The 288,358-nt window shown below is 40.8% G+C and overlaps 1 protein-coding gene and 2 long non-coding RNA genes across 13 annotated transcripts; 1 reads left to right on the forward strand and 2 right to left on the reverse strand.

Moving 5' to 3' along the window:
- Positions 1 to 8,512: 8,512 nt before the first annotated feature.
- On the reverse strand, positions 8,513 to 192,833 carry LOC119851238 (myelin basic protein). 8 transcript variants are annotated; one of them, XM_038390772.2, is made up of 9 exons: positions 191,303 to 192,833; positions 151,821 to 151,896; positions 107,825 to 107,921; positions 42,035 to 42,465; positions 18,926 to 19,030; positions 17,556 to 17,591; positions 16,858 to 16,890; positions 13,724 to 13,849; positions 8,513 to 10,476 (listed from the first exon to the last, which is right to left on the reverse strand). In XM_038390772.2, exons 2-9 carry the CDS (start codon positions 151,869 to 151,871, stop codon positions 10,420 to 10,422), a joined length of 936 nt encoding a protein of 311 aa, XP_038246700.1. In that variant the 5' UTR covers positions 151,872 to 151,896; positions 191,303 to 192,833; the 3' UTR covers positions 8,513 to 10,419. The 8 variants fall into 8 exon arrangements, with proteins under 8 accessions (XP_038246700.1, XP_038246697.1, XP_043364162.1 ...); XM_038390769.2 differs by having other exon boundaries at positions 190,945 to 192,833; XM_043508227.1 differs by lacking the exon at positions 191,303 to 192,833 and adding an exon at positions 186,930 to 190,131.
- Positions 10,379 to 45,462, forward strand: LOC119851239. Of its 4 annotated transcripts, none has more exons than XR_006278955.1 (7): positions 10,379 to 10,513; positions 18,366 to 18,425; positions 28,504 to 28,650; positions 36,998 to 37,120; positions 39,956 to 40,089; positions 42,801 to 42,860; positions 45,358 to 45,462. It is a non-coding gene; the product is annotated as an uncharacterized LOC119851239 (long non-coding RNA). The 4 variants fall into 4 exon arrangements; XR_006278957.1 differs by lacking the exon at positions 10,379 to 10,513 and adding an exon at positions 13,789 to 13,876; XR_006278956.1 differs by lacking the exon at positions 28,504 to 28,650.
- An 83,210-nt stretch (positions 192,834 to 276,043) lies between the features above and the next one.
- Positions 276,044 to 278,597, reverse strand: LOC122458744. Its single transcript, XR_006278961.1, has 2 exons — positions 277,893 to 278,597; positions 276,044 to 276,905 (listed from the first exon to the last, which is right to left on the reverse strand). It is a non-coding gene; the product is annotated as an uncharacterized LOC122458744 (long non-coding RNA).
- Positions 278,598 to 288,358: the final 9,761 nt, after the last annotated feature.

The following is a 288,358-nucleotide window of genomic DNA, read 5'->3' on the forward strand; positions in this document are numbered from 1 at the left end:
TTAGAATCATGCCTTGAATGTCTTCTGCCTGACACAAAGGTATTTAATGTCCTTCCTTTAAACATAGGAGCTGCTCTAGATTACTTGGATAAGTTTGAACTGGAAACCTTCAAATGCGTGATATCTACTGATGCTCTGTAGAAGTGAAGAAGTTGTGACAATTACATTGGTGTCCAGGACAAGATCAGGTTGTTTACGAACTTTCTTGCTAAAATAAAGAAATGGAATGTGGAGTATGCCCTAACAGCATCACATTGGAGAAAGATAACATCAGAAATAAACTCTGCGTGCCCTAGAAGCCCTAATCCATCTTGCTTTGGCAACTGGGCATTTGCTCTTTGAGTAGGAGCATCATATACCATTGATAGCTGAGATGTAGTTATTAGCAATAAATCAATTTAATTTTGCCTTAACTTACTATTTTCTCTTGTAATTTAAGTTACTTTTTTTAAAAAAATCTTGTGAACACCATTTTATGGCCGTGCCTTAATTGGCTACTGCAGCCCATTTATGATATTTTGTATTTTCTCTGCCCAACCTGGAAGAGCCTTATATGAGAGACATTGTGAATCTTTTATTGGAATACAAAGTGGTAACCTCCAAAGAAGAAACTCTCAAATCCTCCTCAACATAAACAAGAGAAAATCACTAGGAAAAAAAAATCATATGATGAATCCTGCAATTTTTGATTGTTTCTATCTTTTTAGATTGTAGATATAAACCATTACAATGTAAATAGGTTGGCTTCTTGCAGAAAACTATTTTCAGCCAAATAGAATCCAGCAGAGGAGAGAATTCATCCCTTCCCAGTTTATCACCCTATGTAGTGCGAGCTTAAAGTCCTAATTGTGATTTAAATTCCTTCAACCCAAATCATACCACCTGGATTTGTGCATGGAGGTCTGCCTGTGGCTCTTTCCACTTCCACAGAGCAGAGGGGACTGAGCTGCCTCCCCAGAACCCAGCAGTGATTCTAATGTTTCTGAGGTTTATACTGTACTGGCTGTGGAGCTGAGTGGCCAGGTTGTGAAATTTAGCAGAAAATGTAGTATAGCCCAAGGATGTATTTTCCATGGAGCCTCCTGACCATGGTCACATGGAAGAAGTTTGTGATAGTAGATGTCAGAGCAGCCAATGTGTGTGAGGGGAGTCCCTCTAATTTTTCTGTGGGGGACAAATCAATCCAAAATAACACAGTAGCTTTAAGCACTAACACAACTGCCTAATGGCTGTGCTCAGAGTGAGTGTGAGTTCACAGAAACGGCACTTTTTTCCTACGAGGATCTAAGCTCCAGCTCTTCTGTAATAACCAACAAAATACGACTTAGAATGTTCTGTGCCGAGTGGTTGTCCTATTTTGAGGTGACCTGTTTTTCCCACTGCTGTCCATAAGTTGTCTCCATGATAGCAACATCCTTTTCAGTTGTCCTGGGATAGGTCATTCCTTCTCCCCCATGCCTTCTTTTTTCCATCCAGTTGGAATGCAATCTAAGATGTAGCTTGTGCTTCTCCCATGGAGTAGCCTGATGACATGGGCAAACCACCAGAGTGTTTTCTAGCTGATTTATTAAGTCCACGGTCTGCTGACCTGTGCGGTGCAATGCTGCCATGTTGGTTAAACAGTTACTCCAATGAATTCCCAAAATCCTTCTCAAACAATGCTGGTGAAATGCATTCAGCTTCCTGTTGTGTACTTCTGCCACATTTTCGAGGAATACAGTAATGTCGGAAGGACAATACCATTGTACAATCTCACTTCAAGATGTACCCTGCTACTCTTCGGTGTTTGGCAAACAAGTAATTGATCCACTGGCTTTGCCAATTCTTGCCCTCAATTCTTTAATGAGCTGACCATTAGCAGAAATACTTCACTTCCTAGATCTTTTAAAAAAAAAAAAAAAAAAAGTTGTAAACCCTTTTTGGACTCTTCTCCATTACTCACTCACACATCTGTCACTGTTGACCATATTCTCTTTTATCTCCATACTCTTGGTCTCAAACTCCCACTTTGGTAGCTTCCACTTTCATATTCCAAAGAGTTTTTTTCAATTCCTCAAAGCTGGTATCCAGTATGACTATGTCATCTGAAAAAATGTAGATCCTGCAGCTCATCTCTTGTCCAAACAATGCCAGTGGCCTCAAAAGCAGCTGTCGCTTTTCTCATCTCAAAGTCTATGGCAATGCAGAAGAGAAGCGGGGATAGTGCTCAACCTTGCTTTACACCAGTAACAGTCGTAAGCCATTTTTTGTCCCGACAGTATGCAGACTCATTCTACCAAGGTTTTATCTGATTAACTGTCTTTGCTCAAATTCCATAGCATTTCAGGATCTTCCAGAGGGCTTGTCCGTGGACGCTGTCAAACGCTTCTGTAAAATCAGTGAAGTTAAAAACCATCTTCTGCCAGTATTCTAAACCTTGCTCAATAAGTCTTGTCAAGGGGAAAATCTGATCTGAATATGAAACTATCAGATTAAATTGCATCTCTGAGTAGTTTGTCATCAGCAGTTTTCATCCTATTCAAAATGATAATGCAAAACACTTTTTCAGGTACAGATTGGAGTGTCATCTATCTCCTGTTATCACAAATAAATTAATCCACCTTTTTAGGGATTTCACGGATAATACCTCTTCTCCAGTCAGGATAGGTCTTCTTTTCTGAAACCATTCTGTAGAACCTGGATATGTAACTCAAATTCATTTCTTTTTGACCTTTTAGCATTTAGCATGTTTCTTACCACAGCCTGGTGTTTTACCACTCCTTACTTGGTTTATGGCCTTAGTTACTTCCTCAAAAGCAACTGCTCTTAGTGATATTGGTAAGTTCACTATTTCTTTACATCTTTGTGTGTGTCAGTGGTTCTGGATGGTTGAGCACAGCCTAGAAATGTTCCTTCCTCTGTGGCTAAAATTTTACCTCTCATTAGGATATTAGAAAATTTTTCGGAAACCCCTCACTAGCATGCCTCCTGAGCTTCTCTTGCTTTGTTTTCTGTCCCTTCTTTCTTATTTCTTTGGCTGATCTTCTGACTTACTTGTCTTTGTCCCCATGTTCTTGCTGTAGAACAGCAGTTTTAGTTCTCTCGTTAATGAATTCTCTTCTTTAATATTTCCATTCTTCTTTCTTAGATCTTCTCATCCTTACTGTAGTCCAGGCTGCATTCACACTTACTTCTTTAAAAAACTGCCATTGTTCTTCTCTGCTTCTAGGTGGCTGGAACTCATGGACAATGCTGTGTCTTTTTTGGGCCTCGAGCAAGACTTTCTGGCATGCTTACTCACATGCTTCTTGCCTCATGGCTAGTCCCTGGCACGGGGTCCGTAGCACTGGTACTGGTGGAACTGGACTGGAGCTCCACCGTAGGAGGTGCGCTCCTTAATTTGCTCAGGCCAATGTATGGTGAGAGGTGTCCCCGGCCTGGATATGACAGCGGACCATGCAGTGATGGTGTTTAAGGTAAGAGAGCTCAGCCTTCCCAGGTATGGGCAGGGAAGGAGAGGCAGATACCGCACTTGGACACAAGTCGGGCTCCCTCCAAGCAGTATAGGCAGCGCTGGTGGTCATCACTGACCGAAAATGAGCAAGGGCAGGAAGCGCAAATCTTGAATCCTGTTGTCTTTGTCCTAATCCAGTACCCTGGCCTGGGTGCTGGGTGGGGAGGGCTGGTGGGAAGCCTCCGAAGCGGTGTTCCCAAACTCCTTAAATCATAGGGAAAACTGCTTCTAACAGTAAAAACAAAATGCTAACTATGTACAAGAACAGTCTTTTATGCAAAGTTTGTGAAGTGCGTCACAGGGGATGAGAGAACAGCAGAAGCTTCAACTTGGACCATGCAGCAGTGAGAAGGAACTGAGAGCGCAGTCAGTCCATCCTGCCATTAATTGCTTTGGTCGATATCATGAGGCGAAACAAGGGCGCATGTGCGGATCATCGGACACTACTACTTTTAAAAAGCTCTGGCTCTCAGCTTATGCGCATAACGCTCAGTGGAATACAATAGGGACCATCACTTGAAGAACTACTAGTTTTTGAGTATCATGCATGCTGTCTGCCTTATTTGGTAGTGCCTTCTTTAGTTTTATTTTGATTTTCCCAATCACAAGATGGTTGTCACTTGAAACATCACTGTTGAACATCAGGGTGTATACAAGTGCTGATCTTCTGCAGTGCCTATTAATGGCAATGTAGTCAAGCTCTTTCTGGATGAAGCTATCATTTGATCTCCTTGTCAAATGATGGAGAATCAAAACCCCAAGGAAGTTCTTTGTCTGAAATGGGATATCTTCACAGCTAAGGTTAAGACAAGAATTGGGAGTTGGCATGTTAGCTTATTTTGCAGCATGGTAGACTATTTCAGAGAAATGAAATTCTTTGGCTTAAGTCTACTTTGACTGAAATGAGATGAGATGGACTAGACAAGGTAAAGTACCATTGGAAGGTGTGACTTTTTTTTAATTGTGGAAGAGAGGATGGCAAGCAGCTGGAAGACTTAAGCTTATTATTGAGTAAGGAAGCTACTAAAGCACCGAAGTAGTGGGAACCTGTAAACTCAGACATATTGACTACTTGTTTTATGATAGTTCAGTGTTGTGTGCAATAAATTATAGTGATGAACAAGTCAAACACTGTTTCCGTGAAAGATTGCAGAGTGGCCTTGGCAAGATCAATAAATATTATAGTTATTCTTATGGAAGATCTAAATGCACCAATTGGGGATAATAATACTAGATATTAGCATGTTCTTGTCAGACATAGTATCCCACGACAGACCTACAATGGGGAAAGTTTTGTTGAACACTCTTGCCTACAAAAAGAAAAGGAGTACTTGTGGCACCTTAGAGACTAACAAATTTATTTGAGCATAAGCTTTTGTGAGCTACAGCTCACTTCATCGGATGCATTCGGTGGACTGTTGCCTATAGAATCTTTGTATTTTAAAAAAAATATTGCCACACAAGGAAAGACACTCAAATTGCCAAATTATAATGGCCTGATTTTTAAAAGTTCTGAACACCTGCAGCTCCATTTGATTTTAGGGGGATTTGCAGGCAATGAGCACTTCCGAAAATCAGGCCATGAAGAAGCAGGACAGCATGCCAACACTGAAATAATGAAACAGATTAAATGAAATAAATTGAGAGGCGAGCCAGAACAGTTACATTGACTTAAGCAGTAGTGTAGACCAGTCCTCAGACTGAGGAAGAAGTCGGGAAGCAGAAGGGAAAATTTGTTGTCTAGTGAATTCCTTTCTGGGACCTCTTCTCAGTCTGCCTTACCTGAGATGTATTCTCTGATGATCAGTATAATGGCCTTTTAAGAGTCTGTGTGTATAGTTAATACAGTTAAGAAAGATAGAAATGGGCTGTACTTAAGGTTTAATTTAATAAATTATTTATAAAGGATAGTAAATGATTGATACATGTTATAAGCATGCTAAAGACATCAGATGCATTATATGTGTTATAAACACACCTGTAGATTATATTAGATACAAGTAACCTCTTGAACTCTAAAATAATTCATAACAATTGATTAAATATATATCAAAACATCTATTAACTATCAACTCTTTATAAACAGAATTTTAATAATAATGGTCATACTTTATAGTAAAGAAGCTTATATTTCGCTAATAATAAGAATTCAGTGTTTTCATACAGCTTTGGAAATACGCTAGCATGAGGGCAGAAAAAATAACGTGCGTCTTGTGGACAAGTCTGAACTGCTTCTGGTATTTGCAGGAAGAGACGCACAGCCTAAATGCATTAGACTGGGGGAGAGGTGAGTCCCACATTGGAAATTATCAGGTAACAATTTTTCCATAACTTTTATTATGTCAGGAAATGTTTAATTCACTGTTAACTTGAATCTCATCATTTGTCATCAATGATATCTAGTGATATTCTATGACTCACAGCACAGTCTTTACCATCTTGTCTAATACATAAAATGCAGTGCTCCAGTCAGCTAAAATACAGAATACTTCTGTCATTAAAAAACAGTTGCCCATAGTGAGCTTTGGGACGGTATAAATTGCACATGGCTAAGGGAGAATTCTCTATAGCAGAACTGGCCTGTGGGACCTGCAGAGCCCATGATTGCAGCATCTTCTATTATCCCCCCAGCTGTGCAGGACCTAGAAATTAGAGAACAATCTCAGCACTTTAATTTTTTTTAAAGTACATTTCTCACCCAATTGCTTATAAAAAGAGCCTGGGAAATGTCAACTGATCACAAGGGCTTGTCCCTGGTTTTTCCTAATGATCAGATTATTTATGATATGCCACTACCTACAGCTCTCTGTGGTTATTTTTTGGAATCTGGGAAAATCATGACCATGTTTCCCCTTGATTTTTAGGAAAGACCCATGATCAGTTTGTAGCTTCATGGACAGCATTTCCAACACTGTCATTAGAGGCCCAAGGCTACCACAGTCTTCCAGCCAGCTCCATGTAGCTAAGGTGATTCCTCTGCTGAGCAGCCTATGTGATCTCTGCTCACAAAAAGGGCAGCTTAATAGTATCAGATGCTGCATTGTATTTGAGAACATGTTTTCTAATCCCAGCTCAAACTTGAACTGCTTGATGGCCTGAACCTATGGTAGTATGATTTGGAATCTCCATAAAACCCACTGAAGTAGAATTCAGTTTTAGAAGGATTATACATGAAAGTGAGAAATATTAAAGACTATGAAGTAATACCCTCTCTAATAATTCATTGACAGAAAGGGATAATTCAGAGAGCAGTTGCAAGTAAAAATTAGGTCAAGAGGCTGACCATAGTAGTGATTTATGGAACTGATCCAGATCTGAGAGAGTCTGGGAGAGAAGGTAAAAAGCAGAGAAGTCAGAGGGTTTAACAAGGAAACTGAAATAAATGAGGATGAATGAGATGAGTGGAAGCAGGTGGCATGTACTTAAGACAAGAGCTGGAGATTATGAGGCCAACACTGGAAGAAAGACTGAGGAAAGGACAGATCACCACAGTTCAGGGGTGTTTGATCTGGAGATTCAGGCTTCTTGTAAGTGATGTAATTGACTGTCTCACAAGCCATATTTTTGTCTGCATTTTCTTGGAATCTGAGAGCAGTATTTTCAGAAGGAAGGGGAAAGCAGTTCTCAGCTGTAGCCAGAAGAGCCAGATTGTGTATTTTAGTTGCCGGAGAGGTTTCCCAAAGAAGTGGAGGAGTAGGAATCCTCCCTTCCTTTTCCAGATCATGATGCTGCAGTAGAGCTGCTTGATGGCCACCAGTATAGCCTCAGAGCTGTAGTATTTCTTTTGGCTTATACCTTCTCCCTCCATGGAATGAGGTGTGGAATGAAGGGTGGACACATGCCTCTTCCATCCCACTAAAACCCCCTTGTTTGGAAGTAGTGTAGATGCCCAGTCTCTTGTGATGCATAGAGTAGAGGAACTGGATTTCAGTCTCAACCTTACAAAGAACCATTATATATAATAGTGAAGTAAACTATCACTTTTAAATGTATGAAAAATATCTTGATGGTCCCATTTCAGAAAAGGCAAAGCTAGAAGTATACCAGCCTTTGAAAAAGTTTTTTTGGGGGAGGTCTTGTTTAAACAGCATGTAGCAACATTTTGGAAAAAAGTTTACCTTCAGAAATCGCTTTTTCATTAAATATATTTTATAGGCTATCTTTAATAATCAACATCTTTTTCACATAATTCATGCAGAGATTGTGCATTTTTAAATTTAATATTTTATTGTATTTTTTACCTGTTACCAAAAGTGTTATTTTACAGAAAAACACACACATGCATAAAGTATTTTATAAAGCTTAAAAAACCCAAACTGGTCCAAATGTCATTACAAGTTGATTATTTTATTTCAATAATGAATGTTTTTAAAAGCTGTATTCCTACGCTTTTGTGAACAGTACACATTTAAATTAAATTTACTATTATGTTGTGGAGTATACACCTGAGTGAAGCTACATATAGAAAAATACACATAGCCAATGACTGCACCACAGCTGGTGGGGGTCGAGGGGTGTTGTCCAGCTTGCTAAGGGGTAGGGGTATATCACTTTAAGAGTGTGGAGGGGGAGAGAAGCACAGATACCACTGCAAAAGCAGAGTGGGTCAGTGTTCATCCCTCAGGAACTGGAAGGGCTGCAGAGTTGATAAAGGGCAAGCCCAACAAGAGAAGACCCTTTCTCTGGACCAGATGGAGTAGCACCCAGCCTCGCAATCTTGGAAGTGGCAAAAAAGCAGGTTTGATCAGGATCACAGTGGGCACTGCACTAGCCACTCCTTTCTCAGGAGGCCAGGAAGGAATTTTTCTCTCACCACCAAACTGGAGTGGGAGATTTTTGCCTTCCCCATAGCATTTTCTGGAGGGTGACGGGGGGTGGGTTTATGGTGAGTAGGGAAGGGAGTTACGCTAAGATGTCGCAACTCATTACGTAAGTATTGGGCGGATGTCCAGTGCAGGTATTCCACAGGGAAGGGATACAGTGATCAGATAAATGGCTTGGTAAACAACTTAAAGGAGGTGTTTGTTAAAGGAATGGAATGGGCTGGGGAGTGGGGTGGGGTTGGAGTGCCTATGACTGGGACCAGGGAGCCACCCCTCCTTTCTTTATACCCCACCTTAACCCTCATTATTTGAGAGTGGGATGATGGTAAGGTCCCAACAATGGACTGGCTGGGGACCAGGATGGAAAAAAAGGGGTGGGGGGCTGGCAGAAGTCCGCAGGAAAATGTTGAAATGATCATGGTGTTATCTGCACTGTACACTTTTATCTGACAGGTAGTCCCAGACACCTAATAACAAAATTGCAGCCTGGTTAAACCATATTCACTGTCTCCTGTCCTTCCAGTATAGCCAGACAACAATATAGCATAAGGAAGATGTAATAGGTGTGTGTTTAACAATTATGCTGTTTTTCCGTTGTCTTTCGTTTCTATGTTTTCCTTCCCTCTCATCTTTCATTGCTGCATATTAATGGACAGTGCTTTAAATCTATAGTAGATTTAGAGACAAAACAGAATTAACACACAGTATATGTCAGTTGACATTAACATTGGCTACTCCTGACAGTCCGTAGTGTATCTGAAACTGAGTGCCAACTTAGCATTAAATATAGTCTACAAGGTATACACTAAAATAAAAAACACTGAATCAGTAAAGGAGGGGAATCTCAAAAAAATATTAAAATTTGTTATAAAATAGTGCAATTAAGAAGAGCTTTTTTCCTACATATGGTTGGAAATGCCATTGCCACATGTGTACATTTTAGTAGATTTGTAAACAATTAATGTTAAATGCTAACTAATGAATTAGATTTAATTTCTATAAGGCAACTATAATGCAACAGTTAAATGTTCACAGTAGTTTACAGTTTACTACTAGTTTGCTTTGGTGCACTGCCATTAAAGGCATCTTTTTAGTCAGAAGACAAGCTTTCCAAGTTTAACACTCCTGCAGTAACAAGAAAACTATTAGTAATTCTAACTTGAGATGTGCAGGACTATCTGAAATCTCAATGCTGAAGGGCTTTATTTCTTTCACAAATTAGACTATTTTTGTTTTATTCTTTAACTGCTAAAGGAATGCTGTTGTAGCAGTGTCTGCATGGAGCAACAGTGACATGCAGTGGTCACGTGCAATCTTAGATGTTTCTTCTTTGGGAATATTCCTTGTTTTTTGTTGTAAGACATTAGTCTAACCCAAGTTTGAAATCCTCTTTCTTTCTCTCTCGGCCACACTTAATTCTAATGGCTTGGGTGTGATGAGCAATTTGTAGAAATAAGGAATTTCCTTATTACTATTGCTTTGCGTCTCATTGATACTGTAACAGCTGCCCTCTTCCACATTTCACATACCTTGAACTCCCGAAGTTTATTAAACCTTTCCATGACTGCCTAATCCTGTTATGAAAAGTAAAATATTCTGAGAGAAGTGACATTAAACAAAAATAAACCCAAACAAAAAAGTGTTCGGATAAACAGTCCTTACAACTTCTGCACATGTTTTTTACAGCAGTGTTTAAGAAATCCTTTAATGGCAGTGCTGAAAAACCAAGACAGTTGCTCTGCATTTCCAATTGTGGTGTTCAATGAAAAAAAAAATCAGAAGACTTGTGGGGCTTGGAGAAAAAATAAATAAAAACTAACATGCAGTTGGGGCATCCTGAAGAAGAATGAATAAAGTGAGGGATCTTGTTATTTTACTTAAAATAATGAAGATAGCAAATAAAGCTACTTTGTGTGTTTCATTCATTCAGCTGTTGGTCAGGGATTGCCAATAGAAGTTTATATAATCCTACTGCACGCACAACTCAAATGACATTAAGTAACAGATTGTTTCTATCTATGTACTACTTGCAATTATTATTAAAATTTTAGGCAGTTATCTTATGAAGCAGAGTATGTGATCCTTGAATGGCATCTTAGAACTTCAGCGTCTAGCAACTGGAGAACCAGACCGTGATCCAGGTCGAGAACCAGATCCTCCCTGTGAAAAGAAGAATAAAATCAATTTGATTAGAAAGGTATGGCACAATGTGGGTGTGTAAATATATATATGTGTGTGTGTGTGTGTGTGTGTGTGTGTACACACACACACACACACACACACACTAATTCCAAAAAGCTAGGTTCCAGTATTACAAACTGGTAGTACAATCCGGAGTCCATTGTTTCTAGTGACAAACTTTGGATAAGCCTGTGTATTATATCACTAAATTAATTGAATGCTTGAAATTTCAGTTTTGCTTCAAAGGAATGATTACTTTTGATAACTGAATTTTCAAGTAGGACGAGTTTGTTCTAATTAAGCATCTCCATCGCTAGCACTTGTGTAATAACAATTTGTTTCCAGTGAGTGGAGTCTTAATTAAGTTATTATGAAGCCAGGGAAATTGAGATTGTTGGTAAAGATAGTGACAAAAAGAAACTTGACCTTGGGCTAACCCTGCATTTTGCAGGTACACACCCTTTGGAAAAGTTATAACATGGGCATGTACCCTGTGAATAGCCTAATAGCTAAGCACGCCAGAGTATAAGCATTTGCATGCACAAAATCTACATTAACACTTGCAATTGCACAATTGTGAGTCTTTTTAAAGAACAAGCTCAAGTGGCAGCACCTGTAAAGTATTGGTACAACTTTAGTGGAAGTATGAGATTGAAGGCTGAATATCTGGCCAATTTTGCATATATCGTATAGTCATTCATAAGCCGAATATTTTTGGTAAAGTGAAGCATCAAAAAGTGGGGGTCGGCTTATAAACGGGTCTACACCAAAATTTGATTATTTTAAACTCTATGAAATCACTGAATTGAATATCTAATACATCATCGTTTTGTTTACCTGGAGCGTCTGCAGGCATGGAGCCCCTCAGTTCCCTGTGGCTGCGGTTTGCTGTTCCCAGTCAATGGGAGCGGCAGGAAGTGACGTCACTTCTTGCAGCTCCCGTTGGCTGGGAATGGCAAACCGTGGCCACTTGGAGCTGAGGGGCTCTGTGCCTCCGAACACTCCAAGTAAACAAAACATCCCGACCCGCCAGCGGCTTACCCTGATGGGCTGGGAGCCGAAGTTTGCCAACCCCTGAAATATAGGGTCAGCTTATGAAAGGGTCATACAGTTTTGACCATTTTTACTTATCCATTTTGCGGGGGTCAGTTTATAAATGAACCGGCTTATGATTGAGTATATACAACAAAAAATTAACAGGAAAGGGAATAACAAAAACTTAACTGTATCTATCAGGGATGATTCTTATGCAAGTGATGACACAAGTGTGGGGGGAGGGGCAGATTGGGGCCAATATGAAATCAGACTCCAACTGTAAATGCTTCTTTTGGCTTCCTCTGGAATGTACAGAACCTCATTCCTTTTCTTAAATCTCCTTCCAAGTCAAAAACTATCATGCACCACTGAGGGATTAAAACTTCTCTTTGTAGTGTCACACATCTATGTACTGTCTTGCACTAAAACAGACATACATATTTATCTCTTAGTTGGCTTAAATAGGCTTATTTCATTTGTGACTGGTTTCAGAGTAGCAGCCGTGTTAGTCTGTATTCGCAAAAAGAAAAGGAGTACTTGTGGCACCTTAGAGACTAACAAATTTATTTGCGCATAAGCTTTTGTTAGCTGCGAAAGTTTCTTTTTTCAATTGTGACTGCTGGTGAAGTTCTGCTGTGTCTGTTCTTGGAGGATATGCTAGAGATGGAAATGATTCATTCTTCTACTTTCCATCTTGAAAGTATCAGGGGGTAGCCATGTTAGTCTGTATCCACAAAAACAACAAGGAGTCTGGTGGCACCTTAAAGACTGACAGATTTATTTGGGCATAAGCTTTCGTGGGTAAAACACCACTTCTTCAGATGCATGGAGTGAAAAATACAGATGGAGGCATTATATAATGATACATGAAGGAAAGGGAGTTACCTCACAAGTGGAGAACCAGTGTTGAGAGGGCCAATTCGATCAGGGTGGATGTAGTCCACTCCCAATAATAGATGAGGAGGTGTCAATTCCAGGAGAGGCAAAGCTGTTTTTATAGTGAGCCAGCCATTCCCAGTCCCGATTCAAGCCCAAATTAATGGTGTTAAATTTGCAAATGAATTTTAGTTCTGCTGTTTCTCTTTGAAGTCTGTTTCTGAAGTTTTTTTGTTCAAGTATAGCTACTTTTAAACCTGTTATAGAATGTACAGGAAGATTGAAGTGTTCTCCTACTGGCTTTTGTATGTTACCATTCCTGATGTCTGATTTGTGTCCATTTATTCTTTTACGTAGGGACTGTCTGCCATGTACATTGGCCAAACCAGAGGGGCATTGCTGTCACATGATGACATACTCTCCTGGAATTGACACCTCCTCATTGAAAGTAGCATCACTGCTGATTGCATTATTTACTGAGAGCACAACACTAGTAGTGGGAAATCTCTGTATCCGGCCTTAGGGGAAGAAAAATGAAGACTTCATATTAGTTTTTGTTTGGATCTGGATGTAATAATTGGGTTAGACTTTCATTTGTCTTTTTTTCCCCCTGCCCTTCTTTGGAAACTATTTGGCCATACACTGCCTTTTTTTTTTTTTTATTCTAAATATTTGTTAAGGACCCAGAGACCATTAATCTTGGGGCACATTACAAATTTGTTTTTACTAGTGTTACAGACAAGAAAATCTTGGGCCAAATTCTGCTCTTAGATAGTCTGATGTAAATCCAAAATAACTTCATTGATAATTTAAGAAAGTACTCCCACATTTGAGAGCAGGAGTTGGCCCCCTTACTTTTGATTAGCATGATCAATAAATCAGAAATCAGTAGATTTCTATTGTACTTCAGTTGTGAATTTGGTATATAAAACAGTGTCAAGCACAACTTGTTTCAGAGTAGCAGCCGTGTTAGTCTGTATTCGCAAAAAGAAAAGGAGTACTTGTGGCACCTTAGAGATTAACAAATTTATTAGAGCATAAGCTTTCGTGAGCTACAGCTCACTTCAAATGCATCCGATGAAGTGAGCTGTAGCTCACGAAAGCTTATGCTCTAATAAATTTGTTAGTCTCTAAGGTGCCACAAGCACACCTTGGTTTCATACAGATATAGTATCTGCTCAATTTTATTTGTAAATCAAGACAAGTTTTACTCAAAAATATTTGAATGTGACTAATATTAAATAGATCTAGAGAGGCATTTATGCTTTTTCATAGGCTCAATTTTTCACTTATTATAAGTTTACTTGTACTTTACCAGTTTAAAGATTTTGGAAAGAGTGCCCTGGCCATCATGGTATGATCCTTTATGTCCCTTATAAGCAGATTTATGCTCGGAGAATTTGCCACTTCCTCCATACCCTGGCTTGTGTCCTTCACCTCCCTAGAAGAGAGATCACAGATATCTCAGGTGTGTTGTTCAGACCAGTTACCTTCATTTGCGACTGCTGGAATGCAATGCTTTCAAATTAGTCAAGTAGTTGAAAGTGTGGGAGAAAAAAAATTCTAAGTGAATAACGTGAAAATCTGAGTCCCAAACTTTGGTCTGGAACAGAGAAATCAATAATCAGAACAGGATGGTTGTACTGTCAAATGCATAATATGAATGGAAAATGAAAAAGGAAGAATAGTAACTGCAACTGTGAGTCTTGAAAAAGAAACCTATTGACTTAAAAATGTTTTATCCCCTTTAGAAAATTATACTGAATAGTACAAAAGGGTTGAAAGAATAAAAATCTCTTGATCAATCTCTTGGAGATTTTATATGCACCTGAATTTCTCCTAAAAGTATACATTACATTTTCAAGAGCTTTTCAAACACTTACACTTAAGTACTAAGATCACTGGTGAAAAAAAGTTGCTTGTGAAAGTCATTTTGTTTCATTACAAAGTAACTGTCTGAGGAGGAGGAGTAGAACAGGGTTTCTCAAATATTGTCCCCTTACACAACTAGGGAAAGACACCTCCCACCAACCTCTTGTTGAAAACGTTGTTTACAAGTTGGGATTTTGGTGGTCTATTTCAAACACGGACAGGGTCAGCATACTAACTTCACTTTTTTGCTGAGCCTGAAAACTTGGATTTTTAAATTTTTTTAATGAATTTAATGCTTATTAAAGTTACCAGATTGAAAGTCCTAGGCACTAGATCCCTCCAGGTGCAAGCTACAGTGTCCATGCCTAATCACTCACTGGCCTGTTTATGGAGACTACCAATAGTGTGCTGCTGCCAAATGTGATGAGGAAACTTATCCATTAAGAACTGGACTGAGACCATCAAATCAGTTTACAAAGGTAATCACACAGCTGCCAAATGGTAAAGATTTTCAGAGTCAACCTGGAATCAAACTAGTAGCACAGCAGTAAAAAAAAGTCTTAATTTGTTAGCCTGTCTCCTGATCTACCCAATTTCCCTTCAACTAACAGGTCCTGCTTTTGCTGAGTCCTAAGTAATAATTCCTATAAGAAATGGAAAAAAAGAATACTCTCTTCCCTCATTTTCAGTGTACATCTTCTGAAAGGTTGAAACCTCCCCAAGGGGACCAGGCTCATAAATGCCACTCAGGCGCTCAGTCCTTTCACAAGAAGGTCCTATCTAACTCAAGTAAGTGTTGGTGATGTTCTTCACCACACAGAATTCGGCCCACTGCAATAGGGCTGGTGGGTCAGCAGAAACGTTAATAGCTTTGGCAACACAGCCATGGACTTCCCAGCTGTTGGGTATGGCATTCTCTCTCTTATAAACATTAAATCTAGATTTGGCAGTGGTTCTGTTTGCATGACTCCCATTGAAGCCAATGCGAGTTCTCAATGGCTGTATCATCAGGTCCACACACTGAAGCAATTGGGAGCTGAGAGTGTTAAATGATTGCAGAATTGAATCCAGAGCAGGCCCAGTCTATTGAGAGAGTGGCATTTTGCCATTAACTTCAATACAGGCATGATCAAGCCCAATGACTTCTGGGAAACTTCTGCTACAGAATATGGGATTTAATACAGGTTAAGAGATTTAGAAAGGAAGGCTATTTCCTGCCAGGTTTATAACAATTTAAAACTCGGTCATCTTGGCAGCATCTCTTATACACAAATAAGTTCAGATAGTCAATTTTACTTCCTTTGTTAACATGATAGATAGCTGTAATATTGTATCTGAACAGATCTGTGAATTTATTCATTCTACTTTACTGTTTGTTTAACAACAAAAGGATATCTCAATGAATCAAGTACAAATTTGGCTCTTAGAGCAGAGAGAAAAATCAAGGAAGCAGGATTCCACATAAACTTCACTCCTGCTTTGTGAATGAATTAGGGATGCAAAATTGCCAACACACTCTCACTGTCCTTTGATTGTCTCTTGCCTTTTAACTATCTTTTATACAGATACTTCCTTTGCTCCAGAACAGTTTTTCTAAAATTATGAGCCTGGTCCCCTTGGGGAGGTTTCAACCTTTCAGAAGATATACACTGAAAATGAGGGAAGAGTATTCTTTTTTTCCATTTCTTATAGGAATTATTACTTAGGACTCAGCAAAAGCAGGACCTGTTAGTTGAAGGGCAATTGGGTAGATCAGGAATTCACACACATTAGAGTCTTCTGCCATCCCATTGGTTAATGATTTCTCCCATGTCATGAGCACAAAGAACACCAAACCTCTGACTTTGACAAAATAACTTTTGTGTTCTAGGAAATAACTACACTGCTAGAAAACATTTAGCATTTTAGAAGTTTTAATATACCATTTAAGACACTTGTAGTTATCTGCCCATGTGTGTAATGAAAGCTGTAGTGAAGTAGAATATAGGATTTAGTTAGCTGTGAGATAACTGTGCTTGTCTGCTACTCGATACTGTCCATGTTTTAAAACACAACTGTAGAAAGAGCCTATATAATAAGCAGTAGTATTGATCTCTTCTTTTTAAAAGGGACTGCAAAAACATATGACAAAAATGTACACACTAGAGACAATATTAGCATATAGAAAAATCAGGCTTATATAAAAAGTTCCCCAGCTCTTTCAACCCTATCCCCAATTCTTCCGCTCTCCGCAAAAAGAAAAGACAAAGCAGTTAAGTCTTCCAGGAGCCTTAAAGAAAAAGAGGTAGTTTTGCCATGCAGCAGACGTGCTCCATTTGTGCTAAAGCAAAAGAGATTATATCACTGTAAGGTTGACAAGCTTCTGGATAAGAGCAAGCAACAAAATTACGACCATAAACAAACTGCTGTGTAGGAGGGGGAAAGTGGATCAAAAGGAATAAAGCAAAACAAACACCAAAATCAAGACCGAAACATGAATGTCAAGTTGCTGCAGCGGCTTGAAAGGCAATGGTGAAAGATATACTTTGGCCTTGGTATACCAAAATGGCTGTGAATGAAAGCACATTCATCACCTACCCAGCTAAATCTGGCGAGGGATAATCCTCTCCCCTGCATATGTAAGAAACAGAAACAGTGATATGATGATCACCATGAAGCAATGGGTGCTCAAGATACGTGAGAGAAAAAAGAGAAACGGCAAACGGAGCTGGTCAAATAATAGATGCATAAATTTGTGAACAGTCATTCTATTAAATTAAAAATACCAACATTCACAATTGATATTATTTTATCTATAAAGTTAAATAAATAATAAAAAATTCTTAAATTGAATAGAAAAAAGAAAATTCACAATTAAATTATTTGCAAAAATTATTTGACCAGCTTTGGTTTAACAACTCCATTTATTTACAATTAACCACATGGATCTTCTTGTAATCTCACCAGCTACTTATAGACATTCTCAGGGTTTGGCTGAAGAATATGCTTTAAAATATTATGAATAATATTTTACATTTAATTATCAGCTTTCATGAAAGAATTTCAACATGCTTTAGATCAGTGGGCAAGCAGTATTCTTGCCATTTTACAGATGGCTAATCTGTGTTCATGCAGCAAGTCAATGTTAAAATCGGGAATAGAGCCCAGGTCTCCTGACTCCTACTCCCCTGTTCTAAACACTGGTGATGATACCTTCTGAGTAAACTAATATGGCCACCTGAACCGGTACATATTTAACCACAATAATTAGATGGGATCTTGGGGAAGACACTTACCTTTGCCTGCATTGGGGGTGGTGTCCTAGGTGACACCTACAGAGCAATAGAAAAAAAATTATAAAACAGAAGCAGCAATAGATCCAGTACAACCATCAAGAGTTTGCTCTTCATCCTATAATTTGGATAATGTCTGATTTCATCTACCTTCACATTGTTTTAAGAATATGTTTCAGCTTTCTCAATAGCATATACAGTGGACATATTTTTAAAGTTAATTCCAGTTTTAGGAGTATTCCCCATCATAAAAAAATTAAAAGTATACTAGATCAAATAATATGTTTAGGATTGGAATGAACTTTTTAAGTGCACGCAATATATAATCCTCATTTTAGGTATTTGTCTCCATTCTGCAACACGGTGGTACCTTCCTTTCATGACTGAAAATATTAACATCAGGAATGTTGATCTGGTGAAGCTGATATTAATAGAAATAGTATTAATTAATCCAAATCCATTAGCCTATGCTGTTTAAGGTTTCTTGCACTTCTATCTTTCTCTTGTCTGTCCTTTGGGTTTTCGTCGCACATTTGGGCCTCAGCAGATGGAGGGGTCTGTTTCAAAGAGGATGAAGAAGGGAAAAGGGATTATCTGTGGTGCCAGTGATCATTTCACAGCTGCGATACATTTGAGGCAATGTGGGAAGTGGGAAGCATTCTGAAGTGCTTTCAAGGATTATTAGGCTCAGGCAGCAAAGTTTTTGATGATATCTTTGCACAGTACTTGGGGATACCATTTTGTAGAATGTTTGAGGGAGATATAACTCTATAGTTGTTTCTCTGATTTTGTGTTTGTTTTTTTTAATATTAGTATGAAGATATCCAGGTTCAAAGCTGAAGAAAATCCTTCTCCTCAAATAACATCACTCAGGTAGGGAATCAAATCTGGGCTTTTTTTGTTTATGCCTTCAAAAGAAATGCCTGAGTCTAGCTTCTCTCTTAGAATAGAATTAATTTATTAAATCTAGTAAGTGCTATTTTAAATGGACTGTGCATTGAGCACTACTTACCTTTTTTAAACAAAAGAAAAATTTGAATGTGCCTTATTTCAAGAAAGGCAAATTAAAAACTTGCAAATGGTAAAGCTGTTTAATAGCATCAGTGATTAATGTTGGAATTTCAGTACATTAATGGAAGACTCACCCATTTCCATCCAAAAAATTTTCCTACACAAAACTAGAAGTTGTAATAGCAAAGTAAAATAATTTTGATGTCAAAATATAATTATTCCCTCAAAGGCACAGACAGAACATTGTATCCACAGTCTCAATTACAACAAAATGGATAACCTTCAGGTACTGTTTAGCAGCCATTGAATCTCAAATTACATTTAACTCTGCCAGAGAACAATGAAGGGAAGGGGAAACTTACGATGTTCTTGAAGAAATGGACTACTGGGTTGTCATCACCAGGCCGCCCGTGCTGAGACCTCTGGGGCATGGAACCTACATGGCTAGCTCTGGCTGCATGTATGTCCTGAAATGTAGGGTGGATATATTAGTAAGTGTACTGAGGAGATCAAGGTAAATGATGACCATTTGAAGAGAAAATGCACCAAGAGGCATGCTCACAGAATAAAACTAAAAGAAAAGAGGGGGAAAACTCACAATAAAACACATAAGAAATCGACAGAGTTTATGATCCAGTGTCTTTAGTGCATACAAGGCCATGCACTCTCTATAGAGCAGCAGAATTAAGTAATACATGTGCATCTTGTGTCCATATCTGTGTGTGTGTGTGTGTGTGTGTGTGTGTGTGTGTGTACACACACACACACACACCCCTTTAACATTATTGAAGTCCAATATTGCCTGTGTTAGGCTGAGTTATTCCGGAAACAGAAGTTAAATATTTGCTTTTCTTATAAGTGGAATCATGGAATCAGTAAATTAGATGTGCAAATTTAGGTGGAAAAAGGCCTCTTAGGTCTTGGAGTCAGTCTCTGTGCCACAGCAGTAATGAGCTGAGTAGCACCTCTTTTCATTTCTAATGCGCAGCATAAATTTCAAACATTCTGTCAACGAAAGAGCAGCTCTATTTGAGGCTGAGGAGAGTTAAGTGCAACTGATGGCATCATGTCACCGCAGCAGTGCTTCAAGTGATGAGGAGAAAAATCCAAAAAAGCAGAAACAGAACAAGAGCAAGGCTATTAAATTCATGGAGATTAACTAGCACAACACAGGATCAGAGTAGCAGCCGTGTTAGTCTGTATCCCCAAAAAGAAAAGGAGGACTTGTGGCACCTTAGAGACTAACAAATTTATTTGGGCATAAGCTTTCGTGAGCTACAGCATCCGATGAAGTGAGCTGTAGCTCACGAAAGCTTATGCTCAAATAAATTTGTTAGTCTCTAAGGTGCCACAAGTCCTCCTTTTCTTTTAGCACAACACAGTTACATTGTGATAAATGTTTTATGCCACGGTGAAAATAGTGTCTACTCTATTATGTGAAATGGGTGCGACATCTTGCGTTAGTATCACAAAGATGGAAATAAGAATAGATAGATGTGACTGATCCATGAACAGTAGAAGGTATAGCTTTCCTTCTTGACAAACATAATAGCCAAAGGCCACACCAGAAACTCCAGCAGAACCAAACTAAATCACCAGGGAATAGAGAAAACCCTGAAGAGAAGGTGTCATAAAGGTCCCACCAAGTATGACTACTTCCCTGAATATCTAGTGGCATTAAAGACATTCAGATTGATAAAGGATGGTACATGTCTTGCTACTTAAGATCAAACATATCTGTGCAGTGAAAAAAAAGTAGAGAGTCTAAAATAATATGAAGAGAGAGACAATTAAACAAATTAACTCTGATTTTGTCACTAACAGCAAAACACACAACCTTTCTATATAACCTACCTAATGAGACAATGTAATCCACTGAACATGGACCCAGGCCTACTGAGTTTTATTCCTAGCCCTACTTCTGACTGATTGTATGATCTTTGATGAATAACTTAACCACTCTGGGCCAGACTTTTAAAGATATTTTGGCACCAAATATGCAGATAGGCACCTAGTGGGATTTTCAAAAACACCTAGCTGTCTAATTCCTAATGGGGCCAAATAGGCACTTTTGAAAATCCCACGAGGCACCTATCTGCATCTTTAGTTGCCAAACCATCTTTAAAAGTCTTGGCCTATTAGTTATTGTTTGCCAAAGATCACCCAATCTATCAGGGTTGAGAGTTTAAAAAAAACAAACTGTATGAAAATAAAAAGCATTGTTCCTCTTGCTATAATGATGTGTGTATATCATATATATATGATATGCATGTAATATAATCCTTAGGAAAAATGAGTTTCAAATTAGTTATTGCAGGAAAGTTCAGCTCAATATTTATTAGGTTTGCTCTCCCTGTGCCGATGGTGTATATTATTATACCACTTAAAAAGTAGGACTTAAATGGATTTTATTGGGACTATGCGATTTCTATAAGGTTATGCAATCATCCTGCACTTCCTCCCACATTTAGATTTACTTTTCCACTTTTTAGATGATAGCCAGAGCTATGGCTTCATATTACCGGGTGATAGAAAAAACGGCTAGCAGTGAATGAAAAATGGCCTAGTTAAGCCTGTGACGATGTTGCTAGAATGTCCAGTTTTAACTCCTCATGATTTTTTTTTTTTGAACCAACAGGATAGCAGCATACAAATATAGGTGGTGGTAGTTGGGTTGATTGCTGTTTTCAATGAATGTTCCAAATTAAACTTTTCTTTGTTTTTGGGACACAGCTTCCACGAATCTCCTTTCTCTCTCATTTTTCCGTGGCTAGTGTTGCAGGTCATGTTGCAGCCTACTCTACTGCTATGTTACTGAAATCAAAGTGGATGCTAGTCTACTGAAAACTTTTCATGGTGTACACTGTGGAGAACTTTAAAGTGATACTTTTTCAACCTGATGAAGATGGGCTTGAGAGCAGTTTGAAATGCTATCTTCAGACTCGCAACACATACACAAAGAGAGGAAGTATGAAAACAGAATACATGAAGGGCATTGGAAATTAGAGGGTGGGCAGGTAGTTATTTATTTAAAAATCTGTAGCTAATAAAGAAAGGATCACAGTCAAACAGGGATTATTTTTTTCCGAACTGGAAACGTGGATCCGATTCATGATGTGTGGATGCCCCAGCACAGGAGTTCAGAACACTTTCACTCGTAGTGTCCAATAGGGGTCACGCTCCTTACAACGCCAAAGAGTCCTGTGGCACCTTATGGACTAACAGACGTATCAGAGCATACGCTTTCATGGGTGAATACCCACTTCATCAGATGCATGTCCTTACAACCTGACTCTCCCCCTCGCTCTTCCCCTCCCAAGAGTACAAAGAGCGCAATGACGCTGACCACTGCTCAGTTTCTTTGGATGGACCTAGGCAGAACAGCCAGAACAACAATAGTATCCCCATTTTATTTAGTTAATTTGGATAATTACTTTTTATTTATTGTAGCCTTAGTGTTCAGTAGTGTTAGGCTACCTTTACACTACAAGATAAGTGTGTGATTCACCTGCCTATGTACACGTGCAGCATACCCGTGGTAGCACAAGTAGTGTCAGCCGAGGCTTGGCTTACCTGTTTCAAGTATTAACCCATCTGAAACAGATGGGTACGTACTCAGCACAGCTAAGCCATGCCTCATCTGCCATTACTTGTGCTGCTTCAGCAACTCTGGTATTTATACTTGTGCTATCTTGACAAGAGCTAGCACAAGTACACAAGCAAAGGACATAACACTCCTAGTTCATAGTGTAGACTTAACCTTAATATTTCCTCTGGATTTTTTTTTTAAAGGAAGAGAGTTACATTTTAACTTTATTTCTGTTTTGAATTAGTGTATTAGGATTTTAGTTGAGATATGTCAGAACTGAGATTTCCCAGGCTTTAAATTATGCACCGCTACATGCAGGGAGGGAATGCCATTCCCCTAACGACCACTCATGGTAAGTGTCTTTATTGCATGGGTGAAGACCATGTTGTCGCTAAGCATGCAATCTGTAAATCTTCTAAGATGCTCACACAGAAAGCATGACAGTCCAGGTGAAAGCTTTCAGAGTAGCAGCCGTGTTAGTCTGTATTCGCAAAAATAAAAGGAGTACTTGTGGCACCTTAGAGACTAACAAATTTATTTGAGCATAAGCTTTCGTGAGCTACAGCTCACTTCATCGGATGCATTCATCAGTGAAAGCTCTATCTCATTGAAAAGTACACGAGGGCACTGTCAGATCCTGAGCCAAGACAATGCTGAGGAAGTTGCTGTCTACCAACACAATCTGTCTATGATCTAGTCACCAGAGTTGTGACACCGGGCTCAAGGGCAACAGAAAGACCTAGAGAGGCTTTGCAAATTATTTTGGAGCAGTCGGAAATCCCTGCTAAATTCTAATTACTCTCGTTGGTATCTCCCAAATTGGATGAATGTATCTTAACCACATGGTCAACAACCTTAGCCATATTGGTATCTGTGGCAGCAATATCTGCAACATCCAGGGGAAGTTCCCCCACAGTAAATGGCATATATGTGTAAGTCACCTAATTCAATTTTTCAAGTGTCACCTCATTTCCTAGTCAGATTATGGAAACAGAGGAACTGCATCATTCTAGTGATGGAGAGTTACTGGTTCACCAAGAAGATTAAGCTGGATGTCCACATTCTTTTTCTTCACTTGAGGAGACTATTTCATCCACTATGCCTCTGATAATTAATACATTTAAAATGTTTCAGGAATTATTGAAGTGCATAAGGAGAAACACTGGAAGTCCTATAAGAAAAAGGCATAAACTTTTGATACTTTACAACCAGCATCTCAAAATAGAGTTGCTCTTCCTATCAGTGAGGAATTTTAGAATAGAAAAAGAGCTTTTGATTACTCCTTCCTTGATTTCAGCTACTTCAAAACATGCTGATTGTAGATATCAAGTACTATCCAAAGGTTTTGAGTATTTTTATACTCGTCCATCTCCATCTTCGTTGGTTGTTACTCCTGCAAATGAAGAGTCAAAACAATTGGGAAATTCAGCTCCCAAAGAGAGAGAACCAAACAGACTAGACACTTTTGGGAGGAAAATTTATTCATCAGCCTGTCTGCAAGTTAGAATAACTAATTATCAAGCTATGCTGTCTAAATATGATTATCTACAATAGGACAAGTTATCTACAGAAATTAGAGAGGAGTTCAGATCAATTTATGGAGGCTAGTTGATTTCTAAAATAGCTCTTCAAACTGATCTGGGTGCAACTGATGCTGTTAAACAGCTAAAGCTATTGTTATGAGATGTGCATCATGGTTTTCTGCACCACATTAATACAGGGAGGTACAGACAACCACGGAAGATTTGCTGTTTGATGGATTGAGCTTGTTTAGTACTAAAACAGATGAGACCTTGAGTCCATTAAAAGACTTAAGATCCACTTTTAGATCTCTAGGTTTATATGCACCTGCATTTAGGAAGAAACAGTGTTGTCCATGTTCTTCCTCCTCAAAATATACTAAACTTCCTCATACTTTTACCAGCAGAGATCTTCTGACTAATCCAAGAAGAGATTAAGATATCAAAAAAGATGATGAATTCCATCGTCCTCTTTGGTAACCTCACAACCAGGACAGATACAGAGACATCAGACTCGATGTGATGGTTGAGGATCTTGGACTAATCTACAAGGAGCAATACCTATTCGTCCCTCCTTTTTGATTCTGCTTTTTCTTTTCCCGGGAGACTTGGAATATCACAGATCAATGGGCCCTTCAACTTCTCAGAGATGGTTATGTCAGTCAGTTTCAGTCTCTGCCTCCCATGCATACCTGATCCCTTTTCTCACAAGCGTACATCAATAATTAGATGACCTAATCAACCTAGGACAGGTTGATAAAATTGGTACCTGAAGAATTTGTGGAAAAGGGCTTCTGTTTTTCACATATTAAAAAAATAAAGGAGGTTGGTATCCGATATTAGATTTTGGGAATCCAAACAAATACATTCGGCATGCCAAGTCTTGTATGGTAACTCTTGCTTCAGTTCTATTGCTTCTATTCCCACTGTAGATCCCATGGATTGGTTCATGACCCTCAACTTGCACAAAGCATATTTTCATGTGTCAGAGACATTCTGCACACAAGTAGTATCTTCAATTTGTGGCTTTAGCAAATAATTATGAATTCCAACTACCGCCGTTTGAGATTTCATCAGCTCTGAGGATGTTTTAACCAAGTGCCTATCCATACTGTCTGAATAGGCAGAGAGGTGTAAGATCAGACCTTCTATGTTTTATATGGGAATGGTGTATCCAGCTTTGTATCAGTCTGACAACTCTTCATCTTCCAGGGAAGAGCAATGGTGTAGCAGACTCACTAAGCAGAAAGGTGACCTTGTCCCATGAATGGGACTTAAAAGATTAATTACTGGACCAAATCTTCCAAAAGTGGGGGTTTCCCCAAATAGACTTGTTTGCTTTGAATCAGAACAAAAAGTGTCTGTTTTGTTATTGAGCAGGAAATAGTCTGGGATTCATAGCAGACACTTTCACGATTTGCTGGTCACACCATTTGACGTCTGCCTTCTGTATTTTTCTTTTAATTCCAAGGGTGATCAGGAAGATAAGGTAAGAAAAAGATTGGGGTATACTGATAGCTCCTAATTGGCCTTATCAGTTCTTGTTCTCTGATCTTCTAATAGTGTCCAATCAATAGTTTACCACGCTGCTGATTCAGAATGACATATTGCAAAATCACAGCTTACTCCTATACTCAAATCCAGTGTCACTACATCTCATTGTCTGGGTGGTTTCTGGATGTCCTCATTAGATATTCTGTACTGCTGAAGAACATTATCTAACTTCAGAACAGGAAATAACACATTCCGCTAGTGGTATGTCTTTTATTCTAGGCCATATTTAAGGATCACATTCCTTCTTGGTGTGTTGTATTCCAATAATTTTGGATTACTTATTACATTTAAAGCACTTGGGTCTATCTGTTGCTTTAGTTAAAGTGATTTGGCAGTGATTTCAGTATTACATCCACCAGTGGAAGAGGGTGCAGATTTCTGAGAGGCTTAGAGTTCTTACTCCTGTAAGAAAGATTGCTCCAACATGGGATTTAAAGCTAGTGCTTTCTTCTATACTGGAACTTCCTTTTGAATCTCTAGCAAATTTCCCAATTCAGCAATTTTGGCAATGAAACTGGCATTTTTGGTGGCTATTACCTCAGCAAGTAGAATATGTGAACTACAAGTATTAATTATAAACCCTCCTTATAAGGCTTTTCATATAGAAAGGGTGACTGAGACATAATCTGTCCTTTATTCCAAAAGTATTTCAGTGGAGTCGCATCTTACGTGGGAGTTAGGTTCTAAAGTCAGCATGTAAGGCAAAAATCGCGTAGTCAAAATTACCTTTGAAAATCCCTTAAATCGCCAATAAAGTACAGTACTGTACATGGTTTGGTGTATACAACCCTGTACAGTAAAATGTATAATTTATACAGTAATGTACAGTATGTAATGAGTACATACGCAAAATATAATTTTATAGTACTGTATTTTTAATTACAGGGGGTCGTCAGGAGACGGAGGTGACGGCTTGATGTCAATCCAGGAGACGGAAGTGACTGAGAGCGAGTTGTAGACGAAGTGGTTGGCTCTGGTTCAGCTCGAGAAGTTGATTGCGTAGGTTTATCTGCTGCTGGTTGTTTGTTTTTCCTTGAAAAACATGGTGATTGGCAACTGTCACTGTTGTCTCTTGAGCTGCTCAAACATTTCTTGATTGGTCTCAAATCATCCGTAATACTACGTGTGATTTTTGAGACTTCAATCCATAGATGGATCATATTCAGAAATTAAATCATTCAAGTATTTCGCTGCTTGGAACACTTCAGCAAATTTAGGAAGATTCCAACTTGCTGGCTCTTCTTGTTCGTCATCATCATCTTCATCTTCTGTAGACGATTTTATCAGTTCCTCTACGTCTTCGTTAGTCAGTGTTTCTCTGTGGCTCTCAATTAATTCTTCAATTTCTTCCTCAAGGATGTCAATGAAGCCATCACAACCCACTTGCCTGTCCACCTGAATAATGCATTTCACTTCTTTGTCAATGGTCAGGAAACCCTTAAAATCATTCACACATTCTTTCCATAGGTTTCGCCAACATGCATTGACTGTTTCAGGCTTGATTGCATCCATTGCCTGTTTAATATAAGTGACGCAATTAGCAATGTTGAAAGACTTCCAACACTCCATCACATTTAAGATTGGGATCAGCATCCATAGTACTATGTATCCGTGAGAACGCAAGCCTCCTGTACATGGCCTTGAAACAGCGAATCACGCCTTGGTCGAGAGGTTGGAGGTGGTATTTGTGGAAGGTAAGATTACTTCAATGTCATTATGCACAAACTGGAGTGCCGCGGCGTGGCTAGGAGCATTGTCTATGATCAACAACACTTTACAGTCAAGTCCTTTCTCTTCGCTTGACCTCCTTTCCACACTTGTGGAAACAATCCAGAAATAATGCTGCTGTTACCCAAGCCTTTTTATTTGATTGCCAGAACACAGGCAGAAGATTTTTGTTCTTGCCTTTCAGGGCACGGGGATTTGCAGTCCTGTAGAGCAAACCCAACTTTATTAAATGCCCAGCTGCATTGCCACAAAACAACACAGTCACACAGTCTTTAGCTGCTTTGAAGCCAGGGGCTTGTCTTTCTGATTTCGAAATGTAAGTGCAGTTGGGCATTTTTTTCCAGAAGAGCCCAGTCTCATCAGCATTAAAAACTTGTTCCGGAAGATAGCCCTTTTCTTCTATGATTTTCTTTAATTGTACGGGGTAGGCTTTTGCTGCCTCTTCATTGGCAGATGCAGCTTCACCAGTAGTCCGCACGTTTTTGAGGTTGAAGTGGTTCCTAAAACTGTTAAGCCAACTTTGGCTGGCTTTGAATTTCTTCTCATCAGAAGGTTGCCCATCTTTAGCAGGAGGTTTGAACAGTGGGTAGAGGTAAGAGACTTTTCTTGCAACGTGTTGCCATTGATAGGCATACTTTACGGTTCATGTCTTCCAGCCATAAGTTTAATTCCTTTTCAGTCTTCACTAAAATCTTATAACACACTTGGCTCGTCACCTTAGTTGTTATTGGAGCATTTGATGCCACGGCTTGACGAATTTCTCCCTCTCGAACCTTGACGGCACGGATGCTAGATTTATTGCGGCCATATTTACGCACCAGTTACGCGTAAGTTAAATGTGCGTATGATGTGACTCACCTGTATTGGACTTTCAAATCAGTTTATTAATTTACCAGTCTTCTTTTCACGACCTTATTCATCTCAGCTGAAGTTAAATTACATGTATGTCTTGAATGTCAAACGATCATTGTTGTACTATCTGGATAAAACAAAATCTTTTTGTAAGACTTTAAGACATGTTATTGCTTATGGAAATAAATCTAAAGGGATGGCTATTTCATCTCAAAAGCTTTCAAAATGGGCATCTGATTGTATTAGGACTGTATATAATATTAATAAGTCCTTTAAAATATTCTTATTCATTCACAAGCAACATCGGTTGCATGTCTAAGTTGAGAGCCAATACTGGAGATTTGCAGAGCAGCTACCAGAACTTGAGCTCATACATTTACAAAGCATTATTTTGTTAATGAATGCTTCTCAACTGGTTGCCCATTTTGGAAGGGAGGTTTTGCAATCTTTTTTCAATTAACTCTTCACACCCACCTCAGTTTAGGGTGACTGCTAGCTAATCATCATGACTGGGATGCACTTGTGCAGTACTTAAAGAGTGGCTACTTACCTCATAGTAACTGTGTTTCTTTGAGAAGTCTGGACATGTTGCTCCCATGGCCTACTTTCCTTCTTGCAATTCAGAATCTTACACGATGGATTCTGGGTGGTGAAAGAACTGAGTGGCAGTTGCAGTCACTGCTTTTTGTGCCCTTAGGAGGCGGATCATGAGGACTTGAGAACAAGCATGACCCCTACTGGACACTACTAATGAAAATGTTCCAAGCTATTGCACTGGGGCCACCACACATCATGACTGGGATCCACATGTGCAGATATTTCAAAGAACCACAGCTACCACAATGTAAGTGACCACTCTATATTTCATATTCAGTCCTTATGAACAAGAGACAGCAGGTAGGAATTTAAATGGCAAAGCTTCACTCTTTCTTATTCCCAAGGAATAAAAATGAGTGTTCAAGCATGTTGCATATCCCAAAATGAATCCTGCAGCACCACGGTTTTAAATGATTCCCAGCTCCCTTCCCACATTTTGAGCTAAATTATATTTTAACCATTTTGCTATGATTTTATCCTGCATTTATCTAATGAAGGCTTTGAGATTTTTTTTTTAAACTAATTAGACTTAACTAGACATTCTGCAGTGGTATATGTGATGTCAGTGGCTAGAGACCTGTGATCCTGGTTCTTTGCAGAGTAAATAAAGTAGAATTAGAAAGTGAACTGTGGAAATTGTCATGAATAAGATTTCTCATTTTCTTTATGTTCATGACTTAAATACTGGGTGTAAATCACCATCTAGGTCTATAATCAGTTACAGGTATACAGTGTATGCCAGTAATCTGGTTTATTGAAAAGGATATCAGGCAAAGTATACAGCGAATTAAGTATTATGGACGTAGATTCTGCTGTTCGTAGTGCCAACAATTTCCTTACAACTATTAGTTTTTTGATATGGTCCTTTTTAAGAAGGATGAGCTAGCCATGGGACCTAAAACCAGGAACTGGGCTGTTGTTCCTGCTGACCGTCCTGTGACAGAGTTCAACAGCTTGTGTTTATCAGTTCTCCAGATGCAGTGCTTGCTTCATGTATTAACCTCTGTAAAATATTATTCTAAATTTGATGCAACAGATCATTACCTTATTTCCTTTTAATTTAGGATGCATTTGTAAACTACTGTATTTACTCCCTTTTTCAGCTGAACTTTGTGCTTTTTATTACTCAAGGCTCTAAGACTCAAAGAAAGAAAAGAAAGTAAAATTGGAAAAACATTTCTTAGAACCACAAAAAACAAACACAACCTACAACCAAACTATGAAAATCCGTTCACTAAAAGGCTATAGTACGTTGTTTGAGGGTCTTTAAAAAAAGAAATAACCCTGCTGAGTTATTTACTTACTTCTTGCTGTTATACAATTTTGTTAAAGTAAGTCTTTAAAATAGTTCATCCAATCAATGAATTTTATATCAATATATGCTGAAGACTGCCATACCCTGGTTTACTTTTGAAGTAGATGCTAGGCACTAATTGAAATGATGGGCACCAATACGAAAATCTAATAAATATGAAGGGCTTGCTGCACATCAACTATATTTTAAAAAGAGGCCATATTTACCTTTTGTTTTTCCTTGTGATACCGGAAGTTTTCACTCTGTACAGTGAAAAGAAAAGGAGTACTTGTGGCACCTTAGAGACTAACAAATTTATTAGAGCATAAGCTTTCGTGAGCTACAGTTCACTTCATCGGATGCATTTGGTGGAAAAAACAGAGGAGAGATTTATATACACACACACACACAGAGAACATGAAACAATGGGTTTATCATACACACTGTAAGGAGAGTGATCACTTAAGATAAGCCATCACCAACAGCAGGGGGGGGGAAGGAGAAAAACTTTTCATGGTGACAAGCAGGTAGGCTAATTCCAGCAGTTAACAAGAATATCAGAGGAACAGTGGGGGGTGGGGTGGGTGGGAGAAATACCATGGGGAAATAGTTTTACTTTGTGTAATGACTCATCCATTCCCAGTCTCTATTCAAGCATAAGTTAATTGTATCCAGTTTGCAAATTAATTCCAATTCAGCAGTCTCTCGTTGGAGTCTGTTTTTGAAGCTTTTTTGTTGAAGTATAGCCACTCTTAGGTCTGTGATCGAGTGACCAGAGAGATTGAAGTGTTCTCCAACTGGTTTTTGAATGTTATAATTCTGTACAGTGTGATATTAGTCTTTATCACTAGATGGAGCTGACACACACAGATTGCCAATTAAAGATTGCAGCACCTTATCAGACAATTTCATAGGGTTTTCTATGCCTCACACCTATTATAAATGTTAAACTTCTTCATCAGTTTTAATATTGTGCAGCACTTGCACCACCTGAGGTAATCATTAATAAGGCAAGATTAGTTTCCGTATGTTACATTCAATGATCATGTTCACAAAGTCTAGTCTTGAATTGAGACCCTTTGAATTAATGAATTGGTTTGTGAACTCAGAGGAATTTGGCCATTTGCTTGCAGGTACATTTTAGAATAGTTTGCTGACATAAGAGACATATATGAGTTTTATACTCATTGAATACTTTACATTGTAGTCAACAACAAAGATCCAGCCTTCTGTCCAAACGGTGCATTCAGAAACGGAGGCCTGGTTTACATCTAAAAACTTAGGCCAACCTAGGCTACAGTACTCAGAGGTGTTAAAAATGAACACCACTGAGAGACACAGTTAATCCAAACTAAGACCTGGTGAAGACACTGCTAGGTTGACTGAACAATTCTTCTGTCAACCTAGCTATGCTTCTTGAGGGGGGTGGATTTACTACAGCGATGGAAATCCCCTTCCATCGCTGTAGCAAGCGTTTACACTTCAGCAGCGCCACCATAGTGCTTCTGGAGTAGGCATACCCAAAGACTCAATTCCCCAGTATTCACAGGAAGGTTGGTGTTTGGGACTCAATCAGCTGATCCTAATGAATGAACCCTGCTCTGTATTCCAGAGAGGTAAAAAGCAAAGATCCCTTTTGTTTGACTAGTTTCATGCCACAGTGTGTGTATTTGCCTGTTTTTGTGGGAGAACTGCCTATACCTAGATTTCAATAAATCAATTTGTGAATTCATTGTGAAATTGGTAAATATAGTATCACTAATTTTCAAAAGAAGTTTCTAAGAATTTCTTGGGGAAGCTTTGTTAATTAGCCAAGAACAAATTTTCATTTCACTTACTGCAGATACTGTGTATAATATATAGGCCAAAAATTTTCAAATCTGGTTACCTTCTGGTTCAAGAGTGGCCTGATTTTTAAAGGTTCTGAATACCTGCATCTCAAACCAACTTAAATGAGAGTCGTTGGTTCTGAAATCAGATTGTGTCTTTGGGTGCCTAAATATGGGTCTAGCTTTTGGTACCCAAATTCAGAAATTTTGTGTATAGTTGATATCTCTCTGCCATCATCTGAAAAGAGTGTCAGAGAGAGCACTACTTGGGTAGTTCATTGCTGGTGATTTTTGGAATTCTAAGGCCGTTCATATTATTCATTAAGATGGGCCAAAGCCACAGTGCTTTGAGTTGCTACATTACAATTACCCAATAGTTCAGATTTTGATGTTTCTTACTGCAGGTAAAATTGCCAGTATAAAATATGTACCTGGTTTGGTGTTTTGTTTTTAAACCTTTGCCTCCCATACTTTGAGGATTTGTTAAAATGTCTTTTTTTCCCCTTGGATTTATTAGCAATGAGTTTGATATGTAACTCATAAGCCACCAATGATGTTGGTTAGTCCATAGCCATAACTGTAATCATCATCTTGGGTGGAACTACTCTCATGAATAAAATTACACGTGCAGATTTGAGCATTAAAATATCCTTTTTGTGTCAGACAGCAAAGTTGCATTCTGCCACTGTTTCATTTAAATTTCATGAATATTGGCCTCTCAATCTTGTATAATTGGGCTCTAAGTCAGACAAAGAAATAACCTTGAGTTTGTTGTAGAGGGAAATTGACAGACAAGCACTTTAATTATTAACAGCAGTTTTACCATTATGTTTACTCCCTGTGCTAAAAATTTACCTCCATCGTGTAACTTATTTATTGACACTGCCCACATTAACATGCTTCAGGGACTGTCTTCGAGAAACAGCAAAGCCCACTTTTCAACAAAGTACTATGAATCAAGATTTCATCCCCATTCAATCGCATTGGTTTTTTGGGCAAAGTGAGGAAGTTTCTAATTTATTATTTATACTCTGCCATGACAGACAGTAGGATTATCAGGTGAAATGGGTGCTTAATTTAATATTTGCATAAAACAGCTCTCCATTTATGCTGATTTATAAACCATAATCTGTTGGTGTACATATCACATCCATTTCACTGTCTTATTCAACACTTCACCGAGAAACCAATACTACGCTTACTAGTACTTGTCATCCTTTTGTGGTTTGATCATAATCAGTAGCAGGCATATAAGTAGTGGTGGTACTAAAACGTATCCCACAAAATACTTGTCTGACTTCCCTTGGTACAAACATTATGCTAAATCCTGCAATGCCTACTCATGCAATTCAACAAAGTATATTTTCAAACACACAAACTTTTAATGGGAGCTAACTGCCATTTGAAAATCTTACCGTAACAGGATTGTTCCTATAAAAACGTAATAAATAAATAATGGCAAGTAAATGTAGCATCAAAGCCCTAATTATCAGTAAATATTTAAAATGTATTAGTGGCAATAATAATTTGAATATTAGGCTTAAATTAATTTTAAAACAATCTTTAAACTTTGTTATAAATAACACATGTGGACTTTAGATGAGGAAAATTGAAATCATTTTAAAAATCTAATTTACTTTTCACAATTTATGCCATTGTTTACTTTGAGTTCCTCCAAGTAGAGGATGAAAATGAACTAGTTATTTTCATTTGAGGTGGGTGGAAACAAACAATGTGTGTTTTAATACTGTTAAATGTATACATCTATGAACACAGAATGCAGGCCATACTTACAGGATAGAGGAACTGTATCCTGGGAAGCAGTAATAATGAAAAAAACACTGGGGGTTGTGATGTATAATCAGTTGAATGTATGCTCCCTGTGCAATACTGTGGCCAAAAGAGCTAATGCAGGCCTTGGATGCATAAACAGGGGAATCTTGAATAGAAGTAGAGAGGTTGGGTTACCTCTGTATTTGGCATTGGTGTGACTGCTGCTGGAGTAGTGTCCACCATTGGTGTCCACAATTCAAGGACATTGATAAACTGGAGAGGGTTGAGAGAAGAACCAGGAGAATGATTAAAGGATTAGAGAACATGCCTTGTAGTGATAGTCTCAAGGAGCTCAATCTATTTAGCATAACAAAGAGAAGGTTAAGTGTTCATTGATTACAGTGTATAAGTTCCAAATGGAGTACAAATATTTGATAATGGGCTCTTTGATCTAGCAGAGAAATATAATAATATAATAATATAATTATAATAATATAATATAATCCAATGGCTCAAAGTTGAAGCTGGACAGATTCAAACAGGTGTGCATTTTAACAATGAGGGTAATTAACCACTGAAACAATGTACCAAGAGTTGTGGTGGATTCTCTATCACTGACAATTTTTAAATGAAGACTGGATGTTTTTCTGAAAGATCTATTCTGGGGATTATTTGGGGGAAGTTCTATGGCCTGTGTTTTAGAGGAGGTAAGACTAGATGATTACAATGGTCCCTTCTGGCCTTGGAATCTGTGAACTGTAGATTATAGTCAGTTTCCAGGAAATTTCACGTTATAGCTCTCATGCATTAGCACAGTATCATTAGCATGAGCTTTGAACACTGAAGAAAAAGGTTACTTTGGAATTGAAAGATTTCCAGGACTGTTCTTGTTCTTTTTAATTGGCTGTAAGTTTTTAAATAACTTTTTTACTTCAGGCCAAATTTGCATGACAGGGTCCTTTTCAGAGGAAATTGCTTTAAAACCATTTTACTGGTGTTATGTTTTCCTTTAAAAAATAATCTGCTGGAAAAGGACTCAATTTGTGATGAAGATACATGCCCATGAGGGACTGAATTGTCCAGTTCATTTTATATGGGCTTCCAAATAGATAACAATTATTTGCTGTTATTTAAGTTGGTCTTAATCTTCTATGAATGACTGAGCACCCTCTGCTCCCACTGACGTTGAGGGAGCTGAGAACCTTGCAGTAAAAAGTCCCTCGGGTGGGTATGACCTAACAATTTAGAAGTGAAATGCTCTGTTACTAACCCCCTGAGCTCCCCAATACCCTGCAACTGTCAGTTTAATGAGTAACTCATTTGTTTTGTTTTGCCAAATAGATCCAAGGATGCTCTCTTAATAACATCTCTGCTGTCACCAGTTTAAATAAAGAACCTGAATTGGGCTTAAATTCTGAGCAAGAGATTTTATTGTAATATAGAAACTTGTCAGCTACAACTTCCCAGGACTCATTTTCAACTAATCTTATAAGTGAAAATGAGTCATGGATAAGGGGCTAGAGAATCTCATAGTGAAAGTCTGTTTAGAGTTGTGTATATCCTGCAAGAAAAGCTGATAGGAGTTTTCTTCTTTATATTAAAGTAGCATCTAGAGACCCCAACTGAGATTGAAGTCCCATTGTGCTAGGCACTGTTGGTTTCACCCAAGCTTGTTTTCTACTAGCAATGTGGTTTTAGGGGCATGAAGAATATTGGTGCCTAAAGGTATTTTGCCAGCTGTAAATGAAAGAGGGGAACTAGGGAGAAGGTGTTTGTTAAACAGTTAGGGATCAAGCATTCTGTGTCTCTCTGCAGAATGTAACAGTGTATTTCATGGTCATTGTCAGATTGCTTGGACGGAGAAAATTTGCAACAGTATGGAGGTCCTGGTAAAAGAGTTAAAGGAAAAAAGATTATTGGATAGAAAATTGATCTCAATAGCTCAAATATGAAATTAGTAGTTCTAAAAAGCAGTATTTCTAGCTGGAGAGTGGGTATTATCAGAGGCTGATTAAGGTCTGAAATGTCATAGTTATATAAAACAGTGCATAAAAAAAAACGTCAAATGAAAGCCAGAAAACTTTGCTAAATGATACCTACAATCATGTTACTAAAGGGCAGGAAACCTGGAATGGATTTCTTACTATTGCAGGCTTGTGGAGTGACCTTGGCCAAGTCATTTAACCTCTGAGTTTTCTCCATGGGTTAATAATATCTACCTCACGAGAGTGCTGTGGGTAAGGTTATTATCTGTAAAGCACTTTGAGATCCTAGGATGGAAGGTGCTGTGGCATTTGAGAGAAGAATCTTTGATTATAAAAATTGGGGATATAGCAAATAATGAAGAACTGTTATAGTCAGATACAGGCAAGTGAGTAGAAAATACAATTTAAGACAATCTAATCTAGTCCACACAACAACAGGGCAAATTTATGGCTGCATTAAGGAGCAAAGAATGTACGGGATGATGCCGTCTAGTGCATAGTGGCTGAAATTCACCCCAGTGTAGAGAAGGCTTTTGTATCACGTAAATTTCACCATTTGATCTTGAGTTGGATTATTTTGTGCCCAAGTCCTCTACACAGGGTGATATTCACCATTTGTGTATATAGTTTGTTCACTCTATAGGAAGGTTACTGTTGCTCTGGGGAGGGTTCTGTGTATTTATTTAAATACAAATGCCTCAAATGCTGGGTATATCATAGCAAAATAAAATAGATATATCCTCATGCTTTGCTGGGTGACAGGCCTGGTCAAACAGATAAGTCTTGCTTTCCTTCCTGAAGTTGGACAGGCCCAGCATTTGGCAAGTCATCAGAATGAGTTCCAGAGGCCCTCTACCGAATACCCTATCACATTGATCTGACAACAGGAGTGACCAAGTAAAAGTCTTCACCTCTGTTAGTATCTGATGGAACAGTTTATTCTTTTTTAGAATAGATTCATATGAGAGGATGTAGTCTTCTGGAGGGATGTGATGAAGAAGAAAAAAGGTCCTTATACTGGCAAAGGGCTCAAGACAAAGGGAGCCAGATCTTAAAATATTTTGAAGAGTATAATGGTTGTTCAGGCAGAACTGTATCAGTCAAAGAATAGCTTATGGCATACATTGCTGAGCTTCAGAGAAAAAGGAAACAATTCACAGAGCAAGAAGCACAGGTTCAGATCAAATGTAAAAGGTGTGTACAGCCAAATGGACTCTTGCAGCCTGTCACTTCATGTTTTCAAAATTATCTGTTCAAACAATTCTAGATTTTCAACACCCCCCCCTTAATCTGGTTTCTAAATGGCAATTTCTAGTAATACAGGTCAGTTTGTTCATATGCACAAACAAAATGCAGTTGTCATAGAACCGGAATGCTCCCACCCGCTCTCCTTACTTGTTCGCTTGTGCTGCATTTTTGTACAATGCCACATATTATCTTTTCCCTTGCCTGGTAATTTGCAGTAGTTGCCATCAATATGTATTTGTTTTGTGTAATTTAATACACGATAATGAGAATTTCCTCTGACTTGCAATATAAAAATACAGACCAGACAACTACAGAGCAAATCTGAAATGGTGCTGGCACCAAAATTATACGAGATGAAACCCTAAATTGAAGTGGCAGCCCAGATATCATGCATTTATTCACTGTAGATCATTCTTTGTGTTCCTTTGCTGAGTATATATTCACTGTATTTTAATATTTTCGAAGGAGAGAGAACTCTGTAATAATGGAATGTTACATCAAGAGTGTCTCCAACTCTCTCAACAACCACTCCAGTGTGCTGAGATGGCAGTCTTTACCGAATAAGGACCCAATCCTGCTCTCACTGAGGTAAATCGGGAGTATGACTTCTTGAATATCAATAGTCCCATGATATTCACCAACAACTTACACATTCCTAATTCATTCTTGTCAACACACTGATTTTTTCCTTGAGCTCAGTTAAATCTAACATTCAGCCTCTCTCATTAATGAGTTTTCACTGTTGGAAGTTGGTGAATCTATCTTTTTCTGTCCCCTGATGTTGGCAACCATTTCACATGTATCACAATGTATAATGAGTAAATATAAAAAGGCACTAGCTGCACTGTTAATACAATAAGATAGTTAAAAACAAACTAAGGAATTAGTACACCATATCTGTGATTTTAATAAATGAATATAAATGTTGAAGCACATATAAAGCAAAAGATGAAAACAAAATCAAATTATATTACAGCCACCATAAAGTTAGTATAATTGAATACATCAAATACTTTTCTTTTTTTTTAAACACAAGCCCATCATTTATACGTTAGGTAAGTGTACAAAAACAGTGGATAACACAACAAGAGGATTTTTTCCACCCAAGACATCTAAGAATTAAAAGAAGAAAGGTCACAGTAAATAATTACAATCTGAGACTTTCCTATACTTTGAAAGTCTGTTGCTCATTGTCATAACAAGAATAGACTCAACTGATATTTTTTCAGACCCTCAGGGCACTGGGTGTATTGCGTTAGAATCTTGACAAAAGAGACAGTGGAGTGGGGTTTACACATTGAGATATGGATTAAAAGGATATAAAAAACCATGAAATAGCTGTGATTCTAGCAAATTTATGTACATTTATTATTTGAAGAGTTCTGCTGGGCATTCCTTGGTGAACAAACATTCTGTTTGCAGTATTAAAACCACCATTTTACCCAATTTATCGATGAGCTCAATGTAATAAATACTCTTTGTACGTGCTTCACACGTTGGGAAAGGAAATCCTATGTCCTGATGCTGTATTCTTTACACCCCCGTAACTTCCTTTGGCTGTGTAAGAAATGTAGGAGGGGGGCCCTATGCAGATAGCACATGAGAAAGTGTGAATGTAAAAATGTGTACTTACTGAGCAGTAATGCAAACAGGAGATAAAAATGGTTTTGAAATGCCAAAGTCTGTATTAGTAATCAAGTCTGGCCCTTGAGTTATTATTTAAAGTGTTTTTCATATGTTCCACCATACTATACAAACCTAGTTCAAGTTTACTACGCTAGCACATAATGTTAAAGTTTGGGGTATAAAAGTTACTGTATCACAATCCAAGATTTGGTAGAAAACAAAAGTAACTTCGCAATTAAATCAAGAAATAAAAATTCTGATGATGTAATTTACTAATTTAGTTTTTTGAAAAAACAAATTTTAAATGGGGATTGGACAGATCTGATCATCCTGACAGTTTCAAATTTTTTTAATCAGTTTTAAAACTTGAAATTTGCCCTGTTAAATTCTATAGAGATTAAAAAGGAAACACTACTACTAGCTACCACTAACACCGCAAAGAAACTTTGTCTTGCATTGGGAAAAACCTTGAGTACATTTGTACCACAATTGTGTAAGGGCTTGATTCTGTCATCCTTACTTATTATCACTACTAGGGGGAGTGAGGCTGATTCTGCCATAAACATGGCAGACTCAAGCCCTATATGATTACATAACAATGGCTTCATTAGAATTATTTTTACTTAAATACAAAACTCATGTTGTGTGTGTGATTGATATGGTTCAGTTATCAAAAATCTTGGTAGAAGGAAGAAAAAAATGGCAAATGCAGCTGTTGCCTTTGAAAGGAGACAATCTCTCTCTATATACTAGAGGGTCTATTTTCATTTTACTCCCCCAGAACTCCCACCTTCCCTAACACAGCTCCAAAATTCCAGGGTAAAGGAGAACTTGCTCCCTGGAGGCCACAAAACAGATTTTTTTTGTTCCCACCCCACCTTTTTTTAAACAATAGAGAACATTATTAACTAATGTACTTTTCACCCATGGGTGTAAGAGGAATATGCTTTCATGAGGAATTTATAATCTGAATGTCAGCTCTCAGTCTGCACAAAGAACAAGTGTTTTCTCTACATTCCAGTATTTACTGGTGTGGGCAGTTTAGATATATGCTCCTAGCGGTGCATGGGATGGAAATAGTTGGGGAGAGACCACAAGAAAGGCATCAGCAGAGTAACTCTTAAACTCAAAACTGCACACTAGTTACAAAACTAATTCAAGCAACAAACACAGCCCCGAAAATACATTGTATTTCCCTTTGTAATTCACTCTAGAAAGCATTTTCTGCAATATCTTATGCACCAAAGCCATCTATTGAACTGTGTGTGCAGCAAAGCTGGAAAACCGCCTGAGTTCTTTTTGGATTTTTTTTAAAATGCTTTCAGGGTCACTCATTTCTTTTCTACCATTCTGTATAATTCAGCAGTTAATTTCTTTTGCTTTAAGTACAAATGAGAATATCAGATATCTAGATTTGCTCTTATTTATACACAAATATATGGAGCACAAACCTTTCCTGACACCTAAACTATTCAAGATGACTGTATGACACTAATTTTAAGCTTCATGAAACATTAATTGAAACAAAAGGGACAAAACTTGTTGATTCTTGGAGTGGATTCCTAAGATATGTTTTTATTCATTGGTGGTATTGTTTCTGGGAACAACAATGAGATGCTTTGGACTAGAAGTCAGTGTTGCTAGTTCAAAAATCATCACTGACTTTGGCCAAGATACCTGTTTAACTCTGTAAGGCAGCCCTTTAAAACATTTAAAGCAGTTGTTTAAAAAAATGAGTTTTATTCCTGGCTTAAAAATTGTTTGGACTCATGCAGAAAGCTTTGTTTTGCTCTGCAGGTACTGTTTGCTGTTGAAATTTTCTACTCCAGTCATTCCTGCCCTTAATTTGACAGAGCACTGAAGATCAACCAAGATGACAATGGAAGTACCTTCCCTTTTGTTAGTACATGACTACATACTGACCCTTCAAGGTAAATTGAGTCACAATGATTGGTAAATACAGGAATCCCCAATTTAGATCACTACCACCACCACTGAAAATTGATTTCATTTTTATTGCTACACAAAAAATACCTGCCTCTTTATTTTTTCTGCGTGCAGATTCTAACACTATTTTACAGTGATCTATAAAGAGATTTATATACTGGTTTTTAGATAACTCAATGCTGTAATTACACATTAATAGCAAGAGTTGAAGCTAGCCAACCACATTCAAGAATACAATTCAAATCACCATCAATATCAGGAGTGACTTATGCCTGTTGCAATGATAGCAAGAAAAGCCAAGGGATTCGAAGAAAAGAATTTCCCCCTCTTCGAGACAGTGGCTGCTCACTGCATATCATTAGCTGTTGCACAAACAACATTGTAATGTTTTGCCCTTACAGAGCTTTTCATAGGTGGGCAAACATTATAATTCCCCATTTACAGATGGAGGAACAGAGATGTTAAATCACTCACCTACTATCACCCAGAAAGTCAATGGTAGATCCAAGAATAGAACCTGACTCCCAGTCCAGTGTCTGTCACACTAGGCTATATTGCTAATGAAAATTAATACAAGCTATACTTCACATGTACAGTAGGAGCTTGCAAGTATGTCTGATATCAAATCACAATAATGTTTGAGTATGATTTTATTATGGTCAAATTCTCAAGTGTTCTGCACAACAAAATGGGATTACAGCTGTTTAGTTTATTAGCCAATTTAACGTGTGTGCAAATAAACTGACAGGTGGGAGCATCAAAAATTTTCATTGAGGGAAGAGGATTATAAGAAACTGCCCCCAAAGTGAGTATTTTTTGTACTACATGGCACATAGGGATGAACTTCATTTCTTCAGCTATCCGCCACTGTGATATTTTCTTAAAGCAAAGTACCCACTCTGGATTACTGTAGCAACCCCCCCCCCCCCACACACAAACACAAATGAAGACAGTCTGTTGCTGTGTGAATGTAACTGATCAGTAAGTTTAAGCTCAGAAACAACAGTTCAAGGAACCAAAGCTTTAAGGAAATATCAGCACCCTTATAAAACTGTATATACTCCTGCCCATTCCAGGATTAGTACACTACTTTTTACATCTCTCAGCACCTCTGTTTCCTGCATGAGTGAGGTTTTTTTTTATTTAATCACATTTGAGATGTTTTCTTTTAATAATTGTTAACACTCAGAGGTCATAGAAGTTCTGGTATTTAATCCACAAATGTTTGTAGGTACAATTGTGATTTATTCCTCCCTCCTATGCAATCAGGATCAAATAGCTTGACCATAGTAAGTTCACGTTTCAGAAGAATTTCTGGCGAGGTATCCCAACAGCAACCACATTCACATGTCTTACAAAGTTGTACTGATTTTATAATACAGGCTGGTGAGGCAGACTCCAACAAAAGAATCCCTCATTCAAATTAGAGAAGGAAAAAGACACATTTTCAAGTCCATCCCCTATACTAGTGCAGAATTGTCATAAGATTGTTTCGTGCTTCTGTGCTTGTTAGTTTTGAGAAACATTTGACACAAAATGGTCCTGACAGAAAAAGCAAAAGCAGCCTCAAGCTTCGCCCTAAATTGTTCAATATTCCAATACTACACCACTTATAAAATGTTCACAAGTATCTCGGAAATGTCTCCAGAGCCACACCCTGATTTATAAATATTCTTTGATTTCCAGACACTGGAAGAGTGGTTCTGCCAAAAACTGATAAACGTGCTCTGTCGCAAGCTCATAACATTTTCTAGTGCTATGCTTTTGTATTTCTTACTGAAGCCAAACATATCTGACACCGGCAATACCTTCCTGTTCGTTAAATCAACTCTTGCTCTATGGTGGTTACCTAGTTCACCTCTCTTTTCTCCCACCCTTTTTTAATTTGTATTTTATGTTGCTGTAGCTGTTCTATTCCTCAGAGCTCACCTTGCCCGAGCCCCTCCTGGGAACTTGTTTTTCACCTCCAAAGAATCTGCCCAGCGAGTCAAGTAGACCCGAGTCTCTGTGCCTTGGAGATCCATGTCTAGCATGGTCTATGGTGCTTGCAGTTGCCATTTTTGATCCGTGCCGGAAAGAGGAGCGTTTCTGTGAAGCCATCAAATCCGAGTTCTCTGAAGTTGCAGCACTGTCCTCTTGAATGGTCTGTAGCTCGTCTGACTCTGAGGGCCGATCTTTGAAGGTGTTGTCCTCCCTTCCTGGGGCATCTCGGGAAAAGAGGCGGATCAAGTGGGGGCGACCAACTGTGTCAGCTGGGTTGGCCTCCTTCCAGGCATTCTTTGAGTCTGCTGTGCCCTTGGAGTCTGTCACCGCTGTGCTCTTAGTGGAGGTCCCATTGTTCTGGTTCACATCTGCCTCTCCTATAAACAACAAGAATGAGATATGAATACAGGCCTATGAAAAACAGAGCACTGGAACAATGCTGCTTTCTTTCACTTGCCTTGAGTTAGTTTTTTCATGCAAAACCATAGAATATGTTCTCTCTCTCTCTCCAAATGCCTTTCAGAGAATTCATCTGTCTTGCAACTGAACTGTGTTCTCACATTTAACTTGCACTGGGACTACATAACTTCTTTTAGGTTTTAAAATTAGAATGCTGGTCAATATGTTTGGAAATGGGTTAATAAAAATAGATGAAGTTTGTTGTAAATGATTGCAATTATAGCCTATCAAATCATTTCAATGTTTGTTGTAGGTGATCACTCTGTTTTATTATCAATGTCTCCAATGGCCATCTCAGTACCTGATGTAAGAGGTGAGAATTTTTTATATTGACCACTCTTCTCACTATTTCTAAAGACTACTGTACATGACCATAAAAAGGTTTGGGCTGTATTTCCACTTCAACCCCTCTTTGCATGACATTACAACTTTTCTAACTCTGAGCTCTATGTTGTACAGGATGGAACTCCCACTGGTTTGAGTCTATTAGAATTCTTTACTGTACAAATCCCAATTGAATCTGAGCTACATTACTATTATTTTTTAAAAATCTCTTTGCCTAATTTGTTCCCCAGTTTCTTCCAAATGTAAAAACCACAAATTGCATTCCCCAATCCCCTCTTCAAACAGGTCTTCACTTTAGATAATCATATTGTCATCCACATAGTCTTATCTCTGATGTTAGTTATACTTACAGGTCTGCTTGTAAGAAACACCTTACCTTCCTTTTTCCTCACATACACCCTCAGTGAAGGGCCCAGCCTGTTGCTGTTTAGTACAATGACAAACATTACACTCATGCCAACTTTTCTAAGTTGGGTTACATTCTAATGTGCTTCAGTAAGCTATTTGGAAGTCAGAGGGAATGTCTACACTACAGCTGGGAAATAGGATTTCCAGCATGGGTAGGCTCAGAGTTGCAGCCCTGATGGCAGCTCAGGCTGGCTACCTGAGCCAAGCCACCCTGGCTGACCTTCCCAGTTCCAAGCTCCAGCAGTGCCATAATGTCCACACTGCTATTTTTAGTGTACTAGCTCAAGTCTGTCTACCCATGCTGGGATTCTCAACCCAATTCTGCAATCCTTACAGAGAGTAGCTCCCACTTTTGTTGGCAGATTGTGAGTTGGTGTAGACTATGTACTGCAAAATCAAGCAAATTTCCAATGAAGAGTAGTAGTAAATTGGTAACTTGGGAGAGTTCTTCAGCAGTCAGCCACAGTGGACTTTAAAAAAAAAAAAAAATGCATGAAGTAAATGAGTCTCCTGATTGATTGCAAAGAAACCTTATTATTAGAAGTGATTATTCATCTGGGATCAGGATGATGAAATAGACCCAAGTCATTGACAAAACTTCCACTGACTTCAGTAGGATCAGAAATAACTGGGCATATGGTGTTTGTGATTTCTGTTGATTACCTCATGAAATTCCACAATTTGATTTGATAGTTATTGCACGGAGAAGCGATCTGGATCTGACTATGCCATGATGTGTGCTTTCTCAGTGCTTGTCCTTTGCTGATTCGACCCAGCCCTTTATTATTTACATAGCACTGAACTGCTGAAAAGAAGAGTAATTTGGGGTTAACTTTCTTTTATTAAAAAAAAGTTTATTAAAGTAGTTTTAAGAGGGATAGACTGAGAACAAGGCCACAACTGATCATATTGCAAACACTGGGCAGTAAAATTACTCCAAGCAGATGAATTTTAGCTGGATGACGGAATTAATCTGCAAATACAGACCTACAACAAATTATAACCTGACAAGTATGAATTAGTAAATCAGCTACAGTTTAACTTCCTGGAGAAAGCTAATGTGTGTTCGTGTAAGGCATGCAATTTTGGTTATGACCTGAATTGAAGATGTGTCAACTAGCTAAAAAGGAAGTTCAGTTCTTCCCTCCACTTAATCTTTTTTAAGAATTGTCTTCAAGGATGCAATTATCAATTAAGGCTTTCTGAACTGAAAAAAGAAAGCTGTTTATTAAAAATATTGCAGCTATGTTCTTTTGCTTTCTGCGGTGTATTTCTTTTTATGCTGAATATTCCCAAGGTACTTACACATTGGTGTCCTGAAGGATCAAAACTTTACCAGATTTTGTTAGTTTATCACCATAGCTTTCCTGATGGTGAAGCAGGTTACAGTGGTTTTGGGAGCAACAAACAATAACTAATTTTAATTATTTAATGCTGGTTTAAATTCTATACCATCATACAAATTCAATTAAGGAGAAAAACAATAGTGATATTGTATTTAATTAAATGCATTAACAACACAGCAGAGCATCTGCATACTAATACTTTTATAACAGTTGTGCTTTGTGTCACTGAATACAGTTATTTGTAAGAAACAAAGAAGGGCATTTGTGCCATAAAAGTAGCTTCTCTCAACACATAAGCAGTGAGCTATAAAATGTAAATCTTTTCTTATGATTTAGTTTAGCAATGAAAGCATGCATTTAATTTTTCCTTTACATTTTTACTGGGTTAAAACCCCATTTAATATTCAGCAAAAATGTACAACGGAAAAGACTATACTTGAACAATATTAAATCACCTGTAGCCATGAATTCCTTTCCCAAAGTGTGTGTGTGTGTATGTATATATATATATGTATATGAGACATATGTATATTAATGACAGAACTACTTAATATAAGGTATGATCTATGGAATTACTAATAAAATGTCTGCCAAACTGCATTTCAGTATTGGTTTATTAGATCATTAAAATTTTTAACTTTCTTTATAAAGAAAAACATTCCATCATGAATTCAACCGACTATAACACTTATTTTCCTTTTTTCCCTTCAGGTGAGGGAAATGGTATGTGCCACTTACAGTAGTGAAAGAGAGAAGATTTTCCTTGCTGTAGTAACTTAATATCTATTGCGTAGGAAAAAAGGAGCCTAATCTTTGAGAAAAAAATCCTTTTGCAAGATACGGTAATTTTGGCTATAACTATGGCATGGAGCACTCCATAGACTTTATCCCAAGAATATTACAATACCTACTTTACTTTAAAGAAAATATCGGGCCTGGCTACGGAAGGGAGATGGGCATAAGGAGCCCCTTTTCCCCCTGCATCCTCCATTCAGTGCCCTAGTAGGCAACCACCCCAAAAGCAGTAGAAAGGAGGTGGGACTATGGTCCTGCACATCTCAGCAAGGGCCAGTGGAGCTGAGGAAATGTATGCTGAACACTCCTGAAAGGTTGTGAGCCAGTTGTGTCGACTCCCAAAATAAGAGGGAGAAAGCCATAGGAATTCCAGCATGTCCAGAAATGGAGAATTCTGAACAGTTTTTTTTAAAAAGGCAGCAATTCCCAGAGGAATCCTGACTTGTAAAAATACAGCATTCTGCTAATTTATACATCTTCCAAACACCTCAGGGGGTCGCAAGCTGTCAGCCTCCACTCCAAACCCTGCTTTGCATCCAGCATTTATAATGTTGTCACTAAAAATATCCATGACAAAGTTTTAGCCTTAATCATGGGAACTGATCATGAAACATTAATTACACTCAAACAGGCATTTGATCTGACATCTCCATTTAATTCCTAAGGAAGAGAATGATTGTCAGAACCCAAATGTTTACCTATTGTATGGCTAAGCTTGTGATCTAAGGGCTTGTCTGCACTGAAGTGCTACAACTGCCACTGCAGCGCTTCAATGTAGACGCTACGTACACTGCTTGGAGAATCCCAAAAAGCAGTCGGTCAATGGATGTATTCTTCCAGCAGCCTAGCACTGTCTACACTGGGGTTAGGTCAGTTTAATTATGCTGCTCAGGCTGATGGATGCATTATTATAAACTTCACATTTGTTCTCTTCTCTCTATCTAGCCCTTTCATGACTATTTCTGCAAAGACTTGAGAAATAGGGAAGTAATATTGCAATTTCTATATACTACTGGCATCAGAAGGCCTGATCTTGCAAACAGTGCTGAGTGGAGAACATCAAACACTTTGGCTTCTCAAAAGTGCAAAACGTTTATCAAAAATCTTATTTAACCAGCTTATAGAATAGTCAAATTCTTCTAACAATTCAAAATTCTCATGAAAAGCATTGGAACTGAAAAATTTTCTGCATTCTTTTAGCTCTATGGCCAGGTATATCAGTAGTGTGAATATCAAGGCAAGTTCTTCAAAGCATTTCTCTCTGCCAGCGTTACCTCAAGTTCTTAGACTGCTGTTGACTTTGGCTAAGCCCTAAAAGTGTGTTGTTTATTAAACACAGAGCTGGTGCCCCCTGCATACTGCTAGGCTCACCAGCCCTTCATCCCGAAGTACTGAATAATAAGGGGGAGATGACTGAGGCTTATGAGATTATTATGTAGATGAGGGGGAACAGTTGCTTTCACACCCAGCCTTGAGGGCAGTCATATGCAAGGGCCACAGCTGGTCCAAGCCATTTCTGTTCAGCGCTACAGCTTCTCTGACATAACACTGCTCATCAAATTTCACAGACAGGCCCAGCAAGATGATTATAATATAATAATTATATTTATTATTGTGGATTATATTTCTCTTATCTGTGGACAGTCATAGGTCATCCCTCAGCGTAACAAGGGATCTCTTGTGGCTTTTTGCTAGAGCCCTCTTCTTGGAGATGGCACAGAACACCTACCCTAGCCAGAGCACACTCACTGCTACGTCCCAGAAAGGGTGCACCACAACCTACTTTACAGCAGGCAAAGTCCCACATCCTTCGTGCTTCTGTTCTGAACTGATCGAGGTGCTAGCTGGGAGAAGTCCCTGTACTCAAAAAAACACTGCAATTATGCATGGTCCCTTGTGCCTACTGCCAACAATGGACAATCCAGCCTCTACTTTGCACTACTATTGCAATACAGATCACAGGAGAATTAACTGAAACAGTTGTTTTATCTAAATGCCTCAATAAGATTTTCAGGGAGGAGAAGAATTAGATTTTCATCATTACATTCCAGCTGTAAACTTGATTCATCCTCACCACGCCTTTGCAAAGCAAAAATATAAGTCTCAAGCCTGACTCTACAGTTACAGTCTGAGGACAATTTGCCAACAAGCATTTACATGCAATTACTGGTTTTGTCTGACGCTTGTCAAAACGTTGAAAATAATTTTTAAAAGCACTCCTCTTTGGGATGGATTGCATGCAGTACTATTACACAGAAAACAGTTAGTAAAAGTTCTCTAAACATAATGCTCACTTAACGTGTTTAGCCATTACATAAACATTATTTTCCCACACATGCTGGCCAAATGGATGCTGGTGAACAATACACTAGCCAAATCATCATAATACCCAGATGAATTAGTATTATGCCAATGCTATAGTCTTGGTCAAGAGGGCACTTTCATTATAAACCCATTTTCGTCAGGTGCTTATTGCTTTTGGAAGAACATCCTTACCTCGAGATGAAATTTTGGGATTAAAATTCTAATTAGCCAATTTTGAACTATCCCAGCCTACAAAATAAAATGTTCAAGTGCTTTTTGTTTTACACTTAGAATGTGCTTTCTTCTAGAATTTTAAACACGCAACATACTTCAAGGACAAACTGATGTTTAGTTTTAGAAATACAATTTTGCCATATCAGCAGCCGTATCCTCTGCTGTCTATGCTGGCTTCCTGTACAATGACAAAGCAAGTTAAAGGTTTCAGTCCTTATCTTCAAGTTGCCCTGGGCCCAGAACATATAAAAGATTGCTTAAAACTTTGGGATGAAGATCCTGGTCAACAGCTCTGCTCTTTCTACAGTAAATAGGCTTGAAAGGATTAGATTTTTGTCAGTAAACATTGATTTCACTGTACACACACATACAGAAGTATATATACGTCCATTGATAATGATTGCATTCTCAAGCAGCATTTTTCTCATTTTAAATTTAAGTTTGATTTAAAGATATGTACTTTGTGTATTTTGACATATGATATTGACAATTTGTGATAATGTTTATAAAGCTTTAACTTTTTGAATTTCAGTGTCTGTCATTAAATTATCTCCCCCCCCCCAAAGTTTCCATGACTTTAAATCAATTAAAATTGAAAAAGTGCTTGAAAATAAACATCAATATTATTAAAAAAAACCTAAAAACAAACCCTCAATTCTGCCATTCCTAAGAATAAAAGTACAGTTGTCTGAGCAGGAGACAGAGTTCCCAGGTGCCAGTCTCAGACTGCCAAACAAACTCTCACAGGATCTAAGGACCATTAGAAACTTCACCTCTAGGTACACTCCTCTCTTGCTCACGCACACCACCATGTATATTTAAACAAAAAATAATAATAAAAACCCTACTCAAACATTACACCGCATACATAATTCTCCTCCTGGGGAGAGGATCAGAAAGAACAAACCATGCAAGACAAATACTAGTGACTTAATGTACTAATGAAGGGTCATGAGGGTGATATAAGAACCTATACAGAATAAAAGAATGGCAAAGAAAGGTCCTGATTCCCCACTCGATTAAACCAGACTTGTGATTGTGTAACACTACTGACTAGAGTGGAAGTGTTCTGACATAAATCTGGTGAAACAGAGTGAAGAACAGATCCAGTGAATTGTTTGGCATGTTTCTCCTTAAAGTCCAGTTACCGCAGTATACGATATAAAAATAGCACCCTCTTATTCAACATAACTGTCTTGAGGTCATAACTACTTGGTCTACCAACAGAGAAGCTTTTACTTCTGTTAGCAATGTGCTGACTACAGCTATGGAAAAATGAGCTGATTCTGCTCTGCTTGCTGCATTAAAAAACAAAGAATGGCTAAGTTCTGATGGAAAGGATTTTATTACTGTTGATAAAGAGCAGCTTAATTTTTAGAGCTGATACTGAGTTTGATTTGCCTAGCCTGCAAACTTTCACCTGAAATTTCATGTGAAAGAGAGCCTGACAGTGCCATTTTTAGTTTTTCACTTTCCTTATTATAGCTTATATAGTTCTACTCCGACTGTAAAATGGCATCATGGTTTTCCATATTTAGAATGTCTAAATAATACTAGATCTAATTTGATCCACTGACAAGTAAAAAGATGGTTTCTCTAACTGCTAGCCCTGACAACTTTTAAGATCTAAAAGTCAGGCTGGTTGCTTTCTGGCTCATGCACCACTCACAGATAAAGATTCTCCAGGCCCAGTTCTACCCTCCGGCACTGAAGGGCTGCAGAGTTGTAACAGAAGAGAGTTTGGCCCAGCAATAAATTACTTGATACACAAGCCTCCCTCCCCCACCCCACACACTGTTTTGGCTCTGCGGGGCTATCACCAATGAAAAGCAGGGGGAAAAAAGCCGATGAAGTAGTCTTGACAGACACCCCCACCTCATAGAGTTTATCTTTTGTGTGGTCATTTTTTAAAGAAGAATTGCACTTTATCAGGAATTCAAACTGTTGAGCATGACATCCAGTTACGTTACTCTAATGTCTATCAATGGCAAATAATGATTACATCTATGTGAAACCCAAAATCAGATGCAATTCATCTTGCCTTTATTTTTTCCTGCCAGCACAAAACTCAGCCCAGGTCTCCAAAAAAGCATCAACCATTTGGCAAAGTTGGGCTAAATTTCACACCATGTAGGATTCCCTATGGAGGGGCAATCAGGTGGCCTCTTTCCCCTTTCAAAGAAGTCTGGGCACAGACCAAGTAGGCCTGCTTCTTCCAGATCTTCAGAAAATCGGTTTGGAGGGAGGGAGCGTACAGGCAAGTAGGCTGCCTTCTCAGAGTTTTGCAACAGTGAGACCTGCCTTTACTAGGTGTTAACACTACCTCTGGACTGTGTAATTATCTCACTGTGGAGCTAAGAAGTCCCCCAAAAAAATGTCAAAATGCCAATAAACATAGAAGTGCTCACAGTGGCATCTCAGTCCCTAACAAGTTCATAGCTTACTCTAGAGGCAGCAGTGTCCAGTGGGACCTTCTGAATTTTGCTCATCTCCTAGAAGAGATTACAGAGGAGCACTCTCTTTTCCCATTCACCCCCACATTGAAAAGGAAGGGGCTGTTGGGCGGGGAGGAAGATAAGAAACAAGGTGGATTTTTCAAATTAGGAATGCTAAAGGACTGAGTCCAGGAATAAAAAAGTGTTTAACGTGGAAAGTAAATGAAGTTCATGGGTGCTTTTGATGAACCTTTGTTTTGAATTGTTAGGTTTGTCCATATCTAGCTCTGGGTGAGCATAATGATGGAATTTGAGAAGAGAGGAAGCTGTCAGAGCTATACCAATTCATTCCAGGCCTTTCTAACTTAGAACTGTCTTAAGACATAAAGAAAAAAAAGAATATGAACTTTAGAGGATCAGAAAAGACAGTGAGTCATACAGAATTTTCAAAGCATTTGTGTATGGACATACCTTGTCTTCGTACCAGAGTAGGTGTATAATACACTGCACAATGTGTCCACTTGTATCATATGTACAGGCAGAAAGCCCACTCCCAAATCTTAAATGAAACAATGACTGAGGACTTAAAAGTCTCACTTCCATAAAAACTAATGATGGATTAGATATCTATTCTTTATTAAGCTCTGCCAATTTAAGTACAAGCAAATAAACCATAGCTGAACTTCAGTAAAAGCTATCATGCAGGGATGGTGAAAGGTTCTCTCAACATGATTAGCAATCTTCTTCCCTGGGAGACAATCAATGAAGATCCCATTGATTTCAGGAAGTGATTGCAACACTTGAAACTTTCTTCTTTTTGACATATGAAAAAGCACTATTCCTCTAAACTAGTGGTTCTCAACCTATTTACTTTTGGGTGCCACATCTCAGCTCTTTGTGTCTTATGTAGGCTGCATCTACACAATATATATAAGACCTGTATGGCCCTGAGGATGTCACACGGGCCACAGCTGTGTGCTCATTGGGCCACAAGCAGCCTGCAGGCTGAGAAGCACTGCTCTAAATGGACAATGCCTGCCCTCTTCCTTGGCTCAATCTCACTTTCTGCAGGAAAAATGTGAGAAAATGGATGAAATTCTCCAAACTGAAGAAAACGTCCTGGGGAAAATTTTGCAACTGCACCTTTTCTATGGTGGAAAAATGTTCCTTGACCACACGAATCATTTCTGCAATAGGACTTTCTTTTAACAGTTTTTTCTGGATTTCATAAAATAAAGCCTAACATGCTCACCTATAGAACAGCTATTATTGGCATGGTGGACAGATAGCAGCAAGCTGTTTCTTTCGTATCAGTACAATATATTTCCAATGGTGACTAGTAGGTGGGATTCACCTGGGGGACTTAGGCACCAAAGTCAAACATTTAGATCAAAAAATCCTGTTCTGCCATTCCAGAGAGAAGTTTCATGGCTGTGAATCCACAGTGGAGCAAGGTGCCTCCCTAGGGCCCAGAGTTTGGCACCTAACTCCCTTTGAGGGTTGTGGCTTAGGCCAGGCTCTTATTCTTGGCATTTCTTACTGGCTAACTTAGGGATTCATGAAAGCCAGCACACTTTTTTAGAAGGCCTAATTCTCCCCTTGCATTGTACAGAGAGCATGGGCACCTAACTTGGGTCTGTGAATTGCCCCCCAAGAGTCCCTGACACAAAGGCCATGCTGGGAGTAGGTTTAGACCCCCCTACCCTAGGATCCAGGGTGCATCACTGCTGGAAATATAAAGTTTGTCTGATAGGTACGATGATAAGACAGTAATAGTTGGACTGATTGACTAATGACATACAGCAAGTGTGCTGTTTACCTTGCTTGCTTTGTAAAGAATACTAGATGCTGTGGAAGATTTTTCTGTGTAAAGGCCCTCCTATTTCTCTTTTTCCTTCCCTCCTCCAAAATCTTTTGGGCAATAAAGAAGATTTTCATTATTTAAAAGTGGCCAACCATCTGAGGGCATTTGACTTTTTTAATTCTATCGATTATTTGCACAAATAATACCCACATGCATGGGTCCTTGAGCATTCAGTTCAGTATGAACATTTCTGAAGTCAATGTAGATTTTGCTCCAGCACTATGCTCAAAAGCTGTCATACTAGTATATCTCCTGCGTAATAAACTGTCACCCTTTTTTTGATGCTTTGAGAGAATTTAAATTGTTCCCTTTTGGATTCAAGATGACATTGAAGTACTCATAGCAAAGGAAAAAAATAAAATTTTATTCCACATCTACAGTATATTTGAGTATTCAACAAACTAATGCCACTTGATATCTATTCTTCTAGGTCACATCTTTCTTCTGAAGGATCCCATGCTACAAGCAAGTTGGGGTAACGGTTACATATCAACCTCTAGTTTAATTTGTATTCATCTATTTAAAAACAATAGATATGTTGGATTATTTGGAGAGTGGCAAGTGACAAAGTATGCAGCTCAAGTCTAAAAAAAGCTGTTGGCAGTCAGCATGTGATATCGTAAATGTGAATTTATTTATATTTTTGCCTACAATGATTCTCAGCTAAAAATAAAATGTGCCATTCAAAATATTTCAGCACATAACTGTATGTAAGTGCAATAAGGTACTGTCATCATAGTAAACTCATTCCAGTTAATGGTCTGAGGATGGCAGTGATTAGATGAATTTCTCATATAACATTAACACTCTTACAAAAATCAGTTGCTAACTATACAGGGTGATGCTGAGGGAATTATTGCTACTACACACCATTTAGTAGATTAATTAGCAAGGCTTCGTTTGTTTTTCCATTTTAAACAGTAAAAGCCAGCTAAAATTTATGAAATAAAAAATTAAATTGACTAAAAATAGAAAGTAGGGTTCTTGGAGACATGCAGTCGAGTAGGAACAGGGAAATTGATATTTTTTTTTAAAGGAAAAGATTTTACAGTTTTATTCTTTCCTTGTCTTTTTCTGATATTGGTAATCAGCAAACTGAACATAACATGACCATAAATACTGATAAGATTTCATATTTGAGGGCTGTACCTTAAGCAGATTGTACAGGAAGGTCAGTTTCCATGAAACTGGCATAGAGACATATTGTACATTCCCTGGGGCAGGGATCACATCATACTACACAGAACCTAGTATAGTGTTGCACATTCTCTTCCTGACTGGATCATTTGGAAACTACCATAGTTTAAATAATAGTGATGGAATTAAAATGAATCAGTATTCTTGATTTGGTTTATCAGCACTTATAGCCTTTTCCCCTTACTTGACAAATCCAATCAAATAGAAGAAATTTCACCAAACAACATCAGCCACTATGGTTTTCATTCAGAATGGTTAATTACATGAAAATGTAAGAGCCCTTTAAATCTGTCAGAATAACCATATCCTGCAATAAACTCCAAAGACCTTGCGATTTACAGGTAGTACCTTCAAATTACTGTTTGTGAAATGTAGTTAATATCCTCTTGTCCTACACTGCTTGGCTGCTGCCCTCAAAACTCCAAACGGGAAGTTCAGAGGGCAGTAGCCAAGCAAAGCAGAGAGATTTGTATTACCATGGATATTTAAAATAATTGTGGAGCAACTATACATATACCTCCACTACAGCTGATAAGGACACTCTTCGAGAGAGCAGAGATTGGCATCCTGCAGAGTTAATGAAAAATTACAGTTACTATAAAAGTAGAACATGCACATGCACAGACGCACACACCACCACTCCTCAGCTGAAGAGCAGGAAACAGCATAAATAAGAAAAAAAAAGTGTATATGACCCTTGTGCTGAGGTTACTTAAAAACTGTTTTCCAAAACAATTAAATATGCTCTACAGTAAAGACTTGTGTATGCTTCTGCAAATCCAACACAGAACATCACATTAGATACTACAAACTCTATTACAATTAGAGAGTCCTATGGGAAAATGTTCCATCAAGTAAAATGAAAAATGCCTTTACATAACTGCACTGACCATCTACATGTTAACAAAGCATGCAATTCTAAATACTCAGGCACAGACCACAACAGCCAGAAAATAGTCTTGAAACTTTCCATTTGCCTCTTGGCTGTATTGGGGAAACACATTCTAGCTTTCACTTACTATTTTAAGTAAAATAGGTGTTCAAAAAGTTAAAACATAGTCCCTGGGGGAAAAGTAAAGATTTTTTTAATTTAGTTCTGTAACTAAAACCAATTCATCATCTTAGATTAAATTCCAAATAACTAGCTTGCAGGAAACCTTAAGCACTCTGCATTGTTTCACATGGTCAGTTCACTATGTCCGCTATTAACTTACAATGAGCTCTAAAATGATGCCCACAGGGTGGCTTATATCGCTGTGGAATTCTGACGTGTAGGCCTGGTCTGTAGCATATCCTTATTTTCTAAATACTTCTGGCATTGACACTGTTTGCTTAGAGTTACAAAGGAGAGCACAGAAAACAAAAAAGCCTGTGGTTGAAGCTAGTGGGATTTGCCATGGCATATATTTGGAATCTATGAGAGGCATGTGGCTGCTCTCCATACAACTCGCAGAGATTTTTTTAAAAACTTAAACAAGTGAATTTTATCCACCCACCATCTTCAAACAGAATTGTTGCTTTGTGTTAACAGAACATATATTTTTTATTTATCCAAAATATTTCACACATAAGAGCCCTCCCACAGTAGAGTGAGCAAGGGGCATCATTTACGATCATCATCGTTTAATGATCAGTGTTTAATGATCATACTCTTATTTTTTTATTGCAAGATTGAGTTGCTTATTGGAACAAACAGAATTTCTTACAGAAATAGTTTGTTTGACTTGTATTAAACAAACAAATGCTTACATGTTCTCTCTATCTCTCTGTCTCACTGCATTATTGACCTTGTAATAGAACAGCCAGATTGCAAACCTTGCCGGCATCAAAACAAGTTACAGGATATTCAATCAATAGCTTTTAAGATGGACAAGCACAAGAAACTAACTAAGTAACGATTGAACTATTCAAAAATAATCTGTGTATTACTTTTTGGAAGTATTTCCCACATGGCTTATTTTGAAAAAAAAAAAAAGGCTATCTTTATGTAAGTTTAATTCATAATGTTAAGAAAAATATCTGAAGTTATTCTGGCAGTAAGATGGGGGATGTGGCTTTTTTTTTTTAAGCACCTTAGACTTCACAGCGTGAGTGAGTTCTCAGAAGGGATTTGAATGAGGCAAGAGAGAGGACTACAGTAACTGGTTCTGGAAGGTCATTCCATGCATGATGGGCAACATTCTCGCTATAGCCCCAGGGAAGACTGGATGTAGGTACGTATAGCGGTCAGTAGTTTTCTGGTATAGGGTGGTGTTTATGTGACCACTGCTTATTGGCACTATAGTGTCTAGGAAATGGACCTCTTGTGTGGACTGGTCCAGGCTGAGGTTGATGGTAGAGTGGAAATCGTTGAAATCTTGGTGGAATTCCTCAAGGGCCTCTTTCCCATGGGTCCAGATGATGATGTCATCAATGTAGCGCAGCGGTGTAAGGAGACGAGAGCTGAGGAAGCGTTGTTCTAAGTCAGCCATAAAAATGTTGCCATACTGAGGGGCCATGCAGATACCCATAGGAGTCCCACTGACTTGAAGGTATAAATTATCCTCAAATCTGAAATAGTTGTGGGTGAAGACAAAGTCACAAAGTTCAGCCATCAGGTTGCTGTGATGGTATCGGGGATGCTATTCCTGATGGCTTGTAGACCATCTTTGTTTGGAATGTTGGTATAGAGGGCTTAATTTGCAAACTGGACACCATCAGATTAGGCCTGAATAGAGACTGGGAGCGGTTGATCATTACAAAACCTAAACTTAATTTCCCCAGTACTAATTTCTTCTTACTGTTACTCACACCTTCTTGTCAACTGTCTGTAATGGGCCACTTTAAAAGTTATTTTTCCTCCCTTGGTACCTGCTGTTAATTGATTTATCTAGTTAGAATGGCCTCACACTTGGTAAAGCAACCCCCACCCTTTCATGTATTTATACCTGCTCCTATATTTTCACTCCATACATCTGATGAAGTGGGTTCTAACCCACAGAAGCTTATGTCCAAATAAATTTGTTAGTCTCTAAGGTGCCACAAAGATTCCTCATTATTTTTGCTGATACAGACTAACACTGCTACAACTCTGAAACATTTAAAGGACTGAAACTCAAATCTGTCATCCTTTTTGTGATGTCACATTAAAGTTCAAACTCTAAGATGCTTTCTGCATAAAAGTGGACATAAGGAAAAATACACTAGTTCAGAATAATGTACATTTGCACACTGCCCAAGTGCAGGAGAGAGGGTAGCATACAATACTAGGTAGTTGTATGTTATATTCAGGTTAACTGGAAATGGACATGCTTGGATTTTTCATGCACATTTCAGATGTACATTGGGGTGTCAGTGTTTTTTTGGTATTACCAGTGTTTAAAAACTTTCATTTAAATAAGTACTATACCCTTTTGGTCAAAGATTCTTCAGCACTATGGGTTTCTCTGGATTAAGAGTCCGTCATTCCAGAAAAGTCCAGTACACTCTACAGTTCTAATAATGAACAACTTAAACATTTTGTTAATAGTGGCTGTGCACAGCAACAAAACTACAGACTGTACATTTGTTCAAAAGCACAGCTTCGCGTATTTAGCCGATTCCTCAGCCATCAGACAGTTTCCTGATCTAATCCCAGATCAGCAATGTTTCTTAGATTAACTGCACTTCGGACTAAAATTTTCACTTTGGATAGATGGGGGAAGGAAAGAAGGAAGCAGAACTGAAAATGGGGATCTCTCAATACCTAATTGCATTCAGTCCATAAACGCACAGTAAGAACAACTCCAGGTTTTATAAAACTAGGTTAAAGTCCCCTTCTCTGGTTGTTGCTTTCCTACAGCAAATGGGCTATTTCCTCTTGAAATCCTGACATTTTCCTCCTTCATAAAAGATTTATGTTGCTATGACTCTTTCTATATTTGATATAGGCAAGAAATATATACTACAACATTACTCAGACCTGAGACGCCTCCCTCTGTTTACAGAGGACAGACCATTGGTAGGGCTGTGGAAAACTACAAAACAAACAGGCAAACAGTATTCCATAGATGAGCCTTCTGAAAAGAGAGTCAAGTAACTTTTAATAGTATTTAAATTTTTAGTTTTTGCTCTTCAAAGTTTGAAAATACGTATTCCTTCTTGATTTTATACTTTTTTTTTTAATAAAGTAGGGGAGGGGATTGTTCTGTATTTTGAATTGAGTTGAAGTTACCTGGCTGTTGCGTCTACAGCTAAATTTTACACATATTGTAGCAAATGCTGTCACTTGTGACCAACCTGAAAAAATGACTTTGGGGCAAGCGGTGTAGATTCTTCTCCATCAGGCCATTGGGTGGTTTCTATTATCCATTCCAGCATGTTTTAAAATGCCCCTCCACACAGACCCACAAAGAGCAAAGCAGCTCAGTATATGGCCCATTTTGCATTCTATTGACTATTGTGAAGGGAGAGGGACATAGGGGGTTTTTTGTTTTGTTTTTTGCCATACTGCCCTACCTGGCTTGTCAAGATTTCTTTGTTTGGTAGCTGCATAATCAAGTCTGTCAGCATAGCTCTGGGAATAGACTTTGTTAATTGCTTTTGAAGAATGAGCAGAGGGAACAAAAATATTCTAAGTCCTACCACAAACAGTGGGTATTTCGTTAAAGTGTACATGTTTTGTTAAAGTTCTCAACACTGATGGTTTAAAAATTTGCAAGATTTTTAAAATCTAGAAGACTCTTTGTAACCTAACAATTCTGAAGGTAATATAGGGGAGATTTTAAATCTACCCTCCTTTTCTGTTCTCCCTTCCCTCCCCCCATAACAATGGATTTAAAGGATTTCTGAAAATACTTAATATAGTAGGAGAAAAAAAAACAGATTTCCTCTATGAAAAGATTTAATATTTGAGGCAACATTTTTCAGATGTCTCAACAACTGATACTAAATTTGATTTAAAATGTCTGGCTGCCTAAGAAAAAGGTATGTTAGATATAAAGCCTATCTCCATAATTTATTTTAGGCAGGCATCAATCTCTTTACAGTGGCCTCAATGCAGTCCTAAAAATCAGAAGGGACAACACCTGAAAACAAACAGGAAGTTACAACAAAAGGAGCAATGAATACAAAATGGCTAAACCAGCTATGAGTTGATCAAAATTGGCACAGTGTCCTAGGACAAATAGAATGTTCTACAGAAAGAATTTAAATAATACAAGAGAACTGGGAATGAAATGTTTGAAAAGAGCAATATCAGAGATGGAGAGAGAGGACTATTTGTTTCGATGACTAAGAGGCAAGAGAAAGAAACATTAATTCAAACATTCAAAATTCAACTAATAAACTTGCCTGTATTCCTGAAATAAATTTCTTCCCATAGAACAGGGAATCAAAGCACTTACATACGGTACAGCAGATTCCAAAAATATGTCTATCACTAACCACAAAATCCTACGTGCACATAATATTAAATGTTTGGATTTAAGTCTCCCCAACCTGAAGACAAGTACAATACGCAACGTTCCAGTCTCTCAGTCCCTTCTGCTACTCTCCCATCACAAGCAGCCAGTCTCTGTTCTGACCTTCCCACCATCTGCCAATCCTTCCTGCCACCTCTTCCCATTTAAAATCCTGGTCCCAATGTACTCTCCAAACTATCCTAATAAACTCTTATCCCAATCTCACTTCCTTTCAGTTTAACCACTCCCACAAAAACCTTGATCCCCACCATATGGAAGAATCTTCTCACAAGCCTCTTCAAGACAACATTCCAGATTATCCCTATGCGTGCAACAGCCCAGCCCTGAAATCCCTCCTGACTGTAGAACCAGTACATTCATCCCCATTTCCTCTAAGGAGACCCCAATCTCCCCTCCTACCTCGTACATACCTAATTTTTAAGCATTACCCACCTGGAAATTAAGTTCAGTAACATTCTAAGGGTTAAATTGTCATGGAAACCTTATATGTTCCTTTGTTTAAATGTAAATGTGGATACAAACTGTGTATTGTTTGTCCAGTCTTACAAACTGCCTACTAGGCACACAGTGTACTTTCTGAACATATTCTTTGTTTAAATTGTGCACTCTTCAGAAGTGTCATTAGGCTATTGTGTAAGTCTACATTTAAGCAAAGTTAAAAAGCTGGATTTCTGATCTATTCCTGTGATACTGGCCTCCTTTAGAGATGTTACATGAACATTTCACACAATGCCTTCTAATTCTATAGTATCAATCCATAACATGTCTATAAATAGCCACAGTATTATCAGTCCATCTTCTAATTACATTCCCATTATCAGCTCTAAAGATCTCCCTGGCAGCTGGTGTCACAGAGGTCATATATTCCCGTTCAACTAGATTTTTTTTTTTTTTTTTAAGAACTCTCTGTCCCCTGCCCCCGTCCCCCACACACAGAGAATATATCTTGTATCTTGTCCTTTTCCAAGGAACCTACAAAAGCTTTACTAACACTATACATGATTTAATTACCTCTTCCCCCCACCCTCCATAATTGAAAGCAGAGCTATACCATCTCAATCACTTAGGACAACCCTATTCAACAAGGTACACAAAGAGGTAGATAGAAGCTTTCTGTGCCCGTCACAGTGGCAAAAACGACATGCATATTTTTAAGGTGGGTCCTGCTATGTATTGCCACTCTTTGCACAGAGTAAAATTCACTCCAGTGAACTAGGCCGACACAAGCCCTTTGTGCTACTTGAGCCTCACTGGAGCCCTATTTTGAGGGCCTAAGCGAAACAAAAGTGGTGCATAGGCCTTGTACAGGTCCTCTCCGCAGGGGTCAATTTCAGCCACAGTGCATAACCAACCATTTACATCTGAAAATAGGGGTGGTATGGGAGGTGAGTGGATGCACAGTTGGTCAGGTTTTCTGATTTCTAATCCTGGAGAGAAAACTCCGGTGGGCAGTGACCACAATGTTTAAAGTAATTGCACAAGTAACAAGCACCTGTGACAGCCACTGGTGAGCTAATTTTTAGACTTCAGGGCAAGGACACAAGGTAAGATCAACAATACAATGGAAGTTAGAAGAAATCACTCTGTGACCTCGGTGCATATATTTTGCTTGAGCACAATCTTCTGCCCCTGATCCCCAACCTCTTGCTCATTGTAACATTTGGGTGTCATTAATTAGTATGGGCAAGTTCTATGGCCTGTGTTAGAGAAAAGGTCAGACTAGAGGATTATAATGGTTCCCTCTGACCTTAAAATCTGTGAATTAATGCTGGTGTACTTTTCAAAGGACATTTTTCTAACTGTCATCTCTGCTTGCTTAATAAGTCTGCATGTTAACTCTTCACTTAGCCAGAGAGTGCTTTATTCTACTGCTAACTCTTCCTTTTTCCTTCACTTTCTTCTGAATGCACTTGGATTTCATTTTTTTGGATGGATGGTGTCCAAGTTTTTTTCCACTTGCTGTCAATATGTTTGGTCCCACTTGGCTGATTACAGAAGCTAGAGACTGTCATGGGCCTGACCTTGCGCTAGGAATTACTCAGGGATCTTGTACTGCTGCCTTAACTTTTTATTTATTTATTTTAATATTTATTTTACTGTCTGATCATTTTATGTAACAAAAAATTCTATGAGTCTCCAAGTTTGCATTTCCTGATCATGAATTATTTGGTTAGAGATTTAACATGTTGCTGTAAGTGTTCAGGGGGCAATCCTGCTTCACTGAGATTTAGAATTATAAGAATTTAGAATTAATAGAATTATTTCATTGACTTAGGGGGAGCAGGACTGGATTCTCCATGCAAGATGACAGCTTGCGTCAATCTGCATGCAACTTTTCTTGATGGGGGGAGGGTGGCAGAGAAGGAAACATCACTTTATTCATTTATAATATATGAATGCAGAACTACTCTTTCCCAAAATTATACCTATCCACCATCACTACCAAGACATTTTAGATGCTCTATCTTGTCAAGGTTAAGAATACTTCATTTTTAAAAGGAACAGATTTTTCAGGCTCTCAGGCTAGGTATGACTTCTCCCCACCCACCATCCGAATGTACAACATCACACTAAGTATTGTTTAGAGCCCAAATACAGCATGTATACACAGTAACTGTTTTTTAACCTGGTGGACTTAGTACAAGAGAAATAAGACTATGTACAGTATATTTATACTGGAAAGCAGTGACGGTAAATTAAGCAGTCAAAGCAAGCAGAAAATCTGTCCAATGGAAGGAAAATAACATTGGTGAGAGGTAAAAACAAAAAAAAACCCCAAAACTATAAATCAAGCCTATAGGAAAATAATTTGATTAAACTAATGTCACATATTGACAAATAACTTGAATCTAACATAAATGGAGAAATCTGAACCCAGAACATACCACAAGGGTGTTATAAATTGAGAAAGAACAATAAGACAAAAGGCCTCCAGATGATAAATACAATTAGCCCCAAGTGGTCAATAGTATTGCAAGAATACCAGCCTGACTCAGAAGCCAAAAAAATCAAAATCAACTAAAAAACTATAGAAACAAGTCAAGAAGTGGAACCCTGGTGTATTTTCTTGGACCTTTGTTTAACAGACAGTTTAGTTAAATGCAACCTGCAAGGCTTTTAACTCAACACACTAGAAATTATTTACTTGTCATCTGATATTCACTAAGAATAAACTAGGGGGATGCATATGGGATCCAAAACCTGCTGAAAAGCAAAACTGTGTACAACTTAGATTCACATTCACTTTATTAGCTAATCAACAGGCAAGCATAGCATTCAGACTTCCATCTAAAAGCTTTCAAATCTAATTTCAGATATTGCAAACCTTTTGAAATTCAGTGCCACTCCCTATCACTGCAAAAAGTATTGTGCACCTTTATATTATATATAAGTAAGCCTATTCTAGCCTACTGTATGAGAGAGAGCTATGTCAGTCAGTCATATTTTCTCATATTTTCTATGTAAACACAGATATATTGATATTCAATTACTTCAAAAACAAGGGGGTTATTTTTAACATTCCTTTCCCTGCCCCCAACACTTGCAATCTGTATTATAGTTCTAAATGTGACTCAATGCTATACGAAGAACAATGGTGACAAACTGTATAAAACAGAGGCAGTGATCGATGGTACTTCACACAATATCCGCTTTTCAGTAACCACATTCTAAGAGTGAGAAACTGCTTGCACAGCACCAAGCCTTGTACCAGTTAGTGGGAGTTACTGCTATTTAAAAAAAACCCAACCTTTATAATTGATCTTGCTTTTCAAATATGTATAAAGTCATCTTCAGTGTAACATAAACACATACACCGCAAGAAAATTAATGTGGGTTTGAAGAATTAACTGTTGAGTGCAATTAAATGTTTTATTACAAAATTTTTAAAATTTGAAGATATTTTCCCATTCTTAGTCCGGTAAGTTCCTCCTAGCCACTTATAGTCCCGTTATTGCCCAGGATGGGAACTAGAATCTCTGAAGTAATTTATGGAGGCTCTTACATGGATTTTGATTTTGGGCAAGTTGCACAGAAACAGATTTTCAGAACTTCAAGTGAGCTACTGTGCATGCAAAACAAGTGCCTAATTTACATAGCCATGCAATCATGTGTTAGCAGTACTGTTCTAGCCATGTTGGTCCCAGGATAAGAGAGAGAGACAAGGTATGTGAAGTAATATCTTTTAATGGACCAACTTTCGAGCTCTATAACTGGTGACTACTTAGATGGATAACTTCATTTATATGCATGCTGCAGTAAATGAACACAAATTAGGCACATGGATGCAAATGCATTTTTGTACAAGCAATTGCAAACAGGCCTTTCTGAAAACTGAAGAGAAACTCTTGACCTCAGTTTTTCCCAGGGGCAAAATAGGAATGATAAAACTCATAAAATTGTGGTTAATTAGTAAATGCGCGTAAAGTGTTTAAAGTAAAGATTTAAGTATGTTAACTCTGAAAGTAAACATTCAATTTTCTCCTAAAAAATATAACTGTATATGTTTTCATTAATGAATGGTGGCTGCCTTTTTAGTGATATGTCATGTCATTTCTATACACACACCGGCATACTGTGCCTTATTTACATCCATGCAACCCCACTGACTTCTGTAAAGTTCTTGGGAAATTTTTAAATGAAAGGTGCGAGAGATGATAGAGAGAGATATGTGAGCATTTACAAATTTTGTTTGTTTATTTATTGAATTCCATATAACTTCTCAGCTAATGCTATAATAAATCACCATTCAAGAACAGTCACAAATAAGGCTACGATTATGTCACGGAGGTCACGGAATCTGTGACATTTTCTGCCCTGGGGTTGGAGCTCCCAGCCTCCAACTGGGGGGGGGGGGCGGGGGGGAAGGGCGGAGACCCCGTGCAGCTGCCCAGCCTCAGCCAGCAGCTGGGGGACCCTGCAGCTTTTAGTGACAGTAGGGACAGGTCACAGGCTGCCATGCATTTTTGTTTAATTCCTCAAAAACAACGAGGAATCTGGTGGCACCTTAAGGACCAACAGATTTATTTGGGCATAAGCTTTAGTGGGTAAAAAATCCACTTCTTCAGATGCACTGAGTAAAAATTACAGATGCAGGCATTATTATACTGACACATGAAGGGAAGGGAGTTACCTTACAAGTGGAGGACCATTATTGACAGGGCCAATTCAATCAGGGTGGATGTAGTCCACTCCCAATAATTGATGAGGAGGTGTCAATACCAGGAGAGGGAAATTTTAATTCCTGTGATCTGTCCATGACTTTTACTAAAAATATCCGTGACAAAAACTTAGCCTTAAGTCATCAGATACAAACTAATGCAAAGGTACCACATTAGTCTTTAAAAGACTTCAGCATTACTGTTTATTATTGATCAAATCAGATTAGTATATTTTCACATGGTAGACGTTTTGTTAAGTTACAGTCACATTTGTCTTGATCGGAAAACCCTCATCCATCCACACTTGTCTACACTAAAAAAATATAATGCCCATCTCCAGCCACATTGCAGCTACATCAGCACCAGCAATGATGTATGCAAGAGTGAAGACAGGACTTGGGCATTTTCAGCACAGCGTCATGAAAGAATGATACAGTGATGAATATGCTTGAACCCTGTCTATGCCAGTGCTTATACCACCACCAATACCAGTTCAGCTGCACTGTTGCAAAAAAAGGGACAACTGGTTTCTGGTGTAGATGCAGTGACTAAGGCTAAAACCATGTTAGTGGAACTAGTTTAAAACCAGTTCAGGTTACTTAGAGGTTTAAGTAAGGCTTGATAGGCCAGTTTGGACAAGGCCAAAGCACATTTTTAAAAACACAGTTTAAAAAACATCTTCTAGCTTGTGACCTAGTTCCTTAACTGTGTTTAAACAAAACCTGTTCAAAGTGGCCCCAGCCAAAAGATGTTTAAATTTGCCTTATGAACATGAAGAAAATTAGCTGAGAATACAGGTGGTCTCGGGTAGGCCGTTCCTAAGCCCTTTAGGGATTTATAGGTCAAAGCCAATACCTTTATCTATCCATCCATCCATTGTATAGAAAACCCAATGAGACAGAAGATGGTATTGTGTTACCTATGAAGCCATCAGTGGTTCAGGAACTGCCTACTTGAGAGAGTGCCATAATTGTAGAGGTGCTTGGCCTGAAATTCCCTCAATTAGAGTAGGGGGAGATGCTGGCAGGGCATTCTCCATGAGGGCCTATTAACTTTGGAACGCACTCCTCACCTCAGTCTTAAATGGCTCAATTGTTTTGCCTTCCAGGGCATGCTACAAAGCTCATCTATTATTTCCAGCTTTAAGAAGGGACTGCGCGTATCTGGGTTGCTAACGTTTTCTGGGGTGGAAATTTCTGGAAAATAGTGAAATATTTTCTCACCAACTGGCCTTTTTAGATGTCCTTCATTGATTTGAGGACTATGGTACTTTCTAATATTGGATATTTCTGCTGTATTGATTAGGTTTTAAAAAACTGTTAAGGCTTGTCTACACTGGCAACGTTAAAACGCTGCTGTAGCAGCGCTTTAAGGTGCCTTGTGTGGTCACGCCGCAGCGCTGGGAGAGAGCTCTCTCCCACCGCTCTAAAAACACCACCTCCACAAGCTCAGCTCCCAGCGCTGGTATACTGTCTACACTGGTGCTTTACAGCGCTGAAACTTGCTGCGCTCAGGGGAGCATTTTCTCATACCTGAGTGAGAAAGTTGCAGCGCTGTAAAGTGCCACGGTAGACAAGCCCTCTGGGTGATCAGAACTTGGGACATCCATTTCTTGTTAAAATAAATAATTATATTTCAATATAGGGTAGCAAATGGAGATATGTCTAATGAGGTGGTTCACATTTTAGCTCAGTCTCATCTCATGAAATCAGTTTTGAAGCAGACAAATGTGGGGAAAGATTAGTAACTTGCATTTAATTTAACAGCCTAAATAAAAAAATAGATCAATGATGATCTAATTGTCATTCCAAGTCTATTAAGTACCGTTATATTAAAAGCCCTCCTGCACTTTCTGAGTTATTTTAACCTTAAAGATAATTGAAGTGTTTTTAATATATATTCTGTACTCATTTATTTAACAGACAGCATCCTAAAAAAAGAAACTGACAAATTTATAAACACAACCCAATGGACAAATACAGAAATGTATCTGTGTTTTAGTTTAAATCCATAATGATTTACAAAATACCAACAGCTATAATTTGTTGAAACATTTATATATTAATTAGAGCTAGGTAGAGAAAAGTATTAACATTTTGTGGACGATTTCAATATTTTGACATTTGGCTTCATTCTGATTCAGAATGAAAATCAACAGTTTGAAATTCTCTACAGAAGAGAATGGAGTCCAGGGCATTCAGTCTGGTGGACTACCCCAGAGCTAGGGACCATAGATTTTAATCCTAAATAGTTATTAGGTTCCTTCCCTAAATTAAATCATATCCACAGTAATGGTTGATCCAGTTAAACCCAATAATTACTATGATGCTTTCTGATACATCTAAAGACAGAGTCGCAGTGATCTCATGATTCTTTTTTAAGAGTCTCAAAAGTCTCAACTCCTGAAATCAAGAGATTACATAGTAACCCAAGCTTCCATTTTTATTTAAAAAAAATCTAAAAAGTAACTACTCATTTTAACAAATATGTCCACCAGCGTGTCCATATTTGGGTTCTTAGTTGGATGACTGCACAGGGTTGCTTAGAAGAACTGAAAGGTGCAATTGTTCTTGATCAGAGACAAAAAAAAGTGACATTAAAGAAACAGTGACAAGTTAAAACTGAAAGGACAGGAACAATGACAGAGCCATTCTGGAGCATCAATCCAAATGATATATTCACGAGTTTTGAATCAAAGGAAAGGATGGATAGAGGACTCAGCTATGATATTTTAATTCAAAAGTACTGACAGTAGTAATGTTGAACTCTAACACTTATAGCACATTTCTTGTATAGTATAAGATTAGGTTGTTTGCTCAGAAGAGGGACTATGCTAGGCATCTGCTCCACCACTGTTTTTTCTAATGAATCATTACTACTACTAGATTCAGACATGCCTACTGTAATCTGATTGGCTGACAGTTGGATAGAGGAGGGAAGGAGGGAGAGGTGTCTGTCGAAGCGTTTATACTCTGTTAAGCCGGGCAGTCTGAAAGTCTGAAGAGTAAGAAAAACATTAACGATGAACAAAAAGGGAAATGAATAGAAACTTATTTTTAAAAAATCACCAATGGAATTTCTGCATTTTCAGCTGGTTGCAGCTGTCAAAATACAAACATTGGGGCACTTGTGATTCTAACTCTATATATCCCCTTTTACACTGAGAAAGTAGCGAACAGCAATAAAGGCCTGATCCCAAGACATAATGCATATCCTCATTTCCCGTGACTTCAATTAACGTTAGCCAAAAGAGCCACAGTAATGTGAATTCATTGTTTCATTTACTATAGTACTATTGATATTTAAACAGTATGACAAGAAATATCTAGTTATTATTCTCACAGCAAATAAGTTAATAACTTAAGTAAGTTTATGCCTTACTTGGTTAATAACTATATCACAGTGTTTTAATATGTGCAGCAAAGAGCTGTAAGAGACACAAGCTACAGTCCGAGTATCACTGCTTTAGGGTAAGATTGTATGCGAGTGTAAGAGAGAGAGAGATGTCCAGCATAAAGGAACCCTGCTCCTGAATGGAACCTTTGAATACAAGACAAATAACTGACTTTCAATCTGTTTAGCAGAACAGACATAGATAGCTTTAATTTGTTTCTTCTATCTACAAACTCTATTTACATGGAGTTACCCACAATACCTAATGAAGTCTCCTAATTGCACAAATAAAACATGAGGCCCTTCAATGCAAGGTGGATGAAACCCCAGGTTTATCTCCTAGCAGCAGAGAAGCCCCAGACAAAAATGTCTAAGTAGTTAAGGGATAGCCCACTTTGACATTTTAGAGTTTTTCCCTCAGAATCAAGTCAAAGACAATGATGTGACCCCCTAGGAAAAGAAAACACATCACTTATGGAATGATCTTTTTTTAAAAAAAAAAAAATTTATTCAGTAGCCTCCAATCTCATCATGGTTAGCCTGCATTTTACTATATTTTTCCAGGTGTGGAAGAGTTTAGTGCATTCAGCCACTGTTAACATGAGAAGGTGTCAAAACACAGTGTTTTTGAAATTTCTATAAAACTCAATCCAGATACAGCATTGTGTTAAAACAGTGTCATGGACAGATGTCTTCCCTTGGATGTACATGTTTGACTTCATTTGTACTCTGTGGAAGTATACTGCACACATTTGAGTATAGAATTTGGCTTTAAGAATTCACCAAAAAACTGACAAAAGGTGATGACCACTCAACCTTCATTCACCCTGCTGTGCTGAGATGTTGCAGTTAATATATGTAATGTCACTTTGTAAATATCACTATTACAGTAGGCATATGAATTTTAAATTAGCAACACATTCACACAGCTATATTTGTATTACGTTAATTGCAATGGCAAAATTTGCCCCATTTTAAATATGAAAAGGTAGCTTAAAATTGCTCATCAATTTAAACCTTATAATGGAGCGGATACTGTGCTTCACAGGTATAGGTCATATGCATAAAATGTTTCAAAGAGAAGATTCCTACACATGTTTAGTAGAGAAGTATAAGTGAATTAAGTTTTAAGAGGTGACAGAAAGCATCTGACATGGGTAAACTGAACTGCTAGCTAATAAAAGTACTCCTGTCTTGGACAGACTATCAAACAACATCAACACACACGACACAACATTGTGTGTCCTGGGACGGTATTAAAGCTCAGAAGGAGCTACCTAGAATGGGACTAAGATTGACTTGTTCAGTACTTTCTTTGTCTAAGCTTATAACTCCGCATTACCTCTTGTTGCTTCCTCCTTGGTTGTGTCTGATTTGTGTGCTTCCCCTGTATATATTTGTTTTGTACAGTCCTTTTCCTGTCATCCAATAAACTATTTCTAAATATGGTCAGACAGATTTTGTTTTTTTCTCAGGAGGAAGCGGCATTGAAGATGATGAAAGGAATATGTCTGAACATGGAGGATCTTCAGGTTGGTAAACTTTTCCTTTCTCGTACTTCTTTCTTAAGGGCTACCTGTCTTCCTTCTGGACTATTCTTGAATTCTCATGTGTGAGCAAAAAATATAATTGTTACTCTAAATGCAGTTGTGATTAAAAAATAAATAGCTGAAATAGGCAGATCTTGCTTTTACAATTTCACCTTTAAAGTAGTACTGAGTGTCCGTAAATGCAATGAGTAATACTAAATGAACAGTATGGTAATAATAATTAAATAACCACATTGACTTATTTTGTTTAGGAGAATCCATCCTCAACAATAGGATTCTGAAGACTATCCACCTTCAATATCACCATCATTTTCTGTAGTTTCAGAGTTATCTGCCAATGACAGTGTTTCAGTCACATCATGTACATCACATCGCCACAGTATATCACCCAGAAACAACCAGAGATAAATGTGTGTATGAACCAGCAGATTCAAAAAAAGAGGTAATTGATGAAAAAATTGCCTGGTTTGTTTATGCCACAAACTCTCCTTTCCGTATGATTGAGAACCCACACTTCATTAATATGGTTCAGTCATTAAGATCAGGATACAGTCCACCCTACAGAGCAGATGTTGCAGGCAAATTGCTGGATAAAGTATATGAAAGAGAAACTGAGCAGTGTGCAAAGGGCCTAGAGGGTAAAATTGTTAACCTGAGTCTTGATGGGTGGAGCAATGTCCACGATGATCCTCTTGCATGTGCTTGTGTGACAACAGAAGAAGGGAACGTCTTCCTTACAGAAACAACTGATACATCAGGAAAATGCACACACAGCAGAATTCTTACAAGTAGCAGCAGTAAAAGCTATAACAAACTGTGGAAAAAAAATTCAATGTCTAGTACGCAGCTTGGTCACAGACAATGCTGCAAATGTATCCAAGATGAGAAGAAATTATTTAGAAGAGAGTCCCAAGCTAATGGTTGCAGTGCTCATTTGATGCACCTCCTAGCCAAAGACTTCAGTGTTCCAGAAATAAAGGCTACTGTTGTCGAAATTGCAAAATACTTCCCTAACAACCACTTTGCAGCAGCTGCTCTGAAAAAAGTGGGAGGAATCAAACTAACTCTCCCACAAGACATGCGATGGAACTCAGTAGTGGACTGTTTTGAGCACTAGATCAAGAAAGTAACAGATTTTTTAGATAAAGGAAACACAGTGGATCTAATTTACCTAGATTTCAGTAAGGCATTTGATACCGTGCCACATGGGGAATTATTAGTTAAATTGGAAAAGATGGGGATCGATATGAACATCAAAAGGTGGATAAGGAATTGGTTAAAGGGGAGACTACAACGGGTCCTACTGAAAGGCGAACTGTCAGGTTGGAGGGAGGTTACCAGTGGAGTTCCTCAGGGATCAGTTTTGGGACCAATCTTATTTAATCTTTTTATTACTGACCTCGGCACAAAAAGTGGGAGTGTGCTAATAAAGTTTGCAGATGATACAAAGCTGGGAGGTATTGCCAATTCAGAGAAGGATCGGGATATTATACAGGAGGATCTGGATGACCTTGTCAACTGGAGTAATAGTAATAGGATGAAATTTAATAGTGAGAAGTGTAAGGTTATGCATTTAGGGATTAATAACAAGAATTTTAGTTATAAGTTGGGGACGCATCAATTAGAAGTAATGGAAGAGGAGAAGGACCTTGGAGTATTAGTCATCCTATGATCAACCATGAGCTGCCAATGTGATATGGCTGTGAAAAAAGCTAATGCGGTTTTGGGATGCATCAGGAGAGGCATTTCCAGTAGGGATAAGGAGGTTTTAGTACCATTATACAAGGCACTAGTGAGACCTCACCTGGAATACTGTGTGCAGTTCTGGTCTCCCATGTTTAAAAAGGATGAATTCAAACTGGAGCAGGTACAGAGAAGGGCTACCAGGATGATCCAAGGAATGGAAAACTTGTCTTATGAAAGGAGACTTAAGGAGCTTGGCTTGTTTAGCCTAACTAAAAGAAGGCTGAGGAGAGATATGATTGCTCTCTATAAATATATCAGAGGGATAAATACAGGAGAGGGAGAGGAATTATTTAAGCTCAGCACCAATGTGGACACAAGAACAAATGGGTATAAACTGGCCACCAGGAAGTTTAGACTTGAAATTAGACGAAGGTTTCTAACCATCAGAGGAGTGAAGTTTTGGAATAGCCTTCCAAGGGAAGCAGTGGGGGCAAAAGATCTATTTGGCTTTAAGATTCTACTGGATAAGTTTATGGAGGAGATGGTATGATGGGATAATGTGATTTTGGTAATTAATTGATCTTTAAATATTCAGGGTAAATAGGCCTAATCCCCTGAGATGGGATATTAGATGGATGAGATCTGAGTTACCCAGGAAAGAATTTTTTGTAGTATCTGGCTGGTAAATCTTGCCCTTATGTTCAGGGTTTAGCTGATCGCCATATTTGGGGTCAGGAAGGAATTTTCCTCCAGGGCAGATTGGAGGAGGCCCTGGAGGTTTTTCGCCTTCCTCTGTAGGATGGGGCACGGGTCACTTGAGGGAGGATTCTCTGCTCCTTGAAGTCTTTAAACCATGATTTGAGGACTTCAATAGCTCAGACATAGGTGAGGTTTTTCATAGGAGTGGGTGGGTGAGAGTCTGTGGCCTGCGTTGTGCAGGAGGTCAGACTAGATGATCAGAATGGTCCCTTCTAACCTTAGTATCTATGAATCTATAAGAACTGGCCTAACCTGATGACAGTTTGTGAACAAAATCATGAAAAAATAGATGGCACTGTCACAGCCAAAGTTCTCAACATTGGGCTTAAGAGAAATGTTGAACACATGCTGAGTACCCTGAAGCCTATTTCTGTAGCCTTGAACAAAATGCAGGGAAATATCAGTTTTATTGCTAACGCTGTTGAAATTTGGAAGGAAACTCAGTGAAACATTCCAAGAGAAATATGCAATGACAGAGTTAAATTACAAGCATTAAAAAAATGAATGGGACAAGCACTATCTCCAGCTCATTTTCTTGGAAATATTCTCAATACTCGGTACCAGAGTCAAATCTTAACTGCTGAAGAAGAGGAGTTGGCTATGACATGGACAACCAGCAATCATCTCTCCAAAATGCCAACTATAATAAACTTCAGAGCTAAGGGTGAACCATTCAAGAAATATATGTTTGCTAATGATGTTTTAAAGAAAGTCACACCAGTGAATTGGAGGAAGTCACTTAAGCACTTGGATTCAGAGACTGTTGAAGTGATAAGCTCACTTTTAACAGCAGTAGCTTCTTCTGCTGATGTAGAAAGAATATTTTCTTCCTTTGGACTAATTCATTCCAAATTGAGAAATTGTTTGAGATCTGAAAAAGCAGGAAAACTTGTTTTTCTTTTCCAGATTATGAAGAAACAGGAAAATAAAGGTGAAGGCAATTGAGTTAGCTGCAGATGCCAATATTTTAAGTTTCTCATGTTGACCTGACTGAAAGAGTCTATTTAATTTTTGGGTTTTTTTAAATTTCATTTCACTATTTTAGTTAAAAACAATTTTAACAAAAACAAATCTGATTTTAAAAAGCTTGAATGTTTAATTAAATTCAAAAATTCATATGCTTGTTTTGTTGAAATATTATATGTTTGCTGTTGAAGAAAAAAATCCAGAATACATAACGTTGTTGTTTTAGTTAAATAAAACAATTTTAATGTCTGTCTGGTGATGTTCTCCTCCTAATACAGCATGGCAAGAAAATCCTCCAAATATTAATGATTAACCTGTTGAATTGGAGATAGTTCACTTCCCAATGACTTCATAAATATCCGTTTCGATTACCTTTGGTAAATGAAATAACCAAACAATCAATTCATTTTCTGATATAGCTGTAAAACTAATCTGAAAAGTTTTCAAAATAAATCACTTTAAAAATGTATAGTGTGTACCTTCTAAAAATGAAACCTACATCCGTCTCTGAGTTGTGAAGAATATGTATTAAGGTTATAACAAACAACAAGAATGCACTTTTATGTAGAAGTCCATGATTAAATCGAGACTTCCTGACTAGTCATTTAAATCAAATCCATCCTGACAGTGAAGCTCCTCATCCTTGTCTTCTGTTTCTTGAACTAAGCCTGTTTCGTTATCAAATCCATCAGGCAATTTTAACCAGTTTCTTTTAGTGGAATATCAGCATGCATCTGGAATTATTGTGTTTTTCATGCAAAGTGTCTGGATGTCAAACTGTTATCAAGGTCTTGCTAATTAAATTACTATGAGTACAGCAATTGTGTTAAATTAAGAGGAGGCATTTTAATCTACAATCTAAGAAACATCACAACAGTGGAAAACCTTTTGCCGCAGGCACCAAACATAGCAAGATACAGAAACCAGGAAATTAACCTTTACACTTGACATTTAGTCTTAATTCTAACAATGTATATTTCTCTAATCATTACAGCAGCTGTGGAAACGCTAACTCTTTTGAGGAACACTGGTGAAGAAGCTGGCAAAAAGCACACTAACTTTGTGATGTGAGCTAATTAAAAAAAACCCTCATTACGCAAACAAATCCTGAGGCAAAGCCTACTGAAGTCAATGGAGTCCTTCCATTTATTTCAATGAACTCTGGATCAGGCCCATGATAAAGAGTAACCCCAAATAAGCTGAAGTGATAAAACTTCACCACTGAGCTACAATGAAAAATCAAGCAGAAGCCGGAGGAGCTAGGAAGGTATGGAATCTAATTCAGAAGGCAATCACTGTATTGTGGTGTCAGTCTCATGATATGTGTATGTCAGAGAGCAAGTGAGCAGAGACTGAAAACAGAAACAGCATATTTCTTTGTTTAAAAAAATATAAGCAGTTCAGAGTGCGAATAAATGCATGCCTATCTGGACTCCTGCTTTTCAGATGGCATCACAAAGAACCAAGCACAATGGGAGGCAAGTCCTAAAACAAACCTTTTTTCAATATTTGCTTTTCTGGATGGTTCATTTCATTACATTATGTAACAGAGTCACATCAGGCAAAGATGAGAAGCTAGGAGAGACTTTTGATATTTGGACCAGAAGAAAATTACATCCACCTAATTTCTAAATAGAGAGATTTTCTATGACTCTGATCTAATGGATAAAGTGTAAAACAGTGAAAATATTTTTTGTGTACCTGAAATAGGAGTAACAATATCAGCCAAATTCTCTGCTGGTGCAAAGTTGGCACCATGCCATCAAGTTCAGAAATTGTCAAATTATCTGATAATTCTCAAGTCAATTGACAAATATGAGTTATCTTTATAGAAAATGTGGCTTTTGCATCATTGAAGAGAAAGGAATAGGATAGCCTGATTTGTGGCAGTTCCATGTAACTTGCCATTTACTTTTCTTATGCCACAACTAACTTATGTTTTGTTACAGGCTGGCTAGCATATAGCAAATACAAGTCTCATGGGTTACCTTCTCCCCCGCACCCCCCCTTCACTGTGATGCAAACCACATGCCACAGAATGCTTTTAAATTCCTGATTACAGTAAAAAATACTTGAAAGAGAATCCCACATAAATTATTGAGTGTTCACTGCTCTGAAGTTGTAATGTGCTAGGTAGATACTAAATACTATTACCATTATCATTATTGATCAAAAATATTGCATCATCTTTCACCCATTTGTTTGGCTTGCAGGGAAGTTTTTCACAAACAAACTTTCCTCTTAACTGTTATGATTGGCTTTCCAATTCAAACATGAATTGTTTCAGGTAACATTATTCCCAATTAGGAAATATTGTGATTATTGAGGTGAGGATAACAGGGAAGTCCAGCTAATGTTATCTAGGCACTTTCAAGCACAAATTTTAACTAGCTGTTGCTTGAACCACATGCAGGCAGAGTTCAGATCTGTACATATCACAAAGGCAAATGCAAAATATTCACATCTGAGGCAGACCAAAGAAGATTCAAAATGAAATCCACAGTTCAAAGCTCAGTAACTATAAAATTATAAACTAATGAAAGAAAAAGCTAGCCAAAGACTATGTAAAATTCTATAATATCAGTCAAAACAGAGTAATATGCATTACACAGTAATCTCTGCTGCAAATCAATGCCTGAAGAACACCATCAATGATGAATGCTCACCTGAGGGAACCACTGATACCAATGAAACAACTACAGCAAGAACGGATCTATGTCCTCTCTACTGAAAGACCATGTGGTTTGTAAAAAGCTTTGGAAGTGTGTATCTGAAAACATTAAAATTTTATTTTTAATGTGAACTTTGGTAAAGAGTTTCACACAGTGGTGTACTTCAAAACCATTCTGGCATGTCGGCTCTGAGCACACTAGTGTTGATACTCCTCCGTCACTACTACATGAACTGTAAAAAGACCAAGACCAAAAGCTGATGTTCAGCCAATAAGAAAGAAAAACTATGCAGCAGGCGGCACCATCCATACTGCCAAAGAAGTGACGCTGGAAAAGCAATCTCTCATCCCCCTTGGCATGTTTAAACACTGTGGCATAAATATACTACTCAATGGCAAGATCTTGGTACTCAAGTCGTTCAGTCTCACCATGAATTTCAGGGTTTCATTCATGGTGCTTGATCCAATAAGATAAGAATATTCATCAATGTTGGCTTCTGTTGTATAATAATTTATGAACATGATCTTTTCTGAAAAGGAGGCAAGAACTATAACTAGTGGCGAAAACAAACAAAATTACAGACAAGATTTTCAAAACTGAATAATTTGGGTACCTCAATTTTGGGAAGTTCCATTAAGACACTTTAAAAGGCTCAATTTTCAGAGCATCATTTTATGAAAATCAGGTCTCTGTAAGGTGTCTCAAAAATTGAGGTCACTTTTTAAAAAATTGTGGCCTAAAGTCCTAGAATAAGACCCAACCAAAGCCTCCCAGTAGAGCTGCTAAAAAAGGTATGTTTTGTGAACAAGTTTTTTAAAAAGGATTATTTTTTCCTTTGGAAAAATGTGGGGATAAAGTAAACAAAATAATGGAATGAAATCTGTCCACAACTTTGAAATGAATACATTTAAAAAAATGTTTATCAACGTTTGTTTAGAAAATTCATTGAAAAATTGATGAATTTTAGATCAACACATTTCTGCAACAAAATCAAAAACTATTTTTAAAAAAATTGACCACATTTACACCACAGAATAAAGGCTATTGAATATGTTCCACTTGTAAATTTTAAAGGGGCCTCTATGAAATAAATTAAAAGCTTTTTTTAAAAAAAATCAAACTTGTTACAATTAACCTTAGCCACTGTGAAGTCTAGGATAAGATCTGTCCTTAATCATCTGACTTTTCACTTCCCCATTTAGGATATGTATACTTACTGGTATTGTGTGTGCCAACTAGTAGACAAAACAGTGTGATGAAGTGAGCTTGTAGCCCAAATAAATTTGTTAGTCTCTAAGGTGCCACAAGTACTCCTTTTCTTTTTGCGAATACAGACTAACACGGCTGCTACTCTGAAACCAGTGTGAATGGAATTAGCCAGATAGTGGAATCCCTCTACCCATGGCCATCATCAGTATTCAAACCACACACAGCACAATCCTCAAACCAGGAGTAAATTGGAGAAGAATCAAGCCCATTATTTATCCATTAACATAAATTCATACCACATAATTAATTGTACAATCCTTTTTTTCCTACTGTAAGCATATCAAAATTCCCCACTTTTCTAGTTGTAAATTGTGTAATGTGCTTGCTTCCAGAATCAGACAAAATATGCTTACTCTGTGTGTGTAGTACACGAAGGACTGAAACAGCTAGATGTCTGAAGAAAGAAACGTCACAGAACTAATAGACAGGGAGAAAAAAAATCCAGTGGACATTTAACAGCAGTTCTTCCTGGCTCAAAACCCACAATTCTCTCAAGACTGATAACTCAAAGCAGCCAGGCAGAAATTTTCTTTTTAAGCGAAGCATCTTTAACTGTTGTTGAACAGGTTTTTCCGTCAACCCTGATGGGGCTGACTCAGGGTGTTTTTGGCAATAAAGTCAGACAGAACTTAAAAACAAACAAACCAAACAACCTCACACCCCCACTCAAAATAAACTCTGTTTGACACTGAACTGCAGGGATGAGCTGGCAACAGCAAAGCAGAAGCTGTTAATTTCTGCTCTTGGAATAAGGTTGGTTAAATTAACCAATTAACCAACCAATCTAAAAGGATTATGGGGAGGCTCCAAAAAAAAAAAAAAGTGATGCAAAAGAGGAAATTAGCACTCTCATGCCAAGCACAATCAGTTGCTAAAGTAACCAGTAGGACAGCAGGCTTGCTGAGGCAGCCTGACTTGCTGCGGGATTCACAATGTAGGAAGGGAACTATGTAGCTTGAAAATACCCCGTCAGGATAGAGAGCCAGATGAGAGTTTTTGCGTGAGTGAGATTACAGCTGGGGAACCAGAGCCTAAGAGTGGATACCCTGATGGACCACAAAGGGGAAACTAGTGCAGTTGCCCTAAACTGTGACATTCTTCTATTTTTTCCATCAGTTTTACACACTAGTAGGTATGGTAGCACATTGTTAAATTAACCATACTTCTGTACCTTATCTTTATTTAAATTACAAACCTGAAGCAAGATACTACCTAATGAGACTTAAAATGCAAGCGGTATGCCAATAGCCACTCCAATGACTTCCAAAGACTAAGAAAAAAGTTTGAGTAAGAGCCAGACTTTGGCTTCTAAAGCTGGATGTTATCAAAAAATTGATTGTATTAAAATGTCCATCGTAAGAGAATCAGAACAAAAAGAAACACAAATTCTTCCTTCTGACCACTGCAGCAGTGAGTAATTCTGAAGCAAAGCAGGACACGCTACAGCGTATATATAATGAAAAGTTGATTGCAGTGCACAGTACTTGAAAACAATAAGACTTTAAAAAAAAAACACCCAAGAGGAACTGTCCAACAGTGATGAACAGTTTAAAAAAAATCAGCTTTTTAAATATACAAATAGAGAAATACTGGGATGGAGAAGTCATGCTATCTGCTTCAATCTAATTAATGAAAAAAAAAGCAGAGCAAATGAAACTGTATAGAATACAAGTAATATTACAAAAGGGAGGCCTCATTCAATAGTTTATGACTTACATGTATGTCTTAAATTCTGGCTGTATGTCTGTTCAAATGGATAGGTACCTTCGCTATGCACTATTCATTAAAAAGGATATCAACATATCTGAAATGCTGTAATATAGATCCACTTGATGGGAAAGATCTAGATTAAACAACCAGAAACAGAAACTGGTATTTTTATGTACAGTGGCTATACTTCATACTTAGTTTGTTTAATTAAAAAATCTGATGCTAACATGTTAAGGCCAGTTTACAAATGTAATTCCAATTAAATATTCCATTTATTAGAATTGTATATTTTACTCATATGTATTTCTCATTATCATCTATTTTGCTTGTCTTATCTGAAGACAAAATAGAAAGTTTTAATTGAAATATACTTTTTTAATTAGTGGAAAACAAAGACATTTGTACGTGATTGCAAGGAAAAACTGGTCTGTCTGAAACATTGATTACATTTTTAAAAACAGGTCACCCTTGTGAAATTATATCCATGATGCTGGCAAGTTAGTGAGAGTATAGGTTGCCATTGCACTTTATTATTGGGTATCAGCTCTGCACATTAAATCTGCCTTGACAGATAGTGACCAACCTACTTGCATTCCACTCCTGCAATAGAAACCACACAGGCTGACCCTTTGCATCCTGAATAGTGTACCCTGCCTCATCCGGGGGTGGGGGGGAAAGATAGTTAGGACAACCTCTTGAGGTCTCTTTCAGTCCTATATATCTATGATTCTATATTTCTGATCTACTAAAAAGAGTCTTTCCAGCCAGGAAGAGCAACATCATAACCCAAGAGGCATTATAGTGAGGCAAAGTGGGTATTGTCAGTTTGGATCCAAATGGCACAAAACCAGTGTAGGAGAGAAGCAGTTCACTCACTCAATCTACTCCTAAACTCCCAGCAGCACATACATAGGCCCTGAAACATGCATTGGGGAGGACAATTCCTTCCTTCAGTTCCACTGTGTTTCAGCACATTTTCACGCTAACAAAGCTTTTTTAACCAGGCTCTGTTCCCTTGTATAGCATTGGGCACAGAGCTGTGACTTTTCTTTTGCATAACACAGCATGAAACAGAGCAGTAACACAGTATATAGCAAAACACCACTTAACAATTCAACTATATAAAACAATGTTCCAGTCACACCAAACCTGTATAGAGAAGAATTTACCTGCCCCGTGGCATGATGCCTTTCTGCATAACGTTCAGAACTGCCTGGGCCTTTTTCCAGCCACAATGCATTGCAGACTCCTGTCTAATTTGCTGTTCACTATGACCTGCAGCTCTCATTCACAATCAGATTATCCTCCGTTGAGTATGTATGTTTTGGATTGTTCCTCCCCACATGTACTAGTTTGAATTTTCCAAGGAAAATCTCATTTTGCTACTTTCTGCCCATGTTTCTAATCTCTCTAGGTCCCTTTGTATTGTTTCTCTCCCCGCACTAGTATTTGCAGCTTCCCCACAATTTAAATTAATCAATTCAGTTCAAGGTTTACTCCCTCTTCTAGATTCTTAATGAAGTTAACTAAAGGTTCAATCCCGCATGATGGTGAGCTCTTGGCCTCAATCCAGCAAAGCATTTCAGCACCTGTGCCTAACTTTAAGTCATTATCATCCCTTCAATCTCCTTTTTTTTTTGCCCTACGACATTTTAGCCAATTTTGAATCCACATTGCAGAAAAACGTACAAAATTCAGAACACACAAACAATCTTCCATCATTCTGGTTCATTTTTCATGGTTATATCAGCTTCTCAGGGTCTTCTGGTACTTGCAAAATTGTTACAATATCCAGAATGGAACTGCTTATAAAATAACTAGGGCTGTCCATTAACTGCAGTTAATGCATATGATTAACACAAAACAAATTAACTAGATTTTAAAAAGAGTCACAATGAATCGCAATTTTAATCACACTGTTAAACAGAATACCAATTTAAATTTATTATAAATATTTTAGATGTTTTTCTATTTTCAAATAAATTGATTTCAATTCCAACGCAGAATACCAAGTGTACAGTGCTCATTTTATTTGCTCTGTAAAAAAGAAACTAGAAAAATGGTATTTTTCAATTCACCTCATACAAGTCCACTTAGTCCTACTTCTTGTTCAGCCAATCGCTAAGACAAACAAGTTTGTTTACATTTACGGGAGATAATGCTGTCCGCTTCTTATTTACAATGTCATCTGAAAGTGAGAACAGGCATTCTCAAGGTACTTTTGTAGCCGGCATTGCAAAGTAGAATCTCAGTTAGGAACACCAGACTTACGAACTAACCAGTTAACCACACACCTCACTTGGAACTGGAACTACACAACCAGACAGCAGAGACCAAAAAAAAGCAAATACTGTACAGTACAGTACTGTATTAAACGTAAACTATTAAAAACAAAGGGAAAGTTTTAAAAAAATCAACAAGGTAAGGAAACTTTCTGTTCTTGTTTTATTTACATTAAGATGGCTATAAGCAGCATTTTTCTTCTGCATAGTAAAGTTTCAAAGCTGTACTAAGACAATATTCAGTTGTAAACGTTTGAAAGAACGACAACATTTGTTCAGAGTTACGAACATTTCAGAGTTCTGAACAACCTCCATTCCCAAGGTGTTCGTAACTGAGGTTCTACTGTATTTACGTGACATATATGTATGTATGTATATGTATATAAGCATTTGTATGCCCCTTTATGCTTCAATTTGTAGGCTATAAAGTTTTACACTGACTTGTTTTTGAGTGAAGTAAAAAAATTTCTACATTTGTAAATTGCATTTTCACGATAAAGCTTGCACTACAGTATTTGTATGAGGTGAATTGAAAAATCACTATTATCTTTTTTACAGCATAAATATTTGTAATTAAAAAAACAAAGTTAGCTGTGTACACTTTGTACTGTGTGGCAATTGAAATTAATATATTTGAAAATGCAGAAAAACATCCAAAACATTTAGAATACATTTAAATTGGTATTCTATTATTGTTTAAGAGTGCAATTAACACTGCAATTAATCACAACTATTTTTTAATCATTTAACAATCCTAAAAACACTTCATTACAGGCATCTTGACATAAGATTATAACATTTGATTTTGCACTACAGGTTAGACAAAACACCTGTCAGGGATGGTCTGGAATACTTAGCCCTGCAATGAGTACAGGGGACTGGACTATATGACCTCTGAGGTCCCTTCTAGTCCTCTGATTCTATAATAAGAGATTTTCTCGCATCTTAAGAAATTCTCTTTTATGTACTATACATCTACTTGGAAGAACTGGGAAGTATGAAGCTCGACTGATTTATAAGCAGGTTTATTTTCATATTTGTATAGAGACTGTCACATTTCTTAACTGTACTCCATTAAACTTTGTTTACGGTGACACAAGAAAGATGAAATTTTCATTTCCAGATTAATTTTCTCTTCATTTGCACAAAATAAAAGTTGTCTATTATAATGAGGTGATTAAGCCAAATGGGTGCTGTATTTCCAGTATCAGTAAAGAGAGTCAAAGCTCTACATTTAAAAAAAAATTGGGAAAGATTTGTATAGATCTGATACATTTTAAGGCCAGAAATAACCACTCTGAACATGTAATAGCGTGAATAAAAATTGGTGATTAAAAATAGATTTTTTTATTTATTTTTAAATTTAAATTAAATATTTTAAATAAACCTAGTTAAAATTAAATTTGAAATTGACAGTCTACATTAAGTCCTAAAATATTATCTATTAAAATAATTTATATCAAATACAAAAAATAATATTCAAGCATCACATTTGCTGCCAAATTTTAAAGATATTTAAACCACTATAGTGGCGGAAGTCAGTGGCTAAGCACCTCGAACCAGAGTTTGTTGAAATATTGCTTCAGATAAGGCAGGAATTCAGTAACGGGGTGGAGTGTTGCTCCCATCAGCCCTTGCTGTTTCATTGGTTTTTCCCAGCTCTGGAGGCTGGGTGCGTGATGGGATTTCTTATGGCAAAAGTCTATTTTATAATGGCGAGAGTTATTTCTATTTTTACACAATTGACTTAAATGCCCTTTCCCTATTCAATCACAGGATGAGCTTACCTTCCTCTTGGTCTCAATACACCACTCCTTTTTGAAGATGTACCAGTTTTCTGTCTAATGGTTCTCATTTCCTCCCCTCCATAAACTAAGAAAAGTTAGTCTCTTGCTGTTTAGTCTCCTTTTATACCATGTCAGGATATCTGGGCATCTTAGCTTCACCCATTTATAGCACTCAGGTCCCACACACGCTTGCCTAACTGTTTCAGATGCCTTTTACACTTCTGCAGAACTTATACCATCAAGTAAATCCTTCAATAGGCAATTGTTTTCATTACTATCCTCTATACAGTATACAGAATAATTGATGAATGATCTTAATATTGAGAATATTTTTCTGCACTAAACCATGTCAGGGGCATCCCTTTTCCTGCTTTTGTTTATCTGCTCTTCAGAAACCCTTTCCACAGCAAGCAAAGCCTTATGTAATGCAACAGGTATGACTTAGGGCAATGATTATCTTATTCTCCTTTTATGCATGTTGTTATTGCATACTTAACACATTCTCAAAGCTCTCCAAAATAGTCTCCTCAGCTTTGTAGAAAGCTTTAAGAATTTCAGGAAACAAAATTGATTGGGAGATGTCTGAAGCCAGCACGATGTATTTGCTAAGCAGGAGACAGACCTATCAACCCACTTCCCACTACACATCCCCTTCCTCCTGGCCAAGTAAAAGGAGAGGGCAGAAACTCCATGGAAAAACCCTGAACCAGTAAGTGATCAGGCACTTTTGGAAAGCAGTAGCAGCATGACTAGCCAGGAGCTGCAGAGAAGCTTGAGGCAGAGAAAACCCCCAGGAACTGTATACAGAGCTGTGTGTGGAACAGGGTGTGATGCCACACATTTCAGCTGAGTGCAGGTCTGTTGGGGACTTAAGGGACAGCAACAGCAACTGGGCAGGGAGCCAATGCAGAGTGGCCCCAATGAGAGATACCTTGTCCTGGCCCTGGGACTTTCAAGCTCCTATTTAATTTAAATAGAAACTGGACTGGAGAGGGCACTCCAGGTATTAGGCCTATAGAGTCCTAAACCTCCATGGGACTACTCCCAGGGGCCCAACCAAGAATAGGAGGTTACTTACTCGTAACTGGAGGTTTTTCGACATGTGTGGTCCCTATTTGGATTACAACCAGGGTGTGTGCATGCGTGCCATGCGCCGGAGCAGTTTTGTAGTAGTAGCGTCTGCTGAGTTACACTTGCGTGGTCATATCCGATGCTGTAAGAGGCTGTGTAGGACGACAACGCCCCAGTCTCTCTCTTACCACTAGGCAATATTGTCTGTAGCAGAGGGGATGGAGGGCGAGTATTGGAATCCAAATGACGACCACACATATTGAAGACTCTCCAGTTACAGATAAGTAACCTCCTCCTCTTTGAGTGATCCCTATATGGGTGATCAGTGAGCAGTGGTCAGCATGGAGGTGGGTGCGAGGACTCGCAAGATGTTACAGTCTGTAAGACAGCACTGCCAATGGCTGCATCTGCTGCTGCCGCTGGGGCAATGGCGTAGCAAGCGGTAAAAGTGTGGACAGAGCACTGCATTGCCCACCCAGCCAATGTCCTGCCAAGGTACATCCACAAGGCAGGCTGACATAGCAGCACATCCTGCGTGGAGTGAGCCAGTTAGAGATGTGCTGTGAGGCCAAGGCCTGGCCCTTCCAACGTTTGGCAATAGAGACAAAGACCCTGGGCGAAGCACGGAAGGCATGGGTGCATTGGAGGTAAAAGATTAGTGACTGGCACACATCAAGAGAGTAAAATTCTGGCCCTGTAGAAGGCATGAGGTTTGGAGTAGAAGATGGGAAGGTGGATGCTTTGGTTGAGGTAGAACACAAAGACCACCTTGGGGATGAATTTGGGGTGTAAGCGCAAGGAGACTGTCTTTATAGAAGATCATATAGAGGGGGTCAGCCATCATGGCTGCCAATTTGCTATCATGTCTCACCAAGGTGATGGCCACCAAGAAGATCAACTTAATGAAGATGTAGGCAAGAGAGCAGGCTGCAAAGGCTGGTTTTGTGAGAGCAGAGAGAGAGAGAGAGCAATATTCAGGTCCCAAGAGGGGGTAAGTTTTAGCACTGGAGGAAAGGCATTGAGCAAACCTTTGAGGAAACGAACTGTGGTTGGATGAGTGAAGATGAAGGAACCATCCACCGAGGAGAGGTACTGAGCACCATCAGGTGAACCCATATGGAGGAGTGGGCAAGGCCCAACAGTTTGAGTTGGAGAAGGTAGTCCAGAAGGATAGGAATCGATATCGAACCCAGTGGGTAATGGTGGCAGTGTGTCCAGGTGGTGAAGTGCTTTCATTTTGCCTGATAGCAGGCTCTGGTGGAAGGCCTCCTGCTGTATGTGAGGACATTGCATACTGGGGTGGAGTACGCCCTGCCTATGTGCGAGCTCCATCCAAATACCAAGTTGTCAGGTGGAGTGGGCTCGGGTTGGCACGTTGGAATCATCCCTGAGCCTCGGTCAGGAGATCCGGGTGGGTGCGGAGACAGATTGGGGGGGTGAGCAAAGCGTTGAAGGAGATGGATAGGGAACGCAGAGGCGAAAGGATGACCGCTGCTACGCCTGCACCCCAGCCTGCAGAGCTGGGGTGCAAATACAGAGCAACCATGGAGTAGCACAAGAATCCTTGAGGGAATATAGAGATTCATCCAACTAGTCATTAAAAAGTTTCTGGTTATCAAAGGCGACATCCTCAAGAGTGGTCTGGATCTCTTTAGGGAACCCAGACAACTGGAGCCAGGAGTCTCGATGGAATAAGACACTGGTTGCCAGTGAGCATGATATGGTAAGAGGGAAGTAGTGTCAACCTATACGGCCTCTTATAGCCTCGGATAAGATCACACAGACAACACACAATGCACATGCCAATGAACACTACTTCTACAAAGCTGTTCCAGCTCTGACACATGATGTGCATGTGCACCCTTGGTTGGAATCCATATAGGGATTATAACTCCAAGAAGTGCAACCATTTAAACCACCATACAGGGTACGTGCAACCTTTCCTTTTTCTGCCAGCCCTAGTAAAATATCCCTCCACTTTAGCCAACTGTCTGTGGGGTTATTGGTACCCACCAGGGCTAGTTTCATTGAGCAGCTATAATATCCCACTACCAACATTGCTTTAGTTCTTTGTTCTCTTAAATGCTTTTCACTTGGTTCCTGAAAAGAACATAATATAACCAGGAATGCATTTACTGGAGCAATATTGAAGAAACTATCTTGCATAAATACCAAGAAGGCTTTCCAAATAGTAAAAGAGACTTCACTGAATTAGTTTCCCCTTCAACTTCATGTGATGTGGACAGATTAGATTCTATGTAAATAGTTATATCACCCACAGAGAGAGAGAGAGAATTTTACCATGTAAGAGCAGATGAATACTATCTAATAGCGATATATACCACACAGAGAGAGATGATTGTAAGAGTGTACTGTGCTATATTAAAAGCTAAGTATTATTGTATGTGCAGATACAAAAAAAGAGAGGAATTTCCACAACTGAGCCAGTTTACGCATGAACAAACAGCTTTAAAAATTTACTAAAAGTTCTCCAGTTAGCTAATTTTTCTCTTCCTTTGAATCTGCACATTCAGCCATGACATATTAGCCAAAAGTTCTGTTACATATGGAAAGGGCAGATGGCAAGTCAATACCCAATTTCTTGAAACTTTGAGGGAAATCATTATGTACAGCTATATCCATGGTCCTAAAGATGACCATTAAAATCAAAGTACCTTAATTTACATTATTATGAGTTATTTTTGCTGTAGCTTAATCCAAGTCACATAATGTAAATTACTACCTAGTCAGTTACAAAGACTTAGCTCCATACACTTTAGTGACTAAAATCTCTTGTACTTTGCAATAAAGTTCAACGTTAAACTATTTCTGTGACAGTTCTACAGGAGAAGTATTTTTTTTCCAGTGACTATTGATATCCTTTTGTCTAATTACTTCTGACAACTCAACTATCACATTACATTCCACTAACCCAGTCCAAAAACAAGAAGTCACATTCTAATTTCAGCGGAAAGTTCCCTCAGTAGCAGAGTGATTCAGCTTCATGCAGAGATTGCAACATTGCAAGTTCAAGGAAATAAGAAACTTGGAATGGAAATTATGGACAGTTTACTTCCCTATTTTAGAGAGATTATTTGTTTCTATTAATTTGGGCCTGATTTTGGGCCTGACTCTGCAACCCTAACTTGCAAGACCAACTGCTAATCTTAATGATTACTCACATAGGTAAGACTGACTTGTGAGTATAAGCTTTGCAGGATCTGACCCTCAGCATTGTTTCGTTCTGGTCTCGGTTTTCAATATTTATTTATTTTTTCAAGGAGATCCTTATTTCATTATTGAGCTGTCATTTGAGGCAGTCTATAAAATGTTATCATCAAAAGAACTACTGTGGAATCTTTAGGGCTGCCAATTAATCACAGTTAATTCAAGCGATTAATGCAAAACAAATTAACTACATTTAAAAAATAACTGCAATTGATCACAGTTTTAATTACACTATTAAATACAATACTAATTTAAATTTATTATAAATATTTTTGGATTTTTTTCTATATTTTCCAAACACACTGATTTCAATTACAACACAAAAAAGTATATAGAGCTCACTTTATATTATTTTGATTATAAATAAATATTTTCACTGTAAAAAAGAAAAAATAAATAATATTTTTCAGTTCACCTCCTGCAAGGACTGTAGTGTAATCTCTTTATTGTGAAAGTGCAACTTCCAAATGTAGATGAATTTTTTTTTAACAACTGCACTCAAAAGCACAAAGAGCACTGCATGTGAATTTGAGGGCAGAATTTGGCCCAAAGCATTTAACAATAGTAATCAGAGAAATTAAAAACCACACACACACCCTCTAAAGAGACTAAGATGTGCTTTTGAACTGTACAAAAATATTAAGCGGTATCAGTACCCCTGACTTTTGAAGTCTCAATCCCTCCAAAAGCAAATACGCAAGTATTATCTCTTTTTATTATTTCACAGTCTCCCTGTCTTCATAGTAATAAGATGCTAAACAAATTCATATTCAGATCCATATATTTCAGAAGGAATACTTAAAAATAATAGAGTGGGTCATTGCTAAAGTGGCTCTATTCCCAATAGGTTTGAGGAAATGAAGTATAAATAGGGTTGCCAATTTACTGATTGCAGAAAACCAAACAACCTTTTCCTTCCCCTTCTCTAAGGCCCCGCTCCCACTCACTATCCCCCTCCGTCCATCACTCGCTCTCCCCGCACTCACTCATTTTCACCAGGCTGGGGCAGGGGGTGCAGGCTCTGGGGTAGGGCCAGAAATGGGAGGCTCAGGGTGTGGGAGGGGGCTCTGGGCAGGGGTGGGGGTGGCTCTGTGCTGGGGCTGGGAATGAGAGGTCTGGGGTGCAGGAGGGGGCTCATGGCTGGGGGAGGGATGTGGGAATGGGTACAGGGTGCAGGCTCTGGGAGGGAGTTTGGGTGCGGGAGGAGGTTCCGAGCTGGGGCAGGGGGTTGGGGCATGAGAGGGGATTTGGGGTATGGGCTATGGGAGGGAGTTCGGGTGCGGGAGAGGGCTCAGGTCTGGGGCAGGGGGTTGGGATACAGAAGGGAGTTCATGGTGTGGGCTCTGGTCACCGCTTACCTAATGCGGCTCCCAGAAGCAGCGACATGTCCCTCTGATTCCTAAAGTGCAGGGGCAGCCAGGGGGCTCTGCACACCATGTCCGCCTACAGGCACCATCCCTGCAGCTCCCATTGGCCGTGGTTTCCAGCACTTGGGGTGGTGCCTACGCTGCGGGCAGGGGTAGTGCACAGAATCCCACCAGCCGCACCTGCACGTAGGAGCCAGAGGGGCATGCTGGCCATTTCCGGGAGCCGTGCAGAGCTGTGCAGTGCAGCCAACCGGACTTTTAGCAGACCAGTCAGCTGTGCTGACCGGAGCCACCAAGGTCACTTTTCGACCAGGCATTCCAGTCAAAAATCGGATTCCTGGCAACCCTAAGTATAAACAGTCATGTATTTTCACGCTAAGAGGGCATCTTACTTACTACATGTTAAGCAACACAAAGTGGGTGAAGAAAAACGTTAACTAAAAAACTAGAAAGCCAGTTCAAATATAACTGTATATCTACTACTCACAGTGAAGAAAGATCACAAGTGAATAAAAAGAAAGTGGCAGTTATCAGGCCAAAAATATAACTTACCGTCTTGCCTACAGGAAAATTGACTGGCAGAACTATAACGGAATAATTTTACCACTATAGTCAGTCATACTGCTATATCTCCCTATCTGGACACTATTTTGGAATAAAAGTGACTTTCATTATTCATTCATCCATTCATTATCACAAAATAGTGTGTTCAAACAGGGAATTATACAAGCATGTCTACAGAGGTATACTTATGCCACTATCGCTCTGCCAATTTCCCCATGTAGACAAGTCCTAATATTGAAATTAAAGCCTTGTCTACACAAAAATTGCACCTCTAACTATACCTGAAAGGGTTAAACTGGTATAAAAGCTGTGCGTAGGCCAGGCCTAACTCATAACAACATGAGATAACATCAAAGCTGGGCTGCTAACTATCTGAGTAAAGAGTACAGGTGACCCCTGGCATGCAATGGTTACAATCTGCCAGTTTAATTGGGCCTTTACACACAAACTACTAGGAGCTTATGAAGCCTTGATTTAAAATAAGGGGTCAGATTTACTGTTGCTGATTTAGGGAAGGGCAGGTTCTACCTTCTTGCTCTAGCCTTGTTCAGCATACCTGAGAAAGAAGCTGATCACAGGGAAGGATAGTGGTGGAACTGCCATTTTATCCAACCTCAAGGCTCTACCGAGTAAGATACTTCAATTAAAATTAGCCATGTGCTTTAATACCCCTAAGTGCCAAGATGTTCTCCAAAGCCACCGATGTCAGTGGGCATCTCTCTTCAGCCTTGCTAACCATGCCCCCTTCCAGGGCCAGTGTAGCTCACTGTTAAGAAAAAGCTGACCAGCTGTGGACCCAGACAAAATAATGTCCAGTTTTTAAAAATGCTGCAGGAGATTAGTTCTGTCCCATTTCAGCCCAACTGCAGTAAAAAATGTTCCCACTCCCCATCAGGTTTTACAGGAGACAGTCATCCTCAGGTTCCCTAGAAAGCATAAATAAAGGTTCAAAGAATAAAGGCTTCTTCTAAGACCTTAGAATATTAAAGTGTTTCCTACAGAACTTGGGCCAGAACCTTCTTGCTGAATTTTGCCTTAGTAAAGCTAGAAAGATCATTGAGCCCTTAAGACGCAATCTAGACAGCCACAAAAGCCCAATTATGAAGAATTTATCTTTTTATATCTACACTAGATGACAGATTAAGTCCTACATATAAAATCACTTTGGATAGAGTAGGAGGTAACCCAGACACACTTGGTGGAAGACACCTGATGGAGTTTAGAGGTTGTTCAGCTGTGTTCAATTTTCCAAAAAAGCATGTAGTACTCTTATTCCCCAATCTATTTGTTTTCAGGTATACCAATCACTTTGAAGTCAGATTCTTGCATTGTTCGGTAAAACTCCTTAGCCTGACTCTTAAGTAATAGGATACTGGCAAAGCATGGTTTCATGCACAACTTCTGAGAAAGGGTGGCACTGACACTGTACAGTATAAAACTGAAAGTGACTCTGATATTTGCATTGTCACTCCTTCCAGCATCATACTTCAAATCCTTCAAGCCCTTGATCATGCACAATCTGTGTCTTCACTACAGCATTATCTCCTCTCGGCTGAGAAAGTGGCCAAACTGCAAAACACCACTCAAACTGCACAGAACGACTGTATTAGCAGCACAGAGTGGTTGCAGCTGACAATTGTGATAACTCAAGTTGCGGCCTATAACCCCCAACCGGCCAGACAGGTAGTGAAGACAAGCCCTATATCATTGCTGCCATCCTTGCAAAAAAGGACTGGTAGGGCTTACTTTGGAGCCTCACAGCAAGACTTGTAAATCAGCTACAGGAGAAGCTTATGAAATATGCAAGACACTTCCGTTTCTTCTGCCCTAGAGTTAAGCACGGTATATTAATCTTTGTCTTCACTGCCAAAAAGGTGTGTTTTTACTCCGGGTAACTACCATGCGTTAACTATGCTGCTGCAAAATACTAGCGCAGACAGGACACTGGAGTTTTAATCATGATATTAAATACGAGATGTCAATCCCAGGTGGGGGTATAGCATTGGCCTTAGCTAATTGCCTTGTTGTAAAAGCTATAATGCCTTGTCGCCACTAGGATTTTAGTGAGATAGCTAATGCATATTAGTTAACCAGCAATAAAAACATTTCTCTTGTGCAATAAAGATATAGCCACAGAAGTTCTCCCATCCCAGGTTAATAAATCATAGTTACCAGGCTTAAACAACCATCCTAAATTATAATAAAGAAAAATTGTATACAATGTATATCAGAAAGCTTTAACCATACTAGAAATAGTCACCTCAAATCATGTAATGGCATTTATTAGAGAGAAATAAAGTGAAGTGTCTTTGGGATCTTGCAAAACAACCCATTTTTATTCTCTCTCTCTCTCTCTCTCTCTCTCTCTCTCTCTCTCTGCATGGACAAAGCTTTGCCTCCATTTTATACAACCACTCCGGACATTTACAAAAACTTTGTTCAAGAAATAGATGGGTTTTTTGTAAAAATTTTGAGGTACGTCTAGTCTCGCAATCAAACCAACCAACTGCTTAATGATCATCACAGCTGTGCAACATTTTTTCAAAGAGAAGAGTTGGCCTGAGATAGGAAGATCTAAAACTGGCTAACAAAGAAAATGTTTAAGCCAGTGGTTTTCAACTTTTGTCCACAGATCCCTGGGGGTCCACAGAAGGGTGTCATTAGAACAGTGGTATTCAACCTTTGGTCCATGACTCCTGGGGGGCGCGGGGGGGGGAGAGGGAGGAGTGTCTGTACACTATGTCTAAGATTTCCAAAGTGGTCCGCACCTCCATTTGAAATTTGTTAACGGTCTGCAAATGAAGAAAAAAAAAAAAAAAAAAAAAAGGTTGAAAACCACTAGTCTAAGCTCCGGAAGTAAGGGATCCTTTAGTCATGAGACACCCCTGGAAGATTTAGAAAAGATTTAGGATATGTCCACACTGCATAGCAAACCCAGGAACTGACTCAGGTTTAAGTCCAGCTTCCTTCCCCCCCCCGCACGCGTACACACGCACACACACAAAGCCTTCCGACATGTTCCAGAACACAGGCCTGCTGGCTCACCCAGGGATATGGGTCTAAGCCTGCATCCCGCTGTAACACATGTCCAAGTCCACTCCCTTTGCAGTTAGGATATAGCAGAAGGCCTATGTTGCCAGACTCCTGTTCGGAGAGTCTGTCAGTGCTATCCCACAACCCCCTGGGTCCTTCTCTCCCCAGACTTTCCACTCAACTCCCAGGAACCAGAAGCAACATCCTGGTTCAAATACAGATGCTTTGTGTTTAACCTGGCATTTCCACACAGATGCAGCCACTGTAAGCACAGTTAAATCTAGCTTATTCAAAAACTGAGAAGATGCCCCCTACCCAGTGCGCTGCTAAATGGCCAGAAGAACATACAGATTTTGGTATGGAGCCATTATTCTGGCAAGAACACAAGAAACAAGAATGTTTACGAAAACATATCAGAGAGGCTGGCGGTGTTGGGGATCCACCACACCCAGCAATCAATACTGGGAGAGAGTCAAGGGCCTCAAGACCAACTATTGCAAAATGAAGGATGGGAATCATACATCAGGGAACTGCCTGGCTACCTTCCCCTACCAGGAGGAATTCAAACAGATGCTGGTAATCGGGCAAAACACAAAGCCCACAACGCTGTATGACAACCTCCTGAACAGGGGTGGCATGCTTATAACTCGAGAAGCAGCACTAGAGGAGAGCCTGCAGTTGCCGGATCATACCCCTTAACAGATCATCCTGCTTTCAATGTTGCTACTAGAGAGTAGCATATATGAATTACTTCTGGTCACTGATCACTACAAAAATAAAACCTCACCCAACAATATAATTTAAGCATTAACAATCTCCATATCTATGGTTGAAAACTTGCATTTTACATTAAATCTTATCGATGTCATTTTTCCTCTAGTTTTGTTTTTAGTGTACGGGAAGGCTAATAACGTAAACTTTTACATTAGACTTACTATATTTCTTTTGCACATTAGGAACATTAACACACTTAAAAATACCAGTTTTAATAGAACACATTAAGCTAAAATTTAAATTAGTAATTATTTAATTAGTACAAATCAGCTTGGTACCATCATATCCCCATTTTTTTTTTCTGATTTTCCATACTCTAATAATTCCTCAAGCCGGATGAGGAAGGATAAGTGCATGCATACACCAAAAGCTCTCCTTTCACGTGGAACTGAACACCCACTGTTTTTTGGGATAATTTGTTGAATCTGCATGTGGTATGCCTGAAAGATGCCTACATTCAAAACTCCAGCCACAAAAGAAGCTTTCTTTAAGCAACATGTAGCTCCTCTGAAGACGTCTTTGTGCTCAAGAGTCTAGTTGCAAAACCTGGAGGGCTGAACAAAGCAGTGACGGCACAGTGTATGCAGTAACTTCATAAATGACAGGATTATTTGCAAGATAGTTTGAAGAGATGAGAGATCAAAACACAGTTTGAAAAAAAATAAATGATAGATCTACCTGTTTCAAATATTGAAAACTGCTATGGTGGTTTGATGTCATCTTGTTAATTTCTACGCTGAAACATTATAAAGGTTTTGTCCTCTTAAATGGATGAACTCCAAATGAAAAAGCAAAAATACATAATCTCTGGACCAAATTAAATCCTGATATTTTTGCGGCTGATTTCAGTAAAGTCCATCCATTCACATCAGGGCTGCACACACATTGGCCTTTAGACTCTTAAGAGTTCAAGAACAGAGTTCTGCTAAATAGATAGATGTATTTGGATTAGAGAATTTACAGTTATTTATTTGGCTCTCTTTTGCAAAACATTTGCAAGCTGGGCAATGGACTATCCCTTCTCTCTTTGGAACTATCCTGTAATGAGGGACTCCATCCTTAATGGTGTAGAAGACCCGAGAGCCAGATATACAATAGATCTAAGATTGAATTCTTCCTCGTTAAATACTTGAGCCTGACTAATCACTTCATTACTTCAGAGATACACTGGTATAAAATGGGAGCAATGCAATGATGAACCAGGCCAGCTGAGTCTACCTCTACCCTGATTTACTTCCATGAAATCCCATCAAGTAGAAAAATAAAGTAAGGAAAAGTTTTCTAGGTATCAAATATTGTTTAAGCAGCATAGCTGTGTTGATTTACACCACATCAGGATCTGGTCCAGTATATGTAACACAAGTCTGTTGCCTTCCTTAGCCATATTAAACTATTCCTTAAAACGAAGAGTAAGTAAGAGTAAGTTAAAAAAAATCAACAACATGGAAATTCAATCAGAAAACCTTCTAAATGGAAATTAGGGAGATTGTATCTATCATGGAACCTTTTTACTTTTTGTCTATTTCCATTAAACTCAGTTAAAGCAAAGATACTTTTTTTTTTTTTTTTTTTTTTTTTGCAATGGCTGCCATATACATGATGTATGTGTTAGGATGAAAACTTTTATCCTGTTAAGTCAAACATGGTGGTACTAAAGAAGGTCCATTTCCATTGTTTACAATTTTGCTCCTCAATTCTGTTGGTTATGTATGTGCTGGTTATGTAATTATTAATTATTAATTATTATTATTATTATTATTAAGATGCTTCAATAGCAAGGAGGAAAAATCACAGTTTGCTAGCAACACAGTGACTGAACCAGCTGGGGACTAACTTACAAATCCTTTTGTGATGGAAGGCCTTTATATCAGAAAGAAAGTATAGTCCCATATTAAGGAGGGGTGTTAAAAGACCTTGAGAAATCCAGGCATTTCACTGGCGAGGGAAAATGAAAGCATAGGGAAAGCACTAGAGAGTGAGCCTGCTCTGAACACTGAAATAAAGGAGGGCATTATCAGGGCTCTGCTGTGATACTTGCAAGGCTTGTAAGGGACTGCAGTCTTGTCACTACCAGGATGTTTCTACACAAGTACCAGTGTGTGTAGCAGAAAATACTAGATCTTTTCACTTCTATTTTTGTTGTTAAAAATAAAACCCTCAGACATGGACTTCTACTGTATACCTCCTTGTCGTACTTAAAGGGACACTGTCATGCCTCTTTTCAGAGTAGCAGCCGTGTTAGTCTGTATTCGCAAAAAGAAAAAGGAGTACTTGTGGCACCTTAGAGACTAACAAATTTATTTGAGTATAAGCTTTCGTGAGCTACAGCTCACTTCATCGGATGCATTCATGCCTCTAGAATTGAGTGCAAATTCTGCCAAGCTATCAGTCTTACCTTAAGGAACTAAAGCAGGGGTCAACTCATCCTGTTCCATAGGTAAAACCACTTTAAAATACTACTAAAATTTGCAAGTGTGAAACATGTGAAAACCCAAAGACATTATATCCCCTTAGGCCATGGGTCAGTTGCAGTGCTTAAGAGGCAGGGTTGGAGTCTTGTGGTTGCACAGAGCATGAGGTGTGTGCACACCCCCAAAAGAATCTCTCCCAACCCTGCAAGTTTTGGTGCATCCATTCAGAGTGGCGGACCCTCAAAGCTCCTTCTAGACTTCCACTTCCAGGCTGCCATTGATCTCCCAGTCTTTCTTCACAGTCCTATCCAATCTGACTGGGACAGTAACCCATGGATTGCCATTCCGTGGCTCCACTACCTGTGTTTCCCAAACCATGCAGAGAAGGCCAGAATGATGTTCACAAGAAAGGGCTGCTGCCAGCAGACAGGGGGCATTGACACACACAACTCTCATATGCCTCTTTCATTCTCTGCTTACATATGGCCAGCATTTTCACATTTGCTCCCTGTGGAACCCACTGTTTGTTTTCAACCAAACTTTTTCACACTGTGGACCATTCCTTCAAGGGATACTGCCAACCTGATTTTACTTTTGTTTTAAATCTTATCTCACCTTGTCTATCTTTCCAATTGAAATTTTTTTTAAAAAAAGTGTGTATGTTGCTTAATGATCAAAAACATGCACAACAAAAATTACATATTAAAGAAATATCAACTTCTATATCCCATACCATTAACAAACCATGAGTCTGAAGATGATTCAAGTGAGGCAGTTTCGGCCTGTTTCTGGTCCAGCTCCCGGGACCAGAGGTGAAAAGGACTGTGGGTTCTATTTCTGGCTCTGTCATTGACCTGTCACCCAATGCAGGGCATTTCACCTCATTGTGCCTCTGTTTTCCCTTGCTTCATCTGTCTTGTCTATTTAGATTACAAACTCTTTGGGACAGGTATTCTACTTGTGTACATATACAGTGGCCGTATAACAGACCCACCTTACAGGGAGAGATTTAAGAAGCTCAGTCCAAGTCCTCAGAGAAAAAGGTAAGAGGTGAGTGAGAGCACTTATGTGGGGAGTTTGAGATAGTTGAAATTCTTCAATGCTGCAGACAGAAGCATAACATGATCCAATGGAGAGAGGCTGAAGCTAGACGAATTCAAACTGGAAATAAGGCATAAATATCTTAGTCAGGGACTGACCATTGGAAAACTTACCTATAGATGTGGTGGGTTCTCCAACACTTGCAGTCTTTAAATTAAGTCTACACCTTTGTGAAAGATATAATCTACCTCACTCAGAAGTTGTGGGTTTGATGAAGGAATTACTGGTGACGTTCTCTGGCCCGTGTTATGCAGGAGGTCAGACTAGAGGATTTTAATAGTCCCTCCTAACTTTAAAAACTATTAATCTCAATTGGGGTTCTAAGTGCTACTGTCATACAGCTAAATAATAATTACTGTTAATAATCCATATTATAACTCATTCCTGTTCTCTTCTAGACTTTGTAATAGAAAATGAGTCCACAACATAATTAAAGTCAAGTTTAATGACAAAAGCTGCTGCAGTTCACAAAATAGAGATGAGGTTGGCATATATAGACTCTTCTGTTTATTTCACTCTACTCCTCTAAATGAGTAGTGACTTAAGGTTACGGGAAAACTAGATGGGAGACAGTGGTAAAGTTGCCTCCAATTTTCATTTGAGTAGGGTTTTTTCCCCTCTCCATCCTCAAGAGGGCACAGAGTGTTAGTTATGTAGTGTCTAGCTTTAGACCTATTTCAGTGGTTTTCAACCTGTGGTCAGCGGACTCCTGGAGGCTACGTCTAAGGGGTCTGCGAAAAGTTGTTGTTACCACAGAACAGTGTTTTTCAACCAGTGGTCTGCAGACCTCAGAGGGTCCACAGATTATGTCTAAGATTTCCAGAGAGTTCTGCACCTCCATTTGAAATTGTTTAGGGGTCCACAAATGCAAAAAGGTTGAAAATCACTGGTCTACTTAATACTTGATCAGCATCAAGTGTCTCCTGAGCCTGCACTATCCTCCTTCTCAGAGCAACTGTATGCAGCACTCAACAGCATGTTGCAATGGTCCATCCTTAATCATCCTGATTTGCAACTTCAGCAAGGCTCCTATAGATGCAGCTAGACCACTATGTTTCCTCAGGATTTTAGATGCCTATGGACAACCTGGTGCACGCTCTCTCTCTCTCACACACACACACACACACACACACACACACACACACACACACACACACACACACACACACACACAATAAGCATGTTGAAAAATACTGAGAACATTGTAAGTTATGTAGCAAGCATTAAAATAATGAATTAGTAATTTATTGTTATTGTGCACATTAAACCAATGGGCATGGCCCACCAGCCCAGCACTGATAAAAATACAGGAATCTTTGACTCAGGTCCCAGCCCATGCTATTAGGGCAGTAGATTAATTGCAGTTAACTCATGTGATTAACTCAAAAAATTAATTACAATTAAAAAATTAAATGCAATTAATCACAGTTTTAATCGCACTATTAAACAATAGAATACCAATTGAAATTTATTTAATATTTTTGGATGTTTTTCTACATTTTGAAATATATTGATTTCAATTACAACACAGAATACAAAGTTTACAATGCTCACTTTATAATATTTTTATTACAAATATTTACACTGTCAAAATGATAAACAAAAGAAATAGTATTTTTCAATTCACCTCATACAAGTACCATAATGCAATCTCTTTTATCATGAAAGTGCAGCTTACAAGTGCAGATTTTTTTTGGTTATGTAACTGCACTCAAAAACAAAAAACAGTCCTACTTCTTGCTCAGCCAATCCCTAAAACAATCAAGTTTGTTTACATTTTCAGAAGATAATGCTGCCTGCTTCTTGTTTACAACGTCACCTGAAAGGAGAACAGGTGTTCGCATGGCACCCTTGTAGCCGGCATTGCATATTTACGTGCCAGATATGCTAAACATTCATATGCCCCTTCATGCTTCAGCCACATTCTAGAGGATATCTTCCATGCTGAGGATGCTCATTAAAAAAATAATGTGTTAATTACATTTTGACTGAACTCCTTGGGGAAAAGTACTATGTCTGCAACTCTGTTTTACCCGCATGCTGCCATATATTTCATGTTCTAGCAGTCTTGGATGATGATCCAGGACATGTTGTTCGTTTTAAGAACATTTTCATTGCAGATTTGACAAAAAGTACCAATGTGAGATTTCTAAACATAACTATAGCACTTGACCCAAGGTTTAAGAAACTGAAGTGTCATCCAAAATCTGAGAGGGACGAGGTGTGGGGCATGCTTTCAGAAGTCTTAAAAGAGCAACACTCCGATACAGAAATTACAGAACCCGAACCACCAAAAAAGAAAATCAACCTTCTGCTGGTGGCATCTGACTTAGATGATGAAAGTGTTGGTCTGCTGCTTTGGATCTTTATCAAGCAGAACCCATCATCAGCATGGACGCGTGTCTTCTGGAATGGTGGTTGAAAAGGAAGGGACATATGGATCTTTGGCGTATCTGGCACATACATATCTTGCAATGTCAGTTGCCACAGTGCCATGCAAATGCCTGTTCTCACTTTCAGGTGACATTGTAAACAAAAATCGGACATTATCATCTCCTGCAAATGAAAACAAACTTGTATATCTGAGTGATTAGCTGACGAAGTAGTAGGACTGAGTGGACTTGTAGGCTCTAAAGTTTTACATTGTTTTATTTTAGAATGCAGGTTTTTTTGTACATAATTCTATATCTTTAAGTTCAACTTTCATTTTAAAGAGATTGCACTATAGTACTTGTATGAAGTGAATTGAAAAATACTAATTATTTTTATTTTTTTACAGTACAAATATTTATAATCAAAAATAAATACAGTGAGCACTGTACTCTGTGTTCTTTTTGTAATTGAAATCAATATATTTGAAAATGTAGAAAACATCCAAAAATATTTAAATAAATGGTATTCTATTATTAACAGTGCGATTAATCACACGATTAATTTTTTTTAATTGCTTGACAGCTCTATATGCTATTGTATTTAGCAAGAACTGCCAAGGATATTCAATTAATCATAGATAAATGCACATGCAAATGTAAGAGATGGAGAAGGAAAAATCATATTGGGCCAAACTGTTAAATGCCCTCAGCTCGGCCTCTAGTTTTGTGCCCAAAATCAACTGTGAGGTTGAATGTAATCTTATGGATTTAAATGATAGTGTAGAGACCACTAACTGACTGAATTCACTTATCAGGTAGTTAAATATCTAGAAATTACTGTATCATTTATTCCCACAATTATTTGTGCCCACAACTGACTGCAGATAGAAAATTAGAGTCCTCTTTTAAAAATCTGGCCTATTAAGTCAACTAGTTCATATCTGTGCATAGGGCACTCTCCAGGAGATTAGATAGCCATCAAATGAGCCTTAACTGAACAAGTAATTGAGTCAAACCAGAATACAGAAAGATTTATGAAAAAAAATCATAATGAGTATCTTTTAACTGGTTGTGTGTCTTTCCTGACTGCTGGATGTCTCTCTTCAGGTACAGTTCTCTAAACCTTAGCCCTTCTGGTCCATTGGTAAATAGGGTAATGTTGTTTATATAGTGTTGGCACAAAATCTTTCATGCCAAAGAAAACTCTTGGAGAAAGAGGAGAAATTGATTAGTTTCCTATGTCTACCCATGTTTCCCATAAAATCTCTGAACATCAAAAGGATCATAGAAGTGCCTTATACCATAAACCCAATCCAATAGCACCAAATATAGAGCAATGGAGTGAGATGTAAGGTGCCCTACTTCAAAGACAGGTGGAGCTACCATTCCTGCAAGCACTTCCCAGGAACACCAGGTGAAAATCTGGCTTTGTCCTTGGAGTTTTATCTGATTTCATGAAAGACACAGTTACTAATCAATCATATCCTATGCAGGTCTCCTTTATAAGAAGCAACCAAAAGCTTAATCCCTGGATATCAGTATCCCCTTGTATGCACGTTTCTACTAGGCAAAATTAAGTCTTTCCTATTTTAAGGATGCAATATATTTTTAAAAAGCAGAAATTTCCTGAGAAATTACACAAATAGTACATAGACTGAGTCAGATAAGACCACGTTTTCCAAAACAGACTACATGGTATGCATCGGTAGTATTGATACAAAATCATCTGCACTCATCAAAACCAGACTGTCTACGTGGAATTGGCAAGTCAAATGCAAATACAGTTTGATTGCACAAATGCATTTTCTGAGTAGGCAGAGTTAGAGGCTAGCTAATTCTGATCAATTTCCTTATGTATGAATGCAGAAATCTAAATGGAGTACTGGGAGGAAAAAGTCTATTCAATGAAAATTTCAACTCAGTTTACCTATGCCTGCATGTGCAGTGCCAATGGAATGCTGGCAGGATGTTATTTTTATTGCAAACTAAAACTAATGCCCATGTATGAATTATCTTTTAAACTCTAACCTCATTTTCACTAACACGCTGACGGATACAGCCATGATGAGGAGAATCTTTTTGTGCCAAATTTCAATTTTCCATCTCTTCCCACTGTGGTGCAAGAGCTATGAAAAAAGTCAACGCTTTTTTCTTTTTTTTTTTGCTGGCAGAAAGTCTTACGGTTTCTCCACCCTGTCCCCATCCTCTCACTCTCTCTGTGATTGACAGTGACCCAACTGTTTTCAGTTAAACTTTCAGGGAAAAAAACCCTGCTCTCTAATAGAGAACAAGTATGCCAAATTTCAGTCACAAAGGTAAAACTTTGTGAAAGTCACAACCAAAAAACTCCTTAGGGTGGAAATGTATGGACAACTTGAATATAAGCATCAGTAAACACTCACTTTATGATGTAGCAAAATAGAATTATTATGTCATGATGGTAACATCTAGCTTAGAACTATATGTTGTCAAGTGATGACAAGCTAACACAAAAATCTTCTGGTGAGACAGAGTCACAGCTTGTTCTCCTGGGCTGATTATGTTTACAATAGATAAGATAAGCTTCCCAGAAAGGTCAATGTGAACTGCAATAACCTCACAGCTTTTGTCCAGTACATGACAACACAGTCCACAGAAAAAAGAATTGTTCAGGTAGGTTAATGTATACTGCTGGATTCCCTTGGTCTCCTTGTTTTGGGGTTTTCTTGTAAGAGCTAAAGTGTGAACATGAGAATCTTGGATACCCATATTTTATACATGCATTATATTTCCAAATTGTGGGTATACTATGTCAACCAGTTTGCTAATGTGCAAGAGATGCTTATAATCTACTGCTGTGGGAAAAGTGTAATGCATACATAACTATTAAACTCCTGCAAAACTAAACAGATATCTTATGTATCTGGGCAACAAAATGGTAGAGGAAATTCAGTGTTAATAAATGCAAAGTAGTGCACATTGGAAAACGTAATCCCAATTATACAGACAAAATGATCAGGTCTAAATTAGTTGTTACCACTCAAGAAAGAGATCATAGAATTATCTGAGATAGTTCTCTGAAAACATTTGCTCAATATGGAGCGGCAGTCAAAAAGCTAACAAAGTTAGGAACCATTAGGAAAGGGATAGAAAATATCATAACGCCAATACCTAAATCCATGGTACGCCTCGAATACTGAATGCAGTTCTGGTCACCCCCATCTCAAAAAAGATATATTAGAATTGGAAAAAGTACAGAGAACGGCAAAAAAACGATTAGGGGTATGGAGTAGCTTCCAATGAGAAGAGATTAAAGATACGTGGACTGTGCATCTTAGAAAAGAGAGAACTAAGGGGAGATGTGATAGAGGTCTATAAAATTATGAATGGAATGGAGAAAGTGAATAGGGAAGTGCTATTTACCCTTTCACATAACACAAGAACTAGGGGTCACCTGATTTGGTGACCCCTAGTTCTTGTGTTATGAGAAGGAGTAAATAACACTTCCTTATTTACTTTCTCCACATCAGTCATGATTTTATAGACCTCTATCATATCCCCCCTTAGAATGTGTTACCATCTGGCTTGGAGTTTAACTCTGAAAGAGAGGCAATAAGAACATTCCAGCCAAATGTAATTGCCTCATGGTAGAAGGAGAAGCATTGTAGAGAGAGCAGGTTCTCAAGACATGTAGGGTTTTACATATAAATACCTTAAACTGTACTCAGAAATAAACAGGAAGGTAGTACACGCTGAGAAGAATGGGTGTTACATGCTTACATTATCAGGCTGCCCCACTTTATAAGGTGGGCAACCATGTTTTTTGTAGAGTTGACTGGGAATTTTCTGTCAAAATGATTTTTTTTTTAATGGCACATGTAGCTTCCATAAAATTCAAATTTTCCCTGGTGAAATTTCAAATTGAGCCATAATTTTTCGGTCTTCCATGAGGATCAAAATTACATGTTTTGTTGCAGTTAGGCTTGACCCTGAAATATTTCTGACAGAGTCATATGGTAACAGGGGAGTCACATGATCACAGTAGACCCTGGGAGATGCAGTCCAGCCAGGGAGCCTGGCCATTAGGAAAGATTACGGGAATGCAACTCCTGAACTAAAACTCCAGTGAGACACTATTGCGCTTTAGGCAGATATAGTTTAATTCTGAACTGACTAGGAAAATAACATTTTGATTTTTCGCAACAAACCCAAGTGAAATGTTTTGATTCAGGAACATAAAAATGTTTTGTTTTGACATTTCCAACATTATTTTTTTCTTAAACTTTTTGTTTGATAACAAAATGTCAAAATTTTGACTTTTCATCCTACACTGAAAACAAATGTCAAAATATCAGAATTTTCCCCAAGATAGAAATTCTGGTTTTCTTTCGCTCAATCCTAATTCTTTGCAAGCTGAGGCCAAGGGAAAACCCACCAGTACAATGCATCTCAGTCTAGCCTAGAGGTGACAGAGAGTCATACTGGAAAGCAAAGTCCACAGCAACCTGGCCAGCAAATGATTAAAGGCATTTTGGGCCACTGCTTTCACTGGAATTCTAAAAAGAGTATGGACCGAATAAGAAGCTGAAGCTACTCAGTCATTAGAACTTGAGCGAGCAGTCACTTCCTGGTCAGTTTTTCCATATGTTTACCATTAACCCATATCTTATGTGTACTGAACTTTCATTTGAAGATAGCTTTCCTATTGGCTGGCTCAAATACAAAGAGACCACATTATCTAGGTTGAATATAAAAAGAGAGAGAGGGTGCAACAGAATAGGTGTACTCAGGGTAGTACACCTCCAAATAGCTTTCAGTCTGGCTTTATACAACATGGTAAGTAGTTTGGATGAGAAAATGAAACTCTGCAGATCACCATAAAAGAGCATTTAAGTCAACATTTCAGGTAGACACACATGCTCATTAAATTATGGATATTTTTGAAAGTTTCCTTATTGTGGTTGACTCACTGTTCAACAAAAGCCTGCTGCAGCTTTGGAGCCCCAATATATACACCTGCAACATCCACAATAGATGTTGGAGTACTGTAGCAGTCACCTGACCTGTAAGGTAAGCCCTCTGCAACACGGACCACGTCTACCTCTATTTAAGGAGATCAGTGCTCAGCACGACAGGGCCTCAGTGCTGATGGAGGCATTTCAGTACTACCATAAGATAAGTGAATAAAGAATAACCACTCTCAGAGTAATTTCTGACTGGAAGGAATGTAAACCACTACTGGGCTCTGCAAATGACTGCTGATAGAACTGTTTTGATATGAATGTCCAATGGATAGAACAGAACTGAACCTTATCCATTCCCAGCAGTGGATTATCAACCAAGGAGTTCAATGTAGTCTCCTATCCCGCCCATGTCTAAAGCCCAGCTGACAAGGATCAATGAAACAAAAAGACTTCAGATCATGTAGTATTTGGCCAGCCAAATTCAAGCTAACTGAACCTTCTAGAGAAACAAATGTTTATGGAAAATTAAAAATGCTTGAACTACCACAAAAAGGTTTCTCTTAACTCTTCACTTAAATTACTGCATTTCTGTCATAACAATCCTGTATGTCAATTGCTGTAAAGGGTATAGAACATTCTCTACATTGCAGGTTAAACATAATGCTGTCTAGTCTAGTGTAACAAAATATATGTATTGTTTTAGAGAAGGGGAACCTAGAACACAGAAACCCCAAGTCACTAATCCAATGCTTTAAAATATTAGATTGTGTACTTGGACTCTCCAGGGGAAAGGCAATTACTGCTCCCTTGTGGCTGATTTATGAATGCCAGCCTATGATTTTGGAACGACCTGTCTGAAGTCAGAATGTGGCAGGCTCTACATCTGTGTACGAACGGGAGGAGGTGAAAGGGACTCCCCACCCATTCATTCCTGGGGAGGGGTCAACCATAAGGGATCAGTGCTACTGTTTCTTGCTAGGGCCAGAGATTGTTCTAGCCTCTTTACAGGTCAGTGGTCCCAAAACTTTTCACATTGTACCACCCCTTACTCCTGTCTGCACCCTCCCCCCCAGGAGTCAGGGTCAGGAACCAGGGCCAGAAGAGGGCGCATGGCCAGGGATAAGGGAGCCAAGGCCGGGGCTGGAGCTGGGGCCAAGGCCAGAGCTGGGAGCAGAGTCACAGCCGGGCCATGGTCAGGGCCAACAGCCAAGCCAGGAGCCGAGGCTGGGACCGCAGCTGGAGGGTGGGGTTCTGGTTGGAGCAGAGCTGGGGGCAGAGCAGGGTTGGGTGGCGCTCCCTCACTGATCCCGGTGGGGGCTGGCCCGGGCCCCACTGCACCCTCCCAAAACGATCCTCCATGCCCTCATAGAGGGCCACATCTCACAGTTTGGGGACCACTGCTATAGATGATAGAAATGGTGGGGATGAGGCTGAGGCCATGGGGGAAGAGAGTTGGCTGGGAGTTGCATGCTGCACCCTTTCAAAAAGGTGGCAAAGGCGTTCAAACTCCCTCTGAGGAAGAATTCTGTCAAAGCTCCTATGGGGCTCCTGATGCCATGGAATCCCCCAAGCAAACACTCAGATGCAAGACTGTGTATTAAAACTAAAATTCAGTCCTTCGTTCAGAGTAAACCACCAATACGCAACAAAAATTTAGAAGACCTGACTCATGAGGAAAGGTTACAAAAACTAGTGATGTTTAATCCTAAGAAAAGAAGACTGAGGGGGACCTGATAAGAGTCTTCAAATATGTTGAGGGCTACTACAGAGAGGACTGTGATCCACTGTTCTCCAAGTCCACTCAAGACAGGACAAGACAAAACCAGCTTAATCCACGGCAAAGGAGATTTAGGTTAGATATTGGGAACAGCTTTCTAACTATTAGGGTAGCTAAGTTATGGAATAGGCTTCCAAGGGAGGTTGTGGAATCCCCATTACTGGAGGTTTTAAAGAACAGATTAGACAAACACAGATTAGACAAACATGGATGGTCTAGATATACTTGGTCCTGCCTCCACACAGGGAGCTGAACTAGAAAACCTCTCTAAATCGCGTGCAGTCCTACATTTCTATGATTAGTAGGGCATATAGACAAGAAATAAAAGTTAGATTTAAAGTTGTGGGAGTAAAAAAAATAAGAGTTGTAATCTAAATATTTAAAAACACAGAATGACAGACAGGGAAAACACACCCTAAGATTGTCTTTTTTATTATTATTTTCTAAGGACTGTATTATGCATTTTAGAAATTGGTCTGCATTCGGAAGGTGCAGGGAGGAATCAAGCTTCTATATAATTCCAAGGAATGAAATCTGTCTGCCAAAATTTCTTCCAAGCTTCTGGGAAACAAGACTTTGAAAGGCTGCAGCATTATTTGCCTTCTTCACCTGGCCAGTGTGAACAGCCCAACTGGATTATGGCCCCAATGTATAATGAGAGGCGTTCCTGTTCCATCTTGAAGATGAGGCAGATCAACGGTGGGAGCAGAAATGAAGGCAGAGAGTCGAGTGAATTATCCAAAGCCACACAAAAGGTCAGTGGCAGAGCTAGAAGAGCACCCAGGTTTCTTGGTTCCCAGTTAAGTCCCCTATACACCACGCTGCTTCCCTTAATTCGCACTTCTTCCCCAAGAGCAGATGAATTCAATCAAGCTGTAAGCGCCACAAACTCTTATAATATTGTATCAGACTAAGTCTCCAAAGACACTATTTTACTCTCTATAGTTGTTTATAACAGGTCCACAAGTGCAAGAGAAACACATAGAAAAAGAGGGGCCATTGGGAGGATAATTTAAATGGGAGTTGCAAGTCACTCAAACGTATGCCTTTATACGAAAAATAAAATGAAGGCAAACAACCAATAATATGGATCTAAACAGAACAGAAAGAACAAGAAAGATACAACTGAATGCATTTTTTAAACAAAAGTTCTACTCAAGGTATATGGCCAATATTTTCAGAAGTGACTAATAGTTTTTGGGTGCTTCAAATTTTCAGGTGTCCATCTGCAGAAATCTTCAAAAGGCCCAATTCCAGAGGGCAGATGCTCAGCAAATTGTGAAAATCAGGATCCTTCAAGGTAGATCAAAGTTTGGCATACAGAAGTTGTGGTACCCAAAATTACCTGATTCTTTTGGAAAAATCTTGGCTATGTGCATATACATTTCAAAAGTAACTGGTAATTTTGGGTGCCATCAGAGTTAGGGTTAAACAGAAGAATAATGGCTTATAAATTGTGAATCAAAGATTTATATACATTTTATAGATATCTAATTTATATGGCATCATTAAATGTAACAGTAATTTATGTTATATATTGTAACATATTAGCACACCCTCACAGCAACTTTGGGTAAAAAGAGATAGTTACTCTTGCAGACTTTTGTATCATACAACAGGATGTCTATTATGGGTATTTTCCCCTTATTCCTACATGCCCCATAATGAGTGATGTGAATTAACATGCATGAATACCAGTACACTAGATGTTCTAAATTATTTCTTCATTTTCCCTTCCTTAATGAGAGAAGCAGCCCTTTTGGCTCTTGGAAGCCAGAATACAGGATGCAAACAACTGTGTTTGTAAATTTTGATCTAACCTTTAAAAAATAAGCTGACTTTAATTCTTGGGGTGGGGAAAAGGGGGGAACAAAAAACAAACAGCTGACACCTGAATAAATACAAAAAAGTTTCTTTAAACTAAAGGTGCTGCCAGTTCTTTTTAGCTCCCTGATTTATGTTGAATACACTCGAGGCTTTGCTCAGAAATCTCTTCCCCCAGCTACAGGTGTGGCTAATTTTATTAGCTACATTTTCCAGGCATCTCATGTGCTGACCTATTCCAAAGAGTTCTCTCCAAGAGCACTTGGATCCACTAGAATACACTCAGTACTACTCTCATATCCCTAGTAAGCCAGCAATGACTAACTCATCAGCACTAAGTCCCAGCCCCAATAGAATGGCTTGATAGTGTGTAACAAAATTAACTTAAACATAAGACAGACATGCACACCATAGGACTGCACAAGCATTACAAGGGCTATATGGGATTTTTAAACTAAGATGATAGGAACACAGGATTAATTTTGCAGCTGTTCCGTCAATAAACAAGTATAGAGAGAACCAAACATACACTGAGACAAAATTTATTTTCATATATTAACCCCTCTTTGCACTTTTTTTCCCCCTAGATGAAACTCTCTAGGGAAGTCCCAAAACCATAGATGGCATAGAAGAGGAAAGCTGGGAGCATCAATAGCAGTAATACACCCTGAAAATAGATGTGCCAGTCTTCAGAGGACTTTACAGTGAACTAAAGAATTGACTCTGAAAATTAATTTTATCCACTGCAGGTTTAAATTATCTAATGCATCATTTCCACATTTAGTTAAAGAAACAGTTCATTACTCAGTTTCTACTCCTTTTGCACCCTGGGAATAATGAATTCCATGCTGCACTTCACAATTAGTTAGAACTGTCCAAAATTCTTGAAACTGGAGTAGTAAGGCTGCCTTAATTTCCCCAGATTCCTAAAGTTCCTGCTCTAGAAAGCAGTGCTGCCCACAGATCCATTGGCTAAAAACCTTTGACATCATTCTCCACGCTATCATCATCACTGGCTTTAATGGACTTACACTGTCACAAAACCATTGTTTCTTTTCCAAATCAGAGTCTTAAAGCAGGAGAAAATATTTATTATAAGAAAGATCTGTAAGCATGCTCTAATACTATCTCAACAAAAGCTATGAAAAAATATGAGTGATTTCTTTGCACTACAGTGCAAGCTTTATTTTCCAGTTCTTCAGATACATACCAAACACTTCATTATCTTCTGAGGATTGTTTGGGTAGTCTGGCTGCTTCGAGGCTTCCTTTATTTTCAGTTTCCTCCACTTCCTCCACTTTTGTCTCCTGTAACACAAATACTTCTTTAGATATACCATTTGAGGTAGCAGCTGCAAGGAATATTATTGACATTATTCATCAGAAAAAAACAATCAAAACAGAAAACCCAAAACCCTCTGAAACAAATATTTCTCTTAAATAAGTTTTTTTATGAAATGGTTATATTCTTATGTAAACGATGAAATAGTGCTTTTACAATTTCATACACATGCATGCATATATATAGATGTATAGAAAATAAACCACAAAAAGCAGAATTTTACTATTTTCATGAGTTCGGGGTGATCTAATAGCTCACTGGAAGCTCCCCTTCTTTCTGTCACTTTCTAATTATGTGGTGGTAAACCCAAATTGATGCATCTGCTCTGCATTTTCACTAGGGATTATTTTATAAATAATTTTTTTCTCCCACTCCCTTCATTGGAAGCCATTTTAGTTAGTTATGGTTACTGTTAGCAACATGCTTGCATTACTTGTCTTCACCCCCCTTTGCTATTTCTGTAATTCAATGTTGTATACTGTCAAACTAAAATTACACGCTCTTTGAGACAGGTACTCTCTCTTTAAGTCCGGGCAGGACCTAGCACCATAGGACCTCAGTCTGTTTAGGGCCTCTAGGTAACACTGTAATACAAACAAACAGCAATATTGATAATAGTATTTATACAATTGTAATATGTGATATCACATGCCTTTCATCCCCGTCACCATGACAGTGAGACTTCAATGATGGAACCATGCAGTTCTGCACCACACAAGGGGGCTGGATTTGGGGAAAATGCATACTCCCTATGCTCCGCAAAGAGCCCATGCTTGCGAGCACACAAGGAGACTTGTGGTAACACTACCAAACCCTTGCAGTCACTCAATAGGCACCTACTTATTGGCTGCTTCTTCCCCACTACACCCCCTTCACAAATACAGAGCCTGAGTCCATTTCTGGGTGTGGTCTGAATGGAAGAAGGCTGCTGAGCCAGGCACTGAGACACCTGGACAGAGGGGAGAATATGAGGGATAAGGGGATGGTTTGGGGAGAAACCACCACACACAGTAACTAGGAATATATGGACCTTTGACATTCTGCACAGATTTTGTCCATTACTAGGAGTATATCTGCACAGCACCGTAAACCCAGGTCTGCGGAGCCCAAGCTTGTGGATGAAGGGTAGGTCTACACCGCAGTTAAAAAACCTGCAGCTGTCCCAATCCAACTGACTCTGGCTCTCAGGGCTCAGGCTGTTTAACTGTGGTGCATATGTTCGGGCTCCGGCTGGGGCCTGGGCTCTAGGACCTTGTGAGGTCAGAGGGTCCCAGAGCTCATGCTAGAGCCCGAGTCCAAATGTCTACACCGCAATTAAACAGCCTCTTAGCCTGAGCCCCGTAGCACAAGTCAGCCGGTACAGGCCAGCTACGGATGTCCATACCCTCAGCGTTTCCAAGCCAATGCTTGAGTGTCCACACTACCTTGTAAACTGGGCTAACAAATGCAGGGCCCAGGTTTCACAGACGTGCTAATGCATCCATACCTCACTACACAGACCTTCTGACTTGGGTCTGCAACTTGAGCTGCAGACGCATCACAAAACGACAGGGCTTGGACACAAGTCACAGTGGAACACAGGCTCTGACCCACCCCGTAAGCAGGGACACAGGATCCCTGAGTACCTGCTGACCAGAGTCTGCCTGATTTATATATGGAGGGAAGGGGAACCTGGGCTTAGTATGCAGTGTAGACATACCCTATTTGTTTTTCTTGTCCATTTAGACTGTAAACTCTTTAGGGCTTAAATCATGCGAGAAATCCTGACCCCACTGAAGTCAGTCGACCACAAAACTCACATTAACTAGAATAAGACCAGGATTTCCCCCATGTTTTCTTCCGTAATTCTATGGAACTTAATACAATGGGGCCCTCATCAAGATGGAGGCCTCTGGATGCTATTGAAATACAAACTGTTAATAAGGAGTGAGACTGGCCAAATACAGCTCATTTTTCATTGATCTCTTGTTTAACCTGATAAAACTGGTTATCTCAAAACAGCGAGAAGAAATTCTATATGTATTTAGGAAATTTAGCAACACTTGTTCATTTTATGTGTGAACTTTATAAAGTTTTCACCTTAAGATTAGTTTAACAGCTTTTAAAACTGACAGTTCTGTAATGGGAACATGCTGTGCATTCAGTTCCCATGCCAACCTCATTGCTATGTGCCTCACTGACTGCTAAGTAATAATAATGACAATCACAAACATCCAGCTTATAGCATTGTGTACTGGCATTGTATATACCAGTCAGGTACTCAAAACAGATGCATGCAGATAGGAAATCTGGCATGCATAATCAAATATTTGGAAAAGGGCCCAAAATGACTAATGCAGTATTAAGTATTTCTGGAAAGGGTTTATTAAGAGCTAAAAGGAGAAGAGAAAGAAATATCAAAAGGCTTTTACCCTAATTTTCAAGAGTAGACCGTATTAAACTACTCAAATAGCTGATCACTGAGAATGCTTTTTAATATGAAGAACTGGATGATTCACAGGATTAGTAATTAATTAGCTACAGGACACTTCACTTTGAGGATACCAGCTTCGGCACAGGTCAGTAGTAATGAAGTATAATCTGTCGGCTTCTCAGTGGCTAATATGAAACAAGCTCATGGAATGTATCTAAATTCCTAGTAGACTGATTCCCATATTCAAATTTGCATCTCTTGACAGTCTCAATAGATATGCCAAGGACTGACTATGCATGGGTGTGATTCAAAGCATCCTGTACTCTCACCTTACATTCTACTGTAATAATCTTGCACAAAATATGCTTTGGGACGTATCATTTGAAAACTAACAATGTACCAGTCAATATCATCATGGTGGAATGCATGCAGCAACATTATACGTAAAGTTATGAATTCTCCCTGAATGACGCTGGTGGCACATGTTTGAACCCATGCAGCCCCGTGTAGGAAGAACTAGTCAAGCAGGTCTTAATGGGATGTGTGTGCACCTAAGCTGTAAACAGAATCCTCAGACAGCAAGAGGGGAAACAAAGAACATAAAGAAAATCTGCACTGCAGCATACATAGGTGAAAAGAAACAGCCTGAAGCCTCCTCCCTTCTTGCTCTCAGCTTGAAAGAACTTTCTCTAGCAGTCACTCGCAGGAAAATGCATTTCAAAGGGTGACTGAACTATAAAATTGATGGGCATAAACATCCCAGGTGGTTCTCTCTCTCGTCTCATCTGTTTTCACTCTCCTGATCTAATTGTGGGTGAACACCCCCTCTCAGCTGTCTTCTGGTTCTTGCGTGGCACTGGCGAGTGCGAGCGCTGCTGGTTAGCCGTGGTGGAGGTCTTCAGTGTTGGGGAGTGGCGGTGCAGAGGATCTCTGCACCCAGAGTCCTTTTTCGGTGCCACAGTTCTCTCTCACCGAGGCCAGTACACTCTGAATCAAAGTGCTGGTCTTGGGGTCCGACACAAGCTGTGCCGGCTGGGGATGGAGAGCTGACTCCATGAGAAGTAGTTTTAACCTAAAGTCTCTCTCCTTTTTGGTTCTTGGGCAGAAGCCTTTGGAGATCTTGCACCTGTTGGTCTGCTTGGGGGAGGCCCACCACTTCAAAAGAGAGTCGTTCAGGTCGCCCCTGAGCCAGTGGCGGATTAAAGATTTTGCCGCCCCTAGGCCCTGAAATAATTGCCGCCCCTCACCCCCCCCGCCTCAGCTCACCTCCGCTCTGACTCCACCTCCACCTTCTCCCCTAAGCGCGCCACCGGGTCCTGCTTCTCCCCATTCCCTGCCAGTGCTTGTGCATGAAACAGCTTCGCAAAGGAGGGGGGGGAAGAGGAGGAATGTGGCACGCTCAGGAGAGGAGGTGAGGCTGGGGCGGGGATTTGGGGAAGGGGACCAATAGGGGCAGGGAGGGGGCGGTGAATGGGGGTGGGGAAGGGGTCGAGTTAAGGCAGGACTGGGGGTGGAGGGCGGGAACCGGTGCCGGGGGAAGCAGCCTCTGGCTGCTATTATAAATTTGCCACCCCTGCAAATTTGTTGGCCTAGGCACTAATACGCCACTGCCCTGGCCATAGGCTTCTGGCAGGACCCACATGGTTTGAACCTGTGAGACTGAGGCATGCCCCAGTCCCTGGGAGGGGAAAACGCAGTGGGTGAAACCCCAACAGAAACTTAACTCTACAAACTACCTGAAATACTAACACTAAGTTAACTCTTTACAGGTACAAAGAGGAAAAAGTACTAGGGGATCGCTTGCCGTAGAAAGAGAAGAGAGCAGCTCCAACAACCTTCACAGGCGGTAAGAAGGAACTGAAGAGGTAGCGGGTTGGCAGGGGCCTATATACACCGCCATAAAGGCGCGACTCCAGGGGGCTCCATAGCTGAACAGACGGATACCGCTAAGGGAAAAACCTTCCAATAACTGTACATGCGGCTCGCACACACCTACCTGGAATCGAAATGAGCAAGTACTCAAAGAACCAACATTACTGGAAACCAGAGTCTGACTGGTATATGCTGAACAGGCCACTGGGGTCAGAGCTGTTGGACCAGGGCTTTAGTTAAACACAGTCACTCAGGATGTGATCTGCATGCTGGCAGGCTGCTTGTGAGCAGCCCAAGTTGGATGTTACAAGAGCAAAGCATCATGAGGCACCCAAGATCGCAGGGCAGGGGTGACACAGCCCTCAATGGCCTGGATTACACCCTGGAATGTCATATGAGGTATCACTTGAAAACTAATAACTCACAAGCCAATACTACCATGGTAAATATATGCAGGAACATCAAATGTAAAGGTTATGAATCCCCCCTGTATGATGAAAACCAGAGAGCCTTGGCTCAGCAGAAGTTGTTAAACAGGTCTATTCTAAAACAAAGGAATGTCTGTTACTTCAATTTACATACAAAAACTTAAATTTAATTTAGCAAGCTTTAGTTCTAGACTTAGATGTGTTTTCACTTTTATTTGCTTGTAACCATTTCTAACCTTATCTCTTATGCTTTAACTCACTTAAAATGTTATTTTCTTTTTTTAATAAACTTGTTTTACGATTAATCTAAACCAACAGTGCTCTGTTTGTACTAAAGTGAATGTCAATTCCAGTTAATGTGGCAAGCTGGTGGGTTTTGTCTCCTTCAAGGAGCAAACAGATCTTCTTATCTCTCTGAATGTTGCAGGAGAAGGACAAGACTTAGGGTTGCCAGCCCTCCAGGACTGGCCTGGAGTCCCCCAGAATTGGCATTGATCTCCTGGTGACTATTGAAAGCAATCCGGGAGATTTTAATAGGATATTTTAAGAAAATCACATTACATCATTTTGGGGGGAAAAAAAATCTCCTGGAATAACTTCAGTCAGAGTTCAGAGTAGCAGCTGTGTTAGTCCGTATTCACAAAAAGAAAAAGAGCACTTGTGGCACCTTAGAGACTAACAAATTTGAGCATAAACTTTCGTGAACTACAGCTCACTTCATCGGATGCATTCAGTGGAAAAAGTCAGAGTTAGCAGCCCTAACAAGACTACACATGTCTGGGGCAGTTCATTATTGGGGGCTGTTGGGATCACCTTCTAATATGGACCACGTCTGGTAAAGACAAAAAAGGTGATAACTATGATAACTGATGGCAAGCTGTTGGATTCAAACTGGTTGAATCAGAGCTGTACAGCATAACGAACACAGAGTACATGGTGGCTGCTAGTTGTGTGTATGTCCCAGGCAGGGAGCCACAAGTAGCAGAAGCATTTTGAGGCATGCAGGGTTATAATACAAGTGGTGACACAACCTCTCACTGGTCTCAGCTGCACTCCAGAATGTGACAAGGGGCCCTCAGGTTTCAGGTCGGGGGAATCTTGCATTGTTATTTGTGCTGAACCTGTTCCATGAACAGTTGGTATCGACAGACATCAGCTCTATAAGGCCCTAGACGGGGACCCAGACAAGAACCCAAGTCTAGCACAAGACAGAGCAGAAACCATTAAGTACACCTGCATGACAGGACTTCCTCCACAAACATGGAAATAAAATTTTACATAATATTTAAATAAAAAATATTTATAAGAATATTTAGTAAAGAACTTGATTCCTGGTATAACTGAAATTTGCAGCTTTGTATAGAAACAGAATGGTCCAATGTGGACCAGATGCTCTAAAAGCATTTTTCCATTACAGAGAAGGAATTTAAAATCTAGTTTAGCCCGCTTTTTTAATTACCCACTCTAGTGTCCTAACATGCCCCCGACCATCTCCTTCTGGTCTAATGAATAGAACTGTGAAAACATATTCCCTCACATTGCCTGAGCTGTGCTTAGAGGGATTCCTTCATCCACGGCCACAAAGTGCTTGTAGTAGATTTTAAAATAAAGGCACATTATGTAAGTCATCTCTACTGTAACTATACTGAAGTGAGCCGTGACCTTCAAGTTGGATTCAAAATGCAATTTTTGGGGCAAAATATGCTTATTTTGTATGATTGAACTATAAGACCTATAGCCCTCTCCCCCACTTAGGATGAGATTTAAAGAAGGTAAAACATTTAGGCCCTGATTCACAAAAGCATTCCTCTTCAGGAAGGGTGCTTAAATATTTGCTTAACTTTAAGCACATACTTAAGTTCCATGAATTAAATTTGAGATGTGATTAAAGTACTTTTCTGAACAGAGACAGATGTAAGCACATGCTTAGGGTTCCTGAATCAGGATCTTAATCTTCACTTATGCACAATCACACAAAGTCTTGGTGCCCATGCTCCATTCCACTGTGACAAAAGAGCAAAATCGCATAGATTGCTGAGACAAAATTGATATACATTTATTATGCCCTATCTGAACAAGTCCAAATTTCATTCCAGAATTTTACAAAGACCCTAACACACAAGCCAGTGCCCCTGGGTCATGATAGATGGTAGTGACCAAAACCCTTGAATATACTTTATTTAGATTCAATTGTAAGATAGTTCTCTCTTCAAAAACTATTCAGATCCCCTATTATGAAACAGTTGTAAAGAAAGAAGCATCTATTCCAACAGAACTAGCTTCAATGAACCTGTAACAAAATAAAAGCCAGGCTTAATTTAGGTTAAATATTTTCCTAATTTCACACACCAGCAATTTTGTTTGTTTGTTTTTTTAACTCCTTGTTCCCCCACACAACAAAAGAATCCTTGCCTTTCCCCCGACCATGTTCACACCCCACCATGCATTAAATATAAATGAACACTATTCTCTATTTTTATAAGCAACTTTTTATTTTGAAAATGGCTATTGTCAAAAATTATTAAATATTTGCAATGAATTCCAACAAACTCCAAAGTGCATTTACAAAGGAATTGTCTACCAGGCCAGCAATCACATGGTCACCAAAAGCTTCAGAAGTATAATTTATCACATCTTGAGGACCTAGGTAGAGATGGATCTGGGTGATGCTTGATCAGCAAGGAGGCCATGCGCCTTGGGATTTGCCAGGATGACAACAACAACAACGACGTATTTGCAAACCACCAACCTAGGCAATTCCAATAGTGATATGGAACGTCCGTGCTTGTTTGGATATACATTTATTTACCACACTATAATACATAAAGCTATTTGAGAATTAATATTCTGCTTCTATCAGTGCAAATCTTGAGAATCTTCCTTGATTCAGTGAGGAATGTCTTTTGACAAGTATAAGCTATGAACAGGTTCATTCTCCAGAGGCTACAGTAAAAGACAGACAGAAACATGAAATATAACCCAGCTACATCTGCTGCAATTTATTTCCTGTGGAAATGTAAGAATTTCTTGTGCTAGTGAAGTTGCAGTCTGGCTCATTTTAGCAAGATTTTGTAGCTATGTTGCTGGCTCTGTATCTATACCAAAATGGATATTAGTTTGGTCCATTTCCCCCCCCCACCCCCCGAGAGCTCCACACTTTCCTCTCACTTCATGCACAAAAAGATTACTGCAGGATTTGTTTCTGTAAAGAACACCAAAATGTACGAATTTTGGAATTCAGATACTAGATGAGAATATTCAGAAGATTAGTGTTGTATTCAGCAGTGTACTGAAGAAATCATTTTTGCATTTGTATTTTGCTTTTTTATTATTTTACCCTACCTTTCATCATCAATCAGCCTTTTTACTTATCTTATGCCATTTTACAGAATTCTAGTCTCAGATTCTTACCATTGCTTTGCGTTTTTAAGATAGTTCTAATGCTTTCAGATTTAGTTCAGTATTTGGATATTTCCTGCCAGTCATTAAAGCCTCCAATGTCATGATGAGTTTCAGTCTCTTTCAATAATTTGCAGGAAAAGTGAAATAATGGAATTTGTTTTAAACAGTGGGTAAACCACATTCACTAGAATTCTCCCCCACACCATCATTCCCAAATAGTTTTCTGGTATAATCAATCTCCTTCTCTCTTCATTCACTGGGAAGTCTGATTTTCACTTCTAAAAGTCTGTATGCCCCACAACTGCAGTCACTTGAGCCTAATTAGCTATGGTATCACTATGTAGCCAAGTTCCAAGATCCCCCAGTGAAATCTCAGATCAGGTCCATCAGATCAAAACTGACATCCACTGTATATGTAGTGAATGCCACTATCAATAACGCCTTGTATGAGATGCGTGAAAAAAAAACCTCATCAAGCATACCATTTAACAAAACAAAAGTTCCTCAGCATTAACAATTGCAGTTTCCCACTGCATTGAAATCCCACATTTTACACTGTGGTGCTACAGTTGCTAATTTCACCAGCGGCCCAAATTCAAAGAAAATACTCTAAACAAAAAGGGACCCTGTAGCTACAGACTCTATAGTATCACAAAGGCCAGCTGTGATACATACTGAAAAGGGGCATCTCCCCAAACCTTTGAAGATAGAGTTAATATATTTTAAATTATTTTTGTTCTAAAAGATACCAAGAAGCCACAATAAAACTGCTGAAGTCCATCTCCTAGGCAAATTGCTTCCCCTCATCATTGTCAGTTCTATACATAATTTCTACCAGGTATCATTTCTGCCACCTGAATGTTTCCACCAACCAACCATACTCTCCACCTTATCTGGATTGAGTCTTTGTTGGCTTGTTCTCATGCAAGCCCTTATTTTAGCCAAGTAAAATACTCTGCCCTCTACATTTGATGAAAAGAAAGTATAGGCAATGGGTCATCAGCAGAATGATAACACTGCAGCCCAAATTGTCTCAGTATGTTTTCTAGTAGCCTTACATACACACTGAACAGGAGAGATGGCAGCAAAGGACTCTGTGAAACTGCTCCTGAGCATTCTTCCAGTGGATAAGCAATTGCCTTTAATACTACTATCTGGGATCTCTGTGAACGCTAGTAACAAATACCAAAAGCAATTCTCTTTCCTCCAGCCAGGATCAGAGTCAAATCAATGGTATATTGCAGCTGCTGATTAAATCTAATATGTCCTTTCAGACTCTGACACTTTTTCTTCACTAGGAGATCATCAATCACTGAGACCAGTGCAATCAAAATATAATATCAAGTAGGATTGAGAGCAGTCAAGGAAATCTAAGGACCCTAATTCATCTAGATTGTCACTCCACAAACTTCTCAATAGCCTTATCCAAAAAGAACAGGCTAAAAGGACAGTGTGTGTGTGCAATAGTTAAACAGAGAAAGCATCAACATCAGGATTATTAAAAGAAGGGAAAATAGCAAAATGACAACGTTTGCCATACATTAAAAATTCAGGCCTACATTGTCCAAAAATGACTTATGGGATCTGGCTTTGTAAAAAGACGTAGGAAATTGAAATATAAAATCCTTTAAAAATTGTGTTCAGGTTACGACAAATCAATAATAGCTACAAAACTACAGCTACTTACAGCTGCTCCCATTTCTCTTGTGTGTCTAAGAACTGCAGCATACACAGTGTGAGGACAATGTAGATTAAAATACCTCACGTGCTGTGACACTGAAGCATAAATAGGTGAGCTAACAGGATGCCATGGGTCATCACTTTGCTTTTACTGGTTCAATCAATTTTCACAGTCAGTGAACAAAACACTTGAAAATTCTTTCAGAGATCCCAAAAATATAAATATGTGGCAAGAAAGGTTTTTTCGCACCAATAAGAATATATATATAAAATGTATATTATATAAAATGCAATTATCCACAAAAGGTTGAGTCCTAACCTATACAAGCCCTGAGACAATAAATATCTATGACAGAGAGAGCCATGAAGAACATTAGGCATGTAGCAAATACAAACATCTGCAGCATGTTTTATTTTAACTTGATATTTCTATTTGATCCAACCCCTCCCACAGTGTTCCAACAAGTTACGGTAATAATGTCATAGGAAAAATGCTCAACTATGGATTCCCTCACTTAGGCAAAAATCCGCATGATTTCACTGAAAAGTTTTGCCCAAGTAAGGAGTGAATTCGACGCTATCAAATTCATCCAAATCATACTGTAAATAAATATGTAAATATAGAATTTTGCAAACATTTTACCTTTAATTAATAAAAGCTGACAACAATGCACAGTTACTTTCCTTTCATATCCTATGTTGGAATATGTCAATTGGTAAGAATGATATTCTGTTCCACATTTTCCAACAATGGACAGTGCTTGAAATATCTCCACTGGCTATAATAGAGAGGTTTTCCCCCTAGTATTTATATACTGATTTACACCAACTGAGAATTTGGCTCACATATTTCTTATTAATATGAATACAGTTTTAGATAAATGAGTTGAATTGTTTTTCCTTAAATAGGCAAGTGAGGAAAATACTGAAAACTGCATACTCTACAATCAAAAGCGAAGGTCAAGATTTTCAGAAGTGACTCGTGATTTTGAGTGACATCTCAGTGTTTAGGCACTCAAGAAACCCTAAGAAGGGGCCTGATTTTCAGACATTTGATGCACTGTATTTGTGAAAATCAGATCATTTTCTAATGTCACAACTTGGGGCACCCCAAAATAGAAGCACCCATAATCACAAGTCACTTTTGAAACTCTTGCCATTTATTTATAAATTCAGCAGGTTCGATAACTATCAGATATTGATTTCCCTGCTTTTTATATGACCAAAACAGGGTTGGTCAAAAAGTGATTTTTAACATTATTAGCTTGATCAATTCTTTCTAAAGGAGAGACATATAGCCAGAGGACCCAAAACAAATAATACACATACAATTTTTTAAAATTCCATTGAAGGCCAGTAACTCTGCTTCTCTTCTCTCTCCAAGTCAATGGAGTTGCATCAGATAACATGAATCTTAGATACTCAAATGTAGTTCTGAGTATATTCCAAGGGAATAATACAACTGTAAAATAAAAAGGCATGCTTTTTTGTTCTGTAATTCAGAGGGGTATGGAATGAAGAGAAGAGAGAACTGCAAACAATTGGTCTTGGAAAACATATTTTTGATTATTTTTCAGCCTAAAAGGTCTCTCTCTGCTTCAAAAGGACTCCACACAGTGGGTAAACACACACAAATTCAGCCACATTCCTCTGGCATTACTACCTATGCACACAAAAAAAGGATTCAAAGTATGATAGTAACCCTGGTCCCAAAAACTTTAATCATAAGATTAGACAGCAGCAACAGCTACATATACTAACTTACACTGACAGCAGGTTGCTGAATCTTTTATTCTAACAGCAGTATCTTATCAATTTCTAAGAGGCCAGTCTACCTTGCACATTTTAAATCCCACCACCACATTCAACTGGAGATTAAACAAAAAGCAATTTTAAAAAGAGATATTTTGTCTAGCAAATTATCAACATTGTGTTCCGAAACAACTTCAGTTGATATTCTATCACAGTAGTCAGGAAATCTGAGCAAAGGGAGGTTTAAAGTATAAGAGCCAGATTCTGATCTGAAACTCATGGCAGCCTGGTCTCAGAGCCTCTCTCCCACACAATTGCAGGATCACAGTCCTTAGGTAACAGTATGTTAGTGTCACCAATAGTCATGTGATCAGAAAAGGTGCCAAGTCTCTCAGACTTTCCCCCCCACAGCAGAAGCAGTCCATAACATTTTTTAGGCAAATGTCAGGAGTCTGAACCAAAACATATGAGCAACACAGTTCGTTGTCACTAATGTTGAAATAAAACAAGTTATTAGAATATGGGAAAATAGCCAGAACGTACTTTAACTGCAGTTTGGTACTAAAAGTTTTAGGACATCATCCAAGGCTCCTCAGATGAGTGGGAGTCATTCTATTAACAACAATGAGCTTCTGATCAGACTTTTGGAAAGGAAAAAATATATATTCTTAAGATTTAAAATTGACGAGTTACATACAAGCCATGGCTTCACAGAGCCTTGGAAAAATTATTATTTAATTTACATAGTGCTGAGTATAGACAGGGTCTATAAAGCTTACACTCTATGGGCTCAGCTGTGGTTTTGCCACGAGCTCTGAGAAAGTGGGAGAGAGCTGTTCTGCTTACCACCACTACCACAGGAGCAGACCTATTCTCATGCAGCATTCTTCTCCCATGTGGCTGTACTCGCTGATGCATTTGGTTTGGGAAAAGTGAAGGTTCTGCACATTATTGCCCATCTTCATGGGAAAGGTGAGGGATAATGTAGCAGCTCTGTGGCACAGGTAACTGGCACAAGGGAGCAAGGGTTTGCTGCCTACGTAGTAAAAATTGTTTGACACTCCCTATTATAAGACCCTGTTCAAAGTGGTTAGAACTTTGCAAATGTTAGCCATATTGGCTGAAGTTTTCCATGCCAAGTGATTAAAAAAAAAAAAAAAAAGCTTCAGCTAAAGCAGTTCAGCTGTCTCTGAGAACAAGATTAAAGAAAAAAAATATATCGTTTTGCCCATGTTCACAAATTCTTACAACCATTTCACTGAGAAGCTCTAGTGCCTCCATACTTGGAGGCGGGGTCTTGAAATTTGGCAGAGTCCCCACCCTGGTGTGAGGGATGTGCCCTTTGCCTTGCGCCTGTGAAAAACCACCCCCCAATTTGTCTAAGTTTTAACCCTATGAAAAATAGCAGTTTGTACACACTCAGTAGGGACTTTAAGTGAGAGTTTGGCAGCTAAATTCTCTGAAGATTCCCTGGGCTAGAGCATGCTCAGCCCTGATTGATGCAGGGGCTGAGCAGGACTTTCCTGGTAAATTTCTGCTCCCAGCTGCTATGAGCCATTGTGGCATCACAGGAACTGAGAGCAGGGAAATTCTCTCTTTTTTGTGGTCAATGCAGGAGGAGGCAGCAGTCACACTGGAATCCACAGAGGCGTGAGGAATGGATAGGGGGAAAGATGAGGGAGTTGGAATAGAAGCAGAAGGTGAGGGAGGCAGGAGCCCAAGTGAAGAGTTGGATAGAAGCTGATGGGGAAGAGGGGTAGGAAAGGAGATAGGTGGGAGGGAAGAGCTACAGGGGGGGATAAGAAAAGAAGGGGACAGGAACAGGAGCCAAGGTGGAATGGTAATGAACAGAAGAGTACAGAGACAGGTAAATGGGCCTGTAACCACTATAGCACACTCCCTTAAATAACCTAGAATTGAACCCAGGATTCCTCAATCTCACCATGACTCTGCTGTCAGCAAATCTCTCTGCAACACACTGACAAAATGTCCCATTCCCTTTTCCAGCCTCTTTCACGTACAGGATAACAACCTACTACTAATACCACTCCTACATTACCTCAAGCAATAGAGATCCAGGCTGTACATCTAAAGGTCTAAACCCTGCTGATGTCCCTATCTGTGGATTAATATGGTTCCCCATGGTGGAATTTCTGTTTTCTTCATTTGGGGTTGTTTGATTTTTTTTTTAATTAGGAAATTGTGTGTGTGTGTGTGTGCGCGCACGTGCGTGCGTGCACGCACACACACACGCACAATTAGAAGAACATGATTAAGGTTGCAAAGTCAAGCACTTGAAATTAGCAAACGCCAGAATTAAGTTTAAGTTCATCTGTACAACAATAATGCTATCTCCTGGTACATATGCATTATGATCATATACTTTTTTTCCCCTCCCTAGGACCTCTGGAGCGTTCAGTGCACTGGATGGACAGAGCTGAAATGGATCAGGACTGCATAAGGAATGAGGCTTTAGTCTGTGGGACCTCTGCTCCATTTGTTGCAAAAGTTAGAAGGTGTGCAATGAAAGAAGTAGGGAATTATAGGAAGAGAAAGATGGTCTCCTGTTCTGGAGAACTGGATTCTATCCCTGCCTGTGCTACAGATTTCCTGTGTAACGTTGGGCAAGGAATTTAAACAAAACTTTTCACATTTTTCTACTGTGTTCCTCATTTGTTGGATGCCCAGTATGAAATGGGGCTAAATTTGAAGAAGTGCTGAGCACTCACAAATGCAACTGAAATCAATTGGAGCTGTACTTCAAACATATAAAATGCCAAAAGTATGCTGAAAAATCACAGTCTAGAGGGCTCAAGACAATTTTTGCTCTAATCACCATGCCTCAGTTCTCCACCTGCATACTACCACCCTGTATCTCGGAGGGGGTATAGTGAAGATTGCTTCATAAGCATTAAGTAAGTTCTCACATAATATGGCCAAAGGACCATAGAAACAACCATGAAGGAATCAGTAATTATGTATTCAGAGCAGAATTTGGATAGTGTATATTAACTGTTTCTGGGGTCATGCACTGAATATGACAGAAATATTGAATTGACAAGTTAGTCACTGAATGAAGCACGGGACATGTGGAAAAAACAGTATGGGACCACGTAGTTAAAAATTATCCACAAGAGCATACACATGAGGGGGTTGAGCTGATGTCTAACTGAAAACCGTATTTCTGTCATTTCCTAACTTTTAAGTGCTTGACTTTGCATCATTAATATTCTTTTAATGTTGGGGTTCCTTAACATAACTATTCTTTGTTTGTAAACCCTACCTATTTACAAACAAACACTTTTTAAACAATACAAATAGACTCCCTGACTCAAAGAGCGCACAGTCTTTGGACTTAATCCAGTGAATTCATTAGAAGTCTAAGGATTCAGGCACCAAGGCAAACAAAAATGCCATAACAAAATGTAATATGGACAAGCACATGGCCTGGATTTGATCAGGCCCTTACATGACCTAGCCAATTCCTGGTCTCCATACCCTACACAAACAGCATAGCAAGAAAAGTATTGTAGAGCCCAGGAGCGCTCGCACTGAAGCATATGCACACTACTAAACAAACAGCAGATCAGATTAATATTGGGTGAAGAGATTACAATGGGCCTTGTACACTGAAATAATCACTTTAATCTTGTAGACCTAAATTAATACAAAAATAAAATCCCAACCAACAAACCCACCCTACAAAGAGAAAAACCTCAATAGGCCATAAAATATATTAAAAATGCACATTTAAAGATGTGTTACTTACTTTTACTGAGCTGTCATGCATTATTCTGGGAACTGTCTGGATTAACTTTGATACTTGGGGATCAATAATATAATACCTCCCCTCCTAATATAAAGACACAAACAATGCAACAGAACCCTCCCCACCGAACACTTCACTATAAGAAAAATGAGCCAATTAAAAGCAAACAAGCAAGACGGATAGAGGGGGCCAACCCTACTTCCCTTTTTGGTTTCATAAGGTTCTTTTATACCGATGGCTTCAGAAGCCAGTGTCAGGTGAAGAGTAAGCCCTTACTGAGGTAACCATTCCCCCATCTGGTGCCTATGTATCAGCAAGATCACCGTGCTTAACTGAGCAATTGTACTGTTGTTTTTTTTATTTATTGAGATGTTAGATACCCAGTTCTCCTCCATATGTGCAGAATATCCTGCTCTGAAAGTCTGTATCAAGCACTCAGTCAGGTCCGGTCCTGTAACTGAATATATCCAGACAAATGTCTGTATCTGCAATGAACCCTATTGGTTTCAACAGGACTTCTCACAGGAAAGTAGGACTGAACATATGGATTTAATGGCAGGAGCAGGGGCTGAGAAAAGGACATTTTGTGGTGCTCCCAGAAGTGAAAAATCAGAACTCTAGACTCCAAATGATGGAAGCTGACTTTCACAATAACCTTACTACCTACCTACACAGAAGAACGGGCTTTAGTATGGGCAGCCATGGTTAATACATAGGGAACAAAACTGTCAGAGACTCTGTGTAAAGGTCATCACATCTGTGACTCATGCAAAAGCAAAGTCTATTTTATTTTTCCGTTGGTTTTTTTTGTTTTTTTAAACTCAGTGGAGAAACAAGACTGATAAAATGATAACATAGCCGTTAGAGCATAGGGCAGAGCAATCAACTAAGTTACCAAATGCAACAGCGCATAGGATTACAGACTGTATGAATGTAAACAGATTAAGCTAAATCTCCAGATAATCATTGCAACACACAACAGAAAGGTTAACAAAAGTGGCAATATTAAATAGAATATGTTAGTACTTTTGTACAAACAATGAAACTCCCACATCTCTCAGAAGGGAAGGTAAAAATTCTCAAGGATGAAATTACAAGTGCTGTATAAATGCTCGCTCTGGGCAGGTCCCCGGAGAAAGATAGATTTTCTAATGATTTATTTTTAGCCAACTGCACCATTAATGTTTAGTTGACACTTTGACAGACTGCACTGTGCAAACATCAATTAATCCTCAGATAGACCCCTTTAGACAGATAAGAAAATAATACTCTTCACAGTTCACAGATGGAGAAAGAGACACAGACAAAGGGCTTTCCCAGGCCACACAGTCCATCAGTGTCAGAGCTGGGATTTGAATTCAAAAGTTTCTGTCTCCAAATCATTACTTGGTTTTCAGTGTGAAATACTTAAAGCAGGCCTCCTGTGGAGAAGGTTGCCCTCTTCTGGTATGTACATTAAGTAATACAATATGGACTCAGAGTATAATATGAATGACAAAGTTTACAAATGAAAACATGTTAATATTTACCTAAACTTCAAGTAAAAAAAAAAATCATGAAAACGTGTTCCAAACTAGCAACATACTACATAAAATTTAGTTCTTTAGCAACAATGAACAAGTTTTTTATATCTGTAAAGTAGAAATAAAACAAAACAATTCATTCTCTCTCTTATATATTACTATGAACTTGAGTTAAGGCAAGCATTGCATGTCCGGGAAATGATTCACTCAAAGATCATACCTGGGAGTGCCTCCCACTCCCAGGTGACAGCTGATTCATCTGCAAATAGACACTGTTACTCATCTGGAAATAGGGAAGGTTTTTCTACTACATTAATAGGTTTCATCTACATTACAAAAAAGCATTTTTCTTTCATATCTTCCAAATAGTAACACATATATGCTTCATAATATAAAAACTGCTCTCACCCCTTCTGAATGTCTCAAGGGCAAATTTTTGAGGAAGCAAGGAAGCACATTTATAATATACTGTGGTTCAGGAGGATATGAAAAACTCAGCACCAGATTAACTCTCCTGTGGGCCTAGGGCTATTAGATTTTGTGGGGCTACTGTATACTGCCTTGGAGGGAGTTTGGTGCATGAAGGGGCTGGGGCAGGGTGTTAGGGGAGCGGGAGAGAGTGCGAGGCACAGGCTCCGGCCAGGAGGCGCTTACCATAGGCAGCTCCCGGCCAGCAGTGCAGCAAGGGTTAGGCTGCCTGCCTGCCTGCCATAGCCCTATTCCTCTCCTTGAAGCAACTGGCTGCTAGCATGTCTCTGCGGCCCTGGGGAGAGGGGGCAGTGGGTCTCCATGCGCTGCCCGCGCCTGCAAGTGCTGCCCCCGTAGCACCCATTGACCGGTTCCCAGTCAACGGGAGCTGCGGGGATGCTGCTGGGGGCAGGGACAGCATGCAGAGCCGCCTCCACTCCCTCCCCCCCGCCAGGGGCCGCAGAGACATGCCAGTAGCCAGCTGCTTCTGGGAGCGGTGGGGGGCCACAGTATGCAGGAGGGCAGCCTGAGTGCCCCTTTTAGTGACTCGGAGATCGCTGCCTGTGTTTTCTTTTTGCGGGGCCCCCCCTTGAGCTGAGGCTCTGGGCTGCAGTCCCCTAAATCCCTGCCTTAATCCGGCCCTGGAAATACTGCCCAGATATTTAGAGTCAAAACAAAAGAAACACCTGGGAAATACAGAAATTTTGATTTACTGTAAAAATGTACAGTATTTGGCCTCTGTTTTAGTAATATACAGAATTCATAGAATTGATGGCAATGGAACATCCAGGCACACGTACAGGCAGAAGCAGCAGTAATACCACGAGTGAACAGAAACAGGCATTTACTACTTTGCAGTGAAGGAGAGCAATGATGGATGACACCAAGAAAGCTGAGGTGTTTAATGCTTATTTTGCTTCAGTCTTCACTAAAAATATTAATTGTGACCAGATGCTTAATATAATTAACATAAACAAGGAGGAGGAAGGAACACAAAGCAGAAGAGGGAAAGAACAGGTTAAAGACTGTTTAGATAAGTTAGATGCAACTTATGTAAGAAATAAGTTAGATGTCAGTGGAAGCCTGATGAAATCCATCCTAGGGTAGTTAAGGAGCTGGCTGAAGCGATCTCTGAATGATTAGCCATTATCTTTGAGAACTCACAAAGTATGGGTAAGGTCCCAGACGACTGGAGAAGGGCAAAAATAGGACCTCTCTTTTAAAAGGGGAACAGAGGTACCAGGGAACTACAGACCGGTTAGCCTAACTTTAATACCTGGAAAGATACTGGAATAAATTACTAAACTATCATAAACAACTAGAGGATAAGCTGATGAGTAACAGCTAACATGAATTTGTCAAGAAAAATACCAAGCCAAACCTACCTAATTTCCTCCTTTGACAGGGTTACTCACCTAATGGATGGGTGCAGGGGTGGGGAGAGCAGTAAACACGATATATCTTGATTTTAGTAAAGCTTTAGACATACAACATTTTCTTAAGCAAACCAGGGAAATGTGGTCTAAATGAAAGTAATGTAAAGTAGGTGTACTATTGGTTGAAAAATCATATGCAAAGAAATAGTTATCAAAGGTTTGCTGTCAAACTGGAAAGGTGTAACTAATGAGGTCCTACAGGGTTCAGATCTGGGTCTGGTACAATTCACTATTTACATTAATGACTTGGATAAGGTATCCTTATGAAACATGTGGATGACACCAACTAGGAGGGGTTGCAAGCACTCTGGAGGACAGGATTAGAGAGTTCAAGATAACCTTAAGAAATTGGAGAAATGGTCTGAAAAAAAAATTAACAAGTGCACAGTACAACACTTAGGACGGAAAAAGTCAAATACACAAATACAAATGGGGAATAACTGGCTAGGCAGCAATATTTCAGAAAAGGATCCGTGAATTGTAGTGGATCTGAAACTGAATATGAACCAACAATGTGCCTGAGTTGCAAAAAAGGTTAATATTCTGTGTTGTATTAGCAGGAGGAGTTCAGTATGTAAGATATGGGAGGGAATTCTTCTGCTCTACTCTGCACAGGAGAGTCTTCAGCTCGAGTCTTATGGCCAGTTTTTGGGATCATACTTTAAGAAAGGTGTGGACAAATTGGAGAGAGTCCAGAGGAGAGCAACAAAAATGATCAGAGGTTTAGAAAACCTGACCTATGAGGAACACAGGGTTATGTTTTGTCTTGGGAAAAGATGACTATGGGGGAGGGAACCGATACCAGTCTTCAAAATACATTAAGGGCTGTTATAAAGAGGATGACGTTCCCCAGGTCCACTGAAGGCAGGACAAGTAGTAATTCATCTAATCTGCAGCAAGGGAGATTTAGGTTGGATATGAAGAAAACTATCCTTAGGGAGTTAAGTAAGTTAAGTACTGGAATAGATTGCCAAGGGAGGTTGTGGAATCCATGTCACTGGAGGTTTTAACAAACAAGTTAGACAAACACCTACCAGGGATGGTCTAAGTGTACTTGGTCCTAACTCAGTGGAGATGATCACAGAATCCTAAAAATTAGAGATGGAAAAAGGCCCTTGAAGTTATCTAGTCCATCCCTTACATATGATTGTTCCTCGCTCTGTGTGTGCATGCAAGATAGAGAAATATGCTGCTGTATATTTGCTAAAACATGAACACCCTAATGTCTACCTCTTTCTTTAAGAAAATATTCTTTACAATACAGATATTTATTACTTCTCACACTGACAAACAAAATATGGTTGAGACAAAACAGATAAGATTTATACTAGTTTCTTCCCATTGCCCTCTTACAGTAGCTGACCAAAAGGTAATTTTTATTATACCTGATCAGCTAATCATTGGCTGAGAGCTTGTAACCTAAAATAAAGAAGCCACAGCTAATTCCAAGATTACAAGCCCACTCTCAGGCACTTCTATAACTCTATTCACACATGTACTTCACGCTGATTTGCTCCACAGGTCGGTATTTGTGACCTATTTTAGGCCTAGTGGGGCTGTGTATAACAACGTTTGTGACCCAAATCTGTAGGTATATTTTAAAGGCGTACCAATTAAAAAAATGTCATCTCTTGCCATGAAAAATAAAGTGATCTTTAAATATTAACTAGAGGCTTTTGTACTGTAACTTGGTTGGCAAATAAAGCATGATGAATGTGTTGGCCACAAGTCCTTCCCTAGCCACCACAAATGCAGAGAGGCCAATGAAGTGTATGTGCTGGAGTTGGACAGGATTTGTGAAGCTGAACAGCGGGGTACTTAGGAGTCATAAGGTAGGTCTACACAACAAAAACTGTTCAGAGGCTAGCCTACCCAAGCTAGCTTGAAGCTGCCTAACCTGGGTAACAATAGCAATGAAGTGAGATCAATTCAGTCTTCAGGGTGGGCTAGCAAATGGCTTACATACGCAGAGTCCTCTCTGGATGTGCACTACCCATGCTGAAGCCAGCTACCTTCACATACAAGGTGGATTCACGTTAGCTCAGGTAGGCCAGCTCATTCACAGCTTTTGCTATGTATACATATCCTTAGAGACTCCCCCCACATATCAACATAATGGGGCTTTGAGGAATAGCACAAGGGTCGTCAGGGTGGGAGGGTATCTGCGGTGACGCTGGTGGAACCACTGACAACTTCTCCTGCTCTAACCCCAAACAGATTAAGAGATAGGGAGCAGAAGAGCATTCTGCAGCCTCAGGCCAGTAGTGGCCACAGAGAGGCTCCAGAGCCTGGCAACTTCCCCCTCTGCCCCCCACATGTCCCCAAGCACCACCTGCAGAACAACAGGGAGGATCTGGTCCTTAAGTAAGCACAGCAGCTCATATTTCTTTGGATTACTAGCAAGATGTGACAACATTTCTGCATCTTTACTCGAGTTCTACTAAATAGCATGGGATTCAGTATATCCTGGCTTGTTAGTGCACCTGGGAGGCTGTCCAACAACAGAACTGTGCCCCTTTTAGTTGTTGCAGGAGAAGGAAATCATTTAACTGAATTGCCTTGACAGTTAAATGACAGACCAGCTATAGCTGCAAAACCAAGCATGCAAGGCAATCTGGAACAAGCAGGCATACAAGTACAGGCAGCCTACAGGTGCAGAATAAAAGTGTTAGCCGGAATGTAATATATTCTTCTGCAAAGACACAAAAATAACGTAAATAGAATCCAATATCTATAAGAGTCATTACATCCCTTTAACAGGTTACACAAATCACAATGTTACTTCCTAACTGGACATGATCTTCCTCTAATGGATAGGGCACCTGCAGGAGCTTCTGCCAGTTTAACTGAATGAAGACATTACGTGTGAAAGACATGGGAGCTACCTGTAACTTTTTATGAATACTATATGTCCCTCTGTTTTTATTTTGCTGTTCATTATATGACTACCAGGGCTTAATTTTCAGCAGGAATTTCTACAGGAAAGGGGACAGGAGTTTCAGATAGTCCCATTTACCATATTAACGGGACATGTAGGCATCGCTTCCTTCAAAGTTTACCTCAGACCATACTAAGGTCACCTTTTCTGGCTGATAACCCCAGGGGTGGTTATCCTCAAGTATACACAGGGGGGCCTCCACGTGGGAAACTGGAAAGAAAGAACTTTGGGATGATTAAATGGACAAGCCTGAAACAACAGGAGGAGAGACAAAAACTGACCAGAAAGGAGAATGAACCCCAGTCCCCAGAAGTAGGGGCATCATGGAAGATAACCTGTAAGGAGTACCAATGGGGAGATTCTTGCTAAGAAAGATATGCATGTAGACTCTGTATTGTGTTAAGAATCTTTTTCTCTCCTTATGCTTCTTCCTATTATTGAGATTAAACAACACCTTTATTTAGACAAGGCTGTTTTGAGTCACTGCATTCCCCACAGGTGCCAACTCCCTACAGGAGAAAACTGCTGAGCAATCACAGTTGGTACATGGAGTACTGTAGCCCAGCACACAGTCTAGGAGTGGAGAATCACAGGATTCCACTCCAGGGATCCAGTAACGGATCAAGATCTAAACTTGGAAGGGGTGCTCTTAGAGAGAGATACCACCAAAAGGGCTCAGAAGTGCAGTTAGACCTGAACCCGGACAATCCCATCTCCCATCCAGGCAAGGAGAAACAACCTAGCCACTGCCTTAGAACAACGTTGTGGCAAAAAGTGCAGGTTCATTTACTATCCCAGGCATTAAAATCCACATACCTGCCTTATGATGCTGATAGTGAAATGACTAAAGGGGAAGATCAATTGCCATTGGTGACGAGAATTTTGCAAAGTTCCTAGATTATATTACACGCTGATATGATAAATGACATTGATTGACATGACAATGACAAATATTGGTCATTAACTCCCAGTAAGCCCCATTCATTATCAAGTCACAGCTATATTACTTCTCAGTTGTTAACAAAAAACGTTGCTTTGTTCCACAAGAATTAAAAAACAAAAACAAAAATTATTCACAGTATTATAATAGCAGCTATGTATCGTTATATAGATTTAGGTACACACACTAAATAAAGAGCATCTACCCATAAACTCTAGGCATCTCTGATATAATTTAAAAATTCAACAAAATTAATCCCCAAATATACCTGAAGTGCAGAAGTACAATTAAATATAATCCACAAACACACTAAACCACCTAAAAACTCATGCCACCCTCCCATTCCAACAAATTCCCTTCTCTCCCCCAAGTATTTTTAGGGCAGGGTTGGTGTGGCGGGGAGTGGGGAATTAGCTCTGTATCTAGGGAACGGATTCCAAAGTTGTGGATACCCTCATAGCAAATGACCAGCCAGCAACAGCCCATTCTCATCTATACTAATGGGACTGCAGCTCATGCAGTTTGGCACATAGAGAGAGATCATCTCTCAAGTAGATCAGGAAATGTGGAAAGGCTGGATTTTGTCTCCTGTCCACAGTACTGCTGCTGCTGCTTCAGGAGAAATCTTTCAGGTTCTTGGGGTTTGATTAGCCCTCATGAGCTGTTGCTTTTTGCATAAGACTCTGGTTTTGCTTATGCACAACTCACAGTATACCGATTACTCTAATTAAATTTGAAAAACCTATGTTAATGCAATGTCTGAGTTGTAATTTTACAAGCACAGACGTCAGAGTTCAAAATTCTGTTTCCCACAGCAACCGTAGCTTAGTAACCCTTATGCATAAACAGAATTTTGTGTTACTACAAACGCATTATGGTGCTAATATTTATGCCAAATACTGTAGATGGGCCAGAATCCTGATGCAGGTAAGTAAGCATTATATTTGCATGACTGAGATTAAATGTTCCCCCAGTCAGAGAATTTACCATGAGAGAGAAAGAGGGCAGGAGGTGTTTTGACTGTTATCCTGCCTTGGAGATCCCATCAAAAGGAAAGTGGGTGATTTTAACTCCTTCCAGGAGCAGGAACTACTGCCAGGACACACTGAACAAAGGCACACAACAATTTCCATTCCAGTGTTTCCCCCAAGCAGTGGAACAAGGGAACTTGTGGTTGCTCTGTTCCACCACAACCTCTCCCCCCGCTGGATTTCTGCCAATGGGGCCCTCTAGCATAACAAACCGCAGGTTGAATTTGGCACTACATTTATTTATATTTAGTTAGATTTATTTAAAATTCATCCATGGTCCAAATTTTAATAAAAATTGCATAAAAAACATGTCAGTTTTGGAATTGCTGATACACGCAGAGGATTCAGTTACAATTGCCAAAGCTGTAATATTTAATACAGTGGCTATCAGCCTTTCCAGACTACTGTACCCTTTAGAAGTCTGGTTTCAGAGTAGCAGCCGTGTTAGTCTGTATTCGCAAAAAGAAAAGGAGTACTTGTGGCACCTTAGAGACTAACAAATTTGTTAGTCTCTAAGGTGCCACAAGTACTCCTTTTCTTTAGAAGTCTGATTTGTCTTGCATACCTCAAGCTTCATCTCTCTTAAAAAGTACTTGCTTACAAAATCAGACATAAAAATACGGAAGTGTCACAACACACTATTACTGAAAAATTGCTTACTTTGTCATTTTACCATATAATTATAAAATAAATCAATTGGAATATAAATATTGTACTTACATTTCAGTGGATAGTATATAGAGCAGTATAAACGAGCCATTGTCTGTATGAAATTTTAGTTTGTATGACTTTGCTAGTGCTTTTTATGTAGCCTGTTGTAAATCTAGCCAAACATCTAAATGAGTTGACGTACCCCCTGGAAGACCTCCACGTATCCTTGGAGTACATGTACCCCTGGTTGAGAACCACTGATTTAATAGACCAAAAACTCTTAGGCTGCAAGTGTACCATCTTACTAGTAATGCTGTAATGATTCAAAATTACCTAGGTCAGGTCACTAAGCCTGCTCTCATTGTACCTAGGCAGCACCTGATTCTTCCTTTCAAGTGAAAAAAAATCAACTGTGAGCCATTTCAAAGGTTTTAAATTAGCTGCATTAGCCTCTGATCAAGAGAACTGCAAAACCTTATAGATATAGTTATAGTTGCGGCTTTTCCCCAAGCAAAAGGATCCTACCTGGTATCTAAGCGGCAAAACTGAGCAAGTAAGCCGATATGCCCTGGTACAGCCTACTGGTAAGAGCCAGTGTGCCGTACCGGAACCGGCTTTCCCAGACAGCAATTTAAAGCCCTGGGTAGGGGCGGCCGGGCTGCGGCAGGGATTAAAGGGCCCCGGGCCTTTAAATCCCCGCCCGAGCCTGCTGCCCAAGCCCGAGGTAGTGGTGGCAGTCGGCCCCCAGGGCTCCTCAGTGATTTAAAGGGCCCAGGACTCCGCTGCGGTAGCAGCAGCTGGAGCCCTGGGCCCTTTAAATCACCCCGAGACCCGAAAGAGGTTCATTTTTTTTTCCCCCCCAGTGTTACATTGTTGACTCATATTTAACTTATGGTCCACTATGACCCTAGGATCTCTTTCCGCAGTACTCCTTCCTAGGCAGTCATTTCCCATTTTGTATGTGTGCAACTGATTGTTCCTTCCTAAACGGAGTACTTGCTTCTGTCTTGTTGAATTCATCCTATTTACTCCAGACCATTTCTCCAGTTTGTCCAGATTATTTTGAATTGTAATCCTATACTCCAAAGCACTTACAACCCCTCCCAGCTTGGTATCGTCCGCAAAGTTTATAAGTGTACTCTCTATGTCATTATCTAAATCATTAATGAAGATATCAAACAGAAACAGACCCAGAACTGATCCCTGCAGGACCCCACTCATTATGCCCTTCCAGTATGACAGTGAACCACTGATGATTACTCTCTGGGAACGGTTTTCCAACCAGTTTTGCCCCCACATTATAGTAGCTCCATCTAGGTAGCATTTCCCTATGACATACAGCTCCTCAAATAACATCAACCCTCCTAAACACATTAGATTTGCTGTGTTATGGGTGCATAGTTAATATAAAAAAATCCTTTCTGTACTCTGCATCTCATCTACCATGGAGCGCCTATCACAGTAAATCTATTTAATTAGATGTAAACACGCTTCCTCCTCTCAGATGCCAGCCAAGAATACCACAGTTGCTTCCCTCTCAACTACCAGCTCTCATAAAAATAAATAAATGACATTGAAGACACAGTGCTAATTAATTATGTATTTAATTAAGAATCAGGGTTTTCTGACAGAACACCATTAGGCTAAATTCATTCCTAGTGTAAGTAGAGTAACTGTAAGAAGCATTTGGCCTAAGTGTCCAGTCGAACCCAGGATAGATGGTAAGACTCGCTGGAGGCGAGGCTACTTCCATCATAAAAACCATGGATCCTGGGGTGGGCAGGGATCTGCAGAGAAATGTGCCTGTTGCATTAAACTTTGGGGTACTCTGTCCTTCCACACACACACACAAACACATCTCATCGGGCTCCCAGGCTGCATGGCTACAATAGGTTGGCCAAGGAATCCCCAGCCAGCAGTTCCCGGGATTCCCTTTTAGAGGTGCTTTCAGCATAGTAGTGGCTCCGTAAAAATGTCAATGTAGCCTGAAACTGCAGACCCATCTCTCAGGATAATGTGGAGGGAGACCAGAAGAGAAACAAAGGGGCATTGGGGGAAGTGGGGAGGCAGAATATCTTCCCAGCAGAGCTTCAAGTTCTACAAGACTAGGGCTCTGGAGCTTGTGCTCAGCAGGCTAGACACCTATTGGAACTTTTAATTTTCCTTGGGGCCTACAGGAATGGAGTTTCCCTTCTGCACACCTCCTAAGGTATATAGCTATAAATATGATCTCCTGAAGACCTTAATGGATTAAAAGATTGTCTAGCAGTAGCTTCTACTTCAAGCACCTAAAGCAGTGCATGTCTCTGAACTGAAATGAAAAACTTAGAGCTGTGAATCACAACAATTCCTATGTCTATTACAGGTGGAAAAACAAAAACAAAAAAACTGCGAAAGACTACTGGTCTTCAACCAGTGGAACACACAAATATAAAAAAAGTGTTAACCTTCTCACTGACAGCACAAGAGCCCTGCTCTTAACTGTTTCAGAGTAGCCGCCGTGTTAGTCTGTATTCACAAAAAGAAAAAAAGGAGTACTTATGGCACCTTAGAGACTAACAAATTTATTTGAGCATAAGCTTTCGTGAGCTACAGCTCACTTCATCGGATGCATTTCGATGTAAATGCATCCAATGAAGTGAGCTGTAGCTCACGAAAGCTTATGCTCAAATAAATTTGTTAGTCTCTAAGGTGCCACAAGTACTCCTTTTCTTTTTGCTCTTAACTGTGAAACTCACTCCTGTGCAGAGGGCCAGCATAAAGGCCTTTGTAACATTTAAACTGTCAAAATTCAGCTTTCCAGAAGATAGGCCTTGTGCTGGCCCTCTTCAGAGGGGTGAGTTTCACCCAAAATTCAGATCTTACAAGTGTTTATCATCAAAAGCTGGTTAACATCCACCATGCAAATCAGACATTTAACTTCCGCTTTTTTGAAGCGGAACTGTTTCCATTTTTTATAAGCTTTCTATGGTTTTGTTTTGGAAAGTTAATTTGTAATAATATCCAAAGCTGTATTTATCATGCCTGTATTTTCCTTTTGCAATTCTAAGGCTTGGCTACACTTCTACTGTGAATTTCAACAAACAGGGAAGATCAATTACCAATGCTCAGGTCGCCTGTGTTTCAGAGACATCTAGGGATCGTTTTGCAAAGCACGTAGCTAATCAACTGTTTTCATTTGAAGCTTCCCTTTGAAGCACCTGGACGAAGAGGATTCTGGGGCACATCTGAACCTCTGATGAGCCTGCTGCTGCGGCTCAGCAGGAAAAACACAAGTCAACAATCTGGAGCCAAAGGAGTCAGATGGTAGCAGCTGGCACCTTCAAGAGTTCCATGACTCTTTGCATGCAGTCAGTTAATGGCTACTATTGGTTGGATAATGGATCAACTTTTTTTTATTTCTCTTGATCAGCTGGCTACATACTGCCAACTGTGTTAGAGCACATGCCTCTGACTTGGCTGATTAAACTGGGGTTAACTCACCAAGATTGTGATATACGTAAGTGAAGATTCCTAAACCTGAACCAGCAGACCATAAATTTCAATAAACGAGTGGATAAGCATATGAAAGGCCCAGGAGAAATAAGAATTTACAGAGTGCAAGAGGGTGCACCACACAGGTATCTGTAAGATATGAGGCAAGAGAATTATCAAACAGTTGTGATGACATGAAACCTAAATGTTGTTGGATTGTCTGGGGAGATTCCAAGATTCGCTAGATCTTCATATATCACACTATTAATAAAGGAGTATTTTAATAGCTTGGGCTTGCAACAGGATGGGATATATAGGAAGTTTTGGCAACTGGGGATAGCCTGCTTAAGGTTCATGCCCCTGTGAAAGGTGGGAGGAGATTGATTTGGGTAGAACATTGTCACTGAAGTGGGTACACATCAAAGAGAAATCCCTCCTTAGAGATGCAACTTCCCTGCTCATTTCCCCTGCAGTGGTTCCAGCGTCTCTCTTAACCATGACAACAAGCTCAGCTATACAAACTACCCATCAGCAAGTTGCCTCCACATTGTTCTGAGTTATGGGCCAAGATACCCCATAAGCCAAAATGTGATGATGTATTCTAAATGCCACAGGAAGACGACCACAAAGAGGAAGATGAGGCATTTGGGCTCAGCCCACAGGCAGCTGGTTTTTAATCAGGAAATGGGTGTACAGTCACAAGTTGATGTGGGTGATTGTGAGAAGAGCTAGCAGACAGAGAAAGGAAGGAAGAGTGGGAGAGAAGAAGTGGGAGAAGGTGACAGACATCTAGTAGGTCAATTATGACAAAAGCAAGAGATCACAACTTTCATTATAACTAGCTGGGACAGTCCCCTTAAACTGTGACATTTCTGGTAAATCAGGATGTCTGCTCATGTAAAAGATTATCACCATCAGCGATTTGTAGATTTTAGGACCTGTTCAACACTGAGCCCAATTTTGCAACCCATACTCACACTGGGTAGTAGTGTGAATAATCCCAATAACTGAGCAAGGCTACAGAATCAGGCCTATTTAAATAAGGACAGCTAAAGGCCCTATCTTGTTCCCCTAGAAGTAAATAGCAAAATCCTCGCTGACATAAATGGGAGGAAGATCAAGCCCTAGACTTCAGTTCTAAGGTTAAAAGTAAATGTCCTTTGAATTTTTTTAGCAGTTGTGTCATCTGTATTTCACTTCTCTAATATGAAGAGAATGGTTTTGTATCAGCAGCTCTTGTGAAATCCCTATTAGCTCAGAGTGGTTTTTAGATTACACGCACACAACTGGATTCTGATTTCCTGGTGGAGTAAATTGTGGATAACTCCATTAAAGTTAGTTAAGTTTACATTGGTAACTTTAAGTTATAAACTTCAGAAATCAGACTTATAGGAGTACATTTTGTAATTTAAATCATCTGTTTTTATTTCTGCAGAAAATTTTTATATAGTAGTAGTTATAGAAGTCCTGCAGAAAAAAAAGTCAAGATACAGGACCATAATTATGGTCAGAAAAAGTTACTGTTAAAGTGACAGTAGTTGCAGGGGGGCTCTATATTTATACTCAAATTACTGCACATAAGTGATTATTGAATCAGTAAGGCAACTCTTAAAATGCAATGCTCCTTGAATAAATTTATTTCACTGTTATAAACAATTTAAGAAACATAGTAACTGGTAAACACAGTGGTCCATAGACACTACAGGTATGTCTACGCTGCAGCTGGGAGATGTGATTCCCAGTACAAGACAGTCTTGTGCTAGCTCTGCTCGAGCTAGCACTCTAAAAATAAGCGTGGATGTTGCGGCAGCGATAGCAAGTCAAGCTAGCCGCCTGAATTCGGACAGGCTTGGACTCAGGCAGTTAGCCCAAGCCACTGCCCTCATGGCAACATCCACACTGCTAGATTTAGCTCATTAGCTGGAGCAGAGCTAGCACAAGTCTGTCTACCCGCATCAGGAATCACACCTTGTTGCTGCAGCGCAGACATACCGATATGAAAGTTCTCTAGCCTGTGTTATGCAGGAGGTTAAAGTAAAAGTGACCACAGTAGTCCTTCTGGCCTTAGAACAGGGGTGGGCAAACTACAGTCTGACGGCTGGATCCAGCCTGCCAGCTGTTTTAATCTGGCCCTTGAGCTCCCTGGGGCGGGGTCTGGGGCTTGCCCCAAGCACCTCAGCCGGGGAGCAAGGTCCCAGAAGCAGCGGCATGGCCCCACTCTGGCACTTCAGCTGGGGATCAGGGTTAGAGGCCGCTCTATGTGGCTCCCAGAAGCAGCGTGGCCCCCCTCTGGCTCCTACACATAGAGGCAGCCAGGGGCCGACACTCGCACCCACCCCAAGCACTGCCCCTGCAGCTCCCATTGGGCAGGAACAGCAGCCAATGGGAGCTGCAGGGGCGGTGCCTGTGGACAGGGAAGCATGCAGAGCCAGAGAAGGGACATGCTGCAGCTTCTGGGAGCCACTTGAGGTAACAGTCGCCTGAAGCGTGCACCCCTGAACCTCTCCCCAGCTCCACCCTCCTGCCCCCCCATCTCTCATCTCCAGCCCCACCCCAGAGCCCACGCCCCCAGATGGAGCCCTCGCCTCCACATGCCCAAAACCCCTACCCCAGCACTGATCGCCCTCCAAACCCCTCGACAATCCCAGAACACCCTCCTGCACCCTGAACTCCTCATCCCCACCCAGAGCCCTTCCCGCCAAATCCCACTCGCCCAGCCCAGCCCAGCGCCTACTCCCATACCCTGAACTCCTCATTCTGGACCCACTTCGGAGCCTACACCCCCAACCAGAGCCTTCACCTCCCCACTCCCCCAAATCCCAACCCCAATTTTGTGAGCATTCATGGCCCACCCTACAATTTCTATTCCCAGATGTGGCCTCAGGCCAAAAAGTTTGCCCACGCTGCCTTAGAATCTGTAGGCACAATAGATTAGATACATATCTCAAAAAGGTGGGTAAATATTAACCTTATTTACACAGATAGGGAGGCACACAGAAGTTAAAGCCCAAATTTTTCAGAGTGGCTGCTGATTCCAGATCTCTCAATTTTTGGGCACCCAGCCTGACACACCCTGAGTTTACTTTTCAGGCATTCTGAGCACCAGGAGCTCCTACTGGAGTGAGGAGTGCTGATTGCTTCTGAAATTATGATTCAAGAGGTTTCAAATGGGCACCCAAAAATTGAGGTACTCAAAAGCAGTGGCCACTTTTTGACTTAAATGACTTGCCTAATGTCATATACTGAGTCAGTGTCAGAACTGAGAGTAAATATCAAGACTTCTGACTCCCAATCCTCTCCATTGGCCTACACTGAGATGTACTGAAGATAACCTATAATACTGTGCTTTAAAACACTCTGTCAATCTCCTTCTGCAAAAGCTTTTTCAATTAATACCAACTAAATTTGTTTCCATCATGTTACAGTAAAGGGAAGGGAAAACCCAGACATGCTGTTGAAAAATGTTTTGTGATATTTTACTTATTAAATAGCTCAAAGTGGAAAAGACAAGCTCATAAATGGAGACATGGTTTTTAGAACTGAAACAAACATGTTTTCAGATCTGCAATAGCAGATAAGACCAATCTACTGAGTACACAAAGAATACGCCATGGAATGCTCAAATAAATTTGTTAGTTAGTCTCTAAGGTGCCACAAGTACTCCTTTTTTAATTACATAAAGAAACCCTTCTTTGTCCAACATTAAATATCAGTCTTTAAACTGTGATTGTGGTTAGGAAAAAGTTACCGGGAAAGTGACAGTGCATGCAGGCATCTCTGTATTTATTCCCTTGCACTGATTTCCATGCCATATTTGCTGAATTTGCAAGTTAAAACATTTTTTTCCCTAGCTGTGGCCATACTGCAAGACCAGAAGTTAAAAAAAGTTGAGATTTTTATAGTTGTGCATAATGTAGAATCTGGCTAAACATCAGTTATGCTGGCTCAGCTCTCCTGATGTTTATATTTCAGAAATTCAAGCAGGTTTAGTGTAGAGGAGACAGATATAATATGGCCCAAATCCTCCTTCTCCCACCCCAGAATGAAAGGCTGAAGAAACACTAAGTTCCACTGTAGGGGAGTAGGATTCAGGGCAAACTGCAGAGCCCCTGTACAGAGGGGATCTACACCCAGGTCAGCATGGGCTTCATCTACAGTAACAAAGAGAAGGGTTCTGGAGACAGAGACACCAGCCAACCTTCCACCCGGTGGAGGATGGCACTGGTCAAAGAACAGTTGTGCACCATGTTCTCCATGTTATGGGATGAGGTGAATATTCTGTCTCACTCTGGCCCCAAATAACCCCTGTGCAAAGCCTGCTTACTTGGGATTCACACTGAGAATTTATAACATTTGTACTAGTTACATAAATAATTAGGTACTAGTTTAAGAAGGGAGTAATGAAGCCCTAGTTTTACAATTTTAAAAACTACATTCTAAAATTAACAACTATATATGGGAAAATTCCTGCTCATTACTGACTTAGGTCACTCTGTTTCACATAAGGCAGGTGTGGCCAACCTGTGGTTCCGGAGCCACATGCGGCTCTTCAAAAGTTAATATGTGGCTCCTTATATAGGCACCAACTCCAGGGCTGGAGCAATAGGTGTCAACTTTCCAATGTGCTGGAGGGTGCTCACTGCTCAACCCCTGGCACTGCCACAGGCCCTGTCCCCACCCCCCGAGCCTGCCGTGCCCTCACTCCTCCCCGCTCCCAGATCTTCCTGCATGCTACAAAACAGCTGATCGGTAGGTGTGAGAAGGGCTGCTGGTGGGTGGGTGGTGCTGGGAGTGGGGGGGAAGGGCTGCTGACATATTACTGTGGCTCTTTGGCAACATACATTGGTAAATTCTGGCTCCTTCTCAGGTTCAGGTTGGCCACCCCTGACATAAGGTATTGCGATACATTCCAACATGTGACATAGCATGTTGATTCGAGAACCACTAGAGCAGGGGTTCTCAAACTTGGTTCGCAGCTTGTTCAGGGTAAGCCCCTGGCGGGCCGCGAGACGCTTTGTTTACCTGAGCGTCCGCAGGTACGGCCATTCGCAGCTCCCAGTGGCTGTGGTTCGCCATTCCCAGCTAATGGGAGCTGCGGGAAGCAGCGCGGGAATGGCGAACCACAGCCACTGGGAGCTGCTGTACCTGTGGGCGCTCAGGTAAACAAAGCATCTTGTGGCCTGCCAGGAGCTTACCCAGAACAAGCCACAAACCAAGTTTGGGAATCTCTGCACTCAGGTGTTCCAGGTACAATGAATATGGGGAGGGACACAGATCCTTGCTTCTCACATCCAGATCTCTGTTTTTTGCCATGCATACACCACTTCCTGCCTTGTCAAGACTCACAAATATAAAACTGTACATTTCATTCATTATTTGCTTTTAATTATTCCGGTGTGAAGTTACCAGAAAATGTGGCTCTGTGTAAACCCTCAGTTCTTCCATATCCTTGTTGATTCAAGTGATAATGTCATTATACCCTTGTTTGAAAAGGCATTCATCTGACTCCAAAGCAGGGGCATTTCCAGGCTAAAAGGAATTAGCAGAAAGCACTGTGCACTAGAGAGACATAATGCCACATGGGGAAGGTGCCCGACACACCAACACTTACAAGACTGAAGAGGGCACTTCCTTCTGCAGCTGGTCAGCTCTACAAACTGGGGAGGGGATGGGAGGACAAGGCAATGGCCCTGCACCTCCACACAAGGAACCGCAAATACTGTAACTATTTACAGGCTGGTTTCTCCACTTACTTTTACAACCCTGCATACTCAGCCACATCAGGTCCTAAGTGTGACGAAGTGGGACTGTTCTTAATGTTTCCTCTGAATACTGTAGGGGTGCCTCAGTTTCCCCTATGCATTTCTTAAGTCTCTAGGTGGTGGGATAAGGGGGTGTAATTGTTGCAGAGCAAAGGTCCAGTGTACATAAATGGCCGACACTGTCTCCTGGCAACTGATGGCCTGGGCCCTTCCCCTCTGCAAGGTGATAGCTAAAGGGTTGGAGAACAAAGGAATCAGATGACCTCCTGGCCCAGGAAAGGGACAAAGCCCAGAGGAGGAGGGGGTGGAGGGTGAATCAGTTGGGGCTGGCTGGGGACATGGAGTGCATATGTGGTTGTCTGGCTCACTGCCCCCCAGAATGGACCCAGCTTAGGGGTCCTGTTCTCTGTACCTACAAGCTCTGTTTTAGACAGTGTCCTTGTCATCTTATAAACCTATGTTTTACTGGCTGGCTAAGAGTCACATCTGACTGAGAAGTTGGGGTGCAGGACCCTCTGGCTTCCTCAGGACCCCGCCTGGGTGGACTCGCTGTGGGAAGCGCACGGAGGGGCAGAGGATGCTGAATGCTTCGAGGTCAGACCCAGGAAGGTGGAAGCTGTGTGAGCTTTTTGCCCTGAAGACAGGCTGCTCACAGAGAGGAGACTTCACCAGAGTCCTGACTGGCTTCGTAGGGAGCAGTTCCAGAGCATCGCCCGGGGACTCCATGACACTAAGTTATTAACAATTAGAGCTGGATGAAAAGCAGTATGAAGTCTTAACAAAATTCATTTAAAAATTTCACCCATTTTTTCACTGAAATTCAAAATTGGTGAAAAATTGTCAATACTGCACATTTTAGAATGTATCAGCCAAATCTATTCATAATAGTAATAAGGACCAGTAGACACTTAAATCCTGATTTTCTACCAATATCTGCTCCTCTCTCATATCAGGTTTCTTGCCCCCTAACTATTCTGAAAGTTGTTCTGTGTGGAACCAAACTGACTTCAATGGGGTCCACATGCACAGAGCTCATTGGAGGCTTGAGGCCTAAGATTGTATGTTCTTTGGGGAAGGGACCATATCTTTCACTTGTATATGTGAGCCATTTAGCATATTTATGGATACTTGACAAATAATAATAATAATGATAATCCCTATCCAGGCCAATGGTTGTAAAGTTTAATACGCACTCAGATCTCAGTTCAGCAAGGTACGGAAACACATGAATAGTCCTATTGACTTCAGAAAGGCTACTTGCACACTAAGTTAGGCATGTGCTTAAGTACCTTGCTGAACCAGGGCCTTGGAGTCAGATTTATCAAAAGAGTAGGCACATCACTGAGTTAACTGCACAAGCACCCAGCTCAGTGCTGAGTCTGCTCAGGCTCTGGAGGCAACTACTGCACAATGGACATTTTCAGACGCTTCATGCCAGTACCTAGCATAGTAACTTCTACGCTAATATGGTATCACCTTGTTAGTATGACAGTAGTTCCTGGTGTCCCTCGTCAAGACTGCTCTAGACACTCCACCATGAATACATAATGGGACAGTTCGTGCCCTGATGAACTTAAAATCTAATTAGACAGGATAGATAAAAAGTGGGAAGGGAAACAGAGGCACAGAAAAATGAAAGGACTTGCTCAAAGTCATACCAGATCAATGGTAGAACCAGAAGAGAATCTCAGGTTTCCCAAGTCCCAATTCGCCACCCTAGCCACACTAAACCTAAGCTCCCAGATCACAGTGTATCTGGGAGCTAGCCTCCAACCTCAGGTCCAAAGACTTGTGGTAACAGGGCTTGTGCTAGCGCACTAATAGCAGCAATGAAACAGTGCTTTGACACTGCTTCTCAGGCAGGAACTAGGCTTCAGAGCCCGAGCCCCATTTTTGACACAGCTATTTTTGGCTCCCCCAAGTCTGAGCTGGGAACCTCACTCCCAGACACAGTTTAGACATCCATCCATTCCTTCCTTCCCCCCTCACTGGATAAACCTGGGACTTTGCCTCTACCCCAAGAAAAGCATTTTTCCTCCACTCCCAACTGACTTCTTTTCAGAAAAACTTTTAAGCTGTGCATCCTGTGAGACACATTGGTGAAAAATACCCATTAAATCTCAAAACAGACAACTTCCTCTACTTTCCTCTTTTACATTTTTTAATCCATTCTCTCCTCCTCCTGACTTATTTTTCTGTTATCTCATGCTTTCAAAGGAAAATACTCATTTAAATGAGGGACATTTTAAATTCACTACCTTTTTTGTAATTTGAGAATACACCCCATTGCTGCACAGAGTAGGACAGCAAAACCACAGGAAAAAAACACAGCCATGCAGAACGGGGAAGGGACAAAATATTGTTATAAACTCTCTCGTCACAAACTTTCTATTTGTATTCTGAGTTGAAGAATCAAATCTGCGCCTGGCTTGTTTTATGCATGGGAGTAGGACCATTGCTCTGTATCAGTACCCAAATCAGGAAGCCAAATATGTTCTCTATATGGACTGCTTTACCTTTAAAATATAAATAATAAATAAAAACATTTCCAAAATGTATTTAATCTCTTCAAATATATCTTGCACTAAATAAATAAAAATAAATACATCCCTTTTATTGATTTTACCACTTACACAAAAATGTTATTGTATTTAACAGTAAGAAATAAAACTCAAAATAAAATGCTGCTTCTGTTTTTCTGCTGGTTGCCACACTGTGCTGCACACCAGGCGGAAACACCTGGTAAAACCACACAGCTGATCTGGGTCTTAGGCAACTCTGGAGAGAAAGAAATGAGGTAAAACATTATATTGTGTTAATTCTTTCATTTGTACATCTGCAATGCCTATGAAATGGCTAGTACAGCTATAACATTGATCCAGTCATTTCCAGAGGTTCCATCTCTCCCCCTCAACTGCAGAGCTCTCCATGGACTTCAATAGGAAGCAGGAATGGGCTCAAACAAAGTACATGGCATAAAGCTCCTAAAAACTGGTAAGATAAAAAGGGGAGAAAAAAAGGAGGCAATGCAAAATGAGTAGTGCTTCAGTAGTGGGAAGATCGATACTTAACTCAGTTAAAGAAGTTTAAACCTGAGTTTATTTCTCTTTACACAGTGAAAATAGATAATTTCTTAGCATTTCTTGGAAATGTTTATCATCTAATAAAACTATCTAATTTAGAAAGCAATTGTTGTGGAACACAGTCTTTGAACAGAGATACACAGATAAGGCAAAAAGAAAAGGAGTACTTGTGGCACCTTAGAGACTAACAAATTTATTAGAGCATAAGCTACGGACTCCTCCTGAAGGTCGAAACAGCAGCCTGGATTTCTACATAGAGTGCTTCCGCCGATGTGCATGAGCTGAAATTGTGGAAAAGCAGCATCGCTTACCCCATAACCTCAGCCATGCAGAACACAGTGCCATCCACAGCCTCAGAAACAACTCTGACATCATAATCAAAAAGGCTGACAAAGGAGGTGCTGTCATCATCATGAATAGGTCGGAGTATGAACAAGAGGCTACTAGGCAGCTCTCCAACACCACTTTCTACAAGCCATTACCCTCTGATCCCACTGAGAGTTACCAAAAGAAACTACAGCATTTGCTCAAGAAACTCCCTGAAAAAGCACAAGAAAAAATCCGCACAGACACACCCCTGGAGCCCCGACCTGGGGTATTCTATCTGCTACCAAGATCCATAAACCTGGAAATCTGGACACCCATCATCTCAGGCATTGGCACCCTGACAGCAGGATTGTCTGGCTATGTAGCCTCCCTCCTCAGGCCCTTCGTTACCAGCACTCCCAGCTATCTTCGAGGACACCACTGACTTCCTGAGGAAACTACAGTCCATTGGTGATCTTCCTAAAACACCATCCTAAGCCACTATGGATGTAGAAGCCCTCTACACCAACATTCCACACAAAGATGGACTACAAGCGTCAGGAACAGTATCCCCGATACTGTCACGGCTAACATGGTGGCTGAACTTTGTGACTTTGTCCTCAACCATAAACTATTTCACATTTGGTGACAATGTTTATACTTCAAATCAAGCGGCACTGCGATGGGTACCCGCATGGCCCCACAGTATGCCAACATTTTTATGGCTGACTTAGAACAACGCTTCCTCAGCTCTCGTCCCCTAATGCCCTTACTCTACTTGCGCTACATTGATGACGTCTTCATCATCTGGACCCATAGAAAAGAAGCTCTTGAGGAATTCCACCATGATTTCAACAATTTCCATCCCACCATCAACCTCAGCCTGGACCAGTCCACACAAGAGATCCACTTCCTGGACACTACAGTGCTAATAAGCGATGGTCACATAAACACCACCTTATATCGGAAACCTACTGACCGCTATTCCTACCTACATGCCTCTAGCTTTCATCCAGATCATACCACTCGATCCATTGTCTACAGCCAAGCTCTACGATATAACCGCATTTGCTCCAACTCCTCAGACAGAGACAAACACCTACAAGATCTCTATCATGCATTCCTACAACTACAATACCCACCTGCTGAAGTGAAGAAACAGATTGACAGAGCCAGAAGAGTACCCAGAAGTCACCTACTACAGGACAGGCCCAACAAAGAAAACAACAGAACGCCACTAGCCATCACCTTCAGCCCCCAACTAAAACCCCTCCAACGCATCATCAAGGATCTACAACCTATCCTGAAGGACGAGCCATCGCTCTCTCAGATCTTGGGAGACAGACAGTCCTTGCTTACAGACAGCCCCCCATCTGAAGCAAATACTCACCAGCACCACACACCACACAACAGAACCACTAACCCAGGAACCTATCTTGCAACAAAGCCCGTTGCCAACTCTGTCCACATATCTATTCAGGGGATACCATCATAGGGCCTAATCACATCAGCCACACTATCAGAGGCTCGTTCACCTGCGCATCTACCAATGTGATATATGCCATCATGTGCCAGCAATGCCCCTCTGCCATGTACATTGGCCAAACTGGACAGTCTCTACGTAAAAGAATGAATGGACACAAATCAGACGTCAAGAATTATAACATTCAAAACCAGTTGGAGAACACTTCAATCTCTCTGGTCACTCGATCACAGACCTAAGAGTGGCTATCCTTCAACAAAAAAGCTTCAAAAACAGACTCCAACGAGAGACTGCTAAATTGGAATTAATTTGCAAACTGGATACAATTAACTTAGGCTTGAATAGAGACTGGGAATGGATGAGTCATTACACAAAGTAAACTATTTCCCCATGTTATTTCACCCTCCCACCCCACCCCCCACTGGTCCTCTGATATTCTTGTTCACTGCTGGAATTAGCCTACCTGCTTGTCACCATGGAAGGTTTTCCTCCTTTCCCCCCCTGCTGCTGGTGATGGCTTATCTTAAGTGATCACTCTCCTTACAGTGTGTATGATAAACCCATTGTTTCATGTTCTCTGTGTGTGTATATAAATCTCTCCTCTGTTTTTTCCACCAAATGCATCCGATGAAGTGAGCTGTAGCTCACGGAAGCTTATGCTCTAATAAATTTGTTAGTCTCTAAGGTGCCACAAGTACTCCTTTTCTTTTTGCGAATACAGACTAACACGGCTGCTACTCTGAAACAGATAAGGCAGTCACAGGCAACATCATGTGTTTCATAATTCACTGTATGCTTAGATCAGTGGTCTCCAAACTTTTTGGCTCACGCACCCCCAGGGTGAAGAGTGGAAGACCTGCCACAGACGCACCGCCGGAGGGGAACACCAGCCGTGGACGTGCAGAGTGCCGCCAAAGAAAAAAAAATGGCGGCGTGCTGTCCGGCAGCACTCCTGCTGCCGTGCACCCCCTGGGATCATCTCACGTGCACCCCATTTTGGAGACCACTGGCTTAGATAGTTAACATGCAATTTGAGAAGTTACAAGGAACACATCATGGCCGACCCTACACAGGATGTAAATCCCACTCTCACATCCCTGCACAGCCTCTCCACATCTGTGCTGCAAGTGTGTGTGGAGATGATAAACAGGGGCTGTCCCCAAATGCTTCTCTTGATTGGTGGAAAGTGGGCAGATGGGAACAGGAACGATGCACCAGCCAACACGGTTGAGCCATGGGACAGAGGAAGAAATCTGCTACAGGTATGGGACAGTAGCAAATTACTACCCCTGGGGACACTTTCGGGGAACACTTTCCCTGTGGTGCTCCTAGAGCAGTGCTGCTATATCACCCTTGCACAGGGTTAAAATATTTAAGTATAATCTAGCCATTAATGATTTTTCCAGTAAACTGCAGTATTTCATAAATCACTGCAAACAGTTCTCAAAAGAACACAGAATGATGTCTTGCTCTCTTGTACGAACTGACATTTTATAAAATTTCATTTTAAAACCGTGACTTAGAGGTCTGGTAAAACATTAAACTGTTGGCTGAGTACTTTTTTTTTTTTTAAACTGTTACATCTGTTTTAAATTTCTGCCTGTGAAAAATTAATGTACTAGAACAAACAAATTTCCCCCAAACTCTTAGGCAAAGCTAGAGGCTTGAAGCATCACCTGATTTATTTTGTCAATGTTCAAGGCTGCCGTACTTTACCACGTATTCAGCCAGTCTGTCAAGAATATGAGACCAGCAGGTGATGCGATACATCCAGTTGTAGATCAGCTATCAATCATGAGGGAACTGACATTAAGATAAAACTTTGCCTAATTTGCTAACAGGGCCATTCACTTTGAAGAGATGATGTGCTTAGTCCTCTGGAGAGCCAAAAGAGTCATCAGTGGGAAGTTCAACCAATGTTGCATTAAGGGGTAGTTACTAGCAGTTATTGAGCAGGAGTTTGCTGTGGTTTTCAGCTGTACTAATGGCATTCAACTTAAGGTGAACTATAATAATGGCTCAGAATTAAGACTGATAAAAATTCAATAATCCAGAGCAGTCTCCACTTCATCAGCACCTTGTTATTTTCAGAGGTTTTAGGTAAATTCAGGCCAGTGAAGGAAAACCCATTCTCTGATTCTTTAAGACTCCCCAATGATGAATATATTTACACAGAGATAGGCCAAGGTTTTTAAAACTGGGTACCTAATCTTTGTTTTGTTGCAAAAATAAATGACAGGATTTAGAAAAGCAGCAAGCACCAGCAGGCTCCAACTGAAGTATAAAAAGAATTAGAGATTGAATGACTTACTGTCATCTTACAAAAACTGTACAAGTGCAGGTGTCAGGATAAGAGAAACATCAGAGAGATGAGGCTAGAATAAGTTACTGATTAGAGTAAATATACCTATTGTTTAATTATAAAGTTTTTCCCACTTATACCAAGATATTTCATATGCAGCTGGTAAGTCATATATAGCTTGGAAGGATTGATTTTTATTAGTAAATGTTGATTTCACTGTACGCATAAACTGATGAAAAAATATTTCCATTGATAAAAATCAAAATTTAAAGACATGTAAAGTAAGAAAAAGATGCTTTGAGAAAATGCAGTGATTTAGACTTTCAAATTAAGCGTGTTTATAAATAGATCTGTGAATGAATAGTAAAAACAGCTATGATTTGTTGATTTAAGATATTTACTTAGTATATTTTGACATACGATGTTGACATTGTGGTGTTTTAACAGTTATAAAGCTGAGATTCAAGAAACTTTAAATGTCTATGAGAATGTCTGACCCCCAGTCTAAATTTTCCACACTTGCGGGGAAAGTAAGACAAAAGTCTAAAAAAAAAAAAAAAGATTAAAAATAACATTGATGTTATCCACGAAATTATTTTAAAAATATGGAATTTTGCCAAGCCTACTCATACAGTTCCTCTTATTATTTATGGATTGCCACCTTTTAGCATTGTTGCACTTACAAGACAAAATTAACTGCCAACATTTTGAAGTTAATGTCAAAGTATGGGAAATTGTCTCCTAGGAATCTACCTAAGTGAAAGTCTTCTGGTCCGACCATAGTAGTTTGATACAATCATCATCTTATGGCTCTATCCCCCTAGTTTCAGTCATTAGAAAATATCCAGATTCATTGAAAGTAAACGAAGTTAGAATACCTGCCTCAAAATCTTAGTGACTGCAGTCAATAAATGTATACAAGAATGCAAGTAGCCACCCCAGAGTTAAGTTTAAACATGGTTTCTCTTTAACCCTCCCTTAAAAAAAAAAATAAATAGATATAACTATGAAATCATCTTGAAAAAAATCAAAATGTCAGTTCAGAACCTAGAGTAGAGTAGAGTGAGTGGTGCAAATCTGAATTCATTGCTGAAGGAGTTCAGATAGTGAGATACAGTTTCTTGTTGTATCATTCTTTTGGGCATGGGATATATTAGCCTAAAGCTTCAAGAAATTAATTTTTGCAAAAACCGTTAATGCATTTTTTTAATTTTTTTTAAAATGCGATTGTGCAGCTGCACGACAGGAGAAACAGCTCAGTATCTCTAGGTTTATCTCTGTCAACCAATAGCGATTGCTCTGCACTTCACACTGTGGGACTGTAGGAAAGCAAGATTAGATTTAGAACTGTGGTACGCAAAAAAAAAAAAAACAGATTTTTTTTTTTTTGCGCTAATGAGGGGTATAGTACTGTGATGTTTTCAGTTCCTATTGCTGCAGAGCAGACTTAACAATCTGGCTGCATTGCGTGCATAGCAGTACCTTAACCATGCATTTCCTGTTTTTTTGTAAATCTTTGGCGTGTCTTTTCATGTAATGCAAACACTGTTTTCAGAGATGCATGGAGATATCTTAACCGAACATTTCTAGTTTTCTAAGATTTGAATATGGGTTTTGAAATCCCACATACCAAAAGGGTATCTGGCTATGGCAGGGAGACATCACTGCTGAACAGCAACAACTTTAACTCCACCTTAACAAAGGTTGTTTTTTTTTGCAAGTAAATTTCAACACTCTGATTTTAACTACAAATACTCAGGAAAGAAAGGTGGTCCACAAACTAAAGAGTTATAATACAACACAACATTCTAGTTGCTCATTCACCTTATGTCTCCTTTCCTTATCAGCAGTCTCCACACATCTGCTTCTTTTAAAAAAAAAAAAAACAAACAAACCTCAGTGTGCCTACATGAGTGGACTTCACCTAGCTAAATTAAGACAACATAATTTCTTAAAGGGTAAAACAAACAGTAATCCGTATTAACCTGAGGCATCAACTACACCAGGGTCGAACACCTTGTTACTATTTGTATTAGAGTTGAACCTAAGGGCTGCAGTCTCATTGTGCTTGGCACGGCATAAACACATCAACTATGCCTACATGTAAAGAAAGCAGCACAATCCCCTCTTGATGGTGCTATTTTTCTGCTATTTTCTCCCTCTTCCTTCCAGCATGTTTGTTTATTTTCTAACCACTTACTCCTGCCTTCTAAAAGGACACATTGAAGGTCTGACCACCTCTTTCCTACCTCCACTCTTATTTCTGGGGCATATTGGTCATTTGTGCTATAACAATGAAATACCAGTATTCCTCCAGATGAAGCTGTACAGCTCATCTGTTCAATAGGTATGGTCATTTTCTGGAGAAAGTTTGTACACTGGAGCCTTTCTAGTGTAAAAATGAGTAATAGCTACTAACAAGAAGGAAACAACACTAATTTTTCTCCTAGATAAAAATCATTTCTGTGCATTCCCTTTTATCTGAGTCAAATTTAGAACACAAAAAAAAAAAAAAGCACCATGAGAAAGCAAAAAGCTTTTGACTACTCCTCTCTGGAAAATAACCAGTATCAACAAACTGTAAAGCTTCTTAATTTTTGTGTGGCCAACACTCCCAATTTTATTGGGTCACAGTATTAGGTGTTTTTCTTGAAGTCCTAGCGATGTGATTAGGTGAGAATCTCAGCTTTCATTACAATCTTTCATTTCTAATATACTCTTATTTACTATCAGTCTTTTATATAGTTCCCGCATTAAAGGTAAGTTAGTTAAATCTAGTGACTTTGCCAAAATGCTAGGTTAACAAGTAACATTTTACTCAGCACGTTGCTACTTAAATATGTGCTGCATTTCTATTCTTTCTGGTCTCATAGTGTCCATTCCCCATCATGACTAGCTGGCTTCAGATCCAGTGTGCATCCCAAGCATGCAGAATGCTAAGATATCACATCTATCATGAAATTCACCAAAGCAGAACCCCATTTTTCACAATATTGCATGGGGGCTTTTTTCCACTTTTAAGAAATTATATATATAGTGATAATTATAATAAAATAATAGTAGTAACAATAAGCTTAGCAAGTGTATTGGCATTTCATCACATACACTTTCCTTGAAATTATAGTCTTCCTCTTGTACTTTTTTCCTCTTACCTTAATAGGCTTCTCAGCGCTCTGATCTCGTTTTCCTACATGGTTCCCCATGGCAAGCGACTCAGCTCTTCAGAAACTAAAATAAAAATAGAAGAAAAACATATTTTTGAAAAGCTAAACATGGATTTCAAAAGAAATTTTGGAACTTTTCTTCTCATACCTACCAAATGGCCTTTCTTGTGCTACAGTTATTAGTGACAAGTATTTCTACAGTTCCAGGCCAGGATTTTCAAAGCAGCCTACATGAGTTAGATACTAAACTTCCATTATCTTTCAATGGTGTGGCCACACTAGGTGGAAAGGGGAAAAAGAAAAAAAGGTATTTTCATAGCTAACACAGGATCACTACCATGGTTAAATCCTAGTCAAGATAAGGCAGTTATAGTTTTCACATGTGATTGATATATAGGGAAGTGAGATCTTCAGGATTTATCTTGACCGGCTAAGATGTTAAAACTATAACTGCCTTGCTTCAGTAGGATTTTAAGTCTAGTTAATTGCCATGTGTTAGCTAACATGAGGTTAAGAACACTCCTAATAAAGACAAGACCTGAACTGAGTAGCCTTATCTCTGAGATTACCGAGTGATTTGGAATGGGGTTAAATGTTTTGAATGTCTTGAGTCTCTCAATGCTGAACTACTCATTGGAATTATTTTGGTCAGGATTTCCATTTTTAGTGGAAAAGAAGAATCGCTGGCGAGAATAAAGATGCAAAAACAGGGAAGCTGCTTTCAAGCCTTTCATTTCTGAAAGTATCTGAACCTTTGCAAAGATCTGAAGATTCTCAGGTCCTTTTGGACATCATAGACCTGACTCTTTCCGCCGAACAGAACCCAAGTTCTTTCCCTTGTGTTGATCTGTTGGGCATACTTGAGATGGCTGGTACAGTCCCCAAAATGAACCCTTAGTAAATCTTCCCAGCTAAAGTTTAAGGACCAGATTGTCAAGAGCTCTAGCTCTCATTTAGGCTCCTAAATGAAGTGCCAGATTTTCAAAAGTGTTCAGCACACAGCAGCTCCCACTGTTGCACTTGTGAACATTGGGGATACTAACTGTAGCTTACTGAATACTCGATGACTCAACTCTTCACTTTTAATTTAACTTTCAGCTTCCAACTCATTATTTTCTTTGTTTATTAATTGTGTGCATTTGAACCTGAAAGCTTATCTTTCTTTCTCATAACAATATGTTTGTGGATCACGGGCCAATGACCAAAAAGCCTGCGGGAAAATTAACTGTTTCTCCAAAATGTTCAGAGGCCACAACCAACCACGGAAGAATGTTTTTATGGAAAACCATTTGAAGGATTTTGAAATGGAAATCAGTAACTCAGACTTCAAGATCAGATGGGACCACCACGATCATCTAGTCCTGCATATTGTAGGACACAGAACTTCACCCACCCTCCTGAAATAGACCCCTAACCTCTGGCTGAGTTACTGAAGTCCTCAAAACATTATTTAAAGACTTAAAGTTACAGAGAATCCACCATTTACACTAGTTTTAACCTGCAAGTGACCTGTGCCAGATGCTGCAGAGGGAAGGTGAAAAACCCCCAGGGTCTCTGCCAATCTGACCCAGGGGAAAATTTCTTCCCAACCTCAGCTATAGTGATCAGTTAGACCCTGAGCACGTGGGCAAGACCCACCAGCCAGACACCTAGGAAAGAATTCTCAGTAGTAACTCAGAGCCTAGCATCCCATCATTAGCCATTGGGATTTTTGCTACTGGCAGTTGCTGAAGGGCCACATGCCACTGTAGGCAGTCCCATTATACCATCCCCTCCATAAACTCAAACTCAGTCTTGAAGCCAGATAGTTTTTTTTGTCCCCACTGCTCCCCTTGGAAGGCTCTTTCAGAATTTCACTCCTCTAATGTTTAGAAACCTTTGTCTAATTTCAAGCCTCAACTTGTCGATGGCCAGTATATATGTTGATGGCCAGTTTATTGTTCTTGTGCCAGCACTGGTGCTTAACTTAAATAACTCTTCTCCCTCCCTGGTATTTATCCCTCTAACGTATTTAAAGAGAGCAATCATATCTTTCCTCAGCCATTTTATGGTCAGGCTAATTTAAACAAGCCAAGCTTTGAGTCTCCTCTCATAAAAATAGGTTTTCCATTCCTCAGATCATTCTAGTAGCCCTCCTCTGCACCTGTTCATTTGAATTCATCTTTCTTAAACATGGGAGACCAGAATTGTACATCGTACCATTATACAAGGCATTGGCGAGATTTCATCTGGAATATTAACACTTCCCTGTCTCTACTGGAAATACTTCACCTGATGCATCCTAGGAATACATTAGCCTTTTTCGCAGCCACATCATATTGGTGGCTCATAGTCATCCTGTGATCAACCACTACAACTTCCGTGTAATTAATTCCATATGATTTACAGTAGGAATGAAACAAAATTGCCTATGCATTCACTTAGCTGGAAACTGCTGAAAACCATACCCATAGAACACAAACATTTTCCAATGACCAAGCAAACCCTTAATACAAATTCTATATGGAATTTTAGAAACAATCAAGGCATTGTTATTTTTCTAGCAGTATAGGGGATGAAGACAGTTGCATGTTAACAAGTACCTCCTATTGGTTGTCAGAGTGAGAGCTATGCAAGCATAGCTGAGAAGAGAAAGAGGCGTAGCCTCATTGTTTATAGTAGAAAGAATATTCATATAACTATAAGGTTACAAGGGACCACAAGGGTCATGTAGTCTAACCCCCTGCCAAGATGCAGGATTTGTTGTCTAAAAAACCATCCAAGACAAATTGCTCTGAAGCCTCCTTTTGAAAGCCTCCAGTGAAGGTGCTTTCAAAAATCTCCCGAAGCAGTCTGCTCCCTTGTCCTACTGTTCTTACAGTTAGGAAGTTTCTCCTGAGATTTAATCTAAATCTGCTATGCTGTCATTTGAACCAACTGCCTCTTGTCCTGCCCTCGGTGGCAACTTTTCTCTATCTTTTTTATGACAGCCTTTCTAGTATTTGAAGACCACTATCACATCCCCTCCCCTTAATCGCCTCTTTTCCAAACTAAGAATATCTAGTTCCTTCAGCTTTTGCTCATATGGCTTGCATTCCGACCCTTTCATCATCTTTGTTGCTCGCCTCTGGATCCTTTCCAGTTTCTCTTCATCCTTTCTATAGATTGGTAACCAAAATTGGATACAGTACTCTAGCTGAGGCCTAACCAGAGTCAAGTAGAGCAGTACTATCATCTCCCATGACTTGCATATTATGTATGCCTCTGTTGTTAGTGCAACCCAAAATTGCATTTGCTTCTTTTGCAACAGGATCAAACTGCTGACTCATGTCCTTCTTAGCTGTGCTGCTGCAAAGCCAGTTATCCCCCATTCTGTAATTTAGCATTTGGTTTTTCTTCCTTAAGTGTAGCACCTTCCATTTGTCTTTGTTGAATTTCATTTTGTTGTCTAAAGCCCAGTTCTCCAATCCATCAAAATCCCTCTGAATTTTAGCTATCCTACAAAGTGTTGGCAACCCCCATAGGTTACGGTCATCTGCAAATTTGATCAGTTACGCTTTCTATTCCTACAACCAGGTCATTAATAAAGATGTTAAACACCACCGGACCCAGAACAGATCCCTGTGGAACCCCACTTGAGACCTCCATCCAATCCAATATCATTCCATTTATAGTTACTCTTTGTTCGTTGTTGCTTAACCAATTCTGTATCCACTTACTAGTAGTTCCATCGAGCCAGCATTTCTCCGCAACTTACTTATCAGAATGTCATGTAGGATGGTGTCAAAAGCCCTGCTGAAGTCCAAGTGTATTATGTCCACCCCATTCCCCTATCCACCAAACCAGTTACCCTGTCAGAGAAGGAAATAAAACTGGTTTGGAATGCAAATCCATGCTAGCTGCTAATGATCACCCCTTCATCCTCCAGGTATTCACAAATTTAATGTTTTATAAATTGATACCTGGGAATCTACTAGAGCAAAGTCACACTGTTCAGCATAGAATTAAACCATGGGTCAAACCCTGAAAACCCCACTTGGATTTTTCAGTCATTGATATATGACCAGAGTCAGAATCAGCTGACCTATTTAGTAAATCCTCAAAGCATTTTTATATTACAAGATCATGATCACTTGGCTTATTTCACCAAATCTCATTAATTTCATAAAGATTTTCTTCTCCTTTCAAAAATGCGCATAAACAAAGAAAAATGCATTTAATAGGAAGTTTGTGACAAACGAGTAATAGCATATAAATTTACAATTATGGCTAACAATTTTTATTATATAGTTTATTGTACTCATACACTTACACATGCTGCCAAAAAAATCCCCAAAAGTCAATACAAAACAGCAGAAATTAATAAAGGAATTAATTAATTAATAAATCATTAATAAATTATTATTTTAAAATATTAATTAATAAAATAATTAAAGGAACTCCTGGGCACTAACATTTTCAAATTATATAAAATGCAATTAACATTTTAGGGTTCAATAGTGACAGTGTCCTTAATTTGCTATTGGATGTGTCTGGGGATATGACACAATGTTATATAGAATGCCTCCTTCAATGACAAGCCGTGAAAGAATGGAAAGTCAACCTTTATGTCTCATTCTCTGGCTCCTCTTGCTATGTTTCAACTTAAATAGTGCTTATGTAGGCTAAGCCGCAACGCTTAAATCTTAGCTTTTGGTTGGCTAATGTGGTTATGCTTGCATGTTTTTCTGTTAGAAATGTACGCTTTTATGACATTTAAAACACCTGGAGTCACTAGTGACGTGTGTAACTGAAGGTAATGTGATGCACTGAAAGTAAAAAACACTCAGGAAAGATGCATAAAATTACAAAAAATACGTATTCTCCATTCCCCAATGGCACTTTCTTAACAGTTTAGTTTTAGTTCCTTGTGACAAATACTACAGTATATTAACTCATACATTACGAAGTTTTAGTAATCCGAGACCTCACCACAGCTTTCAATTAATTCTGGGCTCAATGGTGCCATTAGGCACAACTTTAAACTGGGGGGGGGGCAGGAAACGGACGACAGAGAACTTCCCTACTACAGTTGGCTATTTGAGGAGGGACTGTGGACTATTTCTTGTTGTGGCCAATACAAAGGAAAGATTAGGCTTTAGCCACAGCTAATTTGGTTGATTTTTGTCCCAAGGAGCAGCAGTCCATGTGCTCCCCCAAGCACAGAGATTACATGGATTGTCTCTGGCCCTTTTAGTGTGTGTAAAATGGTGGGAGTGTTGTGTTACCTTCCCTATACACTCTCAAGAACAATCTGGTCCTACATCTTCACGGAGATGTTAGCCATGACTATTTTTTTTAATTATTTTTTTTGCAGAATAGCAAAGTGCAAATTGGTGCGGTTTTACAGTACACATTATTCCATTCATTCTAAAAATCATACTACATGTTATTGTATCTGATTAAATGATTACCCACTTACAACCACTTCTGGGATCTCTCAACACAGGACAAAAACAAAACCTTCAAGAGCAATCATGTCCACACTAGTTAGAGTTCACAGATGGCCAATAGCATAGCAGAGGCTGCAGACAGTTCTAAAAGAATCAAAATTCCAGACTTCTTCACTGCTAGGAGATCATCAATGGAAACACTACTGACGGATTTAAAAAAAAAAAATCAAAAAGGATTCTAGACCAGATTCCAACAGGCCTCTGCTCTACAACTAATGGTTTGGTGCTAAGCTCTGAGAAAGTCTCCTTTGGAACATGAGCAAGAGAAGGACAGATGTGGGAATAGGAGGTTAAGAAGGAAAATCAAGATAGAGGCATGGGGAAGATCAGAATATTAGGGTACAGAAAAAGAAACAGGAAGAATCACTGGAATGGGAATAGACTGGAGAGGTAGTAGAAGCAGAGAGAAATGGGAACAAGGACATAGGAAGGAAGTATGTGGAGAGATGGGAGTAAGCTAGAAAACAAATAAAGACAATGAAAATAGGAGGAAGATAAATGCAATATGGAAGACAAAAAGGAGGAAAGGGAAAAAAATCTAAACTTAAAGCTGTATTTAAATGCATTATTCTAAAAACATTTGGAGGGGGCATGGGATCATATACCTTAGAAGTCAGACCTTAAACATAGTTCTCTGACAAGAAAAAGAGGAACGAGTAAAGGAATAATCTGGTATGTGGTGATTACTACAGTTACGACAGTAAGCCAGGCATAACTCAAAGAAATTAATAGCCATTTCCTGCCTTTCTCTGTTACATATAGAATAGTAAAATCCTTTTAAGGGAACAATTCAATATAGGTCAATTATTCAAATAAAGCTATCATAAGCCTTATCTCAGCAGTCATAGATAGAAACAACCACCACCACCACCACCAAACGAAGGAAGAATGTGGAGCTAATGTGACATTTGCAATCTACCACTCTGATCACTCTGTTTGCATGTTGCTTTCCCCCTTACAGTCTAACTAAATAAGGGAAACAAAAGGTGGGGAAAAGTAAGCTCTTGGAGTAGACTGTGTTTTCCTAGCACAAATACTGGTCCATGGACTCTACTGCAGGGGTTCTCAAACTGGGGGTCAGGACCCCTCAGGGGGTCATGAGGTTATTACATGGAGAGTCACAAGCTATCAGCCTCCACCCCAAACCCCGCTTCGCCTCCAGCATTTATAATGGTGTTAAATATATTTAAAAGTGTTTTAATTTATAAGGGGGGGTTGTACTCAGAGGCTTGCTGTGCGAAAGGGGTCACCAGTATAAAAGTTTGAGAACCACTGCTCTACTGCAATAGAAAAAAAAACAAAACTGAACAGCTGTGTATTTTACGATCATATGTATAGACTGATCGGGAGCTAACTGAACCAAATATGCAACATGACCAACATGCTAACGCCAAACAATGAAAGAAACCATATGCAGGATGAAATGATCTAGATGGCCATAGACTGTTATCTTGTGCAGCTAATCAAATTAAGAGAAAATACAATTTGATAAGCACATGGAATCATCTGAAATCGACTACTAAGCAATGAGCTCATGATTCCAATGTGGATCATTTCTTCAGCAAATTATTTTAGCTGTTTAATGTACACTGATTAAATACAAAGGAAATGGAAAAGGAAAAAAAATCTTGCATAGTAGAAGAGCAAAGCTCTATACAGAAATTCATGAGTATGGTTTGATAGTCGATTTAAATACGGTTGTGTATTTGGGTTCTGCAGGAACATGACTAAAGTTGAAATTAGTGATCTTTGAATAAAGCCATAAATCTGCACCTATGTTTTTCATTCTCTTTTTAATGTCTCAGGGAGACACGCATATGGCTAAAATAATACAATCTTGTCTTATGTTTATTTCCTCCACCCTAGGAACTGAAGAACTGTACTATACAATGACCAGATTTCACCTCATCTTATTCATACATAAATGAATGCAAATGTTTAATACTAAATTCTAAATCAGATATCTAGATATACCTACCTGCAATAAATTTTTTGCACATAGCTAAGGGACTATGATTTTTAAAGAGGACATTACTAAAGAAAGATTCACTTTTCTGCCCAAGAAACAAAAGCAATACAGCTGATTAGCAAAAACATGCTATAATCATGGGCCTCCTCCAAACTATGACAAGCAAAAAACTGTAATCTTCTGAAAAAATGCATCTCCAAAATCTAACATGAAGGACAATTAAAAATTAAAATGTACAGTGCTGATTATTTATATAAATATATATATTCGTGTACGTGAATTTGTATAAGCATATGAACATTCACCAAAATAAACTGAAGTGAATAGGAACATATATAAAGATCCAATTCTTCAGTCCACATTCAGGCAGAAGACCCATTTAATTGAGTAAGGCGTGCAAAATCAGGTCATGTTTTCAGTAGCTATATAAATAAAAGGTGTTGAGTAAAATAAAAAGAATGTTTCTTATCCTTATTGTCATCCTTACTTCTAAAACACTTAATAGAAATATGAGCATATCAAACCCTAATTCTGGGAAGACTGAAGCACGTGCTTAACTTTGCACACCATAAGTAACACTGCTGATTTAAATGGGACTAGTGACACTGCATAAAGTTAAGCATGTAGGTAAGGTCATTATACCATAGAGGTCTCAAATAGCCATTTCAAAATCTGAAAGATTGTTTTTTTAAAATGATAGCGAGAGTGTTAATTTAGCCCTGTGAATTTACCCTTACTGGTTATGTTACTTTGCCATTCTGATTGGTATGTAATTATGTAACAAAAGATGACAGCTCCTTGCAAGTGCATAGTGCATTAATTTGAAGCACATTTGTTTTCTGTTGAGTAATAAATAATGAATGGTGATAAACTCATGTGACAACTTCTTAGCAAAACTCTTACCACAGGTATTAAATAATACACTGGAACATCTGAAATCATATTTACTGTGCACTCAGAGTATGGTTTGTGCTGTGCAAAACAGAGCCTAGGTCTTCCTCCATCTTCTCCCAAGGAGTTTAAAATTTAAGGCACAAATTGGGGATATTCATGGGAGTAGGCTGGTGATGATATAAAACACTTTTTTCATGGTGCACTATAATTAGCAATCCCTTCAGTGTCAAGGAATGGCATCTTGAAGTGGCAACAGATCTCTGCCTATTTATTTAAGAATGGTACCTAACACCTTCCCCTTCTGAAGCAAAAACTGCTGATGCCTGCCAATAATGACACTACACTCAATGCTTTAGGCCCCAAAGATTAGAACTGCAGGTAGTAAATATCAGGAAACCAACATGGCCACACCAATCCCAATCTGGAACCAGTGTGAACCCAAACAGAGGAAAACAATCCACTGGAACCCTGCAGAGGCACCATTCTGAAACAAAATGCATCCTATCCATACAGGACACTTCAGACTCCTAAAAGGAACTTCTAATCAGATTAAAGTAGTTTGCATTAGTCAGAAATAATTAATCTGGCATATTAGCTGAAGACTTTTGGCCTTAGTAACAGTTCTTCTGTACAGCCACATAAAATCTTAGTGCAGAAGATAATGAGGCTACAGGGAACTCTTTTGCAGCCTTCTCCCAGGTCTGCATCTCCACTGCCTCAACTCCAAGACATCACCCTTACAATACAGTGGCTGCCCAGCTTTAGAAACAACGATGGTATGGCAAGGGAGTGGGGAGCTCTTCTAGCATCTGATAGAGGTGGCCAACACCCTAATTTGTATAGGAAACCACACATGCCACCCCACAGCCTCCCCACAGAGCCATATTCTAACAATGCCATAAAAATAAAACCATGGCAACTCTCACTTCTCTATTATCTAAATCAAACAAACAAAAAATTGATGGGAAGCTCATTTCACGCCCAAGCACATCATCACCCAAACAATAGAAACATGAAAATAAAACAAGAAAGAGAGGGACCCCACTATCCTCTACAGGTGGAATATTTGGTTAAAGATTATTCTTTTTTAAATAACTGGAAAGTTTTCTTTTGTTAAAGAGCCCATTTTAAGCCTTTTGAAATTAAATGTGTATTTAGGGTAGAGAAGAAAACATTTATCAGCAATCCAAAACAAGTGTTACTTTAAAATTATTGGTTTCAGAGTAGTAGCCGTGTTAGTCTGTATTCGCAAAAAAGAAAAGGAGTACTTGTGGCACCTTAGAGACTAAAATTTGAGCATAAGCTTTCGTGAGCTACAGCTCACTTCTGTAGCTCATGAAAGCTTATGCTCAAATAAATTTGTTAGTCTCTAAGGTGCCACAAGTACTCCTTTTCTTTTTTAAAAAATTATTTAGCTTCAACATTATTGAAAAAGCCAGATGATGGCATCTTAGAAAGCAAAAGCTTCCCTTGGTTTTGATCTAAATTAGAATATTTTAATGAAATACAACAGTGACGCATTTTTGAGATGATGATATTCTAACTACAAATTGTGAGGAAATCTTTTCACATGCACTGAAGTGAAGTCTGAACAATCATCATTGCAAAAAATCCCAAGGCTTGAATTATAGATTCAGAGGTCTGTAAATATCAGATCTAATAAAGTTCATTTTGTATATATTCTAAGTATAAAAAGTCAACTGCTCCAGAAGCTATTTTGCAGTGACCACTAATGAATCTCAGAGAAGCAACAAGCACATATATATATTTGCATCTTAACTGCACATTAAGGGTCATCTAAGTTTTAAAATACATTAACTGCAATTCTCAGGGCACAGACACTTCTAACTGTTATTTTAATATTATCTCTGAATAGTAGCCTAGTCAGGTGTGTAAACTTGAGGCTCAAATCTGCAGGTTCCTACATGCTTGCGTATGTGACTCAGTGGAATTACTGACACAGAGTAACGTTATGTAAATGTGTAAGTGTTTTCAAGAATCAGATTGTAAATATTACTCTGTATAGGACTCCAAATTCATCATAGTCTGATATGGATGAATCAGGGTGAAGAGTTCCAGGATCACATTTTATTACTTTTCATCACTCTGGTGAACAGTCACCACAGAAAAGTTAAGGTATGGGGGGGGTACATTTAAATAGAAATATTTTTCCAAGATAAATTATTGAACCCCAACTGAAACAGATATTGATGTTGTTGTATTCAACTCTGATGAGATAGAAATAGATGTGATGAACTTGTGCCAAGAAAATGTACAAGCTGTGTCTAAATTTCAATGATACTGTACTCTTACAGATGTAACTTTACATAATAAAAATTATATTCTATATTACACACACACACAAACCCCAAAATAACCCACACACTGATATGAAGAGAAAATTTTAAATATAACCCAAACATATGTAGCTTCTTGGAGACCAGGCGGGCTCAGATGGCTAATATTTGGATGGGCAGCAAGCAGGAAATACTTGAGAGGATTGGAATTTAAATTGTATACCCTTCTTTCTGAGCAGAGATAATTTTGCATGATTTAGACCTCCTCTAAGGTGAAGGAGGAAATATTCTGAATGGTCTTCCCAGAATTGCCTCACCATCACTTCCTCAAGTAAAATAGAAAAGTTGTCACACTGGAGCAGACCAGTGATCGATTTAGTTGAGCAATTAGTTTGGTCAGTGCCATATACTTCAGAGGAAGGTGCAAGGAAATCTCATAATGGACAGTAATCGAATAATTTGCCCATAAGGCAAGTTCCTCCCTAACATCTCTACCCTCTTGAATTAGCTGTTGGATTATTTCAGGCAGCACGGGGGTGGGGTGTGGTTCTTATTCAATGAACTGGAAATTCTCATTATCCATCATTTCATCAAAATAATATTTGACTGAAAACAAAGTTAAAATAAAAAGAATCATTCTTTAAAGGAAAAAAAAAGTGTAATTCTAGATGTAATGCACTAGATGCCAGAAATATGAATAATTAAGGCCAGGATTTTCCCATTTTGGTGGCAACTAAGCTCAGAACTGACAAGGTATTACACTATGTATGTACAGTGACTTACACAATAAAGCCCTGATATGGTTACATTTTAGACACTACTGTAATATAAATGTTCATTAATAAATAACATATGTCCTTCAGCTCTGCTAAGGCTGGACCTAAAATGTTTTCCTCCCCAAGAGCTAGACCAAGCATTTAATACAATTTACCTGAAAAGATAAGAAATTCAGACTCAGCGTCTCACTCTAAATGATTTTGTTATCTTTTGGATAACATCACTCCATTCAAAACACTTGTGGAACGAAACCACATTTCACAATAGTGGGAAAGGGGAGATTTTGGCAAAGAACACTGGGGCAACCACTAGGTCAACCAAGAAGTATGATGATACACAAAGCAGACAGGATCTCAGTTTTTAAGGCATCAGTTATTTTTGAATTTTTTCCCCCATGTGCCTCACATGGAGAGGATCATGTAATTATTCCCTTTTAAGTACACCTCTACCCAGATATAATGCGACCTGATATAACACGAATTCAGATATAACGCGGTAAAGAGGCGCTCCGGGGTGGGTGGGGGGCCTGCATGCTCCAGTGGATCAAAGCAAGTTCGATAAAACGCAGTTTTACCAATAACGCGGTAAGATTTTTTGGCTCCCAAGGATAGCGTTGTATCGGGGTAGAGGTGTATGTCATTTTCAGTGACACCACCATGTTGTATAGTTGACAGTCTAAACAGAATTAGAGAAGTTGGTCCAATAAAAGATATTACTTCATCTACCTAGTCTCTCTCATAATTACAGATGACAGTCTGAAATTATAATAAAATTGTTGGACAGCAGCCGTTGCAGGAATTTTATACCTCCTTATTCGTTTTTTTCTTCTTTCAACCCTTCCCCTCCCCTCCACAAACTGTGGATTATAGGCCTCACGGATATTAAAACAACCTTGGTGTTTCTTCTTTACATTTTTCCTCTTTTCCATGTCATAATTATTTATATATTTTTTTCGTATAGTATGTTAGGAATTTATCAAGGTTTTTAAAAATAATTTTTCAAGAGAAGTTTTCTGTTTCCCTGCAGGAAACCAAATACAAGGTCACCCAACACCATTCAGCAACATTAATGTAAACATTTATATTTATGGACAAGTATAATCTCTGTGGTATCACATTAAAAAGAGCAACACAGACCATCTTATGTAAATGTTGCTTCCCTTATAAACTTTTAATACAGTACTTGAAAAAAAGATATCTTTAAGGCCAAAAGATCTTTCTATGCTGAAGTATATTGTTTGTTTAATAAATAAAGTATATTATCCACATTGTAAGCACTTTTATTCAAAGACAAACATTACTGGAGTATATTGAACCATATGCTTCCTTCCCAGCAGAAGAAATATCCATGATATTCCAGGTATTACTTTCAGAATTTCCTTGGTATATTTCACAGAGGGGTGAAGGGATCCATAAAAGGACAGACATAGGCCAAGAAACTCCATCACATCGTAGTTTTTGTATGACAAAACAGGTATCATCTTCCAAGTTGCATAATAACATCCTCATGTTCACTCACTATACTGTGTGGATGGACAGTGCAGAGGGAAGTAATAGTAGTTACTGTTCCTTGAACCTGCACTGTGTGTGAAGTTCCACTGGGGGGTCCAGTAATTCATAGGATCATGCTATGTAGAGTGGCTTTCTCCCTTCCCACCACTGTACCCCCACCTCAAAACTAGAAGCATGAGAAGAAAAGGGTTTTCCATTAGCTCCTAGGTAGCCTAAGGAGCATGCCATGAAGGCAGCTTTTGCTACTGCTATGAGTTCTGGGGTCTTCAGACATGTACTTGTGTCCCAATTCTCCTCCTGCCCTCCACCACCACACAGGAAAAACAGCATCTAACCTCTGCATTCTCTGGGCTTGATACAAAATGGGAATTTTGCCTGAGTATGAAAGCAGGATCAAGCCCTCTGTTGTTCCCTCATTTGCTAATACGCACATGGTTCATTTCATCGGATGAAGTGAGCTGTAGCTCACGAAAGCTTATGCTCCAATAAATTTGTTAGTCTCTAAGGTGCCACAAGTACTCCTTTTCTTTTTGCGAATACAGACTAACACCGCTGCTAATCTGAAACCTGGGTAGTGAAGAGGAGCTGCACACCTGTATTTGCTCCAGGACAGGATGATATCTTCAGAGCAGCACTAACAGAATGTAGCTATGAGAGGACCCTGCTACCCACCCCCTTTGAAGCATGCAGAACACAACAATATGCCTCTCCTCCACCACCACCCCCTTCCCACCCCTCGAGGGACCCTAGTATTTTTCTAGTGCCAAATACAAAAGCACACAGGAAGCAGTGGGAAGAACTAGGTTTGTGCACGGCCCTTGCTACAGGGTTGGGAAAAATGCTCCTTACTCCACCCCTTCACATTACACCGAGATTTAAGTCCAATCCTCAGTCTTTTAATAGCCTTTAGTTTAATGTACTGTTTTTGAAATGGGATAGACCTGAGTACAAAATATGAAGGTGCATTTTCTTAATATACAAGTTCGATACTATAGTTACAGTGTAACTGTCAGGTCAATATTTTCCAGTGCTGTAAGGATATACCTATGTGATCACATAGGACAGAAGTTAAAACATCAATAAATGACAGCAAAATCCAGATTTTAAAATGGCTTATTACAAAGTCGTATACTTCTGTCAGGACCCAATATATCTATTCTAGCCACATGCGGTTCCATTTGCGGGAAATGTGGATAATCATAAACAATGTGAAGAGCATCAGAGAAAATGAGAAAAAAATAGAAATGGCAGCAAGATATTTACTAACATTTCACATACGCTAGTCCATTATTTTTTACTCAGAGATTTACAGTGTTTGAGATTAACATACTGAGAGCTCAAAAGGATATCTAACACCTGTTGTTCTAGGATAAAGAGAAGAAAAAAAACAAACAAAACAAACCCAAGATATCTGTAAGACTCAAATCTTCCTCACGTATCCTCTCTCGTCAGAGAAAAATGATGAGTTCTCTCCAGATGAAGAACTGTATATTCTCGTTTCCCCTTTCTTAGGCCAGGAGGGGTACCATAAGGCTCCCCAATGAACATGGCAGCCTTCTCAATTAATATTTCATTATACAAACACAGACGAAACCTGTCTTTGCAGTAAATCGGTAACACAAGGCATACCCAGAGTTGTACACGAATGTGCTTCAAAAGGAAGCTTCTGCTGGTTCCTGCCGGGCAATCTGCAAAGGTGCTCCAAAGGCAGAGGTGACAGCACAATGAGTCACCTCCCCCAGAAACTTAACTTTGCATAGACAGAATAGTTCAGAAGTATGTACCAGGGTTGTCAATTAATTGCAGCTAATGCATGTGATTAACACCAAACAAATTAACTACATTAAAAAAAAAAAGTTGCAACTCACCACAGTTTTAATTGCACACTTAAATAGAATACCAATTTAAAATTAGAAATATTGTGGATGTTTTTCTACATTTTTAAATATATTGATTTCAATTACAACATAATACATAGTGTACAATGCTCACTTTATATTTTTTATTTCAAATATTTGCACTGTAAAAAAACAAACAAAATAAATAGCAATTTTCAATTCACCTCATAAATTCACTCAGTCCTATTTCTTGTTCAGGCAATGCTAAGACAAAAACGTTTGTTTAGATTTATGAGAGATAATACTACTCACTTCTTATTTAAGTCACCTGAAAGTGAAAAAAGGCATTCACATGGCACTGTTGTAGCTTGCGTTGCAAACATCCATATGCCACTTCATGTTTTGACTTGTAGGCTAAAAAGTTTTACATTGTTTTGTGTTTGAATGCCGTTATGTAAAAAGAAATAATTCTACATTGTAAATTACACTTTCACGATAGAGATTGCACTACAGTACTTGTATGAGGTGAACTGAAAAATACTCTTTTCTTTCTTTATATTTTTTTATAGTGCAAATATTTGTAATCAAAAAGAATATAAAGCTCTGAACTTTTCAAGCAGCGGTGCGTGTTTATACCAATTCCTGGACCACTAATTCAGCACAATCTTTTTTTGAAGCATCGATACAGGATACTACAGTCAGAAAAAATTGATAACTAGCATAAACACTTGTATGAACTATGCATTATTATTCCAACTTTCATGGGGGGAAGCGGGGGCACAAAGGGAAGTCAATTAGTGTGCAGAACCTTCCATAAAACGGCTCAGTTTTTAACTATAATGAGGTTGATCAATTTGCATGCTATGAAGTTGTACTAGTATTTTCAAGATATTTTCAAATGGTTTTAAAATATATTTTGTATTAATGGAAATAGGAATATTACAATTCTCAGTGCGTTTGGTTAGTTGGGAAGCATGTTGTAGCAAGGGCTCTCCTCCCCAGACACACTGTGGATAGCCCCCTTTGCAGTGGTGGGCAAAGGCTCATTGCATCCTCTGCTTCCCCTTGTGCACTGCCTGGCTGTACACAATTTTGCCCTTAATATTTTGCATTTGATATTTTTAAACCATACATTACTTTTGCATGGGAGGGCTTGCCTTGATAATGTTAAGATATTAATTCTTTTATTTTTGGAGACTATCCAATACATTCAATACCACTATTCAGCACCTTCCATTCACCCTTTTAAAAAAAAAAAAATCTATCAGTAAAGCCCCTACCAAGTAGTTATTCATATAAATCAGTTACATCTGGGCTGGTGGGCTAAAATCTCCCAAAGCTTTCCCCAAAAGCTATCTTATTATAGTACATACATTACAGCACAGAAAATATTATAGGTCTCTTCTTGCCAAATAAGGACATTGAAGAGTATTAATTAAAAACATTTTACTTTAATAAAACAAACTGAGTAGAACTAACCACAGAAATTTCTCTTTTTACGATTTCCTATAAACATTTTAATTGGCTTGGGTTGACATGAGTTCATACCTCTTAAATCCACTTTGTAATTCAGACAAAACCATTAAGTTTCACTTGTTTTTGGCATCAAAAAAAGTGAAAGAGATTTTTTGAAGAGTTTAAATGCTAACCCACGAATCAGTCCAGATTTCCTCAAAGTTCTGTCTCACAAAACTTTTGACAACTTGTCCTCAGTTTGTAACTAAACAAACAAGTGTGAGAATATATACACTATTTTTTGTTTTTTTTTTAAATCAGTAGCAGGAAACCAGAGAGTAGGAGTTGTAGAGCAAAAGATCTAAAGTGAAGTAGAGGAGATTTGCTTTAGGTTTTCCTATTTTCTTTATTCTAATACAATTTCTGGGTCAGCATTAGAAGAAACAGTAACTGATTCTTTACCATTGTCACAAAACCACCATGCGAGTTTTGCAGTTTCAGATTTCACTGTAGATTTTTCACACTTCTCTAATGCTGACAGAATGATTCATTTTATTATCTTTTTTCTCAGGGTATGTCTACAAGAGAAACGTAAGTTGACCTATATAAGTAATTACTGCAGTGATGCACATAGGAGCAGTGGAAGCTCCCTAAAAGTGGGAAGGCCACCAGCGCCCATACCGTGCTCCCTCCCATGCCGCTCCTTCCCCCCTCCCCACCCCCGAGGCCCAATCCCCCACTCACTCCTTTCTCCCACACTCTCCTCCCCTCCCTTCATCACTCGCCTTTATGGCCAGTATATCCTCCCACTTTTAAAAGTGATGGGGCCATGGACCCTAGGCCCTGCCTGTTCTAGCGCTCTTGGGTGCATGTTCACACTACCTTCCTGGGGTTGGTAGTGTGCGTCCACTCACCTAAGAGGCGCAGTATGGGAAGCGGAGGGTGCTGTCTCTTAGCTCTGCTGGCAGCTCCCTGCCAGGAGCTTGGCTCCTCCACAGCCTCCCGGTGGCCTGGCCTCCTCTGCTCCCAGAAGCCAACCAGGGTTTCTCACCTCCTGCTTCCCCACTGTGGGTGGGTGGAAGGGGAGGGGAAGCCCACAGAGCTTCTCAACCCCAGGAATTGGGGTCCTGTTTCCCTGGCTTCTATCAATTTCACAGCTCCATGAAATTAACAAGGCTGCCCGGCTCCACCTGGGGAGAGTGCAGGGGAGGCTTCTCACCCCACCTGGCAGTTGGGGTGGGGTGCGGTGGGGCAGGGCAGTCACCCAGCTTTCCAAGGGAGAGCCTGCTGTGAAACTGACAAGACAGCCAACACCTGATGTAAGGAACGCAGTGTCTACACGGACACTACATCACCCTAACTACACCAACATAAGCTTACACCTCTCATGGAGGAGGAGTTATGATGTCAGTGCCCTACTGCACTGACATCAGTGGGATGAAAGTTGCAGCATAAACACTGACATAATTAAGTCAGTATAAGCTGCCTAATGTCGACATAACTGTGTCGTATAGCTAGAACAGTGATACACAGGGTTAACAACCACCAAAGACAAAAAACTCAAAACATGCTATTTTTTTGCCAACCAGATGTTCATTTTTCATTGTTTCTGAACGTTAGATGATATTTTATTCTAAGCAGAAGAGAGCTTCTATATATCACTGCCTATAAACAAATTAATTTTGAAATCATAAATCAAGCTGAAGAGGATTCATTATTATGATCCAGAATACAGACGAACATGTGTTCAGAGAATAGGGCTACAAGAGTGAGACCCAGCATACTGCTGAACCTTAAATATACAAATCCCCACTCCCATCTCCTTGCCAGCAAAAATGGTGAAACATAACATTTGCTGGAATTCTGATGCATATCTACATATAAATACATGCAGACACATACACTAGTGATCCTACATAGCTCTAACTGAAACAAAACAGTTTTCTAAATATGCTTCTATTTGATTTTCAAGCAAAAGTGTGTCATGACTGACATTAAGCCAGAGCTCTTAAGGATCACGCTGTATGTGCCAGCTGGCAACAAACACTCCTCAGCATTTCTCTCCATCTGGAATTGGCAATTTCCTGCCTCAGTCTCTCTGCTGATCATTTTAATCTTCTGTACTTCATACGAACTGGTACTATTTCTGTGAGTCTTGCTAGTCACTCGCCTATTTTGGACTCTTCGCTGTGAATTATCATTATGCCAGTGACAACCATATTTATTTCATTCTTACAGATGGCCTTTGTTCTGTCAACACAGGTGGCAAAAGGAAAAGACATGAATGTGGCAGAATTTTATGTTTTGAATTTATCCCCTGGTTTTATCTGATGGCAGCTTGTTAGACGTTCTTCTCCAGAAATGTGAGTTTTAATGACCCTTGATACTACATTATTCTACAGGAAGGACCCAAAACTAATTACTAATGCATTACTAATGTCATATACAGCATTCTAGACCACTATTGCAAAATACTGTAGTATTTATCTGTTTGCTCTTTTAATAAGAGGGCCTCTGTCATTTGTGCCACTTTCAGTAAGGATAAATATTTAAATTTATTCAATCCCTTTCAAGCAAGAGGATCCCAGTACTTACAGGCAAAATGCAGCCATCTTTGGAATGGAAGAAACTTTGGAAGAGGAAATGACTATCGCATTACTCAATTGATGCTACAAGCGGACTTTTTAAGTAGGCAGAATGTAATTATCTAGTTGGAATTTAGCCAGAGCATTGGAGTTAGCTTTTTGCAGTTACAGAGGTGTTATCATAAGATCTTTAGTATCATAAGTAAGTTTGACACCTCACTAGCAAGGCAGATGCTGTTCACTTTTTTTTAATCTACTCAGAACAGTCATTTGACTGTAAACATGGATGCTTGAAATCCTTCTTGTATATACACACAAAAAACCCACACAATTAAAAACACACGGAGACACCAGAATGAATTTGGTCTCATTATGTCCATACTATATTTATGGGCTGATCTGTGCTTAATTTTACTCATGTGAGCAGTATTTACTCATGTATGTAGTCACACTGAAGTCAATGAGATTATTTGCATGAGGAAGGCGGTGCAGGCTCAGCCCCTCTGTCACATATGCCACCAATATTATTGCAATGCACACGATTATAAAATTATATAACTGCTTTCTTTCCCAAGCTCTGGTATTCCTTTCAAATGTAAGTAAGGAAGCCGCTGACTCTGAATTCTTTATATAAACAAAGACACACACACACACACACACACACACACTCAATTGAATATTCTGGCAATTTTGTTACATCAGCATTCTAATCTTACATTCTAAGGGTTGAATTTATTTACTTAACTGGAAAAAAGAAAATATTTCTACTAGAAGTTATTTAGACTTGGCATGCAATTTTATACTTCAGAAATAATCTGTGGCAAAACAAAACAGCAAAATAGAGGAGATGAACATTTATAAAATACCCTTAAATCTGTCACAGAATTTTTATATGTTAACACCTTACCCCTCCCTGCACCCCCTTGACACCACCGAAAGTGCAGTCCTTATTTTGAATATTTTTATCTGATATCTATTCTGGTGGGTGAAGACTTCAGTACATAATGTAATCAGAGAAACGCATGCGCTAAGATTTGGGACATACTACAAGATAATGCCAAAAAGCGCTTTCTTTGAAAATAAAAAGAAAATATGAGCCCATCGTTTAATTCATACACTGGCTCAGCATATAATTCTGAGCATACTGTGCAACAGTTGTTTACTGGCAGTTATCTTTCCATCTCATGTCTGACCAGTCTGTTGCAATTACATTTCTAAGATACAAACTGAACCCCTTTTAGAGTGCACATTAGTAACAGTCCTGTCATTTCTCATGGGAGGTTACCATGAGAAAAACGTCATGAGATATTCACAGCCTAACTTTACAGATGGCACTTTAATGTTCATTAAAATGTCATCCACCATGACTTGAATACTTGAGGGTTTTCATAGCCTAAATTATAATGCATGGCATAAAATGAGCATCTACAAAGTTCGACTTTGATTGTGTGGTAGAATCACTTTCACAAAATACATAAAGTTATCCTTATTCATGGTCTCAGTTTACCAAAAAGCAAGAGGAGGCAGACATTTAAGATACGACAAGTGATGAGCTGCCAAAATCTTAACCTCTGGTTGCCTCCTCACCCCACGAGGGGGTCGTGGCCCGTCCCCGCCCCCCAGGACTCCTGCCCCATCCAGCATCCCATGTTCCTTGATGCTCTCCCTGGGACCCCGCCCCATCCACCCCCCTCCCCAGACCCCTGAATGCTCCCCAGAACCGGGCAGGAGGGTCTCATGGGCCACTATAGTGGGCCACCGTGCCCCGCACCCAAGAGCCAGAGGGACCTGACGGGGGGTGAGGTGGGGAGTCCCAGCAACACTTAACTGGGGCGGCTCCCAGGAAGGGAGGCAGGTCCCTCTGGCTCCTAGGGGCGGGGTAGTGTAGCTTGTGGGGGGGGGGGGGAAGAGGAGGAGCAGCTGCTCCCTCCTCCGATCACAACAAAAGTGGTCCTTAGGCACAGACTCTGTGGGTCCCCCCCAAGGTCAACCCCCCCCGGCATCTCCCTCAGGCAGCCCCAGGATCCAGCCCCCACCCCTCGAGCATCTCCCTCAGGAGCCCCCCATGGGGAACATTTGTTGGGTGCAAAGCCCCCACCAGCAGCTTCCCGCCCCGCACCCGGCCCCAGCTCACCTCACCTCCCCTCCGCTCCACCTCCTCCCCTGCTTCTCTGCCCCCTCCCCCGGCTTCCCGCGAATCAGCTATTCGCACAGGAAGCCAGGGAGGGCTGAGAAGCAAGCAGCAGCTTCGCACTCAGGCCCAGGGAGGTGGAGGTGAGCTGGGGCAGGGAGCGGTTCCCCTGCGTGCCCCCCTCCCCCTGGGTTACCTGCTGCGGTGCAGGTGGCCCTCCTTACGCCCCCCTCCCCCGCTCACCCTCCAGGGGAGCCACTGCCTGCTTCTCAGCCCTCCCAGGCTTTCCGCACGAACAGCTGATTTGTGGGAAGCGGGGGGGGCGAAGCAGAGAGGGGCGGTGCATTCGGGGCGGAGGTGAGGTGGGGCTGGGGAGCTGCCAGTGGGTGCTCTGCATCCACCAAATATTCCCCATGGATGCTCCAGCCCCAGAGCACCCCCGGAGATGGCACCTAAGGCACCACTTTTGGCCGGTTGTCAAATTTAGAAGCCCTTTTACAACCGGTTGTCCAGATTCCAGCAAACCGGCGCGAACCGGCTCCAGCTCACCACTGGGTAGGACCCTGAAAGATGCAGAGTGCATCTTGTGAGGTTTTAGACATGCTCAGCTCTCAGTGTAATCACTGGGAATTGATCACGCTTAGTACCAGGCAAGCTGTGCTCAGCATCTTGCAGGAGGTTGTTCTTTCAGACAACAGAATGCGTTCAGCTTTGCCAACTCTCAATTTTTGTTGCGAGTCTCGTGATATTTGGTGTTTTTCCTTGAAGTCCCAGCTCTTGGGTGACACAATTACATGACAATCTCAGTGTTCACTGTTAAAAAAAGTAAGTTTCTAGTTCTCATGGTTGCAGAGAAAAGTTTTAAAGCATGAGCCTAAAGGCTCAAAACCAGAAGGCAAATAAAAAGAACCCAAAACATTAAAAAAAAAAAAATAGATGTTTAAGCTAGTATTATGATTTTCTGGGAATTAACTCATTTTTAATGCCTGGGGTTGGCTACACTTCTGAACCCAAAAGTCATCTCAGTGGCACAGAAATCATACAAATAGAAAATCAGAAGCCACACCATAAGAGGGAAAGGCTACAGATTATCATTATACTATTTGTATTTGATATCATCCTCTCTCCTATTATGGAACATTTTAAAATATATAAAAAATCCTGAGCATTGTGGTCTGCATCAAATGTACCAGACACTACTATATGCCATCAACAGGCATACATCTCTGTTGCTGCTATATGTTATCTTTATTAAGGGTGTTTGCCCTTTTTACTGAAGCCCCGCAGAGGAACACCACACTACACAGAACAAAAAGATGAAAAACAAAAGACCTTGCAAAGCAAATCATGATTACAAACAGTGAGGGATAGCATTTCAGCACCTCTCCAAAACTTGTATCATACATAAAACGTACACATTTCTCCAGTACATACAATGCAACCGCAACTCTGCTTTTGTGGCTACTAGTTCAAGTCTCCCCAAGGACTAAAATTCCACCTGCAGTGACTTGGTTAATAAAGAGATTCTATCATTCAGGAACAAGAGAAACAGCACACAAACGGTAATACAATTTTAATATAGGATCATCTGATTCTCGCCAACCAGGGAAAGAAAAAAAAAAGACTGCAATCCACAGTTCACAAGTCAGCATTACTGTTTTGCAAGCCAAAATTAAGACTAGCTTTTCAATGGCAACAGTTCAATAGCTTCTGACACTAACTGTTAAAAATTTAAGGGTAGGTTTTTTTGGGAGGGTTAGCTTTGTTTTCTTTATTACAGGCTCTGTTCCATTGGACAAGGTTATCTTTCAAAAAGAAAAAAAGCCGTGGGGGGGGGGGGAGAGTGGAATTATTCCCTCACCTCCAGGTGAATAGTGCTGAGTCAGATTGTACTGATGACAGCTATGCAAAAACTTTAGTACATATCTCTACTTTCCACAAACAAGTCAGGGCAAAGCAATAGTGCAGATAAAAGGTTTCAAAAAGTCAGTGTTAGGAAATAGGTTTCAGAGTAGCAGCCGTGTTAGTCTGTATTCGCAAAAAGAAAAGGAGTACCGGTGGCACCTTAGAGACTAACAAATTTATTAGAGCATAAGCTTTCGTGAGCTACAGCTCACTTAGGTTCTATTTGCAGCAGCCACAAATTGTATTTAACAAGAAGCCCCCAGAAAATGACACAGTAGCAATCATCACTTCGGTCAAACCTTGGAGAGGAAGCATATTGAAGAGTAAAATCCTAATTCCCCAACAAGAGCCAAAGTATCTGGTAAATAAAATTATGTTTTCTTTTAAATGTCAGTTCTGAAACTAAAATTAAAAAAAATGCCATGAACAAAACGTCAATATTTCATTCTCCTTCTGCTTTCCTAAAAGAAACACTGGGAAGCTGCCCACCTCGGGAAAGGCAGCACTGGTGCTGCTGACACATGAATCTCTCCAGGCAAGTATAAGCAAAATTAGGCCTTTTCATAATTATTGCTTCATGTCCATTCTTGTAGGTACAGATTCTCCTGTTGAACTAAATTACTTGAGGAGCTGATCAGAGTTCCAGTCATCAAATGCCTAATTATAATATTTTTCAATGATAAATTGCCTGAAAGACCAAATTAAAACAGCTTGTCTCTCTCATCAACAGAAATTGGTCCAATAAAAGATATTGCCTTGTCTCTCAAATTAAAATAGTACAGCTCAGTGTCCTGATGGTGGAGCTCTATACTCTACAGAATTTGATTCCCACCGCTAGTCATTAATTTTTCAAGAAGGCAGAGGCTGGCAGTGCTAGAAAACCAGCATGTAGGCTCCAAAACTCAAAGGTATTGGAAATTAATAGGCAGCAGGTTTAAAACAAATAAAAGGAAGCATTTCTTCACACAACACACAGTCAACTTGTGGAACTCCTTGCCATAAGATATTGTGAAGGCCAAGACCATAACAGGGTTCAAAAAGAACTAGATAAATTCATGGAGGATAGGTCCAGCAATGGCTATTAGCCAGAATTGGCAGGAATGGTGTCCCTAGACTCTGTTTGCCAGAAGCTGGGAATGAGCGACAGGTGATGGATCACTTGACGATTACCTGTTCTGTTCATTCCCCCTAGGGCTCCTGGCACTGGCCACTGTCAGAAGACTAGATACTGGGCTAGATGGACCTATGGTCTGACATAAATTCTTATGTATTTAGGTGTCTAACTCCCATTGACATCATTTTGAGGTTCTGGTCATGGAGATTAAGGAGCTCCGTATTATTATCATCAGAGATTTGTATAGCCTATAGCAAATTGTCTGGGTCAAGTGCATGGCTTAGTTTCAGACAAAACCACAACTCCCTAATATTTCATGTCTTGAGTTATATTGGGTAATTGTTCATCAACTCCAAAGGCTCTCAAAGATAAGATACTGCAGAGTTCCAGTCCTATTCCTTAATGCTCTTCTTGTAAATTGGGCCATTTTGGGGATCAGCAAGATGACTTTGGCCCAGATTTTTAATGATACTTAGGCATTGCTGCAGTCGTCATAGCAACATCTGATTTAGAAGATCAAGTCTCATTTTAAAAATATTTTTAGGACTGATGAACCTAAATCTTAAATTCCTAAGTGCCTAAATTCCTTCTAAAAATGAGAAAGGTTCGTAAATCAGTTGGACATTACAACACTGAGCACAGGAAAACCTAGATACCTTTAAAAATCTGTATGGAGGGTTGTTGTAGCTGGTCCCAAAATATTAAAGGTCAGTGAGGTAATATCCTTTATTGGACCAACATCTACTGGTAAGAGAGTAAGCCCAAAAGCTTGTCTCTCTCACCAATAGAGCATGGCCCAATAAAAGACGTTACCTCACCACTTTGTCTCTTTAAAAATTTGGACCTATGGCTGCAGTGCTATCAGAATGTTGATGACACTAAGGTTTATTACTAGATATGTAGATTTTAAGATCAGAAAGGACCATTAATTAATCTGTTCTTAGGTCCTGCATAACACAGGCCAGATAATTTGTGCCTCCATCTCAACTGATCCAGCAGGCAGAGTTGAAAGACTAGTCCAGCATGTGGCTGAAATTGAGGCACTGATGTGACCGAACTGCTCAATCCAGACAAGATGGTGGTGTTGCTGGGAGATTGGGAGAAACAACCAGAAGAGCTGGCAAAAATAATATCTGCCCTATGACTGAGGTCACTCAATTCACATTGCTAACTGGAGTTTACAACTTGGCTGTCAGTCTAGACTAATAGGTGCACTTGGAAGGTCACATGCCAGAAGTGGTAAGAAAGGCATTTTACAAACTGTGCCTGGCTAGGCGGGGCCAGCCTTTTGTTTTGGATGAGGATCTTGCTACTATCACCTGTGCCTTTGTCAATCAAGATTAGATTGTCACATTAGATTACAGCAACCTTGTCTACATGGGACTACATCTTAAATCAACTGAGAAGCCGAAACTGGTGCAGGAGGCAGCTTCCCACTTGATTTGCAGGACATCCCACAGAAAGCACATGATACCTGCCCTCAGGGTTTTGCACTGGTTTACTGTGAACTTCTATAATAACAGGTTTCAGAGTTGCAGCCCTGTTAGTCTGTATTTGCAAAAAAGAAAAGGAGTACTTGGGGCACCTTAGAGACTAAAATTTATTTAAGCATAAGCTTTCGTGAGCTACAGCTCACTTCATTGGATGCATCGGATTTTTGTATGGTGTTTGTTTTGACCAATGAAGCTGTGATAAATGAATGGGGCGGGGGGGAGCTCCCTTTTATGGGCACCCAGCCAGCCAGTAGCTACAAAATCCCTCTTAGTAGCTATTCTCTAATTGCTCTACTTCTAAAGGGTTAAAAAGTCTCACTGATATGCACAGGTAAAAGGAATTGAGTGGGCACCTAGCCAAAAGAGCCAATGGGAAAGCTAGAACTTTTTTAAATTGAGAAAAGACTCCGCTTTTGTCTGTCTGTTGTTGTTCTCCCGGGGACAGGTGGACAGGGTAGCAGCTATACTGCAAGAAGCTTGGGCCAGGTATGAAAAAATCATTGGTATCTTACCTAGAAACTACTCATTTAAAACCCCACATATGTAAGTAGATCAGGAAATGTCTAGGAAGATGCAATTAGGTTTATCCCTTTTATTTCTTTATGGCTTGTGGATTCCTCTGTGCTAACCCCAGGTGCTTTTGTTTTGCTTGTAAACTTTAAGATGGACCTCCAGAAGCTATTCTTGGTGCTTAATCCTTGTAGTTGCTCTTTTAAAAATCTAGCAATAGCCTGAGTTCCCAGATGTATTTCTTTCTTTTTTTCTTAAGAAAATTTACCTTTAAGAACAGAACTTGACTTTTGTGTCTTAAGAGGTTTGTGAACATATTTAATTAGCTGGTGGCAACAGCTGATTTCTTTTTTTTTTTTTCCTGTCTCTCAGCTCTTCCCTGGGGGGGCTTGAGGGTACCCCACAGGAAGGAATTCCCAAGTGCGCCTTCCTGGGCTCTCAAAGGGGTTCTGCACTTGGGTGGTAACAGCATCTACCAATCCCAGGTCAGAGAAAAGTTGTAACCTTGGAAATAATACAAGCCTGAAGTGGCAAGTATTAATTTTTAGAGTCCTTGTGGTCTCCCACCTTCTGCTCTTGAAGTGCCAGAGTGGGGAAATTAGCCTTGACAGACGCACTAAATGGCCCTGGACCATCCTACCTGAGAGATGGCCACTGACACCATGATACCCTGCCACAGGTGGTTGCGCTCATGTTAGAATCAATTTGATATAACAGAGGAGCAGTAGCTGGCAGGGTATTCTCTGTAAGGACTTTAGGGCTCTGAAATGCACTCCCCACCGCAGTCTGAAATAGCCTTATTTGCTGACTTTCAGGACATGTTACAGAGCCCATTTGTTTCAGTTGGCTTTTGAAAACTAGTAGAGGGTGTTGAATGGGGGTGTTAGCATTTATATGCTGCTTCTTAGTAGAAGAGGTGAGTTTTACTGTGTTTGGTTTTGTAATTTTAAATAACTAGCAGAATGCTCACAGCCTGTGAATAGGCTTTGTTTAATTTCTTCTACATATCAAGGAAATAAATATTTTTTTGGGAGACAATTAAAGATTGTGTTTGTACTTTACAAATCCTAAATCTAAAGGAAAAATCTGAAGTCGAACAAAAATTAGTATAACTTTTCATGCTCTCCTGCATATACTCACAAGAAAGATCAGAATGAAACAAGTGAAAACATGTAACCAATCATGGGGAACTTGTAAGAATCTTCGGTTGTTGTTAATTAATGTATTCTTTTTTCTACCGAATAGCGAAAATGAAGGATCAAGAGCACAGGTTAAGACTGGATACAGTGCACATAGGTGATGCACAAGCTTTGTCCAGAATAGCGCTACAATTGCATCTTAATGCTGACCTATAATACACCCTTTTCCACTAGCCCTGCTCCTGCTCCCTCCCCTGCCCATTACCAATCAAATATTGCTAACCATGCCAAACTGTGTGACTGTGCCAACTTGTAATACATTTTAAATAGGGATGAGACTGAGTCCAAATTCATTTTCACTTGTGACCCAAAATTTTGAACTCAATTTAGCAAATGTACTAAACAAATACATCTTAATATGCTGAGCCTTTTAATATATACACCAATTATTACATTATTCTTTAAAGTGTTCACTGCAATTTTTTTTATTTTGTCCTCCCTCCCCCATTTTAGGATCAGAATAGTTAGAGGCAAAAAAACTGCTTACATCCTTGAGTCCACCTTCCTGCAAGGGCAGGATATTAAACACACTGATTTAGGACACTAAAAAGACTAAAAAACACTGACACTTTCAAAAATGTAAAAACACACCACCATACAATTCAAGTTGTTTTAAAGAAAATCCTACTTTCTCAAAGGTGTAAAACAAGGATAAAACATTGTACTCAAAGGAAACAGAACTGAGAGTATTATGGGTTAGTAACTTAGAAAAAAAAATGGCTCCATATTGTATCTTAGAGAGAGAGAGAGAAACCCTGATTTATTTACCTTTTCAAACTTACTACCTCTCGTTTTCTCCCTTTCTACTGCCCTAACGTTATTTCTGAAGACAGAGTAATCAATGGCGACATGAAGCTTATACGGAAAACTTCACCAATAGAATTACTTCAACTTCATTTGAAAAGTTACTCTGCTGGGCTGTGTCCACGATGTACAACCATGCCAGAGAGTAGAGCTGGGATTTCATGGATTACTGCCATTAACAGGAGGCTACAGATGGAGCTACACCAGTTGATAGCAAGTGAAGATCTGGCCCAGGATTTTTAAACCAACCATTTAAAAAAAAACAAAAACAAAAAAAAAAAAAAACACATTTTGGGGTTCAGCAGTTTATACCAAAACTGAGCAGAATAATACAACTTTTGGCTTAATTAATCCTATTTTGTAATTTCTTCATGGCCAAGAATGTTTTCCTTTGTACCTGTAGAGTACCTGAGTCTTTTAATACAAATGTGTACTACACTGCATTCTGGCTTATCGGGTGAAGGTTAAAGCTTGTATAAATCGACCTGTCACATGCCTCAATCAATGAGGATCTCACAACTGGAAGTATGCTGCATAGCAAACAGACACAAGGCTGACTGAAACCTGTTGAGTAGGCTAACAGGGTGTATTAAGCAATTTATTAATAAGAAGATCAGCTCTTAACATGGTTAGGAGAGGTTTTAAAATTTTTTTCTTGACAAGAGTGTAATTCCTTGTTCAACAGAGCTAAGAGAACTGCCACGTTTCCATCTACCCAATTAGCTTTCACTGTCTTATTCTAAAAGCATATGGATGAATTCCCAATTTGTATTTGTTATGAACACAAAGCAACTAATAGTGAAGTTATCTGGAATTGTTCAGGTGTTGTAAAAAACAAAAGAAAAAACAGCCAGGGTAAAGTCAGGTGAGAACCTGATAATGCTATATATTCAGCCTCGGTCCAGCTGAACACAGCATTCAAAACCAACTAATCAGGCAGAAGTTCAACACAAGGACTTCCATTAGGGCTTTGTTTGAGAGTGTTAGTCTCTAAGGTTCCACAAGTACTCCTTTTCTTTTTGAGATTGTTATTGCTTTTCATATCAGAAGGTAAGATCAGAGGAACTTCTGTATGCAACACTAATACAGCAAAACAGATTCGCCAGAGGCAAAGAAAATACACAATGTCTTAGTTGATGTCTGATCACAACATCTGATAGTTTACATTCAACAAAAACTTAAAAAAAAAAGTGGATTTACCGCATCCTTAATTTAGTGCTCACGAAAGTGAAAGCCATACACTAACATTGCCTAGCACTAAAAACAAAAAGGACCTTGCTGAGAAGTTTTTTCATAGCGTGTTGCTAATGCACTCCAATGCTGACCTACAATGTTCCTGTAGAATTCTAAACTGTTTTGAACAGAAAATTCATATCACGCCAATCCTTAGGTGGCTTTGTGATTAGGAATGTAAAATGTTAACTGGTTAACCGATAAGCATCAGTCTTACCAGTAATGTATTCAGTTAATGTATAAATGCCTAATGTGCACATTAAAAACACCGCAGCAATACCATTTCATAGCGTATGTGGAACTAGGTTCCGCACTGTTAGGAGTCAGGACCATTGCTATGGAACTGATGTCACAGGCAAAGGAACTACAGGTGCAGGAGGTGCTATAGCATCTCCCCCCCCCCCCCCCCCCACACACACACACATCCTAAATTCCCATGCCTAAGTTGTGAACTCATTCATGATTAAACATTTAACCGATACTTTTTAAAAATGCTATTTACATCCCTATTTGTGATATTGGCAAAAACCTATTAAGGACTAGGTTTAATTTGTACAATACTCATTTGTGACCTAAACCACTTTCCAAACCCATGTCTATAGAGATTAAACGTTTAGCCACTATGCCACCCAGGTGCGGCCTGTAATATTAAATGACACTTGAATAAGCAGGTACCATTTAGATAATTATAAATTTTTCACTGACCGAAAGATGTATCATTCGGATATAGTATTATCTAGTCTTTATTGGTAAAAATAGACATCTTGGTTTAGGCCCAAGATATCAGTTTGACTTTATAAAAAATGTCTACAACATAATATGATCAATAAAATTAATATTTAATTAGAAAAAGAAAATCAAAAAAATTGCAACCCGATACTTTTCTTTCACAGCATTTTTACCTTGGTGGATCATAGTTAAATTACACTCTATCAACACCCATTACATTTTTTTTTTTATCTGTAAAGCCATGAGAACTTCCAGATGTTTAAAATGTTTAAACATTACTGTGCAGTGTTGTGAAAAATATCACAGTATTGACTAGAAATAGCCTATATACAAAATTCCAACTCTCTAACGTGAGAGAAATGTTAAAAAAAAACATACATACAAATATTCATAAGTAGTTAAATGTATATATTAGGGCTGTCGATCAATCGCAGTTAACTCAAGCAATTAACTCAAATTGTGATTAAAAAAATTAATCGCGATTAATCGCAGTTTTAATCACACTGTTAAACAATAGAATACCAATTGAAATGTATTAAATATTTTTGCATATTTTTCTACATTTTCAAATATATTGATTTCAATTACAACACAGAATACAAAGTGTACGCTGCTCACTATTTTATTACAAATATTTTCACTGCAAGATGATAAAAGAAACAGTACTTTTCAATTCACCTCATACAAGTAACGTAGTGCAATCTTACAAATGTAGATTTTTTTTTTTAACATAACTGCACACAAAAACAAAACAACTTTAGAGCCTATAGGTCCACTCGGTCCTACTTCTCATTCAGCCAATCGCTAAGACAAACAAGTTCATTTACATTTATGGGAGATAATGTTGCCCACTTCTTATTTACAATGTCACCAGAAAGTGAGACCAGGCCTTTGCATGGGACTTGTGTAGCTGGCATTGCAAGCTATTTACGTGCCAGATATGCTAAACATTCATATGCCCCTTCATGCTTCGGCCACCATTCCAGAGGACATGCTTCCATGCACATGACACTCATTAGAAAAAAAAAATGCCCACTATCCTCCCGGTCAATCAGGCCATAATCGGGGTGTCATCTTCAACTCAATCCTCACATTCAGGCTGTGTGTTAATCTTGCTGCATTTTCCTGAATAACTCCTCTAAGATTATGGCCTTTCCTCTGTGTCCACACAACTGAAATTCTCATCCAGGTTCATCATCATCATCTTGTGTCTACACTAGTGCAACTTCCTTTTCTCTGGTCTTGACAATCTCGTATTATGCCACCTCAATCTCTTCAAAACATTGCTGAGTGTGACATTTTTCAGATTTGTTACTTCAATCACATCACTCCTCTCTTTGACTCACTCTTCTCTATTACATCAGGCAAACTATGTCTTAATTTATAAAGCTCTTTACAACCTACAACAGCTCTGCTCCACCTACCATCTTTTGTACACTATCAAGATGTCTACTCAACTCTGCTTTGTCTATGACGCTGGCCTTCACCACCCATCTGTTAATTTCCAAACAAGCACCTTTGCTCTCGCTCTCATGCTGCCCCTTATGCATACGAGTTGCTCTCTGTAACCATCTGCAAAGCCACCGCATTTTCCTTGTTCAAATCCTTCCTTAAAAACACCCATCTGCTGTGATGCCTACAAAAAAAACTTGAATGGTTTAGCAGCTGATGTGCTTATCATGTCGATCAGTATTATCTCACTGTTTCCTTGTGCTTCCCCAATCTGTTTGTGGCATGCACCTGTTGTCTCTCATCTTACACTTAGATTGCAAGTGCCTCGGGGCACAGACAGTCTTTGTTAAACGTCTGAACATTGTTTAGCACAATGGGGCTCTGCTCCATGCCTGGGGCCCTGTGTTCACCCATAATACAAACAACTACAAGAGTACCACTGACTTCAGTAGGAATTTGATCAGGTTCTCAAAAAAAAAAAAGCTTGGCTTTTTATATCGACCACTGAATTGTCAATATTTTAAACTGTTTGCGGCAGCTAGTGTTCCCCACAGGATGAGCATTAATACAATACGGATATATTATTGCAAATATATCACTGAGATTTAATATCATCCACCTAGGCTTTTCTACCAAGCCCATCTTTCCAGTATCTAAGGCTCCAGATCAACAAAGCATTTAAGCACATGCTTACCTCTACCCTAATTGAGCACTTAAGCACCCGCTGTGACTTCCTCTCTGCTTCTCCATCCTATTGTTCATACCCTTACTTAAGGTATGATGTTAAGCTTTGTCTACACTGGACTTTCACTGGCAAAACTTGTGTCATTCAGGGGTGTGGGGAAAAGGAAAAAAAAAAAAAACCACCACACACATCCCCGAACTACAAAAGTTTTGCCGACTAAAAGCGCCAGTGTGAACAGCACTTTGTCAGCAGAAGAGCTCTCTTTCCGACAAAGCTACTGCTGCTCATTGGGGATGGAAGTTTTTTCTAAGCAGGAGAGCTACACGGCGTGCCTTTTATCAGCCCGGTAGTAGCGGCACAGCAGTGTTGCTAAAAGGTGCGTAGCGTAGACATAGCCTCAGACTGTGAACTTTTCAGGGCAGGGACTTTGTCATTTTGCCTGTACTGTGTACCACCTAGCACCGTTTAGGGCTAAAAAATAATAAATAATGCCCTCTCGGATCCTGTGCATAATGCAATCAGGTTCTAATCCTTCAAAAAAACCTCTCAAAACTCACTTCTTTGTTTAGTTTTTCCAATGATGACCCCACTCCTGCTTTCATTCCTAATACAGCTCCTTCAAGCCCTAAAACACAGTACTCCACTACATTAAGAAACCTGACAAACCAATATTTTAATATAGGACAACATCAAACAATGTACATAATAAAATTATGAAATAATTACTTTTATGTATAATTTTACTTTTTTACATAATAAAATTATGAAATAATTACTATTACAAAATAAAATACTTTTCCCTACCCTATTGTTTTTCATCCATTAATGTCCTTTGTTTAATTAAGGATCTGGTCTCCAGAACCTACTCCCACAAACAGCCTCACTAATTTCAGCAGAACAATCTGTATGAGAAAAAATTATTCACATGAGTAAAGCTGACAGGATTAGGTCCTTAGCTACAGAGCCTGCAAACTCTTAGACATGAGACTAGTCCCATTGAGTTCAATGGGACTGTTCACCTATGCAATTGGGTCTTAAACTATAAATGCTTACGGAAAGAGGCTTTAAAAAGCAAATATTCACCTGCAACCACACCCCACACAACAGAACCACTAACCCAGGAACCTATCCTTGCAACAAAACCTGTTGCCAACTCTGTCCACATATCTATTCAGGGGACACCATCACAGGGCCTAATCAAATAGCGACACTATCAGAGGCTCATTCACCTGCGCATCTACCAATGTGATATATGCCATCATGTACCAGCAATGCCCCCTACAATGTACATTGGTCAGACTGGACAGTCTCTACGTAAAAGAATAAATGGACACAAATCAGACGTCAAGAATTATAACATTCAAAAACCAGTTGGAGAACACTTCAATCTCTCTGGTCACTCGATCACAGACCTAAGAGTGGCTATACTTCAACAAAAAAACTTCAAAAACAGACTCCAACGAGAGACTGCTGAATTGGAATTAATTTGCAAACTGGATACAATTAACTTAGGCTTGAATAGAGACTTGGAGAGGATGGGTCATTACACAAAGTAAAACTATTTCCCCATAAAGAAAAGGAGTACTTGTGGCACCTTAGAGACTAACAAATTTATTAGAGCATAAGCTTTCGTGAGCTACAACTCACTTCATCGGATGCATTTGGTGGAAAATACAGAGGAGAGATTTATATACACACACACACACACACACAGAGAACATGAAACAATGAGTTTTATCATACACACTGTAAGGAGAGTTTTCAGAGTAGCAGCCATGTTAGTCTGTATTCGCAAAAAGAAAAGGAGTACTTGTGGCACCTTAGAGACTAACAAATTTATTAGAGCATAAGCTTTCGTGAGCTACAGCTCATTTGTTAGTCTCTAAGGTGCCACAAGTACTCCTTTTCTTTTTGTAAGGAGAGTGATCACTTAAGATAAGCCAATTTCCCCATGTTATTTCTCCCCCCCACCCCACTGTTCCTCAGACATTCTTGTTAACTGCTGGAAATGGCCCACCTTGATTATCACCACAAAAGGTTTTCCTCTTCCCCACCCCCACCCCGATTCCTGCTGGTAAAAGCTCATCTTAAGTGATCACTCTCCTTACAGTGTGTATGATAAATCTCCCCACTGTATTTTCCACTGAATGCATCCGATGAAGTGAGCTGTAGCTCACGAAAGCTTATGCTAAAATCAATTTGTTAGTCTCTAAGGAGCAACAAGTACTCCTTTTCTTTTTGCAAATACAGACTAATATGGCTGCTACTCTGAAACCTTAAAAAAAAAATTGTTACTCTTTGTTTACACTTCACACTACAGAAAAATAATAAATTTCAGCTAGATTTTGCTTATGCCAATGTACATTCATCTGAAATAAATGTAGCTGTATTTGTTTCGATGGATGAAACACATATGTGCTAATATATGAACGAACATACCTTTCAAAGAGCTCCAGAAATGTATGTAAAACATTAACAGAAAATTGAGTAGCATATGATTTTTTTTGGAAGTCTTAGAACTTTAATTTTTTAATATCTATTTATTCATGCACAAAGGCACTTGTTCATCCCCCTCCATAGACTTCAGAGCCCAAACCACAACTTCAAAGCTCTGTCAACAAAGTTATCTTTAGAGCATTCACATGAGCCCCACCAGCCCAAAGCTGTCAACCCGAGCTGGGAGGCTCGCTTCTGTGGACTGGATAGACAAACCCTTTCAAGAGTAAACCCATGTGAATTCTCAACTTTTTCAAACTTTTTTTGAACTGAGGGCAAAAAAGTCTTGGTGGGAGACAGAATGAGGTTGGGGGAGCAAACTTTTTATTTTAAATTCCTGTTCAACAATGGCCAAATGAATATTTTAGATTGAGTACTGAATACAACTACCACACAAGGAAATAATGAGTATCTGCGGCAATGAGACGCGAGTTCCTCACTCTTCCAAGTTTCCACATTTCTCCACAGAGACTGGAGGAAGTAATATGAGTTCCCCTGGGGAGACCCATTAGCTTCCCTGCCTGATCCCATCACTGTAGCTCCATTTACCTTCTAGTATATTCTAGGTCCTCAGCAGTATTGATGTCCTCCAGTGTGCAGAACTCATGAGAATTAGCACAGAGGAATCTGGCATGGCACAAGGGAGGAGCTGTGAGGTCCAGTTGCTCATTTGCTGATGTTATCACAATTTCTCTTCTACCTCCCTTGTAGAACAGGAGACACGACACAGAAGATTTGGGATTTCTCTAGGGAATTCAATTAGAGTTATAATAGCCTTCTAGGAAAATCTCTGCTGAGACAGTGGGTAGATAGGGCTCATTTACCTAGCCCTACCCCCAGCTTGTCTGCTCTTCCCTGGCATATACACTCTCTTTTAGCTCATGGGAAGAGGATATACAGATTTCTCGTTCCCACATACAAGAAGCGGCAACGCAGCATGCCAATGGCCCCCGCTGCATGTAGATCTTAGTGTAATCATTTAGCCTGACATTATTCACTAGTTTTAGGATTCACTTGGAATTTGTGTACAAAGTGAGTAAGAATAGTATATCTATCCCATCTCTAAATAAAAGCCATTACATGAACTCACTGAACTAGACATGAAACTTAAAAAGTTACTCAACCACATTCATAACTAGCAAAAGAAATAAAATCACAACATCAGTCAATCTTTCCACAAGTGACAACACACGATAGTATTAAGAAAAACAACCAGTAAGCTGTAACTGAAAAGTCAGCCAGGTCACAGTGTGGATCTAATCTACAGTGATCTCAGACAACCCTATCCTAAAATAACACTAATCTCTCTCTTCTCTCTCTCACTCAGATAATTTTTTTTAATTTAATCTGATCAGTACCAGTGCCACTAAGTTTGCAAGTCTAAAATATTTGGCAAAGATTTTAATATATGCAACACTGTGATTGTCTGCATTTGTAGTTTACTCATATCTATATTTTGGTGACAGCTATAGTTGCGGCCTACTGCACTGATCATAGAGTTATGAGTCAGGAGATCTGAAATTTAGTCCTGACTCTGCCACTGAGTAACTGTGGAACCTTGGACAAATCATTTAAGATCTGTTACCCCATCAGTGAAAACAGAAATTATACTTGTCCACGTTTGTAAAGCACTTTAAAAACCTCTGGATAAAAAATATTATATAAATTCAGTACGGAGGGAGTGGTGACAGGTACTTATTGTAATTACCGTACCTGTATTTTTGGAAGAGGATATAAGAGATTAGATGACTGTGAACCAAAGCATTGCATCTCATTCAATAGGCACATGGAGCTGGGTTTAGGAGTCACCATTTAGGAATGAAAGTCCCAAGAGAGAACAAGTTTGTTCTGACAATTCTTATTGGCATCCAAGACTAAACAGCTCAGTTTGCATATTAATTATTTAAACAAGAGTATACTGGAATGTCTAGTCATTAATTAGAACATGGTAGATTTTGGGAAACAGCCAAGGCAACAACGCTAAGTCAAACTGTGACTAGTTACTGTTATAATCTGTAGTGATTCAACTATTTTAGGCCTCAATTGTTCTTTGAGTTTCAGGGCAAACTATGAATTTAATTATTCCCCTTTTGCCCTTTACACTGTACTTGCTATAGGCCAAGTGAGGCTAATAAAATATTACATTTTATTTATGGAATTTCTCCCACCTTGGCCGAGTTGTTTGTCATGACAAAACAATAAAAGACTGAGCTATTCTTTGTCTTTTTCTCATGATATATCAGTTCCCTTTAACTGCTTGACCTCATGGTCTAATACCATCAAAGCTTAATGTAAATCCACTTAAGGCACTAATTTAAATAGTTCTTTATTCATTTGTGATCCTCTAATTGTCACATGTGCAGTATTATACTATATTCTCTTAGCTCTCAGTAAAACCTGTACAATTCTCTACCTACCCATCCATCCACTTACCCAGTTACCCATCTAATTTCTCAATGCTCACCAGTATTTAAAAAAAAGACATTAGTCATTAGTTTAAAATATGTATGAAACATATAATCCATGACTCCCGACAGCTGTGGCCAACATCTTTCTTACCAATTATTAACTACTTTGGAGATATTTTTATGTCTTCTTCGGAGTTTTTATTTTCAGCTCATATGCCAACACAAATCAATACTGTACTAAGGTAAGAGAGATGTGTTTTACTGGTTCATTATTACACATTTTGGATGACTGAGCACTTCAACCTCTTCCTCCCACTCATAAATTTCAAGTCCTTGTGCTGGGCTCTCCAACAGTTACACCACTTTATGTACCACAGTGACCTAGCAGCGTTCCACACATCTTGAATCCAAGATTGTGTTTATTAATCTCAGCAGGGTTGAAATGTTAAACTAATATTGTAAAAATCCATATAAAATTAATACATTTTAGTATATTCTAATCACTTGAGGCTCAATCCTGCTCCCATTAAAGTGAGAGGGAAATCTCCACTGATGCAGGATCAGGTCTTTGGTGTTTCTGATTTTGGTGATTTTATTGTGCCCTCTCTTTTGGTAACTTTCTCCATATATGTGGAAAAAATCAAACCCTCAAATGTAGTATCTGATCAGTTGAAAGATCGGATTGGATGCTCCCAAGGCACTATCCACTTCCCTCTGCACTTGATTTAAAATAACAATATACACATTCATCATTTCCCCATTGACTTACGAATAACTAGCACACAGATGCTGGAAACGCAAGATCAACATACCTATGGTTGCTACAGAACAAACAGGTTAACACAAAAATACTTAAAAATTGCCTCGTCCATAGCTACAAATGCATGAGCCACTTAACAAAAATCAAATAAATCCCAGAGTGAGAAATGTGATAACAATGCAATAAACGGGAGTTACTATAGAGGCTTATCCTACCCGAGATCCCAGTGCAACACACAAACAGCAAACACTTCTGACAGCAAGAGAGAAAGCAAAGGCCACCACGTAAGGAAAGACCCCAAAAGGGAGTGGGTTTCCTACCAGCGCTGACAGAAGGAACCACAAAGGCACTTACGCTGGGCGATACACCACCCTTCAGCAGCTAGCAGCGAGGGCGGGACAAGCACGTTCCTGCTACGCAGCCCAGCAGCTTTGTAAGGAAAGTATCAAGCAAAGTTCAAGAGCACGGCGAGCCTCTGGGTGGCCGGAGGCGGCCAGGTGAGCGGGCGGGAGGCTCCGCCCCCTCATTAGCTGGCGCTTGCGGCTGGGCTGCAGCTGGTTGCGCTCGGCGAGGGGGTTTGTTTTCTTTCGATTTTACTCCGCCCGGACACAGCCCCGAGCTGAAACCGGAAACCCACGGGCGTGATCCCTCAGCCTCTCGGGCTGGTGTGGCGCGGCCCGCCCCGAGGTGGGGCTGGGGCCGGGGATTCGGTTTGACAGCAAAAGCCAAGTTCAGCACGATCGCGCCACGTCTGGGGGGAGGGGGGGGCCGCTAGCCGCTCCTCACCCCCCCCCCCCACACACACATACACCCCCCCCCCCCACGCGTGAGCCCGGGCGGCGCCGCAGGTCAGGACCTGCCCTCTCCTCTGCGCGGACCCCTGCTCCGGCTCTGGGCTGCCGCCGGGGCGCTCCGCTCCCGGGATACCTCCCGCCCGACACGCAGCGCGGCTGGCTGGCGGCGGCCCCCCTCCCTGTCCCGGAAACACCTTTGCTACCAGCGCAGGAGCGGGCCAAACGGCTGGGAAGCCCAGCACGGTGCTTTACCCCTTAGCAGCCGCTGGGCAGCGAGGTGAGGCCGGGCACCTGCACCTGCACCTGCCTAGCCCGGTGCTGGGGCCGGCTGTGCCCGCACGCAGGAAGCCCGGCGGCTGTCTCTGACCCAGGGCGTGGGGGGCACCTAATAACGGAGCGGGCAGGGAGGCAAATATCACCCCCCCTCCACACACTGACAGAGCCACCACGTCCTCCCCCACGCCCCGAGCACACCGCGAACGAAGAGCCCATCGCGGTGAACGAGAGGCACGTGGGCCGCCGCCGCCGCCGCGCATGGACCCCCCCCCCCCCGGCCGCGGGGCTGAGCAGAGACACAGCCATGAAAAACAGTCACAACGCACCCAGCGCGTCCTCTCGGGCTCCGGGGTCTGCGGCATCCACCAGCGGCGTGGAGAACGACACTGGGGGACCCCCCCCCCTTTCTCCGCAGCAACCCACCCGGGCGGGGAGCGGGCGGCACCGGCTCCAGGCTGCACCCGCCGCCACGGAGGGGAGGGGAGGGGAGGGGAGAAAGCTCCCTCCCCAAGCGGAGCTCCGCGCCTCTCCCGCTAACCCTGGGCGCTTCCGTCGCTCAGCGAGGAGCTGCGGCTTTGCGATACAATTGCCGGCGCCCAGGTTCTTCCCAAGGTGGTAGCGAGCCCGGGCGCCTGCCCCTGCCCGCCGCTGCCCCAGGCAGAGAGCCGGGGCAATGTGCTGCACCTGGGCTCAGGCGGGCCGCGCGGGTGTCATGTCAGAGCTGGGCGGGGCTGCTGCGCCGCTCCAAAGCAGGAAGAAGAACGAGAAAGACACAGACAAGAAAGATGAAGCTCCTGGCTCAGCGCTTCGCGGACTTGAACATCAAAGAGCATTATGGGAAAGGAAAGCAAGGGCCTGCTCAGTCGGATAAGCTCTTCTGGGGCTGGGCAAGAGAGGCAGAAGAAACCTCACATACCTGTCATGGGTAGTGCAAGGTGTAAGGAAGCGGAAAGGAGAAAATGATATACTTCCTATTGAAAGGAAACTCTCACACACAGACTAGGACTGGAATAGATGTCAGCTCTGTGATAAATAAAGCACACCCCCCGCCTAGTGCTCTGGAAATCTTCAGGGGGCAGAGTGAATGTATTTACAGTCCTGACAAAGGGGAGCTTTCATATTAGGATCAAGGCTCTGCAGCCATATATCCCCACTAACTACACACGGAGTCACAGTGAGCATAATGGAACTACTGCTTTGTTTTCAGGATCCAGTGTTGGTAACAGTCATGGTTTTATTGCAAGTCTCCTACTACTTGGGGTGTTTCTTAAAGCTCCAGAACGAAGAGTCCTGTTATTACATTAGAGGCTCAGCAAACGTCTAGCCCTTCCAATTGTAGAGAAGAGCTTAAAAACATTGAGCCTAGAGTGTCAAAAAAAAAAAAAAAAAAAAAAAAGCAAATCAAAACCCAAAATGTATTTTAAAAAAAAAGTTTTAAGCCAAGCCGGAGTTGGAAGGCCTGCTGGCATATAAATATGTATTATCTGCACAACATTAACATAATACAGTATTTGTGCTTAATGCATCCTCCATGTGCATATATAACAGTGATGTAGCCTAGACTGGCCTACACCATGATCCTGTTAATTTATGCTACATATCCCACGGTACCTTGCCTTTGCTGAAGTAAGTCTTTGGCACAAGCAGATAGAACAAATCTATATCTTAGTACAAGCTGGGGAAGTAGCCTCACAGGTCAGTACATGGAATGCTAGTATCCAAAACAAAGATAAGGAAGAAACAAAACACGTTAGGGAACTGGAATAAACTAAGGGCTTGGATTTTAGTGATGTATAAAAGAAATGTGTAACTTACACAATCATATAAATAATACCACCTGAAAATGTAAATTGGGCAGCATACCTTCTGCATGAGGTGAACATTACATAGGACTACTCTTTAGAGACTGGTATATATAGAACCTCTTCCCCGTCTACCATCTGAATGAACATGACTGACGTTGGTTTCTGATGAAACATACTCAAGAGATCAAGTAACCAAACTGTAGTTGAGCAATTTTATTATTGCAAATTGTTTATTCAGAATTGCAGAAACAGGAAATCAGAGTCACACTTAAACACCAAAGCTCCTTTAGGCTATTATTTTTGAGCTATCCCTCTATGTGGGTCTTTGTCCTACCTTATGTCATACGTTTAGGCCTTAACAGATGGCGAAGTAGGATACGCAGCCCTCCTACTAATTCCATAATTTTTAGTGGTACTGTCAAGGTTCCTTCCCCACTCTGAACTCTAGGGTACAGATGTGGGGAACTGCATGAAAACCTCCCAAGCTTACTTTTACCAGCTTAGGTTAAAACGTCCCCAAGGTACAAACTATTTTACCTTTTGCCCTTGGACTTTCGATGCCACCACCAAACGTCTAACCGGGTTTATTATTGGGAAAGTCGTTTGGAAACGTTTTTCCCCAAAAAATCCTTACCAAACCTTGCACCCCCCTTCCTGGGGAAGGTTTGATAAAAATCCTCACCAATTTGCATAGATGACCACATACCCAAACCCTTGGATCTTAAGAACAATGAAAAAAAAAAACATTCAGTTTCTTACAAGAAGAATTTTAATAAAAGTAAAAAGAATCACCTCTGTAAAATCAGGATGGTAAATACCTTACAGGGGAATTAGATTCAAAACAGAGAATCCCTCTTGACAAAACCTTAAGTTACAAAAAGATACAAAGACAGGAATATCCATTCCATTCAGCACAGCTTATTTTCTCAGCCATTTAAAGAAATCATAATCTAATGCATATCTAGCTAGATTTACTAAATTCTAAGACTCCATTCCTGTTCTGTCCCTGGCAAAAGCATCACACAGACAGACCCAGAACCTTTGTTTCTCCCCCCCTCCAGCTTTGAAAATATCTTGTCTCCTCATTGGTCATTTTGGTCAGGTGCCAACAAGGTTATCCTAGCTTCTTAACCCTTTACAGGTGAAAAAGGCTTTTCCTCTGGCCAGGAGGGACTTTAAAGGTGTTTACCCTTCCCTTTATATTTATGACATGCCCCCCAAAATCACAGCTAAGGTGAAACACTGGCTGGGATTTCTTCCTGGAGCTCTAGGAAAAAACAGAGTTAATAAGACACACGCACCTCTAAACATACTACCAAGTATATAAAGACTAACAATATTTTCCACATCAAGGACGATTTTAACCAGTTGATTCTGGGAAATTTTCACGGGATAGTGCATCAGCCACTTTGTTAGAAGCTCCTGAGATGTGCTGGATGTTGAAATCAAAATCTTGGAGAGCTAAACTCCACCAAATAAGTTTTTTTGTTATTTCCTGTGGCAGTATGAAGCCATTGTAGCTCAGCATGGTCTGTTTGCAGGTGGAAACGCCGTCCCCAAACATATGGGTGTAGCTTTTCCAGAGCGTAGAGAATGGCGTAACATTCTTTTTCACTGACTGACCAGTTGCTTTCCCTCTCAGACAGCTTTTTGCTGAGAAACACCACAGGGTGGAATTCTTGGTCCTTCCTGCATTAAAACTGCTCTCACACCACGCTCGGACACATCGGTGGTAACTAGGAACGGTTTGTCAAAGTCTGGGGCCCTTAGTACGGGTCAGACATGAGTGTCGCTTTAAGCTGGTTAAAGGCTTTCTGACACTCTTTGGTCCCCTGAATGGGATTTGACTGTTTCTTTTTGGTTAGGTCTGTCAGTGGGGCAGCGATTTGGCTGTATTGCGGTACAAATCGCCTGTAATAACCGGCCAAGCCTAAGAAGGATTGAACCTGTTTCTTTGACTTTGGGACAGGCCAGTTTTGGATAGCATCCACTTTGGCCTGTAGGGGGTTGATAGTTCCTTGACCCACCTGGTGTCCAAGGTAAGTCACTCTGTTTAGGTCTATTTGACACTTCTTAGCCTTAAGAGTTAGTCATGCCTCCCTTATGCACTCGAAGACATTTTGTAGATGTTCCAGGTGTCCTGCCCAGGAATCCAAAAATATGGCCACATCATCAAGGTAGGTGACTGCATATTCTCCTAATCCCGCTAGGAGACCATCTACAAGTCTTTGGAAGGTGGCGGGGGCATTCCGCAGCCCGAAAGGGAGTACATTAAATTAATACAACCCGACATGTGTGGTGAAGGCTGACCTTTCCTTGGCGGATTCACCTAGCCGTACCTGCCAGTACCCCTTGCTTAAGTCCAAGGTAGAGATGAACTGGACCCGTCCCAGTTTCTCTAATAGTTCATCTGTGCATGGCATTGGATAGTCGTCTGGGCGAGTTACAGTATTTAGCTTACGGTAGTCCACGCAAAAAAGTATTTCCCCATCTGGTTTGGGAACTAGAACCACTGGAGATGCCCATGAACTGTGAGAGAGTTAGATTACACCCATCTGTAACATATCCTGGATCTCCCATTCTATAGCAGTTTTAGCTTGAGGAGACACCCGGTAAGGTTGGACTTTAACTGGGTGAGCATTACCTGTGTCAATGGAGTGGTATACCCGTTCAGACATGGGCTGGCTGAGAATGTTGGCGCGTAGCTAGTGCACAACTCCTTGATCTGCTGTCCTTGAATATGCCAAGGGTCACGGAGAGGTTCACCTCTTCCACGCCACCAGAACTTTTCCCTTCCTAGTAGACACCTTCAGGCCACTCAGCGTCATCTCCTCCCTGGGCTGTAAACTGACAAACCTTTAATTCTCTGGAATAAAAGGGCTTTAGAGAATTAATATGGTACACCTTAGGCTTTCGGTTGGAGGTAGGGAATGCTATGAGATAATTAACAGCTCCCAGGTGCTCCTGGACCGTGAATGGCCCTTCCCACGATGCTTCCATTTTATGGGCCTGGAGCGCCTTTAAGACCATGACCTGGTCCCCTATTTTGAAGGAACGCACTCTGGCATGTTTATCATACCAGGCTTTTTCTTCTTTTTGAGCATCCTGTAGGTTTTCTTTAGCAAGGGCTAGAGGGGTTCAGAGGGTATTTAGGTTGGTTACAAAGTCCAGAATGTTAGTTCCTGGAGAAGGTGTAAACCCCTCCCATTGCTGCTTCACCAACTGTAATGGCCCCTTAACCTTGTGGCCATATACAAGTTCAAATGGTGAAAACCCTAAACTGGGATGTGGTACAGCTCTTGGCTGTAGGCAAAGAGCAACTGCTGCAACACTAGGTCCCAATCACTGGAGTACTCATTTACGAATTTACGTATCATGGCCCCCAAAGTTCCATTAAACTTCTCCACCATGCCATTTGTTGGATGGTGGTAAGGAGTGGCAACCCAAGTGATTTACCCCATGAGCTTCCCAAAGGCTTTGCATAGTTCCTGCCAGGAAATTAGTTCCTGCATCTGTGAGGATGTCGGAGGGCCAACCTACCCTGGCAAAAATGTCTGCTAGTGCCTGGCACACACTTTTAGCACTGGTGTTGCTTAGAGCTACTGCTTCCGGCCATTGGCTTGCAAAATCCATGAAAGTCAGTATGTACTGCTTTCCTCTGGGTGTCTTTTTCGGGAAAGGACCCAGAATATCCACAGCTACTCACTGAAATGGAACTTCAATGATGGGGAGTGGCTGGAGAGGGGCTTTGACCTGGTCTTGGGGTTTTCCCACTTTTTGGTATACCTCACAAGACTGGACGTAGGTAGAAACATCCTTGCCCATTCCCTCCCAGTGGAATGACCTCCCCAACTGGTCTTTGGTCCTGTTCACCCCAGCATGGCCACTAGGATGATCGTGGGCTACGCTCAAGAGCTTGACCCAGTACTTAGTTGGAACTACCAACTTTCTCTGAGGATGCCAGTCTTCCTGGTGTACACCAGAAAGGGTTTCTTTGTATAAAAGTCCTCTTTCTACAACAAACCTGGATTGATTAGAAGAGCTGAGAGGTGGTGGGTTGCTCCGTGCTGCCATCCAAGCTCTCTGGAGGCTTTCATCTGCTTCCTGTTCGGTCTGGAACTGTTCCCTTGATGCTGGAGACATCAGTTCCTCATTGGATTGTGGACCTATGTTTGGTCCCTCTGGAAGCGATGTAGGGGATGGGGCTGTTTCTGTTGACTGTGAACTGCTCTCCGCTGGTGCACTATGTTGGGGTTCAGGCTCCGGCTGAGCCTCTTGTGCAGGGTTATCGGCTGCTGCCGGTTCAGGTTCGGTGGCGCCCTCTGGGGTTGGGGTTGCAAGTACTGAATTCAGTGCTGGCAATGGGTCTGGTGCTGGTTGTTCCGCCGGTTCCTGTTCTGCGACTGGCTCTGTCTGGGTCTCTGGAACTGGATCCACTACTGCTGTTGCAGACATTGGCCTGGGGTCCGGCTCTAATCAGGTCCTGGTAGAAGTTTCCAGAACAGCACTAGGCGTAACGGCTGTTTAGTCTGGCTGCGGGTGACCATTGCCACCCTCTTGGCTGACTTCACACGATTGGCCAAGTCTTCCCCCAACAGCATGGGGATGGGATAATCATCATAAACTGCAAAAGTCCACGTTCCTGACCAGCCCTTGTACTGGACAGGCAACTTGGCTGTAGGCAAATTGAAAGAGTTGGACTTGAAGGGTTGAATCATCACTTGGATCTCTAGGTTGATTAAATTGGGGTCCACTAAGGAAGCATGGATAGCCGACACTTGTGCTCCGGTGTCCCTCCACATGGTGACCTTCTTCCCACTCATGCTCAGTTTCCCTCCGCTCCAAGGGTATCTGGGAGGTATCTGGGCCCGAGGACCTCTGGGGTGATTGCGGTGCAATGAACTGTAATTTGTTGGGGTTCTTGGGGCAGTTGGCCTTTACATGCCCCGGCTCGTTACATTTAAAACATCGTCCAGCTGATGGGTCACTGGGGCGAGGTGGGTTGCTGGAGAATGGTGTGGCGGGACAATAAGGTGTCTGGAGGGTTCCTTGGGGGATAGGTGGGGCCTTGGGCTGCCCCCAGTAGTAGGGTGTGGTCTGAGGTTGTCCTTTCTGGTATCCGCTTCAACTGCGACCAGTTTTTTTCTTCTCTGCTACCTCCACCCATTTGGCTCCAATCTCTCCCGCCTCGATTACAGTTTTGGGCTTCCCATCTAGGATGCATCTTTCTGTCTCCTCAGGAACACCCTCTAAGAACTGTTCCATTTGCATTAGGAAGGGCAAATCTGCTGGAGATTTAACACTTGCTTCTGATATCCAGGCATCCCAATGTTTCACAATGTGGTAGGCATGTCGGGTAAATGACATCCGATTTCCACCTTAGGGCTCTGAACCGCCGACGGGAATGCTCAGGGGTTAGCCCCATTCTGATTCTTGCCTTGGTTTTAAACAGTTCATACTAGTTCATCTGTTTCTTAGGCATTTCAGCCACCACCTCAGCTAAGGGTCCACTGAGCTGCGGCCTCAGCTCTACCATGTATTGGTCTGTAGAGATGCTGTACCCAAGGCAGACCCTTTCGAAGTTTTCTAAGAAGGCCTCAGTATCATCGCCTGCATTGTAGGTGAGGAAATTTCTGGGATGGGAAATGATACCTGGAGAAGGATTGCTAGGGTTTGCTGGTATATTCTGCTGAGCCTTTGCCTTCTCCATCTCCAGTGCATGCTTTCTCTCGTTTTCCTTCTCCTCCAGTTCTTTGTCCCTTTCCTCCTTTCCCTCCTTTTGGCAGCCTCCATTTCTTTTTCCCTGGCCGTATGTGCATCCATCTCCATTCGCATGAGTTCTATCTGTCTTTCATATTCCTTTTGTTTTTCCTCAGCCTCAAATCTGGCTAATTCCAGCTTTTGTTGAACCGTGGAGTCTGTCATCCTAACCTCTCTGTTTTTAACTAACTTTACACCCGAGAGTTACAAAGAAAACCAAAACCAAAACAAAAAAAACTTGGTTTGTAAAATTTTGCTGTGCTGTCCGGATACCTCTGATAGTTCTCTGATACCTCGGATGTTCTCTGATAGTGATAGTCAGCCTACAGAGAAATCCTAAAAAAAAAAAAAAAAAAAAACCACAACCCTGACACCTTTGTCTCCAGGCAAATAGGCAGAAGACCCCTCTAGTTGCTCTTAGGAGAAGAAAAAAAAACAAAACAAAAAGCAAAAAACTTCAGGTCTGTGAAGATTTGTGTATTTCCCTGCAGGAGGTTAACTACCCTGCCTTTAGAGAAAACTCCAGCTCACAAAAGACAATTCCCTTTTGTCTCTGCTCTGGCCCCAAAGCAGAGGAAAAAACTCCAACTGCTTCCCGTTGGAAGTCAGCTTTCCAGCAGCCCAAAGGAAAAAAATTCCCTTTTAAAATCTGTGTTTCTGGTTCAAAAAAATCCCAAATTGATCTCAAAATGATTTAAAGTTAATCCCACCGCTCTGCCACCATGTCAAAGTTCCTTCCCCACTCTGAACTCTAGGGTACAGATGTGGGGACCTGCATTAAAACCTCCTAAGCTTACTTTTACCAGCTTAGGTTAAAACTTCCCCAAAGGCACAAACTATTTTACCTTTTGCCCTTGGACTTTCGCTGCCACCACCAAACGTCTAACCGGGTTTGTTATTGGGAAAGTCGTTTGGAAACGTTTTTCCCCAAAAAATCCTTACCAAACCTTGCACCCCCCTTCCTGGGGAAGGTTTGATAAAAATCCTCACCAATTTGCATAGGTGAACACAGACCCAAACCCTTGGATCTTAAGAACAACAAAAAAAACATTCAGTTTCTTACAAGAAGAATTTTCACAGAAGAAAAAGTAAAAAGAATCACCTCTGTAAAATCAGGATGGTAAATACTTTACAGGGTAATTAGATTCAAAACATAGAGAATCCCTCTAGGCAAAACTTTAAGTTACAAAAAGATACAAAGACAGGAATATCCATTCCATTCAGCACAGTTTATTTTCTCAGCCATTTAAAGAAATCATAATCCAATGCATATCTAGCTAGATCACTTACTAAGTTCTAAGACTCCATTCCTGTTCTGTCCCCGCCAAAACCATCACACAGACAGACCCAGATCCTTTGTTTCTCCCCCCCTCCAGCTTTGAAAGTGTCTTGTCTCAATTTTAAAAATAGGACTGATGAAACTCCTTGGAAGCACAAACTTCTTATAGAAGCATAGAAAGACTTATACTGAAGTGTGCCAAATGCTGCAGGCCCCAGGAATATTCCAACTTCTATATCTATAAATAGTATATTTGTGAGCTAGATATTGTGTTGTACCTTGATAGGGGATGATTACCAAGCTTGCTCTAGGAACTAAAAATTGAGGGAGAGGGGGGACTTACTGCAAAACCAAGGACAAATAAACAACTCCAGAGAAGTACCACCTCTTGAGGGAAACTGCATATTTTGGGTCAGACCAGGTTTAAGAGGTCTCACAGACAAAGAAAGGACTTTTGGTATAGAAGGTCAACCTGAACTAGCTCAGGTCCCTTATTTTGATAAAACAAAAAACCCCACAAACACACTGAGCTGAGAATGTACCCAAGAGAGCAAAAGCTAGCTGAAAGGGTTTGAAAGACTGGAACCTGTAGGGTTTCCATGTGGAAGAAGGGAGACACCTGGTAAGCTTAGAACGCATATAGATTGTCTTGCATTACAGAGGAAACAGTGTTTTTGTCCTAAAATAAGCATACTGTGATTTGTGAAAAATGGCTGGTCACAGTAGACACTTTCGTTTTCTGTTGAGACTGAGAACGACATGTGCTGGACTCAGTGGTAAGCTGGAGCTGGTTCGCACCAGTTCACTGGAACTGGTTGTTAAATTTAGAAGCCCTTTTAGAACCAGTTGTCCCAGGTTTAAAAAGGAACTATCAAGACCGGGTAGTTGTTCAGGGGAACCAGACAAAGACACTGAGACCCTGCTAAGAGTATCTGCTGGAGAAGCTAGGCTACCATCACAGGATGGTGGGGCTTTAGGTAAGATAGACTTGTGGTAAGCCACCACCCTGGAGCATACCCTCATGTGGCCTTCTAGGTGTACTGCTTTCAATCCTCCCCTCTTTATTTGGACTGTAGTACTTCAAACAGATACTCCCTTTTTGTGGAGGTCTGAGTTATTAACTCTTATTACAGGATACAAGAAGTCTCTTCTTTAGCCCATCAAGTCCCAGCCCTTTTGGGGGGTCACTTAGGCTTACCCTCAGATGCAGGAGTATGATAGACCACGTCCTGAGACTGGGTTGTAAATGATCTCTCTCTCTCTCTCTCTCTCTCTCTCTCTCTCTCTCTCTCTCTCTCTCTCTCTCTCTCTCGATCAGGAGCCCACAGCTCATCACTTGGAACTGGGCTGTAACTTAGGCCAGATAAGGACTTCAGCCAACTTAGCCTAACTTGTCCCTTTTCCCAACTCAGTCCTTTCTCTCCTAGAATCGGAGAGATATGCAGACAGAACCTTCATTCAACTGAGCTCTTGTAGCATTTCATCAGGCCCAGGTGCTGGTTAGTCAATTAGCTGCCACTCAGTCACCTAGGCAGTTAATTACTAGCAGGTGGTGGAGATGGGCTCCTTCACCTTACAGAAGCCCTTGGTGGTAAATTGGGCCCAGAATCTCCTCAAAGGGACCAGGCACCCTTATTCATGACCCTGAATGACATAAGTTATACCAGGGGCAGGCAAACTTTTTGGTGTGAGGCCCATACTGGGTTTCCGAAATTGTATGGCGAGCCGGTTAGGGGAGACTATGCCTCCTCAAAAAGCCAGGTGTGGCCCAGCCCCCACCCCCTATCCGACCTCCCCTGCTTCTCACCCCCTGACAGCCCCCCCAGGACTCCTGCTCCATCCAAACTTCCCTGTTCCTTGTCCCCTGATGGCCCCCCCGGGACTCCTGCCTGCCCCCCCTCTTTCCTGACTGCCCCGCCGGAACCCCTGCCCCATCCAACCACCCCTTCTCCCTGACCACCCCCGGAACACCTGTCCTTGACTGCGCCCTGCTGCCCCATCCAACCCCCCTCTCCTTCCTGACTGCCCCCCAGGGACTCCTGCCCCCATTAATGACAGGTTTCAGAGTAGCAGCCGTGTTAGTCTGTATTTGCAAAAAAGAAAGCATAAGCTTTCTTCTGATGAAGTGAGCTGTAGCTCACGAAAGCTTATGCTCAAATAAATTTGTTAGTCTCTAAGGTGCCACAAGTACTCCTTTTCTTTTTGCCCCATTAAATCCCCCTGTTCCCCACCTTCTGACCGCCAAATCCCCTATCCACACCCCTGACCACCACCCCAAACTCCCCTGCCCTCTATCCAACCCCCCCTGCTCTCTGCCCACTTACCGCACTGCCTGGAGCACCAGGACTGGCAGCCATGCCGCCCGGCTGGAGCCAGCCACACCACGGTACAGCACACTGAGCTGAGGCTGCGGGGGGGGGGAGGGGGAACAGCAGGGGAGGGGCTGGGGCTAGCCTCCAGGGCCAGGAGCTCAGGAGCCGGGCAGGAGGGTTCCATGAGCCAGATGTGGCCCGTGGTCCCTAGTTTGCCCACCTCTGAGTTATACCAACGTAAGCCTCAGATCAGAAAGACATCAGAGAAGCAGCTAGCCCTGTCTGCAGAAAATCTTGCTAGAACTTGCAATATATATGTATTTAAGGAACAAAAGTACATGTAAGGAACTATGACTTTGTGATCCAAGTTAAAATGACTCAGCAGTTAGGGATCTGAAAGAAAATCTTATTTCCAGTAAACAGCGTATGTTAATGAGTCCCTATTGGACGAAAGCTGTGACAGATGAAACAAAAGAAATGGCAATCCTTTCGGACAAAGAATGTCTAATATCACCACCGGCCCATTGCTGGGCACAAAATATTGATATTTAAAGATCTAAGCCCTAGTATCTAGTGCAATAGAAAAGATTTAATTGTGACCAAACAAGAATTTCGGTGTGAAATGTATTTACATCAATGTTTTTATCTTAAAATCTTAGTCATCTTTCAAGCTAAGACCTTTAGTTTTTGTGACATTGACAGGATCCTGTCTGTTGGAAAAGATCAAAAGCACCTACAGCAAGAGGCTTTAGTAGTGCAGGCCTCTCAAGAAGAATGTGGTTGATTTTCACATCCTGATTCTCTATTTTGTATTTCTTTGCCTTTAATAATTGTTACCTCTGACAATCCAGATAGAGATTTTTTGTAAAACTGATCAGCTAACAAGATATTCTAACAGATCACTGGGAACTGCCTGCCAAACTCCTGTTTAAAAGAATCCCAGTGACAGTCCAATTAGTTATCAGTTTTCCCTTGCTGTTTCTAATACAAACACTAATTAAATGGGAAATGTCAAAAATGTCTGATGTGTTTAAATTGTACTGAGCCCATTACTATATTTTTGCTTTTGCTTTTCACTAGCATGGAGAAAGTATGCTTGATAAGCAAGAATCTTAATTTTCCATCATAAAAAAACAAAATTCTCTGATAAAAAAACCCATACAAATCCATGTTTTTCTGCAATTAAAATGAAGTCTGATAGTGGGAGCCCTGTCCGATTCTCTGTATAAATGCAAATTCCACATTTTTTCATGGCAGACAGATTTCTAGGATCACTTGCAAGTGAACGATTATGAAAATGAGCTTGAAATGCCTATAGACTTCTGTTTACTTTTTCTACAAATGAATAATTCATTTAAAATGAGTGTATGATTGGTAAGGCAGATAGAGTTGGAGAGAGTAAGAGGGACACAAAAATTAAGAGGAAGTATTGGGCCAGGAGCCAAAACATCCAGGAGCTAATTACCTCCATCCTCCCACCACTTGTTTCTGTTATGCACCTGTTACTTCTTGATTTTTAGATTGTAAACCCTTTGGGGCAGGGACTATCATTTATCATATGTTTGTACAATTCTAGCAGTATACTACAATATAAATATTAGATAACAGTCCTTACTCAACCCTCTGCCAGAGGAACTTCTGCCTACCTATAGATCCATTTGCAATATGTTACTACATCTCTGAGAGTTCATTTCTACAAGTCATGGAATCTCTATGGGAGAAATCCACACAGGTGCAGAGAGCAGTTGCAAGGCCCTCCACCCCACTTAACACTCCATAGCGTATATTAGTGGGGCTGGCCAAGTGAGTAGCCACACAGGAATGCTTGTGTATACCCTCCCTATTGTGAAACTGCTCTCTGTACTAGGCTATTTAGAGCTGGCGCAGAAGTTGAGTTTGGCCCGGGTAATCTGGATTTGAGCTACAGATCTGTGTTGGAATGGACACAATGGCATCAGAATGTCATGCAATCAGTGCAAAGGGGCTGCAGCCAATATTCAAGACAAAAATAGCAGCTATAGATTAGGGTGGGATCAAGGGAGGAGGAAGAGGGCTACTGCATGACACCTCAGGTCCTGGGATGGAGGGATGGGTGAGAACTTCACTGTCCCAACTTCCATCTATGTAGAGTCCAAATACTCAGACTTTATACAGGTAAGTAAATTTCACTACAATATATAGGGTTGCTAACTTTCGAATTCCAGAAAACTGAACACCCTTGCCCCACCCATTGCCCTGCCCCTTCCCAAGGCTCCGCTCCCTGCTCACTCCATCCCCACTCCCTCTGTCACTTGCTGTCCCCCACCCTCTCTCACATGTTCATTTTCACTGCAAGGCCCAAACAGTCATATTTATTATTTCAACAGATGTATTATGCTAAGTTCAGGTTTTATTTGTTACAGGATGCTAGAGCTGGTAGCAAAACAGTCAAAAAAGATAATTTTTAAAAAAATGAAATTTCACAAAGGTTTTCATGATTCTTTCCCTCCCCTCTTCCCATTTTTTGTAACCTGCTCCATGTTTTTTGTTCACTAAGTTATTGTAATTTCATGTGTTGAATTGTACATTATAACAGCTACAATGGGTCCATTAAAGGCCCACTCCTGAAGCCAAATACAAATCCATAGAGCACAACCACAGAAATGGGCACCTGTTCAGATACCTATATAAATAAATCTGTAGAAACTGACTCCCACACCTACATGCAGATACACACGTGTATTTGTGTGTACACATCTAGCATGCACTAACACATATACTTCCACATTATTTAATATTACAATTGTTGTTTAGTGCCTAGAGACCCCAAATAAGATCAGGGCTCCAGGGTGGTGGATGCTGGACATACATATAAAAAGAGAGAGTCTGCAACAAAGAGTTTATAATGTAGCTAGACAAAGGTGGGGAGAAATGTATAACACATTGGCTCCACTGCAATTACAAGTCAAAAACATTCATTTTTTAAGAAATAATATATTTATTTTAGAGTTCCCTTCTCTTTTAAAAACTTGTTATGAAATAAAAACACACATATTTTATGTCATCAATTTTTTTGTGCACAAGCCAGCAAAAGGAATAAAAGTCAAAGAGTTAGGCTGCAAATTTTATTCACACAGGTATACACACACCTCCCTACACAAAGACACACAGTCTCTTACACACATACAATGCATGCATGCACACACTTGCCTACAGAGAGACACTTTTCATACACTTTTCCAGGGGCTGCCTAAATCACCCAGCTGGAAAGAGAGGGGAAAAGATGAAGGGGAGAGGGGAGAGGATGGGGAGGGAAAGAAGCCAAGCAAGAGAGCACGGTGGGGTGAAAGTGGGCAGTGAAGGAGAGAGGCAGGTGTGTGGGGGTATGTGGGGATGCAGGGGGAGGCAGAAGACTACAAGTGCATGAGGATGTGGGGGGCACAGGGGCATATAGGGACATAATGGGAGTGCAGCAGTGTATGGAGGTGAATAGCAGGGCTGTGGGGGGTGAGGGACATGGGGGTAGCAGCTCTGGGAGATGGAGAGGATGAGTGGGAGAGCACTTTAAGGGGTACAGGGCTGGGATGGGTAAATATGGAGGACAAGACAGGATGGACAGGGGAGGGATGCAGCGAGGGGGATGGGGGGTGGGGCTTGGGCTGGGGATGGGTGCAATGACTGGGAGAATGGGGGTGCAGGGGTGTGGGATGGGGAGGTATGCATTGAGGGGAATGAGGGTGCAACCCCATTGCCAGCACTCGGAGACAGGGATACGCATACCTCAAACTCCTGGGTGCCGGCGATGGGGTGACAGACAGACCGCGGTTTGCCACAGGGCACGCACTGCAGCTTGAGCCCAGCCATGCAAGGAGAAGAGGGCCAGGCAGCAGTGGGAGAGACACGCACCATGCAACCCCTCAACTGCTGCCTGCTGACCGCTCGTGAGTCACGCTCACACTAGTTCCTCCCCTGCCCTGACCCAGCCAATAGGAGCTGCGCCTGCGGGCAGGGCAGCATGCGGACCCCCTGGGCTGCCCCTAAGGTTAGGAGCTGGACATGCCGTTTGCTTCACAACCCGGGAGCCACACAGTGCAGCGTCTAGCAGGGAGTCTGCCAGCCTTGCTGTGCGGCGCAGTGGCTCCGCCAATTGTACAGTCAACAGCCCAGTCAGCGGTGTTGAGCGGAGTTTCCAGGATCCCTTTTTGACCGGGTGTTCCTGTCCAAAACCGGACACCTGGTCATCCTAACAATATACCTGTCTCAGGCCCAGCATTTCTCGTTAGGTGTGGCCTAATGACAGAGCTCTCATTAACTTTGATCAAAGTAGGACCAGTTCCAAAGGGTCAGTAGAGCGAGGGAGGTCAAGCCAAAACAAGTTGTTTATATAAATAGTAGGGTAGGATCTCCCGATAGTGCACACTGCAGCCAACTGAAGCACTGGAAACAGACAAGCCAGTCCAAACCTAATTGCCCTCACCTTCAACTAAGGGGAGGAATCATGAGTCAGGCACAGGGAACAAAGGAAAAAAACAGCAATGGGAATGAGGTCAAAGGTTGAAAAACAAGGAAGCGGAAGGGAACACCAAACAGAGAATCACAGACAGCACCCATTGCTCCTTCAGGGTGTCTAGAGAGTCATTGGACGCTGCCCAGAGGAGATCTGCCTGGAGATGAGACTGAACAAGGAAGCAGAAATAGCCTCCACAGTCACAGTCAATAGCCTTTCCAGCTTCTTCCTTGTGGACTGATGGATGGCCATCCTGGCCAGTGCCAGGAGGGGGTTGACAAGGAAGTCCCACACCTCCGTAGGGTCATGGAGGGGATATGCATAAACAAGGAGGTGCTGAGAGAAATGCAGCCAGAAAGTATGATGTGCATCTGGGTGTTCTTCTCATCACAAAAAGGACAGATCTTGTGGTGTTCTTGCATTATGCCAGGTACATGCCCATGCTCACAGCTCCATTGAGGAGCCACCAACTAATATCCCAGGCGGGCCATGGAACCAGAGTGGAGTACAGACTGGGCCACCAGGATTCCTTGCCTTCCTCAGGTGTTAACAGGTCCTGCCACTTGGTGTCAGGGAAGAACATGAGGGTGAGGAAGTAGATGGTGTGACACATGAGCACATTCAGATGTTCTCTGGGCACAGTTCAGAGGTGGGCCCAACTGGATTTTGTGCAGCTGGTTCAGGTGACATGTTTGGGGTGGCCAGGGAAGCTTGGTGGTGTGGCTAGGGGCCTGATGGCAAGTTCTGGAGGGCCGGGGTGAAGGGTGGGCAGGGAGCATCCTCCTGCAGGGCCTGATTGAGGAAAATGAGAGAACCAGTTGTCATGCTGTCTGGAGTGGCTCACGACTGTGAATACCTACCTCAGGGAACTGTCAAAAAACAGGGTAGACACCCCAAACTCGTAGTGTGTTCGCCAAACCAAGTAACAAATGTGAACTCCTGGATCACTATACTAAACTTACCAGGGAGGCACAGACAGGCTCCTTAGACTCACCAGACTATCTTGCCACCCAGACAAACTGAACTTTGTGACGAAAGGTTACTTGAACCAAAAAATTACGTCACATCAGGTTGCTCCCAGTCCCAAGACTCCAGTCACTTACCCTAGATCAATTGGTACTCTGGATCTTAAACCAAAGCAATGGTGACAGCCAATTCTACAGTAAACAAACTAAAGGTTTGGAGTAAAGAAAAGGAAATGAGAGTTACTGAGAGGTTAGAAAAGGTAAAATATACACGCAGGTGAATCATAGTTTGTAACTCCAAATGGTGATAGTGATGTAATAAACTGCCAGTTTCCTAAAAATCTTTTCACATTGTCTCTGGGGAGTTCTGCTTTGCATATGGCACACTTTCCTGTCAGAGTCCAAACAATCTCTACCCAGTGAGCTTTTCCTTTCATGATGGTGAGTGAGAAATGCACTTTGAACTCTGACCTCTGGTGATCACACACAATGGACACTTGCATTGAAATTAGCACTTTAACAGAAAAGGTCTTTCATTAGCATTCCGCAAGGCTTCTTTGATGGGTTATTTAGTTACAGGCGTATACGCAAGGTAAATGTTTGCTGTTGCATCATAACAAGATATAGATAAGAGAAAACAATGCATGTAATGTCCCATTAGTTTTATGAAGCCAAAACACCAAATACTCTCTTCTACCTTCAGCTACCATTTTGATCTATACTAATACACAAGTGAATTGGCCTGAAAATACCCTGCATGACCTTGTCTGCCAACATCACAGCAGGAACAAAGGGTGCCTTCACACAATGGAAGACATGTATAGTGGACAACCCCATGTACCGACCAAACAATGTAGGGTCTACTCAGCCCCACTGATCATATTCCAGGAGGTTTCAGAGTCTATGGTGCCAGAACCAACCTTTGGTGCACCAAGGGGGACTCCACCACCTCAAACTTTGCATTTAGGTTCTACAAGGAGGTTCTCTCCCTCAGGAGCTGCTACAGAGGTCATTGAGTCACTGAGATTAGCTGTCAGCTCCTGAGGAGGTCCTGGTAAACGACCAGCAGCTCAGAGAGGCCTCAGGTGAGACATCTTGTGTGGAGATAAAAGTGCTGCCAGTCACATTGGAGCCCTCAGAGGCGGCAAAGGAAGGAGTCTGTGGTGCCAGCATGCTCCATGCCAGACTACCTGCACTTTAACAAAGTCTTTGCACTGCCTGAAGATGAAAAGTATGGTCCTGGCTGCAGATGCAGCCCAGACTCAATCTGCCTTCCCCCAAAGGGAATGATCAGGACACCCACAGAGACCCAACGCGGTCCCAGCCAGACAAACTCCAGGATCTTCTTCTGGAGGCTGGCCAGGGTCCCCAGTGGTGGGTAGAAGACTAAGTATGTGAAAGAAATAGAGGTCTTTGAAGAAAGAGGAAAGAGGTGGACTTTCTTATGGTAATATCTGATAATGGAAAAAGTATATATTTCACTTTCCTCATACTCAAATAAAGCAGAAGTCTTTTGCCCAAATTAAAAAAAAATTCACCTTAAAACTAAACCAACACATTTTCAGAAATTATGGCCAACTGGAAACCTGACCGAACAGAAACTCTTCTATCAACAATAACTACAGCAGTCATTGGCTGGTGACCGTTTAAAAGAACAAAATGGATTACTTTTACACACCTGCAACTTAAAAAAAGGCTAGATATTTTGCTTGTCAATCCTTTTTTAAAGTGTACTTTTAGACCAAGACCATGCATGTCAAATTTCTAGTCAGAGCAACTTTATCAAGGCCACCAAAATGGAGCTTTACAGTGGAAGGCATGAAAGATCTTGAAATGATATTAGAACTAGGGACGCTATAAAATATTTTTATTTTCTTGGATAGAGCACAATTTTAGATGCACAGAATGAAATTCTACCAGGACTCAAACTTTCCCCACATATTATTCTTGGTGACATACCTCTCAATCGAGCATGGTTTGAAACTAATGTAGCTAGAAAACAGAAAGCAAAAGATGCTATGTAATTTATTTTTATGGGAGAATTTCATCTGTGTTCACTCCAGTTTTAAACTAAGTGAAGTATATTCTTTTTATTTGAGGCAGGATTATATTACATTTTCTCCAGTTGCTAAGGGAACAAAAGATACAGTGACTGTGTGGACAGAAATCCGCAAGGCTCTGCTTTATTGCTACAGAAAGCCATCACAATAAGGGAAAAACAGAGGCAATGAAAATAAATATACCCCAGGATGCCTTAGTACATCTGCTGCCATATCAAATGGTTAGAAATGTTTTTAGATTTTCTAATTGAAATGAGATTTTTTTCCCAACAACAATAAAAATCAGATTTTGCAGCTGGGGCTCAAGCTTTACAGGTAGGTTATATTACTTCACCTCATTTTCTGACCTAGTGCTTATGCACTGGAGGGATTTAAAAAAAACAGCTTTTAGAATAAATGTTACAAGGAAGAGAGAGAAAAATGATTCTCCTTAACCTCTGAGGACAGGACAGGAAGCAATGGTCTTAAAATGCAGCAAGGACGGTTTAGGTTGGACATTCGGAAAAACTTCCTAACCGTCAGAGTGGTTAAGCATTGGGATAAATTGCCTAGGGAGGTTGTGGAATCTCCGTCATTGGAGGTTTTTAAGAACAGGTTAGACCAGTGGTGGGCAACCTGCAGCCTGAGGGCCGCATGTGGCACGTCAGAGTAAGCCAGAGACGTGCTGGCCACCGCTTCCCACAGCTCCTATTGGCCGGGAACAGCGAACTGAGGCCACTGGGAGCTGTGGGCAGCCATGCCTGCGGACGGTCCATGTAAACAGTCTCGCAGCCCACCGGCAGATTACCCTCATGGGCCATGTGCGGCCCGCATGTTGCCCACCACTGGAATAGACAGTCACTTGTCAGAGATGGTCTAGATCGGGGTCTAAAACATGCGGCCCGTGGGGTTCTTTCATGCGGCCCACCAAGCTCCCGTGCGCCCCCTGCCCTTCTGCCTACCCTATGGCACTGCGAGCCCTGTGCCACTCCCTGAAGCAACAAGAACCATGTCCCTGCGACCTGGGGGAGGGTGGGTGGGGGAGCTCTGTGCGTTGCTCTTTCTTCCAGGCACCCTCCCAGCCGGAACCCTCACCCCCTCGCACCCCAGCCCAGACCCTGAACCCCTCATTTCTGGCCCCACCCCGGAACCTGCACCCCCAGCCCAGAGCCTGTACCCCCTCCCACACCCTAACCCTCTGCCTCAGCCCAGAGCCCCCTTTCATACTCCAAACCCCTCGTCTCCACCCCCCCAGCCCAGTGCCCCCACCTGCACTCCAATCCCCTCCTCCCTGGTCCCACCCCACAGCCCGAACCCCCAGCCGGAGCCTTAACCACCTCTCACATTCCAACCCACTGCCTCAGCCCGGAGTCCCCGCCTGTACCCTGAACTCCTCATTTCTGGCCCCACCCCAGAGCCTGCACCCCCAGCCAGATTCCTCACACCCTCCCACACCCGAACACCCTGAGCCAGCCTGGTGAAAATGAGCGAGTGAGTGATGGTGGGGAGAGCGAGTGTCCAGGTGGGGGGGAATGGAGTGAGCAGGGGGCGGGGCCTCAGAGAAGGCGCGGGGCAGGGCCACGGAGGAGGAGCTGGGTAGGGGACAGGGAAGGGATGTTCGGTTTTGTGCGAGTAGAAAGTTGGCAACCCTAATTGCAACCTGCTATGTGAGGTCACAGAACCACACAGGTTTGTCCTGGTTACTCCTCTGTCAAACCTGAATGGCATTGTGACCCACTGCTCCAGGTTGCAACACCAAGAACAGGGAGCCAGGCTCAGCTCAGCACGGTGGGCTCACTCTCAGAGACCAACCTCTTCCCCCCTAATCCAGAGGCCTCCTCTCTGTACAAATTGGCATTATGGTGCTGGGGCAAAGGGTCCTGCTGTGGGGGATCAGGGCCCCCGCAGCAGGGTGATGGCAGAGGAGAAGGATTGTGGCCTATGATTTAGGGGTCATCCATATGCATTTGGGCACTGGGTATGTGCCTAGTTTGTCTACATGTTAATCCCGCTCTGCAGGTGACCACCCCTTAGCAACTGCTGTGCACTGACTCAGACTAGCTATAATTTGTACAGCAGTCAAATAAAAGGAGATTGTCACTTGGCAGCAATTAGTGTGTGTGTGGCACTGTACTAGCAACACACACTTCATGCTAGAGTCAATCCCAATTTCAGAGAGGATGACAAAGAGGTGAGTGGCACTACCATGTGGTAAATGCTTCAAGTTTTGTATCTGGGAAGTTAACTGTGAGAAATTCAACATAAATAAAAGACTAAGTGCAAAAATGAAAGTAAAAATAATTATAACAAAACATAACAGAGTTCACTAGAAATCTATTATAATCCCCTCCCCACTAAAATAATTGCTTTCTTCACTTCTCTTAACATATTCCCAGGGTCTGGGGCTCTGCCAGATCCTATGAGGTCCAATGGACTATCCAGATGTTCCTATGTAGGCCCAATACTCAAATGGTTAAATCAAGTTAGTTGCCCCGCTCCCATTGAAAATCTATGAAAGCTGGGCTCCTAACTCCCATAGGCACTATTGAAAATCTTACCCTAGATCAAATATAGGTCTGAATAAGCCAACTTTGCCATTTCAAAGTTCAGGTATTCATGAGATATGACATGACAGCGTTTATCCAACCTCCATGTATCAGAAAGGCATGACTGAAGTAGTTTTGCTTTCTGGCCATAGAACGCCCAATTCTGAGATCTCCCCCCGCAAGTTTTGGGACCCAGATACCCTCCCTTCAAAAATCACCATCCTCCTTGCTAATTTCACAAATTCCTCTCCCACTTGCCAGCACACATACAACTGCAGATCCCTTCCCCAGCTCATTTCACCTCCATTCAGCCCATCCCCCTTGCCCCCCAGCAAAACTTACATCCCTCTGCTCATTTTAGGGGTCTATGGCAAAAATGCCAAGGACAGCCCCAGTGGGCACCATGTCTAGGTGAAGGTGCAAATACAATCCACAACAGAGGAGGTCACTACACAGTAAAGACTCAAACCTACCTTTGCATTTAGGTTCTTACACCTCTAAAGGGAGCTAATGCAGTAGGGATGGTGGCATGTTGCCAGCAGCGAGTTTTACCCAAGGAACATCTTACAATTACTGATGGCAGTATATCTGCATATTGACTCAGGACCTAACTATATCTCTCCCACCCCCACCCCCAAAAAATTCCCCTGGATACTCTACTGTGCCCCTACACGAACACACACATTACAGGAAAAGTGCAGGAGTAATGGTTCTTTACTGAAGCTGGTGATAGCGGGGAAGAGTTTTTGTCTCCTGTTACTGTCTTAAGATAAGAAAGTACTCGACTTTTGAGAAATATCTGTTTTCCCTGTGGTATGTTAAGGTATATATTACACACAGAAAATAACCTACATTAAAATAACATTATTAAAGTCACCAGGTAAAGCATTCAAAAAATTACAGAATTAAAGTTGCTTTGTCATATGCATTTAATTACATCAGTCTTTAAGTCTTTAATTACATCATCATGTGATATTTTTTTCACAGGGCCCCTGCCTCAGTCAGTGCACAGAATGGATGGTGCTCATTTAATGAGTGGCTGTTTAATATTTTGAATTATCTTCTTTGTCCAATAAGTGGCCTCAAGCATTTTTTACTGTTCACTATTCAAACCCCGCTCAGAAGACAGAATTTCCTTATGGAGCTAACAGAATAACTGATAGCAATAGTAGGTTGTCCTCCTCTATAGGGACCAGTACTAAATGGGGATGTGGCACTTTGCCAGAGGATTTCATAGGTATTTGCTGACAGCAGATGAGTGATGAGACTCAGGAACCATGAGTTCCTGTTGGATTCTGGAAGGGAGTGTGCTCTAGGAGGCACACATTCTTCTGCCTATTCACCTCAAGCATGACCCCCTTCTGCCCTCCCCAACCTGTCCTTGTCCCACTCCTATCTCTTCCCCATGCCCAGATCCTTGCCCCAGTTCCATTTTCCTCACCTACCAAGTCCCAGTTTCCGTTCCTCAGGCTTCATATCCCACTCCCATTCTCTTTACCAAGCAAGGAGTAGTCTCAGTGCTCCATACTGTCCATCCCAGTATCCTTACCCAGCCAGTCCCAGTCCTGTCCTCACCTCTCCATCTGATCTGTTTCTCTCCCTGACCCTGGCCTCCAGTTGATCCCTGACCCCATCCAGGTTGTTTTCCAAACCTTTGATCATTCTGTTTTAACTAAACGCTCTCTGATTTATCAATATTGTTACTGAAGTGTGGACACCAGTATTGGACATAGTATTGCAGTAATGCTCACACCAGTTCCAAATTCAGAAGTAATATAACCTTCCTTATCATATTTGAGAGTCCCCTTATTGTGTGTGAAAGTTTATTTTTCCAGATGTTACTTTTCTATCTGCATTTGTGGAATGATAATGGAGCAAACAATCAATCAATTTGTAAGCACCTAAAAGAAAATAAGGTGATAAGTAACAGTCAATATGGATTTGTCAAGAACAAATTGTGTCAAACCAACCTAATAGCCTTCTTTGACAGGGTAATAAGCCTTGTGGATAGCAGGGAATCAGTAGATGTGATATATCTCAACTTTAGTAAGGCTTTTGATACTGTTTCACATGATCTTCTCATAAACATACTACACAAATATAGCCTAGACAAACCTACTGTAAGGTGTGTGCACAACTGGTTGGAAAATGCATCTGAGAAGTGGGTTGAAGCCCACAAAAGCTTATGCCCAAATAAATTTGTTAGTCTCTAAGGGTATGTCTACACTATGAAATTAGGTCGATTTTATAGACATCGATTTTTAGAAATCTATTTTATACAGTTGATTGTGTATGTCCCCACTAAGCGCATTAAGTCGGTGGAGTGTGTCCTCAATACCGTGGCTAGCATCGACTTACAGAGCGGTGCACTGTGGGTAGATATCCCACAGTTCCTGCAGTCTCCGCTGCCCATTGGAATTCTGAGTTAAGCTCCCAATGTCTAATGGGGCAAAAACATTATCGAGGGTGGTTTTGGGTACATGTCGTCAGTCGCCCCTCCCTCCCTCCCTTCCTCCCTCCGTGAAAGCAACGGCAGACAATTGTTTTGCGCCTTTTCTTCCTGGGTTAACCATGCAGACGCCATACCATGGCAAGCATGGAGCCTTCTCAGATCACCTTCTCAGCTCACCTCAACTTGGGGAGGAAGGCAGGCAGTTATACAATGGATGCAGTGGGGGGTCTGTATTCCTGTTAGCTTTCCTGCAGCTCCAACAGGTGCTTCATCATGTCCGTTTGCTCGCCCATTAGCTTCAGCATCACCTCCTGCCTCTGCTCTTTACGCTCACTTAATGCTTTCCTGGCCTCTGCCACTGAATGCCTCCATGCATTAAGCTGTGTCCTATCAGTGTCATGAGCATTGTCATGAACATTGTAAACACCTCGTGCATTATCCGAGAATATGTGCAGAACCAGGCAAAGAGACGCCAGCACAAGGATGATTGTGATGAGGACATGGACACAGACATTCCTGAAAGCATGAGCTGTGGCAATTGGGACATCATGGCAGCAGTGGGGCTGGTTGATACGGTGGAATGCTGATTCTGGGCCCGGCAAACAAGCACAGACTGGTGGGACCGCATAGTGTTGCAGGTATGGGATGATTCACAGTGGCTGCGAAACTTTTTCATGGGTAAGACCACTTTCCTTGAACTTTGTGAGTTGTTTTCCCCTGCCCTGAAGCGCAGGAATACCAAGATGAGAGCTGCCCTGACAGTTGAGAAGTGAGTGGCGATAGCCCTATGGAAGCCTGCAATGCCTGACTGCTACAGGTCAGTCAGGAATCAATTTGGAGTGGGCAAGTCTACTGTGGGGACTGCTGTGATCCAAGTAGCCAATGCAATCACTGATGTTCCGTTGTCAAGGGTAGTGACTCTGAGAAATGTGCAGGTCATACTGGATGGCTTTGCTGCAATGGGGTTCCCTAACTGTGGTGGGGCGATAGATGGAACGCATATCCCTATCTTGGCACTGGACCACCTTGCCAACCAGTACGTAAATCGCAAGGGGTACTTTTCCATGGTGCTGCAAGCACTGGTGAATCACAAGGGACATTTCAAGACATCAACATGGGATGGCCAGGAAAGATGCATGACGCTCGCATCTTTAGGAACTCAGGGCTGTTCGAGCAGTTGCCAGAAGGGACTTACTTCCCAGACCAGAAAATTACCATTGGGGATGTTGAAATGCCAATAGTTATCCTTGGGGACCCTGCCTACCCCTTAATGCCATGGCTCATGAAGCCATACACAGGTAGCCTGGACAGTAGTAAGAAGCAGTTCAACTATAGGCTGAGCAAGTGCAGACTGGTGGTGGAATGTGCCTTTGGATGTTTAAAAGCTCGCTGGTGCTGTTTGCTGACTAGGTTAGACCTCAGCGCAACCAACATTCCCACTGTTATTGCTGCTTGCTGTGTACTCCATAATATCTGTGAGAGTAAGGGGGAGATATTTATGGCGGGGTGGGAAGTTGAGGCAAATTGCCTGGCGGCCGATTTTGAGCAGTGAGACACCAGGGCAATTAGAAGAGCACAGCTAGGCATGCTGCGCATCAGAGAGGCTTTGAAAACCAGTTTCATGACTCGCCAGGCTACGGTGTGACAGCTGTGTGTGTTTCTCCTTGCTGCAAACCCACCTCCTTTGTTGATTTTAATTCCCTGTAAGCCAACCACCCTCCCCTCTTCAATCACAGCTGGCAAAGGACATAAAGTAACTATTATTTTGAAACCATGCATTCTTTCTTTATTAATTAAAAAAAAGTGAAATAACTGACAAGGTAGCCCAAGTGGGGTGAGGTGCGGGAGGAGGGAAGGGCAAGGCCACACTGCTTATTGTAGACACACTATAAATCAAAACTGTTTGAATGACAGCCTTCTGTTGCTTGGGCCATCCTCTGGAGTGGAGTGGCTGGGTGCCCGGAGCCTCCCCCCGCGTTCTTGAGCCTGTGGGTGAGGAGGATATGGAACTTAGGGAGGAGGGAAGGCGGTTATACAATGGATGCAGTGGGGGTCTGTGTTTCTGTTGGCTTTCCTGCAGCTCCAACAGATGCTTCACCATGTCTGTTTGCTCCCACATTAGCCTCAGCATCGCCTCCTGCCTCTGCTCTTCACGCTCACTTAATGCTTTCCTGGCCTCTGCCACTGAATGCCTCCATGCATTAAGCTTTGCCCTATCAGTGTAGGAGGACTGCATGAGCTCGGAAAACATGTCATTGTGAGTGCATGTTTTTCACCTTCTAATCTGCGATAACCTCAGGGATGGAGATGATAGGGGGAGCAAAGAAACATTTGCACCTGGGGGGAGATAAAAACGGAGAGTAAAATTTAAGATGATACATTTCTGATAACAAAAGGGAGACTCTTTCACAGTGAATCAAGCAATTCACAGCAGACAGCACATGTGCTTTAGATACAAGGTCACATTTTGCCTTTTATATTGAGTGCCTGCCAGTATGGTGGCACATCACACATGGCTGGACAATAGAATTCAGTTTCCAGGCAGCCATAGTAAGCCTTTTGGTATGCAGGGTTGGCTTCTTCCACCTTCCTAACATGTGGGAATGGTTTCAAACTTCAGTGCCATCATTTCCCATAGCAAGCAACGATGGTTGGGTTTCACATGTAAAAGGAGGGGCTGCAGTTTTCGGGTGGATGTGCAGCACACACCTCACCCCTCCCCGCCACATGTCTATTCTCTGAGATGATCCCTTCACCCTTCCCCCCGCCACGTGGCTATTCTCCGGGATGATCCCTTTTAGCCAAGTGCAAACAACCCAGCATGAATGAGGTCCTTTTACTGTTCCATTATAAAAATTCCCCTATTTCAACCAGGTGACCATGAATGATATCACTCTCCTGAGGCTAACACAGAAAGAAAAAGACCAAATGCTGCTTGAATGCGACCAAAACCCAGGACCATTTGCTGCCATGCTTTGTGCTGTAATGATTCCAGACTACTTGCTACTGGCTTGCGTGGTAAAGTGTCATACCGTGGAGGATGAAATAAGGCAGCCCTCCCTAGAAACCTTCTGCAAAGGCTTTCAGTGTACCTCCAGGAGAGCTTCATGGAGATGTCCCTTGAGGATTCCTGCTCCATTCCCAGACACGTTAACAGACTTTTCCAGTAGCTGTACTGGCCGCAAACGCATCCCAATTCTTCAGGGCAAATCAAACATTAAACAGTATTGCTTTTAAACCCTGTACTGTAGTTAAAAATGTGCACTCACCAGAGGTGCCTTATCTGGCTTCAGCGTTTGGGATCTCGCCTTGGGAGGTTATTGGCTGCAGGGTGATGAAAAGGTCCTGGCTGCCAGAGAGAACGGATTCACCACTTGCCTGCTGCGCATTCTCCTCCTCCTCTTCCTCCCCCACAAAATCCTCCTCCCTGTTACGTGAGACTCTCCCCTTGCAGGTGTCCACGGACTGTGTGGGGTAGTGGTAGGGTCCCCCCTAGAATCTGATCATAGGCATGTATGGGGCTCTGACCCGGAGCGACCATTTGCCTCCTTTGTCTTTTAGTAGGCTTGCCTGAGCTCCTTAACTTTCAAGCGGCACTGCTGTGTGTTACTGTTGTCGCCTCTCTCCACCAAGCCCTGTGAGATTTTTGGCATATATATATATATATATATATATATATATATATATATATATATTCGCATTTCTTCCTTTTGATCAGAGTTTGGCCTGTACAGATTCTTCTCCTCATACAGCAATCAGATCCACTGTCTCTCTTTTGGTCCATGCTTGATCTCGTTTGCGATTCTAGGGGGATTGCATGGTCACCTGTGCTGCTGAGCTTGCTATGCTGACCAAAGAGGAAATTAAATTCAAAATGTCCTGGGGCTTTTACTGTGTACCTGGCTAGTGCATTGGAGTTCAAAGTGCTGTCCAGAGCCGTCACATTGGAGCACTCTGGGACAGCTCCCAGAGGCCAATACCATCGAATTGCGTATGCACTACCCCAAATTTGACCTAGCAAGGTCGATTTTAGCTAGCAGTCCTATTGCACCATCTTCTGCTGAGCAGCCAGGAGATGTGGATGGCTTGCAGTCCTACTGCATCGTCTGCTGCCAGCCAAAGATGTAAAAGATAGATGGAGTGGATCAAAACAAGAAATAAACCAGATTTGGTTTGTATTCATTTTCTCCTCCCTCCCTCCATGAAATCAACGGCCTGCTAAACCCAGTTTTGAGTTCTATCCTTGAGGGGGCCATTCTGTTTCTCGCAAAGCCACCCCCTTTGTTGATTTTAATTCCCTGTAAGCCAACCCTGTAAGCCATGTCGTCAGTCGCCCCTCCCTCTGCCAGAGCAATGGCAGACAATCATTCCGTGCCTTTTTACTGTGCAGACGCCATACCACAGCAAGCATGGAGCCCGCTCAGAACACTTTGGCAATTAGGAGCACATTAAACACCACACGCATTATCCAGCAGTATATGCGGCACCAGAACCTGGCAAAGCGAAACTGGGCAAGTAGGCAATGTCAGCGCGGTGACAAGAGTGATGAGAACATGGACACAGACTTCTCTCAAAGCACACGCCTTGGCAATGTAGGCATCATGGTGCTAATGGGGCAGGTTCATGTGGTGGAACGCCGATTCTGGGCTCGGGAAACAAGCACAGATTGGTGGACCGCATAGTGTTGCAGGTCTGGGACGATTCCCAGTGGCTGCAAAACTTTCACATGCGTAATGGCATTCTCATGGAACTTTGTGACTTGCTTCCCCTGCCCTGAGGTGCAAGAATACCAAGACAAGAGCAGCCCTCACAGTTGAGAAGCGAGTGGCAATAGCCCTGTGGAAGCTTGCAACGCCAGACAGCTACCGGTCAGTCAGGAATCAATTTGGAGTGGGCAAATCTACTGTGGGTGCTGCTGTGATGCAAGTAGCCAATGCAAGCAAAGATCTGCTGATATCAAGGGTAGTGACCCTGGGAAATGTGCAGGTCATAGAGGATGGCTTTGCTGCAATGGGATTCCCTAACTGTGGTGGGGCCATAGACGGAACCCATATCCCTATCTTGGCACTGGAGCACCAAGCTGGCGAGTACATAAACCACAAGGGGTACTTTTCAATAGTGCTGCAAGCACTGGTGAATCACAAGGGACATTTCACCAACATCAACATGGGATGGCCGGGAAAGGTACATGACGCTCGCATCTTCAGGAACTCTGGTCTGTTTCAAAAGCTGCAGGAAGGGACTTTCTTCCCAGACCAGAAAATAATCATTGGGGATGTTGAAATGCCTATAGTTATCCTTGGGGACCCAGCCTACCCCTTAATGCCATGGCTCATGAAGCCATACACAGGCAGCCTGGACAGTAGTCAGGAGCTCTTCAACTACAGGCTGAGCAAGTGCAGAATGGTGGTAGAATGTGCATTTGGATGTTTAGAAGTGCGCTGGCACAGTTTACTGACTTGGTTAGACCTCAGCGAAACCAATATTCCCACTGTTATTACTGCTTGCTGTGCACTCCACAATATCTGTGAGAGTAAGGGGGAGACGTTTATGTCGGGGTGGGAGATTGAGGCAAATTGCCTGGCCGCTGGTTACGCACAGCCAGACCCAGGGCGGTTAGAAGAGCACAGGAGGGTGTGGTGCGCATCAGAGAAGCTTTTAAACTAGTTTCATGACTGGCCAGGCTACGGTGTGAAAGTTCTGTTTGTTTCTCCTTGATGAAACCCCCTGCCCCTTGGTTCACTCTACTTCGCTGTAAGCTAACCACCCTCCCCCTCCTCCCTTCGATCACTGCTTGCAGAGGCAATAAAGTCATTGTTCTTTCACATTCATGCATTCTTTATTAATTCATCACACAGATAGGGGGATAACTACCAAGGTAGCCCAGGAGGGGTGGAGGAGGAGGGAAGGACAAGGCCACACAGCACTTTAAAAGTTTAAAACTTATTGAATGCCAGCTTTCTGTTGCTTGGGCAATCCTCTGGGGTGGAGTGGCTGGGTGGCCAGAGGCCCGCGACCGCGTTTTTGGGCGTCTGGGTGAGGAGGCTATGGAACTTGGGGAGGAGGGCTGTTGGTTACACAGGGGCTGTAGCGGCAGTCTGTGTTCCAGCTGCCTTTCCTGCAGCTCAACCATATGCTGGAGCATATTAGTTTGATCCTCCAGCAGCCTCAGCATTGAATCCTGCCTCCTCTCATCATGCTGCCGCCACCTTTCAGCTTCAGCCCTCTCTTCAGCCCGCCACTTATTCTCTTCAACCTGCCACCTCTCCTCCCGGTCATTTTGTGCTTTCCTGCACTCTGACATTGTCTGCCTCTATGCATTCGTCTGTGCTCTGTCAGTGTGGGAGGACAGCATGAGCTCAGAGAACATTTCATCGCGAGTGCATTTTTTTTGCCTTCTAATCTTTGCTAGCCTCTGGGAAAGAGAAGATCCTGTGATCCTTGAAACACATGCAGCTGGTGGAGAAAAAAAAAGGGTCAGTGGTATTTAAAAAGACACATTTTATAGAACAATGGGTACACTCTTTCACGGTAAACCTTGCTGTTAACATTACATACATAGCACATGTGCTTTCGTTCCAAGGTCGCATTTTGCCTCCCCCCACCACGTGGCTAGCCCCTCAGCCACGGGGAACATTTCTGTTCAGCTACAGGCAAATAGCCCAGCAGAAATGGGCACCTCTGAACATCGCCTTAAGAAAAGCACCCTATTTCAACTAGGTGACCATGAATGATATCACTCTCCTGAGGATAACAGAGAGATAAAGAACGGATGTTTTTTGAACGCCAGCAAACATACACTGCAGTGCTTTGTTCCACAATAATTCCCGAGTACGTGCTACTGGCCTGAAGTGGTAAAGTGTCCTACCATGGTGGACGGAATAAGGCTGCCCTCTCCAGAAACCTTTTGCAAAGGCTTTGGGATTACATCCAGGAGAGCCACGAATGCCAGGGCAAATTAATCATTAAACATGCTTGCTTTTAAACCATGCATACTATTTTAAAAGGTACACTCACCAGAGGTCCCTTCTCTGCCTGGCTGGTCCAGGAGGCAGCCTTGGATGGGTTCAGGGGGTACTGGCTCCAGGTCCAGGGTGAGAAACAGTTCCTGGCTGTCGGGAAAACCGGTTTCTCTGCTTGCTTGCTGTGAGCTATCTACAACCTCATCATCATCATCATCATCATCATCTTCCTCGTCCCCAAAACCTGCTTCCATGTTGCCTCCATCTGAAGGAGTCAAACAACACAGCTGGAGTAGTGGTGGCTGAACCCCCTAAAATGGCATGCAGCTCATCATAGAAGCGGCATGTTTGGGGCTCTGACCCGGAGCAGCTGTTCACCTCTCTGGTTTTCTGGTAGGCTTGCCTCAGCTCCTTAAGTTTCACGCAGCACAGCTTCGGGTCCCTGTTATGGCCTCTGTCCTTCATGCCCTGGGAGATTTTGACAAATGTTTTGGCATTTCTAAAACTGAAACGTAGTTCTGATAGCACAGATTCCTCTCCCCATACAGCGATCAGATCCTGTACCTGCCGTTCGGTCCATGCTGGAGCTCTTTTGCAATTCTGGGACTCCATCATGGTCACCTCTGCTGATGAGCTCTGCATGGTCACCTGCAGCTTGCCACGCTGGTCAAACAGGAAACTGAAATTCAAAAGTTCACGGGCCTTTTCTTGTCTACCTGGCCAGTGCATCTGAGTTGAGAGCGTTGTCCAGAGCGGTCACAACGGAGCACTCTGGGATAGCTCCTGGAGGCCAATACCATCTAATTGTGTCCACAGTACCCCAAATTCGACCTGGCAAGGCCGATTTCAGCGCTAATCCCCTTGTCAGGGTGGAGTAAGGAAATCGATTTTAAGAGCCCTTTAAGTCGAAAAAAAGGGCTTCGTCGTGTGGATGGGTGCAGGGTTAAATCGATTTAACGCTGCTAAATTTGATCTCAACTCCTAGTATAGACCAAGGCTAAGGAGATTGTAGAATCTCCAAAATTGGAGGCTTTTAAGAATAAGCTAGACAAATACCTGTCAGAAATGGTCTAGGCTCAGGGCAGAGGTGTGGATTGGATGACCTATTGAAGTCCCTTCCAGTCTTACATATCTATGAATTCATAGGCGGTGTGCAATGTAGAACTGGTGTAACTGAAATTAGGCAGCCTATTTCTAGGAGCTATTCCCTTTATTCTAATGGTTTCTGATAGCAAGAAAAGTGAGCATTGAAAAAGAAAAAAATGAATTGTTAGTAAAAGATAAATTAAAAATGACAAACACAGAAATTATGTTAGTTGGCTATCCTCAAAAAACAAGCTCTTTGGAGCAAGGACCGACTTGTGTTTTTGTCCAGTAGCACAACGGAACCCTGATCCATGACTGGGCCTGCTAGGCACTGCTACAATACAAATAACGTACGGATCAAAACAGAACTATGGATATCTTGCTCACATGTTGGGTAGGTGCTTGAATACTATGGTGATGTGGTTAGTATAGGAACAGAGAAAGGACAGAAGAGAGAGGGATAAAACTGAGTATTATCAGTAATATCAAACGGTATTCAGAGTAGCAGCCGTGTTAGTCTGTATTCGCAAAAAGAAAAGGAGTACTTGTGGCACCTTAGAGACTAACAAATTTATTAGAGCATAAGCTTTCGTGAGCTACAGCTCACTTCATCGGATGCAACAGATATTCTTGTTAACTGCTGGAATTAGCATACCTTGCTTGTCACCAAGGAAGCTTTCCCCCCCCGCTGGTGATGGCTTATCTTAAGTGATCACTCTCCTTACAGTGTGTATGATAAACCCATTGTTTCATGTTCTCTGTGTGTGTGTGTATATAAATCTCTCCTCTGTTTTTTCCACCAAATGCATCCGATGAAGTGAGCTGTAGCTCACGAAAGCTTATGCTCTAATAAATTTGTTAGTCTCTAAGGTGCCACAAGTACTCCTTTTCTTTTTGCGAATACAGACTAACACGGCTGCTACTCTGAAACCTCTCCTTACAGTGTGTATGATAAACCCATTGTTTCATGTTCTGTGTGTGTGTGTGTGTGTGTGTGTGTGTGTTTATAAATCTCTCCTCTGTTTTTTCCACCAAATGCATCCGATGAAGAGAGCTATAGCTCACGAAAGCTTATGCTCTAATAAATTTGTTAGTCTCTAAGGTGCCACAAGTACTCCTTTTCTTTTTGCAAATACAGACTAACACGGCTGCTACTCTGAAACCTGTTAAAGAAACGTGTTATTATTATTACAAAATGACTGGGCAGGGAGAAGGCAAGAGTTTATTGTTAATTTCTGTTTCATACTTTAAAACTTTGACCTGTTTAATAAATTTGTTAGTCTCTGAGGTGCATCAAATGGTATAGTGAGCCATTAGCAAAAATTATGTTACGGCAAAGGAGAGGTTAAAGAAAAAAGAGTAAGGGACCCAAGTTAGAGCTGTGAGAAATGCCCAGGAGGAGAAGATAACTGAAAGAAACATCATCATTTTAGGATATCTTAGAAGATTGGTCAGTTAAGTAGAAAGAAAATCATTAGAGTGCAGACAGAGAAAAGTACTGTGTGTCAAGAAGTCAAAGAAACTGAGCCACAGTGTCATAAGCAGCTGAAGAGGCAAGAAAAGGATAAGAATAGAAGTGAGAACTTTGATGCACGAAGATGAGTAAAAGAAAAGAAAGCCGATATGTAAAAAAATGGGAGATCTGAGTATATATCCTTGCACTTATAGTAGCAGAATGGAAGGTGGCCGTAATGGGAGGTGTAAAGGGAAATGTGGGGTTTAATGTGAGCCATAGGCTAAAGTGAAGAGGAATATTTTAAAGCAAGATTTTAAAAATCTTGGACAGAACGAGATAGATGACACAAGCTCTTTCATTTGGCCTGCCCTCTCTTGGGAGAGTTGAGGGTTTGGCTAGAACCCAAGCCCGCCATGGATGTGAGTGCAGACAGGAGAATGGGTATAAATAGGTAATAAAAATACAATGCAAAAAAAAAATTGAATTTGATTCAGATGACTCTGAACATAGTGCGTGATGGAAGATGGGTGAGATGACACCCATTGCCTATAATGAGAACTGTCTGGACAAATCATTCAATCAAACAAACTCTTAGTCTGAACTTCGTCGATGCTGTGGGAGTTGTCATTGATTTGTTAGATTTACCATTCAAAAGTTTAACTGATTTTTAGTCATTGCTAAGAAAATTTGAATTTTAAAAGTTCTTCTTAGTCCAGCTTTGGATTGTTTTTCATTTGTTGCAACCTGGCTTATCTGCAGCAAACAGACCATTGTAATGTACCAATTTGGTAACAGCATTAGGACTCAACCTGGAGGTCTGCAAAAGTTACTGCGGCCCTCTGCTGTCTGTATTTGGTACTGCAAGGTTTCTGTTCCTGCCAACACTACAAAAAGAAGGATTCTGGGTGGACTCCTCCTGAAGGTCGAAACAGCAGCCTGGATTTCTACATAGACTGCATCCGCCGACGTGCACGAGCTGAAATTGTGGAAAAGCAGCATCGCTTACCCCCTAACCTCAGCCATGCAGAACACAGTGCCATCCACAGCCTCAGAAACAACTCTTTTCAGAGTAGCAGCCGTGTTAGTCTGTATTCGCAAAAAGAAAAGGAGTACTTGTGGCACCTTAGAGACTAACAAATTTATTAGAGCATAAGCTTCCGATGAAGTGAGCTGTAGCTCACGAAAGCTTATGCTCTAATAAATGTGTTAGTCTCTAAGGTGCCACAAGTACTCCTTTTCTTTTTAGAAACAACTCTGACATCATAATCAAAAAGGCTGACAAAGGAGGTGCTGTCGTCATCATGAATAGGTCGGAGTATGAACAAGAGGCTACTAGGCAGCTCTCCAACACCACTTTCTACAAGCCATTACCCTCTGATCCCACTGAGAGTTACCAAAAGAAACTACAGCATTTGCTCAAGAAACTCCCTGAAAAAAGCACAAGAACAAATCCGCACAGACACACCCCTGGAGCCCCGACCTGGGATATTCTATCTGCTACCCAAGATCCATAAACCTGGAAATCCTGGACGCCCCATCATCTCAGGCATTGGCACCCTGACAGCAGGATTGTCTGGCTACGTAGACTCCCTCCTCAGGCCCTTCGTTACCAGCACTCCCAGCTATCTTCGAGACACCACTGACTTCCTGAGGAAACTACAGTCCATTGGTGATCTTCCTAAAAACACCATCCTAGCCACTATGGATGTAGAAGCCCTCTACACCAACATTCCACACAAAGATGGACTATAAGCCGTCAGGAACAGTATCCCCGATACTGTCACGGCTAACCTGGTGGCTGAACTTTGTGACTTTGTCCTCAACCATAACTATTTCACATTTGGTGACAATGTATACCTTCAAATCAGCGGCACTGCGATGGGTACCCGCATGGCCCCACAGTATGCCAACATTTTTATGGCTGACTTAGAACAACGCTTCCTCAGCTCTCGTCCCCTAATGCCCCTACTCTACTTGCGCTACATTGATGACATCTTCATCATCTGGACCCATGGAAAAGAAGCTCTTGAGGAATTCCACCATGATTTCAACAATTTCCATCCCACCATCAACCTCAGCCTGGACCAGTCCAGACAAGAGATCCACTTCCTGGACACTACAGTGCTAATAAGCGATGGTCACATAAACACCACCCTATATCGGAAACCTACTGACCGCTATTCCTACCTACATGCTTCTAGCTTTCATCCAGATCATACCACTCGATCCATTGTCTACAGCCAAGGGCTACGATATAACCGCATTTGCTCCAACCCCTCAGACAGAGACAAACACCTACAAGATCTCTATCATGCATTCCTACAACTACAATACCCACCTGCTGAAGTGAAGAAACAGATTGACAGAGCCAGAAGAGTACCCAGAAGTCACCTACTACAGGACAGGCCCAACAAAGAAAACAACAGAACGCCACTAGCCATCACCTTCAGCCCCCAACTAAAACCTCTCCAACGCATCATCAAGGATCTACAATCTATCCTGAAGGACGACCCATCACTCTCACAGATCTTGGGAGACAGACCAGTCCTTGCTTACAGACAGCCCCCCCAATCTGAAGCAAATACGCACCAGCAACCACACACCACACAACAGAACCACTAACCCAGGAACCTATCCTTGCAACAAAGCCCGTTGCCAACTCTGTCCACATATCTATTCAGGGGACACCATCATAGGGCCTAATCACATCAGCCACACTATCAGAGGCTCGTTCACCTGCGCATCTACCGATGTGATATATGCCATCATGTGCCAGCAATGCCCCTCTGCCATGTACATTGGCCAAACTGGACAGTCTCTACGTAAAAGAATGAATGGACACAAATCAGACGTCAAGAATTATAACATTCAAAAACCAGTTGGAGAACACTTCAATCTCTCTGGTCACTCGATCACAGACCTAAGAGTGGCTATACTTCAACAAAAAAGCTTCAAAAACAGACTCCAACAAGAGACTGCTGAATTGGAATTAATTTGCAAACTGGATACAATTAACTTAGGCTTGAATAGAGACTGGGAATGGATGAGTCATTACACAAAGTAAAACTATTTCCCCATGGTATTTCTCCCTCCCACCCCACCCCCCACTGTTCCTCTGATATTCTTTTCAGAGTAGCAGCCGTGTTAGTCTGTATTCGCAAAAAGAAAAGGAGTACTTGTGGCACCTTAGAGACTAACAAATTTATTAGAGCATAAGCTTTCGTGAGCTACAGCTCACTTCATCGGATGAGCTGTAGCTTACGAAAGCTTATGCTCTAATAAATTTGTTAGTCTCTAAGGTGCCACAAGTACTCCTTTTCTTTTTCTGATATTCTTGTTAACTGCTGGAATTAGCCTACCTTGCTTGTCACCATGAAAGGTTTTCCTCCTTCCCCCCCCTGCTGTTGGTGATGACTTATCTTAAGTGATCACTCTCCTTACAGTGTGTATGATAAACCCATTGTTTCATGTTCTCTGTGTGTGTGTGTATATAAATCTCTCCTCTGTTTTTTCCACCAAATGCATCCGATGAAGTGAGCTGTAGCTCACGAAAGCTTATGCTCTAATAAATTTGTTAGTCTCTAAGGTGCCACAAGTACTCCTTTTCTTTTTGCGAATACAGACTAACACGGCTGCTACTCTGAAACCTCTCCTTACAGTGTGTATGATAAACCCATTGTTTCATGTTCTCTGTGTGTGTGTGTGTGTGTGTGTTTATAAATCTCTCCTCTGTTTTTTCCACCAAATGCATCCGATGAAGAGAGCTATAGCTCACGAAAGCTTATGCTCTAATAAATTTGTTAGTCTCTAAGGTGCCACAAGTACTCCTTTTCTTTTTGCAAATACAGACTAACACGGCTGCTACTCTGAAACCTGTTAAAGAAACGTGTTATTATTACAAAATGACTGGGCAGGGAGAAGGCAAGAGTTTATTGTTAATTTCTGTTTCATACTTTAAAACTTTGACCTGTTTTATCTCTCTACCTTAATTTATATAGTATGTCTCTGATATAAACATATGGGCTAAGATTTTCAGAAGAAAGAGCATAAAATTAAGCTCCTAACTCCATATTTAGGCACTTTAATAAGTGGTCTGATTTTCAAACGTAATGAACATTCAGCAGCTTCTGTTGACATCAATGGGAGCTACTGGGTGCTCTGCAGTTTTGAAAATTCAGGCCATTTATTAAGTGCCTAAATATGGAGTTAGGAGCTTAACTCTAGGCTTTTTCTTCTGAAAATGTTAGCCATATATAAAATATACATAGACACATTTTAGAAAGTTAAATATCAATATTGTACATTAATATGATCTACTTTAGGAATTGCAATCCATTTTACTGTCCTATTTAGCAAATCCAGCAGTTATCACTGAAACTGGAGTAATAAAAAGTCATAAATCCTAATTGTGTGACTGAACCCATAGAATTCCACATAGCATGATGCTTTGTGTTTCTGTAACAAAAAGGACTAGATGAGGATCATTACCAAGGTATCTGGGAAATGTTGACCTAACAGGTTAACGAATGCAGTGAAAGTACCAGGCTAGAATTCATCGTATTGTCAGTCATACTATCTTTATGGCAGGTGTCACCAGGTAGCACAGTTACACATACATAGTCTTCCACATGCTTTTCTTTATCCTATGATAAAGTGTTAAGTCTTGGGAAGGACATATTGTGTTAGTTTTGTCACATGCAAAGCTCTGATGAGAGGAGAGGTAGCTGTCAAGGTTAATCCCTGGAGAGGGAGCAGTCTAAGCAGCTGGAACATTTGCTTTCTGCCTTGGTCTCTGATTAGAGTCAAATTTTGAGATTGAATTGCTCTCTGAGAACTGGACATTGGGTTAAGGTTCCTGAAAGAAGGGATTGATTGCATTCTGTTAGAACACCTCCAGTCTGGGTATATATAAATGTAAATGGACCAAGTGTGTTTTGTTGCATATATGTAAATAAAAGTTATGCTTAGAATATACCCTGTCCCCATGTCACTGATTTCTCCTCCACTGAGAAGCTGACCTGCAAAGCCTCAGACATCTGCTCCCACTCAGCAGAGGAGACACACTGGTGTGAGAATAGGACACTGGTATTGAAAGCTATGTAGCTATGTAAATGTGGTATAAAAATCTGCTATATTTGGGAATGAGACTTTTAGTGTTTACATTTTGTGCACCACAGGCAAATGATAGGAGGGCCCTGTGGATATTTGCTACTATGATGTTAGTACCAAAGTCAATTTGTTATAAAACATGAGAGAAGCATGTACACTGAAGACTCAAGAGATGCATAAGAGTCCTCCATGAGTATAGGTGAATCTGCCTCACATAAAGAATGTTCTGTTCAACAAGCTGTTTAACAACACCCTGCTAGTATATTTTCTCACTCTCTCTCTCACTTACACATGGCTCTTTACAGATAAAATTGTTTATAATGACAGGTCTGCCTTGGGATAGTATAGAAAACTGGTGAAGAGCAAATGGATTAAATTAGATGGATGACATTACTAGAAAATTTGAGGTTTATGAAACCACTATTCTTCCCAATCTTATGCAAAATCCATCACATAAAAGGATTCATAAGTTTATTGCTTTCATAAAACTGAAACGTTTATTATATTTCCACTTTTGTTATGGGATACATGAAATTGTTTTTTTTTCCTTTTGGACTCATGAAATGAAAAGGACTAATTTCAAGAAACCAATGGAGACAATTCTGAGTAAACTGTGGTGAATTTACTAAAGTTATTTGCTAATTATTTCATAAAGCTAGGACAAAGTTGCAAAAAAATCTCCCCTCTCAACATCATTTGCACAAATCTCAACATGCTGCTCATTCTTTTCTGCATTTAAATTTATAATACACAAATCCTTCCTTAACAACATTTGAGAGATGGAAACAGATGTTAAACTATCTGAAAGTTAAGTAGGAATATAGCAGCCAGTGAAAGCCATCTGTTTCAATATTATTAACATTACAAAAACAGGGAATGACATTTCTGTTATTTTTTCCTATTATTTTAATTATTTTTATTTATGCTAGAAGCAGTTTACATTGTAGATAATCTTTGCTGGACGTGGCTAAGGATTTACAAATTGTCCATATTTCTAGTGAAATGTTCCACAAAAGTATGCTATTATCAAAATCGTGACTTCTCCAAAAGACTGAAATTATGAATGTAGTTTCACAGTTCTAAGTGTTCTACCAATAAACAATCTAGTAAAAAATTCTATCCTAGTAAAATGTCTTAGTCACAATGGATTTGACTACACTGCAATTAAATACCTGTGGCTTGCCTATGTCAGCTGATTTGGGCTAACAGGGCTCAGGCTAAGGCGTTGTTTAATTGTGGTGTAGACATTTGGGCTCTGGGACCCCAGGATCCAGCTCAAGCCTGACCATGTACACTGCAATTAACCAGCCCCTTAGTCCAAGCCATGGAAACCTGAATCAGCTGATATGTGGCAGCCGCACGTGTTTAACTACAGTGTAGACATGCATTGAGAGTTTGGCACCAAAGGGTAAGTCAATGGGATTAAAATATATTAAGACCATCTTTTTGGTCTGTGTTTGTACAGTACCTTGCATAAAGGTGTCCTGGCCTATGATTAAGGCTCCTACATGCTGTGATAATATAAATAAAAATACAGAACCCAGGGAATTATGGAGGTACTGCAGGATTTTAGTGTATGAAGACATTTCTCAAAAAAGATTGTTCTTGTATTAATGGTACAACAAACACCACACATGTACAGGGTCTTTTTGGAGACATACAAGTTCTAAGGTTTGCAGCTGATAAGAGAATGAGTGAACTTGAGGACCGCCTTCATTAAATTTGACAAAACTGAAACAAACAAATAAAAACAAAAACCTGAGTAGTATAAATTTATAAGTTACTAACACATATGAAGGGGACAACATTTTAAGTAACACAACAATTTTTATAGTAATAGAGGTAAATTATTGGAAAAGCAGTTCCCAGCCGAACAGCTGCCAATGACTAAATCTAGCACTAGAAACCTACCCATGAGAGAAATGCTTTGTAAATTGGAATGATACTAGTTTGTCCTTTGTCAAAGTTGGTCTTTTACTGAGAACATCCATATTTGATTTGGGCTCTGTCTTCATCCTTGTCTAAAGACAACACATTGACAAAGTTTTCTTCTATCTCTTTAAAAATTCTTTATTGAGTTTTGATCCCAACAGATAGCTCTTAAGATTTCATTTTTTTGAAAATGTTCGTATTCATGTGCAATAATCCATTGTTTATCTTCTACTCTCCCTCCCCCTTTCAAAGACTATTTTTATCTACCTTAATGTGATTTTGGGCTATGGTTATTTTTCTCTTGTTAAATATCTTCCATATACCCCAATAGAATATTTTAATGGTCAAAAAGCTTTTAAAGTTTTCTTTAGCCTAACCAAAAGAAGTCTGAGAGGAGATATGATTGCTCTCTATAAATATATCATAGGCATAAATACTCAGGAGGGAGAGGAGTTATTTAAATTACGTGCCAATGTGGGCACAAGAACAAATGGATATAAACTGGCCATCAACAAGTTTAGGTTTGAAATTAGACAAAGATTTCTACCATCAGAGGACTGAAGTTCTGCAACAGCTTTCCAAGGGGACCAGTGGGGGCAAAAACCTAACTGGCTTCAAGACTGAGCTTGATAAGTTTATGGAGGGGATGGTATGATGGGACTACCTACAATAGCATGTAGCCGATCTAAGACTGCTAGCAGCAAATATCTCCAATAGCTGGTGATGGGACACTAGATGGGGAGGGCTCTGAGTTACTACAGAGAATTCTTTCCCAGGTGTCTGGCTGGTGGGTCTTGCCCACATGCTCAGGGTCTAACTGATCACCATATATGAAGTTGGGAAGGAATTTTCCCCCTTGGTCAGATTGGCAGAGAGCTTGGTGATTTTTTACCTTCCTCTGCAGCATGTTTCACTGGTCACTTGCAGGTTTAAACTAGTGTAAGTGGTTGATTCTCTGTAACTTGGAGTCTTTAAATCAGGGTTTGAGGACTTCAGTAACTCAGCCAGAGGTTATGGGTCTATTATTGGAGTGGGTGGGTGAAGTTCTGTGGACTGGATAATCATGATGGCCCCTTCTGACCTTAAAGCCTGAGTTTATAAACCATAAAAAAATGAAGAAACATTATTCTGGACAATTTTTCTTCTTACAATATAGGCAGTTTGCAATTAAATGCACAAGGAATATTTTTTAAAGGATGAGCAAAGAAAGATACTTTATTCCACATGGTGGGAAAAAACAACCAAATAGGTGTAAAACAAAACAATGAACTTTGTTCGGTAAGAATTTTTGTTCCTATGCTATTGTGAATTAGTTTGCACTGCAGGCACCAGCCTGTGCCAGAATAGTAGGCAGTTGTCATGTTCTTATTAAAAATGTAGGTTATGCAAAAATTGTGCATGAGTTGTCAGGATCCCACAGCATGAGACAATGGTGAGGACAAAGAAGAGGACATTTTGTAGAATGCAGAATATTAGAACTTATTGTAGACAGACCTATTGGGGAACAATAATGATTTTTCTGACATCAATAACCTGCTCCCCTAACTCAAATCAAACTAGTTTACATTTTATATCACTGGAAATACAGGCTGACAACTGACACCCCTCCCCTATTTTATTCCCCCCCCAATTAAGGAGCGTATATTATATCCCTTACAATCAAAATCTCTTGTACATAAATGTATGTACACGAGTTTCCTGTGTTGAACAAAATTACATAAAAGATTAAATAAAGCAAAAGTCAAGGTGGGCAAGAAGAAGGGAAGGAAGATTTTAAATCAAATATCCCCAAACAGCTTATATGAAATGCTCAATTTGAAAACAAAATGGTGATCATTAAAAAGCAAACACTTATCATGATGCCCACAAATACTAACCTGTGGCCTTGACCCTTTGGGACGATGTGTACCTTCAACTCTCCCCATAAACAACTCCCTTATTATCCTCCTTCAAAACTCTCCTTGTCAAGTTGCTTGCAAGTGTCCCAGCCACCAGTTAGGCCACTGACACTACTTTCTCTCATCCAGACCAATATTGTCTCATTGTTTTCTTGTACTTCCCCATGCTGTTTGTACAGCACCCAGCAGGATGGGGTCCTGCACCATGACTGGGGATCCAAGGTGCAATGGTAATACTAATCACAAGTCATGTCTTTATTTTAATATCACAGTAAGTCTTTATTTTTGTATACATTAGTTTCTCATGCGGTGGGATTATACTAGTTCATGCAAATCTTGTTTAAAAATGATGCATCATTTTTAAACAAATGACTACCTATTGCTATTCTGTCACAACTTGGTATCTCCAATACAATCTAATTTACAAGGATGCTAAAGCAACTACTCTCTTTTGACAAAATTCAGAGTGTTTTATTTTCACAGCTATTAGTCATTAGTTTGTTTTCCATCATTTGGAGTAAAACAGTTTAAGTCATTCTTTGCAGGTCTTGTACATGTCACTACAAACTGTCAATGCTGGGTGAAGAAAAATGTTTCTGGAAAAACACTTCCTGTTGAAGTTATACAATGAGAGCTGAAGACACTTTGTACCTTCCAAGGTAAGCCTTTAGTCCCTGATCTCTAAGAGGAGTATTTCAGTCCCTATGACTGCAGTCCCCAAACTTTTGAGGGTCATGCCCCCCTTTATCCCATCTGCACCCAGGCTCTGGGGGAGGGAGGAGATGGGGACAGGGGTAAGGAGGCCGAGGCTAGGGTCATAGCTGGGGGTGGGGCTGGGGCTGAGAGCAGGGGCCGCAGTTAGCGGCCAATGCTGGGGGCTGATGCAGGGCTGGGTGAGGAGCTATACAGAGGCTGGGGACGGGACCAGGGAATGGGGCCAGGCGTAGGGCCAGGGGACTGGGACATGGCTGGGGTTAAAACCAGAAGAGAAAGCAGCAAAAGTGTTTTCTGTACCATAACTAGCATGTTTTGAAATTTTTACTAAAAATTTCACCTAAATAGTAATTTTTTCATTTTTGTCAAAATGGTGTTTTCCTCAGAAAAAAGCATTTGACAAAAAAACTTGACCATCTGTAATTTTTGATGATGCATCCCCTAGCAATTAGACTGTGTCAGAAGTCTACAATCCAGACATTGCTTTCTCTGATGCATGAGCCAAGTGAGGAGTAGAAATATCAACCTATCGTGAAACTACATTGTTTGTTCTGAATCTCCACTGCCCCACAAAATAACTAAAATTTGATCTCTATCCCAGGAACAAGCAAATACCACAGTCAGCAGTAGAGCTGGGCAGATATTGCAAATATTTTCTGAGTGTTCACCCAAATTTAAAAAACAGTTTCAGCCATTCTTCCCTCCATTTTGTATACACTTTCCATAAGCACATCAATGGTTGTGATTTTCTATTTGTGTAAAGCATAGTTTAAGTTTGTATGCTCTAGTTCTCAGATGGGTAATTTAAAATATTCATCAACAATCACTCTCACTAGTGTTGGTGTATTTTATAGACGAGCAGACACTGCTTGATGCAGCAAAGGGACAAGATTCCGGACGCCTTGTCAGAGCTCTGGCGCAAAGGGCAATTCATCATGCTGGCAAAAGATCCAACCTCACAATTTGCTACTGGGAATGCTCATGCATTTGCATCTATGTTGTCTGACTGTGACAAGAGACAAGAGAAAATTAAACAGCACGCCCAGCCAATAGATCCAAGAGTCGCTTAATTCTTCTAGGAATGATGCCTCAAGGCAAGGCTTATAAAACATTTTCTAAAAATTTCTAACCATGACAGTCCCTAAACAGCTGTCTTTCCTTGAGGGATTCGAAAGCTCATTGACTTCTTTATGACTTCGTTTTAGTTGTGGCCCCAATCCACCAAAGCACTTCAGCAAGTTCTTAAGCTTGTCTTCATTCAGCCAAGCACTTAAACATGTGCTTAAAACGCCAGGGACTAAAGTGTAATTTAACAACATGGTTAAAGTTGAACATGCACTTACATGCTTTGCAGAATCAGACCAGTATGTTTTATGCTAAACCGATCAGGCAACAGAAACAATATCATTGCCTTATATGATCACCCACCAATAAGCAACAGCCTGAATTTTGAATCAAACTGATCAAATATAGCAAATTGTTTAAAATGAATTCATTGTTAAAAATTGTGTAGTAAATTTAAACAAAGATTTGAGGAAGTAATCTGTGCATGGACACTACTTGAAAAGAAAATGAGGTTAAAGTCATAATGTAAGTTATTTGCTTTCAATTATTCATTCAGCTTTACTTAGCATACACTATTTTCCTACCCCAGGAATCAATTTCAGGTGTTATTTCAACCATTTCACTGGAGAGAGAACATGGTATCTGCACACTTAATAGAAAAAGGTCAAGGCCACTTTCCAGTAGTTGCAGAGTTATTCCAAAAGTTCTTCAATTGTCTTTGCTCCTTCAACTCTCTCAAATAGCAAGAAGCTAGACTTTTTTACATGGAGCTTGAGTCTCCAACATTTCTATTTAACTTGATAGAAAGGGATTTTTTATTATTATTACTCACGTGACTGTAGCTACCTTTACATAGCCAATTTCAGTTTCATCTCTCTCTTGGAAAATACTCATTTTCTGCAGGTTTTTCAAATGGTATGTACAGTTTCATGGCCCAGATGCTATTAGCATCATTATTGACTTCCATTGCATTAATAGCTGAAAGAAGAGTTTTTAAAAGAAATCTTCTTAAGAGGCTCAGCAACAGCTAGTGATTTTGAAATGCTAGCTATGGCAGAGGGCAGTGAATAGTTTTTGCAGATATACTGATTCATGGAGCATCTTCCCACAATGCATCAGGACTAAACCTAAAGTGTTACATTGTGTTGCTCTTGGCATATTCCCCTTCCTGGACCCCAGGAGATTTCTGCTTTCTGGAAAGCATAACAATAAAAATCTGCAGTGCAGTTTGAGATTTGTAAAAAGGAAAAAACTTATAATTTCAATCAAAACTGACATGGGGAAATCTCTGTATGTGGCTGACATTAACCCTGCAGTATTGTTCTGTATCATGTAAATCCACAGTCAGAAAGTGCACTTCTATCCTCCTAGCCTTCCTTTCCTCTACTCTTGTTTTTTTTTTTAAAGTGTTGGTTTAATATCGTTAGGCTTGCTGTTCAGAAACAAGAACATAAGCCTTTTTTTTTCCTGATACCTCATTGTCCTGCAAACATTATGGAAAAAAATCATTGTAAAATTACTATCTGTGCCTAAATTTATTACTGTATTTGTTTTACAGCAATGCTTACAGCCAGAGCCAAGATCAGCCCGTCCGTTGTGTTAGGCACTGTACAAACAATAGTAATAGATAGCCCTGCCCAAAAGAGTAGATAAGACAAAGGGAAATGGGCGAAAGGGGATGGATCACTTGATGATTACCTGTTCTGTTCATTCCCCCTGGGGCACCTGGCACTGGCCACCGTTGGAAGACAGGATACTGGGCTGGATGGACCTTTGGTCTGACCCAGTATGGCCGTTCTTATGTTCTTAAAGAATGGGAGGAGAAAACTGTCATACAGAGGTGAAATGTCTTGCCCATCTTCACACAGCAAGTCAGTAGCACAGCTATGAGTAAAATCCACATCTTATTTCAATAAGAATGTAACTAGAGATGGTCTGAAACAAAACCTCAGCTTTAAATCCTCTGACTTTGGGGAAGTTTGGATCCAAAGTGTTTTCTGCAGGGTAGTGAGATGAAACCTTGTCCCTCCCGCTATTCCATGTTTCCAACCCTTAAAAGCTACAGAACACCCGCCTGCACAAAAGCTTCTCTGTGGCCACTGACTTTCTCCTATAAGTGAATAGTGGTGCTGCTGTTGGTGGAGGTATTAGGCCAATAGTTTTGTCATTGAAGATCTTTTTAGTTAGGAGTTATGGGGCTTGTTCCTACTCAGAGTGACGTCCTTTCGCTGGAAGAGAAGTTGGGGCAAATCCTCATCCTTGGACAATAGGACGGAGGTTGTAAGTATGCTGTCAGAGGAAGAATGAGAACTTCTTCCCCCTTCCTACTGAACTGGAGAGAAAGTGGGCACCTACTCCCTGTGGTTTTGGATCCAAACTGGAAACAAAACAGAACTTGGTGCTTCAAATCTGAAACTTCCCCACACAATTTTAGATCTGGAAGTTTTGTTCCATCGCTCATTTCTTATTTACACCTGGTCCCCTGCTGTTACAGGATGTGATTCCAGGAGCAGCATAACCCCCCCCCCCCCCCCCCCCACACACACACACACACACAAAGGAAAGGGGGAAAAAAAAAACAAAAATGTGAAAGTTGGCAGGTAGTAAGAGGACTCTAAGCAATAGACATTTTGACAACTCATGACCTCATGTACAGACTCCAGAACCAGCACCACACACAAAGCACAATTTTTCATCCACTTCCTTTGACAAAATGGCAGATATCCACATGCTGGAGTGTAAAATGTTCTAAAAACCCAAATATTTTCCAGTGGCACAGACTAACTGACTCTAAGATGGTCATTCATTGTTGCCCTTGAGGCCATGTAGCTCTGCTCTATCCCACTGGAAAGAGAATATTACTCAGGAGAGGACAATTAATTTCCACACTGATGTTTCAGTCTTTGGCTCCAAATACACTCATGGCTCGCTTTAGTTATGTGCTTACCTAAATACATACCAGCAGCTGCAGTCATTCAAATATGATCATCACAGAATTTTACGGTTATGCCATAAGAAACTTTTGCCAATATCCATTTAAATCCCAGGATGAAAAATGATTTCATTTTTAATCATAATCATTAAAGGCAAGACTGAATTGTAGCACCATCTGAAAGACAGAACCCGCAGCACAGCTGGTGAGAGGTTATGCTGGTGGTTTACGCAACCGACCTGTAAAAAATAATAAATAGCAATTTGTTTTTTTTTTTTGTTTTTTTTTTTTAGAAATCAGAAATTGTTTTATATTGTAGGTTTTTGGGTTTTTTAAAGTAATCTGTTACTTGAAGATTTTCTAAACACAGCAGTTTAAAATAAAGCACACACAAACCATGAATAAAGTTGGTAAAAATGTTGTCATTGTGGAGCAACCTAGTCTAATGTATTTAATACGTCTAGCATGCATTTGGTTTTATATAGAGATCAATTTGAGGATAAGGTCCCTGCCTCACAGAACTTATGATCTAACTGGACAGTACAAAGGTAAGAAATGATGGAACAAAAAAAAGAAAGTGAAAGAGAAATGGTATTTAACACATCATATTAATTCCATGATTTCTTGTTATGTCTTACTCCTGTGAGACTCATCATAGAGTCAAAGTTTATCTAAGGAAGGTCACCCCCGCCCCCCCCACTACTAGTGTTCACTGAAAGAGGAAACATTCAATTTTGCAGCCAGTTGCTCCTTCCTTTCCTCCTGGACTAAGCTAGTGAAAGAGGGGGTTGGGTGAGTGCACAGAACAAAGGGGAAGACCGCAACAGTACTGAGAGAACTGAGAGAGTCAGAGCTTATTAAGAAGCTCCCTGCAGCCCCCTTGATTATCCTTCAGCCAATGCTCTTCCCCTGACAGGAAAGGGAAGGAAAGTCTGAGAAGGATTCCACAGTATAAACTGTGTCTTGATTTAGGAATTGCCATACTGCATCCACCTAAGGTCCATCTAGTCCAGTATCCTATCCCCAACAGTTCCAAATGCTTCTGGGGAACATGCAAGAAACCCCACGGTAGACAAATGTGGGATAATCTGCCCTTTATGAAAGTTTAATCCTAATGTTTGATAGTTAGAAGTTGGTTTATACGCTGAAGCATGTGTGAGGGTCTGTATCTCTATGTTCAAGACTATAATAAATTTTGTACAAATTATGCCCTGTACAGTATCATTGAAAACTCATGATTTGTTATCGCTATTGTCCTGGTAAAATATGTGTGGCAACATATTATATTATATTGTGTATAAGATGTGCATAATATTCTACTGTATGATGTTACTAAGACATATTCCAAATCTGAGATGAAAGGCAAACTGACACCTCAGCCAGCTGTCAGTGAAATCAAATAGACCATCACCTGGTTAAGTGGCCATTCTTTGGTAGGAAAAAAGGGAGTGAGAGAGAAATTTACATCTTGGTAAAGAAACAGCTGGAGGTTCCCATCCCCCCCCGAGACGTTGTATCCTGAACCACAGCTGGAGACGATTCTCAAAGAAGAGGAAAAAGTATAAAAATAGGGAACAGATACTCCAGGTCATTCCTCCCTTTCTCACTACCCACAGCTGCCACATCACCTGAGGAACAAAGAAACAGCTTTGAACTGAGGGAGGGATCCTGTCTGAAAGGAATTCAGCTAGTAAGACTGCTGATTGATGTAGTGAGAGAGATTTCTGCTTTGAATTCACTTAGCTTGTTAAGTTAGGTATTAGTTGTGTTTTACTTTTATTTCTTTGTAACCAATTCTGACTTTTATGCCTCATTACATGTAATCACTTAAAATCTGTCTATAGTTAATAAACTTGTTTTATTGTTTTATCTAAACCAGTGTGGTTGGATTGAAGTGTTCGGGCAACTCCATATGAGATAAAATGATTTGTGCATATCATTTTCTATTAATAAATTGACACATTTTATATGTGCTTGTATTGTCCAGGAGAGGGCTGAGCAGTACAAAACACATTTTGGGGGAAAGCCTGGGATTTGGAATTTGTTGGTGTTGCTCTGCAATGTAATTCAAGAGTGGCTGATCAAAGCACTCATATAGCATAGTTGGGAGTAATTTATCTGCTGGAGGCTGTGTGTGAGCAAACCAGGACTGGCTGCTGTCACAGCGAAGCAGTGTAAAAGGAACCCCAGGCTGGAGAATTGCGGGTACACAGCTATCAGTCCAGATTGTACCCTGGTTAATATCACAGCATGAAATCTTCCAAACATTGTTAGTGATATCCTGACTCAATATTCTTGTTGCCCATTTATACACACACACACAATCTGTGTTTCAATTTGATCTATTTTTCCAGTCCATGGAAGATTTGTCAGGCCTAATGAGAAAGGATTCACTGCTCAGATTAGTAATATTTTAACTCCTTTGGGAAGCTGAAATTGACTACCAGATGTCGTTTGACCTGTATTCTCCTCACACTTCTTTTGAGAACCACGAGACATATATACTGTGGTCATTTTTTTGATTACCTGCTGGCAGATGTCTTGCAACCCTCATCCAGTTGGTTCAGAGAATTCTCAAGAGAAGGAGTGGCTGAGGCAGGGGTTGGACTTTGCTTTGTACAGGATTCAAGCACACTTGAACTTCAGCTTAGTATCTCTTTTTGTGAGATTCTGTGTTCATAAGAGACCCCTGGCTTGCTGTTACCACTTGGTTTGGATTCCTGTAGTTATTTAAAAACTATTTCTTATCCACTGACTGTGCCTACCAGCCAGACCCATCTGCCACTGCTGGCCCCAAAGAAAAGTAGAACTAGTCATTTTCCAGTCAGACTCTAGTGGTCTTAGAGTGAATATATTTGTCCCTGCTTCAGTAAGCCGATATTGAGACCTTTAATTATTACAGAACTGTACATTAGACATACTTTCCATTTGAATTTGTTCATCACATTCTGTCACCTCTTTTTAATTAGATACACCCTCCTTGTGTAACTAATGTAGATCCAGATATGTAATATGTCGTCTTCTTGTTATCCCAGCAAAGGAAATAAGCACCTGGCATACTGTATTTTGATGTCTACATTTTAGAGCTTGGATTTTAGTAACCAATTAATTTCTATAGCATTTATCTGTTACACCGCTGGGTACATGTTTGTGATTTTGAAGGTTATTAATAGTAAAATCCAAATTCAATGGCCAATATACAAAGCAGAGAGAAAGGCAAAGTAAAACTCCTAATGCTGCTTTATAAATCTTAAAGTTTACAAAATGACTACCTTTTTATCAACTTTATTCATGGTTTGTGCATGCTTTATTTTTAAATTGCTGTGTTTTGAAAGTGTTTAGTTAACAGATTACTAAAAGAAACCAATCCACAATATAAAACACTTTCTGATTTTTAGAAAATAATTGCTGTTTAATTTATATTTTACAGGCTGGCTGGCTAAGCCACCAGGATAACCTCTTATGAGTTGTGGTGGGTGTTCTGTCTATCAAATGGTTCTAAAATTCAGTCTCGCCTTTAATAATTATGATTAGAAATGAAATCATTTTTTCTTCTATGGATTTAAATGGATTTTGGCAAGAGTTTCTTAGGGATATAAAAGAATGAGAATTATTTGATTCTAAAACAGAAACTAAGTGGTTATTATAGTTTTTTTAAGCACGTTAGATCTCCTGCTGTCACATGAAAAGGAATATTTCAAACGGATCAGACCAAATAAAATCTGATCTATGATTACTTCAGTTTTACACTGATGTAACTGGAGCTATACCAGCATAAAACACAGCGGTGAAAAGGCCACTGGTATTTCTCTGAGGAACATGAACTATTATCATGATTTTTTAACAATGTAGAATTACATTCAATTTCCTAATTTATAACCCCGTCTTCTGGGTTGCACAAATTCTGAATAAATGAAGAACTTGTGAGTAACATACTGCAAATAGAAAATTGCCTGCAACCAGATCTAGCAATCCTGATTGCCTTATTCTGACATATAATAACTTAGATTTTTGTTTTGAACATCTCATGAGGCCTTAGATTCTTGCCACTCTCACACAGAGATAATGTTTAATATGGCTTAACTGCCAGAGGTTTCAGGCATTACATTCATTATCCATTGTAGGAGTTGGTCCCCCAGTGCAGGAAAACAACAGATCCATAACAAAGAAGAGGACTCTGTGGCATAAAAGGATCAGAAGTCATGTCAGTCTTTTCTCCAATAGCTGGTTATAGCCTTCACTAATCAAGCCTATGGAGATAGAACATGTCACAGGTAATATCCTTAAAATTGAATTCCATTTTGTTATAATAGTCCATAGCAGTGGCTTTGTGGCAGGGCTACACCTTAAGGACTGTATAGAACAATAATAATCTCCCTCTTAACTTCTATTCCTCATTTTGTTTATGCTGAACTCCTGGTAACTGGCTGAATAAGCATGTTGAGTAAACATGAGGGAAAAACAGCTATTAGGAGATGTCTTTCATGACCTGTTGTCACTACCAAGCTTTTAAATTTTGATTCATGTGAAACATACTGTAGTTATTGCTGTCACATCTAAGTGGCAAAGGAATCTGAACTATAACATTCAACTTCACTATCTTGCAAATGACTCTCCACAGATTCACACTTCCAAATTTATATGTTATAATAAAAAACATGAGTTAGAAGTACTTGAACCATAAAGTGCTGATGAAAGGGCAGGTGAGCTTTTGGGGTAGTCAGAAGAAGATAGTCCAAAGGATCATTATGAAAGAGAGAGAGGAGGAAAGGAGAAAGAAGAATGTTAGAAAAAATATATTCAAAGTAAGTATATAAAAAAAGTGCTGCTTTCCATTATGAAAATAGATGTTGATAAAAGGAGAAAAACTATTAGAGGAAAGTTATGTTGCATTAATCTTTGTCAACCTCTTCTCACCAAACTCCTTCCATGAAAAAATTAAAATTGGTGATGAAGAAGAGCAATAAGCCATGGGCTGGTAATGTTTTGCAATTCTTGGGTGGCCAAAAAATTGCAAATTTTGGTCTAATTCCTCACAATACACCCAAGCCAAGCACCAGTCACCCAGTAATTCAATCAGATGAGTGGGAAGCAGAACATATTTGGAGAGTTTAGATGTAGATTTCAACCTCCTACCCTGAGCCTATCTCTGGTTGAACTCTATTATGCATACTGTAATAATTTTTACTTTGATTGAAATCTTGTTTACCTTGCATCCAAAGAGACATGAAGTCTTATCATTCATTGGAGTATTTTGTTTACCATTTATATGCAGCAGTACAAAGCTCAGGGTTAAACTAATTTAAAAACTACATTATAACACAAAAAAGTCAGTTTGAAATAAAAACAACTACTTTGAAAGATTATTGTTTTCAAAGTAGAACTGAGGCCAACTCACCTCAATCCTATTTCATCTATGTGTGGGATAATCTGAGTAGCACAGAGTACCTTTTGTAGGAGACAAGTAGCAGTCTAAAAAAATAATGCCGCATTTATAATATTCAGAGTTTTTGTTTATAACAATGATTGTGTATTGTTAACTAATGAGAGAATATGGCCCTCATGTTTCAAACTGGCTGCTCCTAATGTCTGATCAAATCCTTTACTTTAAAAGCACTTTAGAGTTTGAAAAAATAAATTACAAAAATATTAAAAGAATGTTAAGGTTGCAAAGTCAAGGACTCAAATTAGGAAATGACAGAATTAAGATTGTAATGGGAAGTGTTGGATAACCTTAACTATAGATGGCACTAACCGAATCATCCATAATTACTGCCAATTTTATCCTTTTAAATGTGGCAAACATTGCAAGTCTTTTCAACTGCACTGTGGTATTGTAATTACATTGTTATTTGTGTGTCCACTGCCCTATACTGCATGGAATTAGAACTGCTCCTCTATGTGGCATAGACTCCATATTGCTAACAGTTAAAGGAAATTATCTTTTAGTTTAAGGGGCTGAGGCTTGTGCTTTTGGAACAGGAGTATGTGTTTTTAATGTCTGCTGCTGCAGCCATGAACTTCTGAGTAGTCTTGGTGTGCACTGTTACATCTGAGAAGTCCATGGTGGCATAGGTTGTGACAATGTAAGGTAACTTTTAAAAACATTTTCGATTTTGCATTAGTAATACTGTATTGATTATGTCATCATCAGTGGTCTGGTGTTTTCAGAGTTCTGAGAATGGTTACTTAACTTGTTTACAGGTTTCAGAGTAGCAGCCGTGTTAGTCTGTATTTGCAAAAAGAAAAGGAGTACTTGTGGCACCTTAGAGACTAACAAATTTATTAGAGCATAAGCTTTCGTGAGCTACAGCTCTCTTCATCGGATGCATTTGGTGGAAAAAACAGAGGAGAGATTTATATACACACACACAGAACATGAAACAATGGGTTTAAGCTTATGCTCTAATAAATTTGTTAGTCTCTAAGGTACTGTAAGGAGAGTGATCACTTAAGATAAGCCATCACCAGCAGCAGGGGGGGAAAGGAGGAAAACCTTTCATGGTGACAAGCAAGGTAGGCTAATTCCAGCAGTTAACAAGAATATCAGAGGAACAGTGGGGGGTGGGGTGGGAGGGAGAAATACCATGGGGAAATAGTTTTACTTTGTGTAATGACTCATCCATTCCCAGTCTCTATTCAAGCCTAAGTGAATTGTATCCAGTTTGCAAATTAATTCCAATTCAGCAGTCTCTCATTGGAGTCTGTTTTTGAAGCTTTTTTGTTGAAGGATAGCCACTCTAAGATCTGTGATCGAGTGACCAGAGAGATTGAAGTGTTCGCCAACTGGTTTTTGAATGTTATAATTCTTGACGTCTGATTTGTGTCCATTCATTCTTTTACGTGGAGACTGTCCAGTTTGGCCAATGTACATGGCAGAGGGGCATTGCTGGCACATGATGGCATATATCACATCGGTAGATGCGCAGGTGAACGAGCCTCTGATAGTGTGGCTGATGTGATTAGGCCCTATGATGGTGTCCCCTGAATAGATATGTGGACAGAGTTGGCAATGGGCTTTGTTGCAAGGATAGGTTCCTGGGTTAGTGGTTCTGTTGTGTGGTGTGTGGTTGCTGGTGCGTATTTGCTTCAGATTGGGGGGGCTGTCTGTAAGCAAGGACTGGTCTGTCTCCCAAGATCTGTGAGAGTGATGGGTCGTCCTTCAGGATAGGTTGTAGATCCTTGATGATGCGTTGGAGAGGTTTTAGTTGGGGGCTGAAGGTGATGGCTAGTGGCGTTCTGTTGTTTTCTTTGTTGGGCCTGTCCTGTAGTAGGTGACTTCTGGGTACTCTTCTGGCTCTGTCAATCTGTTTCTTCACTTCAGCAGGTGGGTATTGTAGTTGTAGGAATGCATGATAGAGATCTTGTAGGTGTTTGTCTCTGTCTGAGGGGTTGGAACAAATGCGGTTATATCGTAGCGCTTGGCTGTAGACAATGGATCGAGTGGTATGATCTGGATGAAAGCTAGAGGCATGTAGGTAGGAATAGCGGTCAGTAGGTTTCCGATATAGGGTGGTGTTTATGTGACCATCGCTTATTAGCACCATAGTGTCCAGGAAGTGGATCTCTTGTGTGGACTGGTCCAGGCTGAGGTTGATGGTGGGATGGAAATTGTTGAAATCATGGTGGAATTCCTCAAGAGCTTCTTTTCCATGGGTCCAGATGATGAAGATGTCATCAATGTAGCGCAAGTAGAGTAGGGGCATTAGGGGACGAGAGCTGAAGAAGCGTTGTTCTAAGTCAGCCATAAAAATGTTGGCATACTGTGGGGCCATGCGGGTACCCATCGCAGTGCCGCTGATTTGAAGGTATACATTGTCACCAAATGTGAAATAGTTATGGGTCAGGACAAAGTCACAAAGTTCAGCCACCAGGTTAGCCGTGACAGTATCAGGGATACTGTTCCTGACGGCTTGTAGTCCATCTTTGTGTGGAATGTTGGTGTAGAGGGCTTCTACATCCATAGTGGCTAGGATGGTGTTTTTAGGAAGATCACCAATGGACTGTAGTTTCCTCAGGAAGTCAGTGGTGTCTCGAAGATAGCTGGGAGTGCTGGTAACGAAGGGCCTGAGGAGGGAGTCTACATAGCCAGACAATCCTGCTGTCAGGGTGCCAATGCCTGAAATGATGGGGCATCCAGGATTTCCAGGTTTATGGATCTTGGGTAGCAAATAGAATACCCCAGGTCGGGGCTCCAGGGGTGTGTCTGTGCGGATTTGTTCTTGTGCTTTTTTCAGGGAGTTTCGTGGTAAAGCAGCATCACTTACCCCATAACCTCAGCCATGCAGAACACAGTGCCATCCACAGCCTCAGAAACAACTCTGACATCATAATCAAAAAGGCTGACAAAGGAGGTGTTGTCGTCATCATGAATAGGTCGGAGTATGAACAAGAGGCTACTAGGCAGCTCTCCAACACCACTTTCTACAAGCCATTACCCTCTGATCCCACTGAGAGTTACCAAAAGAAACTACAGCATTTGCTCAAGAAACCATAAACCTGGAAATCCTGGACGCCCCATCATCTCAGGCATTGGCACCCTGACAGCAGGATTGTCTGGCTATGTAGACTCCCTCCTCAGGCCCTTCGTTACCAGCACTCCCAGCTATCTTCGAGACACCACTGACTTCCTGAGGAAACTACAGTCCATTGGTGATCTTCCTAAAAACACCATCCTAGCCACTATGGATGTAGAAGCCCTCTACACCAACATTCCACACAAAGATGGACTACAAGCCGTCAGGAACAGTATCCCTGATACTGTCACGGCTAACCTGGTGGCTGAACTTTGTGACTTTGTCCTGACCCATAACTATTTCACATTTGGTGACAATGTATACCTTCAAATCAGCGGCACTGCGATGGGTACCCGCATGGCCCCACAGTATGCCAACATTTTTATGGCTGACTTAGAACAACGCTTCTTCAGCTCTCGTCCCCTAATGCCCCTACTCTACTTGCGCTACATTGATGACATCTTCATCATCTGGACCCATGGAAAAGAAGCTCTTGAGGAATTCCACCATGATTTCAACAATTTCCATCCCACCATCAACCTCAGCCTGGAGCAGTCCACACAAGAGATCCACTTCCTGGACACTATGGTGCTAATAAGCGATGGTCACATAAACACCACCCTATATCGGAAACCTACTGACCGCTATTCCTACCTACATGCCTCTAGCTTTCATCCAGATCATACCACTCGATCCATTGTCTACAGCCAAGCGCTATGATATAACCGCATTTGCTCCAACCCCTCAGACAGAGACAAACACCTACAAGATCTCTATCATGCATTCCTACAACTACAATACCCACCTGCTGAAGTGAAGAAACAGATTGACAGAGCCAGAAGAGTACCCAGAAGTCACCTACTACAGGACAGGCCCAACAAAGAAAACAACAGAACGCCACTAGCCATCACCTTCAGCCCCAACTAAAACCTCTCCAACGCATCATCAAGGATCTACAACCTATCCTGAAGGACGACCCATCACTCTCACAGATCTTGGGAGACAGACCAGTCCTTGCTTACAGACAGCCCCCCAATCTGAAGCAAATACTCACCAGCAACCACACACCACACAACAGAACCACTAACCCAGGAACCTATCCTTGCAACAAAGCCCGTTGCCAACTCTGTCCACATATCTATTCAGGGGACACCATCATAGGGCCTAATCACATCAGCCACACTATCAGAGGCTCGTTCACCTGCGCATCTACCGATGTGATATATGCCATCATGTGCCAGCAATGCCCCTCTGCCATGTACATTGGCCAAACTGGACAGTCTCTACGTAAAAGAATGAATGGACACAAATCAGACGTCAAGAATTATAACATTCAAAAACCAGTTGGCGAACACTTCAATCTCTCTGGTCACTCGATCACAGATCTTAGAGTGGCTATCCTTCAACAAAAAAGCTTCAAAAACAGACTCCAATGAGAGACTGCTGAATTGGAATTAATTTGCAAACTGGATACAATTCACTTAGGCTTGAATAGAGACTGGGAATGGATGAGTCATTACACAAAGTAAAACTATTTCCCCATGGTATTTCTCCCTCCCACCCCACCCCACCCCACCCCCCACTGTTCCTCTGATATTCTTGTTAACTGCTGGAATTAGCCTACCTTGCTTGTCACCATGACAGGTTTTCCTCCTCCCCCCCCCCCGCTGCTGGTGATGGCTTATCTTAAGTGATCACTCTCCTTACAGTGTGTATGATAAACCCATTGTTTCATGTTCTCTGTGTGTGTGTGTGTGTGTGTGTGTGTGTGTGTGTGTGTGTGTGTGTGTGTGTGTGTGTGTGTGTGTGTGTGTGTATATAAATCTCTCCTCTGTTTTTTCCACCAAATGCATCCGATGAAGTGAGCTGTAGCTCACGAAAGCTTATGCTCTAATAAATTTGTTCGTCTCTAAGGTGCCACAAGTATCCTTTTCTTTTAACTTGTTTACTTGCTGCTGGCTCTTTCTGCAAACAGAGCCAGATACTCCTCTCAGTTACACCAATGTAAACTGTGTTATTGGGTAAGCCGCATCTGTGCAAGATCCATTTTGCACTGGTGCCAAGTATCTACTGTAGGGATTTGCACTGGTGTAACTACATCAGTGCAAAATTCCCTAGTCTAGACAGACTCCTACGCTCTCTAGTGTGTGAAGTGCAGTTCTGCTTCTAAGAATGACTACATAAAAATGGCATCTTATTCACCAATCTGCTCATGCTGCTTGGATAGATAAATAATTATAACTTTAAGTGTGGACATAAGTGCCACTGAAGTCGATGAGACCCAAGCACATGCTTAGCTTTAAGCAAGTGAATCAAGATTCCTGTGTTGTTGGGTACATATTACTTTTGAATTTGCATGTGATTTACATGAGAATCAGCTTTCCAGAAAAAAGATACATATAGTATTTTTCAGATATTGTATATAGCAGAAAATACAACCAAAAGCTGATAAAATTCACTGTACATAATGAGGCCATCCTGGTCTGACTGCGCTGTGGCAGTCTGCCTTGATGGGCAGCATATCCAGACTTTGACCAGTTTCTCTAATACCAAGGATTTAACTGCTTGAGGGCCTTTTAATTCCGAGACTGAATTTTAATTGTATCAAAATCCAAAGAGCAGTCATACAAGACACACAGATCAATTCAATGATATTTCTTAACAGTGTAATATAGTCACTGGTATCACATTAGAACAGCTATTGTAAAGAATAACCCATGCAGTATCTGTCACCTGTAGACAGACCCTGCTTTAGTCACCTCCTGTTACACTAAAGTGTTTTCCTAAGAGAAAAGTAAACTCTTCTTGTTAAAGAGGTTTTCACATTTACTGTTTAGATTACAATAAAAAGTCAATAGCTTTTTTTTAGGCCAGACAGCAGAGGCCACCCCATACCCAATGGGTTGGTTAATCAGATAAAGAAACATAACAGTTTGTAGAGGCCTGATTTCCTGTGTGCCTCTCATAATCAAACCCCATTACCTCCCCAATAAATATGGAAGCAATGCTCCAAGCTGCCAGCATACAAACAGTGACTGTATCCGATGAAGTGAGCTGTAGCTCACGAAAGCTTATGCTCTAATAAATTTTAGTCTCTAAGGTGCCACAAGTACTCCTTTTCTTTTTGCGAATACAGACTAACACAGCTGCTACTCTGAAACCAGACTTAAGTAGGAAGCTGCTGTCCCCTTTCATCCTCTCTTTACCTGAGGGAAGAATTTCCCTGGACCTAAGGTTTCCCTAGAACCTTTGTAGTCACTGCCTTGTTCAGTATCACTTCACCTTGTAATGCGACCGGGACAGAGAATTTCCTGATCACAAAAGGTCCTCTTTGGAACCTGGAGGACTAGGACTACCCAGCACATTTAGTTTAGTAGCAGAACTGAAAAGGCTATGGCTACATTTACCCTGGCACACATACTTGGGTAGTACCCGTACATGTACCCCATACCAGTGCTGATGTCCACATATGCCTTGCTGGACACTGGGATAAGCTGCATATCCACATCCACACAATCACTTTTGGTATGCATATTTGGTGGTTTTATTCCAGGGGCCATATCTCAGGGTTCTGTGCATCACAGGAAATACTCTAGGAACTTCCTTGCAGTGTGGTGTTGGTACTGTATGCTGCCTCCACATATTTGCCAATGGAAGTTCCTGCTCACCCCTCTCTGCTGCCCAACATGGCAAAAGACATGGATCAACTGACTGATGCGTTTCTGCTCCTTCTTGTGGGACAAATGTGTGTGTGTTATGCAGTATGCGACTGGTAAGAATCTTGGCCAAATGGACTTGGATCTTTCTCAGAAGCTGAAGATAGGTGATGGGGACAGTGACTGATCCACTGTCACCCCATGACTCAGATGAGGAGACTGCCAGTTTTGTGACTGTATGTCTACAGGTGAACCACCACTTCTGAACCAGGAGAATCAGCACAGTGTAGTGGAATCACATAGTTCTGGAAGCTTAGTATGATGATCAGTGTCTGCAGAACTGCAGGGCAAAACGCTTGGTACTGTAGACCAGTGTTTCTCAACCAGTGGTACAACCTGGGGGTACGGAGAGGTCTTCCAGGGGGTACACGAACTCATTTAGATTTGTCTTGTTTTACAACAGGCTACCTAAAAAGCCAAGTCAGTACAAGCTAAAATTTCATACGAACAGTGACTTGTTTATAGAGCTCTATTTACTATACACAGAGTCCATTATTTATATTCCAATTGATTTATTTTAGATCTATACGGTAAAAATGAGAAAGTAAGCAATTTTCCAATATTAGCGTGCTGTGACACTTGTATTTTCATATCTGATTTTGTAAGCAAGAAGTTTTTTAGTGAGGTGAAACTTGGGGGTATGCAAGACAAATCAGACTCTTGAAAAGGGTACAGTAGTCTGGAAAGATTAAGAGCCACTACAATAGACCAATACCAGTGCAGAAGTGAGTAGTTACTCCCCTCTGGAAGCTGGGAAAACTAGACAGCTAATGGTCAGTTGCAAGGTGGGGAAGTCCACTGTCAGACACATGGTGGTGCAGGTTTCTGATGCTATCAACACTTTCATTTATCCTTGGGTGGTTGCCATTGCCTACATTCCAGGCATGATAGAAGGATTCCGGAGAATGGAGTTACTGCATGGGAACCATTGATGGCAGTCACAGCCCCATGCTTTGCCCACCAAAAGGAGTGAGTACATCCCTTGAAAAGGTTACTACTCACTCATTCTTCAAGGCTTAGTGGATCACAAAGGAAGGCTCATGAACACAAATGTCGGACACACAGAAAAGGTTCACAATGTCAGGGTGCTGAGGTGACCAGGACTATACTTGAGGGAGAGGAATAGACTATTCCCCTGAAATGACATGTTTTTGTATGACATGTTTTTTTAATTTATCTGTGCCCATGGTTATTCTGGGGGACCCCACATACCTGTTCCTACCTTGCTAATGAAACCCTACTCTAACATCCACAACCCAGCAAATCAGGAACTCAGCTTCTAACTAAGGAGCTGGAGGATGATAGTGGAGTGTGTCTTTGGACAGCTGAAGGCTCATTGGTGACACCCATGCACCCAGTTGGATGCCAATGTGGCCAGCGCCATCTGCATTATTGTGGCATGCTGTGCTCTTTATAAGATTTGTGAGTCTAAAGGCAAGTACTGTAGGAAAGATTAGGACAGCACTGGCTCTCAAAGCCTTTACAGAGAACCTGATCCAGTGAACATTCATATTGGTGCTAAACCACAGAAGCCCAGGGAAAGCCAGGATTCAACTTGTGCTTACATCTTGGAACAGCAGACAGGCAGAGGGTGACCTCAGCCTGGTCCCAAGTAAAGCGCTACACCCTATGCAGCTGCTGTAAAAATACACTAGGGAACGTTCCCACTCATTTGTGTTTCAGTACACAGTTTAGTTCCCCTCCTGCCAATGGTCTTGAGATAGTCATTTTGGTAATAATTCATTATGGGTAATTGCGACAAGGCACCTCCTCAGATATGGTTTGTGAGTGTTATGCAGAGGGTATCTGCCCAATTAAATGGCTTTTATTGTTCTTTCATTTTATGTTAAGGTGCGCAACTGGTAGCCAGATTGCAGTTTGGGGGCAATTATTCAGTGTTTGAAGGACCTTGAGAACTGTTGATGGAGCCATTGGAAGGGACTTTTACAACTCATTTCTGGACACTGATTGTGTGCAGAGACAAGGGCATTTTCCAGCTGTTAACTGTGAGTAGCCCCAGGATTCAACATAGTCATGGGTTTTGGGGTGGGGGCCAGGTTTGAGAAAGGGCCATTTTAGTGTTGTTCAGAATGTGGTGGCACAGTTACTTTACTGTTCTCAGTGTTGTCAAACACCCATGGGGAACTTTATCCTCCCTTTTCTTTTTCTTCCCCAGTTAATAAAGTTATGTTATTTCCATGCACTTTTCACTTTTTAAGTGTCTCTGGCTTACCATATAGAGTGTATACATACAACAATGCAAGATATCAATTTTAGCCACCTGAAATGGAAACTCCACAACCATGAAGAAATAGGAAGTAATATTCTTGCATTTGCCCAGGAAGCAAACAGGTCATCATTCTCAGAGGTCTCACCATCTATAACCCCCAACACATCATGGAACAAGCCACCCAAATGCCCCAAGACAACTTGCTTCAATACAGAATAAAACCCCCTCTGATTGCACACTTCTAGTTGTCACCACCCACCCCACACTGGAATCCATCATCAAACAACTACAACCCAAGTTATGTTTCAGAGTAGCAGCCGTGTTAGTACTTGTGGCACCATAGAGACTTAACAAATTTATTGAGCATAAGCTCCAAGTTATGTGACTTGAAGCACCCATTGGTGAGACCCAAAGCTGAACAAAAAAAATTACCCTTTCATCCAGCCCAAACAAAAGGGTCCACACGTTAGTAAACAAAAACAACATTTAGTGAAAAGAGTAAAGGTAGCACAACTCTGATTTTTTTTAAAAAGGAACTGTGAATGAAAAACAGAATGGATCAGACTTCCCAAAGAATGTTAAAACTTTATTGCATACGATCCCATGTCTTTGGCCTCGATCTCCCCATCCCCCGGAAAAGAGAGGACACCCTCCCCATGTAAGAGGGAAATGACTGCGGAAAACAGTCCACAGGGGATAAACGGTGGCATCTCCTGCACAGGGTTTGAGGGCTGGATACATGCTGGCCTTCAGGAACAGCCTTGGGCTCTCTGTTCCCCTCCTGCGTCGTCACAGGACTCCACCTAGGAGGGGTTTTGGGTGCTGGTACAGGGTGTTACACCTAGAGTCCTGCAGCTCCCCCATCACTAATAAGTTTTGATTAATGAACTGATTGAACCTGTGTTATCTGACATCTCATCAGTAATCTAAATCAAACCCTAACACTTAAATCCATCCTTCCCTCTGTCCTCATTTACTTGTGTCCTCTGATCAACCAAATTCCTTCTGCTCCAGAAGACATGGCAGATAAAGGAGTCTCCATTATAGTTTTCTACAGTTAAGCAATTCCTGAGTCTACCCACAAAGGGAGGACACAAAACACTAATTCATTACAATAGTCTATGCCATTTAAGTTACTCCATTTTCCATTCTAAATTAAGTTGTGAATTCACCATAAATTCTGTATTTCTCTCTCAAGATTTGTGCTAGAAAAAAGTGTTAAGCCCATCCAACCTGAATGGTAGAGGATTTCCTCAATACAGAGGCATTCTTGGGTGGTGTGGAGACCCTGGTTCATAGAGCATGATTGGGAGAAAAGGCTTTCTTGAGGCCCTTTGTTACCTGGCTGCCAGAATGGCTCTTGGTGCCCATTGTCAACTAGTCCCACTCCCATTCCAAGACCACCATCTGTCTCTCACTTTCAAATTTTAAACCCCTAACAGGGCCAAAAAATTGTCTTATTACCCAAATCACATAGTCCTTTGCACCCCCAAAGGCTTGTGAGGTATAGTGGGTCATAGGACAGTTTTTCATTCATTTTGTAAACCACTATTCTAAACTATGTCAGGGCACATCCAGCACAGAACTGGCTCCAGCACTGGTAGGCCAGGATGAGATGCACATGATTCCTTGCCCTGTCCCTGCCGCTATGTCAAGTGCTTCTGGGGCCCAGCTGAGAATCTGATCCATAGCACCCCATCTGCTTCAATATAACAATAATCAAGTTTCCTCTAATCTCAGAAAGATTGGGCCCTGAAGTAACATTACAAGACTGAAGCAGTAATTGGAGATATCTGCTACAGAGGGAAAAATAATTTTCTAAACTTTAAATACTTTATTCTAAATGGTGAATTCAGACATGAAAGTAATGGGCTAATATCATTTGCTTGAACTAGGCACTCTACAAACTATCATTCGTCTTTGCCAATGTACCACAAAATGGATATGCATTGCCACACCAGCGGTTGAAAGGGGCTGGCTTGAAGCCGTGTGGTAAGCTGTCAGTTGTTCCTGGTGGCTGCATCTCAAATAAATAAAATTACGACTCCTTGAGATTGAAAGGAAAACCTTCAAAATGCAAATCATATGGAAACCAATGCAGTGACCTCTGCTTGATTCTATACCCAGCCTGAAACAAGAGCTTTGAGAGGTATGAAATGCTCATGTTCATCTTATGGCATTAAGACTTAAGTACAATGACTACATATCAGTTCTGGTTAAAGCGTGCAAGAAAAAGGGACAATCTGATACCACCATGATGGCATGGTATAAAAACCTTAATTATTTCTCATGGAGAGCTGGACAATCTATATTTCACCCATCAGCAGAGAGTGGAGAAAGCCTCCACTTATTGTAGCTCACCATCTGATGCGTTACCATTACAGTTCCAGGTCCTGGGTCTCATTACAGAGAGTGATTGGTGTGTCAAACTGTGTGGGGACTTACATGCCATCAAACTCACCCATCACTTGTAGAAGGTCAGATTCTGAAGCTAGCTTGTCAGAAGTAAGAGGCTCATATGCTATCCCATGGCATCAGTAGCTTCTTTATTACTATTGTTATTTTTATCATTACAGTATTGCCAACCCTAAGTGTTCAAAAATCAGGAGTCAGCCCCCATCCCCTGAAATCATGAGATTGTCTTGAAAATTGTTACAGGCCTCCTCCAGATCATGCCCTCTCAGTGGACATGGGCGGTCCTGCAGGTGTCCCCCCCCCGCCTTAGTTCCCTCCTGAGTCTCCCAATAACTTGTCACAGTCCAGAGTACTTAAAACTGCATTTCCTTTGCGGTGTTGGGGGTGTGTCTCATTTATTGAGTCTTTACAAACAGTTTGTTGGCCCTCCAAACCTCTTCCTTCTGGTCAAGGGATCCTACAGCCTTCCTTTGTGGGGCCGTGCTCTGCTTCTGGCCAACTTCTTCCAGCGGGCCCCTTTAAAATTACCCTCATTCAGTTCCACCTGGACTGACAGCAAAGTCTTTCAAATAGAAGGCAAAACACAACTTTCATAACAAAAGTCCTTTCCTCCCAGGCATCTCTGCTGGGAGTCTTCCAACCTTTTGCCACAAATTGGAGGCTGGATCTCACCATCTCAGTCCTTTCTCCCTTAGGTGGGGGACCTATTGACCTCTCCCAGCCCATGTCCCGCCTTATGAGAAGAGGGAAGAGGCAGATTACATACAGCCCTCTTTCCCTGACCATTTCCTGGCTGAGAGAAAGGAAAATCTTGCCCCTCCTTACCCTACAAGACTTCTGGTCCCATGCTCTTAAAGAAACTATAACCCAGGTTTCCATAACTATGAGGCTGGGACCACTTCCCCTCTCCCTAGCATCTACCTCTGCCATTCCCTAGGCCCTCATCTGCTCCAGAATTCCTGGGCCATTGAAGAATTATGACCCAGAACAGGAGTTGGCTAGTCTCAGTCCTCATTACCCTTCAAAGGTGAGAGACTACCCTGTTATAAAACTCATGAGATTTTTTACAAATAAAATATAGGTATTTTTATTTGCCCTTCTGGATTGAGCCTTTACTGTTCTTGTTTTCAGACTTCTCTCTGCAACCTCAAGGGCTAGGAACTTACTAAAAAAACCAAAAAAGGCTGAGAGTCTCACATAATCACATGACTCCAAGAGCTGGGGCTTTCAGCAAAACATGTAATACCCCAAGAATCATGTAAAATTGGGGGGGAGTCAGAAGCCTCCCCATCCTTTTATTTTAAACAATATTGAATTGCTTTTATTTGTTCTTCAATTGACCCTTAACATGCTGCTCCACAGAATAATGCTCTGATGACAAAGTTACTGCTGTCATTCCGCTAGAGTATTTCTCCAGCAGAGGAATGATCAAATGTGAAACCAGATCTCCTTCCTTGTTCGGGAATTGCATTTGTTGAGAAAGAAACCCTTTGTCACTATACAACACTGAGTTTAAGGGCAGACCATTTAGAGCTGTCATAAATGTAATCAGATTAGAGGAAACTGAAGATGTGCAGATGTTCCTGGTGACATTCTGCAGAGTGGAAAGTTATATTTTAGAACATTTATATTGCAAAACAGCATACAGCAGGCTCCAAGCTGTGCTTACAGTTCTTTCAAACCATGGAGAGCTGGACAATCTATATTTCACCCATTACATTCACCATTCACAGTACATTAGTCAAAGGCATTTAGTATGATAATTTTAAGAACCTGAGAATATTCAGTGTTTCGTTTGGCTAAAAAAAAAAATTCCAGTATTACCCCCTTGCATCCAACATTACTCTCCCTCCTTTGACTCCCCTAGACCTCCATTCTCTCCAGGTGGATTCTTTATGGCCATATACTCCTGCCGACCATTATGGGAAATGGACTTTACAGTGCAGATTCTTTATAGACTTCCAACATACCTATTCCTTTTTAAGTCCTATGGGCACCCCTAGGTCTTGTGTTGCTGGAACATAGTGTGAGATAAGGACATCTCCTATGGATTTAGACTAAAATCCAGCCCCCATCTAGATTGATACATAGGTTCCTCAGACAGCAGAAACCATGTAGTTCCATTGCACAAGAGATGGGCTGAACATAAGGATGTCACATAGGAGCAGGGACAGGGAATCTATCATTGTACTGATCCATTTGTTTTCCATGCGTTCAGGGAACTATGTTAGGGGCCACAGAGCCTACCTCAGCCTTTGAGTTAGAGTACGTGTCACAGAGAAGCTTTGTGGTTTGCGGGGCTAACATTTTCCAACAGGAATGTGTCAATGCCACCAATACTTTCAACCAGCCTGCCTCTTTTTGGTTTCCTGCCAGCCCACTCACCAGCTAGCCATGTGGTGGGCTGCCAGGCTCCTGCATGATGGGCTTCAGGAGAACCAGAGATCCCCAGTTGCCTGCCTGATAGGCTTTCAAGTTGTCTGGGCTCCCCAGATCATTTTCTGGTGGGTTCCCAGGTTCCTCATGCTGCCCAGCTCCTTGCTTGGCAGGCTGCTGGGGCTTCCTACGCAGCCAGACAGCCGGCTCCCAAGCTGGGCATCTCCCCAAGTTTGCCAGGAGTCTGCCTGGTCAGCTCCCAGGTTCCTTGGGCTCCCTGACCAGCCAGCTCCCAGGCTGTCCAGCTCACTGAGCTCCCCAGACTGTCCACCAGGCAGCCAAACAGTTTCCATTTCAGTTCTCCCAAAATGAATTTTCTTCTAGTTTTTCCTTCCCATGAAAAAGGTCAAGTTTGACTTTGTCCCAAATTGGGATGTCCCAAATTTTTTTTAAATTGACATTTTTCTTGGAAAGAAAATTCCCTTTTCCAGACAGCTCTAATGTGGCTATATGGGCCAAATGCTGAACAGAAGATTTTAGCTGTAGAAAGTCTCTCAGAGTAGGTATAGCTGCAGCTGGTGTGTTCTGTTCACACAAATTAAATTCTAGAGGACTCTAATGTAGCAGACGAAAGGCATAACAAGCTTTAACATCAGGAAGCTGAAGCTAGAAAAATTCAAATTGGAAATGAGGTGCACTTTTTAACAATGAGGTAGTGGGAACAATTCACCTAGGGATGTGGTAGAGTCTCCATCACTTGGAGTCATTAAATCGAGACTTCTTGTTTTCCTATGAGATACACTCTAGTTCAACCACAAGATACTAGGCTCAGTGCAGAAAATTGAGTAGAGTTCTATGGTCTGTGTTAAGTTAGTATGATGGCTCCTTTTTGGCCTTGAAAATCTATGAAGATGTGCCAGAATGGTATAAGTGCTATAGTGACTCAGTTTAAGCCCTGAGAATAAAAAATAATTTACTATTCATATATTCAGCTTTGTGCTGTGGAGAAAATCCAAGCCTTGAAAATATTCATATTACTTATAGCCTCTTAAAAAAAATGAAGAGTGAATTCAGTGCTGACTAAAGATTTGGGGCTGATCACACTGGAATCTGGAATCCTCTGTCTGTTCAAAGAACAGGTACTAGTGGGATGATGACAGGTCAAGATTTATTTGACTTAACCCAGAGCTAGAGGGAGACATTCATGTTAAATCCTTGGTGGGTTTTGCAACACCTAACAATGAGGAACTTTGCTGTGACCACAAATCTCTTTCATGCAGGACGCCATGCAGGCATCAGATGAAAATGACTTGATCACTAATAGCATAAAGTGGAGATTATAAACCAATATGATGTAGAGTAATGAGGTCAGATACATAGTTGCCCTACAGCACAGGGAATGCTACAGGACAGGTTAAGGCTTTCTAGATTAATATCACCAGCACGGGGGCCCTCTACATGCCTCCATAGCAGCCCACAGTGCTGGTAGCATTCTGGGAGACTGGGGCAGCCCTTCACCCTGGAAATTCCCCATGACTCCAAGACCCTTGTTGCAGCAAGGCTCTGGCATGGGCTACAGCAGCAAGGAGCACAAGAAGCAAGGGCCAGTACTAGGGGATGAACTAGCTCCCTCAGCCACAAAATTCAGGAAGCATAAACTGCATCCTCTCTGTCTTTGCACCGGTCCACACACTGACATAAGGATAACCTTGCCCCTTTGTTTTCAAGATGTGGCTCACATACATAGCTTTCATGATTGATGGTGTTCTATCACAGTGCTACTGATTCCTACTTACAGCTCAGTCTAAGATTCTTAGGCTTTCCACTTTTAAAAACCTGTTTAACCAACCAAATACCTTAAACTCACCTGTATGGTCCCATCATGACTTGTTTTGTTGTAAATTAAGCCTGGTAATAACACCAACACTTAAGGAATTACAAAGAACAGATTCAAACTGTAAAGAAATCTGGAGAGTTTAGAGCAGAGGGCCATCAAGAAACAGGAGATTCGCTTCTAATAAATATGTTATACACCTGGGAGAACAAATAGAGGTACAAAATGGGTGTTGCAGAAAAAAGCCTTGCAAATGTTCTACTCACCCACTCAACAATGGCAAGAAAGGTTTTGTTAAAGGGGGAAATCAAAGAGCAAAAAGGGGAAAAAAAAGCATCACCACCCCATTAAATGTCGATGGAGTTGTTTTTATGTCTGGTAAATGTTTGAGACCATTTAACAAGAGAGAAATTAAAAAAAAATTTTATCTTGTCTTAATACAGGGTTAACATTTCCCCCATATAACCAATCACTCTAGTAGCTCCCATGTTGGTGCCTGATAGAATTGGTGTGTTGTGGTGTGTTTCAGGAAGATCATCAATATCTTAAGAAATGGCTGATATGAAAAATGTGAGAACCACTAGCATAGAGGCTGAAAGTTTTCTGTTCCCTGATTCTATATACCTAGTCCCTCAGCTAGCTTCTTACTTAAATGCTGTTCATTTACCAATGCAACTCACAGTTAATCTCAAATTCAGCCCAATACAAATATCGGATGGTTTTGAGAAATAGACAGCACTATTTTACTAGCACTTGTAAGTCTTGTGATATGCTATCTAGTGCTTATAGATTTTAGGTAAATTGGCTTATATACCCTACACACTTCCTCTATATTGCACATACTATTAAGTTTTGTGCTGTTGTGACAGAATGCAGGGTGCAAACAGGTGAGCCTGCAGTGTGATCACTCTGATGTTAACTAGTTCCCCTTGAGAAAGCTGATGGGGACAATTAGACAATCAAGCTGGCCTGTTGGATGGTTCAAGGAGCCAATTACCCCATCAGCCCAAGGCTGATAAAGAGGCAGGAAGGATGTGCCAGGATCATATATATATATATATAAAAATATGAGAGAGAGCGAGAGCGCGCGCGCAAGCAAGATGGATGAGAAGAAAAGGGACTAGGGCTAGTTGAGCTCAGTAACATGGTGAGCTCAAGGGAGAGCCACTCAGGTCCTGGGGAGAGGGCCAAAAAGTGCTGTTGGCACTGTAAATAGACTGTTGAACGGGGATTGTTGTGGACATGGTAGCAGGAACTTAAAATAAAAGAATACAGTGGAGGCACAACCACTGGAGTCTGTGCTGTTTCCGTGAGGAAGAAAGCGGGAGAGGAGCCTTGCCCTGTGACAGCTGTCAATTTTTTTTACTGGTTTCATAGTAGCAGCCGTGTTAGTCTGTATTCGCAAAAAGAAAAGGAGTACTTGTGGCAGTAAAAAAAATTGTGGCACCTTAGAGACTAACAAATTTATTAGAGCATAAGCTTTCGTGAGCTACAGCTCACTTCATCGGATGCATTTGGTGGAAAAAACAGAGGGGAGATTTATATACACACACAGAGAACATGAAACAATGGGTTTATCATACACACTGTAAGGAGAGTGATCACTTATGATAAGCCATCACCAGCAGCGGGGGGGGGGGGTGGAGGAGGAAAACAAAAAAGCTTCAAAAACAGACTCCAACGAGAGACTGCTGAATTGGAATTAATTTGCAAACTGGATACAATTAACTTAGGCTTGAATAGAGACTGGGAATGGATGAGTCATTACACAAAGTAAAACTATTTCCCCATGGTATTTCTCCCCCCACCCCACCCCCCACTGTTCCTCAGATATTCTTAGGTTTCAGAGTAGCAGCCGTGTTAGTCTGTATTCGCAAAAAGAAAAGGAGTACTTGTGGCACCTTAGAGACTAACAAATTTATTAGAGCATAAGCTTTCGTGAGCTACAGCTCACTTCATCGGATGCAACAGATATTCTTGTTAACTGCTGGAATTAGCATACCTTGCTTGTCACCAAGGAAGCTTCCCCCCCCCCCCCGCTGGTGATGGCTTATCTTAAGTGATCACTCTCCTTACAGTGTGTATGATAAACCCATTGTTTCACGTTCTCTGTGTGTGTATATAAATCTCCCCTCTGTTTTTTCCACCAAATGCATCCGATGAAGTGAGCTGTAGCTCACAAAAGCTTATGCTCTAATAAATTTGTTAGTCTCTAAGGTGCCACCATTTTTTTTACTGTTACATTTGTCCATTCTTTAGGACTAAGACCATCCACAAAGAAAGTTAATGTATTTGGTTCATGCATGTTAAGCTTGGTATACTGATGTACAGAAGACACATGTAATGTGATCCTTTCTACAGAATTTTTAAGAAAAGGAGTACTTGTGGCACCTTAGGTGCCACAAGTACTCCTTTTCTTTTTGCGAATACAGACTAACACGGCTGCTACTCTGAAACCTAGAATTTTTAAGCTATCCTGTATAATTTAAGAGAAACTTATGTCTTATTCTGACCCTCTCTGACTTTAGTTGAACTAGCTCAGACCCTAATAACTCTGCCTTTGTATGCGGTAGGTTGTTTTAAAAGATTCCAAAAAAAAAAGTTATAGAATTCTTTAAGTTCTATACTTAGGAATAACTTCTATAGACTCCTGTTGGTTTCATTCATGTTCAGTTCTACAGAACCTTTAACCAAAGGAAGTGGTTAGTATTGTATCTCTTACCACAAACAATATGGTTATATTAATGAGAGAACATATTCTTCTGTGTGATAACATACTCTGAAAATATATTGTAGCCTTTGTGCTTCAAGAACATTTGAATTCACTTGACTTCTTTTAAACAATGCTTTGTGAAATGCTGTGGAAAAGCTTGGAGTGTTTGCTTGGAAATGAGTTAAGTTGCAAAGGCAAACCTTTGAACAGCTTTGCACCGTGCTGCAAGGAGATAGACAAACAGAAATGCTGCATAGGGAAGGATAGATGAAACGAGCAAGTAAAGAAAGCAATGTGGTCTCAAAGATGATAGCACTTACCACGTGCTAAAAAAATAAGTAGGGTAATTACTATGGGCCTAATCCTGAGCCTCGTAGCCTGTCCAAAGCTCTATATCTACAGTGCTGTAACTTCCCTCAGAATTCAAACATACGTTGCCTAATGCGGAGCCCTCAAGTTGAAACACACTAATTCTGCAAAAGCAGAATATTCACAGAACAACCAACAATACAGTGCTATGAATGCTAAGTGTTACTAAATAATTAAGCCTAATACCACCTCTGTTAAAAATTATCCTCATTTAACAGTGGGGAAATGAGACAGAGGTTAAGTCTTATTTTCCTTGCTCATGTAAACAATCCCCATGATTTCACTGCAACTACTTTTAGGAATAATCAGAGCAGGATTTGGCACAGAGAATTCAAGTGACGTGCCAAAGTCCCCAGAACAAAACATAGGAGTTACTGGCTTACCATCCTGTGCTCAGTTCAGTAGACCATGCTTCCTTTCTAATAAGGCAGGTACAGAACTCATTTAAAGTCAGGACTTCCAGATTGTATTTCATTTAAAGGACGATCATGACTTGTTGTATACTCGGAAACCATTCTTCAAAGTGCAATGATCATTTAATGCCTCTCTCCTCCTGATAAAAATTAGTAGCCCTTTTGGTGTTGGACTTTCCCGAGGGAAAGTAGTAACATTCACACAATTACATATGGTCACAAGACCAACACCAAAAGGGCTACTAATTTTTATCAGGAGGAGAGAGGCATTAAATGATCATTGCACTTTGAAGAATGGTTTCCGAGTACACAACAAGTCATGATAGTCCTTTAAATGAAATACAATCTCTTAACTTGCATTAACCTCCTCCCCACTACTTTCCTTATAACTCTGAAAACTGAAGATGCAGAGCAAAATATCCCTTATTGTAATTTTTCATTTGAAATGCTGATAGGAATTTCTTTGTTTCTGCTGGTGTGAAAGTATTAATTTTCTAAATATATTAAAAAATTTGAATTAACTCCCATTGTTCCACTGACTATTGTGTCTAGACTGAGGATTTTTTTTTAAATTAACACCTCAAAGATTGAAAACTTTGTAACAAGAAATCAAAATGCTAAAGGTCTGCAAAGATACAAGTGAGACTGAATAAAGGACAATACGCGAGAACAGATTACGACAATCATGAACAGAAGACTTGTAACCTGTGAGCTTCATAAATTCTTTGCTCTTGTCACTGCTTGGCCTTTGCTCTTATCCACAAAGCCAACTCATCTACAGTAGCAATTTCCTTTCTTGAAAATTTACAGAAGACAATGTTGCCACTGCTTTTGTCTCTGTATACCTCATGTACTTGACATTTCTCAACTCAGTGTAGTGCTGCAACTCACCAGGAGTGCTACTTGGACATTATAAAGGTTACTTAATTCACATTTTCTATGAAAATTTAAGACATCACAGAAAACATCAAAGACAAAACAAGCCACTGTTGTCTCAGAAACAAGAGTTTCTGTATACTTGGTTAAATTGCATCTTACTGGTTTTCTGTGGGACTTGTTGCTTGTTATCAGAGCAGGCCCCGAGGCCTTGATGCCCAAAAAAAGTTAGGGGTTGAACAGGGGTCTCCCACCTCTTAGGAAAATGCTCTAACTACTGAGCTATGGGATATTGCAGTGTGGGGCTTTGTCACGGGATAGGTACATCCCGTCACGGGTGCCAGATCATGTATGGTGAGGAGAAGGAGAAAAAACTGTATAGCAGCCAGTTAAGTCCCTCATTCATGACCCTGACTATCAAATGTGGTAGTACAGCCTAATGGCCAGAGTCAATAAAGCAGCCCTTCCTCCTAGGGCAGCGTGGCTTAAAGGCTGGAGTCAATAAGTGGCCCTTCCTCTTAGGACAGCACCAGCCAGAGGCCGGAGTCAATAGAGTAGCCCATCTCTGTGGGATTGCGCAAGCTATTGGCCCATTGCAGAATTGGGGTGCTAATTAGAGGGGTGTGGCACCTAGGGTAGGGGGATTTGGGCCCACCCTGCTCCTCTGAGTCCCAACCCAGAGCTCTTGTGCTGGTGCTCACCACCAAGTCAGCAGAGATCTTCCTGAAACACGCTGACTATTTCCCCAGTTCACTCACCGGTCCCTGAGCTGCTCCTACACTTTCTCCCTGGTCTCCTCTGGTGGCATAGCTCCTGCTGGCATAGTCTCTTCTCCAGGCTCATCAGGCAGCCTGGAGTCCACCTTCTGGAACTCTGCATGCCCTGGCTCTGTAGTAGGAGCCTGGAGAGAGTCTGCAGTCTCTGTCCTCCCCCTTCAGCAGCCTGCCCAGGCTGAGTTGGGCTGCTTCCTTTTACACTCTGCCTCCAGGCTGAGCATGCCCAGCAGAGTCAGAGAGGTGGGGCTTCCTTAGCCTGCAAAACACAGTTAACCCTTTTGGGGCTGGTCTTATTGGGATCCAGAAAGTGGGCGGGCAAAGCCCATCACCGGCTCTCTCACTCTCTCCTGTTGAAGCTGTTCAGCTGTGGATAAATAATGAAAGAGTGATTGGAGCGGAGGATTGAATCTGGGTTTTCCCATATCATTGGGCTAGACCAAGAGAGAGCAAGAGAGGGTGACTCTGCAGTCCAGCGGATAGGGCACCAAAGTGGGAGACCCAAGGTTCAGTCTCCCTGCTCCAATTATTCTTTCATCATTTGAAACTGTGAAGTAGAAGATTCAGAGCAAAAATACAACAGGAACATTTTCCCAGTGAGTAGATACTGTTCAGTGTTCACAGATGAACACTTTTGACAGCTTTAGGTGAATATTTCAGATGAGCCAAGGCATCTAACTTCAGAATGCTGAAAGAATCCCACACAGCTAAAATTAGATAGTCAGATTTCAAAGTCACAAAGAAAATTCAGCTGACTGGTGTCAGTCTGACACCTCCATTATTCTTTCTTTAATGCCATAGACTGCTTCAGAAAGTATCCTCTTTAGTACTTGGAGTCATCTAATCCGCAGGCCTGCTGTTGGTCACCTGGCTTTGTGGCCTACACTTGGCCAACTAGTCCAGTTGCAATTTCAAAGAATTATAAAGTGAATACCTATTCCAGGCACATTGGATTGAAAAACAGAATTCACCAGAAAGTAAATAAAGCACAGAAAATCCAAATCTAACAGTCCTCCTTCAGTGCACACAAAAACCAAATGCATATCAAACAGATCGCTGAGAAATACATTGAAGTAAAATTGTTTTTGTGACCCTTTCTGGTATGTGAAATGGTTATCAAAGTTTTGTTAAATATCCCCCTCGATTTTTAGAAAATGTTACTTTTGCTTTCTTTCTATCAGTGTTTAAGAAAAAAATGCATATCATATATGATTGTACTCCTGCCAAAGAGACTATTTTTGTTAAGAAGACTTTTATAGAACTTCCTTAAGTAGCTGAGAATGCGGTTAATATCCAGACAAGGATGCAGAGGAACTGCAGTTTGATGCTGCTTACTTGTGGCTCTCACTTTATCTGCAGTAACATCTTTTGTCAATCACACAGTACCTCTGGTGAATATTCTAGTTGTCTTCCTAAACAGCTAGTCACTGTGAAGCAGCTAATCACTCCAAACTCCATTGTTCTCGTTTCCCTTTCTTCCTCAGTGCCACTTCCCATGTTTGCCTGACTACTTCTCAGGCCATCACCCTGGCTACTTCACCACATCTTCCACTGGGATTGTTCCTTGTATCCACTAGGAACCTCTCTGCTGGTCCTGGCCTGGCCTGGTCACTGGAAAGCTTCACAAGAAAGCAGCAGCTTCTGCAACAGCTCCTTCTCCTCCTCTTATCCCCAAGTCCATCTCTACACTATGGCAAATGAATCTCTTTTACATTCCTGCTCCCTTTCCCTGAATGCACTGTTTCCATCCTACAGTTTCTATCCTCCCTCTGGGAACTAGCATCCTCAGAATGCCTTTCCTTAGCAGGACAAGATAGTAACAGAAGGGTTGGCCTTCACCTGTCCTTAAAGAACCAGCACAACCTGTTGCATGGTGTGTTTCAAAAACTAGTGGGATGAAAAATGATTTCAAATTTTAATTATTTTTAAGAGATATTTCATCCAGCTCTAATTGTAATATTATAATGCATGGTTCTGTGTTTGCTCCAAGATGGACAGAACATGCTTATGTTTGTGATTCTGCACACTATTTCCTTGATAATCACTTAGGAATATTTGAGTGCACCCTTATTCCTGTGAATCTTCACCATGCAATCTGTGCTATCATGTAACAGGCAATATTTTAAACGTTGACATCTCTTTATGTTGATTAAAGTTTGTTTCCTAGAGGGCAAGGCACAAAGGGGAAGAGGGCATTTAACATCCTTTGTGCTTTTGAAATCCCTGCCCCTATCCCCATGTGCCTATTTCCCTCTTCTGTGGGTACGGCTACACAGCAAAGAAAAACTCGTGGCTGGCCTGTGCCAGCTGACTCAGGCTCACAGGGCTGTTTCATTGCTGTGTAGATTTCTGGGCTTGGGCTGGAACCTGAACTCTGGGACCCTCCCACCTCACAGGATTCTAGGGCCTGGCTCCAACCTGAGACCGGAAGTCTACACAGCAATGAAACAGCCCTGCCACTCTGAATTGACATGGGCCCACCACAGATTCTTCCTTGGTGTGTAGACATACCCTATAATCCTATATCACCTTCTATCCAAGTATACCAAGCATTTACAAATATCAATGAAATAAGCTTCATAACATCTAGTTATGTACTAACTATCCCTATCCCCAATTTTACAGATAAGGAAACTGAGAACCAGAGAGACTGAATATGGGATTTTCAAAATCACAAAGAATTGTCCTAATTCTGCTCCCACTGAAGTCAGTGAGAGTTTTAACATTGGCTTCAATGGGAGTAGTTAATCCAAAACTGAATGCTTTTGAAAATCCCAACCTGAATTATCTGGCTGGGCACCTATAAATGGTTTGGAAGGGTACTTGAGCTGTCTATGTAGTGAATGTCAATATATTCTATTGAAACTAGTGCATGTTGGAGGGAGGGGATAGGGATTTATCTAATACTGGTTTAATTCAGAGTGGATTACAGAGGTTTCTCCAGGATGGCTTTGTAAATATAGTCACACTTACTAACTTCAACTTCCACATAGATTTTCATTTCACATCAAGGAAACTTTCCATTTTTCATTTCATTTTAATCTCAGTGGCACTAACTAAAGAAGAAATTCAATAGCTATGCCTCTGCTCAGGTCTTTTAAGATATATGGTATCTTCTCAGATGAGTTATAAGTGCAAAACTCCATGAAAAATTACGGTGCATGTGTTGAATGTATACAAGGATACTCAGTCAAGATGATAACTTTTCTGAGTGAAGAAACTTACATTTCTTAAAGTGGTTTTGTCATGTTTCCTTAAAGTAGGTAGGCCACTGATGCACCCCCAAAATACAGGGCTTCCAGAATGGCATGAGCCCACCCTTGCCTGTGTGACCACACCCCCACTGCTGTGACCTCACACTGCACTGAGGACACCATGTTGCAGAGCACCAAGTACCCAAGGTCACACCAGCATGGGCAGAGCAGCACAGTCTGCAAAATGGCATCCTCCATGCATCCACAATAATACCAGACAAAACCAGGACTGTGCAGCTTAAAACACCAGAGAGTATAGATAGATGACCAACAAAGCTGCCAAAGAAGTTAAAACATTCAAATTCCACATACTGGTCCAGTCACTGACACAGACAAATTTTACACTGATGTGGGTATCTGCATAGGGAAATACTGTGAAGTCAGAATTCTGGTCACCCTATGGGACTTCTTGCCAGGCCTAGAAATGTCCTAAGTATCAAGTTAGGGAGAAAAGTGAAAGCTCTAAGGAGCCCTTCATATCTGATTGTTTTGTTGATTCCTATGTACCATAAGACATGAAGTTTATTTTGTGAAATTCTAAAGGCCAAATTATCAATTTGCCCTGAAATCAAATGTAACTGTAATGCCTGTGGGACATGCACAAGTTGGGTTTTGTACTGACAGTGTGAGGATACAGAAAATGCCCAGTAGATGCATGTTACCTAGTAAGTATTTAGAGGTTTATTGAAAATTTGGGTCTCAAAGGAAACAAATTCTTTTTAAGTTGTCATTTATTCTCCATTGCTATTATCTTTGGATCAAAGTTTAAACATATGGGTCATTTCTGATGTGGATTTTTGTCAAACAATCGTTTCCCCCTGTGCTGTGAATAAAGCTGATAGCATCAATCTATAGAGCACCTTACCCTGGCAAAACACTTCCTCTGGAATCCTTTTCTAATTCAAAAATACACAAAAATAATAAACTGAATTCCAGTACTAATTCCATAATCCTCAGGTGTGCAACTGTTGCTAACATGAAGTAGCACCCATTGAACTGAATGGGACTACCCAAAAAAGAACTACATAAGTATAAATAAGAGGTGGAAGAACTGTTCCTTGAGCAGACCATTAACCCCTTCTTGCCCTGACCCAGAATGGAATACTTCATGACTCAATCAAATGCCTAAACTGAGAGTATAAAGAATCAAATGTATTAATTACGGATAATTCCAATATATAAATCAATAAACACCCAACCTATATTACACAGTTTAATGTTCACAGTGTTATTATTTAGTTGTGGTAGCATGTACAACATGTCAAGCTCTTCTTAAAGATTTAGAGATTCCAGAAGAGATGGTTCCTATTCATAGGAGTTCACAGTTAAGGAAGGACAAACAGACAAGTAGGCAGTGGTCAGGAAAAGGGAACAAGAGAAATTTTCAATACTAATCAACAAAATTCATTTTAGGCAGCATGGCAGAAGTGAGACAGCATAGTTTTCAAAAGGAACTTAAAAGGCAAGAGGATATGCCCAATGCATGAGTCCTGGCAATGATAAACAAAGAAACAGAGATGATTGTTCAAAATATGACATAAACAGCCTGGTCATCTAACTTTAAGAAATCAATACACACTAGCAGACATAGTAATAAAAGCCCTTCTGTAGCAAGCACAATAAAACCATTCTGACTGCAGCATCCCCAGTCCCAAATTCCCAGGGGAAAAAAAATCAAGTTACAATGGGCTAAGAAGGCTATCAAATCCCGTGGATGAAAAGTAAGGCACATAATTCCAAAGTTGAGAATTCATGGAGAACACATTGCCAGTAGCTCTCTTCATTTTAAAATGAGGGCATCCAGCTTGAGCTCTCTGTGGACCTCAATTGCAGCAATATTGCACAGGGAGATAGACTGTTTCTCAGGTAACTATGATTCAAAGCCCAGTGAAGTAATTAGATGGACTCCAATTGATTTCAGTGGGCTTTGGATGAGGCCCTAGGTTCCCAGCCTTAGGGATGTATAGTAAAATCAATTATCTACATTTAACATATTTTAGTATATAATTATTAGTAATAACTAGGACTGTCAAGCAATTAAAAAAAGTAATCATGATAAAAAAATTAATCACAATTAATTGCACTGAAACAATAATAGAATACCATTTATTTAAATATTTTTGGTTGTTTTCTACATTTTCAAATATATTGATTTCAATTACAACAAAGAATACAAAGTGTACAGTGCTCATGTTATATTTATTTTTATTACAAATATTTGCACTGTAAAAAACAAAATAAATGGTATTTTTCAATTCACCTAATACAAGTACTCTAATGCAAACTCTTCATCATGAAAGCTGAATTTACAAATATAGAATTATGTAAAAAAAACTGCATTAAAAATAAAACAATGTAAAACTTTAAAGCCTACAAGTCCACTCAGTCCTACTTCAGCCAATCACTCAGACAAACAAGTTTGGTTACAATTTGCAAGAGATAAGGCTGCCTGCTTCTTGTTTACATCACCTGAAAGTGAGAACAGGCGTTTGCACGGCACTGGTGTAGCCGGTGTTGCAAGATATTTACGTGCCAGATGTGCTAAAGATTCATAAGTCCCTTCATGCTTCAATCACTATTCCAGAGGACACGCGTCCATGCTGCTGATGGGTTCTGCTCGATAACGATCCAAAGCACAGTGGACCAATGCACGTTCATTTTCATCATCTGAATCTGATACCACCAGCAGAAAGATTTTGGACAGCGCTTCATATTCTTAAACCTTGGGTCGAGTGCTATAACTATTTTTAAAAATCTCACACTGGTACTTTTCTTGTGTTTTGTCAAATCTGCTGTGAAAGTGTTCTTAAAACAAACATGTGCTGGTTCATCATCCAAGACTACTATAACATGAAATATATGGCAGAACGAGGGTAAAACAGAACAGGAAAAATACAATTCTCCCCCAAGGAGGTCAGTCATAAATTTAATTAATGCATTATTTTTTTAACGAGCATCATCAGCATGGAAACATGTCCTCTGGAATGGTGGCCGAAGCATGAAGGGGCATACGAATGTTTGGCATATCTGGCATGTAAATACCTTGCAATGCCACCTACAAAAGTGCCATGTGAACATCTGTTCTCACTTTCAGGTTACATTGTAAATAAGAAGCAGGCAGCAGTATCTCCTGTAAATGTAAACAAACTTGTTTGTCTTAGTGATTGGCCGAACAAGAAGTAGGACTGAGTGGACTTGTAGGCGCTAAAGTTTTGCATTGTTTTGTTTTTGAGTGCAATGTAACAAAAAAAATCTACATTTGTAAATTACACTTTCACGATAAAGAGATTGCACTACAGTACTTGTCTGACGTGAATTGAAAAATACTATTTCTTTTGTTTATCATTTTTACAGTACAAATATTTGTAATAAAAATAATATAAAGTGAGCACTGTACACTTTGTATTTTGTGTAGTAATAGAAATCAATATACTTGAAAATGTAGAAAAACATCCAAAAATATTTAATAAATTTCAATTGGTAATCTATTATTTAACAGTGCAATTAATCATGATTAATTTGTTTAATTGCAATTAATTTTTGAGTTAATCATGTGAGTTAACTGCGATTAATCAACCGCCCTAGAAATAACTTGTTAAAAGTCAACCCTGAGCATGGAGCTGTAAAATATAGAGGACAACATGATGCCTAATCCAAGAAGTTTCCATTCTAAGCACCTGATCCTGCATTCACTCACTACCAGACATTATGCTTTCTTCCAACTGTGAGTAGTAAGGACTATGGAAAGTCAGTTCTATTCACAATGGGTAGACAGCAGTATGTGTTTGTAGGACTGGGCTTTAAATTTAACAGTTTTGTAATAAACCAGATGATGGTCTAACCTCAAGGCAGCACAGACCAGCTTGTTTTTCCAATCTCCTCTGTGATTCTTCAATGTTGATAGGCTTCTAAAATGAAGTTCTGAACTCTGCAAAGAGATGGAGTTATTTTTGCTGAATCACCTATGCAGCCAGACCTGGCAGGACCTATTAGCTCTGACCTGGCAGGTAGAAGGGGCAGAAACAGTTAGGTACTGCAGGGAAAACACTAAGAGCAACCAAGCATAGGCTGAGGGTTATATTTGTTTTGTTGTTATTTAAGTTAAAGGTAAAGCCAACCCTTAAAAGGGGAAAGCTTGAGCCAGATCCATTTTGTGTAAACTATGTTAGAAGTGGGGTGAGAATAGTACCTACTTACATAGCCACCCAGAGAAAAATAGCAGTGTGTAGTACCACAGCTTTTAAAAAGTTAACATAATGCACCAAGACTACTAATTTAAGAGTCTGTAACAGACCTGAATTAAATAAGAAGTTCTTTGAACAGTCAAAGTGAATATTAACTTTAAGATATAGACTATCTGAAGAGAGGAGCGGGAAGAAGTAACAGTAAGCAATAGAAGAGATTGGGATAAGCATTTTAATGCTGTGTAATTATGATAAACAAACTAGAGTAGACAAAATAATTATCAAGATAGGTGCACGCTGTCATTGATATTTTACCTCCACAACCGTGGAGGACCTGCTCCACTTTCATTAAAATGCTTCAGGCCAGAAACTGAAGACAATTTGAGGCTGAACTAAAGATCCTTCCCAATCAGAGAAAATTATGCAGGGAAGAAAAAAAATCATTTAAATAATATCTTTGTTCAAATTCTGCTCTCAGTTATATAGGTGCAATGCTCATTGACTTTAATAAGTATTGGGCTGATGTAACTGAAAGCAGAATTTTGATTCCAGCGGATAGCACCATTGCAAAAAAGGGGGAGGGGGCATGGTTTCTGCAAATTGTTATTTTAATTGTTGAGCTCTGAGCAGAAATCAGATCTCTGGCCTCTGTGCTTGCAAAGCTATTTAGGAGTAAATACAGGCAATGTATAAATATACAGTAGATATCTGGCAATATGTGGATGTTTAACAATTTTCTGCTTGAACAAAACATGACATGCATGAATTTCCATTTTGATTGATTTTCATTCTGCTGTTTTCAATTGTAAAACAAGCCATAGAAAATGATATTCCTATCCTTTTTTCAGCACCTTCTGAAGCTCTGAAAGGTGAATGATAGGGGTAAATTACACTAGCCTCTCAATCTTGGCTCAATCTTGTGGAAGTCTCAGGGGGTACATTCCTTCTTAAAAAACAACTGCACTCAAGACTACTTTTTCCATCTTGACTATTAAGAAAATCTCTCTTCTAATTCCGCCTCCATTCCACAGTATTGCTTGAACTTTAAAAGATATGCTCTATTTCCAAGGAAATTATTTTGGGGAAGTTATATGGCCTATGTTATACACGATTATACAGGTCAGATTATATGATCACACTGGTCTCTTACAGCTTTAGAATCTATGTATAACCTGCTGAAACTTGGGCATCCGACCTAATGGGTGGAGCAGGATGGCATGTGGTGTTTGCAATGGAAGTTTGGGGTAGTGATGAGCGCAGATCCAGGAGTCAAGCACCAGGCTGAGAGTGAAGCTGGAGTTGTTGTCAAGGAGCCAAGTGACAGGCCAGAACTGGAGTCAGGATTAGGACATCAATCTGAAGGGTAAACTGAAGTCAGCGTTGAGAAGCCAAGTCAAAGGGTTGGAACCTGAGTCAGGACTGGGAGCTGGGCTAGAGTAAAGACTGGAAGCAGGAGCAGGGCAAATGCAGCTACAGGCTGTCTAGCCTCTGCAAGGCTCAAGTAGCAGGCTGCAGGCTGCCTTCCCCAGTAGGAGGCATGAGGGTTTGGAGAAGGCTCATAGGGCCTAGCTGAGCTTGCTGGGTTGCCTAGCAACCAGGCTGGGAGTCAGTCCTGCTTCTGACACTGAGACTTAAAGAAAAATGTTTTAATTTTTATTGCTTTTGCAAAAATTATACCTCACACATATGCCATGATGTTTATAATCAGTATTTCCAATATATCCTTATAATAAAATTGACCTCGTATAGTTCGTAAATAAAAGATATTGTGTAAAATATGTTTTTAACATAGGATGAGCACATTTTTCTAGTCTCATAGCCTTGTAGCTTCTTTTCCGCTTTTCATTGAAGTGGGTTATTTTCAATACAGTGGGCACTACTGAAATATGCTATTAGGGTTTATGTGGTTTCTGGGATTCTGCAACTGTCGAATTTTTCTTGATCAGTTGAATTGATTTCCTCACTATAGAAAATATATTTTTACTGCTAAGAACAGAGTTAAATAATATATCTCAGATGGCATTGTGACTTCACAAAGGGCTTGTCTACATGGTGGGGGAACGAAGGTCTTGCAATTTTTAAAGTGCACTAACATGTTACACATTAAATGGTCTGTGTAGACCCTGCTGGTGCATACTAAAGGTTCCCTACTTACTATGCTTTATGGGAGCACTGTTGCAAACAGCATTACATTAAGGTGCTCCAGCAGGGCCTACACAGACCAATTAATGGACAAAATGTTAGTGCACTTTAGATAACACACCCCTGTAGAGTGCATTACTTCACCGTGTAGAAAACCCCTAAATCTTCACTTTGATTTATTCCCCCTTGCTGACATAATAGGAAATTTTCAGTAATGTACAATCTCATTAAAACATCAACAGTGTTACACAAGGTATATAAGTTAGGGCAAAATTTGTCCATATGACTTCACAGAAGTTCCTTTCCTTCTGTCTTTCAGAGATTATTTCACTCTATTGTATGAAAACCAAATAATGAGAAATACTTGGAAGCTTCATCCTGCCACGATATTCTTACTGGCTGATTTACATGAAGGAAATTAAACAGAGGACAGATCCTAAAACCCTTTCTCATGTGACTAAATCTTATTCCTATTAATATAACAATTGGAATTTTTGAAAAATGGAAATTTCCTTTGAAATGTTTGCAAAAAATATTTTGTTTTCCTACCAGCTCTATCCATTGCATCAGTGGAACTACTGTGACTTGTAACTACTTACAAAAATAAGAATTGAAGAATGGAATATGTTAGTGATTATGTCATTCTGTTGGATAAGAACAGAACTGAACAACAATGAAGAATGTTTGAGTATCTTTAGAGTTGGATGAAGATTGTAAAATAATTTTGCAGAAGACAGAATGACATAAATAGATCCTGGGAATCACCAAACTGTAATCTGTGTTTTGGTCAAATTGTTGTTCAAAATAGTCCCCAATTTTTAAAACTAAAGTAAAAAAGATGCAGAGTTTGCTTTGTTTTTAAACAAGGAACCCTTATGTTGCCGGCACAGAGTGCCCGAGGCAAGCAACAGCTGGGTTCGTTGCCCGGTGTGCGTCGCCCAATAATCACAACGGGGTGGAGAAGCAGAAAAGTTTATTTGAAGCTTCAAGCGGTACAGGGAGACAGCAATCTCAAATCCTGCACACCAGAGCAAGTAGTTACACATACTTTTATACATTCTTTTTTTAACATACTTATTCAATAGCAAGCTGCCCTGTACAGCCAATCCAGTATACCAGCTAGTTCCCTTTTTCTTCATATCATCTTTAACCATATATGGAGTTGTCTTTGTTCAGCATTGTTAGACATATCTGACCTGTTTGGCCTAATCTAGTTTCAGCCAGTTTGTGCTTGCAACATACTGTTGCGAAATCCTCAGCGTGGCTGCTGTGAGTGCCTCCGGGTGGAAAGCGGGGGGGCCTGAGGTCACCTGGGCCTAGAGCGAGGAGGCTTCATCGACACTCGTGGTCTTCCATCCCCTTGAGTTAGCTAGAGGCCATGCACGGTGTGCCCAACAACTCCCTCCTTTGAGAATACTCAACAGCCTTGGCTCCGAGTTTTCTCAATTGGGCTACTTATCTTTTTACAATGGGACTTTGCATAAGCACTTTGTGATAGCCCTGAAGAGAATGCATTACCAAGTTTTTCAAAAGGGCCTTGACACATGATACTGCACAACATAACACCATCAGTACAATCAATACAGGAAGCAGACTTTTCAATGACAGGCTAAATAAACCGCCAAGACGACAGACCCCATCCTGAAAACAAGGTTTGCAACCAATCGCTTTCGGGGGCACTGTAGGCAGCCTGTGCTCCGGCTCAGGCATGGGCCTCAGCCTGTACCACCTTATCATAGATCTCATAACTGCTATCATTTACATATACACAACATCGGGACCCAACAAGAGCACAAACCCCCCCTTGGGATGCCAAGAGGTAGTCCTAAGATGCTGTACCTCTTTATTGAATGTGTTTACTGCCGACCCTAAATCACTAATCGAGTCCTCTAACTCTAAGGTGACTTTTTCAAGTACCATTTGAAGCCTTACAGTATAGCGGCCTATGCATGCCATGGCTGGCCCGGTAACCAGTGGCACTATTCCCAGTATGGAGCATCCTGTAAGCTTTTCAGTTGTGAGGGGATTCTTAGCATTGTCCTCCGAGGCCGCATTGAGTCGCCGCAGGGTCTCTTCTCATGACTCAACAGAGGGTATCTCAGGCATTTCTAATCTTTCCTTTGGGCAGTGTGGTAGTTATTGAAAGATGAGGGACTCCATGAGCTATATAACAGCTACCTGTCCAGTTGGCTGGCAATACCTTGTAAGCCTTTCGGCCACATATGAAATAGTGACCCTGTAGGGCCCAGTAAGGACTGTCTCTCTGAGGGGGGTTCCTTGGATATTTAAGGCTGTCTTTCCAAGCAATTCATATTCCCCTAGGGGGGCTTCCCATCCTCCTGACTGGTTACAAGTGGGGGTGTTTCTAGTTGTGCCGTTCAAATTAGAATCATAGAATCATAGAATATCAGGGTTGGAAGGGACCCCAGAAGGTCATCTAGTCCAACCCCCTGCTCAAAGCAGGACCAAGTCCCAGTTAAATCATCCCAGCCAGGGCTTTGTCAAGCCTGACCTTAAAAACCTCTAAGGAAGGAGATTCTACCACCTCCCTAGGTAACGCATTCCAGTGTTTCACCACCCTCTTAGTGAAAAAGTTTTTCCTAATATCCAATCTAAACCTCCCCCATTGCAACTTGAGACCATTACTCCTCGTTCTGTCATCTGCTACCATTGAGAACAGTCTAGAGCCATCCTCTTTGAAACCCCCTTTCAGGTAGTAATTGCACTCGCCATAGGGCCCGCTGCAAACCCACCATTGACCTGCTATTTTGGGGATATTAACTGAGCGGCAATTTATATTTCCTGACCCTTCTTTGGGTAAGATTATTCATAAGAGTTTCCCCAAAAGGGGAGGAACCATTACACCCACACTGCTGACCTCCCCTCCTGGTCTTTATCCAATACCCATCGGCCCACTGTGTAATAACACAGGAGCTCTTTCCCACAGGACGCCTATAGTGATCAGATTGGTTTCGGGTAAAACAAATACTCCCTCCGTGAGCACTGCAATTGAATACTCCTGGTTCTGATAAATGGCTTGCTGCGAAGAGGTCTTATTCCAGAATGGCGAGTCTGTTCGGTTTTTATCTTCCTGCTCTTTGGTGGCAGCTAATTCTGCTAGGTTTAAGGGCAGCATGACAAGGGGCATTCCTGTTGTAGGGGACAGTAGAGTCGGAGCACACACCCAACAATCAGTCTGGTTTGTTAAAGTAGCAACATGGTGTGCAAGTAAAACAAAGGAGTTATGTTCCTGATCTGCACAGTTCGGAAATAACAATACAGAAAATAACAGTATTACACAACTAATTGTTACCGGAATCCTCCCGGCCCAGGGTTTCCAGTTCCTGGGTGGGCCCATTTTGGCGCTAAGGTGCCTGCTGTTTGTGTCTCTTAAACAGCTTTAGCCCGAGATCGTCACTAGATGAGGAGTCAACGGTTTGGACGGTCCACTGCTCTGCTGACGAGGGGGAGGGTACTGCCTTTAGATGAGAGTGATGGTTCCAGTTCTTGTGTCCCTCGACCTTTGCTGCCGTATGGGAGATCAGCAGGATGGTGTAGGGTCCTTTCCACTTTTCCTGGAGAGGCTCATCTTTCCAGGTACGAACAAGCACGGAGTCGCCGGGCTGTAAGGAGTGGACGGGAGAGTCCTAGGGGAGAGGCTGGGAATCCTTAGTATACCTGTGAAGAGACAAGAGAACAGCAGACAGGGAACATATATACTGAGACAAAAAGCCATTACCTAGCTCCCACTCCCCTGACAGAACCGGTGTGCCATTCATAGGCCATGCCCTTCCAAACATAATCTCAAAGGGACTAAGCCCTAATCTACCCTTCGGGAGAGCGCGGATGGGAGCAGGATGAGGGGCAAGGCATCAGGCCACCGCAGGGAGGCCTCTTGGCACACTTTTGAGAGATGTCATTTAAGGGTCTGATTGGTACGCTCCACTACGCCACTGGCTTGCGGTCTCCAGGGCGTATGGAGTTTCCAGGGGATCTGCAAGGCATTCGAGATGCTTTGGACGATCTTTGACGTGAAGTGTGTCCCGTTGTCAGATTCCATCCACTGGGGGAGTCCGAAGCGAGGAATGATCTCCTTAACAAACTTGAGGGCCATTGTACTGGCAGTGCAATTATGGCATGGGAAGGCTTCTGGCCATCCGCTGAATCGATCCACTAAGACGAGGAGATATTTGTACCCTTGGGTCCAGGGAAACTCAGTAAAATCTATTTGCCACACCCGTCCGGGGCCCGGAGTGGGTTCCAGAGCAGCGGGTGGCCCTGGATGTCCTGGTCGGGGGTTATTCTTTTGGCAGACTAAGCAGTCTGCTTGTACCTGGGTAGCCAGGGGTCGGAGTCCGGAAGTTATAAAGCATTTTCCCATCAGTTGGATAAGTACTTCCCTGCCAGCATGAGTGGTTTGATGTAATTTCTGCAGTACTGGCCAGATCAGGCCCTTCGGTAGGAGGACCTTCCCTTCTGGGGAGTGGAGCCACCCCTCTTTTTCCTGGAGACCAAGCTTGTTGGTTAACTGTCTCTCCTCCCCAGAGTACTGAGGGGTCGGAAGCTCCCCCACTGAGGGGATAAGGGCATGCATATGGGCGTTCTCAGTCTGAGGGGATATCAGAGTGGCAGCATGCTTAGCCTCTCTATCTGCCCAGGTGTTACCTTGGCCACATCTTGATCTTCCCTTTGATGGGCTTTACAGTGTACTACGCCACTTCTGAGGGGAGTTGTACGGCTTCTAGGAGCTGGAGGATTTGGGGTCCGTGCTTGACTCGGGAGCCTTGAGCTGTCAGCATTCCTCTTTACTTCCATAGGCCAGCATGAGCATGTAGCACTCCCACAGCATATTTTGAATTGGTAAAAATGTTGACCCGCTTCCCTTTTGACAGTTCGAGTGCATGGGTCACGGCAACTAGTTCGGGAAGCTGGGCCGAGGTCCCAGAGGGCAAAACCTTGGCTTCCATAGTGTCATGGAGGGTCACGACAGCATAACCCGCCCTCCTTTGCCCATCTATCACAGTACTGCTACCATCAGTGTACCACTCATGATCTGCGTTTGGGAGGGGTATATCTTTTAAGTCCAGACAGCTGGAGTATTGGGCATCTATGATCTCTAAACAATCATGTTCTTGTTCCTCAGTCTCCGGTAAGAGGGTGGCGGGGTTAAGGGAGGGGCAAGACTGTAAGGTGACTTCAGAGTTCTTTAGAAGTTTGGCCTGATATCTAGCCATCCGAGCCTGGCTGAGCCAAAGGCCTCCCTTTGCATCCAATAAGGCTTGGACCATATGAGGGGTATATATTTGTATTGTCCCTCCCAAGGTTAGTTTCTCAGCTTCTGCAAGCGTCAGGGCTGTGGCTGCAACTGCCCGTAGGCATGCTGGCCATCCCTTTGCCACTTGGTCCAGCTGCTTAGAGAAATAGGCCACGGGATGTTTCTATGCTCCCAACAACTGTGTGAGCACTCCTAGGGCCATCCCCTTTCTTTCATGTACATACAACTGAAAAAGCTTAGAGAAATCCAGCATGCCCAGAGCTGGAGCTTCCATCAACCTCCTTTTCAAGATTTTAAATGCCCGGTTGGCCTCTGGGGTCCAATAGAAGGGGTCATGATCTGCAACTTTTATGCAATCGTACAGGGGTTTAGCCCAAAATCCAAATTCCAGGATCCACATTTGACAGAACCCTGCCATACCCAGGAAGGCTCCGAGTCGTTTACAATTAATCAGAACGGGAACCTGGCAGACAGCCTCCTTTCTTTCATTGGAGAGCTGACTCTCCCCTTGCCTTATGTGGAACTCCAGGAATTGTACCATTGGGAGGCAATTTGAGCTTTGCTTCTCGATACCCGATATCCTCGGAGGCCAATAAAGTTCAGGAGACCCACAGTGGCTTTAAGGCATGGGGTTAGGCCCACTGTAGCAATTAACAAATCATCTACATATTGAAGAAGAAGAGCCCCCTCCTCGTTGTTCCACTCTTCCAGATCCCTAGCCAAAGCCTGGCCAAAAAGGGTGGGGGAATTTTTAAATCCCTGGGCCAATACTGTCCAGCATAGTTGCTTTTTAACTCTTCTTTTGTCTTCCCACTTGAAGGAAAAGTTTTCTTGGGACGGGGTGTCTACGGGAATAGCGAAGAACGCATCTTTCAAATCGAGGACCGAAAAATGGGTATACTGGCCTCCTACGAAAGCCAGTAAGGTATACAGATTCAGAACCAGGGGGTGCAGAGTTTTAACCCATTAGTTAACCGCCCTTAGATCCTGTACCAAGTGATACGTGCCATTGGGTTTTCGTACGGGCAGGATGGGAGTGTTCCAGGCTGACTGGCATTCCTGGAGGATTCCATTTGTTAGGAATCAATCTATAGTGTCTTGTAAACCTTCTTTGGCTTCCCTCGCAATTGGATACTGTTTGACTCGCACTGGGCCTTTTTCTGGGAGGAGCTGAACATTAACAGGGGCTTGGTGAGTAGCTTTTCCTGGGACCCCCACTGCCCACACTGTGGTCTTCCCACAGGCTCCATTCTGGGGCTTGCATAGCTGAGGGCTCAACTGCAAGGGTCATGATCCATGCATTCTCGGGGGTAGGGTAAGGGTTATTTCGTCTTGAGTAAACTGCAGGGTGGCACCTAGGTGACAAAGCAGATCCTGTCCCAGCAGAGGCGTCGGGCACTTGGGAAGATAGACCAGCTTGTGGGATATAGTCCTGTTTCCCAAAGCGCATTCCGTTGGGGCATACACTGGGCACTTGGTGCCTCTGCCTGTGGTGCCCACCATGGTAAGGGAATCTGCTACTGGCAACTGAAGGGGTAGGTTTATGGCAGTTCTTGCTGCTCCAGAGTCCACTAAAAATTCTATTTCCTAACTTCCCACCCGCATCTTTACTTGGGGTTCCGGAGGCAGGGCGGTCCATCCCCCCGACACCCCATTTCTGTTCCTCCACCGCCATCATAGAGGCACCCCCCTTTTCGTTCCTCTCTGAGCACTCATTCTTCCAGTGTCCCTCTTGTCAACACAAGGCACACTGGTTGTGACCCAGTCATCTCTCCTGTGGGCCCGGATGTCCGGGTCCACGGCCCCTTCCTCCCCGGCCACTTTCCTTAGTGCCAGCCTGTACTGCCGCTACCATCATTCTAACTTGCTTTTTCTCCTTTTCTGCCTCCCTCAGACTATAAGCTTGGTTCGCGGTCTTTAAGATTTGTGCCATGGTCATGCCCATTAAATCCTCCTTTTTCTGTAACTTTCTCTTAATATCAGGGGCTGCTCTGCTTGTAAAAATTCCCTTAATGATTGCCTCAGTTGCCTGATCATCGGGGTCTGCATTGGTGTTCTGTCGAATCGTGTCCCAAATACGCTGTAGAAAGGCCCCTGGACTTTCCTTTAGATCCTGCATTACTTCATATGGTTTTGCCCTATTATTATGTTGGATAGCCGAGTGACGGAGTCCATGCAAAAGCAACTCCTTATCGGAGGTAAGGCGGGTCATATCCGCAGGATCATTTGGATTCCACCTGGGGTCTTCTCGGGGTACTTGCTCATCCAGGTCAGGGACATTATTACGATCCCGGTCGTACCGTCTCTGTGCCTCCTCCCTTGCCTTGGACACGACGTGTTGTCTTTCAACCTCAGACAATAAGGTTCGCAGGAGGATGTTACAATCATCCCAGTCCAGCTTATGGCTGCTAAGACAGCCCTCAAAAACTTAAATAAACCTGCTTGGGTTGGTGGAAAACTCCCCTGCCTGTGCTTTAAAAGCAGCCAAATCCACAGGATTAAAGGGCACATGAGTATAGACCTGCATAATCGTGGCCAGACTCCCATCCGTTGCAGTACGGGAGATTTTAGTTTTAGTGAGTAAAGGATATAATCCAACAGTTGGGGCCTTATCAGGTGGGGGTGTAGGGGCCGAAGGGGACACCGGATCTGCCATTACAGTTGGGGTGGGAGTCTGGGGACTAACATTAGTCACTACCGAACCAGTCAGAGTCAAATTACATCGCTGTAAGATATCTGTTCGATTACACAAAGCAAAAAACAAGTGCGCATACAGATGTTTATTCCATTTCCCCGTTTGCTGACAGAACAAAAGTAACTGGAGGATCGTGTTGTAATTAATTGACTCTCCTGGTGGCCACCACTCCTGGTCCCCTAGTTGATACTGAGGCCAGTCAATTGTACAGAATTGTTTTAATTTACTCTTAGTCATCGGATCTGATCCAAATACCTTCCAATTTGCTAGAATACACTCTAGGGGCATACACTGCACCCTACCTCCCGAGCTCTGTCCCTGTCCCATGTCTACAGGGTAACTCTGGGCGTCCCCAGGTTCAAACAGAGAAGACAATCCAGATTTCAAGAGGTTCCTACTTTATCCGAAGGACCGGTTCGCCACCGTCGCCCACGGCGCTTCTCCACTTATCAGGCGTGTTGCACCGTTGTGCCCCATGGGGCCAGTTGGGCTATGCCCCTTCGAGGCCCCCAGTAATCGCACCGGTGTGCACTAGGCGTCGGTCGGGGTTCTCACCCGCCGGTCCCCGCAAGGGATCCAGGCAAGGCTTGTGTAGAAGCCTCAAGCCCCACGTTGGGCACCAAAAACTGTTGCCCGCACAGAGTGCCCGAGGCAAGCAACAGCTGGGTTCATTGCCTGGTGTGCGTCGTCCAATAATCACAACGGGGTGGAGAAGCAGAAAAGTTTATTTGAAGCTTCAAGCGGTACAGGGAGACAGCAATCTCAAATCCTGCACACCAGAGCAAGTAGTTACACATACTTTTATACATTCTTTTTTTAACATTTAAATAACATTGCTATTTATCCAATAGCAAGCTGTCCTGATTAGCTGTATAGCCAATCTGGTATACCAGCTAGTTCCCTTTTTCCTCATATCATCTTTAACCATATATGGAGTTGTCTTTGTTCAGCATTGTTAGACATATCTGACCTGTTTGGCCTAATCTAGTTTCAGCCAGTTTGCGCTTGCAACATACTGTTGCGAAATCCTCAGCGTGGCTGCTGTGAGTGCCTCGGGGTGGAAAAGGGGGGGGGGGGGGCTGAGGTTACCTGGGCCTAGAGCGAGGAGGCTTCATCAACACTCGTGGTCTTCCATCCCCTCGAGTTACCTAGTGTCCGTGCCCAGTGTCCCCAACACTTACACAAATTATCTCCATAACTTATAAATGTTTTGTAACCAGTCAATTCAAGGAGAGAATAATGATCAGATTTAGTTGGTAGCCTTTTGCTACTCTTATGGCAACTAGAACACTGAATGAGTGGTATTGCTATGAAGAGTCTGTTTCTGATCACTTTTAAACACATTCCATTCAGGGTGTTATGACATTGTTATTTAGAGGCTGGTGAGTACTTGCAGTATAAAACAAGGAATCAATTGAAGTTCTCACTCAGTGAATGCTTTCTGGTTATGGTTGTTCAGACACATAGTTATACAGTGCATAACTCTTTTGCTGCTGATTCCTTTGATTTTTTTTAAAAAAGATTGCTTTAATATTAATTTGTGTTCTCTACTGGCTACAACATTTATTATCATTTCAAAGGAGTGTATTCTTCTGTCATTTTACCTAATGGATTCTAAACAGTTACTATCCAGACACTTCAATTTCCTGACCAGAACACACACAACCACTGCCCCCCAACCTCCCATCCCACCTTTCTCTCTCAGTAATGAAATTTACAAAACCAGATGATTCAAGGTTGGGGCAGAGAGTCATTGTATCCATCTGTCATTTGAGTTTCAGATACTGTAAGTGTGTACAGAAATGGATCAGTCCAAAAGGTGAAAGGCTAAAATTGTCCATTACAATGGAAGCTTAACTATACTAAGGTTACTGCTCTCCATATCTAAATCTAAATCAGATAAATTATGCCTGTCTGGAGTGTACAGCTGGCAAAACTAATACAGCTTAATTTAATTGAGTTCACCATGAGTTAAGATTGTTATCTGTAAACATGTTTTATATGTTGGGGCAAAGGGATGAGGGAAGAATATATAACTTCTTGGGTTCTTTTTTCCACTGACCCTACTTTACTCAAGTCACAGCAGCCCATTATTAATTTTCAGACATGGATTGATTTTATTGTTAACCATTGTATTGGATTTGTATTGCAAAGTGTCTGGAATCATTGTTATCTCTTTATATTTTACATAATTAAATAAAATATAAACGACTACTGACTTTTAATAATGCAGTAAATGTTCTCAGCGATAGAGAAAAGCTAAGCATCATTTCCCACTGAAATAAACTTCTTTAGCCTCGGAGCCTATGTGAATTTCGGCTGTGATGATTAATAGGTTTCAGAGTAGCAGCCGTGTTAGTCTGTATTCGCAAAAAGAAAAGAAGTACTTGTGACACCTTAGAGACTAATAAATTTATTTGAGCATAAGCTTTCGTGAGCTACAGCTCAAATAAATTTGTTAGTCTCTAAGATGCCACAAGTATTCCTTTTCTTTTTGATGATTAATAGGGGCACTCTAGAAAAGCATTGCTCAATTCTGTTTTTCTCATGAATTCTCTTCTAAACTGTCCTTTTAAATCTTTGAAGATTAGTCTTGTGAATCTGCCTTTGCTGTAAAAAGGATACAATGGACCATAACAATTGCCTGAATTTTCTATAGGCATCACATAATAGGGTCATCAACCTGGATATGATGAAAGTTACAGAGCACTTGTGGAAGTGCTCCTTTACCTTCAGATTTCTGGGATATTTTTGGTCCTTCTCAGTGAAGAAAATTTAAGGGCAGATCCACCAATGAGCATAGCTTATTACCCCAGGTAGCCCCATTGTTGTTAATGGGGTTACTCAGAGTAATAAATACTATGCTTAATTTTAAACTTTTCCTGATTAAGTCACTTACTTTGTACTGGATTTGTCCAAAATTGTACCGGTTATGTAGAGACACTGCTGTCATTAAACTCTACTTGACAGCTAAGGTAAAATGTGTCAGTGTCATCCTAAGGAACCACATTTAGTCTGTAATTCAGCAAAATACTTAAGCGTGTGCTTGAAACCCATTAAAGTTAAGCATGTGCTTAGGTGGTGTGCTTAACAGGGATGGAGTTAATCAGATGCTTAAGAGTTTAGCAGAATTGAGGCCGGACCCCAATTCAAGTGCGCTCAAAGCCAGGGCTGAATTTAGTCCCACACCTTTAGAGTGCAGTGAATTATCCCAAGATATTTAAGATCCATTATATGCCTTTGTTAAAGGAAGTTTTACACTGCAGACTTACACTTACACTGCAGACTTCATTCTGTTTCTTTTCTGTGCTTAGCCCACTATTTGCCCACCTAACAGACTATCACTCAAAGAAATAGTAACCTTTTAAATAAACACAATGACCAATTTACTAGCAGACAATTTACTGTGGAAAAGTTTGAACAGTTCATATTTATTTGGTACTAATAATTTTGTATGTGCGTGGATTTTTGGATATAACATTTAGCCTAAAGTTATATGACTAAATTGAGTTCAATAGATTTGAGTTCAGTTTCACCAGAGCTGAATTTGGTACACTACGATGACTTTCATGGAAGGAAAATAATGAGGAAAGCATCAGGAATAAATGTAGATGTAGAGGAAGCCTTTGAAATGACTATGAAGGAGAACAGATTGAATAAAAGTAATAAATTAACCAATGTCACTTTATTCACTGTGTATGTATATACTCTGACCTGAACCTGACAGTTCAGTATCATTTAATTTTGCGTTATTCAATAATTCAAGGATGCACTGAGATAAATATGCATAAAATCAGGAGATTCCTAAGCTTTGATATTCATTAATCAGCTGGGTATTTGCCAGCCTGTTAACAGTAATTTTATCTGGCCTTATACATGAAGTGTCTAAACCAGATTTGGTAGCCACAGTTGTAGTTTCCCCTTAATTCCGCTGTAGTGTTTTGTAGAGTTTATGATGAGAACAAATGTTACAAACATAAGTTTTAGGGCCTGGTTTGGCACTGAAATCAGCAGAATAACATTGGTCTAACTGACAGCAGAAGTTGGCCCATTATCTGAACATATTTGAAATAACTAGCTTAAAATTTTACATTAACCACAACTCATATAGGCCTTCTTGACCTCCGTACTACACTAAAACAGGCTTCATGCTATAATAAAAAGGCCTGATGGCCATAATCATAATCAAGTCATTGTTGCCTTATCACTTATGTGACTTGATACTTAAAATTCCTTCTGCCAACTGTGTCATATTCTTCTAATTCTAATTGTGCACATTACTCCTGTCTTTCAAAGTACTGTCTCTGTTTATGGCCCTAATTAGGTACATTATCTTAATGGGAAATGAGGGTGTGCCACACCTCACAGAAGGTGCTGAATGTCTTGCAGGAGTGGGTCCCTAATGAACTAGCATGTGCAACAGGACTGGCTTTGACTCTCTGAATCTAATTGTTGATCCAGTCCCTAAAATTAGCATTGTTCAGAACCTTTGCCCTTAATGGGTGACTTGTGTTCTTCTTACAGCTCAGCCACTTTAAGCTTTGAACTAGCAGGAGAAATAAGTGGCACATCACCAGAGTGGGGGAGCAGGTGAGTTACTGGAATGAGAAGTATTTTGTTCAGAAGGCAGGTAGATTTGCTTTCCTCTGATTAATTTAGCAATTAGAACAACAAAATCCCAAAGACACATTTTTTAAATTTCTGTGTCCAAAACTGAAACATATAAATAACTGCAGATCTTTGTCACTTAACAGGAAAACTGATCTAAAACAGTTCATAGATATTTTTCCAAGATATTGTTTCCCAAGACTCCATCTCTACCTTTATCATCTGTCCTGAGTTTGAGTATGAAGATTGCAAATCCCCTGGGTACAAAATCAGCTAGCAAAAGTATGTCAGGGCAATTGGAACTTATCTACTTGGACTCAAGTTTAATTTTCACCAGGTGTGAAAACTATAAGCATTCATGTCAAAAGGTAATGATTTTTCTCCTATTCAAATTGATGGGAAAACCACCAGTGACTTTAATGGTGCAAAATTGAGCCCATTGCCTTTTTTGCAACATGGGCAAAAAGTCCAAGTGAACACATTTCTTTTACATGCAAAATCTTTCACATCACTCTTAGACATAGGGCCAGTTTTGCTGCTGATGTAAATGGGTGTTGCCCCACTAACTTGTGTGGGGTTTTACCCACTTTCATTGGCAGTGAATTTGGCCCACTGTTTCAGCAGTGTGTTCTGCATTACTTATGGTCCTTGAGTTTAGTCTGAATATGGAGAAGTTTGTTCCATTGCTAGTTCATATTGATATTTCAGGATTTTACTGAACAACTGATCCCACAGAGAGACTTGCATGGGCATAAATGTTCACCAGAATGTATTCCTAAGTCAACCCTAGAATTTTCTTTTTTTCTGAAAGGCACTCAAGGGGCACAGTCAAAGTAAGTTGTTCCTTGGTCTCTCTTGCTTCTTCTCTAAATATTGTACTTCCATGTTGTATATTTTTTATTTCAGGTAGGAGGTAGTGTCAGTAGGCTGAAACATACACTAACGACAACTAATGCTCTCATCTTTAAGAGCTGATGTCACAGGTCAGCCAAGATTTGACATAGGAGAGGGCTAATAGTGGCCTTTTCTCTTCTAGGCTACACAAGAGATTTTCCTTTACAAATCTTTCTCTTTGGTCAAGGACTAATTTCCCCCTCCTGTCCCAGCCTAACCTCCACCCCCACACGTGGGCCAGATATTTGGCATGTTAGTGATAAAAGTGTATTGCTTGAAAGAAAACTTCTTTAGCAATGGAGAGATACTTGTACAGAAAAGTTTAAAGAATTTCAAAGGAAAATAAGATGAGAACTAAAAACTATTCAGATTAAGGACTTGCTAGTGGCCCTGATGGGGGAGTGCGCTAATGAAATGGTTTCCAAAGCCCTGATCCTGCAAACACATATGCACATGCCTTACTGTACTACTCTGAATTGTACTGTTGAAATCAATGGGGTTACTCATGGTCATAAAGTTAAGCAGGTGCATAAGTTTTTGCAGGATCAGGGTCGAAATGTACAACAGAGTTTAGAACTTTTTTATGCCTATTTGGCCATTCATTCATAGTCCTCAAAAAAATCTGAAGGGATTCCAACCTGTATGATCATAGATACCTTTGTTTTGTAAATCTTATGAACAACTTCCTCTGTACTGTAGTGTTAAAGCATGTGTATGTGGCTGGAGGGGAGAGAATCTCTCTTACTCAATTAGAATTAAAAAAATTCCCAGAATAGGTTCTGGAATTACTGAAAAAGAGGAAGTTGAGAAGGTCAAAATGCTGAAAAAGCTGGATGAGGTAATGTCTTTTATTATATCAACATCTGTTGGTGAGAGAGACAAGCTTCCAAGCTTACACAGAGCTCTCTGCAATTGAAATATGGTGTCCAGACATCTTTGTATTATTCACTTCTACTTTGTAAATATGGATGAGGGAAACTGATTTTGTGTGTGTGTGTGTGTGAGAAATAAGAGCTCATAAACATGAGCAGAGAACCAATTTACAACACATCTGTTATTGCAGTCTGAGACTTGTCCAGAAAGAGAAAGTACCTAATTCTATTTTCTTATATTGCTCTCATAGTTTCTGAGCACCTCACAATGTTTACTGTATTTAGCCTTACCAAGGTGGTGTTATTGCACATAGAGATAAGTGACTTCCTTATCATCATATAGGAAACCCATACCAGACCAAGGACTTGAACCCAGCCTTCTCGAGGGCTAGGCTATGGCCCTAACCAGTAGGCCATCCTTCTTCTCCTACAATGTGGTTTTGAGATGTGGACTTATGTCAAATACTAACACTAGGGTCAACCCATCAAAATAATGTATGTTAGTAACAAAGTCTAGAATTGATTTAAAAACAAGCCTGCAAAGATTAAAAGAGTAGCAGACCAATCCACTGTGTAACCGGGGCCATGGGACACTATTCTGGGATCAAAAAAACAGGGGATATAATAAAATAAGTAAATAATATATTATCTTTCCACCTTTAATGCAGATTCTCTTAAGGTTTGCCCTTTTTCCTACTTGACAAACTCAGGAATCGGTCATCCCCTTCCCTTTACAAGTCATGTCCTATATATGCTTGTGTAATATAGGATAGGGCTAGGATGTGAA

The sequence above is a fragment of the Dermochelys coriacea genome, chromosome 2, assembly GCF_009764565.3.
Source record: "Dermochelys coriacea isolate rDerCor1 chromosome 2, rDerCor1.pri.v4, whole genome shotgun sequence".
NCBI lineage: Eukaryota > Metazoa > Chordata > Testudines > Dermochelyidae > Dermochelys > Dermochelys coriacea.

Coding starts and splice junctions, on each gene's coding strand:
- LOC119851238 (XM_038390772.2), bottom strand. CDS start 151,871: ATGGGGAACCATGTAGGAAAACGAGATCAGAGCGCTGAGAAGCCTATT. Junction 19,031..42,034: donor CCAGGAGGGGCTCGGGCAAG/GTGAGCTCTGAG, acceptor CCTACATTTCAG/GACATACATGCAGCCAGAGC. Junction 16,891..17,555: donor CACCCCCAATGCAGGCAAAG/GTAAGTGTCTTC, acceptor TTACATATGCAG/GGGAGAGGATTATCCCTCGC.